We start from the raw sequence: 275,800 nt of genomic DNA, 5'->3' as shown, positions 1-275,800 counted from the left end.
TGGTGCTCCTTTCATGGTGGAGCAAAATATCTTCATCCCCCATGATGGTGGTGGTGTTTTAAAAACAAAAGTCAGCAATTTCAAGATTGTTGCTATGATACCATGCTAAAATATGAAACTTATGAGATAATATTGTTTGTAGGAATTTTCTGTGTATTCTTCTCCTTGTGGAATGTTGTATTTATAATACAATAAACCCTTATATGTCAAGGAAAGTAATAACTCCTAATTATATTTACAGTAGGAAATTATGAATTAAAGTAAATCAATTACATTTAATATAGGAATCCTTAGCGTGTAAAGAAAGTAACTGCGGGTCCACAAGTCACGCCAACAAAATATTCAACCATTGAGTTGTACATGAGCTTTATTCTTGAAATTCAGCTCAATCTTCACCATCAAGTACAGGTCTAATACTCAAACTCGAAGACTATATTGCGCTACTTGGCTTGCTCTAGCTAGTTATTGACTTCATTTTGTTCTTCCATGAAATATCCATAATTCGTTTGATTTAAACAAGCGTAAGAATACAAGGGACTTGTAGCTCAAATGGTTAAGAGCAATTACCTTTGCATCCGAAGTCCTATGTTTAATTTTCCTCTCACCCACCTTGTAAGGAAAAAAAAAACCAAGCATAAGTATCAAACTCTGGTCGTGACTATAAAGGGTACCTATTATATTAAGTGATAAGCCTCCACAACCTAACCTATTTTGAATATGAAATCTCAAACTTCTTAATCTATGAAGAAAGAAATGCAAGAATCGAACTCTAACTTTGAGCGTGAGAATAACTAGTATTTTTAAGAATGAAGTATGTACCAATCTATTAAGCCTTCCCTCATCCAAGTTATTCATATTTCACAATAGATGGACATGTTGTTTTGAAAACCAACAAATGGAAAGACAGTAAAATACAGTAATATTATTGGGATAATGCATAAATGGAAAGCTTATCTTTATTTATGCTCATAATGGTATCTCCAAAAGCAGTAAGGGAAGACTAAAAAATGAAAAATCAAGGGAAGGGAACGAAACAAATAAAACAGAGTGGTCCACGCGTGCCTATGCCTGTATTTATGCACTTGTGTTGTGTTGTGTTGTGTGTGGGTGTGCAAGCGTGTGAATGTTTGCGTGTGCAAGCGTGCTAAGAGGTTCTCACGTGTGAGCGGCTTATAAATACGCATGTGGAGAACGGCACCACCAAAGAAGTTTTCTAGTGGGCAAGCTATAAAGCGTTTGTCTACTTGAATTTTTCTGTAACACAAAAGGTTAGAAGCAAAGAGACAGAGGACTTAGAAAAAAAAAGGGAATCTCTTTGTGTTGCAGAGGGATTTTAATTTGATTTTGTACCCAACAAAAACCGTTGAGTGATTTGAGAGAAATGGAGATTGAGAGTGAAATGAAGCAGTCAAGGTTTGGGAGGATTTGTGTGTTTTGTGGGAGCAGCCAAGGCAAGAAGAGTAGCTACCAAGATGCTGCCATTGAGCTTGGCAAGGAACTGGTATACAATGGCTTTTTCAAACTTCAAATACACAGTTTTCTTTGGGTTCTGTTATGTCACTTGAGGTTTTTCATACTTGGGTTCTTTTAAAAAAGATCAAAAGTTCAAGTTTTATCCCATTTGGTTTTGTTGGAGATTACTTTTGACCATCTTTTTGCTTTTGTTTCTTGTTTATGTCAGATGGGTTTTGGTAGGAATTAGTTGGAAGTTGCTCAAACTTGATCATCTTGTTTATGTTTGTAACATATCACGTTGTTCTTGTTCTAGTTTTTTGGGGCAAGCACATTATGATTATAACTTGTTTGTCACTTGGTTCCTGAGATTTTTTTTCTTCATTTTTTTTAATTAGGATTTGATTTCTTCAAACTGGAACTTTCTTCCTAATTAAGTTTGTCTCTAGCAGAAGGCATGCAAATGTTGCTCTCTCTCTCTCTCTGTCTTTTCTTTGGTAAATGCTCTTCTCTCTCTGTCATTATCAGAAAACTCATCAACACTAAATAAGCCCATTTAGAGATGGAAAATGATGCCACTTTTGCATTACATGTGTTTAAGTTTTCAACTTTCAGTCTGTCATAATTCCAAACTGACCAACTCTATCACTTCAACGCTTTGTTGTTTTGGCATTTGCACCTCTCCTCACGAATAAAAAGATATGAACTTAGTGTACTAAACGTACAAATTTGTTGTATGAGCATTGAAGAATCCTTCCATTCTCAATTTATTAGATGTACTCAAAAGTGCACTATTTTTTCCAAATGGGTTCTTGAAAAGTACAATTTGTTTTGCTAATGTCTTGAAGGTTTCGAGGAACATTGATCTGGTCTATGGAGGAGGCAGCATAGGCCTAATGGGTTTGGTTTCACAAGCTGTTCATGATGGTGGTCGGCATGTTATTGGGTATTCTTTTTACTCCTTATCAAATCTCAGATGGTAAACAAATGAAATCACAAAACAAACAAACAGATTAAGAAACAATAAGTGAGTTGGGACAATTGTTATGGTTGGTTTTGCTCTCAAAAACAACTGATTTTGTCATGGTATTGTCTCTCTGCAGAGTTATTCCCAAGACGCTCATGCCTCGAGAGGTATGTTTCCTATTGCCAGATAAAGTGCTTCAACTTTTCCAATTGTAAAGAATAGAAATTTATACATGGTTTATTATATATATATATATATATATATATATCAGAATTTATTGGTTATTAGATTCATGTTCAATTCTTTTCTACATCAATTTCTTTCTTTCTTTGTTCTTTTTCTCTTCTTTTTTGGGTGGGGGGATGATGCGAGCACTTTTAGCTGCTTTTCTTTCTTTATTTTGTTTTCTTGCTTTTATTTTTATTTTTATCTTCTGTTATTCTCTGTTTGGTTCCCTTCATTTCTATTTCTTCAATGGATGCCGGGGAGACTTATCCATAGCACACTTGAGTACTTGAACTACCCCACTAGTGTTGTACATTTTTTAGCCTCTGCTGGTTTTTCTGATTTCTTTTTCCTTGTATCAGATTTATATGGTCACTTGAGCTTTAAAGTAATTTTCTTCTTGTGCTTTTCTGCCTTGGCCTTTTCTGTTGATCGAACTTTGTTGATTTCGCCATCTGGTGACCTCTAAATTTACTGGCTAGGGAATAGCCGGATTTTGCATTAACTTCTTCCCAAAAAAAAATATTGTATTAAGCTCATCATTTCTGCAACACTCATCATTGCTTTGCTGCACAAAGCTCCAAATCTCTCTGTCTCTCTGTCTCTCTGTCTCTGTCTCTCTCAATATCAATTTCTTTAATCTTTTTTCTGTGCATTGATACCATTTTGCAGTTAACTGGTGAAACAGTGGGGGAAGTGAAGGCAGTTGCAGGCATGCACCAAAGGAAGGCAGAGATGGCTAAGCATTCGGATGCCTTTATTGCCTTACCCGGTTAGTATTAGCCCTGAACAACTCTCTCTGTCTCTCTCCCCCTCTCTGTCTCTCTTTGCCTGCCTGCATACTTTCACTTATACCAGAATTCTTAAACAAAGCAAAGAACTTATGGTCCTTCATGGCTTTAATTTTTTCTAATTTTAGCTTGCAAGTCCACTTTTTTGCTTCTTGTGACCCTTCCAGTATTAGACTATAATCTCTCCAAAACCCAATAAACTAATTTGGAAATATATGGAACAGCAGTCAATGACATAACAAAACTACAAACCACAAGAGAGGGCATTATGGCTAATTAACCACTAATTCTTTGATTAATTAGACTTAGAATTCTTGATTTGATGTCTTGATGGATGTTCTTGAACTGAGTAAATGACAAAATATTGAAGCTTGGAGGCAATGCAGAAAGGGAGTGAAGAAGGATTTGGCAACAATAAGTCAATATATCTTTATATTTTATATTTTACTCTTGTAGCTGTTGTCTTTTCATGCTTTAAATGCACTAGTATTTGATAATGCTGTGATTGCGATTGTGTGAATTCTAAATCATCACACACAACTTTCTCAAACTTGTGTCCCAAAACCCAAGACACATGATTAGAGAGCAACCCTTCAAACCCCAGAGTCCATGACCCATCAACATCTTACACTGAAAATTAGAGCTTCTGAGGAACCCTGCATCTGTGGTTAATATCTCCTTTTGCTAAAAATGGTCTGTAGCCTGTAATGTTGCTGCATCAATTGTTTCTTGCCTTATCTAGAAAAGATAACATAAAAACACTTTCACTAAATAGGTTTTGCCAACTAGCACCCCAAGCTGACAGGGAATGATGCTTACCACTTTCAAAAACTTCATTCATTAACATCCAGAGTTTTATTAAACAAGAGGTAAGAAGCTTGTAGTTTAAGTAGTTAAGAGTATTTATCTTTGCACCCGAAATCTTAAATTCGATTTATTATTGCATGCTTGGGTTGGCAAAGAAAAAAAAGGCTGGTGGAAATAAATGGTCATGTAAATCATCATAGCTGCATGTAAAACATGACCATTAGCATCAAACGGATCTGATAGTAAAAGTGTGAACTTTTCACAGTCCGCGGTCAAAGTGCGTTGCACCAAGGTTGAAATGGTCAAAGTATATTGCACCAAGGTTGAAATGGTCAAAGTATATTGCACCAAGGTTCAAATGAGCAGATGGAGTAGACAGTATTTTCAGTCTTTTTACCCTTCTTTTGAATGGATCAGAGAAATAATGATTAACAGCATAATCCTTGTCTTCAGTCTAGTACGAGAACTAGTTGTCTTGTTTGGCCTCTCTCTTCTCTAGGCATCTTAAATAGTGCAACATATTGTACATAAGCATAATTTGAATGATTCCAAATATTATCTTATATGAAGCTTGGACTATAAATCTAGATTGTAAGTACCAATTCAATTTTTCTTGCAGGTGGTTATGGAACTCTGGAAGAGTTACTTGAAGTGATAACATGGGCTCAACTTGGAATTCATGATAAACCGGTAATTCATTTTTATGCATTATGAATGCAATTTATCGTATTTCTCTTATATATATATAAAAAATAAAAAAAATAAAAACCATGTTGATGGTAAACACGGGAACTTTTTAGGCTTAAACCATTTTCTTTTTCTTTCTTGTCTGTAGGTGGGATTGCTGAATGTTGATGGATACTACAACTCCTTGCTATCATTTATCGATAAAGCTGTGGAAGAGGGATTTATTAGCCCCAGTGCACGCCACATAATTATATCAGCACCAACAGCAAGGGAGTTGGTGAAGAAATTGGAGGTAATTATCTAAAGCATTGTTTAATGATTTGATGTAATTTAGTCAAATACATAATTAGTGCATTCAACATCAACTTTTGTTCATTGATAACTAATTTGTTGGTTGAAAACTTCTTTTGATGTTTAGTTGATTTTGCTGATGTAGGATTATGTCCCATGCCATGAAAGAGTTGCTTCAAAGTTGAATTGGGAGATGGAGCAGCTTGGCTACACACAAGAATATGATATCTCTAGGTGATCATGGGCTTGCAGCATTCAGACATACTAAGCTTGTTGGAATTTTGGAGGTTGAAGAAGCTAATTTGTAGAACTCTAAATTTCTGATATGGGGAATTTTTTTTTTTCCTTTTCTTTTTTATTCCTTGTGTAAATTATTGCAATTGACGTCATTATGTGAAGTTTCAATATTCCCTTTTGTGGAAATTTCCTTCCCCTTCTTAATTTGTAAGTAAGTAACTAAGCAGTAGAGGCTTTTGAACCTTCCCCTATATTAACTAATTTATACTTTTATTTTTTTTCCTTTTGTAGCCAAACCAAATGTGTGCCTCTAGCCACATGCTTTGTTTTTACTTTCTTGTGTTTTATCACATTTATTGTGTCACTTGAAAAGGAAGCTTGAAAATGCCAAAGCTCAGTGACAAGAACATTTGTCGGCATAGTAGTGATCTCATGTTCCAACTCCAACGGCACTTCCCCTCCCCCTCTCAAACTAGGCAAGCTTGACAATGGAGTCCATTGACATGTGCTTGCAAACACAGAACCAAATGGTCCCATTAGAACAAGATAAGTGTCATTAACCAGGAAAGCGAGGGGGGGGGGGGCAAGTTTTGTTGCAGACACATATAAAGCCCATCTTTTCAAGCGATGCTTTTCTGTTAAGGTTAGGCGCTATCACCTATGGCAACAGTGGGGCTAAAGCCAACAAACCAAAGGTGTTTTGAGTCGAGTAATGTTGATGGGGAAGAGGAGAGGGGGCCAATCTTGAGAAAAGAGGGAGTGCCCTTTGCTGCCCGACAAATGGGACAATGACATGTGACGTATGGCCTATGGAGGGCCACATGTTATGAACATGGAAAAAGGCCAAAGCCTTTGGGGCATTTAGGACCCAGTTTTTCTTCTAAAGGGCCTGTGGTTGATTCCACTAACTGTGTACAATTTGGAAGTGCTTTAATGAGTCAATTTTTGAAGGGTTTTTTTTGAGGTTGAGATTTGTTTCAAACTAACACAATGTGAAAGCTATAAAGAAAAATTTAATCAAAATGATGTTGAAACATTGGAGATAAGAAGACGAAATCCTGGCTGTCCTATCTGTTGTTGATTAAAACCCTTATGATTTATTTTGTTAATACGTCCAAAAATTAATTGAAAAAGAGGGAAAGAAGTGTTCACTCTCTCAGAAAGTTTCTCTGAGCAAGTTAGGTCGACATGTACTGGAAATCTCAAGGAAATTCCATCTATGACACCAATTCTTGACTAAAGCATCATGAGATTCGATTTCTAAAGGTGTGGCAAAGTATATAGGTGCAAATCGTGTCATGCTGTGGGACATGCCATGTGTGCCGAGTTGTCTTGACACGGTATGTACGTGTGATTTATTATGTTCCTATATGCTGAACTCAACTTTCGCAGTAAAAATATCAACTAGCTATTGGTTTAGTAATTGTTAATATTAACCTAAAAGAATCAAGTCTGGAATCCACCGGACATGAGAAAACCTCTTATGTATTGAATTCAGAATGATAACATAATGCCCTAGTCACGAACTATAGTTTGTTTACATACTTCTAGAAACTCAGGAAACAAAAAGGGAATTAAAAGAGAAATTAACAAAAGTCAATAAAAATTTCAAAATATTAAAAGGCCCGTTTGGGCTGCTAAATGATCTTGAATGCCCCAAAAAGCTCATCATCATAGCAAAACGATGAGTTTTACTCGTGGTGCCATTCTCTTTGAAATGGTGGGTCATGGGCCCAAATCGGAGCTTGGGACCATCCTTGCAACTTGCCGGTTTTGCCTTTGTGCGCGTAACGTTCCAACTCTTCTTCTATCGCCTCAGCCATCTATTCTACATCAGTTATCTTCTCAACATTAAAAGACATCCCAATTCGAATGTCCCCTCCTAGATTATTACCCAAAACAAAAAACAAAAAAAACCTACCACAAAAAAATATATACTGCAAATGAAAAGGACAACTCAGTCCCACCCTTTCCAGTGTTCTGAGTTTACTTTTAATATTTAGGGACAGTTTCTGTTGATTCTTGGAGAACAAACACTTTGATCATCACTGGCATTTTGAGTTAAGGTGGGAATAAGAGCTCAAGGTGTAAATAAATTGAATTAAAGCCTATCTTCTAGACAATACATCACTTAATCCAGTTGACACACATGCAAAAGAATTAGAAACTGTGAATCCAAGAAATAATTTAACCTAAATACAAAGATTTTGAGGCTTCGAAGTTGAATGAGCCACTTCACTAGCTGTTCACACGATTTTGTTGCCCATTGCAACATGGTGCTGGTGCTGGTGCCATCGTATCAGAGGGCTTTGATTCTTTTGGACTACAAGGCTCCCATTTTTTTCTAAAACCTAGCCTTTTGGGAAGGATGCTCCAACTTCTCTTGGTCTTCACCAGCTTCTGCAGCTCCTTTTTCATGTTTGAACACTCCTTTTGAAGCTCTAAAACACGTTCCCTCATGTCATGATGATCAACACCTACGGCTCGGTCTTGTGCGGGTTCCACTTGACCAGAGACATCATTTTTGGTAGGGAGGCCAAGGTTTCCACTGGGGTTCTGTGAGTTCTCAAGATTGTCAACAAAAAACCATCCAGAAATCGATGTACGGAGTCGAAGCTGTTCGAAGAAGAGGACTTGAACAATTACTCGAAGAGGTAACCTCTCATTCTGAGCTGCATGGGTGCTAGCTTCCAGTGAGAGCTTCTGGCAGTTCATGAGCCGGCAGAGTTGCTCCCTTTCAGAATCTGTAAGCCAAGGATGTGCCTGAAGTTGTGAAATATGCAGTGTTATTAGCATGCATGTTTTAGTAACACATTATTAGTAGTGTCTTAGTTTAAAATTGGGCATATTAGGACCCAAAAAATTGTAATTAGAGTAATTGACAGAATGCTAGTCTAAGTATCTGTCAAACTTCAGCGACAAAGAATCCATTCACATTAAGAAAGGTTAAACTAAATATCATTATATCATGAATATAATAAGTTCATAAGCCATGCACTTAAGTTTGCTTTACCTTCAAGAAAACATCAATTGCATGATATATGCCATCATCCAGTGGCCTGGCATATTCAGGGATGACAGCAGCAAGTGCCTGAAATTTTGGTAACTTCAAATTGACATCTGGCGCTACCTCAGCAAGATATCCATCCACCAGATTGGCTACCATAGTAATAGGTGTCAGTGGATCAGTGCCACTCATCAATTGTCCCTCCTCAATTATGCACGGAGAAGTTGATGCAAGTGAAGCCTGGTTTATTGAGATGAAATGATCAAGAATCCTCTGAATGCAGTCTATGTCATAAAGAGTCTCCACTGAATAACCCATATTTGGTATGAGAAGATCTATGAGCACGGCTTGGTCCAACTGAGCACCTACCCTTTTCTCCAAATTTTCTCTACATGATGGACTTGCATGTAAGATCATAGCAGTTCGTAGCAGCCTAAGCAGAAACTTTGAGGATGTGACTCCTTTCTGATGAGGAAGTAACCCCACAATTTGTTCAAGTAGAGCCCTCTGGTCTGCCTCAGAAATGTTAGAAATGGTTGTGCCTGAGTTTACATAATTTGTGTCGTGAAAGCTCGATTGCCTATTCATTAAGGGGAGATACTTTCTAGCATAGAATATGAGAGAAGCAGCAATACTCTCAGGCCTCATTCCTTTTGATTCAACCGCTTGAATCAATCGTTTATAGAGAGATAAGCTAAGTAAGGACGCATCTTCATACCACCAATCATCAGAGGGAGGTTGTGGCTTAGCGTCATCAGAAACTATTCCATTCCATAAGACAGTGGCTGTTGGGTTCTTCATGTCGTCATTTCCTCCTACTATAGGCCAACTGAATAACTTTGGGTCTGCACAAGCTTTCATGGCCAAGGAATCAATGCATCTTGAAGCAATGTGAAGCTCTTCAGCATATCGCTGAACTTCTTCACATGTTTCGAGAGCTACTATGGAGTCTCTCCAATTGCTGAAGACTTCAGAAAGAAAAACCTCTGCTTGTGCAATGAGATTTCCTTGTTCATAATCTTCAGTCATTTGGAGGTATTCTGCTGCACATCTAAGGATGACTACATTCAAAGCAGTCAGTTCTATTTTAACACCATAGCAAAATTTGGTCACAAGCTCAAATGCTTTAGCGCCCCCGGGAACGCCATGAAGTTGCAAGGAACAAGCAGATCCTTCCTCACCAGAACACTCTTCAATAAGCCTCTCTAATAGTCCACTTTTAGAAAGCAAGGGAAACTACAGCAATAACGAAAAGGGGACAAAAAAATGAGAGCATAGCTTGAATGCCAATAAGAGTTTAATCAATAAGCAAATTAGGAAAAGTGTACATAGAGCATTCCGAAATCGAAAGCAAAGATGAAATTGAAAACAATATATTCTCAGCCCGCACACACTTACACATGCAAACAATATAATCTATTTCAAGATTCAAACAAAATGCACCATGTGGAGGTTAAATCGAAAACAAAGATGCCCCTATTCTCAGAAAACACGCACACATGCATACAATACAATGTATTTCAACTGTCAAGACATATCAAACAAAAATGCACCTTGTGGAGGTGGAAAGACATTTCCCCAACTTGAATTATAACATCGCTTGGAAGCCCAGTTGTGCAAAGCCTGAAAGAAAAACACAAATCGGATCCATATAAGTAAAAGCTAAAATCTTCTAATGTAGCATCAAAAGATTGCAGAAAACCTAACATTCTCTTTAGCACAAACCCCTAGCTAATTTATGTTGTCAACCTTGTAGCCTAGGCAGGACATCATGGTTATTTAAGCATTTTGTAGCAATGTGGCTAAGCTATCACTTATCAGACATATATAAACAAAGGGCCCTGCTTTCTTGCTTCTTCTACATTACTGAAATACTAAAACCAACAGAGTAAAAACTCGGACCACATTGCTTTTAATCGATTTCATTAAGTAAATTAACAAACACCATGTGGGCTATCTCTAGCTCATCAGTTGCATCCATTTTGTTTGTTGATCAAAGTATAAAGGCCTTACCAAGTTTGGCCTTCCCGATGAAAAGCTTCAGACTTAGCTCCCAGCTTCATGCAAGCCATCTGTTGAGGTCCGTCTTCTCAAATGGGCAAACTTAGAACCATGAAATTAAGTGAAGCAAGAGAGAGATGCAAATAGCATAAAGACTCGGGTGAAAATGTGAGTGAGAGTAAATGTGGTATACTTATCATTTTGGCTAATATTTTCAGAGTCCGGAGAGAGAGAGAGAGAGAGAGAGAGAGAGAGAGAGAGAGAGAGAGAAGTAGCGAGTCTAAAGCAAGAAGTGAAGGAGAGAAGGAAGCGGTTCAACCGTTACAGTGGCTCCAACTGGAGTTGCGCTTTTCTTTCATGTCTTGTTGCGTTGTCCTTCATTTTCACTTGGGTTTTCGACACGTCTACCAGGGCTCAGAAAGCCCATAACATCTAAAAACCTTGGACTCACATCGACATAATACAAGGGAAATGGCCTTGTAATATTTTTCTGGCCAGAATAACATTAGGAATTTTCATTTAATGGAACATTTTTGCTCACCACTTTAATTTAAGGTGTACCTTCATTATCTTCTTCAATACTTGACATGTGTCTAAGGATATAACCATGGTTTCATAAATACAAAGTAAAGAGTTAACTATGGTTATACTCATGGACACGTGTCAAGTGTTGAGAAAAATGGTGAGAATACAACTTAGGTTAAAATGGTGAGCAAAAATATTTGCTATATGTTAATGATATGAATGCAATTATGCAAGGGTGCAATTTGGATGGGTCAACTCGAACTTGCTTGACTTGACATGACTTTTGAGCATGTATACAGAAAAAGTATGAGTTGGGCTTGGATGGAAAAATTTCCAACTCGATTTATCCATATGATCGGAGTTCTTAGGACCCGTTTGGGAATACTTTTATAAGAAAATATGTCCAAATTTTTATTCAACATCCAAATGCTTTATGGAAAACAAATTGAAGAAGCATATGCATCTAGTTATAAACACTTTAAAATGTTACAATCAAACAATGTCATAAACGCTTTTAATTATTTGAAAGCATTTTTAACATTTCTAAAAGTATCACAAACATACTCTTATTACTAAGGGTAGCCAAAGCCTTCCCACACTCATAACAAGGATTCGACTCTCATCCGCATCTCCCACACCCATTAATGAAGACCGTATAAAATTAAATTACAAACAAGGATAGGTTAAAGAGATCCATAAAGTCAGCAGGATAAAGCTTGATATATCCCATATTAGCAAGAACAACTGCAAGAAAATTAGGTTACTCAATGTTTGGTTTACACAAATATGTTTTTGGGCAATGACCATTTTCGGGAACAAGGTTTTGTTGGACAGTGTTCACGTGGGGACTTGGTTTCTTCTCAGTTGTTTAGTTGATGAAACTGAAATGCACCTAAGCTAGGTCTAGTGTAGGTGGTAAATTGGTAATTGAAGAACAAGACCAAAGTTGCTAGAAAAGATACAAAGGAAGATGGATTTGATTTGAGCATGGGATGTGTTGATATATTGGGGTTGGGGACCCAGACCACCCCCCACTAATTCAAAGAATTATTATTTTTATTTTCATGGACCATTGTTTTCAAATTTAATCAACTTGAATATATATAGCTTTGATGATGAATCAAAATTAGAAATCAAATCAAGTAACATTAATCAAGTGGTGGCGCCGGCATCGGCAGCCCAGGCGGCTCGGCATCCGCCTCGGCCAACCTGTTCAACACGTGTGTGATTTTAATGTTGTCCCCAACCCGATCCTGCTATCCATAACTATATATTATTCTATTCTAATACATATATTTATATACATTTATCTAAATCTATCTACACTCCCTTAATTACTTGGAGCCTTTGAGGTGCACCACTTGCACTCTGCATGGGTCTAATTACTTCGAGCCTTTGTAGAACAATCAATAATATCATAAAAATTAATTAAAAATTAAAAAATTTCCCACTGTTTGTAATTGACTCATAATAATCAAATTATGTTACCTGACATTAAATTTCAGGAAAAAAAAAATTTACAAGTCATGCGTAGTGTGTGTGATTAAAAAAAACCTCTCACACACTCGGAATAAAAATACAATTGCAAAAAAAAAATGTAAGTCTAGCGTAGCTAGCGCGTGTAATCGAAAAAAGGATAGCGTACGACTATATTAATTTTCCCACTAATACAGTTTAGATAGTTGACCCATTATTACTATTTACAAATTTAACATTAATTAGTTGTTATACAATACAGTATAAACACTAACAAATATAATAGTAACCTTCAATATGAATCCCTATGTGATATATAATTTAATTAACTTGCGAATTGTTTAAGAACAATGATCTTTTAGTACAACTGACACATACTCCACTTCAAAGATCAATGAATGAATTAAAAAAAGTTTCAATGTATATAGCTAAAGAGGACCAATCAGAGGTCAACTTCTACCTAATTTATGTTGCATATATAAAATCGAACTTAATCACTTCATAAATTAACAGTATAATACAACCCTAATTCGCAATCAAGTTTAAACTAGTTTGTGAAACCGATTTTTGAACCAAAATTATACGTTATTATCGCGCACATTAACTGTTACATAATGTGATTCGTTAACACGATTAATTAGCACGGTCCCCAACATCACTTCTTTTAGTCGTTTCCAGGCTTAGGTTAATCTCGAAGTGGACCAACCTTCACGTAGGGTTTGTGCATGGATTATCTTTTTCACTTCTAACTTTCAGTTTTTACATAATTCCCTTCTCTGGTTTCTTGGCTTTGGCATTGGCATTGTGCTAGGGTTGGTCCATACCAAAGGACGGGTGGGGATCACAGCACAGTAAAAAATTTAAAAAACAACAAACGCGTGGGCCCAACCAACGTAGCCGCCCGATCTATCTTCCTCTTCCGAGATGGAACCAAAAACGACGTCACATTGACGATAACCATTTTGACACGTGTTAGATTCTTCTGGCAGACACCCATGAAACAAAGCGGGTCAACGTCCGGGCATTTGCCTGTTCTTGTTGTCTTGTAGCTGTCAAGTTAGCGTGTTCCAGTGGCAAATCTCACTTCCTCCTCGCCTCCCCTCTCTCCAGAATCCGGTGAATCCCGTCCTCGGTGTCAGTGACGGGCCAATCATCATTCGCCACGTACGTCGGCATTAGGGTTAAGAGTGGACCCCGTAACGACACACTAATTAAAATGCATGTCGATGATGGTGGCGTCACTAAAATGTATGTCTAAATCTCTCCATAATTTAAATTTACCCTCATAAATGTAATGTACTTGATATATACGTAACGTATAGTTATAATATATTGATATGCAAATAACTTTTAATTTTAATTTTTTGATGTTATATATAAAAATAATGTTACCACGTTGAAAAAAAGAAGAAGAAGAAGAGATAAGTCGTTTTCTGGCATTAAAATTTATAATTATAATTTCAAATTCTACTACAAATTATAATAAAATTGGGTGTGATATGAGTATTTTATTTTCATGATCCAGGTAAAACCTGTCAACCAATGCAAACATAAAATATAATTTTTTTTCAAAACAATTTATGATCTGTCCAAATCATAAAAACGACTAAATTAGATTAAATTAGTTGGTTTTAAACGGAGTTGATTGGATTTTCAGCACTTCTATCATACTTGAAAGCATTTTCTTCCATTTTAAGCATGTATTTACATACTTTCCCAGCAACAACATAAGTACATGTATTTGCCAGCGAACGTTGGTTGAGTTGATAAGGATCATTATATTCGCTATCCATGCCTAGATTCGAGTCCAGCAACAATCCCTCTTGGTGCAAGGGTAATCCATAAAAACCCAAAAAGGGACTAAGACCCTCTCTATAAGAGCATGTCCACCCATGAAGGCTAAGGCAAGGCTAAGGCAAGGCAAGGGCTGCCACTATTCACGTGAATAGTGCCAGCCTTGCCTTAGTTGGTTCCACCCTTGGAAGGCTAGGGCAAGGGCAAATACTATTTATATGAGATATGAATAGATGAATTTGTATAGAGTTTTTGGTGTGGGAAATAAAGAATATGCCTAGGTATTTATTTAAAAAAATAATGGAATTTTTGGTATTTTTTTTCCTTTTTTTCCAAATTTTTTTGGTTGCTGACGTCATTATGACATCAGCATTGCATCATCTTGCCCAGGCAGCAGCTCGGGCTGAATTTGCCTGTGGGCTTGCCTGGGCTCGTGGGACACAGCTCTTGCCCGGGCTGGATTTCCTGCGCTGGAGGGGGAAATGGGCTGGCGGGGGGCCTTTTGCCCAGGCAGGGCTCCTACGCTGGAGGTGCTCTAAGTCCTCAAAGAGACGTATGCCTGGACCCTGGGATTGGGTAGCCTCCCCTCCTCCTAAACTTTTTTTCGCCGAAAAAAGAATATATGTATTTATATACGTGTAAATCCAAAATAATAAAAATAGAAAGCAGAAATGAATTCGGGAGTTTCCCTAAAATATTTAACAAGTCCCTGTCAATTCTTAAATTTATGTATATTTTTGTGCAACGCCTACAATTCCTTGGAGACTTGGAGTTGTATTTCAGGTGGCATAAAAGGTTGCATTGCATGCAAAGAATTATGAGACAATTAAAGGCAACCACCAACAAAGAAGAAGAAAATAAAATGCTATGAGTAATAATAAAGAAAGAATCAATCTATTAGAACAAATAATGAACAAACCATTTGCATTTTGCGGTGCCTGTGTTATGCTGGTGGGTTAGATGGGTATGGGTTTAAATGTTTTTTGCTTGGTCGTGCGAGCATTGAGAAATTGAGGGACAAAAACCCACCTAAATTTGATGTCTGAGATAAAATAATATGGTTGCTAGCTAGGGTTACAAATTTGAATGAATGAATGTGGGGGAGAGTGGAGAGGTCCGATGAGCTGTGGTTTCGGTATTGGTTTTGTTTTGGTGCCCCCAACCACTTTCTTTTTTCAATTGTCTAATTGGTCAATTAAATTGGTAGGTCCCCAAAAGAAGCAGGAGCTCATGTGTTTTTGGTTAGGAGGTCTCTATCTATGGAGTTTGCAACATTTCTCACGGTGTGGCCCTAGTTTATAACATAATGATCACCTAGAGGAAAGTAGAAAATGCAAACATTATGTAATGGGAATTGTACGCGTTGTCATAGTCGGGTCGGCTTGGAGGTTGTGAATCAAAGGGACTGCTCCCACTGGATATATGACCACTCAATGGCAACGAGACCAGATAGCTAAGTTGATAGCTCATAGTTTCATATAAACCATATTCATTTGGATGCAACAATGATCGGTTATTCAATAGAATAGTATGTCTTCATATAATATACAGTTCTTTGTGCATCATCGTCGGGTTCTTGTTAAAAGACGGGTTTTGTAATCGATAATGATATCAACATAATATCCTACCATACCATGTCGACAATTCGTTACGTCTTGTTCATAAAACATACAATATATCTTAGATTCATAATATTGGATTTCCCAAAGTAGAAAAGAACTTTTATTTATGGAACTTTATATAGTTAGAAATTAAGTTACGTATGCCTGAATTACTTTGGATGTACTATTTATGGTATCTTCAAAAGAGTGAGAACTTGGGGAAGTGAAAAAGTCCAATTGGGCACCTCTGAGTTTTAACACTAAAGCTATATGAATTCATTGAATCCTCCATACAAATGACTAAAAATAGTGTTCATTGTACATAAAACATTATTATTGTAGTGAAAGATGGATTTGATTTGTATGAACTAAATTATTGACTTAGGTAAAAGTACTTTGGGTTGATGTTCATTGAACACCCAATCTCCATTCAATATGACCCCTAAAAAGTCATAACATAAATCAAACATTTAGAATCTTCATTAAGACAGATTTAAGTCCCCAATCTATAATGAAAAATTAATGCGCATTTAGTCATATAGACATGGTACTTTTATTAGATTAAAATTTCCAATTTAGCAATGTTTAGGCTCAATAGCACTTGGGTCCTTGATTTAACCAAAAACAAAAGGTCATTGTTCTAAAATATAAAATAAACAGGGGCAAGGTTCCTTTTTCCGTTTTGCTGTTAAGAGGGTAGGCTACTCAATAGTACAACGACTAAACCCTTATGTATAGAGATGTTCACCTAATTCTCTAGAACATAGCCTGATTTTTTTTTTTTTTTTAAATGTATTTGTTTTAATCCTTATCCTTAGAATAAAAAATTAATATTTTTTTTATAAAATAAAATAAAATAAAATAAAAACCACCATCGCCATGTATTTAAAAAAATAAAAACATAACCAAGGTGGTTGGTGTGAGTGGTTCGGCACTCTCATTCCTTAAGAGAGGTCAGGGGTTCGATCCCTGCTCTCGTACGGAGTCACCACTTTGGCCAACACTTTACCCCTTACGGGCCGACCCGGTGTAAGTGGGGATTAGTCTGGGTTGTGGTTAAGGCTTAAAGGTGCCACCCATAGTTGGGGCCCATCCAGGACCACCTCATGGTTCAGACCAAAAAAAAAAAAAAAAAAAAAAACATAAGAAAAACCTTAGGTCATTGACTAGTAGAGTTTAGTCGTTAACCGCGGTTAGGAGTTAACGACTACCTTGCCTTGATTTTAGAGCAAAACTGAAAAGCGAAGACTTAACCCCACTCGCGCGACTTTCAATTTCTCGCGGGACACGGAAATCAATAATAATAGTTTGAAACTTTGAAGCTTCATCTTCTAATCTAATATAAATTAGACCCTGTTTGATTGCTCAGAATAGAATTAAATAAATAATAATTTATTGGTGCGAATAGAATAAGAGGAAATTAAAAAAGTATAGCTTCCTTAAAGATCTTTGTTGTTTTGCTGGCTTCTCAAGATACACACACTTTCTTCAGATCCGAAGAAAAAGGTAAGAAATCAAAATTCATATTAAAAATTAAATAAATAATTACTAACTAATTGTTCACTTGCTAGTATAAGATGCTTTCTATTGCTAGATCATAACTAATTAACAATGTAAAAACGCTTAAAATCCCATTGTATTAATACGAAAAATTTGTGTCGATAAATATGTGATAAGTGGATACAATTCATTCGAATTATATACATATATTTTATTAATATCTAAATAAGTGGTAAACTCAAGACTGACTACATGCGGATAATTGTATAAACCAAGTAAATTTTTCGGTCTAATTCTAACACCGTAACCTACTCATGTTATAACACGTGAATATTCATTAAGATTCAACTTATTCTACTTGAGGCCGACTACATGCGAAGTATTGTCTCAAACAAGTAATTTTTCAGTCTAACTCTGACACCCCAACTTAATCGTGTTATTACACGTTAATACATTAACACGAAAACGTATTGTTGTGTCGTCTACACATATTATAACGCTGTAATAGAATATTTATCGCACAAAACACATCCACTAATATTTCAGTTAAATTTAATATGCAAAATATTTTTTATTGAAATACTAATCGTGGTAAATGCGTTTGACACGAACAGTGACACTGACTACCACTGCCTGCTTTGATATTTGCAGTAAAAATTGAATCTCTCTCTCTCTCTCTCTCTCTCTCTCTCTCTCTCTCTCTCTATATATATATATATATATATATATATATATATATATATATATGAATGTATTTATTTTAATTTTGGTGTTATTTGCTGAGTGTGCTTTTGGACTCTTGCATGATCCAAAAGGTGCTCTGCTCTCTGTGTCTATGGCTTTTTATCTTCTTCTGTGTTGGCCAAACAGTCGTTGATGATTGAAGTCCTTGAAGCGAAGAAGACGACGAAGATTCTGAGAGATATTCAACGCCGACGATTCTTCTTATTTTTTTCTTCCGTCGGAGATTTTTCTGCTGTGAATTTGCAGGAGACTTTGGAGGAGCTGCAAGCTCTAGTTTTTCAATTACGTGGATAGCAGAGATTGATTTTCTCGCCGTAGATCTTGAGTTTTGTTCAAAGTAAGACGCATAGATTGAGGCTTGAGGGCTCGGTGGATTGGAATTTCGAACACAGCAGAGTGTTTGTTCAGTTTTTGAGTCTCAGAGTTTTTTTTTCTTCCTTTTTTTTTGTGATAAAAAAGTTGGTGGCTTTGGAGTGGTTCAGTGAAAGGGTTTGGAGATTGTGAATTCAGTCTTCTGTTGAAGTTGGGAGGGAGACGAAGCAGCTTGGAATTCTGTGTATTTCTTAGGGTTTGTAGGTGGCTTAAATGGCGTGGCAGAGCAATTGACCCTCTGAATTGGGAAAACAAAACATGGATTTGAACTTTCAAGTTCAAGTTTGGTTGTTGGGAAAATTAGATACTGCTGGGGGGTTGTGAAGATTTTCTAGTGAAAACGTGGGGAGGAGCTTTCTTTTTCGGCTCTGCTTCTGATTCATGTATGCTTTTATAAGGTAAGAAATTTATGAAATGCACTTCATTAATTGGATTGGTTGTTTTTGTTTTTTCTAGGGTTTAATTGAATTCTGTGAGTAATTTGCCTAATTTGGGTTGTTTGATGTGGTTTGCAGCATTTACTGAGAGGCAAGAAGAAGAGGGATTTTTGCAATTTTTTTTTTCTTCTAAAGAGAATTGATATGATTACGTTTATGGATTCAAAAGAGAAATTGAAGGAGGGGGAAAAGTGCTTAGATCCTCAGCTATGGCATGCCTGTGCTGGAGGCATGGTTCAAATGCCTCCAGTGAATGCCAAGGTCTTCTACTTCCCTCAGGGCCATGCTGAGCATGCCTGTGGACCTGTTGATTTCAGGAACTGCCCGAGGGTTCCTCCATACATCTTCTGCAGGGTCTCTGCTATTAAGTTCATGGCTGATCCTGAGACTGATGAGGTTTATGCAAAAATTAGGTTGGTTCCTTTGAGTGCTAGTGAGGCTGGTTACGAGGATGATGGAATTGGAGGGCTTAATGGGTCTGAAACGCCGGATAAACCTGCCTCATTTGCAAAGACGCTGACGCAATCCGATGCAAACAATGGCGGCGGCTTCTCTGTCCCGAGATATTGTGCAGAAACCATCTTCCCGCGATTGGATTACTCCGCAGATCCCCCTGTTCAGACAATCCTGGCTAAGGATGTTCATGGTGAAACTTGGAAGTTTAGGCACATTTACAGGGGGACCCCTAGGAGGCATCTGTTGACCACAGGGTGGAGTACTTTTGTGAACCATAAGAAGCTTGTCGCAGGAGATTCAATTGTGTTTTTGAGGGCAGAGAACGGTGATCTTTGTGTCGGAATTCGTCGAGCAAAGAGGGGAATTGGAGGTGGACCTGAGTCATCTTCAGGGTGGAATCCAACGGGTGGAAATTGTACCATGCCATATGGTGGGTACTCTGCGTTTTTGAGGGAGGATGAGAACAAGCTAATGAGAAATGGGAATGGCTCGAATTCAAATGGAAGTTTAATGGGTAAGGGGAAAGTCGGGCCTGAATCGGTTTTTGAAGCCGCAACACTTGCTTCAAATGGACAGCCCTTTGAGGTTGTTTACTACCCTCGAGCAAGTACCCCAGAGTTCTGTGTGAAAGCCTCATTGGTAAAAGTAGCATTGCAGATCCGGTGGTGTCCCGGAATGAGATTCAAGATGGCTTTTGAAACTGAGGATTCTTCCCGGATAAGTTGGTTCATGGGAACTATATCGTCTGTTCAGGTTGCTGAGCCTTTGCGCTGGCCTGAGTCACCTTGGAGGCTTCTCCAGGTACTACTCTCTCGCTCTCCCTCTCTCTGTCTGAGAACAGAATGTGTTCTGTAATTACGGTTCTCTAAGTTCTTGTGGTCATTTTTAATTTATTTTTTTATAATCAATTTCTTCACTACTTGTCCTCATTTTCTTCCATCTAATGTAATGAGCACAAACTCTTTTCCATCGGAATGGAGAAAACTGATCCGCAGACTCTGCCGTGGAACATTGGCTCTTCAATCTTCATTTAACGTCCAATTTCGCTCTCTTTTCCTTACCCCTTTCAGTTCACTTTGCCTTACGGCTCCTCTGTTATAGTTTAATCTGTTTTTCGACGAGCTTATTAGCTTTTAGGTGCTTGTCCATACCAAATACCTAGTCTAAATCAAGTGTTTTTTGCCCCTCCTCACAGAGTGCATTTGACGTTGCGCATTATGTTGTTCAAGTTTGATGAACAATTGCATCTAGGAAGAGCCATGATTTTTAGCCATTGAATTCAATTCCTTCAGTTCTCTGAATTCATATGTTGCAGGTTACCTGGGATGAACCTGATTTACTTCAAAATGTGAAACGTGTTAGCCCATGGTTGGTAGAATTGGTATCGAATATGCCCGCCATCCATCTGACCCCCTTCTCACCACCAAGGAAGAAGATGAGACTGCCTCAACACCCTGATTTCCCATTTGAAGGCCAACTTCCTATGCCGACATTCTCCGGCAACCTCCTTGGACCCAGCAGCCCCTTTGGTTGTCTGCCCGATAAAACTCCTGCTGGCATGCAGGGAGCCAGGCATGGTCATTATGGTCTATCCTTATCAGATATGCACCTCAATAAACTGCAGACAGGTCTATTTCCGGCTGGTTTCACGCCTCTTGATCATGCTGCTACAGCAACTAAATTCTCCAATAACACAATGACTCAAAAACCTACCATGAGGGAGAATGTTTCTTGTTTATTGACGATGGCACATTCTACCCAGACTTCAAAGAAACCTGATGATGTAAAGCCACCGCAGCTCGTACTCTTTGGTCAACCAATACTTACTGAGCAGCAGATCTCTCTGAGCTGCTCTGGTGATACAGTCTCACCAGTTCTTACTGGAAATAGTTCATCGGATGGGAATGCAGAGAAAACCGCTAATCTTTCTGATAATTCTGGATCTGCACTTCACCAACAAAGCCTACAAGAGCGCTCATCTTGTGAAGGTTTCCAGTGGTATAAGGATACTCGGCAAGAAACTGAACCGAGTTTGGAAACTGGTCACTGTAAAGTCTTCATGGAATCAGAAGATGTAGGTCGCACTATTGACCTTTCAGTGTTTGGATCTTACGATGAACTGTATAGGAAACTGGCCGACATGTTTGGCATAGAAAATTCTGAGACGCTGAACCATGTGCTCTATCGAGATGCTACTGGTGCAGTCAAACACATCGGAGATGAACCATTCAGGTATGAATCAATTCCCACTGAATTGTGTAATGGTGGTTTTTATCCTTGTACTTATCAAATGAAAGGTATTCGAGGTAATATGTTGATCAATTTTTTGTTGAAGTTGCAGTGACTTCATGAAAACAGCAAGGAGATTGACGATTCTAATGGATTCAGGCAGCAACAATGTAGGAATGTAAAGAAAGAATAAAACCTTGATTCAATTGTACAGCTGGTTGATAAAATCCTTTGTTTCCATGCTGACCATTTACCCTACCTGAAGTTCTGGGAGAAGCCGCCCTGATTCAATTTTTGAACTTCCAATCTAAATCCTTCCGGCTTCCTAATTTTTTTTTTATCTTTGTCGAAGAAGGAATGTTTACATTTTTAGAACTTGATAACAGTATCATAATTTGATCAGGTTTTTTTTCTTCTTCTGTTCTTTGAGGTTTCTCCCTTTTTTGTATTTTTTTGGCAGCCAAATCCTACAAGTATTAAGTAGTTTTGTAGGAGTTGGCATTTGTACTTAGAACCCTTTTGATAAAGGCTGAAGCCTTCTAAGAAGGCAGTTTTTTTTCCAGTGGAACATGTACATTAGGCTCCCATGAGTGAGTTTGGCTAATTTGTTGTCTTCTATATGTAGTTAGAACACTATCTGTTTTTTCGGTGAAGAAACTGGGCTAACGCCTAACCATAAAACTAAACAATGGCTCGATGCCTACCTACTCCAAGTAAATCTTCACTAAAAAAAGACATAATACTCCAAGTAGTTAGAACACTACCAAGGAAGTATTTCTCGCTAACGATAACAGTTGTCAAAAAGACTACGCTAATTAAGTATTCTTAAAATCTGTTATCTTCCCTTATTGTGAATCAAAATTCAAGATGCTGCCTCTTTTTCTTTGTGTGTTTTTGTTTCTTTCTTGCATGAGTTTTTGAAACTTCATGCCATTCAACCAATGAGAAAAGGATCCCAAACTTTCTTCTCAAACAACAAAAGGCACAAAAAAAAAAAAAAAAGGATTAAATTAGTTCCGTGCATGACCAAGAAAAAAGAGTTGGTTAAAGGTCTAATCAATTTTCACCATCAAAGTTTTCAAGATAAGTTGACTTAATCCTTCCCCTAATCTCATGGTTTGTTAAATAGAATCAGATGTTTTACACGACAGCAGATTTTCAGGGATTTTAATCATGAACACCCAACAACTACTACAAGACTGCCACGTGGATTTGAAGACAACCAAAGTTTGTGTTTCTCTCAGCTGAAATGCATTCAAGTAAAATTAATTATTTAATTAATTGTCCCAATCTTAACGCCACAAAGTGTGGGGTACTTATAGTAATTAATTATTAAACTACAAACCAATATGTGAGTAAAATAAATAAATAAATATTGTTAATTTTTTTAATTATTTATGGGGATTGTAAAACAAAAAATTGTCAAAGACAAAGTCAATAACTAATACGTGGGGAAAAACAAAATAAGCAGCCAAGGAGCTGGAAAGCAGAAAGGAACAAACAAAAAACACATTCTGTCTGTTTAACTTAATCAGCCGCACGTGAGAACTCCGTGGGTCCCACGCGGAGTCCATTTAATTTAATTTTATTTAGTAATGGCGTTCACGTGTGGGCAACGTCAGTTCGGAAAAGGTGTTTGTGTTGCGCCGTTTCGTTGACTGCGCTGTTTTCCTTTGTTTTCATAATTTTTGTTTTCCTTTTTTTACATTTTTACTTCCCGAATTTAGTTAATAAGTGAGAGTGAGAGTGAGAGACGAGACGGTAAAATCACGTAGCATAACACGTTGATACAAGAACAACTTCACATAACATACTGACATGAAATGAAGTTTATTCAAATTGCAATTTAAATGAATTTGTATCATTGTATGGACATGACACGAAATGTAATCGTCGCATATAAGAAAGTTTGTGGTGGTTTTGAGCTTTCACGAACTAACTACCAACTGTAGTCACCTAAATCACCGACTTTTCGGGTCGGACCCTTTCAAATAATCCGGTAGGTGTTTGGTAAAGTTACTTCAATTTGGAAATGATGAGAGTCACATCATGTGACTGACTGGGATTATCTTGTATTCAATAATGTAGAAATTGAATTGATTTATTTTATATATTAATGAGACAATCATCAAACTCAGTCGTTTTCGATTTAATTAATAGGGAGGACCAAAACACAGGTAATTCCAGATAGACAAGTCTTTGGTAGGCCCAACCCAACATTACCTCTGTCTTCGATAAGGTTGAAGGAATCAAATTTGGGGATCTATCCATCATTTCACCTCATCCCATGTCATAACTTGAATTGAAATTCCCAAACTAAACACATCTCATTCACGGGTTGGGTAGCTAGAGGTTTTGGAAGCCAAGTTGGGCAACAAATATCAAATCAAAACTTATTACAAATGACATTTTAACATGTTGGCTCGGCTTGAACTGGATTTGAGTTGAATTTCACTTCTCTAAATGAGAATTGTAAAACACAATATTTTAAACTTTTGTCCAATTTAATAATTTCAATCTCAATACATATTCAATTTAATTAAAATAATTCAGTCTAATCCGAGACACCGAGACTAGCCAAAATTTAGAAAATCCACAAGGCAAGAGGTTACCTTACCTTTACCTCATTGAACTCTTGCAAGTTGGCATTTAATTTGACACCCCAATGGCCCAAATCAAATAGTCAAATAACCGGTGGTCAAAGCAGAAACAGAGAGAAAAAGGAGACAAATACCTTTCCCAAGGCCAAAGCATTGTTCACTTTGTTTTCAGAACCCACTTTCCACCACCATACAAGGCATGGTTTTCGACCTAGATAATTAAACAAAACACATTCATTTGTTTCATGAGATGAGATGAGATGAGATGAGATGAGAGACAATCTCGTCCTAGGGATTACTTGACTTTAGAATTACGTTAAGGAAGTGTCAGGTTTTGGTGCATAGAAATATGCAGAAGGGAAGGAGGAAGATAAGGGTTCACTTGGAAGTGGGTTTTCTTTTGAGAATTGAGAGATCCAAGGAACGGGAAATAGGGCACTGTTCAAGGGACAAATACGCCATCAACATTCAATGAGTATTGGCTAAAACCTGTCTCCATGTCCATGCTCTCTCTTTATAATATTCCACCTCCACCCCCCTCCCTCCCATTAGGGTTTGTTGCCCCTTGCCACTACTACACCATGTTCTTTTCTCATATGTCCCACTTCAATTCCACTGCGGAATGAAGGACAGTCACTCACACGCGTGCAATAGCTTTTAGTTATAAAGCAGTATTGACAACTGCATCAAGGGTTGAGAGTCACCGACACATGCATAAATGATTGTTACTCGCAAAATTTTAAAATGATTGATTTTTCCTATAAACTCCATCCATGTTCTTTTATGTATGAGTAAGGATCGTAACGAATTGTAAACTCAACCACTTCAAATTTGGAATCCCAAAAAATGCAATAGTATTTAGGTTTATTTGATGTATATAGTTAATAGTTCCTTTGTAAGTACTTAGTAATTTTCTTAAGAATTTATTTCCATAGTTTCAAATTAATTTTGGGAGATTCACTATTATACTTAATATAGGGGCCAATTTTTTTTTTTATTATAAATAAATCATACATAAAATGGACTTTCGAAACACACCCAAAATCCATTTACAACATAACAAAAAGGCCTCGAACTTTCTATAAATTACAAAACTTTCATCGATTTCTTAAAACAAGCCCAACCTCAAAACCTTATAAAAAAAATTAAATGGTGTATGGTTTTTCTATATCACTAGTACTAAGAATGAGTATATAACTAAATATCTCATCAATTTTTAAAAATAAATAAATAAATTAGGACGCTTGTCATGAGTGAATAATATAAATGAAATGAAGTGGAATTCACACCACGATAACAAAGCATCCCACATTTATACATGTATAAGTAGAAAGAAGTATTCAAGATTCCACCATTGACAAACAAAACTTGTTAGTGTTGTTTTCATTCAAGAGGTCAATCAATTTGGGTTTGAAATTCTTAGTATGTATTTTATGTCTATGAGTGGGGCCTAGTGCAAGTTTGGTGTTGCCTCATGAGAAAAACCCTACCCTTTGCAACACATTCTGAATTAAAAATGCACCATGCGGGAATTATTTTTTATTTGTTCCTTGCTTGCTTTGACAAATTGTTATCTTTCCAATTTTTTTCTCTATATATTTCTCAATTATTTCGACGCTTATCCAAAGTTATATTCTTTTATAATTATCCGAGTCTTAGGAAAGACCGAGTTCATTGTCGGCATTGCTGTGAAAAGAAACTGCTCTATCACTATAATTGAATCCTTATTATAAACGAATTATCTTTTCAAAACATGGACGTGAGTGAATATTGATAAGTCCATTATTTTTAGAAGAACCTAAGAAGAAGAAAAAAAAGATTTAGAGGATTTTCTAATTTTATCATAATCAAAATTGTCTTGTCGCAGTTGATTTTAGATTTACCACCTGAGTTAAAATATAATTTACAGAAGAAGAAGCCATGAGCAGGAGAGTCAGAAATGAATTGAAAATGGATGATGGAGGCTTGTGGTACAAGTCATGGGCCCGCCATCACCTGAATTTTTTGTTGTCCTCTCTCTCCTCCACTCCTTCTCCTTCTGGAGTTTCTGGGTGCGGTTTGTCTTGGTCATGTCCGTGTCGTACTCTTACAAGTTAACGCGAAAGTCTCTTCCAAAAGCGACAGAGATTCTGATGACGTGGCATACTAACCACGCCCCCGTGCTGCTGTGGTCCCCACAATAGCTGCCTACTATGCCCTGCGTTGTGACAGCGACGTGTCGTCTAAATTTGGCATGTTATGTTATGTTACCAATAGGGAATTGAGGCCTTTGAATGTTTTGCCTTCGGAGTGAGCCCAATTTCTAAAAATTCCTAGAACCCAAGCAATATTTCAAAATGTATCCACACTGAAAATAATTTTAAATTTTTATATATAATTCGAAAATATATACACGTATTAATAATTTTATTTTCCTCTTTTTGATAAATTCAGTCCATTTTAATAATTGTTGCAATAGGGCAGAAAAATAATTATAAATAAAAAAATATGTACATAAAAATCTAGTACGTACAAATACTAAACGCTTGATCGTTCAAACATTTTAAAGGCCCAAACTGTGAGGAGCTGCCAACTCTTTTAAAGACCATACAAGGAAAGCTCCACTATTTGAAACAAAGGCCTGCCAAATTTGGTCTAAAGACTTTGATATGATTTGGATTTGGACATGCAGCATGAAGGGCAAGCCAACAATATGAGGAGAAATTCTTAGGTGTACCCAATACGGATAAAGAAAACAAGTATAACCGCGCAGCGGTATTATTTTTTTTTAAAAAAATAAGCCTAGTGTAAAATACGGGAGAGTATAGTCGCGTGGTTATACTATTTATAGGGAAAAAAAAAAAGGGACACGCCTAGCAGTTAGGTGCCCACGTGTCAAAACCCATATATCCGCGCGGTTATACTATTTTTTTTTAAACAATTACCGTAGTACAACCGTTCGACTATACTGTTTTTCAAAATAAAAAAATACTAGTGTATATATGCGCGGCTATACTATTTAGTATTTAAAAAAAGGACCCACGTGTCAAAAACAATTGCGCGGCTAGACAATTTTTTAAAAAAAGAAGGCCAAAAGTCACTTTTAGTCCCTCTAGTTTGGCATTTCAACTACTTTTGACCTTATAGTTTCAATTTCATCAATTTTGCCATTGTAGTTTCGTATTTGTAGCAATTCAAGGACATGTTAGTATGCTTGTCAATTTCTTTAACGATGTAAGGGGCAATTTTGTCAACCCAAAAACCATTGAGCATAAAAGCTTGTTTGAAATTCTCCCCATTTCATATTATGGCTGGAAATTCAACCACTAATCCAAAATTTTGAAGAACCCTAAACCCAAATGACTTATTTCAAGCCCTAATACGAAATTAGGGGAGTTAGACGAGTTTTTACGCTCAATAAATTGATAGGAATACTAACTTGTCCTTGAATTGCTACAAATACGAAACTACAGGGTCAAAATTGACGGAATTGAAACTACAGGTTCAAAAGTTATTGAAGTGCCAAACTATAGGGACCAAAAGTGACTTTTAGGCAAAAAAGAAATACCATAGTATTGTACCGTTTATTAAAAAAAATAAAAATAAAAAGTATCCTCCTAGTTACATTAGTTTATACTTTGTTGATACTAGCTTCTCCGCACAAGCTTCCACGCCTACGAGAGGCTTTTTTTATAAAATTTATTTTAGAATTAAAAAAGATAATGGGAAGTTGAGTTACATAATAATAGGATCCATTATCTGAATTTTCTTTTATTTTTTATTTTTTTTATTTAAATATGAAAAGGTGTGAATTTACCATATTATCCTAATTTAATTAATAATTTCAATTCTTAATATTTGCATTAACCAAGGTCATTTTATAGGATTTTAAATGTTTTGCCATTCTCTGCTTTTTGCTTTATATATATATTGATATTAATTGGCTAGTTTCAACATATCCAAAGTAGATATTGAAGAGAGAGAAATTACACAGTAAATCAATCTTAGAGTTGATTTTTTTTTTTGGTGGCCTTTGATCTAACTCATTCTCTTGAGTGAAACTTGTTGGAGGAACAAAAATCAATATTATTCTAATAATTAAATTAAACAACAAATTAAATAATGAAATTAAATATGGCTATAAATTAAAAATTGATTGTTCTTGCAACCTTGAAACAAAATTTCACCCCTACTCAATGCTGGTAGTTCTGCAGATGTTTGCTCCACCAAGATACAACTATCTAAATCAAAGTCCTAGCACTAGGGCTTTGATTTCTGGCGAAATTTGTTTGTTTATCTCTGAAGCTATACATGAATGATGATATGAATGTTCTTTGCAAATTTGATGTATTATTTAAAAAATACATATGTACGTGTATAATATGAGTATTAAACATAAAAATGCTAAATTCTTTATATGGGTAAGGCTTATTATCACAAAACGTCCCTAAGGTTTCCGAAACTATCATATTGCATCCTTAATATATTTTTTGTGTCATTCGTGGTCCTCAAGGTTAGTATGTGTGATCACAAATAGTCTATGCCGTTAGGTTTTGTCAAAAACTATGTTAGTTTGCTGATGTGGCATATATATATATCACAAAACATCCCTGAGGTTAACGCACCTATCACAAATGGTCCTTGCGATTTTTTTTAAATTTTTTAATTTAAAATTCATAAAATTCATAAAATTTTGGTTTTCTTTTTAAATTTTTATGAATTTTAAATTATTTAAAAATATATATTATATTTTAAATACATGTGACACTGTATTATTGTAGATGTGGGCTTCATATATATGTCACATCAACAAACTAATGGAGTTTTTTTTTTATAAATAATTTAAAATTCATAAAATTTAAAAATGAAAAAACTAAGGGTTTAGTCCTCGAGATTAAAATCCTTCTATAAATGATTTTTTCATTTATAAATAATTTTAAAAAGAAAACCAAAATGTTATGAATTTTAAATTAAAAAATTTCGTAAGGACCATTTGTGATAGGTGTGTGAACCTCACCATTTGTGATCGCACAGACTAACCTTGAGGACCACGATTGACACAAAAAAACATTAAGGATGGAATCTGATAGTTTCGTAAACCTTATGGACGTTTTGTGATATTAAGCCTATGGGTAATAACTCTGAAAAAGTAAAAAAAATCAAAAAGGACAATAGAGACTCGGGTAATAGCCTAATAATAATGGATAATGCTCTAAACTACTCTTATCAATAAAAGAAAATCGGGGAGAATATTTTATTTTATATTTTAAAAAGGATTCTAGTATATATATAGTATTTAAAGAGTATATATATATATATATATCTCGATAAAAGAAAATAGGGAGAATTTTTTATTTTTTATTTTAAAAAAGATCCTAATATATATATAGTATTTAAAGAGTATATATATATATACGGCTATAATATTTATTTAAAAAGTTATAATAAAAAAAACCCAAGTAAAGCCACGGCGATACTATTTTGTTATAAAAAAATATTTATTTAAAAAAAAAAACCGAGTATAGCCGCCAGGCTATACTGTTTATGAATAATAAAAAAGCCTAGCACCTAGGTCTAGGTGGCTGTGTGTGACGGCTATACTATTTTTGTTAAAAATACTATTTTTGTAAACTACATGAGAGTATAGCCGGTCGGCTATACTATTTATGGGGGAAAAAAGGGAACTGCCTAGCGCTTGGGCGGCCACTTGTCAAAACCAGTATAGCCGTAGGTTTGAAAAATGCCCGAGAGTATAGCCGCTCGGCTATACTATATATATATATAGAGGGAAACCCACATGTAAAAACAGTATAGCCGGACGGCTATACTATTTTTTATATAAAAGAATTACTGTAATATAGCCAATCCCATTTGGTGGAAAAAAACTTCCATAAAACAGGAATAACAATATTTTGCTATTCCCGACCGATAACGCTATGACACGTGTGCACATGACAGGGCTTTAGTTATAACAAAATAGTGCTCTCCCCTACTAAGTTTTTCTCCATTTAGTGATACTCATGTCCCTTTAAACAGGGGGAAAAACTAAGATTAGAGGAGCACACGGCTATTAAGCTTGGGGGGCAACTGTCCTTTGGCAGGCCTCGACCAAAAGTTGCATAGCATTTAAATTCTCAAATTCAGTGGAAGCAGAAACATAATAAATCTCACAACCTGATTTAAATAAAGTATATAATGCCACAAACAAAGATATATTATATATGTATATATTGATTCTGCATATCACAGCAGCAGAAGATCATTTTTACGATTGCCACGGAAATTCAATTCATCCAACACAATCACACAAATGTTTTGCAATTAACACTCAGATATATATAAGTTGTCCAAACGCTTCAAAAGAGTTTTTGGATTACATAATCTGCACCATCCTAGGGCTTTGCAATACACGCAACCACTTCTTACAGAGACTAATCCCACCGCCAGTTCATTGTTATATGAACGTAACACCTGAAAACACAGAAATTTCTATGTTAATATTCCGAAACTTCAAAAACAAGGAGAAGAAAACTTGGGCAAAACAATTAGGCAGAAGCCACATTACATATCACGACAAATTATCTACCAATTAGCATACGTATTTACATAGAAACCATTGAGTGATGCATGTAAGCAACAACTAAAGTTCTGTTCATTTATTTACTGAAAAGAGAAAGCATGCTGCTACTGTAATATTTTTGGTGTTTTTCTTCAGTTAGTATGAGAAACCACTTGAGGCTTCTCTATTTTCCAATTAAAGGAGATGGCACAATTGTCGGCCAAAACCGGCTCAGTGCTGCTAGGCATAGAGATTGACAAGGTGGGTACTGTTTCAGATGGACACTTAAATTTAAATGAGATAATCATGTTGGGCAAAACAAGACTTGTATGGTATGTACATGTTCAGCATGCCGATATTCATATAGGGTTGGTTGATTTCCCAAATTCCGGAATAACCCTAGCAACCTGAATGAACAACATTTGAAAGAAACACTTGCACTCCTAACCAAGCTATCAATCAAGCCTCTTATAGTTTTCTCTTTAATTAACAACTGAGCACAGCAAAAACCCCAATAAACCACCACCAAGCCTCTCTGTTCGGTCTGTCTGTTTGTTTTTTTTATTATATGAGGAAGGACTGGATTTGCAGGCTACTAATGTCTACGGGGACCAAAAGTATACACATCAAAGTTCCAGCCTTTGCTCAATTAGCTTAGAGTTTATCAGGAGCATGCATTACTCAGAATTACTTCACCGTGCCGCAGACATAGAATCTAATAATTACTGAATTTTGACGAGGAAATCAACTAATACAGGAAACCCTAAAAATCTCATTAACCCAACAAATCAAGAAAATGCGATAAGGAGTTTAGCATGCAATACTTCACTACGTCACAGCCATAGAAACTAGTAATCATTGAAATTTGACAAGCAAATTAACTAATACAAGAAACCCCTAAAAATTCCATGAGTCCAACAAAATAAAAACCCTAAAAAGTCAATTGAGCTGCCCCAGATTGAGTAAAGATACAAGCTTTAGCACGAGAATAGATGTAATTGCAGAGAATTCATCCGAACCTTTAGTTGTAATAGAGCTCGAGGCCCATGCCGTCATGGATTTCATAGTCCTTGAGGGTGATGTGGTCCTTGTAGACGTTGTACCACTTCTGGATCCGAATCTTGTCGGATCGGGTACCCGTCTGAGCAGCCACGAGCTTCTTGAGGTCGCCTATGGTGTCATCCTCGTTGCACTTCACCTTCACCTTCTTCCCGAGACGATCGTTCAGCACCACCTCAATCATCTTAGATACAATCAACAATCAAGCAAACAGCCTAAAACCCTAATTCGCCAACTGAGAGATTGAGAGACCCAATTTTACACCACAGAACAAAGAAACGTGTTTGATATACAACTTTCCAGGGGCTTTATGGTCTTTTAGATTTCCCGCCGCCTACAAAAGTCTACAAGTCTAGTTTCCCACCTCTTCTTGGTCTCCTGTTCCTTCTCACAATTGCACTAATTCAACATAAAACAATGTTAAATACTTGTTCTAATTACGCGTGAAACTTTTTTATTATCTTGATTATAATGATTCTTTTACAAAATCTGAAATTGTTTACAAACTAATCCGATCGTATTAAGCAAGGATTTTGTATCTTGTTGGCACTAAATTGTTTCTAAGAGCTCTTGCTGTTGACAATATATTTGTATAAAAGTCAAGCTGAAAAGTCTTACCCCTGTATTGTAGTGAAGGAGTTTATTTATAGAGGGCATTTTGTATGCTCTTAGTACTTAATTTCGATGTGGGACTCATGGGAGGGCCCTATGAGGTTGACACGAGTCTCTGGATATTTCGGGCAGGTACTTCGAGATTGATTCTGCAGGATCGGTAAAGGGTACCGATTGTAGACTTTGTTGGGCCTGTAGTGACTGTTTGTTGCTTGAGCCAATATCATCGGTAGCCGATGCCGATTGGTCAGAGCCTTGAGTACTTGGGGAGTTTCTCTGATCCACGCGTCACTGGATGAGTGGAGGGTCAGATATGGTACAAACATATCTCAAGTACTTAACAATATTTATTCATGAGTATGAGGTCCCAGATTCAATTTCGTCAATACTCTAATATCGTTTGTATAAAAAAATTAAAAATAAAAACCCAACCATATTTAAAATTGAATGAATAGCTCATTCTACTAAAGGATTTATTAAGTTCAACTAAGCTCATGTCGCTTTGAATCAACATGTTGAATTATTTAAACAAATAGATGACATATTTTTTCAAGCATGGGTTAAGGAATTGGTATGAGATCAACCATATCTATTCTTGATTTCTCAAGCATTGAATAACGGATTGTAATGTGAGACCAACATACTTTTTAATTTCATGTGTGTTAGAAAAAGTATGAATATTCATAAATCGAAAAAATCTATATATAGATTCCAAGTAAGTAAACATACCAGAGTTTAGAACACGGATTTAGGTTGAGCTTGGGTTGGCAAATGATATTTACCCCTTTTAGTTTTACAAGTTATAACTTTTTCTCTCAATCAAATTTAGCCAAAGGAAAATACAACTTAGATTAAAATATAATTTATAAATTTTTAATTTTTAATTGAAAATCTTATTTTAAAAGCCAAAGAGCCAAAACAAAGAAAGGATATGATCACTATTTTTGTAAGTTTCTTTAACTGATTTTCTAATCTCATTCCTAGCAGAGTTTAACTCTCAAGTTTTGAGCTAGCTAAGAAAAAAGGTGTGGAGTTTTTGGGTCGCTCTCTCGTTCACACGAGGAGAGCCTTGACGGCTAGGGTTAGGGTTTTTCTAGTTTTCTTTACTCATTCTTTGTGCCATCTCTCTCAATCTTCTCTAATTGTTTCTTTGGGTTCTTCTTGGTGAATTGGGTATGATGTTTTTTTTGCTTTTTTGTTCTCCGTAGGGTGGCTGCATTGGCTTCCTTTATGGGTTCCCAAGGAGCCAGTCGCTGGTGAGGGGTCTCCATCTTAATGCTATAGAGATGGCCACCGCCTCTTCTGCTAAAGGGGATGACAAGTATGCGGCACCAAGCGGGAATCAGAAGCATGCAAAAACTGGTGTTGGGCATCTGATTGTTAGTGTCATGGATTTTTTTAGTAAGCATAGTTTTTGTACCGAGGATTTTGTTGACAAGGCGGAGGAGACCAGCCTCAAGTGGTCTCCAAGATCTCCCTAATAATTCTCCTAAGGAACGTTCGTGGGCTTGGCAACCGATGAACGTTCCTACTATGAAGATCTTTCTTTAGAATTTTCTTCAAGCTAAGAGGCCATTCTTGGTCTACCTTGCTTGTCAGCTGGGGTTCTGGATCAAGAAAATTGGAGGTGGCGATTGGTGTTTGGCTGGATCTGTTATGATGCTCACAATACGTTTTTGACTTTGTACAAAGAACTATGATGCTTTCTTTAGATCATAGGAGGCTTTCTTTGACAATATCTGCATAGTGATGGGATGTGTTTCAATGGTTTTGCGGTTGGGTGATTGGCTGGATCTATTATGATACCCATAATACGTTTTTGACTATGTACTATGATGTTTTTTCTAGATCATAGGAAGGCTTCTTTGACAATATCTATGTAGTGATGAGATATTGTTTTAAGGGTTTTGTGGTTGGGGTTTAGGTTTGTTTGTTTCGTGTAAGTTGTTTGACTCTTCTATTTAGTCAATAGCATGGGTGGTACTCTTTCCTACCTCGGAATTTTGTTTCTCTAGGAAGGTTTTAACGAGGTCGTCGTTAACATGCTAGTTCTTACCATGTAATGTTCCTTTCGATTTAATGAAATACCACCTTTTCTCAACAACAAAAAAAGAGAGGATATGATCTAAGTCCCAATGACCTATTTGGGAGTGCTTCTGGAAAGGCTAAAAGCGCTTTCTAACAACTAAAATGGCTTCTGACATCATTTGGCAGAAAAGTTTAGAAGCTTTTCTGAGTCATAAAAGCGCTCTTTGGAGAAGCACATGCTATGTGTTTCTTCTGGAAGCACTCCCAAGTGCTTTTTCAAGAAGTGTATGGATTTTTTTATATGAAAATTCAAGATTTTTATAATAAAAGTGCTTTTGTTAGAAGCGCTTATGAGCAAAAGTACATTCTAAAGAAGCCATTCCAAATGAGTCATTGGTTAGTCGAGGAATCATCCCAATAAGAGGTCTTGCAAAATTAATGGAGAATTAAATTAAGATGATTGAAAGAGTGAAAGGTCACAACTTTTGTCACTAAAAAAGTTTAAAAAAAGGTTTCAAATCTATCATAAATCCCATCAAGGCGAATTCCTAAAAAAGATGCGTATTGCCCGATCAAAAAAATTGAAAGAGAATGATAAAAAAGAAGCATATGCCAACTGCAAAGGGGGTACCAAGAACACATATTTGTAGACAAGTGTTGGGTCACACTAGGAGGCAGCAGCACGCCACTGGTGACTCATGAGTCATGTCTGAAGAGAGAAGCTGACAAATCCCATCAATTCCAATTCCACCCATTTCTGCTTCACATTCGTCTACCTCCGACACTCCGAGTCCGAACTGTAACTTCTTCTTACCCTTTTTCAATTCCTTCAATTCCTTCCTATTGAAACAATTAACAATCAAAAACCCAACACCCATCGAGCTGAAAAGGAGCAATCTTCAGCTGAAAACGGACCAATCTTTGTTGATTCTTGTTGTTGTTGAACATGGTTTCATCAAGATCTCTTGTCTTTCTGTAGAGCCTGTAGGGGGTCAGGGGAGAGATTGGAGCGATGAATGTGAGCCGCCCATCGGTTCACCCCGTGGAGGCCCCGCCCTTGACTGACATGGCAGCCCAGAACGCTCTCAGAGTGAGGATGAAGGACGTTCAAGGCATGCCTGGCACCACAGGTGGTCTCGTGTTGCGTCTTTGCCAGCTCGGCTTTGCAGCCATTTCTCTCTCAGTCATGGCCACCACCTCCGATTTTCCTTCTGTCACTGCTTTTTGGTAATGCTTGTTTTGTTGTGTTCATGATTTCACGATTTTTACTTGATTATAGACATGGGTTTTGGTTAAAGTCCAGTCTTTGATGATTATTGTGTTTGCTTTTTTCTGGGTCAGCTACCTTGTTGCTGCTGTTAGTGTGCAATGTGTGTGGAGCTTGTCACTGGCGATTGTTGATGTGTATGCTCTTTCAGTGAGGCGGAGCTTGCGCAACTGCAAGGTTGTGGGTTTCTTCACCATTGGAGATGGGGTAAGATAAGATTCAAACTCATTAAGTCTTGTTGCATAACTGCAGCAAAGCAATACTGGTATTCTTGTTGGATTAACTATTTAGGTTCCATGTGAAATTTAGCCCAAGCCTGCTAAACCAGCTAGAAGTATATGAGTTTTTCCTTCTCTATTGGCAGAATCTGAAGCTACCCCTTCTCTATTGCCTGTTTGCCACCCAACCCTTACCAAATGTGGCATTGATAGATTTCCCCAAACTTGATAACGGTGCTTTATGTCAGAAGCTTCATGTGGATATGTTTTGTAATTTTTTTATCTGATTTCTGGTGTAATGTTTTATCTAATTGCTATTTGGGAAATAGCATAGGGTTCTTTGCATCCATTTGTTAGCTGCCTTGTTCGTATCTGCTTTCCCAATTATATCCATATACCATTGCTTCGAAGTGGAATTTGCTACTCTGGGGGTCCATTGACATAGTTGCTGTTCTAGATTATGCTGCAGTTGATAGTGTTACCATCGATTGTCCCTTACTACACCAAGACACTACTACGTCTAAGACTGACTAAAATGTTTCTAATGTTTCTGTTAGTTGATTGGCCCATCTTCTGATCTCTGGAATAATCAGCAGCACAGTAGCCAACTAGCTTGCCCCCTTTACCCTTGTACAATGAAATAAGGTTGTATTTTTACAAACTATACAAGAGTAATAAAACCTTTATATTCAGGTCTCCACCTGTGGATGATTATTATTCTCATGTACATTTGAAAATACCAGTCGTGGATCTAATTCAGATATTTAACAACCAATATTATAACAAGGTAAAATCTCTGTCACATGACATGTTACAACTCGTTCTTCTGAAGTTGCAGTTTCGCCTTGTTTCTCTTCTTGAAAAGTGTTACATATTTGTCTCATGTTGCTTAGGTGTGTCTATGAGCCTCTAATGTGCTCAATTGTCTTTTGTTCTATCGTTGTCTTGATTGTGAACATTACCTTGCCTATCTTTCATTTTATTTCTTCAAGGTGGTAGCATACTCTTGACATTAGAGATATGACTCCATGCATGTCAACCACATGTTTTAATTCTGGTCGTGGAACCTCTTAATACCACCTACTATTTGTAGGCTGCTTATGATGACCCAACCTAGTTTCTCTTGGTGCCAAGCTTAATCGCAGACAAGTTTCACAGTCTCAGCTTGGACACGATAACTAGATCCCTAACTACCTCGCTCTGATACCAGAATCTTGAACAAAACATGTTGGGAGTCAACAGAATTTGAATAACTTGCATACTACGGCACAACTATAATACACACACAAACAAAGACACTTGTGCAGGCACACTCATTTAAATAGACGCTCTTACTTACACCTGACACCTCACTTTCACTCATGCTCTGCTACAGGGATAATGAGAGCTGAGCTCTCTATGTCATGATGAGCAGCTGCAACCAACTCAAATGGCTAGCATAAGTAACTGGATGTATCAGTCCATCCTCAGCTTACTGATATGATGTGTTGTTTTAGGAAAATGTTAAGCCAAGTCTTACTCAATAGCCATCTCATCCGTTTCCATACATGATACTAATAGATATCCCTTCTGGGGATTTTGTCAAATTTGATGTGTGGCCTTCTTTTTATGGAAGATAACTTAACATCAGTCCTTCATTCATTTGGTAACAATATGCTTTGTTAATATGTACTTGTGCAAATGTCCATTTGTTTGGAAGTTGGAAAGTGAAAATTTGTGCATGAGCAGTACATTGTCCAGACCTAGTCCATCCCTAGCTTACAGATATGTGGGTGTTCTTTTCATGCAGATCACATCCACGCTTACATTTGCTGCCGCATGTGCTTCTGCTGGAATTACTGTCCTCATTGCCAATGATCTTAACAAATGTGATGTGAACCATTGCAAAAGGTTTGAGACTGCCACAGCTATGGCTTTTATCAGTTGGTTTGCTGTGTCACCATCCTTTCTTTTAAACTTCTGGTCACTGGCTTCCCGGTGAAACACGGCAGGGGGGAAATTCATCAGTGAGCCGAGTCTTCTCATATTCTAAAAAAAAAAATTGGCCTCTTTTAATGGCTGTGCGTCTACAGGGTATTTGTTTGATTGCCCTTATTCTGTATATAGAAATATTCTGGCAGAGTTTGTTGAGAGAATAATAACCTCTAGCATGGAGATATGTATAATTTTGGATTTTGAATCTTTTTCCTCATTGTGGGTGTCATGTGATAGTTTTTGTTGTTGTTCCAAAAGCGTTTTCCTGTTGGTTTGCATTGAAACTTCTTAGGGTCTATGTGCACCGAAAGCAGCATTGGAAATTCTGCAGGCTAAAAGCTTATAGGTGCCAAGTGGAGATGCCTGAGTTTATTCTGCAGCTCTGCTTTAGTGAAAGGTTAATGAAGATGATCATGCGTTCCGTGAAAGCTTCTATGATTATTAGTCTTGGAAAATGACAAAAGGCAACAAGTCGGCAAAATTCAATAAGTTGCTTTTGTTTGAAATGATAATCATAATTCACGAATTGCATGTTCTTCTGCTTTGCTGCTCTCTATGTATGGCTTTGACCCGTACCCTATCATTCTGCTTTCTTGAAATGAAGAAGACTTAAACCCATGTAGATTTGATCAAATGAGACAACCCAATGTCATGGCCAAGAATCCCACGTCCAGAAGAATGAGGTCCCTCAAGAGTAGGTATGCAACATCACCTAACATGCTAGTCTTTTCGGTTGATCGGTGAGCGCCTAGCCAGTTAGGAGTAGTATTCGAGCACCCCCATTTTTGGTTAATTGGCAAGCACATAACCTGTACGGGACGTAGATGTATCAATGGTGAAATCAGTTACCAAATACTGCCTTTCCGAAAGGAGAAGGGAAAAAAAACATATGTAGATGTCACAACTTACATTAGGTTGTGCAGTGGATAATATAATTGTAACTGAAGAAGTTCAACTTTCTAAGAATACAACTTTTTCTTTTTCACTTTTTTTGTTAGTGGTTGGTTATATATGGGAAGTAGTTACAGTTTTATTAAGAAGTCTCTTATTTTGGTAAGTCTCTAACTCTTCTGTTAGCTTCTAATCTCCTTTTCTGAGTAAGTGATTAACTGAGGATTAGGCTAATCTTGACCCATCCCTCCTCAACACAAGATTAGTGTTTAATCGAAAGCGTAAGGGAAAAGAAATGGCAAGCAAGATAACGGTCTCTCGTCCCTTTTCAATTCTCTGCCTAGAAGAACAGTCAAGACAGTTGGTAACGGCCATAAAAGATTTAAGCAAAGATGGCTTTCCGTGCTATTAACCTGCTCGTTGAGCAACTTGACCATCTATATATACGTTTCAACCTTTACTGTTATCTTTGAACAATTTGTCCCAAAGAGAGAAGGGTTTAGAGGGCTTGAAGTTGAAGATTGGAGAAGTATGTCTAATAAGGAAGTTGAGGAGGAAAGAAGGCTATATCAGTGTGCAAGGAATTATGAAAAAATTGTAAAACAGGTAGAGTGTGCAACGTAGTATGTTTACTTTTACCAACTGGATTTACCTTTCCCTAATTTAAATTTAACCATGTTTGAAAATCAAAATTACTGAGATAAGTTAGCCAGGAAATCATAATGCATCCCAACCCCTTAGTTAGAGCATTGTTTCGTTCTTTCTTTCTTTTTGGAATGACATTTTGTTCCAACTTGTACGCATAAATTAATTAGGAAACTTGGGTTTGATTTCTGTTCTTCAGTTTGATGAGCTGATTGAGATGATGAACACCCGGAGCAGACTGCCGAAGCGACGAAAGGTATCTTCCGGTAACATCTCTTATATAATTCCATCTTCATCTTTAAATCTCACGTATGTGCATGCAATTTACAGAATTCTACAACTGCTGCTCCTGCCCCGGCAAGTCAACATGAGGACAATGAAGTGTTTGCGCAGACAATAACAAGATTTCTCCAGGACCTGAGAACCAACCCTGCAGATCCTGACTGCTCCACAGCCCCCGGAGATGGAAATTAGTTATCTTCCTGTAGGGAAAAGATTGCTTGTAAAGATGATTATGATCTCACTGCCATCTTAACTAGTAATTGTATTTAGTGGTGCTTAGTGGCTAATAATTAATATTTAAGTGAATGCTTGACTAGCTATCTTAGCATGGTTAAAAATGTAATGATATTCATCTCTTGAAAGTGCATGACAGGTGTTCCAGGCGAAACTCTCTACAGTAAATGTTTTTCCTTTTTGTCAATGCGATAATTTAAACTTCTCTAATCTACAAAATCCTTCTCTGATCTACAGCGAGGATTCGGAAGTTAGGAGTGTGTATATTGCCCTAATCAACTGGCCCAAGCACATTTTTATTTAAGAAAAAGAAAGAATTTGACTTAACAAAGAAAACCATGTACGACGCGCAGTCTTTTGAATAAAAGCGTACAAGACACACAATCGGACATCCAAAATTTCACATCTTTCAATTAAATGAATTACAGGGTCCGAAATTCCTGGAGAACTATTACAAGAAGGAATCATTCCAGGAAAAGAAAAACATAAATTGAAGATTGAACAACTTACATTGGTTACTAAGCAAGAAAATAAAGGTGGCAAAAAGTCATTGTATATTCATTGTAGAAAAGCAGAGTCATTTTATCGAACACCTCTCAGTTTCCTAGAAAGCAGCACAAGTTAAGAGTTGTAAGGGGCCACATGCATCTCGTGCATACCATTGGAAGTTGCAAATTTGCAAAATGGAGATTGAGCTCATGAAATTAGTTTCTTGGTGGAGAGCATATGGATTGGACAATAATGAGGTAAATTTGGTTATGCTGAAGCTTTTGACCCTTGATGATCAGAAAACCTATTGCAAGCTGCACTTCAGCTTCTCAGCCTCAAGCTCTTGTTTCATGGCTTCCATCCGTTCAACCAAGGCCATATTTTCCTGGGCATTTCGGGGCTTGTAAGAAGAGGAACAAGATTCAAACCTAAAGGAACTTTTAAACACACTAACATATCATTGTCTATCAGAGCCAGCAAGGGAGAAGAAAAGGAAAATAAACCAGATTTTCATTTAACATCAAAACATGCAGTTTATGCATAAGACTTGGGTGCATAACATAAGTTGAATTTTAAAAGTCTGATAATATGAGCAAGCCATTCTATCTCCTTAAACCAGGTTTGCCAAGGGCTGCATAAAAGTGGATGAATGAAAAAGAGAAAGATTGCATTGGATCTTACAGCTTTTAGTTCTTACCCTCTTTTGACTGCTTGGTTATAGGACTTGTTATGAGACATCATGATAATTTTTGTGTTAAATTTTGTACTGGAAAAAAGGGTCACCTTTTGTAGATTCACCAATTTCCGGTTGAGGCTAGCAGCATTTCCATCATCCTCCTCAAAAGACCCCTTTATCTGCGAGAACGACAAATAATCCATCGGTCCACAAAGAGATGATTATGATAGGCACAGAGACTCTAATCTTATCCTGGGGTGGAGGGAAAGACAAAGACTCCCAATTCTGTGCATATATACTATTGCTAATAAGAACAGACCCGCTTATCAAATGCCAAAACAGAAATATGGGCCTCAACTACTCTTAACAGCTAAAGACCCCTAGTAATTTAGTTGAGGGCATACGATGGTTATGAAGGGATTTGCTCTATCACCGTTCAATGCAAAATTCAAGAAGATATGTTTGAAGCAATAATTTGACAGGTGGCCAGTCCAGAAATGTGCTTTTAGAATTATTATTATCATTGGTAGGTGAGGAGCAGTGCAAGTGAATACTAAACGAAAGCCAATTACAACATCTGATCTGGACCAGCAGTTTTACCACATCAAAACAATAAAATAAAAATATAGGAAAAAGGTTTATTATTTACTGGACAAGATCATGTTGTCAGACTGAAGCATTGTTTAACAAGTCATTCAACTCCAGGATGCCCTTCCAAAGATTGGACCCAAACCCTCTTCTACAATTTTTGGCCAAAACCTCATGACTACTAAAAATAAAGTGATAAAAACCATACTATAGTTTCAAAAATGGTTTAAATTATCTTTTGGGTCAATGTAGAGATCATTTTCAAAGACTACATCTTCCTTTGGCATCCTTGCAATTCTCAGCATGCAAAGTCACCCTCCAAAGTGCATATGAAAATTAATTTGCCACACTAAGTATGCTCCAATGAGATTTGTGAAAAACAGCGACAACATACCGTCTTCTACACACAGATATGAAGCTCTAGTTGTACAACAAATCATGAAAAATAATTGGAAAGAATTAGCAAAATCAGGTGCGGACCTGTTTGAGTTCGTTCATACACTTGGTAGCCCTTTCTGCTTCTACATCGTATTTCAGCCTCCACTCAGCAGATTCATCCATTGCTTCCCTATTAGCAAGGTCGAACTGCCGCCTACCATATTTTGAGAGAAAAAATATATGTAGTTGACTTTAAAAAATCTTTAAATCATAACAGAAATAACAAAGAAACTCGACCCTATAAACCCAAATCAACACTGAAAATCCCATTTCATTTTATGGCAAACACTACTAATTTTTTGACATATGAAACTCTAGAAATGAAAGGTACATGTAAAATCATATACTACAAAATATAAACATAGGAGCGAACCCAGAAACTCAACTTAGGATTTATGATCAATTAGCTCAAGAATCAAAAGAAAGTTTCTGTCTTTTCTCACAACTGATATTCAACTATGGCATCAGAATCACTATAATGGGAAGTAATGCAAGAACTTGGGCTTAAATTTATCTTATATATAAAGGGCAATCATTTTTTCATTCATTCACAAAATCCACAAAAACATGAACCCTTAAAAACAAATTTGAGGTTAACAGAGAGATGAGATGGGAATTAAAGCAAAGCAAACCTCAAGAGCTCAGCTTCATCGGAAGAAACGGTATAGTCGATGGTCCAAAGCTTCAAGTACACGGCAACCCCAAAAAGCATCAGCACCACCAAACCTACCAATATTTTCTTGCTCCCACCACCACCCCCCATTTGTTTTTCTCTCACTCTCACTTCTCTGCTGCCACCAAACCGAAGCCAAACACGCGGGTAAGAACCTGGCTTCAACTACTCCTAAATTGGGCCAAAACTAGGCGATGGCCCATGACCCTATACTTTTGGCTTTTTGTTGAGTGATTCTAATTTGCACTCAAAAGGGTCTTTGGACACCCCTGAAGTTCTTCTATTCTAAAATGACAATTATACCCTTATGTACAGTCGCCACGAAGAAATTTTTGGGTTTTGAAATGAAAACCCTGTTCAATTTCTCAGGATACCCACACAACACAACACTATCGAACCTCACCCACCATGTCACCATCTTTCCCTTTCTAACCCTAATTTACCTCTTTCTCAACGGCTATGATGATCATGAGGAAGAAAGTGATGAAGAAGTGGATATGTTGATTGGTTCCTTAAAAACTAAGGAAGAGATTCTTCTCATAACAAATGGGATTTTGACACTTGTCAAATTCCAAAAGAAATAAAAGTTGAAGGAATTCAAAAGAAAACAAAGAAGTTAAGGGAATTTGACAAGTGTCAAAACCCCATTTGTTATGAGGAGGAGTTCTTCCGTTTTTTTGGAATTTGACAGAGTTTTTATATGATTACACAATTTGTATGGAAATGAGCCTCTTACCTGTGATCATACCCATTGCACAGATTTCTTATCAGTTTTTCTGGAGCTTTCAATTTGACCTCCTGTAGGTTTTACTTGGAATTTGGTGATCGCAGATCATGGTATGGATGTATTTTTGTGAATCAAATTCTTTTATGCTCTTGATTTAGCTTGTATTATAAAGCTGACTGGGTGAATGATAATTTACCATTCTTATTCTTGCTTTTCAGGGAAGTTCAGTTCTTGATAAATGCTTACATTCCCTTCATTTTCTAGTTTCTGGTAAATGATTCCCTTCATTCTCCATATTAATTACTAGCGTTTGATTAAATAAGTATTTAAAGAGTATAGCCCGTATAGCCGCGCGGCTATACTGTCTAAATATATTAAAATATTAAGATATTAAAAATTTATAAGGTATAGCCGCTCGGATACTCCTTAAATATATTAAAATATTAACAAGTATAGCCGATCAGCTATACTCTTTAAATATATCAAAGTATTAAAACGTATAGTCGGGCGGCTATACTCGTTAAATACATTCGAATTTATAATGTATAGCCGATCGGCTATACTCCGTAAATGTACTAAAATATTAAATAGTACCGCTGATCGGCTATACTCTTTAAATATATTAAAATATTAAAGGGTACAGCCGTCTGTTCGGTTCATTTTTACACATGATTTTTCATGTTATTCACCTATTATTTTGAGTTAGTTCTTGACATTTTATAGCTTTTTACTTCCTTTTTGTGTTTTCTTAGATTTTACCTTGGTTAGAATGAAAATGAGCTAAAAGTGCATTATTGGTTGTAAATTCTGATTTTGTTCATTTTCGTAGGTCAACTTCTTGGCCTTTGATCAACATGCTCTGGTACTCGGATGAGGTGAAGATCTTCATGAAACTTGTTCCAATGGATGTTAACTACAACATATCCAAATTTGAGCTTCATTGGACAAGTATTGCCTATCCAACCAATCCAGCATGTTACCACAGCTCTGGAAATCCGAAGTGCTCCAGCTTTTACCTCCATAATGTTATCTTGATTCTTCTTGTTACCATAACACTTGGTAACAAGAAATTACTTTGGTTGAGAGATATTATCTGAAACAAAGAGCATCTTGGTGAAGACAATAACAAAAGAACCCATCATGACAAGGGGACAAAGGCAAAGGCTTTAACAAAAGCAAGACTTTTATATTAAAAGTATGAGCTGGAAATGATGGGCAAGAGAGTGCAATCTGAAATGAAAGGGCTATTGAACGTGGGGGAATGAATTCATTCTATCATTCCACAATTTGCAGAGATTTTGGAGCTGGAGATGAAGCTTGGAGCTAGGGAGCTCAAGGAGGAAGACAAGGGCAACAAAGCAAGAAGTGGAAGAGATTTCCAGCATTGAAGACCTTGAGCTCCCATGTTCACAAAATCTGTAACTTCTTTCTAGTTTTGTTTTGAGTTTGTATTTGAAATAAGTATGAGGAACTAAACTCCATAGCTAGGGCTTAGGTTGAGGCCCTAAACATGATTACCTTATTGTTTTGATGCTTGAGTGTATGAATTTCTAGATATTGTTGATGAATTCCAATTCACCAAATTAATCTATCCTTGATGTATGTTCTTCTTTGATTGATCACCTTTGAAAGCATGCTTCTTGAGATTGTTGGGATTATGTGTATCTTCATGTTATCCTAAGCAATAAATGGATGAAGTAAGAATCATCCATGTGAATTGGTTTCTTGAATACCTAATGTAAACACCATGCTATTAGGGTTCTTGTGATGTTCATATTCTCTTTGAACTTAATGGGTTTTTCTTGTAATTGAATCAAAGTACTAAGCACACCTAGATTCGATTATAGGGAAGGCACAAGTATTGTAGCACTCGTACTGCACTTTACGTACATTAGAGAGAATCAATGCGTCTTGAGCCACTCGTACTGGTCTTGATTGCGAACATCTTCAACAACACGTTTAGAGTTCATCACTTGAGTATCCATGAACATTGGTAGAATTGTTTAGGGTGGATTCCAAAACCCTAGTGTTTGTTACATTTTAATTCCACTCTTTGATACTTCATCCCTGCTATTCTCATTTAAATTCAAAGTTCATTTACTTTCATGCAATAGAAATAGGTCACTTGAACCAAATCAAACCCCCCCCCCCCCCAATGTGTGTGTGAGTTGCGTGTTTGACACGTTATGTGTCTTTGTTACTAAATTTTATTTGTTTCTGTAATTGTTTTGGACTTTTGGTTCGCTTTGTGTTCTTGCATTTTCTGTGCTGAATCCAACCGTATAAAGAACGTGAATTTTGGACAAACGGTTGGAAAGTTATAGGCAAAACACTGGACAGAGGTCGAAACTGAAAAGCAGAGAATTTCGACTCTGTGCAAAACGACCGGTCGCTTTCACCTAACGACCGGTCGCTCATCACGTCCAAATTTGAGTTTCGACTCTGCCAAAAACGACCAGTCGTCACTGTTCATGCGACGGTCGTCATTGTTCATTTTTCACTGTTCACGATACTATTCACAGCACTATTCACAGGTGATAAATAGGTGATAGAAAGTGCTGTTTGTGTTTTTCTTTAGTTTTCTTGTGTTGTTTCATTTCTTTTACACTTCCTTACTTATTTTTAGTTTCCATTTTGCATTTGTGCATTTGTGGTGTGTCAATTAAGTGTTCTTTACGTACTCAAATTAGAACTTATAGGAAGCCGATAAGTTCTTCGTGGGATCGACCCCGTACTTACATAATCTATACTTCATTAGATTCGTGCACTTGCGGGTATTTTTAATTGGTTGTTTGCACATTAATTTGTGTCCTTTTAGGAATGCAACACCGTCCGGCTATACTATTTAAATATATTCGAATTTAAAGGCTATCTTTAAATATATTAAGGGTTAATTACTGTAGACGTCGTCAACTATGGCCCCAGTTGCAATTGGGTCCATGAACTAAATTTTGTGGCAATTTCGTACTTTAATTTGACAATAGGGTGCAATTAGGTCATGCCGTCCAATTCTATCAATTTGTCCGTCAAAATGAGGGGTAAAAACGTCCTTTTGAGTCTGAAGACTCTCCTTCGAATCTGAACACTCGCCTTAAACCCTTGGCTTCGACCCCCAAATGAAGACTGAAGAACTGAAGACCTGAGAAGGGGCTGCGAGGGAAGGAAAAATATCGGAGAGTTTGACAGATTCAAATTGCAGGCGTCGTTACTGCGAGTGTGGGTCGGAAATCAAATGACGGACTTCATGGACAGATCTGAATCCCGGAAGAAGATTTGAGGCATGTTGCAATAATCGGGTAAGTTTTTGTTTGAATTGCATAAGGGTTAATTGGTGTTTCGTTTTTTCGCATGGTTGGAGAAAGAAATTGGTGGTATTTTGGGTCTGAAATTGGTGTTTCGTTTTGTTTGAATTGCAGAACAGTAAGAGGGGGGTGCATTTTTTCGAATGGGTGGAGAAAGAAACATGCGCACGAGGAAAGGAAATCTTGCCTGGGTTACTTAGAAGAGTAAGAGGAATGGAGGACGAATTGAGAGCAATGGCGGAGAATTTCAGAAAGATGGAAGAAGAGAAGAATAAATTAGAGCAAAAACTGAGAGAAGAGGAAGAAGAAATCAAGATTTTGAAAAAACAGAATCTGGGAATGGGTCAACAAGTTGTTGTACTAGAAGGGGAAATGTTGAGTTATCGACAAAGACAAAGGGGTTGTTGTTCTGTTTTGTTTAATAATTGTGATATTGTTCATCAATATGGATGATTTGGTAGTGTAGAAATGGCAGAAAATGGGCATAATGTTGTATATACTCTTGAACAGCCTTTTATGGTAGTGCAGAAATAGGCAGAAACCTGGGCTAAGGTTATTTTGTGCCTATTTGGCAATGTATCAGATTTTTGCTATATAAGCTGATTTTGTGCCGAATTGGCAGTGTATACCAAATGAACAGAGGCACATTACATACAATCCAAAAGGCTTCAATTACCTATTAACATTCACCAACTGCACATTACATACAATCCAAAATACACTTGAACATTACATAGAATAGGCAAAAGAGCCTTCAAAATAACATTACCAAATAGCATACTTGAGTTTATAATTGTTCACCCAAAATACACATCCACATAGTAAGTACATAAGAGTCCAAAAATAGGTCTTAAAAGTCCACAAAATCAGTCTTGACAGTCTATACTTGTCCTCCTCTTTTGACAGTGTGTTTGAATCTTCCTCGCAAGGGCACTTGTGAGAATGTCATTGGCAGATTGGCCCTTCCTTGACTGATATCCCTTACCACCTAAGATAAAAACCACAAACAAAATATATTACTATATAGGCAAACATAAAAAATCTGAGTTGGGCAAGAATAATAGGCAACTAACTGGTTGTGAAGATGACATCCTTGCAGCTGGATTCCATAAGCCTCTTCCTCTTCCTCTTCCTCTTCCTCTGCGCCTAATAACTTCAATTTGGGCTGGGGCAGTGTCAGTTTGAGTTGGGGCAGCATTAGTTTCAGTTTGAGTTGGGGCAGCATTAGTTTGGACTGGGGCAGTCTCAGTTTGGGCTGGGGCAATATCATTTTGGCCTGCATTTCCATTGTCAGCAGCTTGAACTTCATTTTGGCCAACATTCCCATTTTGGGCTGCCTCAGCCTGCACAACATACAAGCACAACTATACAAAATCACAACCACAGCGGACCACAGTACAAATAATTAAAATGCATAACAAAACCCTTTTTTATTAAACAACCTGTCTTCCACATCCTCTTCGATTGTGGCCTTCTTTTCCACATGCTCCACATCTAATTTTAATGAAGAGTCTTCTAAGTTTTGCTGCTGGAGCAATGTAACCTGGAGGCAAAGGGTTTGGTGGGTTTGGGGCTGGTAATTGAACCTCAGCAGCCTCCTTTGTCCTCACTCTCTTGGGTCTTCCTGGTTGCCGCTTATGAAATGGAGGTCTAATTGGAGGCAAGCCACCCTTAACCCACTGATCCATAGAAGGGATGGGGTGAACTATTGGTTGATATGACCTCATGTATGTCTCTGGCTTATAACACTCATGTACATATTCAACAGGGTTTTCATCTCTGTGGAATATAGCTGAAATAGCATGTGCATAGGGTATGCCACATAAATCCCATCTCCTACAACTACAAGACATTGCTGCAAGATCTACAACAAACTCCCCACCATACATGTGACTGACTTGATACATTTTCTCCCCAGCCAATCTAGGAATGCATTGAGAAGCTCCCATCTTGTTCTTCTCAATTATTTTGAATATCCTTGGGCCAACAGGGTGTTTCCATTTACCACAAGCAGCCCTTCGATTAGCCATCCTAAGCATCACATACATTCGAATACTCTCCAAACATGTTAAAATGGAATTATCTCTGGCATCAATTATAGCTGCATTAAAGCTCTCACAAAGGTTGTTCAGTAGAAGATCACACTTATACCTTGTATGAAAATGAGATCTGGTCCAATTATTGGGTGGTCTCTGCACCAACCATTTCCAAGCTTCCAAGTCCTCTTCCTTCATCTTGTCCATTTCTGCTTCCCACCAACCTCCTGGGAAGTCCTCGTGTTGCATCCCTTCTTTTTTTGCCTTGTTGACGTTTCAATTGTCATGGGCGTTTGCTTTCCGTCATCTTATTCATCTAGATGTCTTTGTTTTTCCACGACCCCGTGGCGCAGCATGACAATCGGGGCACACTATGATTAGTGGCTCTGGCAGCTGCCCACAACATGTGTTTAAGAGGGAGACCAAGATGTGTTGCTCTGAAATTATTGTACAAGTGCCGGATGCACATCTTATGCTCTGCAGTTGGTAGTACATGTGCAATGGCAGGTATGAGCCCCTTTTGATTATCACTTATGAAAGCCCAGGATAAACCATTTCTAATACCTAAATCTTCAATCAACAAAGACAGAAACCAAATCCAAGAGTCCTTGTTTTCAATCTCAGCCACAACATATGCAATTGGGAAAAGACCATTATTACCATCAACTCCTACATCAGTCAATATTTGGCCAGGATAAGGACCTTTCAAATGGCAAGCATCAACCCCAATTACAGGCATGCACCCTTCTAAAAACCCTCTTTTACAAGCAGCCAAACACACATAAATCCTTTGAAATATTGCTTCACCCCCAACCATATCACACTTAATTTTCACTGTACTACCTTTGTTGGTTTTCTTCAACTGCTCTGCATAGTCCCACAACCGTGCATATTGCTGTATGTAGTTTCCTTCAATTTGTGCTTTAGCCAATTTCTTTGCCCTATACACTTGAGTTTTGGACACCCTCACATGATAGGACTCCAAAACTTCTCCTTGTAAAGCTTTGAGATTCCAATCTGTGTTTCTCTTAATCTTGCTAGAAAATCTGTCACAAATCCATTTGGGATTACCAAACTTCAGTTTCTCCACCCTCCCACATGTGTGTTCTAAGCTCAACTTCTTAATTACAAATGTTTGCACATTCTTTCCAATCTGTGAAGCATAAACCACAAATGGACATTTTAATCCTCCGTTGCAAATTGCCTTTACTCTCGTCTTGTCATTTTTTTCAAAGAACAGTTTCCTTCTATGAATAATGGAATATTCCCTGAGTGCCTCCTTAAGAACCTGTCTGTTTTCAAATTGCATCCCAAGCCGAAACTCAGGATTCTTTAAGTCCATCGCCCTTCTATATTGCTTAAACCGAGGCAGTTTTTTTTTCCTTCTCACCTTACTTGTCCCTTCATTATCCCCTTCCATATCATCCCCATCACCCTCACTTTCAGTATCAAAATCTGAGGTGTGCTCACCATCTGATGACACCTCTCCAGGAGCTTCAAAACCAGGCCTCCTATTGCTATCGCCTCCTTTGTCCTCTGCCCCTTCATGAATAGGCACTTCAACTGTCTTAAACCCAAATTCTTCTTCACTGAACTCGTAATCACTATCAACAAATTCTCCATCATCTTCTTCACTGTCTACAACCTCAGCTTCATCTTTATCTTCAACATCAACATTATCTTCCACCCCAGTTTCATCTTCCACCTGAACATTGTGTTGCTCTGCATAATTGTCTGCACCATCCAAACCTTGACTCCAAACTATATTAGAATTGCCCACTTCAGTATAGTACAACCCCACAATCCTATTACATGGCATTTGGCCCAGCATGTCAACCAGTTTAGCATCAGAGCTGATAAGTTCAAGCCCACCTACACCATGGGTTCCACCCTTCCTATACCATATTTCCAGAGTTGGTTTGGGGTTGGAAATGTCTACATTGTAACCAAGCCCTTTCCCTATCTTTCTTAAGTCCACCAATGACAGAAAATCATGTACAACATTATCCAAGTAACAAACTTTTCCATTTTTATACTCCCCACTTTGCAACACACCCCCATGGTGAAGTTCTAAACTACAGTTTTCATGGTTACCTGCACAGTAAACAAGGGTCAAAACAATGCTAAAATACACACACCTAAAATCAGACAAAACCATGTTTTAATTCAATGTTCTGCACCAAAACCAAAATATACAGTACACATTTCGTTTAGTTTTTAAATTGCTATGGAATAACTTCAGTCCATTTGGTGTGAGGCATAGATAGAAGACAAGAAGGGATAAAAAAAAAACCCTAAGAGTTGCAGTCAACGACAGTATAAAGCAACAAAGCGTGTAAGGAATCTTTAAAAGCTATTGACCACACAGATGAAAACAAAACCAACTCATACGTATTCAAACTGGCAGAATCACTTACTGTATTTAGGCGCAACACCACCCCAACGGAAGTCAAACTCTTCCATCACTATCAGCCAAAAGGACCAAAAACCCAACTACCCCCAAAATGAAACCCTAACCTTTAACTGTACCCCCGATGAACCCCAAATTTCGAAGCTTACACAGAAATTTTCTCACTCACTCAGTCACTGCTGCAGGAATTTTAACTCTAATGGCTGCATCAGAAGGGATCGCTCACCGTATGCAACTCCAATGGTTGCCTCAGAAGGGATAGTTCATGTCCTTTCCCCTTTCTTCAGCGCTATATTCGATATGTTTCATTCGAAACGACGAAAAGTCACTTATACCCCGACCAACAAGACCACGTGACACTCACATGGTCAATTTCGACAGATTCAGTTACGGCAAGACCTAATTGCACCCTATTGTCAAATTAAAGTATGAAATTGCCACAAAATTTAGTTCATGGACCCAATTGCAATTGGGGCCATAGTTGACGGACGTCTACAGTAATTAACCCAATATATTAAATACTAAATAGTATAGCCGCCCGGTAAATATATTAAAATATTAAACAGTATAGCCGCGCGGCCGTACTATTTAAATATATTCGAATTTTAAAGGTATAGTAGTACGGCTATATGCTTTAATTATATTAAAATATTAAAACGTATAGCCGCCCGGCTATACTCGTTAAGTATATTTGAATTTAAACAGTATAGCCGATCGGCTCTACTCCTTAAATGAATTAAAATATTAAACAGTATAACCGCGCGGCGATACTCTTTAATTATATTCGAATTTAAAAGGTATAGCCGGCCGGCTATACGCCTGAAATATATTAAAATATTAAACAGTATACCGCGCGGCTATACGCTTTAAATATATTATGTTTTAATTATTATTTAGTTATTGAAGAATTAGTATTTAAATACTTTAATTAATTTCATAAATTACTTAATAAATAGTAATTAATTATATTTAATTATCTTAAATAATTTTGTGAAATTTAAAATTATTTTAATATTCTAAAAATAGAGTTTAGCCTCCAAACCCTAAATCCCTAGTCTCTAACCAAAAAGCATAGCTTTCCAACTTATCCGATCTTGTTCCAAAACCGTTCGCAAGCCTTGAACCCTAACCGTAAACCTATCGTAGGGCACTTAGGACTTGATTAGGCTTGGATAACCACGTAACTCGACCTAGGGCTTTATGATTTAGGTTTCGTTCCCAATTGGTTTTCTTAACACCACTTATCTTCTGGAAATTAGAAAATTCGAAATCAAATTGATCTAAGACAAGTTTATATGAAGATAAGATATAAGTGTCTTCATCCGCAAGTTTATTTGAGCATTGCCTGATCCAAAAGCTGCTGGGACATCTTTGCAGATAACGGAAGAAGACGCTGTAAAATTGACAACCGTCATTCCCACTCTTCACTTAGATTATGATCTAGTTCAGTTATAGTTGAAGGAAAGAAAGACAGTGATATAATATATCAAGTAGTTTCCCCGTGAAAGATACAACTAATTTGTTTCCCTCTTCACGTGTTAGATCAGTTTGCTCTGAAGCACATGTGTAATGTGATAAATAATTCTCTAGCATCAGACACATGAATGATAAATAATTTGTTTTCCATGCATTTTTCAAAGACAACATGCAACAGATTTTCCCGAGGAAACATGTTAGACGTGTAATTGCAAGTTGAACTGATCAAGCATAAACACGAGAAAATGCAACTTGATGAAGACTTTCTGTCATCGACAGACTCCAAACCAAATGGTTCTGTAGATCTTTCAAATGGTCAAATGCAACTTGATGAAGAGTTCCTCTTTCCATCACATGTGCAGGAAAAGCACCGAGTCAATGTTTTTGCCTTTTTCATGTGAGGGCAATGATTCATTGCTAAAACTAGCATAGAAAAATAAAATACCCAGCAAACCCCTTAACACAAATAAAGGCAAGGTGAAAACTGCCATGGGAATTGAAAATGTTCAGAGATCAAAAGACATCATTTCTATCCAGAGAAATTTATTTATATTTTCGACATGAATTTTAGCCTTCAAACTCTAAATCCAAGTCCCGAACCAAAAATCATAATTTTCGAACTTATCTGAACTTATTCCAAAACCGTTTGCAAGCCTCAAACTCTAATCGTAAACCCCATATTTTAGAAGCCACTTTGTTTCCAAAACTTGTTCTATCTAAGTGGATAGCTATGCTAACGTTAAAAAAATAAAAAGAAATCGTATTAGGATTTGCATGTGCAAATATTAAGTTTTAGAGCCTTATGGTCGGGACACGTTTGAGATAAGGGGAATAACAACCTCACTGTTGTACTTGTAGCAACTTAAGCATCTAATTCCCTTTTTTAAGCATTATTCTGGGGGCCCAATAATTTGAAAACCCATTAAACACAGGCCCACATATCTGCGAAACTACCAGCACATCACTGAGTTTTGTGTCAAATCTCATCATCCCGCATCCCACAATTTCCTTTCATCTATTGCTTGTCGCATCTTTCAAGTTTAAAGATACATAAATTATTGAGGTTTCTTATCATCAGTTGACAACGCACACGGTGATAGTGAGCCGTTGATACACATAAGTCTTACAATGCATGGCATATATAACTTACATTCATCTACACTCACGTTCATGAGTAACTGTAAACCGTTAATATATACATGTCTCGTAATGCATCAACGGCTTACAACCATTTACTAAGCTCCCAGAAACAACCAATATACACAGGCCCACATATCTGCAAAAACAGCAGCACATCACTGAGTTTTGTGTCAAATCTCATCATCCCACAATTTCCCTTCTTCATCTATTGCTTGTCGCATCTTTCAAGTTTAAAGATACATAAATTTTGGAGGTTTCTTATCATCAGTTGTCCACGCACATGGTGATAGTGAGCTGTTGATACACACAAGTCTTACAATGCATATATAACTTACATTCATCTACACTCACGTTCATCAGTAACTGTAAACCGGTAATATATGCATATCTCGTAATGCATCAACGGCTTACAATCATCTACTAAGCTCAAAAGTTCATCCAATCTACCCAACCTAAAAGCTGCTTTATTTGTTCACTCACCCCAAATGTTTTTGGCAGTTCCAATAACCCATCATGAAAAGTGAAAGCTATATAAACGTCGTGAGGCATTTTGCTTGTTATTGTTTTCTATATCCTTTTCACTCAACCAAAATGATCGGTGGGGAAGAAACAAATGGAAATTGGAAACAGAGGGTGTGAAAACAAATCAAGCAGCGCCCCTGGTTTGGTTGATTTATTACTAAGCCTATATATAGTACTACTATTTATTAATTGCAGTTCGTTGGATTGGAATGGATATAACCATTTGATGATGTCAAAGTTTAATAAATTTTTATTATTGCATTTTTACATGCTGCTGCTTGTCGTTTTTCAATTTATATTTTCAGTTATTAACTGTGGCTATAATTAGTGTATTGTTTATAGGGCCTTCTAGAGAGGTTGACATAATAGTAAACCTATTGCTGCTGCTGACTGCTGAGGATTTTGGCTTTTGGTGATTCATGGAAATGAATAGGTTAAAGGAAATTTTAAAAAATTTCATTGCACATAACATATCCATTTTGGATTGTGGGATTTCAAATTCATTTTAGTTAATGTTAAGGTTCTTAATAAGGAAAAATTTCCCGAATATTCCGATCCTTTGATAAATATATATATATATATATATATAGTTGTGTGAGGGAGAATAATGTGAAGGAATATAATGATTCCAATTGATTCATTGAACTTAGTCTTTTCAAGTCATGATGAAATTAAATCCAACTCTCTAAAATACATTTTATTGCTTTTATGGTTAACTTCTTTCAACCAATATAAAGTCTTTGTTTTTTATTTTATAAAAAGCAATAGAATCTTATTAGATCAATAGAAAAAGATATGCATATTGTAAAGGGAGTCATCTCAATAGCAATATGGTAGACATGGGTAAAAACTTCCTCAGTAACCTAAGCGAACAGTAAAACTAAAATGATCTTAGAGAGAATCACTCTCAAAAACAATTTTTCTGTAACTCATTTCTACCATCATAATTTTCTGCAAATCTAGTCCAATGACATCAAGAACAAAACTGGCCACTAACCGACATGACTCTTCTAAAGAGACTAAAACAACCAGCAAACTCAATTAAGTTTATAGAATTATGAGAAACCCATAGAGTTTATGGACCAATAAATACCAAGACTACAAATCTAAAACATTGCCGACAAAAGGAAGAACAAATGCCTCTAATCTTCCTCTGGAACATGACATAGAGAGCGCCAAATAATCACTCCATGGCCCCCAACGCCCCAACGTACCAATTAACAAAATATCTATTAGAATCAAATCAACACCTCAAAGAGTAGCCCCACAATATGAGGCACATTCAAAACCAACCCATATTCAACACAGAGACGATAGATTTGTCAAAAGAAGACCATATCGACATAGATCCACCAAAATTCAAAGAGCACCGGATATGAAGCCTAAACCGTAAACCTGAAATTGGATTTGAATTGGAATTGGAATTTATAAAGTCATCGTTAAAATCCAAAATTGGTGCAAATCAACCTCAAAACGTCTTGAATATAGTTATCCAACCTTTTCCAAGCCCCAAAGAATAGTAAATCTATGTCATCATAAGTTAACTTTATAACACACTTCTCTTCTAACTTAATAAGCTTTTTTCTTTTTCTTTTTTTTCTTATAGAGCCATTTGGATATTCATGTTGACATTATGGTGACATCAAGCCCCAAAAACTCCCAAGAGTCTCTCTGCCTAGAAAAAGTTGATAAAGACACCTTTTACGACTGTTTTTAGCATGCAAATACCAAGTACAAACGACGACCGACTATGAAAACCAACGTTTCTTCTTCTTCTTCTTCGTCTTTCTTTTTATTTTTATTTTTTATACAGAAAATGAATGCCAAAGTAGCTATGGGTCATTTGTCATCCCAAGGGAGCATAAATTTCACTTCAAGGCTTCTTCTAGCTGCTCTGTATCTTTTATACCTACCACCCTTACCAACCAAACCTTCAATTTTTTTAATTTCCTCTGCAATTACTCTGTTTCAATCCATTAACCCCATAATAAAAATAACACCAAATAATAAATAACAAAAATATTTATAAATATAAATAAAAATTATCATTAATATTTCCATTCATTGTCATCATCACTATGACAACCTGGAGAAGAAGAAGAAACAGAAAATGCCATCATCATCTGATCTCAAAACCAAAATATCATTAAGAGACTTTGGGCTCTGCAAAACTCAGGTCCTCTCATAAAACTCAGGCACCCAAAGCAAAACAAACCCAGAAAGATCAAACCAGTACCAGAAAAAAAAAACACATAAATGTTGTTAATAATCAAAATAAGATCAAGATCCGTTGCCAAGTCCCTTCTAAAATATCAAACCAGTTTAACGGGGATCATAGATATAAATTAAATTAGAAACCAGTCATCGTTGACTTCAAATTTTTCTTGGCTTGCCCTACCAAAATTTCCAGTAAGTCTCTGTTTTTATTTTTTTTTGGCCTTAAGTTTTAAAATTTGCTACCTTTCAATCTTCGAACCCAACTTTTTTCCAAATCGCATTTCTCACTCGCCTCAAGTCTCTGCCTTTCAAGGTCCTCCCAATCCCTTCATGAACAGAAAACGAAGCCCCTCTCGTCCTCGCCAAGTACTCGTGAGGAGGGACCCTCCCATCTCCGCCATCATCATCATCATCGCCACCGTCAAAATCTTCTTCTCCGCCGTCTTCATCGCTGTCCCTCTGCCTCTGGTCTTTGTACGCCTCTTTCAGAATATTGGACCAGTCCGGAATGTTCACCGGCAACGACGCTGACGTCACCTTGGCACTACTTTTCTGATCAGCCATGCTCATCAGCATCGTCGACTTCCTCCCCATTTTCTTCAGCTCTCTGTAACTGGGTATGGCGCTCTTCTTCTGCTCTGCAACTGGGTTTGACGAGCTCCATATATCCGCCTCGTCGAACTCGAAGAGCCCGTCTGAGCCAATTGGGTTGTCGCCGATCGATGAGGTGGGGAAGATGGAGTTGGGTTTTGAATGGAAGATGGTCTTCCTCGACGCCATCGATGAATGAAGAACCGAGTTTTAAAGCTCTGGCTCTGTTTCTGCCCTGTTTTCAGTTTGGACTATTTTTCTTTGCTTCTTTTTTGGTAAGAAAATTTTATGACCAAAAACGTTGATTGCTCTGCGTTTTATAATGGCGAGTGTAATGGATAAGCTCCGTATTTCGCTCTTCGTACAAAGTTACATTTGTCATGCTAAACGACAACAATGGTAAATGCTACACTGTGGGCCTCCTCATATGTTTGGTATGGAGACGAGATGCTACATCATGTTCATGCCCTAATTGCTTCTTTTACTTTCTTTCTCTACCTTTTTTATGCCACAAGATGATTAGTGATGCACATCAAAATAGATGATAACGATTAAGTCATACGTAAGCAAGTTAATAATAAAAAAAGACCATCATAGTACACAAGTTGTTTATGTTCGTGTGAGTGATTATTAATCCTAGATATGTCGACATACAAATCAGTAATCTTTTCAAACTATTGAACTCAAAGTCTGAATATTTGTATGTAACGTATATTTTCTCAAATTCAATTCCAATCGATATAGTAAATGATACAACAAAATCTTAGTTGTGAAACTAACAATAACCAAATAAAACAATGTAACAATAATTGGTATCCAAATGTTAGGATTTTATTCATAATATAGGACCTTATCCACAATTTAAAAGCTCAATCTAGTTGGAGTGCTCAACCTTATTTTAAGTTTTCATTTTAATAATATATTTATTATGTTCTTATCCTACATGGAGCCATATTTTTTTTTAACAGTTTAGAACATGTTAGGTTATTTATCAAACAAAATGCTAAACAACACCTTCTAATAGTATTATGATGTTTTCCCCTTATTAAAAAATTCCTTAATTACAACTGAATGACACGTAGGACAATATGTGTCAACTTAATTATAGGTTAATTACAGATTAGGCAGCCAACAAAGTGACATGTCATTCTAGACATTAATTATCTGTGTACATAATTTCCACACAAAAAAAATCGATAGAGCAAGATGAGATATGGACGAATTTATCCACACGCAAGTAAACGACACGTGGACCAACCAGCGTTTCGTTTTCAACGACTCGAAATTCATTGGGACTTATGATTGAACCAGTGAGCCCATGACACGCTCGGGTTTCCGTATAGTCTTTAACCACGCTGTAGGTCAAGGGCGCGGGCCCCACAGCCCATTCGACGTCTATAAAGAGATCGGAATGTCCAAATCGTGCCACGTCACTTACGCAATTTCTTTCATTTTTGGGGTAAAAAAAAAATATGTCTTTTGTCGCGACGCGGGAAGCTGCCACCTGTTGAAGGAGAGGGCCAATCTGCTGTGACTGTGAGCTCTGTAATCAAAATGATCAGCCTGGCATTTCCGTGATTGACAGCTATGAGAGCCGTTGAGATTTTTGGGATGCATGTTATATCTGGATAAGAACTTTATTTTTTGGGTAATTTAATATGCACTATAAACATTTTTTAATTATTATATTAAATTTCAAAGAAGAAGTTTGTAGTAATAGAGAAAATTTAAGCGAAGTATTATTTCAGGGATGTCGTAAGTTCAAATCTTATGAGCGATAATTATTTTGTGATTTTTCGTTGATTAAGCATTTTTTAAAGTCGGATCAATCAATCATTGATCTGTGCAGATTGGAATGATACAAGAAAATCAACATTTCTGACAGTGTTTTCTTAATCTTTAGTGTTACTTGGTGGTGACAACAATCAATGAATTGCCATCATTCTCCGTAGTTGGTAGTTCTTGCGTGTTTGTTTATATTTCTTGCACACACAGATTTAATAGTTAGTACATAAAAAACTGAGTTGGATATCTTTGTAATAACTAACATAGATTGATGATCTTTCTAGTTGTCATATAGCGGTAGGGAGCATATAAACCACTTCAGATAAAAACACGAAATTTGGAAGCATGAGCATTTTTTCCACAATGTGATGATGGGGGGGAGTAAGATAATAAGACACAAGTGCCTCTGGCCATGAGTTTGAAACTTGTTGGAAACTGATGCCTCTCAAGAAAATTGATCGATCATGACATGGATGATGTTTTGTATATATGAAAATGCGAAAAGCACTGGTCTCTTCCCAACAACTTCACCCCTCGTTTAATGCAATCTAGTAAAGTCACCATCTTCTAGTAAATATCTTATCGTCAAATACTAATTAGTTTGATTTTCTTTTTCAAAGATGCGGCGTATGTTGCACGGACACGGAAACGCAACATGGCAACACAGTAACACAATGACTTGAAGGTTGAAGTTGATGAATTGCATAGGCTCCTCAAACAATCAAACCGACCTATAAACGTACTAAAGAAGAAAAATAGAGACTTTGTTGAACCGGTAGAAGTTTTACAGACATGAGTTTGAGATGAAGAGAAAATGTCTCCCTTTTGAAAGTCTGTACTTAATGAATTTTAGTTCTATGTTTTCCCTTTTAATTTTAAACGACACAAATTAATATGAAGGAACAAAGAAAAAAAAACATATTTTTTTTTAAAAAATTGTTTACATGTTTTGCCCACTTTTTAAAAATATTTCAAATATGTCAACATAGGTTTCAATAATTATGTTTTGACCCCAATTTTGTTTTATAATTTTCAAAATGTTCATTGTCGTGTCTTGACTTCTGTTTACATGCGACATATTATATTCTTGCGCGACGAGAAATTTTTTAACGATCGTTATGAGGATAAGGTCTTAAGGTAAACTAGGGATAACAGTTTGTTAATTTGGTTTGTTTAGGGAAGTCATGTTGGGATCCCAAGGAATATGGTGATAGAAATATTGGATTAAGTCCAATAATCGTAGCGTTTGAGAGCTTTTTAAATTACCATATCTTTTGAGAAGAGATTTGGTCTATGGACTGATTGTTGTGCTGGTGATCAATAATATAAATACACCGTGGCGGGATCAAAAGTTTTGTTTGTATTGAATATGTTTGCTTTGGCCAAATAATGAAGCTCACAACAATAATAAAATATTATGATTTGTTTTGAGAATAACGAGCCATTTATTTGAATGAAAAGTAAGTTTTAGAAAAGCAAATCACACTAGTTTACGTCATTGCATGTAGAGTTGGAAATGTGCGGTGGAAAGCGCATGTTGCATGCGTGAAGTCTTTCTCACGTGAATCACGACTTCTGTAACTGTCGTTGTTGGTGAAGTGTAGCATCTATCTAGCATGTAAAGAAGGGTTCACTAAACTCCTTACTTTACCCAAAACAACTTTATCCTTGATTACTTTTTTTAAAAAATTGCATCATCGTTATATATTGAATTCTTTTGAGATTCAAATCATTCTATAGTGCCTCGAGACTCCGCGGACGGGACTCAAAATTTTATATGTGATGTCCCAATAATAATAAAATTGTATAACATTTAATATATTTGAGACAACAAAGTTTCTTATCCAAGATTGGACGCAATTCTAAATGTCCAGTCCCACCCACAAACGATTGTGGGCTAGACCACCAAATCCATCGCATGTCCAATAATTAACCACTTGAGATAACACACTTTTATCAACTAGGTTGGGAATCGGGAGGAGGATATTTGAGGAGGTCAATCTCACCACTAGCGGTTTCTTATAATCATGCCTTCAAATTTCAAAGTTTGCATAAAACATCCAACTTAGAGAGCTTTTGTCGAATTGAATCACAAAGTTTTGGTTTATTTGAATATTAAAGGTTCAAAAGACGTTTTGGTTCATTTGAATATTAAAAGTTCAAAAGACGGATTCTGGAGAGAGAGAACCAGAACAAGGAAGAACAAACCCAGAGAAAAAAAAAATCTGAAACACGTTAAAAACAAATAGGCAAAAAAAAAAAAGTGTTGGGTTAGGAAATTGAAAACAGGGGGCCGTTTTCTTTAGTCAAAAGGCCTCCTTTTTTAATCCTTTATTTGGTCTGATTGTCAAAAGGCGTAAAGGGTTTATTTTAAAAAATTGAAGTGTAGATAAGTAAAGGGCTTTTTGGGAGAGCTCATTGGTGTGACGAGAGATTCTATAATGAGAGGCTATGTTGAGAGGTTCAATCAACACTTGATTGGACAATTATTAATAATTCCGCACATCCGACGACTATTAAGAACCCTCTCATTATGACTCATCAAATAGATGGAGACTTGGACCAAGAGGAATTAGGCTTTGGACACAATCACCATATTAGGATGGTGGAATGGACCGACCCACTAGCAAGTTTGGACTGAATGGGGCCAAAGTCCAATAGATCGGTGGTCCGTGGAGCAATGGCCGTCAATGAATCAAATATACGGGTCAACTTGGGCTAAAAGTGTGATGACTAAATTTTTGGGTGAGGTGGGCAAAATATTTTTGGGTTCCAATGCGATTACTGGGAACAAAATTTTGTGAAAGCCCAACAAAAGCCGAGGAGATCATTGTCATTTCCATTTGGCAATCTCTTAATCCACAAAACCCTAGCGTTATATGAAGCTCCCCTACAAAGACCACACATTCACTCGCAAGCTGCCTCCTCCATCCAAAACCCTAACCCCTCCAAACCCAGAGCGCCGCCGAAGAAGCCATGCCTCCAAAGTTCGACCCATCTCAGGTGGTCGATGTCTACGTCCGCGTTACAGGAGGCGAGGTCGGCGCCGCCAGTTCCCTCGCTCCCAAGATCGGTCCTCTGGGTCTCTCCCCAAAGAAGATCGGAGAAGACATTGCTAAAGAGACAGCCAAGGACTGGAAGGGTCTGAGAGTCACCGTCAAGCTCACCGTTCAGAATCGTCAGGCGAAGGTCTCTGTGGTGCCTTCAGCTGCGGCTCTGGTCATCAAGGCCCTGAAGGAGCCAGAGAGAGATCGCAAGAAGACGAAGAACATCAAGCACAGTGGTAACATTTCATTGGATGATGTGATTGAGATTGCTAAGATCATGAAGCACAGGTCCATGGCCAAGGAGTTGGCTGGGACGGTGAAGGAGATTTTGGGCACTTGCGTTTCTGTTGGGTGTACTGTGGATGGTAAAGACCCCAAGGATCTGCAGCAGGAGATTGCTGACGGAGATGTTGAGATTCCCTTGGACTGAGCCCTCTCTGTTTTGGGGTTCTTCACATATTTAGTCAGTTTTTTTTTCAAATAGAATGATTTTCATATTTTTGGGTTTTGTTTTATAATTTCTCCCAGTTATGGATTGATAATGCAGTGAATGGTTTTGATCAAAATGCGGAGATGTAATGCTTTTAGTGTTAAATGTCTTTTTTTCCTCTGATAATTTCTGGACGTAAAAGTTTAGTGCTTTAATGTTGCAATGCATTGCTTTTATGCATATGACTGGCTGTGTGGTGGTGGTTGATGTTCATTTGGTATGTTGTGAGTTTCTGTTTTGGAATTGTCGTATAATTGTGCTTAGAAATGATGTTTTGAAGTGAAAATTGAATGAATGGTGCAGGTTTTAAGTTTTGTATGACTATAAAGTATCACTCACTGGTTGAAAGTTGTTCTATCTGTGCTTCTTGAGTAGATTAAGGAATTTCGTGTTGAATTCTATGGTTTTGATGTAAGCCATTTGTGAAAACATACTTGTGGTTTTGATTGGACAATTATTGGAACAATTGTTTAGGCCATGGTGTTATTAGGTGGTTCCACAAATCAATAGTACCGTTTAGGTTTGGAGCTTTTAGGTTTCTTGAAAGACCTGAACGCCATTGTGAGCAAACGTGTTTTAGTTTCATGTTGAGGAAAGGGCTGAAGGGTATATGAAGATCAGATGTGAGGTAATAAGGAGGATCCTATAAAGCAGGACACACTAGGTAGTTTCTGTTATCGTAGCATGATTTGAAATTGGCATTTCTATGCTAATACTATTTCAAGTCTCACAGATTTTAGTTTTTAGATCATGTCTTTGAATCGGGGCTTGAAGCTCTGAATTTATTTATCTATAGTGTCAGTCTTAGTACAGTTTGTGAAATGAATCCTATGATTGTTGAATTAGCCTTTCAAACGTTTCTGGAAGGATAGCACTTCCATTTGCTGATTTGCATTAGCCCTGTTGTTTAGGTCTATATCCACAGGGATGTTAAGGAAATTGTAACTCGGTAACATGCTTCATGAAAATACTGTTTGATTCTAGCCCAAAGAATTGAGATGTTTATATCAGCCACCCATTTGATAATTTGGTTCGAAGAAAATGTCAACTGCCATAGGGCCAGATATCCAGCAGGCTCCTTGTTCTTCCATTTACGGTTAGATTAGATAAGTAGTTTTGGGACCGAATAACCACTTGAGCTACAAGTCTCTTCGGCGGTAGTTTTAGTTATCAAGGAAAAGGCAGATGTAAGTTACGTTAATGAGAAGTTTCCTGTGTAACGCATGGAGATCATGGTTTGTTGCCACAGAAATGGGAAGGGATAGAAAATGTGGTGAATTCAATTTTACAATTATGGTGGAGGGTGTTTTGCTAGGTTCTACTTCTCATTACATTACTTGTACGTTTGTTTAATTCGCTGGTCTAAATCGCTTGCCAAGAAACCCGGTAAATGTTGGGTTTGGTCAATGCCATAAGTAGGCTTAACCTCATGTTTTTTAGGTTCTCGCTAAGAATGCGGATTACCATCAATCAAAATGGGACCCTTCACTGATAATCACGGCAGATTTCCTGCTATATAAGGGCCTGCTCATTCATACCCTTCCCAAGTTCTTTTGCTCTTCTTGTATAGACAAAATCCCTTCTTTGATAGATCTCAAGGAAATTAATTCTCTCTTCTTTCTTGACATAAGGGGGAAGAGAGGCCATCTTTTTGCTAGTCATTTGTAATTAGAATCCATTGAACAGAAGCCCCCCATTTCTTCTCCAAGTCCAAGCATAAATGGCTAAGGAGATGAAGAATTTGAGTGGATGGATGGAGGTTCGTCCGGCCCCCATCATTTACCCACAAAAGCCTTCAAATTCACCCGGTTTGGAGACAATTTTCGAAGAGAGTATGGAAGAATCTGACAACGATTCATAACTTTTTAAGCTCATCTTGATGCAGACCTATGATCACATATTTGAAAATGCTTTGCTTTGGATGTGTCTCGCTACGCCTCGGCGTTGGTTCAATGGAATGCTTTGATCAGAGCTATGATCTAGCCATCTGAAAGATCAGAAATGGATCAGGGAAGCAACTGCAATGGTTTAGATAATGAATGGCTTCAATTCTGTCCTTCTGAGCAATGCAGTGGGAGTTCTTCCTCTCTGAACATTGTCTAATGAATCCTGTATTGTAAATATGCAATTAGTTTCGATCTTGTTGTATGTAAATATAGTTTCCTAATAAAAAGTACCAAAATAATTATACGTTTCAGACTATTGGGAAGTATGTGTATTGCTCACGAAACTGTAGCTTGCAGTTGTAGTTGCAGCTCTTAGGAGGATTAGTGATGATTTGCAAGCTAACAACAAGACAATTGAGTGCTAATTAAATTAGATTAGGTAAATATAAGGAATATCAGAAATATTGTGCTAATCTATTTATTTCATCAAAATTATATAATTAAATAACTTTTGATTTAACTGATTTTTTAAAAAGGAAGAACTCCCACTGCATTGCTCAGAAGGACAGAATTGAAGCCATTCATTATCTAAACCATTGCAGTTCCTGATGTCAACGCGTAGCCTAGTTCTAATTTTTTCACTAATATTGACATGGATGTCACTAATAGATTGTCTCAAACATTCCTTTTTCACTATCCTAACGAGTTCAAGTGTATATTCTAATAGTGTATGATCCTTTATACGGATACACTTAATATCCTGATAGTGTATTAAAGAATATACACTTGAATAGTGTACATACATTATGATCATCTGCGTGTCTCAAACATTACCTGGATGATCATACACTATTCCATATAATAGAGATCCTTTTCTTGGTGTTCATCTTTAAAAGTTCAGTCATTATATAAAATTTTAACTTATTTATTCAATTTTTGTTTATTATAGTTTTACTTTTCAACAATATATGAAAATCACATATAAAATATGCGAATAGTATGTGTATTATTGCAAAATATCAGCAAAAATTACATATGTGCGTGAATAATACCTCTGCGTTAAAAAACACTTATTATTATATAAAAATATGTACGTACGTGTATAATAAACGAATTACTGTAACCTAGAAATTGTTTTGGACTCTTCTCAGAAGGGTAGGTGTGGATTAATTGGCTTTAAAGGTGTCGGTGAGGAGGATGTTGAAAATTTACGTTTTTGTGAAAACTAGAAGAGGCCAAAAATGATGGGATTTTAGGTACCTTTCTTGTAGTGTATGGGCGAATTTAAGCAATTTGGTGGGCCGTCACCATAGATTGGATTGGAGCCTTGGACATTAATAAGATTCAACGTAGATCGAACACTTGGCGTGGCTAGAAAAATTTGCCATCATAGCTATCAAACGTGTTACAATTATTTATCGTCATTTTCCATGTTCCTCACATGCCTTATAACTTTTTTGTGCAGCTGCTGGTGTAGTTTCCTTCACTCATTTTTCTCACCAATATCATATGATTATTTAACTCCCTATAAAAGGCCACCTTCTTCTACTTTCCCTTCAACCCAAATCATTCTCACAGACTCAAACTGTTTCTAGGAACAAAACCCAAATCAAGAATCTGCAACAGAAGCCCTTTTTGTTTGTTTGAGAGCAACTTCTCTTGTTCATCTTCAAGCTTGGAAGCAGCTGATCAGAGCAGGAAAGAAGAAAGAAGGGTTTTTGTTTTGTTTGATTTCAATGGCAAAGGAGATGGGATTGTTGGGTTGTTGGGTTGAGGTTGCTCCTGCCCTTCTGATATCTCCCAACAAGACTTCAACTTGTCCTGAATTGGAGACAATAGCTGAAGAGTGGGAGCTGGAGGCAGAGGAGTATGATCAAGAGGCCAAACAGATTGAAATTTTACTGAATTCTTCTGTGCTGATTATGTAGTTTTATTTATCCATTCTTGGGGTTTTTGTGTGAATTTGTATCGAAACAAATGAACAGAATTTTGTAGTTCAATGACTTCACTCTGATGGAAATATATGCTACCTCTGGAAATTGGAAGGAATTAAACTAAATAATTTATTTCTCTTGTTGATGCAATTTTATGACTTCAATCTCAAGATGTTGCTTTCTGCAATTCTGCTAAAATAAGAGACGTGTAAAAGATGGTAGAAAGTACACGTCAAAAGTTTAATATTCCCTTTGACCTCAATAAAATCATTTGCAGTTTGGTGAATAATATTAGAGATATAATTAACTAAGTGGCATATCAGTTTTGAAGTCACAATTTATAGAAAATACTCCAATACATTTGTCACCTTTCAATCTGAAAAACCAAAATAAAAAATAAAAAACTTGCTTTGAATCGAAACCCAATCAATTCAACAAATTCCAGTTCATATTTTTTATTTATTGATATCACACATATACTTAATGACGTCACTTCTTGCATCTATCTCCTATAAATTAATCGAGTGGGCCGAGCGGACTTGCTAACAAAGACGTCCTTCTTTAGTGAGCGTGCGTGGCCTTCTTTAGTGAGCGTGTTTGATTGGTGCTGGACCTTTGTTTCATCGATTTGAAAAAAGCGGACAACTTATTTTTCTGATCAAGCTAGTTTCTCTAAAGATACAAAGAACTAAAGTAAGCAGCTTCTTTCTTTTTTGTTTGCTCCTGACGGTGAGGCAAACTTTCTCTTTGTTTCGAAGAGCTTGGCTCCTTTCGCCTTCGTTATTTAGGCCATGTGTGCAGGCTTGGTGAAAGTCTTTCTAAGGCCCAAAACATTCTTCTTTCTCCAACCGCCGCCATCTTTGAAATTCCCCTCTATTTAGGCCCACAAGCAAAAAATTCTAGCTCTAAATAGACGTATTATAACATGAGAACAAAAACCAACATCCTTAATGGTGAAGCCTAAACTCAACACACTAATTTAAATTTTATGTACCCCAAAATTTAGAAACCCTGGAAGGTTCAATCCCTTATGCCTAAAGTTTGTTCGCTTTTCTTTTCCCTTAAACTATAGTCTTCGCGAAGCTTCTTGCTACCGTCCACCAGGTACAGGACAGACGTCACCACCATAGCAACAAGACAAAGGTTATGGACGATGCCCCCATACTGTTGTTGACACGTGGCCTAATAAGAGCCATAGAATTTTGCTTATAGTTTTGGGTAGGCATTTTAATCTCTAATTTGTCTTTTAGTTATTTATTTGTATTGGTATAATGTTGATTAGAACAAAATTAAAATTCCACTAAACCGGTTCATCCGAAACAATGACTGCTGATGGGCCGGTGCAGGGAAACGTGGCAGGACGTGAGTGGTTGAGGGTGAGGTGGGTCTTTTGAGTTGGGAAGTTGGGAACTTTGGATGGGGCGGTGGTGAATGGTCGGTTCGCTCACTCACGAGTCCTGCTAAGTCCATTTTCTCACCATATTCACAATAATCATGTGATCTTGACCTCTCCTCCTCCTCCATTGCGGCGGCTGCAAAGATCATGGGACACGTGTCACTCCATCAACGGTTCAAAGTCTGAGGTGATTGCTGATTAATCAGCTAATTATCCACATATCATCATCTAGCTCAATTAGTATTTAGTATAGTCAGTATATGTGTGCCATAGTTTTGTTTGAGTAGCAAGTTTACTGTAAATCTCGAATATGTGTAATTACATGTAATCCATATGTATTTGAAAAAAAAAATTGTATTTTTCTGTATTTGCAAAAGTTTAAATTTAGCACTTTATTAACAAATATATATACTTTCAAAAGACTTACTCTTTTATCGAGTATAAGGTGTTAAGATAACTTGCATATTAATGTTAAAGGTTAAAATTAGAACATTAAAGTATATATATTATCTCATATTCACTCTTTACCACTAACGACGAGAGATTTGTCATAATTTTACAAAAACTTATATTGTGCTTACATGAATACGTAGGTATAAAAATGTGGAATTAACAATTTGGTCGGTCATTGCTAGGACTCTAATCTCCTAAACAGTAGTTTAGCTTATCCTTTAGAAGTTTATCGATCATAATGGAGCACTATAGAGCTTACTGGAATTGTTTTTAAAGAACTCGAATCAGACAGAAGAAAATGTAGGGTCACCTAAAAGAAGAGAAAAGAAAACTGTGAGCTTGAAGCTTTGGACGGCCAACCTAAAGTTTAATAATACCACTTCCACTCTCATTCAACCCTCCATATAAACCCCCAAACCCCTCCACCCTCCCCCATCACAAACACCAACAATCTCTTCCAAACACACTTCATTTTCATATCTCTCTCTCTCTCTTTCTACCTAAGCTAAGAGCTAGCTAGCTACCCAATTAGCCATGGCCAAAGACATTGAAGTTGGTGGAGGGCAAAATGGATTCTCAGGAAAAGACTACCAGGACCCTCCTCCAGCACCATTGATTGATGCAGAGGAGCTCGGTCAGTGGTCTTTCTACAGAGCCATCATAGCTGAGTTCATAGCCACCCTCTTGTTCTTGTACATCACTGTGCTCACAGTGATTGGATACAAGAGCCAATCGGATGGAGACCAATGTGGTGGTGTTGGCATTCTTGGCATTGCTTGGGCCTTTGGTGGCATGATCTTTGTCCTTGTTTACTGCACCGCCGGCATCTCCGGTGAGTTTCCGTATCTAAGATATTGATGCGGGTTACTAATTCACTCAAATTATAACACGTGTATATTTCTTAACACTATAAACCATGTGTTATAATTTGAGTAGATTAGTAACACTAAATCGGTCAAACGCACAAATTTCTCCAATTTACAATTTAGCATAGGGTTTACTAATGGGAGCAATTATGTACGCAGGAGGGCACATAAACCCTGCTGTTACATTTGGGCTGTTTTTGGCCAGGAAGGTGTCACTGGTCAGAGCCATATTGTACATGGTGGCTCAGTCCTTGGGAGCCATTTGTGGTGTTGGGCTTGTGAAAGCTTTCCAAAATGCTTACTTTACCAAGTATGGTGGTGGGGCCAATGGGCTTGCTGATGGGTACAGCCAAGGCACTGGTTTGGCTGCTGAGATTATTGGCACCTTTGTTCTTGTCTACACTGTCTTCTCTGCCACTGACCCCAAGAGAAATGCTAGGGATTCACATGTCCCAGTAAGTACCATAAATACTTTTAAGAAAATCTAAATCCAATTTTAGTTGAAGAAAATTGCGTTTTAATTGCTTAATCTCTGTTTATGTTTGATTAATTTAAAAGGTCTTGGCACCACTGCCAATTGGGTTTGCTGTGTTTATTGTGCACCTTGCCACAATCCCAATCACTGGCACTGGAATAAACCCAGCAAGAAGCCTAGGAGCTGCAGTGATCTACAACAATGACAAGGCCTGGGAAGACCAAGTATGCACCTTTGACCTTTTTACCCACTTAATTTCATTCATAAAGAAACTTGCTTGATCATGAAACTAACTTACAATTTTGCTTTTGTTTTTGTGATTTTTTGTTTAATCTAGTGGATCTTTTGGGTTGGGCCATTCATTGGTGCTGCCATTGCTGCCTTCTATCACCAATACATATTGAGGGCAGGAGCTGTTAAAGCTCTTGGCTCTTTCAGGAGCTCCTCCAACATATAATTTCTCAGAGGATTGGTTGTGTTTTCTGAATGGAAGCTTGGAATTTGTAAATCTGTGTGTACAAGGCACTCATTTTAAATGTGCCTCAATGTTGCTTTCTGCTCTGTTTTTACAAAATTTCAGTTTGGTTATTGTGTCATCAAGAAGTTTTAATTATGAGCAATTGCATTGCATTAGTCTGTATCAATTGGGAAACTTTAGTCATTTGTAATTACTTTGTTGTCAATTGTGATGGAAAACTTTAGCACTTGTTCCATAAGTAAGACACGAAATAATCAAACCCTCACTCGAGCGCTAAATCTTAAACCCTAAACTATAAACCTTTTATTAACCGTAAAGCGTATTTCGGTCTCATAGTACCTTGCATCTGATTTGCCAGATGGAAAATTAGAGGTAATGCAACAGCAAGCAGAATCAACATATGTGGCAAACAGTTGTTTGTTGAGGTTCTAAGAGATGGTTAAAAATGATGAAGGGGATTTATGCTTCTTATACTATTTCCTTGTATTGTACTGCTTTCATTTTTTGTCACGATTAAAAGGCTCATATCAATTCGTACGCATCATTTCAACTTCTCTTTCCTGGAAATTTCTCTTGATGGGTTAAGGCCATGACTGATACTTATGGTTAATGCCGTGCCTTTATTAGCCTTCACATTGCATTAAATATCCAAATTAAGCATTAAAAACTGGATAAGGATTTTTTTTTTTCTTTCAAGGCAAGCCTTTCACAGATTAAAATGAAAATTGAACCCATGATTTGCCACCAATTAATGCAAATTTATGCAATTAACTTGTCATAATTGCAACCTCAATGTCTTCTTCGATCACCTCTATATATAAACAAAGATTCAGCAGCAGAATTTCACATTCTGAATCTTACAAAACAAAAAATTCTTAACCATGGCATCAGCTGAGCTCTCCAAGCTATGCATCTGCATTGTCACATTGCTCTCTTTGGCAATGCATGCTATGTCTTCACAAACGCAATCCCAACCCACAATCACAAACGACGCCATGCCTATAGATGAGCAGCTAATTTCCCTAGCTGCTTCATCTCCATTTCCATCTCCTTACCCCGAAAATCCGGCTCCCGAAAGCGGAGGCTATTTGGTCTCTTCACCAGAACCAGATTCATACAATCCTCCACCAACACCACCACAGGAACCTTACATTGAAGCCTTGTCCCCTGAAACTCAAGATGACCAGCTTCTCTCTCCAGACTACTCTCCCTCCCCTGCACCTACCCTCCAAGAATACTTGGGTGCTTCTGATCAAATCACAGACTACCCTTCTCCTCCTCCTCCTCCTCCATACATTGAAGTTGAAGCTCCTGAAGGTTACTATGAGACTTACAGTCCAGTTCAATCTCCAGCACCTGCACAGTCTTCAAAGCCGGGCTCTAATGTGCTGCCCTTCAACTACAAAGCTGACGACGAGAGTGAGTTTGATGCACAAGATTTTGATGATTCAGATGAGAGTAAGAACAGAGGAACAATGGTGTGTTTTGTTCTTGGGGCTGTTTGCTTGGTTGGGTTGGCAGGTCTTGTGTACAAGAAGAAGGAGAAGAAGTACAGTAAGGCAAAAGCAGAGCATGAGTATGAATTGACTAAGAGAGAGGAAGCTTGAGCTTCTGGCTAGCTTGGTCTCCTATGCACTTAGCTACATGCAACTTCCATAGAGGCTTAAATTATATAGTCTATAGTTAATCATCAAGTTTTGTAATTGAACACCTCCTCAACTACTTGTATTTGCATGTATTATTATCAATTGTTACATAATTTAATTTTTAATCTAAATCAAAGGTTTTTTTATATATATATATATTAAGAATAGTCCATATACTATTCCAAACACTTCATACTGATTATCATTTTTCAAATTCCACCACTATCATTCTTATTTTCTTTCCTGCACATCAATGTCATTCCAGAAGTCAAATTGTGCCTAATTTTTTCGTCAAAGTTAAGAGTAATACCGTCAAATTAGACAATTTTATAATTTTTTGTTAGCAAGAACAGATCTTACTTACCACAAATTAATTTTTAGTCACAAAAGGTTTGGTTCTGTTCATTAGATAAAAAAAAATTAAATTTGTGCGGGACACCAAAAAATTGGAACTTTTTAATTCGCATGAGCTTGGACATGGAGATTAGATGATGAACACGTGTATAATGTATATAAGTCCAGAAGCTCAATGTCATTCCAGAATTCAAACTGTGCCTAATTTTTTCGTCAAAGTTAAGAGTAATACCGTCAAATTAGACAATTTTATAATTTTTTGTTAGCAAGAACAGATCTTACTTACCACAAATTAATTTTTAGTCACAAAAGGTTTGGTTCTGTTCATTAGATAAAAAAAATTTAAATTTGTGCGTGACACCAAAAAATTGGAATTTTTTAATTCGCATGAGCTTAGACATGGAGATTAGATGATGAACACGTGTATAATGTATATAAGTCCAGAAGCTCAATTATATTGGGAATTTGGGGTGAAAAGACCTAAAAACCGAAAAGGGAATGTCCAAACGACACCGTTTACCGACCCGAGTCTTGGCCTCGTCTGGTACGGTCATCTCCGTTTATACATACACAAAAAATCTCTCGCATCTGTGTCCCCGCTTTTTTCTGAATCTTTCACTTAAACTTCTCAAACCGGCTCAAACTCTCTCTCTCTCTCTCTCTCTCTCTCTCTCTCTACTTTCCAAAGGTACTGACTTTATGTTGCTCTGTCTGTGCTTTCGTTTTATGTGAATTATTTTGACCCAATTGTCTTCAATTTGTTTGTAATTATTATGATTATGCACGAAAATCTCTTGAATTATTATGAGGAATCTGAGAAACTCCGATCTGTTTGTGGTTATTTGAAACGAATCACCCAACTCACGTTACTGGTCTGAGTGTTTAAATCGGTTGCAAGATTCTTTGTGTTCATTGATTTTTCAGTTTAGGTTGGATCTCTGTATCCAAATAGGAGATCTATTTAGTTTTATGCATGAATTGGGTAAATCAGATGCTAAAAAAGATAAGATTTTTCTGAGTACAATTGTCTCAATGCAAGCACCTGTTTTGGTGTGCCATTCATGGCTGGAATTTATGTTGTTGTTTTAGTAAGATTTTTGCTTATTGCGTTTGGTTTAGTGTTATAATCAACTGTTGTATGTTCCAGAAAGTATGGCATCCAACAGGGGTCAAGGTGGAATTCAGCAACTGTTGGCTGCAGAACAAGAAGCTCAACACATTGTCAATGCTGCCAGAAGTGGTATGTTTTTCCTCTTAGATTTACTTTTTCTATTATCAGTTTGTTTCTGCATTTTATTCGCAAACTTGATACATGAATTTCTGGGTTTGCATCTTGCAAACAGAAGGGACTTTCTATTTGTTGCATTGTTTATGAGTTGGCCTCTTGTGAAGTTGTGTGGAAGGATGAATTCTTGATTTTAATCGGAGAAGTTTTATGCTTCCAACTTCCCTGTTGGAAGATATTTCTTGTTGTCCATGATGTTGTGTATCACGCATGGTGTTGTCAAAATATGAATCAAAAGCTTTATTTGGGCGAAATCATGTATGAATTTGCAGTCCTAATACGTTTTTTTTCTAGGGTTATTAGATTGTACGCCAAAATTTAGCAGTTTGAGTTGCTTCCTAATTTCTTTGGTGGTTGGTTTTCTGTTTTCTGTTGCTAGCAAAAATGGCTAGATTGAAACAAGCTAAAGATGAGGCTGCAAAGGAGATTGCTGAATACCGTGCCCAAATGGAGCTTGAGTTCCAGAAGAAAGTTGCAGCGGTATGTATATTTTGGTGAAAGCTATGCATCGAATGTTCATTAGGTCTGGCATTCTAAGTTTTCCAATGGCTTGGCCATGTCATTTTCATATGTGCCTTGCAATTTCTAGAAATTGAACATACCAATTATAAATATCTCCCCCATAGTCTTTTTAATACCTTAAGCTGTCCCTAGACTTTTGTTGTGGATACATCTGTGCTAATTCTGCCCTTTTGCTCCTGTGTTTTCACACGGCCACCAAGCAGAGCAGTGGAGATTCAGGGGCTAATGTGAAGCGTCTGGAACTTGAAACCGAGCAGAAGATCAAGCACCTCTCGACAGAGGCCGCAAGGATTTCAAGTGATGTTGTGCAAATGCTTCTGAAGCAGGTGACGACGGTGAAGAATTAATCCCACTGATCGCATCGCACAAGTGTAATTCCAGACTCTTGCAAGTATTGTATTCTTTTTGCCTGATTCATCCTGGTCCTTAGACTTGTGGCGTTGTGGTTGTTGCTATCCGGGGATTGGTTATTTTAGTATGTTGTGGATCACTTTGTTCAGCAAATAAGCTTATAATATGTATCATGTTCAGAAAACAATAATGTTGCAGAAATTGTTGGGCCTCTAGGAGTGAAATGCAATGTTTACAATTGTTTATGGAATTCTATGTTATTATTTCGATTAGTGACTTCTAGATGCATGTTCCCTGGTTTGAACTTGTTCTGGATTTATTATTTTTTTTTTTTAGGACCTTCACTAAACTCACATACACTATACGGATGCGAGGACTCGAATCTAGGACTCCAAAACACTAAACTAGTGGGTCATTTGCTGTTCTGAAATTTTATTTCCCATAGTAACTCACGTAGCTTTTCTTTTCTTGAATAATTTCACAAAGTAGGTACTTTTCATCAACAAATTCATAACTTGTTTGAGCCCCAGTTTTTGAATTGAAGGGTTTGCTATATTAACCTTCAAGCTGGCCTATGTTTTGGTATCATTACGACAGGTTCAAAACAGATCCATCCAATCAAGAGGTTATGGCTAACGCCATTGAAGAATGATATGTCGAATCCAACCCGCTATCCCAACTCGAAATCTAACTAACTAGACTGAATTATTGCACCAGAAAAGGAATACCAATAAAGTAATGCTTCATAATTCTTTGTGGATAAAGAATATTTGATTACCCAATCACTAAGGCTAAAACTATTGAGCTAGTGAAGTATATTTTCTGTGACTTTGACAGCAAAACAAACTTTTCTCCCCACCCCAATCTTCTCTTCCATTTGCAAAAGAGAATGACGCTTCGTGAGGGCTAGATTAATGAATGTGAGTTCCGTTGTAGAATCCATAATGATTAATGGCTGAAAATCATCACACGCAAAAATGCGACTAATGGTAACACTCCTCTTTGGGTTTTCTTAAGAGATGCAGTAGTTAGGTGCTGGGAATATAGTCACCTTTTTCTTTCTTGTACGGCATTAGAAGCACATAGTTGATTATTAATTTAATACTCTAAATGAAATCTTGGCATTGTGCTAAAGTACACTTAAATCTTAATAAAGAACAACCCATGTAGATCATACAGAGATACAATCTTAACATACTGCAAAATGCAAACAAAGAAAATCTAAGATAAGGTTCAGGTGCATATCTTCCACGGCAGATCACATGGAATGGATGGGTGCCAAAGAAGCAACTAGGTCCCATTCATGTTCACCAAGTAAGCTGCCCCCATTCTCCATGCCCTCTGATTATTTCTTGTATTTTATTATGGATCTTGCTGCTTGAAGACTGTCACAAAATGGGTCATGGCCTAAAATGGGGATAGAGACAATTGCACAGTTAACATGGTGGCATCATTAGCAGGGCCCACCATTTCAACCCTACGAAGAAAGATGTTATTTTCAGTATCTAATCGTAACAGCACCGCGAGTTGTTTGTAGTTCACATGTTATGATATAAGTGGATAATAAATTTAAATTTGAATATTATGAATAGTCGCTTACGTACAACATGGTAAAACTCTAGTTTCAATTGTGTTAAAAGACATCCATAAAACTTTTTATTTGAATTCATATGTGAACCTAATAACAGTCGTATATGTGCACACATCAGTAACTATCAATTGTGAATACAATTAAAATCTACAATGTATAAACGATCTATAGTTGTTTATGTGCACGTGAGTGACTATCGCAACTATTGAATTGGATTTTTGTATAGAGCAGCAGATCGTTTCAAAGTCACCACCTTACTGCTTATTGTACCAACAACAATAAGTGATTTTGTAACAATAGGATTTGGAGACAAGCCCATTGGGATTGTTTTAACTGAGGCAAGAGGACGCAAATAATGCAGGGATTTGAAGCAAGTGGTTTTGACCAGAGACATTAGAGCTGGGGAATTCCAAATAGAGGCCAGACATAGCTGACCTAGCAACCACGTGATATAAGATCACAGTTGAGAATTTCTAGGACATCTTATTTGGCAACAAATGTACCAGCACAAATTACGCTTACAAAAAGCTCCAAATTTTCTGTCCAAAATTTGAACTCTCACTAGGATAAGTTCATTAACACCCTTTTAATTTGTTTTTATTTTTTAAATATACGCGATATTGGGAGAAACACACACAACACTGTCAAAGTATTATAGTTATTCAAACTCGAGACTATTGATCCGCAAATCAAGACTCTTTTCCACTGTACCAGAACAGTTGGCTTAACACCCTTTTTATTTATTTATCTTGTTCAGGTGATTGGGTTCAATGGAAAAGCACATAGCAATTGGATTAATATAATATCCTTGTCAAGTCGGCCACTTTCTCCATTAGAAATTTGGTATTTTACCATTTAAATTTCTTTCAACCAAACCCACTTTCTTACTCATTGGTACTAGTTATGATTTTTAATAGCAAGCTTTTCAATATGGTCTCATTCAATACATCAAATGCAGATCAAACACGATTTGCACATGTCTATTAGACCATCCATCTTCTTCATTTTTGCATATTATCTTATTTCATGATGTCTTAAAAATTTGTTTCTAAGTGTAATCTTATGTGTATAAGGGGCTTGAACAAGATATTCTTAAACAAGGTTATCTTAGAAGAGTGGAGTCCTCTTACAAAGCAGAAACACAGCAAATGGAACAGGATTGTGCGGTTTTGTGCAATGTGCTTTGCTATCTGACTGATAGTGAAGTGAAGTATCAAGTTATCCATCTAAATAATTTAGTCATGCTTCATATTAAATGCCACCCTTTGAAGAATTAGATCTGGGTTGAATGTTGGTGGCCTAATTATTTTATAAGAGTGATGGTGTGTTTTTATAGAATACTAGAAGCATTGGATGTAGGCCATAGTGGGAAGAGAGAAAATGAAGCACCGAAAAAGAATAGAGTGAAAATGAATAAATGAAAATCATGAAATTTGACCTCAACTATGTCAATATGAAGTATCAAAAAAGTTTTATGGAAAGCGTTGGGCAATGTCGATATCATAGCCGGTATTCGACACTAATATGAAAGTTTCGATTTTAAATCATTGTTGACGATACATATTCGATACGAACATGACAACTCTAAAGAGGTGTTAATAACACGCATTCGAAACTACCATGGCGGATGACAGATTTGTAGCAATTGCTTCATAGATCACCAATTAAACAGCTAGCCCAATTTATATAAAGAAGTCAAGTGATTTCGATAGTCAAAACGCACCTCCCCCCACTTGTTTATGCATGTACCCGACAAAGTGGCAGACTAATCCTAGTTTAACGCTAACACAGTAAGAACACAGACTGATAGAAAACCCAATCTTCAAGCTTTTGAAGTAAACTAAAAGAAAGATGGAGGCAAATAGCATTAAAATATAGTCCGCGCAGTAACTACTTACAGTACTTGACGTTCTAACGGTCCACAAAAACACTGTAAAAATGGCCGCGACACCCACGTTCTTTCATCGTCACCATCCTCACACTCCCAGCTCTGACTTAACTTCAGCAAAACCAACAACACCATCACAAACACCAACCGCACCATGCAAGCTCACCATCAAACCAGTCCATGCTCGCGCTGATCCAAACCCAGGAAAACCATGCAAACCCACCAAGCCCTTTCTGGGTTCTCTCGCTCTGCACCTCCTCTGCTTCTTCTCCTGCTCTTATGCTCCACAACCGCATCTGGGTTCGGATCAATGGGCCCCATCTCTGCTTCTTTTGGCAAAGATGGCTTTTTTTGTGCCATAGACGCTAGTGGCAAGCAGGACGTGGTTTGCTGGGGAAAGAATAGCTCTTCATCGACTCCATCTTCGGCTTCTTCCTCGGCTTCGGCCTTTCTCAGCAACATTCCAGCGATGGCTGCCCTCTCGGGCGGTGAAGGCTTTCTTTGTGGCATTTTAGCGAACATGTCGCTGGCATATTGTTGGAGCTCCATTGCCCCAGGTATAGATCTCGTACCTCCCATATTCAAGACCACTGCTTATTCTCATATTGCTGCTGGGAAGAACCATGTATGTGCCATTAGAGGGACATATTACTCTGATCATGAGTTTGGTACAGTGGATTGTTGGGAAATTTTTGAAACTTGGAACAAAAGTTTGAGTTCCAAACAGAGTACTCTGTTTTCTGACCAGTCTATTAGCAATCTTGTGTTCAAAAAGGTTGTTTCTGGTGAAGGATTTAGTTGTGGTGGGGTTAGAGATGGAGGACTTATTTGCTGGGGACCCAATTCTTCTAATCTAGGGGTTTCAGGTCCAGTAGATAATTTCACAGCTTTAGCTTCAGGGAGGGCCTCACTTTGTGGGATTTCAGATTTTGGTGAGTTGAAATGTTGGGGTGATACTGATTTGTTAGCTGGTCATCCAAATGAAACCCAGTATGTGTCTCTGGCAGCTGGTGAGCACCATTTTTGTGGGATTCGAGAAGACAATCATGGAATTGAGTGTTGGGGGATCTTTAACTCTTCTTTGATTCCGAAGGCTTCCGGATTCGTGGAGATTACTTCATCGGATTTTACTACATGTGGGATCAGGGAAGATGATTTGGTGATTGATTGCTGGGCTGCTAATGCCTCTTCCTCACCACCTGAGTATGATCCTCCTTTGGAATTGTGCAGTCCAGGTCTTTGCACTCCTGGTTCTTGTGGGGAAGGGAAGTTTGCTTTCAATGCCAGCATTCTTAATGAGGCTGATTTGACAAGCCTGTGTGTTAGGAAAGATCTAACCATTTGTTCACCTTGTGGGTCAAATTGTTCCGAAGGATTCTTCTTGTCTAGTTCATGTACTGAACATACTGACAGAGTGTGCACAGCTTGCTCTCTTTGCCAAAACAGCTCTTGTTGGGATATTTGTGGGCTTCAAAGACCTCCAGAAATGAGGAAGAAGCTTTGGTATCATGTGCGTAAGTTGGTGATCATATTTGGGTCTTCTGCTTTGGGTTTTTTGTTGATATTAGTTAGTTGGTGTCTTCTGCCCCGATTAACAACTTCTCGAGAAGAAGGGAACAAAAAGCAGTTTAAATCTTGCATTGGGAAAGCAGAGTTGGAAGCTGACAATAATGAGGATCCACACCCTCTTCCATCTGTAGTTTCCTGTCCTGGAATGGCTCAAGTTTTCCGACTCTCAGAACTAAAAGATGCCACCAACGGATTCAAAGAGTTCAATGAGCTTGGCAGGGGAAGCTATGGCTTTGTTTACAAAGCTGTGCTTACAGATGGACAGCAAGTTGCAGTCAAGAGAGCAAATGCTGCCACTATAATTCACACGAACAGTCGGGACTTTGAAATGGAATTAGAGGTCCTTTGCAAAATCCGCCACTGTAATATTGTAAACTTATTGGGTTACTGCTCAGAGATGGGGGAGAGGCTGCTTGTATATGAGTATATGCCCCATGGGACACTTCATGACCATCTCCATGGTGGCCTTTCTGCCCTGAACTGGGTCCTTAGGTTGAAAATTTCAATGCAGGCTGCTAAGGGGCTTGAGTACCTTCACAAGGAATTTGTGCCTCCCATCGTTCATCGGGATGTCAAGACTTCAAACATTCTTTTGGACTCTGAATGGAATGCACGAATCGCAGATTTTGGGCTCCTTACATCTAATGACAAGGATCATAAAGGAGATTTAGAAAGTGATGTCTACAACTTTGGAATAGTATTGCTTGAGATTCTCAGCGGAAGGAAAGCATTCGACAGAGATTACACTCCTCCTAGCATAGTCGAGTGGGCAGTACCTTTAATTAAACAGAACAAGGCAGCTGCCATAATTGATCGTTATGTAGCTCTTCCAAGAAATGTTGAGCCATTGCTTAAGCTTGCTGATATAGCAGGACTGGCTGTAAAGGAAAATCCTACCGAGCGTCCTGCAATGTCGGATATTGCATCTTGGTTGGAGCACATTGTGAAAGATGGTTTGACCTTCTAATTTCTGAACCAGGTCGCCGGATATTCATCAAAGATGAATTGAACAATTTGTGTTACAACTGTTCCCGTAAGTACTGCTCTTCTGCAACTGTACATCTTACGAGCTTCTTGTAAATGAAGTTGGTTTACTCCCTCTTTACTCTTTTTTCTTTGTTTCTGATTTTCACTTAATCCTCACAAAGTGAAGGGAACACTATTTTTGTACCATTCTACATTAGTTTCCACATGAAGCTTTATTTAATAACCTTCCTTCTCATGTAAAGCATTGGAGAGAAATTTTTTTAATGCTTGACCAAGCCTGAGATTCTATCATTTTGTTACAATGATTTCAAGCATCTGAGACCTCATTGCCTTTTGAGTGCTTTGCTATGAAGGTAACAATGTTCTGATTTAGATTTGTCAACAATCACCATCATACTTCTTAGATGTTTTTACTGCAAAAATGCATTTATTGCACAAGAGGGAAATGCTTAATTAATCAATAGTTGAATTACTTGTCAAATATATGCTGTGAGTTTGACATAATTTCTGGTAACTGACATGGAAGTGGTGCAACATTTCGGTGCTCTCATTCGTTCGACGCATGTTTCTTGTAGGCACATGAACACAGAGACTACACACATTACTAATTAAACCAGAGTAGAAGCTAATGCTCCATGCTACCCCCAAAAGGTTCTACTTTAAACATCATCTTTCCTATCGTTGAATATTTTGCTAGCAATTTTAAACAAAACACCTTGTAGAATTAAGAAATGTGAAAACTACAGTGTATTCTGAATTGAATAGATTGAGAGACCAATCTCTGTCTAGCAGTCCCCATTTGAGAAATGGGAATCCAACTCATCCAAGCACTCTAAGACAAATGGGTTTCAGAAGAGAAAGATAACCTTAACTTTATGATGCACAAAAGAACGAAAGACCCCAGAAACTTTATGGTAGCCTCTGAAAGATTTTCAACCTCATCCGTCCCTTTTCCATTTCAGCTTCTGTCTCACTCTCTCCTAGCCCCACATTACTCGTGCAACCTTAACCAAGTTGAAGACAAATAGAAAAGGAAGTACCGGCCGTTCAGATGGAGTGGTTTGTTGAGCCCTGCTTGCTTTATGCAAGATGCCAACTCAAAAGCTAGTTGATTGGTATATGAGCCCTGAGGAAATAGTGGGGAAAAAGTTAAAAGGGAGGTATATGAGGCGTATTTAGTCCCTTATATAAGCTTACTTTATTATGCCTGATTTCAGCTATAGAAAATGACATCTACTACTTTTTTTTTTCGGTTACAGTGGGAGGAAAGGGGAAGAAACCCCCTTGGGGTTTCGAACCTGGGTGTCAAGCACGGGGAAGGGGGAGGCCACCACTTGCACTTGTGGTACTTGCTCTCGACACCTCCACTACTATTTAAGTACTACTTCACATGTATCATACAGTTTTGTGTTCTGTATTACATGTTTATGTTTTGAATACAAGTGATAGTCTAAATTAAAAGAGGGAGATGATTTCTCACAGACACACTAATAAGGTGCCATGGGGTTTGAACCCGAGATCATTGGTCTGCAAGTTAAGGCTTTTTTTCCATTAGGTTGGACCCTATTGAAAGGCTTTGAATATTCTTGATGATTTTCATTTAACAATCGTGTGATAATTATATACAATGCCTTGCTTGGTGTCTACACAAAGGATTTCCTATTCTAGGCAAGAATCAAGTCCTTAAGAGACAAGGAATATATACAGCAAATCTACGAAATAAATACAAATAAAACAGAAAACTAAATCACGTCTCATTTCCCGTTGGCTTGCATCACATATCTATGTGCATGCATATAATGGCATGCCTGGTTCTAGGGATGGCAATTTTCCCCACGAGTAAGGGTCTTCGCGGGGATTCGACCCTAATGGGTCGAGTATGGGGATGGGTACGGGGAATTTTTTGGGTATGGTGTTCAGGGAGGGGGGATGGTATTTTAATCCCCAATCCGAACCCTCCCCGTTTAGAATATATATTAATTTTTTGATGAGGTATATATATATATATATATGCTATTAAAGTGATTGTACTGACTAAGTTTTATATTTTATATTATTATATTATATACTTATATAATTTATACAAATCTTAAGCCATACTACTTATTTATTTAGTTAACTTTCAATACATATATAAATAGTCTTATATTGTTTTATAAGTATATATTATATATATTCATTATCTTGAATTATTACTTCTTTTTTTCAACAAAATAGTTATATATTGGTTTTTTCTTCCGTAATGGGGCGGGTCAGGGAACCCATTCCCCAATGAGGGTGGGGATGGGGAATCCCCGATATGAATATTGCGGGAATGAAGGCGAGGATGGGGGAAAAAAGCTTAACGGGGATGGGGATGGGAATGCCATACCCACCCCTGATTCGACCCATTGCCATTCCTACCTGGTTCCCTGTATGCCATCTGCTAAGCCCACCAGAAAACTTGCGGCCAAAGTGAATGGCATCCATGGAGCCATCGCCATGCATATCATGTGTCATTTACTTGGGTAGATAATGGAGCACTATATTATAATATCATTTTGTTAAAGTTTACCCTTCAGTATATTTCATTAAATTTTGCTTTTTTCTTTCTTTGTTATATTTACTGTTATGATTCATTTTGGTTCACATTTAAACATACTTCCTCAGCCACTAATGTCTCTGCTGCAGTTTATGAACTTTAGGCTGAGTAAATAACAGAAACAGCTCGAGAAAGTTAAACACCTGAGCTGGTGGCGGCATTAATTTATTAAAGGTAATTTTGTACACATCTGTTCAGCAAAATACTATCATTAACAGCAAGAAACAAAGTAAAACTACCTCCACATCCCACAAATAATTAACCAATTTAAAGCCCAAAAAATAAGACAAAAAACAAAAAACAAAATTGGTTGTCTTGAGTTATATATCTACATGACTTGTCCAAATGGAGTTGGCGTGCAGATTATATATATACACAAGGACATCCAACAAAAAACATTGTATCTTCTGTAGGCTCACATGATCTTCCTGGGACAAGTTGAGAAAAATAAGCCTTACAGGATGGTTAGAAGGACATCACAAAGTCCTCAGATCTACTCTGGTTTTGCGTGCTACTGGCTGTGGAAGCTTTGGAGAAAGTGCTCTGATCATATGACTGCTGTTGCCCCATTTTGATTTCCATGATATCAGAAACAAGTCCCGGTTCTGAAATCTGAGAATCTTTTATGTCTACCTCACCAGACAAAATCTTAACAGCCCTCGACATTTGCGGCCGGAGCTTGGCCATCTCTTGCACACAAAGAAGGCCTAACTTTAAGAACCGGATGGCTTCATCTTCAGGAAAGTTCATTTGAAGTGTAGGATCAACTAATTGTACAAGATTACCAGCCTTGAATGCTTCCCATGCCTGCAAATTCACAAACAACATGGCTTCAGTTATACCATATGACAGAATAAAAACGCATGGCCAAAGCGGGTAGTGATAAATTGCTCTAATTTGCTTACCTTCTGAACCAGGTGATGCTCCCCATGTTCCAAGTCGAAATCCACAACTGCACGGCCGCTGACAATTTCTAACAGCAGTACTCCGAAGCTATAAACATCTGATTTTCGCGTCAAACGCCCGCTAATCGCATATTCTGGAGCAAGATAACCTCTTTTGGATTATTGTGAGACACCCCATTAGCATGCAATAGCATTTCAGATATTAATCCAAAGGCAGAGAAGCATGAAGCAAGAAGAATTAGTGATTCAACAACTTACATTGTCCCGGCTACACGAGTACTAATGTGAGAATGGTTGTCTCTTAACAGCTTTGATAAGCCGAAATCACCAACTTTTGGTGTGAAATTCTCATCAAGAAGTATGTTACTGGCTTTAATGTCTCTGTGCAGAATGTGAGGTTCAACCTCCTCGTGCAGATAGGCAAGTCCTCGAGCTATCCCTAATGAAATATGCCTCCTTGCATCCCAACTAAATCTCATCCTGTTTTGCTCTCCACCTGTTAATCAACATACATTATTACACAATTTGCCTAAAAAAAATCATAGTCTTTCATTTGCATTCATTGTAGCTGTCAATAATTTTCTTCAGATACATCACAAAATCTCCTAAAATAAACAAATTAATGTACCAATATGAGAAACTAAAGTCTCCTAAAATCATATTCTTTCATTTGCATTCATTGTAGCTGTCAATAATTTGCTACAGATAAATAACAAAATCTCCTAAAATCAACCAATTATAATACCAATAGTTAAAATGAGGATCATTAAGGTAATCAAATTTAGAAATTAGAAGCATTGGTTTACCAAGTAAAGTGTGTGTGAGGCTATTGTTTTCCATGTAATCGTAGACCAAATATCTGCCAGCTCCATCAACACAACACCCTTGAAGCCTAACAAGGTTTTCATGTCTGATTACAGACAGAGCAGCCAATTCTGCTATGAACTCCCTCTCTCCTCTCATAGATTCAATTTCAGTGGAAAGCACTTTTATAGCCACAAGGCTGCCATCTCTAAGCCGACCCTTTAAAACTCAACCAAAATTTATCCCATATCAGCAAAACACAGCTAAATTACACACACACACACACACACACACACACAAGCTAAACTCAACCAAATTTGTAGAATTTATGTTGCAGGCCAAGAAAAAAACCTTATAGACAGAGCCAAAGCCACCTTCTCCAAGCTTCTTTGAGGAATGGAAGCCATTAGTGGCAGACTTCAATTCCTTGGAAGAGAAAATTCTGAAGCTTTCTTGATTTTCTCCATCTGGGTATTTACCAAGTACAAAAAAGCAATCAAGAACACAGTAAAATCACAACAAACCCCAAGAAAAACACACAAAACACAGAGGCAGACATCTCATTAATACCTTGCATCCCTTTTTCCATGACCTTTTGAGGTGAGGAGAAGAAGCAACCTGTGCAGGGAATTGGGAACTTCATGTTGCAGCTTTTTATTTCGCCCAAGGTATGTACTTGAAAGCTAAAATCTTGAAACTTCGGACTAACTAAAATGGATTATAGAGAGTAACCCAAGAAACAATAAGCTTTGGGAAAAACAGAAATGGAGACGCAGAATTATAATTATTATATTGCCCGCGGCTTTTGACTTCGGACTTTCTCATAGTTTGAACTCAGTTTTCCATCAGAATTTTTATATTTCTTGTTGGGGAGGGGTCTCTGTCTGTCTGTCTGTTACTGTACGTAATTTGGCCTCACCCTCATATTTAGTTGAAGTAAAATTATTTGCATTTATCATGGTTTAGTTAGTAACCAACTTCTATTATTAGTTTCATTAAATGGAATTTGGCCTTTTAATTATGTTTTAAATAATTTCTTAGAGATGCCGTATCATCGAGAAATATTGACTTCAATTTTTATTAGGTTTAGATAAAAATACATTTCATGTTGGCATGGGCTTGGCCAAATTGGCTAGAGTGAATGTGATCCCCACTCTGCATCCGAGTTCAAATCCTTCTTATTCTAGTTTGGATTAGTTTAAAGTATAATATCACTTGTATTAAAAAAAAAAACCCACATTTCATTGGTTTAGAAAGTTAAGTGTCTAACTGGCTGGCTAACATCAACACGCCTAAAAACGAAAAGCAAGTCATATTACCAAAATTCGTATCCAACAAAAAGAAGAAGTCATATTACCAAAACGTGCAAAGCCTGTTTGGAGACCAATTGTTAATACTGATTCTTAGGAAGGTCTTTGGAAACTAATACGGAAGGATTGAATCAGCCATACCCTTTTACCCTGTTTTTCTCTCCTAATTAACAACTCCTTCCCCCGGATTATGAAATTTCATTGACAACATTATAATATGTTGAAGAGATTGGAATTTTCTCACACGTTCTAGACTATTACATAACGCGCCAATTGGTATATGTTTTTTTTAATTTCAATAAATATCGTTCGTGAAATTTGAAATCATGATTTCATTTAATAAAATGAAAAGTATGCATCAATAGAAATCATTAACTTTACATCATGTGATTAATTAATGAAATTAGATGTTACCAAAAAATGAGGTTTCTCTAGCATTACTCACACGGCGGTCATCACCGTGCCGAGTCAAGTGCCGAGTCAAGGCACAGTCATGGTGTCATGTGGCAAGTCTCTCAATTTCATATGACGAAAACACCCTTGTCTATCCAAAGAACAAAGTACACAATCATTACCATACCTGGCTTGTGTGTTTATAAGATATTTTTGTTCACACACATTTGAATGAATCAAAGTTTGAAAGGAGGAATGGAGTGTGGTCAACAGTTTCTCATAGATGGTTCACATATCCAAAATATTTATGTTTGGAAGTTGGGACCGGTCTAGTAAACTAGGAGGTCTAGTCTATGGTCTATGGTCTCTACGACACTATATCTAATATCTAGAATACGCGTGGTGGTCTCTTGTTGGACAGTACAAGTCCTACATTACACGGTGGAATTGATTTTATAAATAATCGCATCGAAATGTTTCATTATTTAGTTTGAAGTCAAAGAAGTCAATATCCACCAAAGTAATGCCAATTTGGTATATGAATGTGCAAGAATAAGACCTTTCTAGAATAAGAAACTATGACAAAATTTTGATTTGATCAATTCTATCTCTTGTGACAAATGACAAAATTGGTTAGACCAAATTTCCATGCCATTCAAATCCATTATGAATCACCTTTCTTTACCCATAATCCTCTTGGGTTTGAGTCAGATATTGAACTAAATTGTTGAATTTGTAAGCTCATTAACTTGGTTGAGTTAACTGACCCAGTAATAGTGTGCTTGTTAAGAAAACGGAGTGCTATGTATGTATTCGTTGAAAATACAGAAAACATGTTTAGAGCATTCTTACTTTTACACTGTATTTTTATCTCGTTTCCTTAAAATAGTATCCCATGTTTTTTTTAGAACAAAAATTAACCCGCCGAACAAACCCGTATCTAATGAATTTTGAATTTAGAAAATAGAAAACAGGCTTGCAAAACATAACCAAACGCCTCTAAGTACCCTCTCGTCAAAATCCCCCTCATCATAAAAGCTCCCATGAATTCATTATATTATGGTCACTCTTATCAAGGGAGACAATGATCTTCTATATGTGAATTCATGATCCACAGGGCATTGAACACACTTTAAGATTCTATTCTCACACACCAGCTTAGCATTTTGGATTATTAGCTTGGATGGCTTTAATTACAAGAAGCAGTTGAAATTCCCGTTTTTCTTTGTCACGTTTTCCTTATCCTTGAACCTTAATTGGATTTCCTTGCCTCCTTTGTTGAAACAGATAGCCATCAAAACCGACATCAACTTGGCACTCAAAATCAAGCATATCATATATAAAGCCCCTTCAATTAAATTGGTTTTCTTGACTTTTGTCCAACTATATTTATATTTAGGAGACAAAAAAAAAATATATATATATATATATATAATTTGTTGTTCATGGCTAGTTTGGTAATTTTGTGAGATAGATGAGGGATTGGATATGCCATCGTCTTCAAATTGCACGAGTAGGTTTAGTGTCAAGTCTCAATGTTAGGTTGCTTGTTTTGCAAGGAAACGAGTAAGCCATAGCCATGTAATGGGATTAGGTATCCTGAGTAAAAATCGATAATGCATGTTGCTAGATATTACAGTGGACTACACGTGTAAGGCATATAACATATCCTTTAATATTCATACCACAAGTGCAAAATTAGGCACAAACAGCCTTTAGGTAAGTTTTTTTTGCTGGGCTTGTAAAGATGGTGATGGAGACTGGTTTTGACTTTGAACAAGGTAGAGTTCAACTAGAGATGGTGAAATAAGTGCTGCAAATTACCTATCTCAGTATTTTATACTTTAATGGTTGCTATCAGGAAAAAGAAGATGGTAAAGGTAATAAAGATTATAAAGTAATAGTAAAAAATAGATTTTATTATTACGATCTAAAACTTTTAACTTGGTTGACGACAACGATATTTATGGGAGTGATTTTTTTTTATGATTTTGTATGTATTGAAATATGTTATAAAATTGAAGGGATGAACAGAGAGAATATCACACAAAGATTATGTATGGTTACTCAATAATTCATGACATGGTGATAAGGGGCATGCATCATCGCTCAAAATATCTCTTGTGGACCGCCCAGTTGCTTGTAAAGTGGGAACCACATTCCCTTTTGTCTAAAAAAGATAAAAATTTGTATGTCGCTGAATAACATTGTTTTGCTCTCCTTAACTAATCACGTTCTGTCATGCGTGATAATAATGAAATATGATGAAACATGATTAGATTGAGATAGCAAAACAGTGTTATTCTCGTGACACAATTTCAACATGAAAACTTGGATATCAACTGCTGGCTAATGGAAGCAATAAATTATCAGAAGTTTTCCTTATGATACCTTATCTACCTGCCCTGACCTCTTTTGTTGAAACAGAACTTATATTATGCGCATCTCCAATGCAAACAAAATGACATCATCATTCACTGCCTCGATATGAAAAGCAACTTGGCAACCAAAATCAGGCATATCATGATTCATGAGTCACATGCCCAAGCAAGCCAACTTGTATTCTTCTTCCTCAAGCCAATAACATACATGCATGCATGCATGCATGGTATGAATATGATGCTAGCTTCAACATGCGCATATATAACATATTCCAAAGAACTCCGGGCAACGGGGGAGACTATGCAAAATCCACCGTTGCCCGGAGCATTAAGGTTGGAGTCACTTGACTCCCTCTCCAGATACAAATTCGACTTTCACAATATCTTTGATGTACTTAATCTTATCTTCTTTCTTCCTGGTCCGATGAATTCATGTGTAATCTAATAATGTTGATATATACAGATTAGAAAAAGGAAAAAGCTGTTAGCTTTAGCTGTGGAGCATAAACTCTTTCTAGTCTCAATTCCCATCATCTCATATGGATGGTGTTTTGGGTGGAGCTTTACGCAACCCATTCCACCCAATCTCCACCCACCCATTATTATTACAAAACAATACAAGATTCCTCTCTCTCTCTCTCTCTCTTCTTTCTTTTATTTATTTATTTTTATTTTAAGTCCCTTTCCTATATATTATTATTAGTTTTAGTGTTTTTTTTTTCATTTTTATACTTCTCTGTTACTATCCAAATTTATCTTTCACTTCGAACAGCACACGAAGAGAAAAACAAAAACAAAGTTCCAATCTTTCACATCTTCTCTGTGCAAAAAACAAAGTTCCAATCTTTCACATCTTCTAAATCTGTCTGATAACACAACCTAAGGTTTTCAGGCTGAATTTGTTTGCTTCCCGAGAAATATTTCAACACCACCAAACCCAACATGGGAAACAGCGGCAGTAGAAGCAACGGCGGAAGGCGGCGACATGGTACCCGCCAAAACCATCCGTCTCCGCCGCCTCCCGCGCCACCTCAGCCCGAAATCTCTCCAAACCGATACGTATTCGCCGCGGCGACCCCGTACCCGTCTCAGTACCAGAACCAGAACCCGAATCCGAACCCGAACCCGAACCCGCCACAGTACTACCAGTACCCGGGCTACTACCCGCCGCCGCCTATGCCGATGCCTTTGCCTGCTCCTTACGATCATCACCACCGTGTGCCCCACCCGCATATGGACCCGGCCCATCCAAATTGGGCCGGCGGCCGGTACCGGTGCGGTCCTGTAATGCAGGCTCCGACGCCGTATGTCGAGCATCAGAAGGCGGTTACTATAAGGAACGATGTGAATCTGAAGAAGGAATCTCTCAAGGTCGAGCCCGATGAGGAAAACCCTGGAAGCTTCCTTGTCTCTTTTACTTTTGATGCCACGGTTGCTGGGAGGTATCATATGAAGCTTAAAGCTTTTGTCTTGAACTTGAAGTTTGCTTTTTCACTAACTTCTGTTTTGTTTCTGCATTAAATGCCTAATTGGGGGCTGATATTTGGTTTTATGTGGGATTAGCTTAATTGGGCTTTATTTTTATTGGTTTGGTTGTTTTTATTTTGTTGTGTTAGCTTGGACTGGTGGAATGTGGAGATTGAATTTGTAGGATTGAGACAGTTTGGAAAAGTAGCAGTTTTGAGGGAAATTGGTAATCAATTGGATAGTAGATTACTAGTTATGGAAGTTTGGAAGACAATTTTGATGAGAATCCAAGTGTTATTGAAAAGGACGACTTTCATCACCATTTTGAAGTGATGATTGCCATTCTAGCTTGATCCATTTGTATTGCTTTTGAAGAAGGCAAGATGGATAGGTTAACAGGATGGATAGGTGACTTGATGGTGTGTACCAATGATTGATTTTGTTGGTTTTTCAGTTCTAATTGTTTCCAAAAGCTTAAGCTGTTAGGATGCGAGCCAATTTTTTTTTTTATATTCTAACACTCTCCCTAACATGTGGACCTTTTCCCACCCCTAAAGATCCAAATGGATGAATTTTAACATAAATTCTTATCTTTCAGTTTTCAGGATTTGAAACATATTCTATGATACTAAGATAAATCTTGTTGGTTTACCAAGGTTTTGGAACTGTGGCAAACCAACATTATGTATCAAGTGACCTTCAGTCATCTATGATCGCAGTGGTGATTATAGTATATAAAATAGGTACAATTGCTTTGGGGAACCTTACTGGAGTGAAAGGGCATAAGTGTCTAGACAATTCATATGGGATAAGAGCGTGATTGGTGACAATGAGTTGTTTGCTTTTCTCAGTATTATCTTTTAGCAATAAGGATTTGCGGAACTCGTTTATAACTGGTGAATACGGATTAATGAGGGTGTTTACCTCAGAAATGTCGATTAGGAAAAATAAGATGATGATGTGAGGACTTTAGGTTTCTATATGGTTTTGGTGGTGTTGAGATATAAGAAATTGTTCTCATATATGTGGCCATCTAATCTTTCAGCTTGGTATATTCTTTTGGTACTTAAATTCCACAGCCTAGTATATTTCCCTTGTTTGAGGTACACAAGGAATGATACTTTATGCATCACAGATCATACTCAAATACCATGCTGTGATGACATTTCAATGTGGAATTATAGTAGTGGTATCTTTTTTGGGCCAAGGTGTTGATAACTCATTTGATTTACATGCATAACTGTTGGAGGATAAGGCTTTATTAAGATTGTAGTGCAGTAAGATCCTTACATTTTTATGTTCTTTAACATTATCTGATCATCTGGTTATTTTTAATCTTAATATATGGCTTTGTGAAACAGCATCACCATTATCTTCTTTGCGAAAGAAAGTGAGGACTGTAACCTGACACCAACAAAGTCTAACCTTCCACCTGTGACGGTACATTTTCAACAAGGTCTCGGCCAGAAGTTCAGACAGCCCTCTGGAACTGGAATTAATTTCTCAATGTTTGAGGAGACAGAATTACTGAAAGTAACGGACTTGGATATCTATCCTATAGCTGTAAAGGCAGAGGCATCCCCACCTAACCAGGATGGATCAGAGGGAAACCCTGTATCCGTAACAACAAACTCCCAGATAACTCAGGCCATATTTGAGAGGGAGAAAGGTGAATTCCAGGTGAGGGTTGTCAAGCAGATTCTTTGGGTGAATGGATTGAGGTATGAACTACAGGAGATATATGGCATTGGTAATTCAGTTGAGGGTGACTTGGACGGGAATGACCCAGGAAAAGAATGTGTCATTTGCCTGTCTGAACCACGGGACACAACTGTTCTTCCATGCAGACACATGGTAATCATACTTCCCTGTTTTTCTTTTCAAAGTTTGTCACAATTGCAAATGGAATGAGCTGAGGATCTTTTGTAGGTTTTAAAGGGTTACATTAACTTGCTTCCATCGAGTTATCATCTTGACAAACTAATGAAATTCACTCAACATGAATAAGAAATTCTTCTTGGCTGATTATTGGTTGGGTTTTCTTTCTTGCTGCAGTGTATGTGCAGTGGGTGTGCCAAGGTTTTGAGATTCCAGACAAACCGTTGCCCAATTTGCCGACAACCAGTTGAGAGGCTTTTGGAGATAAAGGTCAACAATGGTCCGGAGGAATGAGAGGATGTGTTCTGCCACTAGCATTCTGTATGGTTAATGGCACCCTCCTTCCCCACCCCCTCCTTTCTTCCTCCTCATTTGTTTTTCAAGAATTAAAAAGGCAAGTTATATGCTGTATGAAGTGTCAAGTGGCAATGCTTCATAAATATACATCTTCTACATTTGGTTTGCTTCTACTGTTGTAATTATTTCTTTCAAGAAAGGTTAATGTAGATAATCATCTGCAGTATTTGGCACAAATTTTCCAGTTCCAACTGGGCAAAGAGAAGTATAAGACCTAGCTTTTTTCTTGTCCATTTTACTTTTTTGGGGGGTCTGAAGAGAGTTTGTCTTATCACACTTTTCTAGTTTCCACAGGTGAGCAGGTAACTTGAGGCTTCTATGCTTTAAGGTAAGGTAAAATTACTAAATCAGGCACATGCTACTGACGGCAAAACAGCTTAATCACAATTTAGCAAAAGTCCAAGAGAGGTTTCATTATCAACTTTTTGTGGCCATATATGAATCAGTGAACTCAACGGCGCTAAATAATTGCTACTAATAGCAACAATTTAGTGCGGTAGATCGTCTATCACTTTCATTATTTTATATCAGCAAACGTGGATGCGTCAAGTCTCTTGAAGTTGCCATGGTCCTCTTTTTTTCAAAGGTCGTCTCCAAGTGTGCATTTTGAAGTAGACTGTGATTGGCTTTCAAGAGCTATGATTTTGGTCTCCTAGTTTTCGCTAAGTTTCATTTTGATCCTTGTGGTTTCAATTAATTTTCAATTAAATGACTTAATTTTATCCATTTCTTCAACATAATTAGCATGCTTGTGAAATAGGAGAGGGTAAATTGGCCTTTTTGGAAGTATAAAAACGCCACCCACACACATGCTAATTCCGTTGAAATAGTGGCTGAGTTAAGCCATTTTCCTCACATTGCAACAATCAGTAAATTACAGAGGTTAAATACAATTGAAACTATATGGACCAAAGCGAAACTTCACTTGAAACTATAATCAAGCTTATGTACAATTTAATGTTAGTCTACTATCTAACGATAAAATGGGTGTATCACTTTCTAGTGTTGATTGTAGCCAGTGAAGTCGCTGATTGCTTCAATCCTCGAGCAGTTGGTAAGCCCTGAAATAATGCCAATAAAGTGGTCATGCTAAAGCCAGGGTCAGCACAAAGGCGAGGGCGAAAAAATAAAGCAAAGAAACTTTGCATTCATTTGTGGGAAGCTCATAACAAAGTCCATCACCACGCTGTGCTTACGGCGTAAACAAATAATTATAAGAAGCTAGACAGAAGATTGAATTAGATTAAGGGTTAAGTTTCCTTCCACCACTTTAAGCATATCAAGTTCTTCAGCGGCGGGGCCTAGAAAGCATTTCTAAACGAGTTTCCAAGAACAAGAAAGAATCAAAGTCAAACCATATAAAACACACATAGAACATACGATTAATAAGTTACCAAGTTGGAAAGCTCAAATGGCCAACCAATCATGAAGCAACAACTTGGATGTTTTTCATCCTACACAAAGTACTTAAACAGTACACACCACACAAGATAACAATGGTTGTTTATTTTAACCTAAGTGCCCAACCATTAAAGCAACTTTTGATGTAGGGACTATAGATGTCCCCCACATCCTACATGGTAACTTACCGAGTTCAACAACATAACACACTACGGTCGAAACATGATCAAACCGAACGGATCAAAGAACATCAACAGGGTTGCCGTCTCCCCACCACTGATGGACAAAGACACCACTGCTACGGAGGCTTCCGAAGATGTCCATGCAGTCCACCGGCATTGCACCTCCTGCATCAACACCGCCGGAGCAATGAAGAAACAGCTCGTCTACAAAGCATATGGCTCCACTTTCAAACAGCTCTGTGAGGAACTTCAGTTCTACATTCCCTGCATTCATCTTCAGGACCACGAAATCTGCAAACTGCACTGTTTCCTTAAACCAGGCATGGAAATCAAACCCTTCATCTCCTACATATGGCTCTGTTTCTCCATCAGTTGTAACATTGACTTGAGCCTTAATTCCAGCCAGCCCTGGATGATAAACAAAGGTGATTCCTGGCTTTTTGACATAGGACAATAGAACAGAAGTGTTGTGGTCAACAAAATAAGTATGGAAAGCTTTGCGTTCGATGGGATAAGAGGGCAGGAACCAATTTGTAGCATTTGAGTTCAGGTGCTCCGCTGCCCCAATATCAACATAGACCAAGCGCTTCTTCGAGGAAAGATCAACAAAATTAGGCAAATAATTGAACTTCTTTCCATAATCGACTGGCTTTTCCTTCACAAGAGGCTCCATTTTCCCAATGAAAGGTCGATTGTTTGTGAGAGATTGGCAGTCAGCCGGAAGGCGATACTTCTCAAAAAGCCCAGCATTTTCATAACTTTTCCTGAACACAACCAAAGTGAAGTTACCGATGTGGTTAACATGCACAACGCTGGAACTTTTCAGCAACGAAGAAATTGGGGTGGCAGACCTAATCAAGCTATTCGGGGCGGAAATGCTGCTACCCACAAGTATTGCCCCAATCCCACCAGGGCTAAGTACACGCTCGATCTCGAGCACAAGAAGCGCAGGGACAGAAACCTTATCTAGATCCCTGGAGAGCACAAAATCAAAAGATTTGTCCTCATAGTCAATTTCGTACACGAACTGTTTGCGCTTCAGTGAGAAGAAGCGGCGTTCATAAACACCACGAGCATTGGGGAAACCCAAATCTTGCAACGCCAACACGGTTGAGGCGGAGCCTTCTCCAACACAGAGAGCTTTTGTACCATAATTCAATATCTGCTTGCTCATAAGCTCTCTGACCACACTGACAGTCAAGTTCACATCTTGCTTGCACCGGTCCGAATTGAAAGAGCCCCAAAAGGGATTCAGGTAACGACTCTGAAAGTTGAACTTTCCCGGGGCCAAGTCGACATGGGTATGGCCCAATTGGGAGGCGCAGTCACCCGGATTCACAAAAGTGAACATTGTTATATAGGGTCCTGACAAAATGTGAAGCAAGGGTATAATGGACATGGCCGAGGCGATAAAGAAAGCGCGGAAAAACACACGCCTGGCCAGAGACCCATGAAGGATCTGCGATTTCAGAGCCTTCAAATCCATGATTCTCTTCGTTTTGAAAATTCGGCTCTGAAACATAAGGCCCAAATCGTAACGCAAGCAAATGGGGTTTCTCGATCAAATATCAGGTCTTTTATCAAAAAGAGTAAAGTTGGGAATTTTGGTAAAGAATTCTATAAGAAAACTTTGCGAGGGGAAAAAGCCAAACACAGAATGAGAGAGTAGATTAGCGAGTGCAAAACCTGGAGGAGGTGTGATTCCCACCCACGAGGAGCCCCATCGTTTTTTGAATTACTAACCACACCCTCTTTGAAACTTTTGCTGGCTTCGTGTCGTACCAGACCCAATCCATATTTGCCAAAATTGAAACCCTACATTACATGGCGGAGGAGAGTGGCATCAATTATGGTGGATTTTGGGAGCCGACTCAGAAACCCTAGAATCGAATTGAAAAATCTGGAAATCAAAATTCGGGATTTTAGGGCGACTGAGAGCTTTTTTTTGAGTGAAGTGAAGCAGCAGAGAAACAGATCTGGTTTAATATAACAAAAGAAAACACTCTACTAGACTAGTAGCCCCCCATGGACAGCGATAAGGTCACCGACGCTAAAAAGAGACACGTGTCGACACCAGGAAGCTTCTCAACTCCAGCTAATCTTTTATCGCTCGTCCAACTGTGAAAAGCGCCAATAATTTTAATGATGAACCAAGTTATCGTTACAGCAAGTCACCCAGGAGAGAGAGTGAAAAATCGAGGCCGTTGGTCGGTGTGGGACCCACGGATAGATCAACGGCTCGATGCTTTTAATTGGGGAATCTAAATAAGTATGAGAAGATAATAATTTTAAAAAAATGGAGCGACGAGGCTGATTTGGCGTTACTATATAGATCTGAGTCTGGCAGAAGCGTGTGGTCTCCACTGGGAACTGTTTCATTGCAAATGAAGATCTGAGATTGATAGGCAGTGCTTTTAATGATGTTTTTATGACCGTCAGTTGAAATCGGACGGTTGAAATCGCGCTGCTGGAGAAATTGGTAAATGCGGGTGAAGAATAGGGAACCATGTCCGGATTGCCACGTGGGCAGCATGATAGCGAAATGTCGTACGATTATGACGTGGACGCCGTTCAGTCTAGAAAAGTTAAGGAACGTTAGCATCAAGTGGAGGTTCACGTCTATCAATGGGCGCTGGATAATTCAATTACTTGGAACAAAATTTAGTGGGTTGATTAGCTATAATCTTTTTCGGTTTTGGGAAATAATTAGGTACAAACTTCCTTCCTTCCTTTTCATTGGTCCCTATTATACACTTACCTTGTATTAAAAAATGACGATTTTTTGTTAAATGGTTCGCGCGGCATTGATTTGTCTCTTTGTCATTCTGTGGTCCACTTGAATATAAATCAATCCAAATTCAACCTTGTTTAATTAATTTTACTACATATAAATTAAATTTTTTAGTATAGTGTGGTATTGGAGTATGGTCAAGTACTCGTCTATATGTTATAATATAAGTATATATTTATTGATATTCTACTTAAACGTAAGAAATCTTAATTATATTGTTCACCCGTATTATAACACGTAACAAATTATACGACGTAACATAACCATATTTCCAATACAATACAACAATTTGCATTCCTAAAATTATAGTATTAGATTTTACGGTCTCATATTTTGTCACACGTTGGCTTTCTTAATTTTTATGGTGAGCTTGATTAGCAAGAGGAAAAAAATTCAAGCCATACTTAAGAGAAAACCCTAAAGAAAGAAACCCATGTCACCCACCGCTCCCTTGGGCTTGGTGAGGGTAGGGAAAGGCCATGGTGGTCGAGGGTGTGGGGTTGTAGGGATGTGAGAGAGTGAGAGATTGGATTTTGATGGTTTGGGGTGGTGGGTTCATGAATTTTCTTTCATAGGATAAGAAAACACTACTACTAATAATGAAGATCAGTCGACTCTTAAATGTAAAAGAACACATCATATAAACAAATCAATTCACAAATTATATAACACAAACTCTACATCTTCTACCTAATTCATCTATTGCACGACACAATAAGAAGAATGAGAAGAGTGAGTCCATAGAACAAGAAGAATAACATAAGTAGAGGAGTAGAGGTTGCCCCATTGCCCTTCCTTAGTCTTCTTTGAGGCATTTTATCAAACACATTGCCCCCACCCAACACTACTACTAATAATGATTGCCTTCACTGGACCTTAATGGACCCGCCAGTAGTGTTGGAATAGGGAGGAGAGGCAATCGGATTAGGTGGTGGTGTGTTGGTTATTTATTTTTGAACTTATTTTATATTATAAAACTGAAGTGTTTTCTTTTTGTTTTTACCTTTGATTTTATTTAGTTTGTTTTTTCTTATTTTTGGATTCGAAAAGTCCCATTACCAACAAACAACGGGTCATTTTAGACTGAAAAATAAATAGACTTAAAAGAAATACCCAATAGAGCACATTCAATTTTGAAGACTACATAATCTAATACTAGCCTCTCTGTACGCGCTTTCGCATTTATGAGAAGTTTTTTTAAAAAAAAAAATTTAAAATTTATTTTAGAATTAAAAAAGATAATGGGTAATAAAAATAGTATATATTATCTTATTTTTCTTAATTTTTTTTAATATAAAAAAGTGTGAATTTACCATATTATCCTCTGCATTTTGAATGTTTCACCATTCTCTGCATTTTGCTTTATATATATAGATTAGGATTCATGAGCAATGCAACTTGGTGTGAATTTTGGGATCACTGCTATGGTCAAGCATATAATTTTAGAAGAAACATAAATACATAATAAGAAACAAAAAGGTGACCAGAGCGGTGAGGCCAATTCCTTGCACCCAAATTTATCTTATTCTCCATAAATTAATTAGATTATTTATTGTATAGGAAAAAAGGGAAAGAAAAATAATTATTTTCTTCATATAATACAAGTTAAACAAGTTTTTCATGTTATAAACAGATTATGTGCATTTGAAACTAATTTGATATTTTTATTAATTGTATTATATAATGTAATTGAAGGAAGTTGAAGTTGGGAGTAGTCCAACTCCTTAAAAGTTTGTCATAAATGTGATTGGTTCCTTATAACAAATAATTTCACTTGAGATTCTTTGATGCCAAACGTGGTTGATCCTAAATGGAGGACCAAAGGCTCACAGAGGGGAACCACCAAAGGCATCTCCTTCACATTATTGGAGACAAAATAATACGAGACAGGCTGGAGAAATCGAAATAAAAAAAAACTCCATCACCTTTCTTGTTGTATCAATGATTAAGACCTCTATACTTCCAGATTTCCAACTAACTCAAAATGAAAGAAACCATTAATTTAATTTGGGCTCCACATAATGGGGTCATGATCATAGATCACGTCGACCTAATATAATATAATCTAATGATCCATATAAGTTATAATGGACATTGCTTGTCTCTTTCTCGATAAGGAAACATTATTTTTTACTGTAAATCACAATTTAAAGAAAAATTTATACACGTATATTTTCTTGGGAGATTCACTATTATACTCAATATAGGAGCCCAAATTATAAATAAAAAAAACTTATATGAAATATACTTTAAAAACACACCCAAAGTCTATTTACAACATAATAAAAAAGCTTTTAATTTCTTTTAAATTACAAAACTGTCATTGATTTCTTAAAACAAACCCAACCTCAGAACCTCATTAAAAAACCTAAAACACTCAATAGAGCATCAAAGTAATTTAATAATCAAAATTAAATTCAATAGGCCCAGCTGTCATTTTTTGGGTTTCTTTATAGATATTAAATGGTGTATGGTTTATCTATATTATTAGTGCTAAGAATGTGTATATGACTAAATATATCTATTTTCTTTAGGCTTGGAAGAAATTGAACTCTATCATTTCTTGTTGTATCAATGATTAAGACCTCTATACTTCGAAATTTCCAACTAACTCAGAATGAAAGAAACCATTAATTTGGCTCCATATTGTCGGCTTAAGGGCTCCACATAATGGGGTCATGATGATAGAACACTTCAACCTAATATAATACAATTTAATGATCCATATAAGTTATAACGGACATTGTTTGTCTCTTTCTCGATAAGGAAACATTCTTTTTTTACTGTAAATCACAATTTAAAGAAAAATTTATCCACACATATTTTCTTGGGAGATTCATTATTATACTTAATATAGGAGTCCAAATTATATATATTAAAAAAAACCATAAATGAAATAGACTTTAAAAACACACTCAACGCCCATTTACAACATAACAAAATGACTTTTAACTTCTTTTAAATTACAAAACTGTAATTGATTTCTTAAAACAAACCCAACCTCAGAACCTCGTAAAAAAACCCAAAACACTCAATAGGGCATCAAAGTAATTTAATAATCAAAATTAAATTCAATAGGGGCAGCTGTCATTTTTTGGGTTTCTTTATAGATATTAAATAGTGTAGGGTTTATTTATAATAATATATTATTAGTGCTGAGAATGAGTATATGACTAAATATCTCTATTTTCTTCAGGCTTGGAAGAAACTGAACTATGAAAGAGCCCAAAAAGGCTTTCATTGTTGAACCTTGAGGCCCATACTTGTTCTTTAGGCTTGGAATTCATGCTACAGAATGGGCCTCCGAATGTGCTTGATCCGCATTTGGTTCGGGTTGGGTTTGGTAATCATAGTCCGGAAATGCTAGGGCGAAACTTCAAAAAGAACGACACCGTTACTGCCCAGTACTGACACTGAGCTCAAGAAAGGAAGTAGGAAGAAAGAGACTCAAAGTTGAAAGCTTCAATGGCGTGCCTTGTTGTGTCATGACCCTCTCTGTACCTCTCTCAACTTCACATTGCTTCGCAAACGTAAGTTCGTCAACGAAAAATCCCTAGCTTTTATCCTTGAGCTGCTGAAACAATCTTAGAAAACTTGGGATTTGAAAGCAGGAGTGGGAAAATGCTTCAGGAACAGGTTTTCTTCTTCAATCTCTTTTCTCAATTGCCTGTTATGCTTACTGTTAGACTTGGATATGATTAGTTTTCATAAGATATTAAAAATCGCCCGCCTAGGCGGCCTAGGCGGGTCGGGTCCTCTTTTTTTTTCTTTTTTTTTTCCAAGTAGCAAAAATATGAGCATTAGAGATCAATTGCATAATAGCATTAAGGCTGAGGATGTATTTGAATTACTATCGTATGTCAGGTTGGGTGGGGTGTTCCAACATGAGTACAGTGTGAAGGGTAAATTCAGCCCAAGTTTGCTGATTTTTCAGCAAGTTAGAATCTCTTCAAGGTTTAAGTTCCCTTTCCTTTGGATAATATATCTCATGAGTATAACAGATCATGAAAGAAAAGAAAAGAAACTTAAAAAGGCATTCCATTTTTCATGGTAAACAGAATAAGCCTATCAAGATGCTATTCTTTAGTCATATTTTCATGGAACTCTCAACCATATTGTTCCTGCTTGCTCTGTTATTTTAATTGTATATGGCTGAACAGTGTGTTCAGTTTCTCTTCTGTTACATGGCGTCTATTCGACTGAACCTTTAAGAGTCTTTCTTTGTTGAGTTGCTGCAATCATTTTAAATAACCAATAGCCAGTCACAAGCAATGTATTCCAAGGAATTTTTTGAGATTGGTAGTCAGTTCACTTTTTTCAAAGGAAGAACTCCGAAAGTCCCACTCCCCTGCACATGAGCCAAATATCACTAATCAGTTCCTTGGGGTGCAATATAATGGTTGCAAATTAAGAATTTCCCATTTAGTGGAATGTAGTTCTTTTGATGAGGGTAATCTGGCTTTTGCTTAACCAGCTAAATATTTTTTTGATGGAATGTTTTGTAGAATTTGCTTCATGCTGCAAAGATGGAAGTGGATAAAATCATGCTCACGGACAGATGCACCACTTCTATTCCCTCCTGGGCAGGTACGATTTGCCATTCAAGCTTCTAGCCCTTCAAGCTCAGAATTTGGTCATTAATTTTAAATATCAAAGACAACTTAATTGGAAAGTTTCGCTAAAGAATCGAAATACTTTACCCATTTTAGGTTTGAGTATTAGGATTTGGTTGGAGAGTGCTAGGGTTATAGGAGCAGCAAGCATTTAATGAAATTTTTGAGTTGGAAGAGAAGTTGGTCATTTCGTATATAGTGAGATAGAGCCCAACCGAAAGATAAGAAAAATAGTCCGCGGCGAAAGGGATTAGTCACTGCTGTCGGCGGTGGATACCCTTGGGTCTCACCTAAAAAAAAGATAAGAAAAATAGTATGGCCTTTACTGAAGTTCACCATGCTAGGTAGAGTTTGGATTTTGGGTCGTGGTTCAACTTTTTGATATCTCTCTCTCTCTCTCTCTCTCTCTCTCTCTCTCTCTCTCTCTCTCTCTCTCTCATGGATAATAAACGCATCATCTTTAACCTGTCCATCTTAGGCATTGGCTGCTTTGCGTAGTGCAAATCAGGTGCACAAAGTTGTTGACTTTGAGAGGTTCTGATTCGAACTTTAGGTTTCCTATCGTTTTTGTTAGTAGTTTTTTTTTTCTTTTTCATGTATAGTTCTACTTCTGCCTTTCCCCCCAACTTCCCTATTGGCTGCTCGAGTAGAATTGTTTACACATTGACATTAAATTGTCGGGATGGGGAGGGGGGGTGTTTGTTGTTGGACGATACTAATAAACCTTCCTTCATGTATGCCCATTTTCAGATACCTGAGGAGCAATTCTCTCTCGTCAGAGTTCTAAACATACCGTTTCAGAGCTAGTTGAATTCCTTTATGCAATAGATTCTTGGGTATAAATTCCTTGCAATCTACATACAATTGTGATGCAAACTTTATTGACTCTGCGATAGCAGTACAAACATTTGTGAAAATCATACATAATAAAGCTAGATGATTAAGTTCAGGATTTCGAAAAATTTAATCTGATAACCTTTTGGTTTCATTTTCCAATCTGCTTTTCTTCCTGGTAATGTATATGCAGGCAAGAAGAACAAGTTTCCTTCAGACAAGGATCTTGTTGGGGTTTTAATTCACATGACGAGTATGCTATTCCTTATCTAGAAATAGTCATGTTTAATCTGGTGCCCTTTTGTTTTGTATTAATGCCAAACTTTGACTGGTTTTCAGAAGTAAGAAGCGGGATACAAAATCGAAGCTTTCTTTATATCATAAGCCTTCAATAAGCTCTCTATCTTTCTAATTTTATTTTAGAAAATCAATTAACCCCCCAAGAGAATAAATGCAAAATCAATTAGTTCAAGAGGATAAATTAAAGCCAAGGACAAGTAGTTAAGATGGTCTCCAAAAACTAATCACAAAAAGGTTCAAAAGACTCGTAATTAAGAAGGTTTAATGAGTCTAGTCTCATTATTGTTAAGTTCATCAAACATGAGTTTGAACACTTGTCCATTTTAATTGAATACGACATGTCCTAACTCGTCGGTCACGGAACAAGATAATAACTGAATCATAGGACATAAACACCACCCCCCCTCCCCCCCCTCCACCATAGTTGGGGAATTTTTACACCAAATCATCAATCCTATCATCAATCCTTTAGTGCATGAAAGGTGAAGCTAAATCTTGGCTTTGCCTTTTTCATGCGTGGGCTCTATACATAACTAAAGCTTAGCTAAGCCCTAGCTAGCAATACTCATTTGGCACTCACGAAGTGGGCGGGACCCAAATCAACCCAAGCCATCGATTTTCATTGTTCTTGCACTCACAATTTACAAATATAATTTGAGATTGACAAAGGTTCTCCAGTTCACTTCTGAAAGTGATATTTCTGAGTTGTAGTGGTCACTAAGTAGCATAGCTGTTGACATGCATTAAGATTTGGGTGTTTTTCATTTGAGATTGATATATACTGCCACAATGTCATGGGGTTCGAATCTAAGACCATTGACATACAAATCAAGGTTATTTTCTACTAAACTAGACCTAGTTAGCTATGAAAATATTTATTAGGAAACCAAATTTGCTATAAGATTTTGACATCCTTGTCAAGGCCTGGCCAGCACTGGCAACAAAATTCTGATCTTTTGGACAAAAGGAGAAAGGTGGAAAACAAGATTTCAATACATTCTTACATATATATAAATTGAACGACTTTGGTGCTGTGGCCATAGTGCCACATTAAAACATTCTAAGATAAACCACAGCCATTATTTCAAAGAATCTTTTTTTTTTTTTGTACGTTGACTTCCACACGACATAAAATAACAAGAGTATATCTAATCCTATAGCAACTGAGCTTTCAACTTTATTTTCTATATAATATATATATTGTTGATGATACTTGGAGTAATCTAATCCCAATAATTACATTGATTATGATTAATAAGGTTGAAATATTGGCATAAAGAGATAGAGGCTCCGCTTCTTGCTTTTTTCATCACTACCACCATATATATAATTAAGTGGAAGAATATGTGGCCGCATTTTCGTGAAAAAATTATGTCTTTGAAATGCTACTCTACGATACTGACCTTTTGGTCTAATGATTAATTAGTCATTTTATTTTGTTTGATTAGGTTTCGAGCTCAAATCTTATGAATGATATTTTGGTATTTATTTTTCTTAGATAAATGATGTGATAATCTAAATTACTCTTGAGTGTAAGGAAACAGACTCACTATCTTGTCCAACAAGCGGCTATACTTATTTTGACACGTGGTGCCTAATAGCTAGTGAGCCCTATTTTCTATATATATATATATATATAAAAAGAATATAGTATCGCCGCTCGACTATACTAGGTTTTTTTATAATAAAAAAAATAGTATAGCCATCCGGCTATACGTATTTTGATACGTGGCGCCCAAATGCCAGGGAGCCCTCTTTTTAAAAAAAAATCAGTATAGCTGCGCGGCTATACGAGGTTGTATTAATATTTCTTATTAAATAGTATAGCCGGGCGGTTATACGTTTTTTACACGCAGTCAACTAGGCGCTACGGCGAACTTCTTTTTTTTTTTTTTTTCATAAATAGTATAGCCGAGCGGCTATACTCTTTATATATATAATCTTTTTTTTCTTTTAATTTTTTTCCCCAATATTCGTTTATCGATAAGAGTAGTTTAGAGCGTTATCCATTACTAGTAGACTATTATTCGAGTTTCTATTGTCCCCTTTTAATTTTTTTACTTTTCCAGAGTTATTACCCGATAAAGAACTTTCATGTTTAATACTCTATTATACACGTATGTACGTATTTTTCAATAATACATCATTGTTATATACACGTCTTAAAGACTTGGTAAAATTCACATTAAAAAAAAAAAATCAAATGTACAATACTCTTATTGTACATGTACGTACGTATTTCTCATGTTTAATACACATTTTTTTTTACAAAATTTTCAATAAAACACACAAAATTAACATATTATACCTATAATTCTCACATATTATTGAATAAAAATGATATATATTAAAATATTATATAGTGGCCGATTAATATCTGCTTTGGATATGCTGAAACTAGCAAATTAATATATGTAATGCAACTAGGAGGCTCCTTTATTCTTAATTTGTTTTAATTAAATAGTATAGCCACTCGTCTATACTCATTTTAATTAATATTTCTTAAAAAATTGTATAGCCGCGCGACGATACGGTTTTTCATGGGGACAACTAGCCGCTAACTCTGTTTTTTTATAAATCGTATCACCGGCCGGCTATACTCAATTTTTCCTAATTTTTTTAAAAAATAGTATAGCCGGTCGGCTGTACCCATTTTTAATATTTTTATTAAAAAATTGTATAGCCGGCTAGCTATACTTATTTTGGCACGTGGCGCCTAATCTCTAGGAAGCCTTTTTTTAAAAATAAAAAAAATAGTTATTTTGACACGTGGGCACCTAATAGCTAGATGGTCCTTTATTTATTTATTATTTATAAATAAAGAGTATCGCCGCCCGGCTATATGCGGTTTTATTAATATTTCTTATAAAATAGTATAGCAGGCCGTCTATACCTTTTTTGACACATGGTCAACTAGGCGCTATGCGGCTAACTCTGGTTTTTTTCCATAAATAGTATAGCCCCGCGGCTAAACTCGATTTTTCCTAATTTTTTTTGTTTTCATTTTTTTGTTAATAAATAGTATAGCCAAGCGGCGATACTCTTTATATATATATATATATATATATATATATATATATATATATATAAAGATCCTTTTGTACTTTTAAATTTTTTCCCCGATTTTCATTTATCGATAAGAGTAGTTTAAAGCGAGATCCATTACTATTAGGCCATTATCTAAGTTTCTATTGTCCCCTTTTAATTTTTTACTTTTCCAGAGTTATTACCCCTATAAAGAATTTAGCACTTTTACGTTTAATACTCTATTATACACGTACGTACGTATTTTTCAATCATACATTCGTGTTCTGTACACGTCTAAAAGACTCAGTAAAATTCATGAAGAATTAGTGACCCAACTCATATATTTGGTCACTGGTTTAACACTAGTTGTGACCACTCATTATTTGGTCACTATTGACCTTTTTTCTTGTAGTGATTTACATCCCCAACAAAAGACAACTAATCCACCAACTGGTAAGAAAATCAATGTGAAGTGAGATATTGCTGGTATCCCTGCAACCGAGGTCATGTGTACGAAAACCCCTCCACCAATATCGTTTGTATTATAAAAAAAAAAATTAAAAAAAAAAAAATCAAAGGCCTTCATTGTTGAACCTTCAGGCCCATGCGTTTAGGCTTAGAATTCATGCTACGGGCTGAGAGTCGTTTATTACTGCCAGTACTGAGACTGAGCTCAGGAAAGGAAGTAGGAATAAAGAGACTCAGAGTTGAAGCTTGAATAGCGTGCCTTGTTGTGTCCATGACCCTCTCTGTACCTCTCCCAGCTTCACATTGCTTCACAAAGGTAAGTTCACATTTACCAAACTTGTCGTCAACCAAACAAACCCTAGCTTGAGCTGCTGAAACAATCTTAGAAAAACTTGGGATTTGAAAGCAGGAGTGGGAAAATGCTTCAGGAACAGGTTTTCTTCTTCAATCTCTTTTCTCAATTGCCAGTTATGCTTACTGTTATACTTGGATATGATTAGTTTTCATAAGATATTAAAAATATGAGCATTAGAGATCAATTACATAATAGCATAAGGCTAATGTATCCAAGTATAACAGTAAGCATAACTGATAACCTCGGAGCTAGGCGCATTAGAGATCAATTGCATATTAAAATTCGCCCGCCTAGGCGCTAGGCGGCCTGGGCGCAAACATTTGTGAAAAATTATATATCATAAGGCTAGATGATTAAGTTCAGGATTTCAAAAAATTTAATCTGATAACCTTTTAGTTTCATTTTCCAATCTTCTTTTCTTCCTGGCTAATGTTTCTGCAGGCAAGAAAATACAAGTTTCCTTCACATCAACCGAAAACTGAAATCTTGTTGGGGTTTTAATTCACATATGACGAGTATGCTATTCCTTATCTATAGAAATAGTCACGTTTAATCTGGTGCCCTTTTGTTTTGTATTAATGCCAAACTTTGACTGGTTTTCAGAAGTAAGAAGCGGGATACGAAATCGGAGCTTTCTTTATATCATAAGGCTTCAATAAGGTTTCTTTATTATATCTTTCTAATTTTATTTTAGAAAATCAATTAACCCCCCAAGAGAAGAATAAATGCAAAATCAATTAGTTCAAGAGGATAAATTAAAGCTAATGACAAGTGGTTAAGACGGTCTCCAAAAACTAATCACAAAAAGGTTCAAAAGACTCGTGATTAAGAAGGTTTAACTAGTCTAGTCCCATTAATGTTAAGTTCATCAAACATGAATTAGAACACTTGTTCATTTTAATTGAATACAATATGTCCTAACCTGTCAGTCACGGAACAAGATAATCATAGGACATAAACAAAACCCCCCTTCTACTTTCCCCCTTTCTGCATAGTTGGGGAATCCTTGGAAGTAAAGTCACCAAATCTTCAATCCTTGAGTGCATGAAAGGTGAAGCTAAATCTTGGCTTTGCCTTTTTCATGCGTGGGGCTCTATACATAACTAAAGCTTAGCTAAGCCATAGCTAGCAGCAATACTCATTCGGCACTCACGAAGTGGGCGGGACCCAAATCAACCCAAGCCAAGACTACGTGTACGATCGATTTTCATTGTTCTTGCACTCACAATTTACAAATATACTTTGAGATTGACAAAGGTTCTCCAGTTCACTTCTGAAAGTGCTATTTCTGAGTTGTGGTGGTCACTAAGTAGCTTAGCTGTTGTTGTTGACATGCATTAAGATTTGGTGTTTTTCATTTGAGATCGATATATATTGCCAAAGTGTCATGAAGTTCGAATATGAGATCATTGATATGAAAATCAAGGCCCTTTTCTACTGAACTAGACCTCGTTGACTTTGAAAATATGCACTAGTCTAAACCAAATTTGCTATAAGATTATGACTTCCTTGTCAAGGCATGGCCAACACTAGCAACAAAATTATGATCTTTTGGACGAAAGGAGAGGTGGAAAACTAAGCTTTCAATACATTCTTATATATAAATTGAACGACTCTGATGCTGTGGCCAAAGTGCCACATTAAAACATTCTAAGATAAACCACAGCCATTATTTCAAAGAATATTTTTTTTATTTTTGTACGTTGACTTCCACACGACATAAAATAACAAGGGTATCTAATCCTATAGCAACTGAGCTTTCAACTTTATTTTCAATATAATATATATTGTTGATGATACTTGGAGTAATATAATCCCAATAATTACAATGATTATGATTAATAAGGTTGAAATATTGGCATAAAGAGATAGAGGCTCAGCTTCTTGCTTTTTTCATCACTACCACCATATATATAATTAAGTAGAAGAATATGTGGCCGCATTTTCGTGAAAAAAAAAAGTGTCTTTAAAAGGCTCCCCCTACGATACTGACCTTTTGGTCTAATGATTAATTAGTCATTTCTTTTGTTTGATATTTTGGTACTTATTTTTCTTATATACATAATGTGATAATTTAAATTACTCTAAAGTATTCTAATATATAGGTGAATGATTTGAACTTAGGTGCAAGGGTGCAAGAGAACAAACTCACTATCTTGTCCAACTCGCCTAACCCAGACTACGAAAAATGAATATTTTGAATTAAAAGGCTTGTCTGCTACTTCATTCTTTCTAATGTACATTATCCCAATGCCTACCTATAAGTGAATTTTCTGAGACTAGATTATTATTCCCTAAACCCTTATTCAAATGCTGGATTTGTTTGCTAATAGCCATTACTAAACAAAAACTATTTTTCCAAGTTATATTTAGAGATGAATATATATATGGGATGATAATGACATTTTATTTTTACAGTTTCTGATCTCAAAGACGTTGACCGGCAGTTTCCTGAAAAATCATTTTGTTTTGGTTTTTGTTTTTGTTTTTCTTGGGACAGGTTATGAAAGAATGAAGGCAATCTCAATAAGAATAATATACATTTGAGAAAGAGGAAACGTGTACGGTGTATGCCCAGCAAAAAGAAAAAAAAAACCTTATGAATGTGACATATTAACTCATTCAACATTAATTTTTTATGACCTGATCACAATACCGCCCTTTGCTAATTTTAGTAAGATTAATGCTGCCCACCTTCAAGATATTTTTGGAACATTTGAGTGAAAACACTTGAGACTTCAAACCTCGGCGGCTGCACATTGTTTTTCAATTACCACCCTTTTTTCTTCCTCCGAAGAACAATATCTTGAAATTCTATTAAATTGTTTATTAAAAAAATATATATATAAGATAAGAACTTTCGTCATATTGTGAGATGTGACAATTAAGAAAATATGATAGCATATGTGAAATGTGATAGAAGTTCCTTTACTAAATAATCCAGCATTTTATGTTATCAAACAATTAGACTAAATAAGTAATGATATAGATATCATCAGTGTCATTCAATTTTGACTTTGTTACAGAAGGTTCTGAATAAATCTGATAGACGATAATTGTTGAGTTTGTAAAATGAAATTCCCTAACCATACTAAACTAAACTAAAAGAGTTCCAAATCTATATTTAAATGCTTAGTGGTTAAGTATAAGTTTATCTAACTGATTTGAAAGGATTTCGATTCTAAACTACATTGGAATCCTTTCAGGCTAAACAAGGAGATTTCAGTTATTCGAACCAAGTTAAAAGGGAATTTTTAGTTCTCAGATTTTGTAATGTTTGTATTAAAAACTGCTTCACAATTGACCGTTTGATAACATAACACGGTGACATTATTTTCTTTATTATGCTAAAAATAGGTTATATTTGTTTGTCACCGCAAACTGCAAAGCCCCAACACGTGCTAAAAAGCTAAAACCCTTTTAAGCTTTTATACTCTGTCGCCGATGCAGCCGAACCATCTTTCCCATCCCCTGTTGCAAAATCTGTGGGGCCCTTTGAATTGAAAGAAACACAAATCCGTTTTGGCATTTGCTTTGCTTGAGCCTTGAGAGAGCTCCATGAGTCTGAGACTATGAGCTGCCCCCTTCTCCTTCACTCTTCTCTTTCTCAGCTGCCACTTGTCCATATATCTCTCTGCCTTTTCAGCTCCTCTGCACTATCTCCCTGGTGGGTTTTGGCGGTTTTTGCAGGACCAAGAACAGAGCTTTCTCAGAATTCATTTACGTGAAGAAAATTAAGCGGCCTTTGCTGGGACCGAGCTATGGCAACTGGAGAAGAAACCGTTGCTAAAGAAAATGATGGTGGCATTTCCACCAACAAAGCTGGCCCTTCAATCCAAAAGGTTCCTCATTTTCGCTTCCTTGTAGAAAAATCTATGATGGGTTGTTCTGATATGTTTATTTCCTGTTCATAAATTTCATTACTTGTGGATTCAATTCATCTTGCCGGATAATGTTTGTGATTATATCTATGTTTGTGTTTAAAAACTCAAACTTGAAGTTTTTTTATACTTAACTGGGTGAACCATAGTTGATATGTCATACTCATATTCAGCTATGCAATTATTGGTTTTAGTGCACAGCCAAGACAGAGTGCTGAAAGATATCAATTGATTTAGGGCTCCATAATCTGTCAACAACCATAATATCAATCTTCAGTTGATATTTGTGTTAATATGAAATTCAAGTTAGAAGCTTCCAATTCCTTTTAGAACTAGTCAGGATTTACACTGCTATTGTTTTCATTCTGTATTTCTTCTTTATTTTTTTATTATAATTTTTTTGGACAAAAAAGCTTACTGCTGATTTTGGCTTAAAATTATGTATTTTCATGTTGCTCTGAACAAGGGACAAATCACATGATTATGTTCTTCTATAAATCTGCTTCAATATGTATCCCCTTTGGTCTTCCCTTTATGCTGGCTTTGTCCTCAATCTGCCATACCTATGCAAGTGAAGTGAAATTGACTCGAGCTAGTTCTTCAATATTCATTTCTTATTTTTCCGTTCATCATAGATGTGCTTGTCTGAGATTGTTGTATAACTGGCATGATCAGGAAAAGATAATGTGAATGTAAAATGCGTATTTTCGCTGATCCTGGATGATTTCCTTTTGCTCTTCTTTTGCAGGGTGGGGACGCCGCTGAGATAATTGAAGAAGCTCCTCCTGGTCAACCATGGAGACGACAGAACCTCATCTTACAGATACCTTCAAGAAGTCTTGAGGATGCCAAAGAAGATTTTGTGAGGATAAACATGCCCCCAACGCCGAGTCTCACTCCCAAAAGAGTAAACTTCTCCCCATTACCCAGCCCTAGTGTAGCCAAAATCAGTGGGTCCCCAGGTCCCTCATCATCAAAAGCTAAATCAACCATAAAAAGCCTCCTTCCAAAACTAAGTTTCAAACATCGGAATGCTACTTCAGAGATTCAGAAGGCTGCCACTCTAGCCCTGGGAGGCTTACCTGCGGGGACACATGAGAAGCCTTTAATTTCAAGGACATGGTCCTTTACAAAGCTTTTGACTCCTAGAATGAAAAATGCATCATCCTTGCCTGTAACTCCAATTGCTCACTCAAATCCAGAGTCTATGCATGGAAACACAATTGATATGCTCAGTTCTGTTGTGAGTATCTATCACTTGTTAGCTTGAGAATAATTAATGCATCGAGAAGAATTTAAGTTGACCATATTGCATGTTTATATAATAAATAAAATCTCAGATACGATCTGGAGGTCCTTTAAACTTACTGTGTAGTGTTCAATTTTATTTAAGGATCATTTAACTGATTATATTATCTACAATGGGGAGGAAATTGCTTTAGATTTATCGTATATCTGTGTAAAGTTTTGCTTATTTTGGCAGTTCTACTTGCTAGTAGCACTCTACAGAGCATTAGCAAAATTCCAAGATAAGTTTAAATCTAGTTGATTTCCTCAATGTCACATGTACTGGTGGCAGTGCACCCACCCTCCTTGTGAAGGGTTCCTGGACTTTCCCCCTTAATTTCCTGTGCTGATTCTACCGAACATATTACTTCTTGGACCAAAAAGATAACCTTTTCTCTCTGGTTCTTTACAACTTCTTGGAGAATAAATGAGAGGGGAGTTCATCACAATGGAGGATAGATTAGTTTTATACAGTTTGATTAGCAGCCCAGTTTTCCGTTGGTGCACCACATATTTTTTCTTTTAAGCAAAAGCTAAAATATGGTTCCTATTCTTTCCTGTATCAATTTGAGTCCCACAGTGAGTTGTCCTGCTCTTTCATTTTACGATCCAAAAGTTTGTTACTTTTTAAATTATCTACATGAGGTGCTTCTCTTTGATCTTTCATCTGAGTCTAAAAATATGTCTATTTTTTGCTTGCAGTTCAATTTTATTAGTATTGAGTATTTGTACCATTATTTTTTGTTTCAATTCCTGACTTTGCAGAAAGGAGAGGCCCAACTACCCATTCATCGTTCACAATCAGTCCCTGTGATTAATAAAGATGGAAGTATATATTTAGGTGGTGTCATTCGTGTAATTCCCACCACACCACGAATGCCTGAGAGGGCTGTCACAACAACTTCAAGCACATCCCCAGTAACTGACACTGGTAAATTTTGCGTTTTAATTGTCTTTTTCCACATCCACAAAAAAACCTCTCCTATCCCTGTGGGTACCAGTTGTCTGTATTTTCAGATTCTAGCTACCTTTGACCCTGGTTTTGTAACTTGTGATAACCAACCTATGCCTTATCTTAGTCTTGCGGTTCAGATGGAAGTGATGATGGCGGTGAAGATATTGCTGTAGAAGAAGCTGTTTGTCGAATTTGCTTAGTTGAACTAGGTGAAGGTGCTGAAACCCTCAAGATGGAGTGCAGTTGTAAAGGTGACCTTGCTCTTGCCCACCAAGAATGTGCTGTCAAATGGTTCAGCATTAAAGGTAATAAAACATGTGATGTATGCAAGCAAGAGGTTCAGAACCTACCCGTCACACTTTTACGAATTCAAAATGTTCAGACCCTTAATTCTCGAGGAAGTAGAGCACAGCAGACTGAGGTTACTCAATATAGGCAAGTGATATTTTAACTGTTATAATGCACAGGAAAGGGAAATTTCTGCGCTTACTATGTCTGTTGTGTATGGTCTTATTTTTTAATATGTTCAACACCACCTTCTAGGATGGGATAATTAATAATTAATGCAAAAATTTCCAGGGTTTGGCAGGATGTTCCCATCCTTGTCATAGTCAGCATGCTTGCTTACTTCTGTTTTCTTGAGCAGCTTCTAGTAAGTCATGCAAATTCTATGTACTTTTTCTTTCTTAGCCTTTCAGTTCCTAAGTAAATCAATTGGACAGGTGGGCAAAATGGGATCGGGTGCAATTGCTCTCTCTCTTCCTTTTTCCTGCATATTGGGTCTTTTGGCAGCCATGACATCAACCACAATGGGTAGGGCTACGCTTGAAATTACTTATCTAGAAATATTTTCAATTTCATGAATTCATTGATTTTCTTGCGACTAAGAAGAAAAAAAAAAGAATTCAATGTCTTTCTACTATACTGACTTAGAAATTCGTGTACAGTGAGAAGAAAATTCGTCTGGGTTTATGCAACTACTCAGTTTACACTGGTGGTTCTCTCAGCACATGTACTCTATTCATTGGTAAGAGTTGCTCAGCTACTCAAGTAGTGATAGGATTTGTGAAGTTACTGCTCTGCTACTCCATTCATGAAAATGTGATGATTCTACTTAGTGAAAAAGTTTCTCTGTTTTGGGTTAAAAAATGCTTAGAACGAGCAACTGCTGAACAATAATCTTATTGTCAAGTGAAAATCCACTAAATCTGTGATGAGGCGTTAAGTGTTGAATATTGGTGTTCACCTTCGTATCCATAGTGTCTTATATGTTCTTGTTGGGTCTACAGCTTCACATGCATGCAGTTCTGTCTGTTCTCCTGGCCACTTTTATGGGGTTTGGAGTTACAATGTGTGGAAATTCTATTATTGTTGAGGTTTTTAGATGGAGAGAAAGATGGCTTTTTCAGTCAAATCGACAGCGTGGTTCTCAGGAGGTGACGCAGCCGAATCAATCACCAGAGAATGCACAACAAGCGCAAACAAATCCTCAACAGCTTGAAAATGAAACTCAAGTTGCAGAAGCTATTCATGGCAGCTGACTTCTGTACTTTAACATGCACTAAAACCATAGTTGCATACTAGGAGGGGCTGTAAATAAATATAGAACATGTTAAGAGTAGTTGTATATAAACTATTTCGCATGTATAGCTTGGCCTTAGAAAAGTTCAAATGACAACCCGTGGTGAAACTTTTGGCGTCCTTGTATGCATGCATATATTTAGTGTTCTAGTGAGGACTCAACTTAGAGCCAGATTGTTCGACTCATCCTTCATCCTTCAATATGGTCTAACGATCAAAATTGTTCGGATTTTAGGTCTTCCTTCCGGATAATCTTTTTTTGGGTCAAGTTTATCATTCTTTTTCAGCCACATTCGATACGACACTTTGTTTCTGCTTGAATCTAAAAGTGAGCTCTCTTTTTTTTAATTAAAACTAATCCAATAAATGGTTCATAGAAAGGGTAAGAATGCATTAAGGGCTGTAAAATAAATTACCAGTCAACGGCACTGCTGGGATGAAACAGATCTCAAGGGAGCAACATCATATCATTCCTGTAGGTCAGTAAATATACTCTAGCAAAAGCCGTTTTGTACTTACAAATGGGGGTTTTTCTCCCTCCCAGCCTCTTACTGCCTTCAATGACATTTTTGTCTATACAATATAATCAGTTGGTTGCATGGCAATGCCGGTCAGATTACGCTTACAAAGTGCTATTTCTGGAAAAACCAACTGGATGACAAAAGAAAATTGGCTACACAGGCAAATGGAACTGTAACCCAATGGGGAAAAAATTTCGGAAAAAAAAATGTCGAAGCTTGTTTTGCATTTGTGTCTTCAATTGATGACAGTCTGGTCATTGCTTGTAACTGGAACTACCAACCTTGCCTGAGGATAAAGGCTTCTCCTTCAAGCTGGTGCTTAACACAGTTTCAGAGTTGTTTGATTGGCTTTCTGAAACCCCGGGTCTCATCCAAACTTTTATATGCCCTTCTCGGCAGACAGTGAGAACAGATTCTTGAGTAAACATCAAGCCAGAGAGGGGTTCAGTGTGTACACGGTGAGCAACCAGTGGTGAGATTTTTGGAACATCTCGCATGCTTGGAGCAGGCTGCAGAGTACCCACTGGAAGTGCATTGTCCCAATGAGATGACTGGCTTCCAGCACTATAAGTGGGGGAGCCACCAGGAGGGCATCGCCGCAATGGCACCACAATCTCATCCATTTCCAGGTCCCACAGAAGCAACTGGGTGTCCTGCACTCAAATGGATGAGCATAATGAAACAAAGAAATATCATATGGTTTTGAACTAGGAAACTATTTTCCAATTAAATAACTAATATTTTCAAAACTTTCGCTGTCTCATTTCCTTTCCCTATCTCCAATCTATAAATACATTTTTAACTACTATGTTTTTATCCACCTGCAAAAAATATCCGCAATTGTAAAAGTAAAAGGGAGCAAAAGACAACCTACAAGTCAACTTTACTCTCTCTGTCCTTACCCATGTGTGGTGGACCATGGGTAAGAACTAACAATGAATTATCAAATACTACATTTTCAACTCAAACCATTTTCCTTTCTAAACAAAACTTGAGCCATATATCTCTGCTATGGCAATTGGTCTGCATTACGAGACTGACCATCTCAGTTGTTGGCTAATTACTCAAACATTTTCTTTTCATAATCCCTTTAAGTAAACTACAGAAAGGGTAAAGGAAGAATACCGAGATAAGTTCATAACTTCTCTCAAATGCACTCATTTCAAATCACTATAATTTTTTACGTTGATTGTAAATCTTAGCATACCTTTGTAGGTTCACCAGTTATAGCTCATATTAAACTTTCTATTGAAAACTTTAAATGTCAAATATATGTAATGAATAAACAAAAGCAGAGTTTTGGTAAGACAAGAGAGCCAAGAAACAATAAAAATTTAGCGAAGGAAATTACAATGGAATTATGGCATTTTTATACATGAGTATCTGATTATAAAAACCAAAAATCGAAGACAAGACCAATATTTTTCTGATACCTGACCGACGGAACCAAACCGGTACATGATAGTCTCCCCCATACCATCTGAATTTGGTGATGACCAATATGAATCAAAAGCCACTCCACTGACCTGCCAACATCATCCAGTAAGAACTTAGTAAAACAGCCACAATCAAGTAATTAAAGCAACCACGATGCTATTTAAGAAAACTACCCAAGAGTTGTGCCCCTCTCCCCATGCTACAACTTTCCGATCTTCCATGCTCCAAACTTGAACTAAATCATCTTCACCTCCTGTCAGTATGTATTTTCCATCCATGCTGTTCAGCAGCATTTTGTAATCAATCATACTATCATCTAAGAAGTATAATAATATCTTAATGCAAAAAGGGCCAAATACTACAGGAGTTTAAATTTAAAGGTAATCTACAAGATCGGAAGAATATTACAAACACCAGCAGCAAGCTTCAATGAAAAACCAATAAAGATGCACACCTCCAAGCGCAACACAAGAGAGCACCGTAGTAACTTTTGCCGCCACATATAAGTTGCTCTTTTGAGTAGTCAAAAACGCGTAGATAACCTGCATTCAGTAATTAAATTTACATCATATAATTTGCAAACGATAAACTACACAATCCAAACAATACTATATTGACATTATACCATCTCTTCCAACAGTTGCTAAAAAGGCCCCATCAGTTGAGAAAGCAATACTATTAATTGAACCATGGCAGATATGCCATCTGGCAATTGGGTTACTCTGCACAAGAAAAATAGGAAGTCAACATAAAATTGTAGGTGGATAAGGAAGCAGAAATAGAAATTCAGGTTGTCAGATGCACATATCTCCCTTCTAATTATCTGACATTTATCGTAGTCATTTGGTTGATGCAAATTCAGTATTCGGCTAATTAACCACAGTGACATTCCAGTATAGCGCACATAAACCTGTAAGACCTCAACCAGATTACCTCAACAAATATATAAGGATTTACTAGAGGCTAGATCCGTAAAGATGCCTTGAATAACTGATGCTTCGCTCCTCGACATTGCACAAGGGGGAACGGGCTTCTTCAAAGACATAATGATAACTTAAATAAACTAATAGACGGCTAAGACAACTTAACAAATGAGAAGATTGTTGGTTAAAACAGACTAGCAGATTGAAGATTGAGTCTCACAAGTCAGAAATAATCCCTGTATTAAACTAGGGATCTATACTTTAGAAAATTACCCAAACACAGCACCTAAAAAGACTTATATCTAAAATAGGACACAAACTGAGCATCAGAATAACAGCAAAGTGTCTTATTCACTGTCAAAAGTGCCAACTAAATTCACCATAGTGACATAGCTGCAGCATGTATCCCTTATCTAATTTATAGACAAACTTGATGAGCCACTTTCAGAAAAAAATAGCTACATGGGAAACAAAGTTAGAAAAGGAAATAAACATAACTCAATACCTTACTGTAACGTGCATGTGCAACAGAAAATTGAGCTTGATCTTTGATAACAGGGAATGAAGAATCGCCTGCCCCATCTTTGCTCTAGAAAAAAACAAAGATACATAAAAAACACTCAATTACTTAATATGCAATCATGGAATACAAAATTTACGGCAGCGAAAAGTGTTTTTTTAGATAAAAGGGGCTTGCCTTTTCATATACATATAGATTCCCATCAGCGTGAGCAACAACAAAAGCACCATCACCACCAGGAACCCATGCAATACTAGTACAACGGCTGTGGAAAACAGGTATTAATCAAAGTACCCCACACAAGTGTACAAAAAAAGTCAAACAGACAGAAGGCTCTCGAATGATGCCCATTGAGGAAATGACAAACACAAGCTAAAAATCAATTATTGACAATTGCAAAATAGTCAAGTTACAGGGACTAAGTTTTCTGTTTGCTCACAGGTGCGGGTGTAGCAACAGTTCAGTTAGCTCCCACCTAGCAGTTTATAAACCAAAGGTCCAAAGTGTACAATAAGGCATCAAAAGGGCACTGGTCAAACATCTAGAGAAACATAAGGTTCTCGAAACCAGAAGATCCAGAATACACAATAAACTTCTGATCATGGCTGAAGTGAAGGAAAAACGAATTAGCCCTTGCAAGAGTGATGAAACAAGACATATACCCATCAACTTGCAGCCATATAGTAGAGAGGAAACTATACTGGCCAATTTGAAGCCTACTAATCCAGAACTAGACTAATATTCACAGCCACTTCTAGTGTTCTTTATTACTTTTTCGGTAGTTAAGAAACCTTCTAGCCTCCACAGAAGCGAACTAAAAAAGTTAAATATATCAACACATACTGCATCAGGGAGATAAATTGCAGAGTAGCAATCTTCAACTTATACTAAACTTTTGACATTACGGACAGAACCATGACTGGGTGAACCTTTTATACAGAATGACTTCTAATCTACCTCTAATGTCACACAGAGAATCATCTTTGAAATAAAGAACCCTTTTGAAGTAGATAAACTAAAAACAAGAGGAAAAAAAGAAAAAGGCGAGAGAGAGTTAATCTTGCCTGCTACTAATAGAGCCATCTTTGTTATAATGCTGAGCACCAACAAGCTTCTTTCCAACATCCTGCAATTGCTGTCTGAGTGACACTGAGTAGACTACAAAAGTACACATACAACAATTCAAAACATTGAACTTCAAAAACAAGATTGCGATTTCAAATTCAAACAAACATTTGTACCGTCGCCAGAATTCAACCCAATAATCAAATCATGACCATCCTTTGCGTCTTGATCAAATGCGTGGCACGCAGGGTTTGAATTACTGAAATGTATAGACTTTACTGGATCCTACATGCAACAAGAAACGTATCATAAACCGATCTCAGCGCCTAAACCAACAAATGGAACTTCAAAAATACCTTGTCTTGAGAATTCAAATCACTAATGAAGATTGCATCCCCCACATTGAAGATCAAGTAAGTCCCTTTCCCATCAAAATTTGAAGTAGAAGTCGAACTACTTGAACTGGAAGCCACCAAAGACCCAACTCTACTACTCACACTGACACTCTTACTCCCTCCATTCCCTCCAACAAAGCTAAGTGCCCGGCTCCCATTACCACCACCCAACAACCTTGCTGCAGCCGAACGTACACCACTGCCAGTGCTGAAGCTTGAAGATGATGCAGTCGGGGTTGATGGAGCAGGCTTGTCTTTAAGATGTGCTAATGTCACCTGATAACCAACGAACCACAAGGCTCTTAATTCTGATATCATATTTTAAAAAAGGCTTGCAGAGTAAATTAACCATACAAAAAAGTACTATCATACAGGTACCCCAGTAGATGGACCTGAATATTCCATAAGTTCACTTATAATCATCCAAAACTGCACTAAGAAATTACATTTCAAGAAAAAGTAGAAAAAGGGATAAATGGTTTCAAATACTGGGTCTTGAAACACCTCATATTTCCAGCATTAACATTTCTTTTAACACTTCAGTTAGAAAATCAAACACTCAAAACAAAACCCAGACAATAAAAATCTAATTTTCAATTCTTCTATCATACGGGTTATAACCATTGAGAAAAACCCTAACAAAAACAGAAAGCTATAAATAACAAAAAAATATCTTCACAAAAATACCCAAAAATGGCTAGGACACAGTGAAGTCCCGAAATGGGTAATGAAGGAAATTAATGGCAGAAATTGAGTACCTGAGTGACGGTTTTGCCATGAGCGTAGTGAAGGAGACCCGAAGAGTGGGTTTTCTCGTAGTGAAGCTTGTACCTTCCCTCTGGGGTCTTGAAATAGGTCTTGAGACCCGGTGACTGAGCGTTGCTCGACGAAGTCGTTGACATCATACCGTTGGAAGTATTGATCATGGTGGCGATTACAATAGACCTTGGAGCATACGATCATGACCCCTAGGGTTTAAAATGCTTCTCCTTTCTTCTTGTTTTGAGTTCGAAATTGATATAGAAAGGTGGGTTTTTGCTCTGTTCGTGTTAATGGGATCAAATGGACTGTCTGGTTTGCGGCTTATGGGAACGTTGTGAGAAAAGTGTTTGATGGTAAATTTTTAATGGTTGGAGATTTGACTTTGTACTGCCAGTCAACGCAGTGAACGGTTGGGATCAAAGTTTTTTTTTTTTTTTTCTTCTTTTCTTTCCTCTGAAACTTCAGGTAGTGAAGAGAAGCAAAGCTATGAACCAGCAAATGACAATAACAGGAGCAGATTTGATTTCAACTGGAAAAGGGGTTGGTTTGTTCACTTTAAGACTTTCCTAATTAAATAAATATATAAAAAAATTGGGTCTGCAGACTGCAATCAAAATTGTGTCTTTGAGATATTCTGTGATATATTCTTATGTGGTACCCAATGTGTAGGCTTCATATTATTAATCTATATAAGAATGACTAATGCTAGAGATACCAAAATAAGTGTTTGGATTTCAGTTGATGTATACGTGTTATCAACCTTATTCATTTTTAATAAATCAGTTATTATATGTACTGGTCACGTTTTTTGAATCGTGATAGTGTTTTATTTGTTCATTTTAAGTCGAACTTCAATAAGTTCTAACAAGAAAAATAACCATGTCACTTGCTACAACATTTGGTAACTCATAGGAAAATTATGTTGAATCTAGCATTATTGTATTTGGTAATTAAATTTTCAGAAAAGGTTTGGCAAATACTGGAATTATTTTTAGAAGAGAAGGGAGAGAATTGCTGCATTGCAATATGCATCCATTGTGAATGCAAGGATGGCCCCTTGGGTTTTGCAAGTACATAAAGAGCTCAGATTAGAATTAGCCTGCTTTCGAAAAAAGTACTTACTTCAACATGAATCTGTCTGGGCCAAGTTTGAAAAGAATCAACAAGCTTAACAAAAGAGATTTTACAACTAGGGTCCACTTGGAATATAGACCAGCCCAATTTGTTCCAAAACTTGAACAAATTTGGATCTCAAGCCCGCTTTGATATCATAATATAATACTAGTACAATACACAATAAACATAGTTGAAAAAGTTCTTGACCATAGAATTAATGGAGGACCCATTGGTGGTTATTGGATCTAATCTTGATATTGGAAGGATGTAACACATCAGAGGAAATGGTTGAAAATGATTGCCTGCTGAACTGTTTTTCTTCAGTTTGCTTAAAGAGGATACTTAAATTTCCAACGGCCATGCTAAAAATGATTATGATATCAGTAATTAGTAATTAAGATGAATATAGATGCTTATTGTCTGTTAATGAGAGTTTAATCTCATCTAATCCTTCATTTACATGCATGTATCTCAAAAAGGTCATTTCATAGTTGGAGTTTCAAATTCTAGACTTAACCCTTGTTTAGTTGTTAATTAATTTGTCTCACATGTTATTTGAGCCAAGACAAATGCTTAGATCAGATTATACTGGTAGTCAGAAAATTTATCAGAAAATTTACTGTTATCATGGAATTGTTCATGGCAGTGACACTTCCCCTTCCCTTTGAATCTTATATCAATTTCAAGGGTCACCAAGAATCAAAGAATTGCAAAAATTGGTCCCACCCTAACTGCTTATTATGAAAACTTGAACTTCAAGCTTTCTCTTTTGAAGTTGCACCAAACAGGAAGCAAAAAACCTTCATCATTCTCACTTATTGTACCCCACTCCCTTCAATCACATATCCAGCTATGTTTTCCTGCCCCACTAAGCAAAACTCAATCTCTCCTTCACTGTTCCTCTTTCTTACCAAGAAAAAGATGGATATTGGCTTCAGATGACATTGTCTTGCTACCTTAAAATGACTCCCTTTCACCTAACTTCCCACTCTCTTTTAGTCACACCCACACAATATATACCCTCACTCCTCTCCAACCTTAGCCCATCTCCTCCACCTTCTCTTTCTGATCAAAACCCACCAAGCCAAAAACATAAAAATAAGGGATGGCAGCCTTATCTTTCTTTACATTGTTCACTTTGATCATCTTCCTCCACTCAGCCACAGTTTCTGCTCAGTCTCCAGCAGCAGCCCCTGCACCATCAGCAACCAATGTGACTGCTATTCTTGAGAAGGCTGGTCAATTCACCACCTTGATTAAGCTACTGAAAAGCACCAGGATGTCTGACCAAATCAACACACAGCTCAGCACCTCAAACCAGGGCATCACCCTCTTTGCACCAACTGATAATGCCTTTTCCAGCCTCAAATCTGGCACGCTAAACTCCATTTCAGAACAGCAAAAGTTGCAGCTTATGCAATTTCACGTCCTACCGAATTTCTTTTCGGTCTCACAGTTCCAAACTGTCTCCAACCCTTTGCATACACAAGCTGGAAATAGCAATGATGGCCAGTTCCCATTAAATGTGACCACAGCAGGGAACCAAGTGAACATAACAACAGGGGTTGTCAATGCAACTGTGGCTAATACCATATTTACTGACAATCAGCTAGCTGTGTATCAGGTGGACCAGGTGCTCCTTCCTTTGAACATTTTTGGCCCAGCAGCACCGGCTCCGGCGCCATCTGCACCCAAAAAAAGTGTTAAAGGGGCTGATGCCCCTTCAGGGTCATCGGACACCGGCAGTACCCCGGATGCATCTGCTGCAATGGGGCTGAAACACCATGGAATGATAGCAGTATCCACGGGGTTAGCAGCAATTCTTGCAGCAGTTTTCTTGTGATGTTGAGATGTTGAGTTGAATTGCTGTGGTCATCTGAACTTTTGTTTTGTTTTGTTTTGTTTTGTTTTGTTTTCTGTATTTCTGCTAAGAATTTTGTACAACTGTTATGATTTGAAATTAAATTGGACATTGTTCTTTTGAATAAACTCCTCCTCTCAACCCTATGTGTTCATAGATGTCTCCCTGGAGTTGCAGTAAGGAAAGCCATGCATCTTCATCCTAATGATTGTTATGCAGTAGAACTGTTGTAACTAGAAATAACATTTTCTGCTTCATCATACGATATATAAAAAACTGAGGAATTTGATGCCACTAAACAAACATAGGGAAAGAGCAGCATAGCTTATAAGAGTCAAACATCATTAGATTTTACGGCAATAGGGAATCAATCTATATTATTGATTGACTGCCTCCATTTTGTTGCTGCTAGCAAATTCCACTATTTTTGCTTTTGGATCTTCTAAATCATTCACACAGAGATTGTCCAGAGATAAATAAAAACTATATAGTTTTGAGTTGCACTAACAAATTAGGTGACAATAAGTGATATCATAAAACGATTCGCAAACATTTGCTGTGGTATAAACTAATCATCCAATAAAATACACTTTTCTGAGTATATACTGAATCTTTTGTTATTGAAAAAATTCACTAAATAAACTCAACTGCTATCCAGAACCATGCATGTTCAAGTCTGATGAGAACCCATTATCGAAAAGGGTACATGCAACATATACAGAAATGGTCTCACCAATTTCATTTAATCAACTAATACAAGTTGTTCTAGACTCGTGATGTTCCGCGTAGCAACTCTCAATGGAAAAAAAATCCATGTAACAACTATGAAGCCCTTTTGGGGTGGCTGAAGTATATCTCACCAAAAACCTGTCATCAATTAGTAAAACTGCTTTGGTGCTCCCCTAGAATGACACAGTTTATGGCTCTCTTTTGTGCAAGCATGGGGAGAGGAGCTCCATTCTTTACTGGAAATCAAAACTGGAAGTCGAATCCACCAGGAAAGCCTCCTCCAAATCCACCACCACCACCGCCACCGCCAGGGAAGCCCCCTTCGAAAGTAAATGTAAATTGTTGTGAGCCGCCACCAAAAGGGTTAAAACCGCCACCGCCACCGCCGCCGCCGCCCATTCCCATATCTTCAATATCTTCACCTCTATCATATTTTGTACGTTTGTCTTCATCTCCCAGAACCTGTAAAGGATTATATAAGGGTAAGACGGAACCAAGAAGTCCACATGTAAGATTCCTTTATTGCAGCAAATAAGTGTGGAAAATCTAGTTAAGGTTAAAGCTCAATAGGAAGGGAAGATTAAAAAGAGCTTCAGGGAAAATATTCAGACCTCATATGCAGCAGCAATTTCTCTGAACTTTTCCTCTGCTTCTTGTCTATTCTCAACATTTTTATCTGGATGCCACTGCAAAGCAAGCTTCTTGTAGGCTTTTTTAATCTCTGAAATTGATGCAGTCTTTGAAACTCCCAAAATCTTGTACCAGTCTTTACGTTTGCTCATCTTTAAGGCTTTCTCGGCCTTCATCAATGCTTCTCGAATATTCATATCCTGCACAATAAGAAAAAAATTAATCCAAGAAATTTATCAACATTACATTAATGGACGCAAGTGCACAGAAACTCATGCACACACCCGAAGTTATGGTCGTATAGCACACTTAACACACAGTTACATTGATATAATATTGTTAATGGTATACCTATCCACAGAACAAGACATAAATATTTGGCTTCTAATCTAGCTAAGTTTATCTATTGTTATGTGCATCATATTACTTATTAAAGCACTAATCCAGCAGCTGCAACAGAGTAAACATAATGGCTAACCTGAGGTGATCGCTGAGCTGCTGATTTGAGATCTTCCACAGCTCCCTCCCAATCCTCTGTCAGAAGTTTAGCTTCACCCCTCTGTAAACACAAAATTTAGTAAATAAACTTGAGGACAGCCATATTTTACACTAAATGATACACTAATATTAAATTCTATGAATGCTGAGGAAAACAGGGCATAACAGAAGCACCAGCGAACCTGAACTAAAGCTTCAAGAAGCTCCTCATCAATTTTAAGTGCTTCATTGCAACTACTTAAAGCATCCTTTCCCCTGCCAAGCTTGACTAAGGCTTTACACAAGCCAAGATGAAGATGCACATTATGTGCAAGATGATTAGGGTCCAATGCTAGGGCTGCCTTAAATTCCTCTACTGCAAGGCGCAGCTTGCCCTTATTTACATTATCCTCTGCCTGCATAAAGAAAAATTGTCTGAAAGAGATCTCCACATGATGCATAACATGGTAATGGTTCACGCAGGCTCTAAAGAAGGCCAACTTATGAAATAGTTTCACTACCATTGCCAAACTTCTTGGCATTCCCTAGCCGTTGGGGAAGAAGAGGAAAAGTCAACAAAAAGAAAAATCAAAAAACAATTGTTAGGACTTACACTTTTAGTCTTCTTGAGTAAGTTTTTCAGTCCGAAATACGCTTTCTTCAGTTCACCATGCTCTGGATCTAGGCGGAGACCCTTTTGGTAATGCCTAAAGAAATTGTATATATTCATTTTACTCTAACCAAATTATAAAGAAATTACTCAAAATTTAACAGGGTGCTAATCAAACCTCTGAGCAACATCATGATCAGCTAAATAGTAGTAGGCACGGCCACGGAGTAATAATGCCTCCAGATTATCCTCATCTTCTTTGAGAATGTACCCAGCCTCAGCAATGACACCAGAATAGTCTTTAGTTGCTAACAACAATCTCACCTTCAGCAGTTTGGCCTACAAGAAACAATGTGCTCATGATTATGAGGTCAATAGAGTACTGAATTTATAAGATCCTTAATACCAACTCTCTACAATCAGCAAACGAGCTGTTTGGGTATGATGTATAACTACATGGAACTGAAATCAAACAAATGATAATGACAAAAAAGGAAAAGAAATAGATTTGATTACCTTTGAGCATGCTGGAGAGAAAACCAGTACAACTTTTTCAACGTACTCCAAAGATTTCGCATAGTCGCCTGATTCAGAGAGACTCAAAGCTGTCTCCAGAGCATTCTGAGACTGAATTAATTGCGAAAGCTCCTTTTCTGCAACTGATTCCCGTGGTTTTAGCTCCAAATACTTTTTGTAGCTCTTCTCTGATTCCTCATATCTACATCAGCCAAAAAGCGCCTGAATCATATAATTTTCCAATCAGAAATTGGAAAGGAAAGGGAGAAGAGAGGATTTTGAAAAGGTTCTGAAATCAATAAAAGCTATGTAAGTTATTGATATTTTTTATTTTCTGCCACTGTCTGTCTCAACTTACACCTAATGAAAACATACAAAGGATAAAAGTTGAATCGACCATTGAGTTAAGCTGAAGATCAACAATTTTGGTCTAATCATCAGTATTTTGGCAGCTGAATAGCTGTAGCCCAGTTGTAAAATGCATGAACGACTATAGACAAAAGCCCATGGTTCAGTTGCTTTTGAGCACACACAGACATGATTTGGATGCTGCACTTGGAAGCTTTGAGACAATGGGCCTCGGGACCATACTAATTATATCAAAGTAGATCGCAATGATAAAAGCAATGGAGTACAACCACAGCAATTGGAAAAGAAAAGGGGTTTTTTTAATAATAAGGAACAATATAAGTTGGGGAAAAAGTGGAGCTATAGATGTTAAAGGAACGGATGGATCAATCTTAGAAATAAAAACTTTGTTATAGATGAACTAGTACCGAAGACAGTAATTGATAATTTAAGAAGGGAGGTCTGAAAGGAACGCGTAGTTGAGGCAACCCAAATATCTTCACACATCATGTATTCAGTATTCCTAAATCTCATAGAGTCAAAAGATATCTGCTCTCATTAACATTCTTATTTTCACTGAAGATTTAAATAGAAAATGATAAATGCTGAAACATTCTTTAAAACAAACCAAATATACTCCGTTTCCTGAGAATGGTAATTATTTAAAAAAATAACAATTATGGTAAAGAAGTAACGTAATCGTAGAAGTACCTGCATATATGCCGAAGAACGGATGCACGATGGTAATATGCTTCTGAAAGTGTTGGATCTGCCTCTATAGCAGCATTAAGATCATTAAGTGCCTCACTATATCGCTTCACCTTTATACTCTGTGAAACCCTCTCAAACAACTCAGCTGCATTGCCTGGTTTGCCATCTGCACATGCGAGATTCACGTTATGTAAGCCATTATCAACACACATACGTACCAAGCCATTTATAGAAACTTAACAAACAAAAAACATAGCAGGCTTGGCATCTGTGTAGTCACAGAATATTCAAACTAACATGCCAACTCCATACGAATCAATATTGTGTACTTATTAAGACACCATTCCTCTAGACTTCCAATTTCCCGATTTTCTACTAAAACTGTAGAATCGGGGAGTTAATTCCTTTTTTCTCCACCAATATAATTACCATTTCCATTATGCGAAAAAAAAATAATTCTTAAAAGTGAATATTCCTACTGTTAAACATGTCGCTCTAACCCTTATTCAACCATAGTATACTTAATTTAGGGTACTGCACTCATTTACATACAAAACTTCTTATCAACCTAAGACGGGCCAAAAGAGGATCATAAACAAACAGAGCTATACCCTTCTAAAAGGGCTACACATAGACATAGTACAAGGTTCGTTCCCATCCCATGTATAAACATTGATTCTCTGATGGATATGGCTATGCTGCAATCTAGTTAAAGCCCAGAATGCAAAATTGACAAATACAAAACCACCATGTACTCTCTCTAGTACAATGGCTACCTACAGAACCATTGAAGAATACAAGCGCAATGAATGCAACATATAGTTTAATTTTCACTAAAGCCCAGAACACTGTTAACCCTAAACAACCACAAAGCAAGGATCTTTCAAATTTGGCGCAACAAATAAGACCACCCAACTAAAAAAAAGTGCGGAATTTAACATGAAGCGTTAGATCAATGAATAAATTCAAACAAAAGGCATGAAGATATAGATCAAAGAGTGAGTGAAACAGACCTAGAGCTGAAACCAGAGGTTGAAGAAGGAGGAGCTGGCAGACAAAGACGAAATGCAGTATGAACCCTGTGTACATCAAGCCTCTCCAGGCCACCATATCCATGGCGAATGAACAACTCCAAACCGTCACCCTTCCCCTCTCCCTCTCTCTCTCTCTCTCTCTCTCTCTCTCTCTCTCTATCCCTCAATTCTGAAACAAAGTTTGAGCATAAATTTTATTTATGTGTATTTTATGAACAAAATGATTTAATGTTAATACCAACATAAATTTGCATAACTTGCGTTTAATAGTAAGCTAGAGGAAGAGAGGTGTATTCGTTCCACGTTACTAGGGCCTATCGCTTAACTCCACGTGGATTTTCCTCCTTCGACTAACCGAGAGTTCTGTTGGCACCAGTCATGACCTGCCACGTCATGAAGAGGTGCAAGTCCATTCTTCTTCGAAATTGCAAAGCCCAAAATTTGGTGGAGTTTAAACACAACCCTCATTGGCAAAAGCCCATATAGAAACAAATATTGGGTGACTACAATAAACAAAAAGTTATTGGGCCTTTGCAGCCCATATAGAAACCTTATTGGGCCTATGTAAGGCCTCAATCGTTTGTTAAATCTGATTAAGCCAAAGTTTCCAACAAGTGACCTGAGATGGACACGAGTCTAACGAGTGTATGGAGTGTAGTGTACTTCACTCCACCCTAACATAAGTTGCTAAACCCGTCTCTGACTTGAAACGGTTACTATGATTCTTGTTAGACTGTTCATCGAGATTATGTTTCGGCATTCTAATAATGTAACGTGTCAAATTATCTATAAGAGAATACTATTGGTATTAGAAGTATAAGGGATGGGAAGGACGGTGTTGTTAGCTTCACCGCCAAGGGCAAAGTAAGTAATTTGATCATTTTGGTCTTAAAAGAGGAAAAAGAATCTCTATGTTCTTAGAATAACATGTTACATGTTCATCAAGTATAAAGGAAATACTGCCATTATTTAATATTTATACATGTTCAAGAATCTAGAAGTTGTTTTATAAGTTTGTGCTCAAAACTTGTTTCATAGCTCAAAACATGTTATAAAAGTAATAGAATGTTTACTTGAAATCAACACCTCAAACTTGAAAAGGGAAAAGCTCTCGACCCGGGTCTCAAAAAGCTAGTCATGACAAGTACCAATAAAAAGGTCAAACTCATTACACGATAAAGTTGTGAAATTGTTTTTAAAAATCGTTTTCTTTTCGTGTTGGTGCAAATTTGCAGGACCATTGGGTTTGGGGGGTTAAAAGTTGCAGCAATTCTAACACAAACTGCCCTTTCCATCTCCCTAGTCCCTACTACAAGTAGGGCTCTACCCCAAATTATTAAACAAAAGAAACAAAGATAGGGGGAAGTCAAAGGTCTTGTTTTGGTACACAGTGCCCTGCAACGGTTTCATAGATAGGGCAACACTAGTACCCTATGAAAGGACCTTTTACCTGAAAATAAGGGTCACCATTCACTCACTCACTCACTCACCCAGTCTTTTCATTTCACCCGAAACAAAATTGTCTGAGGAAACATTTCTGTTTTGGTGATTTGAGTTTTTAAATTTTCCATGGCAGATGAGATGATGAGTGGGGAATATCAAACAGGTTTGGTTTTTGGGACATCAACGACGTTTTCATGGTGCTTTTTCCGAGGATCCCACGTTGGAACCGAAAATATTCTCATTTATTATCTAATTTCCAAGGTTGTTGTTAACTATACATATTTTCTTATATACGCACGTCTGGACATTATTACTATGCGGAGGCTCTCCTTCCTATTTACAATAACATGTGCACAGTAATAACATTTGGATATCGACATAGAAGAAATTGGTTAACTATATATCTAAATTTCTCATATACACATATTAGAAAGTTTTAATAAAAACATTAGAAATAAATTAAATAAATGAACGCCAACAAGATAGGAAACTAGTTTTGTAATGGCTGAAAAGTGAGAGCTAAAGTCAAGCTCTCTTGTCATGGGCTTATCTTAATTCCTAAGCAAGTAGATTAAGAGACTATTAAAGAGTTCATTTTCTACTTTGAATTTCAGCAATGCAACTGTGTCAACTCATCATAATGCTAAATGGTCGACAATCACGTGTCGTTTTCCTTATGATTAACAATTACAAATCAAACTACAATCATCTTTCACATTAGATAACTAGTTAGGTAAAACCTCAAACCCTAAAACACAACGTCATTAAGTTCGGAACAATATCAATGTTATATTTCTCACACTATAATCGAAAATGTAGTCAACAATTTGATGCAAGTAGGTTAATATTTTGCAAACTTGCAAGTAAGCTAGTCTCCAATCTCAACAAAAAATAAAAATAAAAAAATAAAAATTCAATAATGCAAAAATGAATGGATTGCTAAGAATTTTGAATCAAATTGTCCACACACACATCAAGTGAATAATTGCCCAGCATTGACAATATATATTTTTCTCACTTGAATTCCACCAAAAATAGTAAAATTGAAGAAAATATCGGCACAATTCAATAGGAGACTTTGAAAGACTACCATCCATGCCTCAAATTGTCTTCAACTGTAAATCACGTGAGAGTAAATGTTTTGAACACGAGGTAATTCTTTATAAGAATTCATTCCGTGATTCTACCCAAGCCATCAAGTGGGCAATTGACAATGAAATCACACAGCTGTCCTGGCCCCAATTTGTTCTTTTCTTTTTCTTCTTTTAATTTGACATCATGAGCAATCCGGCGGCATGCTGCTAAGCTAGATTCTGCCTACACCGTCACAAACGACTTCTCTCTCTTTCTCTTTCTCTCTCTAGTTTTTTTTTTTCTGCATATTTAGCTACGTCTCAATTGTTAGGTGCACTTGCAAATGTGAGTATAGGGTGGTTGGTTAAGACGTTGTGTTTGGCCTCTGATATTCGAGTTTGATTCCCTCTCTTTACGTTAAGGTAATTTAGTATATCGTCTTTGTCAACAACAAAAAAGAAAGAAATTATTACGTGCCCTTTATGATTATCAAATGAATCAAACACAAAACCACCGGTGCATGCACGTTGCCTTAAACAAATTGCAACAAAAGCCATCATCTTTAATAATTATTATTAACTAGTCTCTCTTTTTAACTTTTTTAAGTAAAACCCACCAACGTTGACAAACGGTCAAACCATATATATGATCTCTCACGTAGTTTTCTGTGCACTCTGTTCATTTTTAAAAAGAAGAGATTGCAGAGCCACAAAGCCACAAAGCCACTGAACCAGCAGCAAGCAGCAGCAGAAGAAGAAGAAAAAAAAGGAGAAAATATCTCTCTCATCTCTCAAAAGGCAAACCTAAAAAAGGCAAAAATAACAAACATACACAAAAACATAATGACTTGGAGTTTGCTTTTCGTTTCGTCACTTTCAGACATGCAAAAATATGAACATTAATTGGGTCCCACCCCATAACCCAGAAACTCAATATGATCTCTCTAGCTGTAGCTTTGTGACCACAATTTGCCTGTTGCGTCCAGAGACAGAGGCAGCCCCAACTCTCTCTCTTATTATTGATCCATCCACCCCCTTGCGGTCCCCAGCTGAGTTTCAAACTTTTCCACTCGGTCCCGACTCAGTCTGAGTTTGCTTGAACGTGTCAAAAACATTAAACCTCCCCTAGTGGTTGCCAGTGAATTGGCTCATTGAAGATGCAAACTTGGCAAGCTCTTGTGGTGAGAACATTGGCCTGTTGTTATGAGATAATTGATCTGCTGCTCCTCCTCCTCCTCCCATGCCCAAGAAGTCTCTGGTTAGACTGTTTTGATGATCAAGATTTCCAATTGTGCTCGAACCCCGATGAGTGATGTTGTTCATGAGCTGCTCAAGAGTAGAACTTGTGTTTGAGTTTGCACCGCCACCGCCTGATTGGTTTGCATTTTGAACAATTTGGTGCAGCTCGTTTGATCGATTTTGGTTCATATTGGAGCTGAAGCTCCTGATCAAAGTGTTTGAAGAAGATGGTGATGAGCTCATTACGTTTACACCCAAGCTGCTGCTGCTGCTGCTGCCTTGGTTGTTGTTGTTGCTGCTTCTGGTTGAACCCAATTGTGCTGCTTTTTGAAGAAGTGCTGTGGCAGACATTGGGGCTGCAGGCGGCTTTGATAAGCCGCCGCTGCCCACCAGATTACTGTTTCCCTTATGAATCCCACCTTCTTGAATTGGTGATGATAAGGAGAGATTATTTGCGGCACTTGTGGAAGTAGAACTTGAAGCACTGCCTGAGCCAAAAAGATTGGTGTTTGAGCTTCCAAAAGTAGACATAGCGTTTGGTGAGCCAAAGAGCTGATTGAGATTGTTGGCTGATGGCATTTGAGCCATATCTGGAAAAGCAGTGGAGCTTGATGATGTTACATAAAGCTGATTGGGATTTGCTGCCATATTGTCCATGAGATTCAGCTGATGAGAATTACTATTTGCCTGCTGCTGATTCAGCCAAAGTGACAAGCTTGGCTTCTCATGCTGATGATGATGATGATCCAATCCATTGAAATCTTGCCTGATCAAACCTTGGCCATACTGAGAAATTTGAGACACATCGTCTTGAACTGCATGACTATTATGCATCATGGTGTTGTTTAACATTGTTTCGTTTCCGAAATTGAGATTGGTTGCAGCTCCAGCAACTGAAGAAGTGAGCCTAGCACTCTCTTCAGTTAGGGCATCACAAAAAGCTCTGTGGGTGATGAAGCTATCTTTCCTGTTTAATTTCCAACAAAAAAAAAAAAAACCAAACCCCATTTATTACCCAATCATATATATATGTTGCATTAAATTCAAACCCAAAAACGCATTAAATCCATATACAAATGATGAGCATTCAATTCTCCTACATTAACATAACAAAACCCAAAAATAAAAATTTGGAAAAATATATATTTACCTGGAAAAGAGGGTTCCACAGTCACACTTATACTCCCTCGTCCCACAGGTCTTGGAGTGAGCTTTCCAATCCGATTGGACTGCGTATTTCTTCGAACACTTGTCGCACTTCCACTTCTTCTCACCGTGTTTTCTGCTGAAATGCTTCTTTATTCCGGTGAGGTCGCCTAGAGCTCTCGACGGATCGTGGTGGACGCAGCTCTTCTCAGGGCAAATATACACCTTCTTCTTCACCTCTTTGTTCAATCTTTGCTTCAGCTTCCATGGAAGGTTGTGGCCCCTCCGATGAAGCTGTAAATTCTGGTCTCTCTGGAAGCCCTTGTTGCATATCTCGCAGACGAATCGGTTTGTGGCCATTAGGGTCGTCGGAGACAAAGCAACAACCTCAGCATCTGGATCTGTTCACACAAAGAAATCAAATAAAATACTTAAAACCCATTTAAAAAAAAATCAGTACTAGTAATTTGGAACTTGAAGAAGAAGATTATTAAATATTTATTATAAATAAATAAAAAGGGTAAATGAGCAAGCTTGAATATTGCTTGCCTGGTGTTCCTGGTAGATTTCTCTTCTTCTTGGCCACAGGGTTATTGGGATTGGGTTTCCGGCTGCTAGGGTTTGCATTCAGCTGATGTTCTTGAGTAAACCCATCAATGGCAGAAGGGATAATCGAAAACCCATCACCGGACATCATTTGCATATCCCTCTCTCTCTCTCTGGGATTCAGCTCAAAACTGTTCCCTCTTGTTGTCTAGTCACCACAAAGGACTAGCTTTGGAAAAGCAACAAAAAGAAAACAAAGGTTTTTCTGAAGACACACTCCGATTCTGCCAAAACCCAAGTCAAGTGTGTTGTTGAGAGGTACTGTAAATTACAAAAACCCTCACAAAAATATAAGACAGTAGAGGAGAGAGAGATGGCGATGATGGTCTGGTTTTTGTTGCCTTTGTCTGTTTGATTTCTAAGAGAAAAAACCAAAACCCATGATGGCTCAAAGAGAATATTTCTAATATATGTGTTTTATCTCTTTTCCCTATAGCTCACCTCTCTCTTTCTTCTCTGCAGTCTTCGTCTTACGCGTATAAGTCTCTCCTTTATCTAGCTCATATCCTCAAAGTCGGTCAGCCATATATTTGATGGGCCACCACCCTCTCTCTCCTCTCTCTCTCTCTCCCCTCTTTCACAGTCACACGTACACAAGAGTGGAAGTGTGTAAGAGGCAGAGTCATGAGCTAGCCTAGCTGCAAGGGAAAGCAGAATGTGTAGGGTAGTGTGCGTTTTGTTGTTTTGTGAGCTCAAACTCCAATTATGTTTAGAAATAATATTATAATGAAATATGAATTTTTAAAAGGGTGTGTAAATTGAAAAAGGCATTGTGGAAGCTAACAAAGGCATAGGCAGATCAAAAAGGTTAATCTCTCAGAAAGTCACTTGCCTTTTGAATTTGATCAGCTTTAAAATGATTATTGTCATAATTAAAGCTGGAACAAAATAAGTTAATATTAATATTAAGGGAGACATATTGTGGGTGAGTTTTTGCGTTTCCCGAGATATACACTTTGAGAGGAGAAAGGACAGTCCGTGACACCTCCTCTCCTCTCCTCTGTCGCTCTCTCGCTGGGTTTCCCTGTGGGAGGAAATGAGGGACCCAACAAGGACGACTGTGGATGTGGATCATCTGTGATGCATGCTATACCTGCACCATCCACCATCCATTCCATCATGATCATCATCATGGCGATGATTTATATACGTGTACATCATCATCACATGTTGCTGTCATTGATAGTACTTACTCATCATGATCATCATGCAGTGTTTTCAGATATAGTACCAGGTCACTGCTGGTGCGTGGAGCTAGAAGACATGTGTATTTAAGATGAACGCAAGATCTTTGACTTAATATCTTGTGATTATAACTTGAATTTGAACTGTTTCATTTGTATAATTTGGTTCCTGTTTGGTTTTGAGATGTTTCATAGTTGGGACGTTGCCTTAAATGACATGATTTCTAAATGTAGTGTTATATTTTGCTTATTTTAAAAGGTTAGCTATGATCTAATCTTTTAGTTTTATGATCTAGATACTGCTATGTGTGGTGCTATATGATTCGCACGTGATTACCTAGTGTTTCATTAGGAGTACATTTACGATCTCATGATTCAGAATGATCGATTCGTTAACAATATAATCATTAGATAAGACTTAAAAAATGAATGGTTCAAATTACGATATCAAAAGCACGCAACGGATAAGGCACCAAAAAAGAATTGTAAGTGCTGAACTTCATTAGGCTTCTTATTAACTTTGGATATGGTCAAGCTAAATTTAACTTGATTTTTTGAATTTTATCTTGAATTCGAACAGTCAAGTTATAACCGAGTTCTATTCTCAAGTTCGATTAATGAGTTTAAGTTGTATGCTCAAAACTCCAAATTCGAGTTCATTATTCCTTTTTTTTTTTGAGTTGGGGACTTAATTAGTAGGCAAGTTTGCACTAAGCCGCCCTAATTAGTAGGCAAAGTTGACTTGTGTCTGCAATGAGCTTATAGAGTGGGCGACCATTTCACCACTCTATAAATATACGCATTCCAGCAGCTACAAAGCTGTTATTGGCCTTTTTCTTTTCTTGCCTATCAATCATATACGACATTAGTTTAGGTACAGCTATGGAGTTCACAAATTCCTTTTACTATACAGTTTGAAACTTGACTGTGCCAAAGAGAGAGATAAGTGGCCTGGTCTTGCGTGGCAAATGGGTCATTCTGTTATGTTGACGTCCTTATCTGAGCTGACTTTGTGCAGACCCACGCTTTCGTCTTAATTTTTTTTAATTAAGCAATAATACAATGAAGCTAATGGAGAATAAAATTATAGAAAATCATAAAATATAAAAAAGGAAATAAAATAGACAATGCTTTTGGCTGCATGCATTCGGAGCTTCCTTCCAGACATTTGATGCTATCTCGTCCCCATTCGGTATCCAATGTTTAATTATCTCCAATATCTCTTTCAAATACTGCATGCACACGTATATATATACATATATAAATACCCAAAACCCAATGTGTTGTTCTACAGATCAGAACCCTAATTTCCGGAGAAAGAAATTATAATTTATTTTATAAAATTTAAAAAAAAAAAATTGGATCTAAGGTAGGTAGAAGAAGAGAATGAGGTTATTATATCCATGCAGATGTGTGAGTAAGGACGCGCTTTACATAAATTATGACTCATATTTAACATGTTATGTTGTTAGTCTTCATATTTAACGCATAATACTATTAGAAATTATCTGATAAAATATTGGTTAATGCGTTATAAGGTTAGAATTTCAAACATGCTATGAATCAAGATAACCCCTTAACGCATAATTTTTTGTTTCAATAACAAAAAAAGACTTTATGATCATGATCACACCAAAAAGAACATGTCTAATGTCTTGGAGCAAGGACATTAAATATTGATGCCTCGATGGTCTTCAATCTATGTACTAAGTACATGTAATTAAGTATATGTAACTAAACTTTGCCAAATCAGTTTGCATTAATAATCCAATTTGAAGATTTGTGATATCCATTGAGAATTTCCCATTAATTCTTCAGAACCAACAAAGAGATATAGACAATTAAAATGTTTACTTATGGTCGTCTGTTTTGAACCAAAGATCAAGAAAGACAATGCTTACTCATAGTCATGGCAAAACATCTCATCCAAGACAACCTCCTTCTTTGGGAGTAGCCACCACCACATGGGGTTGTCTCTGATAAAAATGAATATATATATATATATATATTCTATTAATATTCCTATTTGAATCGTGGCGGAGCCAAAATTTCATGTGTGAAAAAGACTTAGTTTTTTAGAATTTGTGTTTAAAAAAAAAATATAATAATAATAGGTATGGTAAATTTAAGAAAATAAGTGAGGTTCTTGAAATATTAAAGATATCATAAAATAAACCAGGGTGGTTGGTGTGAGTAGTTCGGCACTCTCATTCCTTAAGAGAGGTCAGGGGTTCGATCCCTGCTCTCGTATGGAGTCACCACTTTGGCCAGCACTTTACCCCTTACGGGCTGACCCGGTGTGAGCGGGGATTAGTCTGGGTTGTGGTTAAGGCTTAAAGGTGCCACCCATAATTGGAGCCTATCCATGACCACCTCATAGTTCAGACCAAAAAAAAAAGATATCATAAAAGATATTAATATACATTTTTAAAAAAAAAAAATAAGGAGCGGGGGCCTGGGACCACTGGTCCCTTAGATTTTGAATTATTTTCCAGGCTACTAGGATCAATTTGGAAATCTTTTGTAAGTGATAATACGCTTCATTCAGGTGTGTAAACACAACATATAAAACCTATAATCTTAATTAAAATTATATATATAAAAAAGTTTAAAAAATTGTATTATTAATTAATTGTTACAATCTAGAGCTTAGTTTATACTAATAAACAAATAATTAATAATAATAGTTATAAATTCAGGTTGTAGAGAGAAAATTAATGATTTTTAAGATCAAGATTCAGGGTAATGAAATTTTATTCCCCACTTGAACTCAAAAAGAGAAGAAAAAAAAAATAATTCCCCACCTGACCCACTTGTGTCCCTCCAAATTTGAATTAAACATGGAAGAGGGCCAGAGGGCCAGAGATTATTATCTATTCGTATAAAATCAGATATTTGGTTTGTCGGAATTGTTGTCCAGACTCTAGAGATTTGTGGTGTTGAATTGTTTTTGTTTTTGTTAATTCTTCTTGATGCCAATTTTAAATGAAGCTTTGGAGTTGGCTGCAAGCTGTCGGTGTATAGAGAATCCGAATAATGCGAGGTGCGAGGGGAATTTTTCTGCATACTCTATTCTCACTCATCTGTTTCACAAACATTTCAATACCATCAAAAACTATTGATTCCTCTGAAAAAATAATTATTCATTAGTTCGGAGATGCGGGTTAGGCATACCAGTTGGTCATGACAGTATGTCTGGTCCTTTATTCTCGAGTTCGAGTCTCCCTCTTCGGAGAAAAAAAACTACGGGGCTGCCTCTCCTATATATTGAACAAACACATATGTGGAGAAGAGCCATACATATTTATATATGGGGTGATTAAGTTGTATTGTTTAATTTCGTGATCTGTTCACATTGGAAACTACTACTCCTACTTATAGAGCACTGCAAGTTGTAAAAGAAAAGGAAAAATAATGGTACGGGGGAATCCACAAGATCTTAGCTAATTAACCAGTGTTATTGGGAAAACAATTAACCAAAAAAAAAAAAATCTATGTAACAAACACTATCATACCACGTCATCATGCTAATTTGCTCGGCTTAAATAACCACGTCATCATACAATTCATAAACATTATAAGATTTTCTACTTTCTCCCTTTTTCTTTTTTGACATTGTTAAAGAGTTTTTCGTCGCTGCATGAATTGGTGTCAATAATGGACCTAGTAGAAATTTTAGTCATCTTTGAGTACTTGAAACCTTGTACGGGATGTGGGATCCACCATCTATAGATAAAGAAGCAATACAAATCATTATCAAGCTCCCCTTGGTCACTTCGTTTCAAATGCATATACCTTTACCTTATGCTTTCATCTATGATTAAGAATTAATAGGTAATTAATTCATTAATTAACTTCATAAACTTCTAGCACACATGGATTGAATGGACTGAGGATTGAACAAGGTTGGTCAAAGTGTGCCACGTTTGGTATCTTTGTCCCTGCCATACATAAACGTAACTCCTCTGAAAGTGATGTTGGTCATCTTCTTTTTTCTTTTTTTTCTCCATCTGTTTTTGGAAATATTTGGCCGCCATGAAAGTGTTGAAGCTTGCCAACAAATGAAGCGCCTCAAAGTTAACGTTCTGAGCCATGAAAAAAACAAACCAAAAACCTCGGTCGATCCGATCCATGTGGAAAGAATGTTAATTTCTTGTCTTCAATTGCAACCACTTTAAATTTGTTATGTATTCATAAATTCTAATCAAAGTTTGAGACTTGGGTTTGTGTCTGTAGTTTTCGAAAGTTCCATTTTCCACATTTATCAAAACATATATATATATACAAGTCATTGTACATAGTACAGTACGGCCATGGGTGGTAATGTGATTGGGTATTTATATATATATATATATATATATTATTATTATTATTATTATGGAATTCCATGAAAATTCAAAGATGAAATAATTGCGCATGCATTTTCTGAAACTTCAAAGGGAAAAACAGGGGATGTGTTGTTGAAAGAGACTCCAAAATGGGGACGAAGAAAAATGGTGACAGTGAGTTTCCAAGAAGGAAAAGACATGCAATCGAATCTTGGGGATCAAGTTGGCCTTTTTCTGTCTCTCCTCCTTTCTATAATGTTCTATTTCTTGGAGTTTTGTTATGATCAAGATAAGTGGCATGGAATGCAAGGGCTAAAGCCAAAGACAAAACAACATCCCATCAAAACATTTTCCATGGAACTTTAATCTCTTGTGTTAATGAGTGAATTCCTTTGACTCTACACTAATTAAGTCACCCCGATGGAGCGCCATGAATCCAGACTATTTATCATATTGATTCTTGTCTGAATGTGTGATTCAAATTCACAGTCCAACAATATAAGTATTTATCTGAGAATATAAACATGTTAAAAGAGAACATGACCCTTAAGAGAAGAGGCTAGAAGTGCAAGCCATGTATAAACCTGTCAATGCTAGGAATGCAAGTTAAGAGGGAAAGGACACCTGGAATGCAGTCGAGTGCAAGCATGAAGAACAGCGTGGCAAGTGCTAAATGATTTGGGGGACAAGACAATCTCTCTCAGTTATATTGGCCACCCCTCCTTCCCCAAAAAGGAAATATTGTTGATAATGTTTTGCGGAATGATTGAACCATACATGCTAATTGTGCTCCACATTGCCAATATCACCACCTCAATCATATGCTCTTTGGTGTGCCAAAATAATTCAAACAAATTGAAACACATGAAACATATAATGGTAATTGAAGCAATCAAAACTAAAACTTATCTAATCAAAGATAGGAGATGAACCTTTTTATTTTTTTATTATTATTTTTGTGTGTGGTTATATTGGGAGGAAAGAAACCTAGGAGTTTCGATCCTGGGTGACAAAGCAGGGGGGAAAGGGGGAGGGCCACAACCACTGTGGTAACCCCGCTCCACAAGATGAAGCTTAATTTGAAGTCTCTGGCTCCTATGCATCTCTGATCAGAAAAAGGATATGTGATATCCAACGGTTGTGATCAGTCAGGACAATCAGGTTGCTTTCCCTGACCAAATGTATCATATACATAAACTTTATATAATATATGTTAACAAAATTGTCCTTATCTGCATGAGAGAAACTCCCTATAAAACAACTGCACAGTGCAATCAAACTTACAAACCATTTGGTCGATAATTTCAGGGCCTGATTGACTCCCTAGTTTCCTCCATCACCAAGGAACAAGCAATCCTCCCTCCATCCCGAAAATGGAGAGGGAACAACAAACTTCTGATAACATTCAGCTTCCTGCTGGGTTCAGATTTCACCCATCTGATGAAGAACTCATCGTCCACTATTTGAAAAACAAAGTCACTTCAAGGCCACTACCTGCAACCATCATCGCTGAATTGGATCTCTACAAGTATAATCCGTGGGAACTGCCAGTCAAAGCCTCCTTTGGAGAAGAAGAGTGGTATTTTTTCACCCCGAGAGATCGGAAGTACCCGAATGGGAGCAGGCCTAACAGAGCAGCTGGTTTGGGTTACTGGAAGGCTACAGGAACTGATAAACATATTTTCAGTTCTTGTGGAACAAAAAGCATTGGGGTGAAGAAAGCACTTGTGTTCTACACAGGACACCCTCCAAAGGGTGTTAAGACAGAGTGGATCATGAATGAGTATAGATTGCTTGACACAACCATGTGGTCTTCAAAGCAAAAAGGGTCTATGAGGGTAAGTTGCTTAATCAATTACTTCATATCCTCACAGAATACGGTATACGTACGGTAGGTACAGGTAAGTTTCTTTTGCCGATTTGACACGTGACGTTAGACTGTGAATCAGGACCATTGGTTATGTTGAAATTATAAGTGGTGATTCAGTCATGCTGAATCAGAATATGCTGTGCTGATTCATAGTCTAGCAACATAATAAGCTAGTAATTGATATTCCTCATTCTCTCTCCACCTTTGTAATTAAGCTTAATTATATGGATGACAGATATAGGGTTTCTAGTTCTGAATCCTCTACTGTTGTTTTCTATGTTGATATTGTATTAGGTTTCATTTAATTATTTTTTTTTCCAGTATAAGCAGAGAATTGTACTTTCTTTCGATATTGTTAATAATTCTCTCATTTTCTTCATGACAGTTGGATGATTGGGTGCTATGTCGGGTTCGACAAAAATGCAACAGCAGCAGGAGCATTTGGGAAGATCAAAACAGTCCTCCTAGCTATAAACTAGGTGCCTACACCAAGCAAGTGGATGAGACATGTTCAAAGGACACAAACCCTAGCATCGAAATGGTCAGAAACTATCTGTACAAAGATTGTCCAATGTTGCCCTACATTTTTGCCTCCTCTGAACTTCCATACACTAAAACCACTTCAAGCATAAGCTTTCAGGGCAGTGGAGACACAAAATCTTGCACTACTTCAATTCACGAGAACGATTCATCGAATAAGAACAACGGGCAGCTTTTAGCTTCTTCCCTTGAAAGTTTGATCAATCCTTTCAAGAGAAAGCCTGCAGCAGAAGGAAATGGACACCACCTGAGTCTTGTTACACCAAGCAAGAGGATATGTAGCAGAGAATATCAGGAGGAAGTTAGCACATCAATCGGCCGGGATGTTTGCGCAATGAATTTCTGGGGAGTAGACCAGTCTGGATCAGCTGAAAATAATTTCAATGCAGATCAATGGAGCTCCATGATCCAATATCAAGAACTCAGTCAATTAATTGGCTTTCAATGCAAGTGAGTAGCTGGCTAGAGCAGTGAAGAAAAGTGTGGATTAATTCCATTATTATGTAGATAAGGGGATTCAAGTTCACGAACAGAGGTCTCCATGATTGTATTTTTATGTAAATTAGTGTGCAGTTCCGAATTTTCTTCTTTTGGTATACATTGAGTGTAATTTTTATAATATGTAGAATAAGCATGTAAATTAGTTTGGTGTTTGCTGGATGTAATTAGCTGCAGCATTTCAAGATTGTATGTATATTCGCATACATTCGTTGTAATAAATCACTTGTAGATATTGGGATGAGAATATAGAAAATTGCTTTACATTTCAACTTCTCCGTCACGTAAAGTGTTAATGTGGGTTATGGGTTTTGTGGTTGTTAGTTTGATATACATTGTTGACTTATTCTACATAAGAGTTTAGGTTTTTTTATATTCAGTGATTTTCTAAAACATGCATTGGCAAAAGTGGCGTGGGAAAGCCTACAGAAACTAAATCAAAACACAGTAATTTAGATACATCTGACAGAGGAAAATTGAATCAGGCCCAAAAAGAATGCATTAGTTCCATAAGAAGTTTCATATAAAATCGAAAGGAAGCTGCCAATCCAATCTATTAACTATGGGTCAACAAAGGTTTAATAAATTGAAGTAGGGATTCAGATACAGCCTCACAGAGTACCAACAAAAGCAAATTAGAGGACACAACCAACTACCAATTCAATCTATTAACTATGGGTCAACAAAGGTTTAATAAATTGAAGTATGGATTCAGATACAGCCTCACAGAGTACCAACAAAAGCAAATTAGAGGACACAACCAACTACGACGTAAAACTGACTCATGTACTTGAAAAATACATTCATGGTAGTATGAACAGACACTCTTCAACATGAAATAAACAATCAAATAACACATATCAAGCACCAAACTGAGTCCTCAAAATGCAAAACAATACCGGACAAGCCAACAAATCTTGGAACTGGTCAAACCGCTCTTTATGCCACCTCACTTCTTCAGTACACTGCAAATAAAGATACCGCGATCAGAATACAAAAATGACACATCTTCAATAAAAAACGCAGACATTCAAATTATCAAAGTTCAATTCTAGGGCATTGAAAAAATAATTCAGTGTATTTAAATCTGCATTTTAGGGTTGAAGTAGCTATAAAGTCTTATCACATAGAACCATAATCTGAGCAATGCAATGACATCTAGTTATAGACGTTTGTCTATCTCATCATATATGTTCATTGTATAGGATATGAGCTTACTTGTACAAATACGCAGCAATGCCCAAAATTATACACAGCAATATAATATCAATACAGAAATTTCGGCTGGACCTCAGCTGTAACAAAAACAAAACATGCATTAGATCCAGCAACAAAGAGTTTTTATTTTTTATTTTTAAAAGGATTCTAATGTGCATTTGTAAACTTAAAAAAGCTGCAAATACACTCACCTGGTTAACTGTGTCTTTCAGTCTGACATTGGTATTCTTAAGGTCAGCAGATGCCTTGTCCACCTATTAAGAAGGGAAGCAGCATTTAGTAATGTAATTTTGAGAATTCAAACTGAACATCTTGGAAGCAATACTAGGAGAGGACAATGTTTCTCACCTTAGAGTCAATCTCATCCATCAAAGGAACTTGCCTATCGAATTCCTACACATGGCATATGATAAATTAAGTTAACATATGTTTATAGCAAATGAGGAAGTAGCATCACACAGAAACAACTAACCTCATTCATATCCTGAGCCATATTTTTCAATGTATCCAAACCGTCTGATATCATATCCAAACCTTGATCCTGTGAGCATGTCAAAATAAATAAAAATGCAAACCAATATCCGTAACTCCTGCATCTAACTAGCAAGTATGCAATTTGCATCCTTTTAAAAGAAATCTCCATTGTAAACAAACACAACACAATATCTATAACTTGCCTGCTTAATTTTCCGCATTTCAAACTCTTGCCTGAATTGACTCGACTCCTCAGATTGTTGGAAGAATTCATTATCCAACCGCCCCTCTACCAAAATACATGAAACGCACAAGTAAACTAAACTGAAAATAATCAAATGGAACTGAGCTGTCCATACATTATAATCACCAAAAAGCACCAAACAGCCTTCATAATGCAAAAAATTACCCGAATCAAATTTGATTTCAGTACGAGAAGCTGAAGCTGCCCAGCCACCTCCAGTTTGTTTGGGTGCAGCAGGAGTCCCATCTGGTATATCCTGGATCCTATCTGGCAACGCAAGGACCAAGTCATTACGAGCAGCAAACTCTTGGGTTGAAAGCCCTTTCACCTGTAAACCAATTAGCATCAATTATGAATCACGCTGCCTAAACCCCAAAGCAATCATGCCGCCTTGTGTTGTGTACTAAACAAGCAAAATTGGCAACTTACACGCACAGGCATCTCATATACTCTTAAACAATACTAAAATCCCATACACAAGTGCAACCATCTTTCAATTTTTCAATTTTGACCAGAATGTGCTAGGCTACTATCAATTTCTCAAACAATTTGACGAAATGCACAATTACACATGCGAACATTACCAAAAATCATTAAAACAGTAAATGCTGACCTTCTTTACAGCCAACCTCTGCAACTTGGGAACCTCCTCAAGCAATCGAGCCTTGGTCCTCCGAATCTCAGCATTCAGCGCAACAGCAGATGCCCTATTTTTCTCTTTCGAAGCAATTTCCGCTTTCTGCAAATAAAAAGAACTCCGGTTTCAGTTCAGCACACCATAGAGGTGAAAAACCCTAACTTCACTCCAAAATTCTAGTGATTTTCGTCCGACTACGTCGGGATCAGCTATTAGCCTCTTGAATTTTCCCCAGTTTTCCCAGGGACCAAACAGGGATCGCATGGAGTGAAAATTGACAAAGAGAGAGAGAGAGAGAGAGGGACCTGAAGAAGGGCTTCAATGTCGGCGTCTACGGAGGCGTAGAGGCGAGCAAAGGCATCGTCGCCGGAGACGTTGAGATCCTTCTGCTTTTCGACGTCGTACCTGTCGTACTTCTGGCAGATCGCCTCTACTCTTGTCAAGATTTCGATGACGCTCATCTTCTTCTCTGCTTCGTCTCCCTCCTCCTACCTTCCTTTTTCGATTGCAGAGTTGAAAATAAGTCCAAAATCCAGGACCAGAAGATTAAGTTCGATATTTATTTTTTTTGAATGTTTCTGTGTGGAGGTGGAGAACCAGTAAAGAAAGCGGTTTCAAAGAAGCAACAGCCAACAGCCAACAGCCTGTGTGAACTTCAAAAATAAATAAATAAATAAAACCAAAATCAATAATTTTTTTTCCGATAAAACATATAATATTTTTCAGGAAACGATATATTTTTAGTAAGGAAAAAAAAAAGAAAAAAGAAAAGGAAATATAGTTTTTTTTTTTTTTTAATAGGACCTTTTCAATTGAGAGAGGAGCGATAGTATACTGAACTCACACACACTACATAGATGATAGGACTTGAACTCAAGACCTTATATAGGCGGTAGTTTATTTTTAATAGAATCAAATAATCCTTCTTAAGAAATCATAATTTTAAATGTTTAATTACTAAATCATGTAATTAACCAAAAACAATGCACGCCAAAGTTGTTTCATTCATGCATAAGGTTTTGGAGAGTTTACTAAAGAATGAAATTTGACTTAAATCATTGTATTGTATCACATTTCAATGTGAAAATAGGTGAGGAGGAGAAAGCAAAAGCAAAGTCTTGTAAGACTATCTTTCTTGCCAATACTTTTTGTCAAAGTTAGGTAATTCGGGGCCAACTTTCTTGCTGATGCTTTTCATATTATAAAATTTTACCAAAAATTTAATTTTACTTGGTGGAACCAAAGAGAGTAATTTTTTTTTTTTTTTTTTGTCTGAATCATGAGGTGGTCCTGGATGGGCCCCAACTATGGGTGGCACCTTTAAGCCTTAACCACAACCCAGACTAATCCCCACTCACACCAGGTCGGCCCGTAAGGGGTAAAATGTTGGCCAAAGTGGTGATTCCGTACGAGAGCAAGGATCGAACCCCTGACCTCTCTTAAGGAATGAGAGTAAAGAGAGTAATTTTAACTATACTGGCAACCTCACATAAAATATGCATGTGAGCGAGTTATAATATTTGAAATTAATACAGAGAGGAGAAATACATTGAAGACTTTATTTTATATTTTCTTTTTCAAAGAATTTTTTTATTTCTCGAATTTTTCAAATAATTGATAAGTACTAACTTATCCTTGTTCTAGTATAATTTTTATTTTATTTTATAGTACGAGTGATTGGGAGGATTTACATAAATATTTATTGGGTGACAGGGGGTTTCGAACCTCTACCCACAAGAATAGAGGCGGAAGAGCTAAACCAATTCAACTATATCCCACTGATAATCCTACTAGATTTTAGGATTTTCAACTATTTTACCCCTTGAACTATGACCCTTTTAGAAATTAAATCCATAAACTAAAAAATAACTAATTTAGCTCTCAAATTAATTAAATGGTATACTAGTGATTTACCCCCTAAACTTGTACCTAACTTTCAATTTGCCCCTTAATCTTTTTTTTTAGAAAATTAAAGATATAAACTTATTTTTTTCGCCAATTTCCCCCCTATTGTCTAAACTCTCAACATTTCATCCAATTTTCAGTTAAATCATTTTTAAAAAAATTATTTTTTTGAAAAATATTGAAGAAAAAGAGTATCATCCTCTACCCCAATAGACCTTTCCCCCCCCATCTCCCCCTTTTGTATTTTTCATCCCCCGAACCCAGCCCACCCCCCTTCCTCTGGGTTTTTCTTCTCCTCCCATTCCCCCATGACCACCACCCTCCACTCCCAGACCAGTCCCCCACCCCACAGACCCTCCCCTCACCTCCCATTTTATGTTTTTTTAACCCCCGAGCCCAGCCCCCCTTGGGTTTTCTTCTCCTCTCATTCCCCATGTGACCATCACCCTCCACCCTCAGACCAATCCTCCATTCCCAGATCAATCCCCCACCCCACACATCCCTCCCCCCTCCTCCCCATTCTTTTTGTTGTCTCCCTAGCCAAGACCCATCCCCCAACCCCAGACCCATTCCATCCCCAACCCTTGCCTCTAGACCTAGACCCATCCCTCAAGAACAGAGTATACACCAAACCCATGAGAGTGATACTGTGGAGAGGTTTTGTAGAGTGCTTATGATGACAAAAAGTAAAACTTTACCACTCCAATCTTTGTATCCTTTGAAATGGGATATGGGTTTGCTTGATGGTTTTGAGAAAGTGTTGGTTCCAAAATACCCAGATTGTTTTAGAATCATTAAGGCCTTAAATGGGATTGGTTGCTTGAAGGTCATATAATGGCCTAAGGAGTATGCGGTGTCGGAATTGCAAAGGAGTAAAGAGGGTGGTGATTTAACCAAGGTGGTTGGTGTGAGTGGTTCGGCACTCTCATTCCTTAAGAGAGGTCAGGGGTTCGATCTCCGCTCTCGTATGGAGTCACCACTTTGGCCAACACTTTACCCCTTACGAGCCGACCCAGTGTGAGCGGGGATTAGTCTGGGTTGTGGTTAAGACTTAAAGGTGCCACCCATAGTTGGGGCCCATCTAGGACCACCTCATGGTTCAGACCCAAAAAAAAAAAAAAAAGAGGGCGGTGATTTAGGGGATAAGTATAGACAATTCAAGAGGGGCAGACTATGTTGACAATTCAATAATATGTTTTTTATTTTGTATTTATTTTTAACGTACAAAATGACCACTTTGCCCTCATATTTAACGGCAAATTGGATGAAATGTTGCGGATTTAGACGGTAGGAGGGAAATTGGTGAAAAAAAAAGTTCATATCCTTAATTTTCTAAAAAAAAAGGATATAGGGCAAATCGAAAGTTAGGTGCAAATTCAGGGGGTAAATCACCAATATACCATTAATTAAAATTGCTAATTTAGTCCTTGCCATTAATTTTTTTGAATTTCATCCATTTTTTCATCCAAAAAGTCACGCGATTGACACATGACTTAATATTTGATTATTATTATTATTATTATAAACTAAAATAGTTAAAAATTAGAAAATGAAAGAAGAAAAAAAAAAGTGACTTTTTCTCTCCTCGTTTCTTCCCCTCTCCATTCTAACACTCAGCCCAAGTTCTTGAACAAAGTAGCTTGCTAGAGCTAGCCAGCTGAAAGATCAACAAGTAAATGCTCATAGACTCATTCAATTCTTCCCAAGAAGATCATCCGCAACATAATTACTAGGGATGGCAATGGGTCGAATCAGGGGTGGGTATGGCATTCCCATCCTCATCCCCGTTAAGCTTTTCTCCCCCATCCCCGCCTTTATACCCGCAATATTCATATCGGGGATTCCCCATCCCCACCTTCGTTGGGGAATGGGTTCCCCGACCCTCCCCATTACGGAAGAAAAAATCAGTATATAACTACTTTGTTGAAGAAAAAAAATACTAATTCAAGATAATAAATATATATAATATATACTTATAAGACAATATAAGAATGTTTATATATGTATTGGAAGTTAACTAAATAAATAAGTAGTGTGGCTTAAGATTTGTATAAATTATATAAGTATATAATATAATAATATAAAATATAAAACTTAGTTGGTACAATCACTTTAATAGCATATTTATATATGGCAATATATATATATACCTCATCAAAAAATTAATATATATTCTAAACGGGGAGGGTTCGGGTTGGGGATTAAAATACCATCCCCGCCCCTCCCTGAACACCATACCCAAAAAATTCCCCATAATCGATTTTTGTCCTTCATACCCAACCCATTAGGGTCGAATCCCTGCAAAGACCCTTACCTGCAGAGAAAATTGCCATCCCTAATAATTACCAATTATCCAACAACAACATTATCCCATATCTACAACTATAACCACCACCATCTCTGATTACCCAACCTCCTCCCTCCAAACCCAAATTACCCAACCCTCTAAAACTCAGAATTTTAGGCCGCGCACAAATTTGCCCGCAACACTCTCTCCTACTCCAAAATTTCCAAATTTACAAACAAAGCTTCAATCTAGCTCCCTCTTGGAGACACATCTCCATTGCCACGGATTGTTTGAGCTTCTTCAAGCAAAAATCGACTCATTAATTGAGAGAAAGAGAGATATATATATATATATATATATATATATATATATATATATATATATATATATTATAGGACTGGATGGGGCTGGTTTTTTTAATTTTAAAAATGTTATTCTATTTTCTTATTATTTATTATTTTGTTTGATTGATTGATTATTTATTTTACTAGAAATTACTAGTTTACCTTTATAATTAACAAAAAATTGAATGAAATTTATAAAACTTAATGGAAAGGGCTAAATTCCATTTTAATTAATTCGGATGTTAAATTGGTTGACTTTTTAGTTCGGAGGGTTTAGTTCAAAAAGTTAAGTTGAATTGGGGTCTTAATTCTGGGGAGTGTACAACAATTTACTCTTTATTATTTTGTAGTAAATGCAAAAAGGTGCCGTTCTGATTATTTTTTTAAAAAAGAGTAAATGTAAAAAGGGGCATCTCGGAACTTTATGAAAAGTAGATGACGACAAATAGCATTTTTCTTGAATAATAGTATAGGTGTATATCGGTCTTCCAAAAAATAATATATAGGTGTATCGAATATGTGAGATTGTTATATATACTAAACCAGTAAGTTATTCGCTCAAATAGACTTCCAAGCAAATGCATGATTCATATTGTTACTGTACATTATATGGAAATGTTTTGTACTTGGGATCACTAGATGCAACGAATTAATATATAAAAGCTGATTTATTTTCCATTTTTATTATGAAACAACAAATATAAGGGCTGATTTAGCTCGAATAGTAGAATTTGGAAATTTCGATTAGTTAAAAAAAACTATAATAATACTATATTCTACTTGATTAGAGAGGTCAAATTCAACTCACATAGATGTTAATGACAATGAGTAAAATTTATCTTCCGTTTGGATAAGAGAAAATAATTCGAAATTTAACTAAAAGTCTGGAATTTAAGAGGAGAAATTGACAATTCTATTGTTGGTAACATAAGCACGGAAAAAATCTTAGAAATTTGGGCATCAAAATTCCGATTATAATTTCCACCAAAATATTTGTCATTTCACAATTTCCATAATGTCACTTACAAAATTCGACATACATAAATCTAAATATTGACATTTTCAATTGCCAAAAATTGAAATGATGGAAATCTAAATTCCGTCATTTTAGAATTCTATTTAATTTTCAATGAACGAAGAAAATGTAATTATAAAGTTGAAGTGGTTCACAATGTTGTCATCCATAATAGCCACGCAATTTTCAAGCACATATATCTATTTCACAACTAACGCATTAAAAGATAAAACTGCCATTATGATGACATTTTGATCTGTATCATTCTCTCACCATAAAAGACTGGAGGTCAAAAATATAAAAAATTAAATAAAAATAAAGGCTGGAGGCCAGAATTAGATCATCTGCTTTTCTCCAACCCTCAATCACTTTTTTTCATACTTGTTTTGATCAGAATATCCATCTTTGATTTCTTCACATACACTGAACACTGGTGCACCAAATTGGTTATTTAGACAAATTAAAAAAGTAAGCGTTTGATATTCATGCAAGCAAGGTATACAAATACATCCTATGTTTATATACACATGCAAGCAAGGTATACAAATACATCCCTTACATGTAGAGTCCATTTGAGATTACACACAACTAGTAGTCGTTAAAATTTTACACTCTTACATGCATGCAATGTCAGTTGTTCACGCGTGCGAATTACTTTTAACTATTAATACACATAAAAATTCATAATGCATCAACGGTTAATATCATCCCAAGCGTGTGACCGGACGACTACCTATCGCATCATTACTTTTTAGATAGGTCATTAGTAATAGAAATTTAAGATTACAAAAAAGAAAAAAAGAAGAAAAAAAAAAGAAACGTATGTACAATGGCATGCTCATGGTACACGCATTTGGTGACCTCAAACTCAAAGAAAGACAGCACCCACGACTCGCACTTGCTTGGGAGTGGAAGATTAAAACTAGTTGGATAAAAGAACCCTACTCTAATTTTTATTTTTTAAAAACTATTATTTTATTATTAGTTAATTAACAATGACAAATGATTCTTATCTCCCGCGAAACGCACCTCACAATTCACCGTCGCTTGTCTCATTACGACGTCGTGTTACGTACGCCCTCTAATTTTTATTTATTTTATTTAACCTTATTTTAATAATAAAGTAAAACAAAAAGAAAAAAAAGAAATAGGTTATGTCGGTATCCGGTAACATTGAGCAGTCCAGACAATTTCTCGTCCTCTTATTTCTGCGAACAACGCACCCAACCGCTTTATTCATCTCTCTTCGTGCTTCCTCAAGAGCACAATTATCTCTCTCTCTCTCCCTCAAAGTTTGTTCCTTTTCGCAGAACCAGCCCTTCATCGACTTCAAGGTATGCGTTCTCTTCCATTTTTTGTTACCATACTTTCAGTTTTCCAAGCTTGATCGCGGTTTTTATTGTTTCTGCACAATTTTTTATTATTATTTTCGTCACATGTTTTTTGACTTTTTTTGATTTTGAGGTCCGATCGTCATTTTCTCGATCAATTCATGTTCCTTGTTTCTGATCATCATTTTCGGTAGTCTTTTGTTGTTTCTGATCATCTGGCCTCTGATCGTTGAGGTTTGTTTGTTTGATGCTGGTGCATAAAATTTGGATGATTTTCTTATTTATTTTTCTGCCTTCCCTGTGTTAACGTTGTCTGATTTTTCCGTAATTTTTCCTTTGTGGTAATGTGGATTGGTGGGTTGTGTAAATATGTTTGTTCGATCAATACTATTGTACTTGGCGGTAACATGTGTATAATGAGCTGGGGCTTGTAATTTGATCATGGTCATGATGATTGATTGTTGTCATAAAATAATTTGTTCTCCTGCTAATTAGAGATTGAGTGGAAATAGTTTTGCTTAATAACTATTACCATCAAGGCCTCTAATACTGTTTCACAGCAAATGACTTTCATGCTTTGGGGTTTATATTTTGACCAAGGTTTGCTTGGTGGACGAGGGTCTTTTAGATAATGCAGTGTTCAGTCTGGATTACCTTAGCATCGAGTAGGTTTAGATGGTTCTTATTATGCAGGTTTTGGTCTGCTGACGGTGTATCAGTATTGCGTACTTGTATTGAGTTCGAACTCGAGATGAACAATATTTAGTACCCGAGTTCTGGAATGATGATATGACTGCACCTACAGGTGAGAATTTCTTGGAGCCATAACTTTCTGAAGTAAACTTAGAAAATTATACAGTTGGACTTTAGCTGTAGCTCAGTGTAGTGGTCGTGTTTCCTTCATATTTCTGAGGTCATGTCTTATTATTCCTAAATATTTTTGAAATATTAGCTTTTATGGCTTACGTTAGTTTTGTTTGCAAAGTTGCAGGTTATTTTGTTAAATACTTTTTGCCCCTAGTACTTGTTAGGGTATAAAGGTTGGGGGGTAGTTCATTTCATGCTCTGAATTATGAATGGTGTTGCAGGGACTTTTTGGTCAATTGGACTTCTGAAAAAATGGATATCAATTGAAGCCATGTCTTATCTTCAAGATTTATTGGCACGATCTTCCGCCATTTTCTGAGAGTCCTACTCAGCTGTAGTATTCTGAGAGCTACTTTCTATGGTACTAACCACTAAAGACTCCATTTTTAACTTGCTCAGGTAGTATTGAATTGGAATTTACATTAAGAACTGGGTCCATCCACCTGAGGTAGTGGAGGCCATATTTGAGATGGAAAAAAAGGTTGCCTTGATGGTGATAGTGTCATGATGTTTAGATTGATCAGTCTCGACCCTTTGTTTAGTGATGGAAAACGTCAGAGTTCAATGCAGTCTAGTGAGGTTGTTGATTTGAACTGAGCACAAGTATGTTCGCTTTTGTGTTTACATTGTACATACTAAGGTGACGGAGAGGCTGGCTAAGTTATAATGCCATGGGCAATTCCATTGACTTCGTAAATGTTTTGGTGGTCAATTCATTCTTCTCATTGCCCTAGTATTTGGAGTTCTGTGATGTTTCTGTATGTTGGTGTTATATAGAGCGGTGAGCTGATGGATATACTGATGATTGTGTGCTTAGGTGTTGTCAATGAAAAGTGATCATGGTGACCAGCTTTTGATACATTGACACATGCCATCTCTGGAGAATCTTGTGCTTAGGTGATGGGACTGAACCATGTAGTTTGGTTTGCAATATTTGACGGGCGATGCTTAATTAACAAGTGGAGATTTGGATCTAGTGCCTCTTATCATTAGCCTTGTGGTGGTTGATTGCCCGTAAGTAGAGGGCAATCAGGTGCTGATGTTTGAATCACTGAAACACAGAGCTTGGTTCCCTAAGATTGGTGTAGGCTACCAGGGTGGAGGGAAAAGTTTGGTGTTTCCATTGCCTGGATATTAGGCAGTGGGCTGCTTACTCATTGTTTGGTTTCTTCAGATTGGCATAGCTGTGTAGGTTATCAGGTTTGATGGCACCCTCTACTTGTTGTACGGTCTTTTCTGTGCTTTCACACGAAGAAAAGTTTCCAGATTTCAGATTTTTGAGAATATCCTGGTTTCTTTTTTTAGGACATCTTCTTGCTGACAAGTCTCACTGGAGAGAATCTTAACAATACTAATATCGTGCTTCTTTCTTCTGAGCCCTCCAATCTCATCTTATAGGGTGCAAGTATACCCCTTCTTATAGGGTGCAAGTATACCCCTTTATTTGTACTCTATAGCTTCAATTGCAAACTTTCTCAAGATGTGTAAGAAGACAACACCATTTAAGTCTTCAGAGGAAGATTCTCTTCATATTGAGCGAGGGATTTGTAAGTGTAGAAACTTGTTGTAGATTTAGAAGGCTCCAGGTTTAAGCAACATGTATATTTTTTTGGCTATATTAACCTGATCTTGTGGGTTTACAGTTTTCAGAATCTGTATCTAAGTCTTACTTTTTGTAATCAGTGACTTAACCTCAACTTGGTTTTACATGATAGAAAGGTATTGTAGGGCAGCAATAAAATGTAAGCAATGTTTTTATTATTATTATGGATCTATGTGCAATTACCAGATTATCTTTTCTATTTGACTATTTATATATTCTCTTAATAATATCACAGATTTATTTTGTTGGGTTTTTTAAACATAACTGCGCCTTCTCTCTCTTTTTGTTCTAGGGTTGATTACTTCTATTTGTTTCTTCTTTTAACAGAAGCAACACATTTTTTGTACGATAGTTAATTTTTTTTTTTTTACGTTGTCTTCATTTCAATATTATCATACTGTCGGAATAAAATACCATGTTACTCCATTGTATCCATAATCGTTTTGACTTTTGCAGCTTCATGCATGACAAGTATTGAGTTATATACTTGTTCTTCTCATGAATTTTCGTATTTTTCTTTGAGTCATGTTTATGCCTATCCTAGAATTGCCCGTGACATCCAAGTTTTATATGTGCTGCATGGTGTACAGTTCATCTATGCAGTGATTATCAAAGGATTTTTTGTTCTATGTTCCACTCGTTGCTCCCCATGAACATTTTTCAGCCAAATGGCACACATTTCATTATATTAGTGCTCTTTTTCCTTGGTAATACGTTTTAATTTATTTCAGATCTATTTCTTAATAGTCTCACCACAACACTTGAGGAGTGTCTGGTACTTTTCTGTCTCATTTCAGCCATTGAATACACTGCCTCTGATCTTCAACTTGCCCCTCCTTAGGTTTGGAGAGAGCAATCTTTTCTTGTATGTGAACGGCAAGTCATCCATTGTTCATCTGATAATTTTGGGTAAAGAGGGGTTGAAACTCATAATTTGCGTATACTGTCTCTGAAGGTTCTCATCCATTTATTTATTTATCTATTTATCTTGCATTTTTCACATCTATGGACTAATTTTATCTTTCATTCATAAATATCTTCAGCTTTCATTTGGAACATTTCCAACCACCTTGAACTTTTGACCTTGATGTAGAATATGAGCCTTCATAAATATTTTAGAGCTGAAAGTATTTAGAACTGTGAGTTTTCAGAACTTGGAAGCTAGGGGGGATCTGGTAGTGGGTTTTCTGGTCTTAGTTTATCTATTTATGATTCTATAGCTGATATTTGAATTCAAGAAAATGCTAGTGCAAATTGATATGGTGTGTTATTGAGATTGTTACATCTTTTACACCTGCTAGGTGATCTCTAATCCTGTGATTCAAAGTCCAAACCCAGGTAATGTCTTCAAGGAAGGTCCTGTTTCCATCTTTTTCACTCCTCACTTTCAGCTAATTGTTATGTCTTTACACTTTCCATTCTGTTTTATCCCTCAGAATAAAATGGCTCCCTCTATTTTCATTGGAAATGCCATCTTATTGGAGATGAAAGCGAGTGACAAGGGAGTTGGTTGACAATGACATAGGGTGCTAGTGGGTGTGCAATTAGGCTTTGAATGGTCCTCTGGAGCACTATATTTTTTTAAACAGAACAACATGACTTTTACTTCAATTTTTGGCCTTGATTAGAATGGAGATTGGTGGATCAAAGTGTGAAAGCACATTTATAGGCACGGCTCTCTTGGTCAACTATCTATTTGGTGATGTTGTGGCATGTACTTCATACTTAGTCAAACTATTTTGAAAATTTAAATTGGTATGTGAAGCAGGAACTTGGTGGGTTAATCTTCCTTAAAATGCATTTTGCCTTGCCATCTCTGGAAGTTAATTGTCATCTTGCATTTATATTTGTGTTGGTTGCATTTTTCCATTGTTGGAACTTGATGACTAGTTTTAATTTCTTTGAAACTTGTCTGGTTTTGGTTTGAGGGGTCTTCTCTTATCTTCTGAAGTCTGTAGAAGAATTTTTTCAATTAGAATTGTAACAAGGTTGCTACTTTCTTTCTCCCATCCACACTCTGAATTGCACAAGAATTCTCCTTTGTTTGTTTAAAAAACAAAAATTAATTATTACCTTGCAGTATTTATATAAATTTTTCTGTAATGGGCTACTTATCGAGATTTTATGGTTAATGGCAAAAACACATGGAGGCCCTAGGCTTCTGTAGAAGTAAAATACAATATTAATCAATGTTTTGAGATCCCTTCCCTGTTTTGTGCAGGTTGTGGGTTTGTTTGGTAGATTCTGTTCCAGCTCATAACTTGTTCGTAGCTGTAAGGTGACGAAAGTTATGGGGCATAGACATCAGTTCAGCACATCTCATGTTTTTGAGGGTGAAAATGATCAGAATTGGAATCATATGAATACGGAGCAACCTTTTGGGCATTTGGGTACTGTGTCTTGATATTCCTTGAGTATATTCTTTTCATTTCCTTTCTTCTGGTCTATAATTTGCAAAATTTCATCATTTACTTATGAATTTCAATCTTGAATATCTGATCTGCTGAATATCTTTTGTTTTCATGACTAATTAATTCTAATTGTGGACAGCAGCCAGGGCTGGCTCTGGAGAGAATGGTTCTTTCTTATATCCTGTAGAAAATATGTTTATAGATGGGATGCCTTTTGCATCAAATTGGAATCCGGCTCTGAGGTCATATGGGTATTCTAACTTGAACCACAATGTTGATGTGCCACATTATCAACCTGATGCTTCTGGTCCATCTCATGATCCTTTTCAGCATCCATTGGGTGCTGGCACCTTTGGTACGGTCGGTGGAAATTATGCTCACCATGCACCCTCTTCCAGCTATGACCGGAGGGCATTCCATGGTGTTGAGGGTGGTTTTGTCGATCTCACAATGAGCAATGGAAGAGGGCCTCACAAGCGAAAAAGCCCAGGGATCCCTTCAGTATCTGAGAGAGGCAGCACAAGCAGATACTATAGTGCTGGAAGTAGTTCCTCTGAGCTCCCTAGATCTTCAGAATTACAGCAGGAGAAAGTAAACATGGATACCCCATACATGCCTTGGGATCACATGTCTATGATGCCCAGTTATAGAGGGAATGGACTCTCAATTAGGGGTGAGGGATCCATGAGAAATGTGAGAAGCCGGTCTGAACATGATTTGGAGTCCAACTTAGCTAGGACACATTTGTCGAGCAATCCTTTACATAGTTCCTATTCTACAAATCTCCCCCCTATTGACCATTCTAGTACGATGGATCTTTCTGGCCAGGGTTCTATTGGTTTGACCCATGAGTGGAATCATATTAACGTGTCTCCTTCTCATGGAAGGATTATAACTCCAGGTAAATTTTGATTAATTCCATGTCTTCTGTCCAGGTTCCTGTTATTTGTTACTGATTAAATTGCTTTTAAATTGCAGATGCAAGTGGTTTCAGTCATGATCCCAACCACTTCCTTGTAGGAAGCAGTGTGGGTAATGCTTCTGTGGAAACGGGGTTATACCATCATGATTTCATGTCAAGCAGAGCCACTGCTGTTCCTCAAAGTTATCCTGGTGTCTTACCACAATCTGTAAGGGGAGTTCGTACCAGCTATTCTCAAAGATCTGCCCCAACCTTCAGGGCTTCTTCAAGCAACGTGCGAGTGGGACATGCACCACATTCAGAAGAAGGATTGCAGTTGGCGTCTGAAAGTTATCCTAGACATCCTAGGCCAGTGGCCACAGTTGGGTGGCGTAACAGTGATAGGAGTGGTAGGTCGAGGATGTCTAATGATAGATTTCGGGTCTCTGAAGAGACTGGTCTCCAGGATCGGTTTTCGTCTGAGGTATGTACTCCTTTCTGATGCTTGTTTGCTTATCTTGTCTATCCCAGAAGGGTGCAGCTCCCTTGTGATAATTTCGAAAACACTTCATCATGCTTAAGTATAGCACAAACCTTGTTCAGTCCTGAATATCGGAAATAAATTGTTTTTCATTTTGTATTGCAGGGTTTTATGATTGTGGATCGCCCAGCCTTGTATGGGTCCAGAAATATGTTTGATCATCATAGAGACATGAGGCTGGACATAGACAACATGAGTTACGAGGTAACATTGATATTCCTGCCTAAATTATTATTTTTCTTCCTATGACTTTTAAGGTACCTGAATTTCTTGAAATGTTTGGAACAAACAGGAACTCCTAGCGCTAGGTGAAAGGATTGGGAATGTCAGCACAGGCGTGTCTGAAGATTTGATACCAAAGTGTTTGACAGAAACGATATATTGTTCGTCAGATCAAATCCAGGAGGAAGGCACATGTGTGATCTGCCTGGTAAGTATCTTCCAGTTGAAACAGAAAATCATGAAATTGAAATTCCAGTTTCAGCTAGTGTGGCATTTTAGACCAATTGGAATGTAAATTGCTTAACTGTTGAATATCTAACTAGCACTGTTCCTAATTGACAGGAAGAGTACAAGGACAGGGATGATGTCGGGGCATTGAAAACTTGCGGCCATGATTACCATGTGAGCTGCATCAAGAAATGGCTGTCAATGAAAAACTCTTGTCCAATCTGCAAAGGTTGTGCTCTCCCTGATAATATGAAGGAGAAATAATTTAATCGCATCGCTTGCGCTTCATTACATTGGCATTCTTGTATATATATTTAGAGATAATCCTCAAAATAGAGGAAGCAGACTTGTTTTGTGTATTGTAAAGGGAATGCTAGCCAATTTCAATCCATTTGTTTCATTTCAGGCTTCCATTTAAATATTGTGAAGCCTTTTTTAAACCCTTGATATTTTCATGGGGCTTTAGTGCAAAGAAAATTTTATTTATTCATGATTCCAAGCTTCCGCACCTTCTTTCTTTGGAAACTGAGAAGCTAGTTCATGATGTAAAGGAGAAAACATAATTTTCTTTGGATTTCTCGTAGGTTTTCCAGCTGTACAAGTAAATGAAAGAAGGGGAAAGAGAAACTTCTGATTTTTGTTATTGGCTTTTAAAATCTTTTCTCATCTCTACCTGGTTGGAATAACAATAAATTTGATCAAATTGGCATTATAGTGAAAACGGCACGACTCTTAACAACAATTCAATAGTCAACTGTTCTAGTTTATGAAATGACAAATCGTAAAGTGTCGTTTTATCCCGCAAACCGATCCAACTAAATGGTCAGCCAATTTAGCCAAAAAAAAAGAGGAAGAATCATTGAATCTCTCTGTTCTAGTTTATGAAATGACAAATCGTAAAGTGTCGTTTTATCCCACAAACCCATCCAACTAAATGGTCAGCCGATTTAGCCAAAAAAAAAATGGAAGAATCATTGAATCTCTCTCTCAACAAGAGAAACTTTCCTATATGACTTTTTGTTATTTTCAGTCAATAACGCAGTGACTTGTCATTGTGTTATTAACTATCACCAAAATAATGTTATTCCCGTTACAAATAAGTTTTTTTACCATCAAACCCCCAATAGAACCCGCCCGACCCAACCCCCACAGAACCAAAAGCAACCACCATCTTCCCCACCCGCGACCCACCCCATCGGCCCGCACCCAAAATTACCCAGAATTATTTATTTATTTTTTATTACTTTAAAAAAATCATTTTTTAATTTTAATTAATTAACATCCACGTACACCGAACAATTATTCCTTCTATCCTAAGGAATCCATAATAAAAGTAAGTCACTTTCCATCTTCCAAGAAAATTTCTAGGCTTTTCTTTTCTACCGACTCGAGTCTGGTTGGAATCCCTTTCGGAGTCGGAGACAAAATTTAGGATTTTATAGTCGGCTGATCTTCCGTATATAAACCACCTCCCCTCTTCATCTTCTCCACACAATTCTCTCAAAGCCTTTTTAAATCGCTCCTGAAATTCTCTCTTCCAATTTCCTTTTCCATTTTTTTTTTCTCTGAGATTGACAATATGCAGGTCTTCGTCAAAACCCTAACCGGCAAGACAATCACTCTCGAGGTCGAGAGCTCCGATACCATCGACAATGTCAAGGCCAAGATCCAAGACAAGGAGGGAATTCCCCCCGATCAGCAGAGGCTCATCTTCGCCGGCAAGCAATTGGAGGACGGCAGAACCCTAGCCGACTACAACATCCAGAAGGAATCGACTCTTCACTTGGTTCTGCGATTGAGGGGTGGTATGCAGATCTTCGTCAAAACCCTAACCGGGAAGACCATAACCTTAGAAGTCGAGAGCTCTGATACGATCGACAACGTAAAGGCCAAAATCCAAGACAAGGAGGGCATCCCCCCAGACCAGCAGAGGTTGATCTTCGCCGGCAAGCAATTGGAGGACGGCCGCACCCTTGCCGACTACAATATCCAAAAGGAATCGACTTTGCACTTGGTTCTCCGATTGAGAGGCGGTATGCAAATCTTCGTCAAAACCCTAACCGGGAAGACAATAACCCTAGAAGTCGAGAGCTCTGATACCATCGACAACGTGAAGGCCAAGATCCAAGATAAGGAGGGCATCCCCCCAGACCAGCAGAGGTTGATTTTCGCAGGAAAGCAATTGGAGGACGGCCGAACCCTCGCCGACTACAACATCCAAAAGGAATCAACTTTGCACTTAGTTCTTCGATTGAGAGGTGGTATGCAGATCTTCGTCAAAACCCTAACCGGGAAAACAATTACTCTGGAGGTCGAGAGCTCCGATACCATTGATAACGTGAAGGCCAAGATCCAAGACAAGGAGGGTATCCCCCCAGATCAGCAGAGGCTTATCTTCGCCGGTAAGCAATTAGAGGACGGTAGGACCCTTGCGGATTACAACATCCAAAAGGAGTCAACTTTGCACTTGGTTCTGCGTCTGAGAGGTGGTATGCAGATTTTCGTGAAGACCCTTACAGGGAAGACGATAACTTTGGAGGTCGAGAGCTCTGATACGATTGACAATGTGAAGGCGAAGATTCAGGACAAGGAAGGGATTCCTCCAGATCAGCAGAGGCTGATCTTTGCTGGGAAGCAATTGGAGGATGGAAGGACTCTGGCGGATTACAACATCCAGAAAGAGTCGACTCTTCATCTGGTGCTCAGGCTTCGTGGTGGCATGCAGATTTTTGTGAAGACCCTGACTGGGAAGACCATTACTCTGGAGGTTGAGAGCTCTGACACTATTGACAATGTCAAAGCTAAGATTCAAGACAAGGAGGGGATCCCACCGGACCAGCAGAGGTTGATCTTTGCCGGGAAACAGCTTGAGGATGGTCGTACCCTTGCAGATTATAATATCCAGAAAGAGTCCACTCTCCATCTTGTCCTTCGTCTGCGTGGTGGTGATTTCTGAGTTAGTTCGTTGGTTTGAGTTAGTTTGTTGGTTTTCTCTAGTGATGGTGGTGATGATTCTGGTGGTGTGTTGTGTTGACTGGCCGGAGGGCCAATTTAGTATGTAATGTTTTTGGGTTTGTGGATGGGTTCCTATATTTTCCGATTGTTTAAACTCAGTTTGGTATTAGTAAAGTAATTTTAGTTCCGTACACTCCGTATTCAATTCCTTTTGTGGATGCAAATTTGCTTCTTTTTCTTTAATATCTGCCTTCTTTCAATGTTTTTGGATGTGTTCTGCTTGAACTGGTGAAGCATTCACCATATTTATGTTCCTATTATGGTTGTGTGTGATTTGCTCATGAGCATTGCTGATTTTCTTATCTTGAAGAAAACCAGATCATATAAAACAACTGACATTGCCTCTCATGGTGAGATAGTTTTATGAGTCATTGGTCCATCAGCTAAAGATCCCTTTTCTCTTTTGTCCGCATCCCATGAATGCAAATTGTGACCAGTGCTCTTCATGATAGAAGGATGCCCATTGCCCATGAAGGTTGTCCTGGAAGTGTTGAGATTGTGAAGCAAATATATCACTCAGAGTACTAGGTGCCCATTGGGTAGAGTTAACTTCTTTCTGGCAATCTTCTGAGCTGTTGGTCCTCTTTAACAAACAACATCAAGCTTTCTGTGTAACCAATATCCTGCTGATTCACCTACACGGAAAATTGACTGTTCTCATGGTGTCACATCAATCAATGAAACATAAATGAAAAACGACATTAGTTTTCTTAGCCTTGCAGGAAATTTGGCATTAAGTTATCGAGGACCAACGAGATGTATGTGTAGATAAAAAACACAAGAAAAGAAGACTTACATGCTCAACTTGTTTCAAATTACTAGATAGTGTCAACCCAGTTGAGTCACTCTCATTGAGGTAAGATGTCCAAGGTCTGTACAGCGTGGATCTGCTTCAAATGATCTAGATTTTCTACCATCGTGAGTACCTATTATTGACAAACACAAAGTTCCAAATTCTGACTCTGAAAATAGATAGGACATATCTAGATTTCAGATTGTGTATCATGGAAAACACAAAATTGAAAGTAAACATAAATCTAGGTCATAAACCATTTGTCATTTACATAACTCAGTGTGCTGGAAGTTTGAACTTTTGATGACTTCAGATTACAAAATTGCCATAAAACGTAACTTATCTTTTACTTCTTACCAGAAAGCACTCTGCTCTCTTGCATCAATAGTGCCAGAGCACACAGTCGTTACTTGAAATCTTCTGATATTTGATGAACCACTAAGTGAGCATGGAATAGCTTTAGACGATTCAGCTACCTTCATGCTAGGGGATTTCATGTTTGTAGCAATTTTAGGATATGAGCTAGAAGCTGACCTCCCAGCTTCTCCTTGCGCCCTCTTATCACTTCTTTGTCTTGTCTCTGAGAATTCTAATTCAAAGTTCTCAGGATAGGTTTTCAAAATCATGAAATACCTTCTTAGTTAGCTCATGTAGGGCACATGCCTGTAAAAACGAAGAGGTTTCATTCAGTTGATGGGCTTTATTTAGATTTTCTAGTTGGAGAATTCAGGTTAAACTGTCCTTAAGTTTTCATGAGATTGAATTAGCATACCTGTCTAAAATAGCTATAGAATTAAAATGCATTGCGTTTTCTGTTATTAGTAATGCATCATGCTGCAAACAGTTCATTAATTATCCGTTAGATGACAAATTTGGTGTGGCGTCTGTGTGTACGGGCAGGATTTGTTGGACTGTAGGCCACGTTGTGCCCGGCAGGCCCCCTGTTTGTATGCACCTCAATATTTGACAGGATAGTCTATTTTCTAAATACTAAAGCTTTCAAATGTTATTTCTTTTTCTAGCTGTGTGCTTGTATTCCATTATTGGCCTTGAATGTCTTCTGTAATTGTATAGTTGAATTTCAGTAATGTTGGACATGGTGGGTGGTTTGTATTCTTAGTTTTGACTAACTTTCCGCACTCAAGAAGCCAAATTGCTTGTGGCTTCTGCTGTCACTTAGATTTCAGTTGATTCTTTCAGATTTTCAAACTCTGCTCCAATTAGAAGCCTAGCAAAGCATGTCAATTTAATATGTCCATGATATTTATACTGTGAAATTTTAGGGTCTCTGTTCACAGCCTCGAACATTTTCAATTGCATTGTGGTTGCGGATGAAAATTTCTTCCTCTTCAACTGCTGTTTGGATGGGTTTTGGCTTGGAGAACCTTGATCTGGGGAAGCAATCAACTTGTTTTCTTATCCGATAAGAGAGACTTTTCTGGTATAATCTTGAAGTTATTGGTTATGTGTGAATTAGGATATGTGCAACAGGTACCCCTAGTTTTGCTAAAGCATGCTGGATTAGTGAGTTTCGTTAATAACTGTTGTTGCTGGAAGTCTTTCAGTTACGTAAAATTTCTCTCTGAGCCTTCCTGGTTTCTGTTCAATTGTGTTTTATGCACTGGTTTCTGTTCAGTGATGCAAAGTTTCCTCTCTCTCTTTATTTTTGCCTTCTTTCAGTTTGGTCTTAAAAGTGTTCTACTTGGAGAACCTTGAACTGGTGAGGCATGCACTTTCATGAATTTATTGGTTGTGTTGAATTGCTCATGAACATTGTTGATCTTCTTGTCTTGAAGAAAGCCAGCTAATATAAAACAGATAGACTTTGCTTCGAATGGTATAATATATATTAAGATTTGGCGACTCAGAAGTCCATCTGTTGTCGTGGTTTGCCCTCCAAGCTTAGTTTTTTGTTTGTTTTTGTTTTTGTAATGATCTATGATTGATATTTCAGCACGTCTGTTGTGGCTTAAATATGTGCCCTCTCAAGAATCCGAATTGGCTGTTGTCACTTGGATTTCTTTCAATTCTCTTAGCTTGATTTCTGTTCTTGTTAGAAGAATTTATGCCAAACATGAAAAATGAGTGTGGTTGAGCAAACTTTACTCTCTGACATTATTTTTCTAGCTTAAGCACAAATGCTGATATCTGTTGACTGGGTTGAACCAGTGAATTCAATACTTAACTTCAATGTTTTTGACATTGTGAGAAAGGGGCTCTGTTCCCAACCTTGATGATCAAAATTACGTGTTCTTGATGATGCATAAAACAGTAGATTAACTTGGTTACAGTAGATGATTACTCTTTTTAGGCCTAATGTTGAATTTAAGATTCCGTCATTCCATCTTTGTGGTGATTTGCTGCGTTCCTGTTGATGCGTTCTTGCTTTGTTGTAGTTTTTTTGGTGCATTCGCGCCGTGTTCTTCAATGGTGCTTGCATATTGGCATATGAAGTTCTTATGGGAAATTGATTATGCAGATGGTTTATTTTCAAAAATATCAACTTTGAGTTACAATTGTACAACTAATGCTTATCTAGCAGAGTGTCTTCATTTACAGTGACCTCATTGGAAAGCTCATCGAGCTTTAGTGTTCATTGTAGTGTTGCATGCCGCCTATCATTTACTTTTTAATCCCTCAACTCCTTTCTGATTTCTCAAATGTGAATTCTGCTGAATTAATTTGAATTTCATGTTGACTCTGAGAACCATAACCAGCTATCGGATTGTTCACTGCGTTAGATTTATGAGCACTAATCTCTTCCTCCTGGCCATGGCTTCTACCTTGGTTAGACCAAGATAGATCATCTTGGTGATGAGATGGAGAGGAGTTTGGACCATCGGCATCACAATAAGACATTCTCGGCAATGTGTGCACACTGTCAACGTCGTGTTCGGATTGATAGTGTCGCAGCAGATGGACAGGGGACATGGAATGCAAGGGAGTGCCTGGTACACTGGTTGGACTATTCTTGTTGTGTTTTAAGTGCTTCTTCGCCGAGAGGTGCCATTTTTTGATAGCATTTGCCACTCTGTCGTTAAAGATGGTAGGCTTCATAGTTGAACCCATCTGTTTGTGCACAGCATGTATAGTTAGAACTCAATTCATATTTCTTAGTTTTTAGCATCTAATTTTGCATAATTGGCACCATTTTTACCTGTGTTACCAAGGCATAAAGAGGAAGAGTTACATAGCTGCATAGTATTTGTATAATGACCCTACACCAATAACATGAATCAATGGACTTTGGTAAGTTAAATTCACATAATAAATTGGTTTCTCTGCAAGTTACAAGTAATGAGAAACTCACCCCATTGATACTCTCAAAATGACATCTTCCAATTTATCATGGAAGCAAGACTTCAAGCCAAATTCATACTGTAAAAAGAACAAAGATGAAATCAATTGTAAGCTTTTCTCTGGATGAAGCAAACCATGATGAAACTAATATGGGTTTAAGTTTACTTGCCCAAGTCCATGCAAAGAAAGCAAGTTGAAATGCATTCTGTGAGGTAAAAAAGAAAGAAAACAGAAGAGAGTTAGCAAAATTATGAGGTAAAAAAACATGCAGTAGATATATAAAGTGAACCCAAGTGGGAAGAATTGAACCTGAAAGAGAACAAAGTGGATGAGATGGAGAATGAGGCGTGGGTTGTTGAACCAGAAGAGATGGTCACCAGGCTCAACCAATGGGGTGCCCTTAACAACTTCTCCCCTTTCTTTCAACTTGAGGCCCATCTTGGTTATGATAACTTGAAGCTTTGTCCCTACTAATAAGATCATCTGCACAAGCCATATTTTTATGAATGATTAGATATTTTAATCATAAAAATATCCATCTTGTCTTGGTGGGACCTTGGAATTTGAAGAAATGGTGATAATTGGTGCTTACAATCAGTGGAAGAAAGGGCAGCCACAGATAAGAACGTGAGCCTGGAAACAACAAAAACACATTATCAAGAAACCAAATTGTCATATATTTTTATAATGTGAAGCAGAATGTTTTTCCATTATAATAATTGTAAATTTCCCATTAAAGGGTTGGAGGTAAATCAATAAATTTTTTTTAATCATGAAAAAACAGAAGGTTAGCAACTTCAATTTGAGGGCATAGTAAAGTAAAACTAGCCTCTCTCCACGTGCTTCCCGTGCACGAGAGACATAGTCAAGTAAAACGAGGGCTACTTACCATGGGTATTAGACATCAGGAACACTACAGCAAAGAACCAGATAGTTGGGCTGCAAGTGTGGAAAGAAATTGTCAAGTCTCAGAACCATTATTTTGAAAGTTAATTAAATGTCATTAGTCTTCCATACATGCACCACAATACCAATTATTATTTGTAACAGTGCTTAATTAACGTATTGGCTTGAAATTCTAAGTGCAGTCAGCACTGATATAACCCACCTGATCCCCACCACAACCTTGAAATCTTCTTCAAGTGATCTGTTAATGTACTTTTGGAAATCAAACTTGTGTTGGCTCTGAGGTGCCAAATGTGCCTGCAGATAGAACAGAAGCAATATTATATAAGTTTTTATGCAGAAACCACAGCACATAAATATATTTGATTTTGATTTGTATAGAGAGAACTTACAATGATAAATCCATGGCGCAGAGTCAGGTAATCAACCTTAGGCACTGATCTCACAAACTGTCTGAAGAAGCAAACCTGCAATTTTGTTGATTAAGGGAGGAACATGAATTAAAATCAAATAAAAGTCAAACAGTTGACAAACACATTGTGGTACTTTTTTGGGTACAGAAAGAGTCATAGGATTTTTCAGTACTTACAATCCATAAGCTGATGGGTGACCGGCTCCAAAAGCTCAAGTGTCTTCTTCCAAATGATGTGTCTCTAGCAAATCTGAATCTTTCTGGGTCTACAAACACAAATTCAAGCACAGCCCCCATTAATTAATAAATTAATTACCTTTCAGTAGGTGATTCACTCTAGCGTTATTATTATTATTATTTTAAAAAGGTGGTAAGGATAATTATTAGAGGACTGCTGGCTGCTGGTCAAATAATCAAACTAATACGTGTGGAACGTACCATGTGAGAACTGATAATCAGCTGTCCTTGTTTCCGACTCCCATATTTTCCACCTCCTCATCTGCAGACAAAGTTTGAAAATAATTATAATTTGAGAGAGACATAGAGAGAAAATGGAAGAGAGAGAGAGTCAGAGTTGATACCTTTGCTCTGCCCAAAACCAGAGTGATTATGCAATATAGCACGTGGAAGACGGCTAGCACGAAAATGAGTATGTGAAGTTGGTGGATCCCATAAAATGACACAAATGGAACTTTGTTCTGCAGAATCAAAAGGGTAAATTACCACATATATACTTCTTGAGCTAAAAGACTAAATCCCTGCTAAATTTTGCATGAACAAAAAGATATGCATTCAAACTTAGTCCTATATTAACATCTCCATGCCAACTAGGTTCATGTTAGATTCGAGTAACATTTTCTTGTAGGACAATTTTGTAAGAATAATTCGAATAGTAATTATCTAGATTCACGGTCTAACAAATAACATAACAAATTATATATATCCGTTTTCTTTATACACACATGCATACCAACTTGGCAAATTTTATAAAAAGCAGGGAGAAATATTCAATGTACCTTGGCCGCACATTTGTCCTTTCCAGCAGCGGCTAAAACCCTCCGGGCTCCCCCACTGGCGACTGAGAGAAGCCGTCTACGGTCGCCTCCATCTGAAGAAGAACTTTTGTCTTTATCATCGTCTATCTCTTCCTTCTTACTACATGGATGCCAAGTGGCACCAACAGCCTTTGATATACAAATATCCGAAATAGGTCCTTGCCCTACTGTTAGGAGCAACGACAGGAACCCCAACAGCATGAGCTCTGACTTGATCTTCTCAAGTGCTTCATAGAGAGCTCGCTTGTGTTTCCTTGTCAACCACTGCAGCGATCAGTCAGATTCATTCATAAACCAAAACCCAATTATATTATCTAGTTTTAGTTAACATTTACGCACCTTTCCAATCAAATGAATGACATATTCGATGAGGATTGAAATCAAAACCAAAACAAAGCAAACAAGAGCAACTGCCCAAGTTGGTGTTTCCTCCAAAGATCGTCCTTCTTTTCCACCTGCCATTCTAATTAAATTGGTATAAATGAACTTTTGATAAGCATGTAAGATTAACGTAAATGTATATATATAGGCAGTAGCTAGAAAGAGAGCCAAAAGGAGAAGACTTGATGTTTCAAATCTTCAATGGGATGGGATGGGATGGGATATAATCATATAACAAAGTGGAGGACTTGAGACTTTGACTGAGTTTGGATTAACAATTGCGGCATAGAAGAAAAGTGCAAAGAGACTACTGTATATTGGAAAGTTGGAAAATGAAGAGAGAGAGAGAGAGAGAGAGAGAGAGAGAGAAGGATCATGGAGCTTGAGATTGTCTTAATCTCTATATATCGATAAAATTGCCAAGAATATTTGACTCCAAGCATATATTATTTGACCGTGTACCATAGGGCTTTTGCTTGCACACGGTCATAATAACATCATAATTGACCTCAAAAATTTAAAAATGTCAAAAAAAAAAAAAAAAGAAGATAAAAAAAAGAAGGAAGAAGATTAATTTGTTGGTTCAGACAACTTTGTTTTTCTTCTTCATGTGAATATAAATACATCATAATCGTATTCTGGTGGTGAGGATCTTAAAATATGCATGCTTACCCACACGCAACTTGCAAATTTTTTTATTTATAATATGCCGGTTTCTAGCCGTGGCCTTTGATCGACATGCAAAGTCCATTGGGAGCGGGGGCCAGTTCTAGATGAAAACCATATCAAAATTATTATATTAATAATTACGTATTTTATATGTATATCTTTTAACTCCTATCTATTTCCACGTGATAATTAAAAGACACAGAATGCTGACTAGATAATAAGTGTACTCCAGCATGTAATTTAACGTTAGTATGGAAAAGTTGTGTAGGTATATAATTAGCCTCTATTATTTCATATTTGGAATCACTCCCCAAGTGGGGAATTCAAAATAATACCTCTGCTTTATGGAATATGATGTAAGTACTACATTTTTAGGGTTCCACCACGTTAGTCGGTCAGAATTATTAGCTCTTAGTTTAGCGATATTTTTCTGTTTTTAATATTATAATTTGTTATAGATCGTTCGGACTTGGAATATAAGCACACAATCAACACAGAAAAAATAAAAATAAAAGAGAATTAGAGGAATTGGAAAATGAAGCAAAACGTTTGCTTGGGAAAGCAAAGCGTGATGAGTGGGAACAAGACCTTGAAAAGAAAATGGAGTTGCGGTTTGACTACGGTGGGTGACTGACCCTCTCTGCGTGCTCTGGTAATAAATTGTGATCGTCGTGAAGGTGACGCTTAACTGTCTCATCTCATACTTAAAAATCCCGCAAGAAATGCCACAAATTCAATGACAGCAATCATATATAATTTGAGCTCTGCATTTTTAAAAAAATTAATTAACTTAATTTAGTCATCCTATGACTCATAATTTTTTATTTTTTATATTACTAATTATAGTTATCTTATTCACAATTTTCAACCTGGCCAGAGGAAGCATCTGGGAGTAGTTTTTTTCAGTTAACGTGTACTACCAAGTACCAGCTTGTGCTTTTTTTCTTCTTCTTTTGTCGTTGGTGTAATATTTTGAGAATATTGAAGGAACTGTTGTTTTCAAGACTCCCAAATTAAAATAGTGTGCGTATATTATATGATGTTTTTCATGCATAATGTAGCAAAACATGTTGATTTGCCCTGGTGATTAATAATATAAGGCCCTGTTTGGTGGGCTGGACTGGACTGGATTTTTCCAATTAAAATGGATTATAGTCCTAACCGTTGTTTGGTGAATCTAAATAGCACATTGGACTGGTTGTGACTTATTTTTTTGCTCTGGATAAGAATCCATCGTATGAGGGTTTTGTAAACCCAAGCTGAACCATGGGTTTCGAAGCCTCCGCCTCCTCCTTCACATCTCATCGCCTCTGCTCTGCGTCTTTGCTCTTCGTCGCCTCTGCCTCCTCTTCACGTCTCATCTCTTCGTCTCTCTATACGTCGTTTCTCTTCGTCACCTCCGCCTCCTCCTAGTGATTTCATCTCTCTACGTCATTCTTCTTTGCATCTGTTCTATTCGTCTGATGGTTGGTGGCTGACAAAAACGAGTTTTTGTCATTCAATCTTCAGAAAACCGAGATTGTGCAGAAGTTTCGCCTTCAAAATTCAAACCCAAGTGAGTATTTTTTTGTTCATTATGCTAATATTCTGCATTATCTTTTTAGGTTTTGATTTGGGATTTTCTAGGGTCATTGATTTGGGGCTTTCTAGGGTCTTTGATTTGGGTTTGTTCAGATAGTCTCATATCTGTTTGGTTGCTGAAGAAACAAGTGGAAATGAGAATCAAATTGAATCCATTGAATATCACTTTTTATTTGCCTTTCAGAAATCGAAAACCCACCTTTCATTTTGTTTGGTAAATTATTGAGATAACCAACTGCTGAATTTTGAAGGATTGGAAACACAGTAATATATTTGCACTACAAGAAAAAAAGGCTAATGTGACCAAATAAAAAGTGAGGCTTGTAAATTCGTCACATATAACAGGTATTGGTGACGAATTTATCAAGTCGTCACTCATAAGACAACAAAGACATCTACAATTTTGGAGGAAGGCCAAATCCCTCACAAATAGTTTGGCGGTTTTGGGCGGGAGAGACCAACAATTATTTGTGAGGCTTGTGGAGTCACATATAATATTTTAAGTCATCATAAATTTTTAGTGCGGGAATATCTATCCAAAAAATATAAAAATGAAAAGGAATGAGCGGAAAAGTTTCCCGTCCCAAAATAAAAATTATATTTTAGGGTTAGTTGTCATCACATATTCGCACATGTGAGGACCTGGCCTCACTTATTCATTTAAAAGGGTTATTTTTTATGTTTTAATTTTGTTCTATGGTCTGGGCAGGTTTTCAACTTTTTAATTTCTGTTTGACCATTAATTTGCAGACAAGGTGAGGATTTCATCTTAGAATACTCTTCGCCCCAATTTTCCATATCGCATTATTTTCTTCTTCCCCAGATTTCACTCTCTCTCTCTCTCTCTCTAACCCCAAACCCTCTCCGGCTCTATCTGACCCCAATCCCTCCGATTCTCTCTAACTCGAAACCCTTTATGATTCTTTCTCATATAGAAATCCTCTTGGTTCCCAAACCCTCTCACGACTGCAATCTCAAGGTAACCCTAACTCTCTATCGCTCTTTTATTTTCCAGATTTTATCAAAACATTCTTTCAGTTTAGCTTTGCGGAACCTCACGGCTGCACTCTCAAGTTGGTTTTACTAAATTTAATGGAACCTCATTGGGTATGAAGCTCCAAATTCTTTCAATTATTTCAATTAATGTGCTAGCAGATATTACAAAGTTTCAAATTCTTTCAAAAGTTTAGATTTAGATTTGTTATTATTTAAATTTTGCAGAATCTAATGGTGCTTTGGTTTGTTTTTAGAAGAGAAGCCATGTGATTCGTTGAAGTTGTAGAAAAAGCTGGGTGGAGGATGGTGGGAGAGAGGTGAAAGTCAGCTCCTGATGCACTTTATTTTTTCCCTACTTGAATTTTAATTTTGTTTTATTTATTTTTCTGCTTAGAGATTTGTCTTTAATCTCAGCCACCCACTTCACCCATTTTCTCCAATTAAAGTTCCTTTGGTACATGTAAGTATACTTAATTTCCACTTGCATTTAGTTATGTTTCTTTGGTTAGGAAATGGTGGTGATTGTGATTAATTTTCTCCTTTTGGTATAGCCATTGAATTGACTAATTTGCGTTTGAAATTGAAGGGAAGCTATCCAATTGGGATGGTATTGGAGTGGAAGAGCCTCTGAAGTTTCTCTTCACAAGACTAGCTAGAGGTTTGATTTACTTTCTTCCTAATACAACATAAGTTATAAGCATCTATTACAAAAAGGGATTGACAAATTGATAGACCCAATACAAGATTTATGTTAATTATTCATGCAAGATTATATACTTGTTTTTAAGATTGTTCAGAAGTGTTTTGGGGCAGAAGTTGTTAAGTTTCTGTTTTTTCAGAAAATGTGATTGTGTTACCCATGTTGACTGTTAATTTTGCACAGGTTGTGGGTTAGTTTTGAGGTATAATTACTTGATTTTAAACCATACATATCCAGGATTGTAATTTGGTTGAAGTTTGATACCTTGGTAAGTATGACTACAAAATCTGTCAAAAACAGGGGCTGCAGTTTCAGTTTTGAAACACTTACTTTGGACTGCCTTATCTTAAAAATTAGAGCACCGTTTTTATCAAATTTTATATGGTTTCAAAGTTTATTTAATCAACTTCAGGATGCATGTAAATTGGCAGATTTTTATTGAGTTTAGGATGTTTAATTCTGAGTCCAAAGTTTAATACACAATAGCTGAAATTGTGTTAGTTTCTCTGATGGTGCAGGAGCAACAACAGTTTCCTAAAAGCTCATGTCAAGACATAAATTGGTGGTTCAATTGATGAATGTCAAGGATCTTAGCATAGCTCACGTCAAGAGTAATCTTCAAGTAATTAATTTGATCTAGATTTCATGGTCTACACACATATTTTTCCTACTTGTACTATATAAAATCAATACCATGACCGAAAATATATAAATCCATCAGATTCATATATCTGATTTATGTTCTTTTTTTTCTAGCTTTGATTAAATGTATAGGAGCCAGAAGATGGAAGACTCCGATCAAGGTAAACTTCATTTTTACACACATCTACCTACTTTATCATAATACCAGAAACATTAACATATCATAGTAAAATATGCAATTGTGCTCTTGTATCCTTTTCACATATACTTTCATGTGACTGTTATTATATGAGACTTGTATTTCATTATTTAGTTGCACTGGTTTCTCTGTTTTTGGTTATTAATTTAATAACAGCACTTACAGTGTCAATTTTGCAGTTAGAATATGATGACTTGTCTATTTTGATAGGATAATTGCTTGCTGTTTCTTTTATTGTTTCTGAGATTTATTGAGTAAAGGGTTTTGTTTTTGTTTGTTTATGTAGCTGTTGTAGCATGGGAATCAGGGACGCCAATGGTGATTGAAGGTTTATAAAGAGCCATCCATGTATGATAAATTTTTAATGACACTAGGGTCTAGTAAATATGTAATAATTTTAAATGTATTCATACATTTAAGTATATGTTTGTATTTTAAATTATTGTATATAGTTGTATCGTTCTAGTGGATGTACAATTTCTAATTTGTTTTTCTATTATTTTTTTAATTTAATAAACCTAGGATGAGATTTACATGTTTACATTATGTTATTTTGGATATTAAGTGTGTTTAGAACCTTGGATATACGATTAACTTGGATACGCTATTTTGGATATTTTTCATCTATGATATGAAGCTTCTATATTCTTGATGCAGAGTATTACATTTATTAGGATCATTGTCATGAAATCATTCACACGTATTATCAATTGTGATGAGTTTTTTTGGCATAACAAATTATACAATATGATAATTTGTTATGTCATATTTTAAACAAAGTGACAATTTATAAAGCATCATAAATTGAACATTGTGACAACTTGTCTGTCGTCATAATAGATACCATGTGACCACCTACCAGTCATCAAAAAATGAATTAGGTGACATATTGTTAAATGTCACAAAAGAAACAATGTGACAAAATACGAGAAGTCACATATTGTAAGCAGTGACAAATTCATACATCGTCACAGTGTACTATATGTGACACTGAGTTAAAGTCGTTACATTTGACATCGGGTGAGGGGCCTAATGTGACGACCCTTGTGATGCCAGAATATGGTCACTTTAACGTAACCGTGAGGAAATTTTGCCTAATGTGAGGAATTTTTTTTGTCACATTAACCTATTTTTCTTGTAGTGTTGGTTTCATTGGATAGAGTAGTAAAGTAAATGGGTTCTTCTTATCTGTTATTGGTCACCTGGGAGAGGTGGAAATAGATGATTACTGCCTTTTTGCAGATGATGAATGGTTCAAATCTGGTGGTTGAATTGCAGGGTGTTGAGCACTATTAGAATTGCATCTGTTAGAATTAGAGAAACAACGTTTATTTTTTAGTCTGTTAGTTTATGTTTGAGTATAAAAAAAGAAAGTGACAGATTATGATTTTGTTATTGCTATTGCCAATATTGTTAACATGCATGGTTGTTACTTTATGTAGATGTCTAAGGGTAAGGCTAATAGATATGTATGGCAAGCCAATGAAGAGGAAGCATTGTTAAATATCCTTGATGAATTAGTTGTGAGTGGTCAACGTTGTGATGCCGGCACATTCAAAGCGGGAACGATGAAATTGGTAGAAACTAAACTTAGATTATTGATCCCACATACACCTATTAGACTTAAACCCCATTTGGATTCTAAATTGAAGAGATTGAAGAAAGATTATAGTATTGTTGTTGACATGTTAAACCAAAGTGGTTTTGCTTGGAATAATGAGAAGAAATGTGTAGAGGTTGATAGCGATGAGGTGTGGAATGCTTATGCAGAGGTTGGTAATTCATCATTCTATTTTTTTGTTTTTTCTAATTTAGTTCATGTTTTGGTTGGATTAACAAATCTTAGTTTTATTTTATTGCAGCACCATAATGATGCTGTTGGGTGGAGAGATAAATCTTTTGCAAAGTTTGATAGGCTTCGAAAAGTATTTGGCAAGGACCGTGCAACCGGAAATTCTGCTTTAGCTCCAGCTGAGATGGTTCTAGATGATGATGATGAAGCATCTGAGAGTAACATTCCTGATGTACAGTTGGATGGGAGCCATCATACTGATCAAACTCAAGCTCAATCCAAATCATCATCATCAAGAAACAAAAGGGTAAGACAAGGAAATAAAATGGTTGATGGTTTGGGAAGAATTGCCAATGCATTTGAGAGTATGATGGAGAACTCTGATGCCAAAGTGCAAAGGTTGGTTGAGAGCTTAAAGGAGCAGAATGCAGATGATGATCTTAAATTTGTTGGAGATGAGTTAAAAAAGATGGAATTTTCTATTTCAGATAGAATCTCTTTGCTGACTTTATTTACTGATTCGGCAAAAGTGCGTGTGTTCAAGACATTAGATGAGGGTGATGATAGGTACGAGTATGTGACGACACTTCTTAGAGATTATAGATCTCGTTGTTGAAATGTAGTTTTGAGTTTTTACTTTGTTATATTTTGAACTTTTTGTATTTTGATGGGCAAAAGCCAAATAGGTATTTTAATTTCTTTGTTAAATTTGGATATGTTTTTAGCTATTTTAGAATTAGCATGTGATGGGGCTTTCTGAATTTTAATTATGTACATTTTTAAAATTTTTTTTTTTGTGGACGAAATTAATTTTTTTATATTAGATAATTTAATATGCACTAAAAAAATTAATTTTTGTTGGAGGTCCAGTCCATTCCAGTCTTGTCTTGTACCAAACAGTGCACTGGACTTAAGTCCAGTCCAGTCCAAAGTTAAGTAAAGCACCAAACAATAGACTCAAAGTCTGGTCCAGTCCTAACCAGCCCAGTCCAATACTCCAAGCCCAATCTAATCTTGTCCAATCCGGCCCACCAAACAGGGCCTAAATATATAACGTGTTGCAAGGCTGAAAATGTTGTTTCTAATTATTATTTGGCGGCCAAAGTATAATTATCAAGCACCTTTGACCACCTCTAGAAATGATCACTTATCAAATTGATAACAATTATTAATTGTGACAAAATATACTTCATTGTACTATATATAAATCTTCATATTAACTTAACATAAAGGGAAGGAGCATAGGGGGACAATGTGAGGTATGTCAACTGTTATAACTTGGTCATATTAACATCGCGATGACTTTCAACCATTAATGTAGATGATTCACACTGCATCAACGACTGAAATAATTCATATACATACATGACCGATTGTTCTTAACGTATTTTATATTAACATTTGTCATTGTAACACTGTTAGGGTTATAGTCATCTCACATAATCGATTTCACACGCTAAGCTACTTCTACAGAATGTTCGAGGAAATTCTTTCATTTGGATGACACTTATTTACTCAGAGGTCATATTAAAATACTCCTTTTTCTAATATGTACGCCAGTGGTTAAATCACAGTAGCTAAGCTCCCCGTTGGGCTAATCATACTCAATATTATAATAGGGAACAAAATCATAATTACTATTTTCATAAAAGATTCTTTATTAATACATTTGGAACTATATATATAATATTGGGTGTTACTAGTCTATGTCGTTAAAATTTGGGTGGAATATGACTTAAATTTTATTTATTTATTTATAGTATTAATAAATAAACATGTATTAATCCTAAAGTACTAAGCCACTTCCCATGCATTCTAAACATGGGTAGTGGAGGCAATCAAGCCTATATGATCACCACTACCATTCGTGGATCATGGAGAAAATCATGGAACATAAAACTTAGAGTCCAAGATTTGAATGCCTATAAAAGGTCAATTAACTCTTCAGTCGAAGAGGAAAAATAGGTACAATATTATTTCTAAACTCTCCTGCAAATTTTTGAACTCCTAGTGATTAGAGTGTCGAAGTGTTTTTTTGCAGGTACCCCACTTCACCCACATTAATTGGTGGCAATTGAAATAGTGTCCGACTTCTAACATAGAATACAATATTACTTGTTGAAGGATTCAAAATTTTATGCTCCAATAATAATGTGAACTGTTAACACCAGTTATAATACCACCGCATACGTTGTTACGGTCCTACAAATAATTCATGGTAATACTAAAATCTGATGTTACGTACGGTTCTACCAAATAATTTGTCATAATGCTAAACTTGCAAATTAATAATGATTGTGGATCCAAGTTGAAAGTTTCATTTCTCTGGTACCCTGGCTGCTATTGGAATTAGGGAATATCCTATTCAATTCAACAACAACGATGGTTTGTTTTTGGCTGGAAAATCATTGTACGACCTACTAATTGGTGGGTTCTAATAGCTAGACAAAATATTTGGTTCAAATTTTCATTTTTGGTGAGATATACTCAAAATCTTCTAACTCTTCTGTTTGGAAGGGAACATTATCGGTCAGACCTATTATTTTCTCAAACTTGAGATGGAATTTCTTATGCAAGAATATAATAATAAAAAATAAAAAAGAATTTCTTAGAAGCAACAGAAAAGAGAAGGGGAAAAGAAAAGAAAACCAATTCTAGGTGCCTCTTTTTTTTTTTTATCTTTTTGGGTCAAAGGGGAAATTTCATTAGAAGACAAACAAGAGAAGCAAGAGCCTCACAAGAGTACAACCAAAGGCGGGGAAACTAAACATTGCACCACTATGTTGTTAAGCTCAGGGACCGCAAGCGACCCAGGTCATAACAATGCAAAGATAAACTAAAACAACTACTCAGGGGCATGAGGACTGGGTTAGGGGTCATCATTTGGCCCACGGGCCCATGGGCTTGGGCGTAGGTGTCTAAAGTCCAGCCTGGCTCATAAGCCCGGCTCGTTTGAGCTCATTAAGGCTCGGCCCGTAGGCCCATATATTTTATATAAATATAAATTTAGTTTAAAAGTGAAAGGAAATGGAGACACACACAAGGGGTTTTGAACCCCTACCACTTTCATCCCAATCAACAACTTATCCACCATGCAATAGACAACTTAATGATTATATGCTACACCATTTGATATTTATATATGCTTCATCAAACAACTTGCCACAACTGAATTTAAGCCATATCAATAATGTTGGAGTTATATCAAACTATGTTAACTTAGAAGGCAGTTCTTCCATGTCCTCTTTTAGAGCTTTACAGTGAAGAGAATATCAAAAGAGTTCATATGAATTTTTGTTGTAGTTTTCTAAATTTTAATTTATGTATTGTGAATTTATTAAATGAACAAAGAAAAAAATGAAGACATAAATATATAGATAAACACACCAAAACATAAAAAATAAAGAATTGACAAAACAAATCAATATTTAAAAAAAATACAAAATAAAGTAGGCTCATTTTGGCCCGGCCCGACTCGATAGGCTTTTTCAAGCCTAATCCATAGGCCGTGTTTGGACTTTGAATATTTTTTAAAACCCAACCCGATCATTATTTTCTTTATCTTTTTAGAGTTCGGACCGATCCAATCTAAACCCATTAAATTTGGGTCGGGCCTATTGACAAGGCCTAGATTGGGTAACCCATCCTTGGATAGCGCACACCCCAAACAGAGAGGGGGATGTGAGTCCCAACGCAAATGCCTCACCCTCAAATTTGCTACAGCTGCTGCCACATGGGCAGCTCTATTGGCCTGGCGTGGAACCCAGTTCCACAGAACAGTGGTAAGCTCAGACGATCTCCTTGAATCTCATGAAGAATAGGATAGATCCTCCATCTACTTTTCCAGTTATTCTTCGCTATACAATCCACCACCACTTTTGAGTCACTTTCAATTATAAGAGCAAAAATTAACCTAGAATTGTAAGAACAAAATTAATCAGACAAGAGAGCAAGTATTATTAACTAAATTTAGAAATCTTTGTCATTGATTATAAAAATTAGCAACCCGAGAAGGAAATGGTCAGACAAAAAAAATTCCATTTTATCTGGACAGTGAAAAAATAGCTCGTAAAATATTTAAAAGAACACAAAAAACCCACAAAAAATGGATGGCCCAATAGTTTTCAGCCCAAGGTGTCAATAAAGGGCGAAAAGTTAAAAAATAGCTGAATTTGGGGGGCATTCCGAGAATTGAACTCGGGACCTCTCGCACCCTAAGCGAGAATCATACCACTAGACCAAATGCCCAACTTGACCGTTAATGCTATAACATCTTATTAATAATCTGGAAACTGCAAAAATGACCTAGAAGTATATACTTTACTTCTTACCCGCAAAAAATGTGTACACTTTACTTGTAGCCCACAATATTCCTTTAGTAAAGATGTTGGATACTAAAAATTAACATAAATCAAGGGTAGTTTAGTTTGGAGTGGATTATGTGTTATGGATTGTTGGGTGTAAAATGTGTGTAGATAAAATGATTAATTTGAACTTTAGCCTTAGATGTGGGCGTAAATGCTTTTTATTATGGAACTACAAGCTCTACAAGTGGTTCTTTAATTTGTTTACATTTAATGTGGAAGTTGATGTGGACTTATTACGTTAATTATTTCACATTTAATGTGTTAACTATCGCATAAACTAATTTAATAGCCTCCATTGAAATAGAAGAAAATTCAAAGTACTAAAAGAAGTTTCTTGTTCAAAATATTATGGATAGAGTTGCTTCAAAGTTTGAAAACTTGACCTCAAATATATTTGTTCCCATTTTGAGCACATCGAGTTAGAACAATCTCCCTTCTACATCTTCATTGGTAGCTATCTTTCTTGTGTTTATCAAGAAAACCCATGGATGCCTAAGCCTTTTCCTTTTCTTTTTTTTAATAACATTTTTCGTGACAAGATTTATTCTTACTTATAAAGTATGGATTAAATGACAGATACGAGCTGGTTAGAAAAGCATTAGAAAAATTCATTTTGATGCTATCTTCTTACATTTTCCTTCATTGTATATAGTGCCCCTGCATATATAACATGTAACACTGTGTAGTTAGTCCTGCTGTGAATGGTAGAAGAAAGGATTTGCAGTTATCAAAACTTCAATTCCTTGTCACATTCATCTCCCAACCATAATTTAGCGAAAAATATTAGTACAGAAAAAAACAATCACATACAAAAACACAGAAAAAGAACAAAATATTGTCATGGCAGTAGCCACTGAAGCCACCTCTATAGAGTACACGCCGACATGGGCACTTGCCACCATTTACTTCTTCTTCATTTTCACCGCCGTCTTCCTCCGGCACTCCATCCATCTCCTTGCCAACGTAAGTAAGCTAGCTCTTCTGATTTTTCAATGATTTTTCAAATTCACGATCTAGCAACATTAACATTTTGTCACGTTAATATATTTTTCACAGTCTGTTAAGAGTATATTCATTTCTTTTATATGTACATATATGATTAATTTCATGCTAGAACACCATAACTTTGGTGCAGTGGCTCAGGAGGCATCGAAAAGCTGCCTTGACTGATGCAGTTGAGAAGCTCAAATCAGGCACAATATTAATTAAACTAAACTGATCTTTCATTTCTTATGTGATATTTGGCATTGGGTTATCTGAAATTTTTTGTTTTGTGAATTTGTTGCAGAGTTGATGCTTCTGGGATTTGCATCACTTTTATTGGCGGTAACCCAAGATTCTTGTTGACACCATAACTGACCAAGCAACTAGAAGACTAGAAGGAACTCTAAGCAAAGCAAGAGGAGTCCCACATCGGAAAACAACAAGAAGTGAAGGCTCCCTCTCACCTATAAAAGCATACCACTCTCCACTTAAGAGAGGATCCGAAAACTGAGCTGGGTTCCCTCTTCAGGACTCTCCTATTAGTCTGGCCTCCGAGTCCTGGGTCTCCAGACCCGGGGACTTGACACCTGGGCTCCAGACTCCTAACTTTGTACCTTAGGCCCTAGGCCTTCTTCCAGTTATCTTTGGGTCTAATCCCCTTGTACAAATGTAAACAATATCATAATGAGAACATCTTCTCTGTGGACGTAGCCCATTCATTAAAGGTGAACCACATATATCTTGTCTTTTGTATACTCATAAATTGGCCAAGTCCTCACATACATGCTGAAGGTCCAAACCTTCACCCATCATTCATCACACCTCATCACTAAGTTGGACTCAATCTTGGCCAAACCATTTTGAGCATCAACAGTTTGGCGCCGTCTGTGGGAATTGACACAAAAGGCTTCTGTCGTTCTTCCCTTCTCCAGTGCTCTTCGGCACCCATACAATCAACATCACCTAGGCTGCCGTTAGGCAAGGCCTTACTGGAGCCACCTTGAATGCCAGGGCAACAAATTGCAGAAGACAATATTTTAAGAAAAAGCCAATCAGTGTGGCTATACTTTGCATGGCTTGCAGGGCCAACCCAACATCTCAGTTCAAAGTACCGACCGACACTTCTTTGAAGAGTAAAAATATGGGGACTTGAGCTTATCCCACATGCCCAGCTACTTCCTCTTGCGACATGCAAGCTTGGCACCTTCGGCACCCCATGCCCTCTGGCATTATTGCGACATGCAAGTCTTATGCCTTCGGCATCCTCATGCCCAGCCACTTCCTCTTGCGACATGCAAGCTTGGCACCTTCGGCACCCCATGCCCTCTGGCATTATTGCGACATGCAAGTCTTATGCCTTCGGCATCCTCATGCCCAGCTACTTCCTCTTGCGACATGCAAGCTTGGCACCTTCGGCACCCCATGCCCTCTGGCATTATTGCGACATGCAAGTCTTATGCCTTCGGCATCCTCATGCCCAGCCACTTCCTCTTGCGACATGCAAGCTTGGCACCTTCGGCACCCCATGCCCTCTGGCATTATTGCGACATGCAAGTCTTATGCCTTCGGCATCCTCATGCCCAGCTACTTCCTCTTGCGACATGCAAGCTTGGCACCTTCGGCACCCCATGCCCTCTGGCATTATTGCGACATGCAAGTCTTATGCCTTCGGCATCCTCATGCCCAGCCACTTCCTCTTGCGACATGCAAGCTTGGCACCTTCGGCACCCCATGCCCTCTGGCATTATTGCGACATGCAAGTCTTATGCCTTCGGCATCCTCATGCCCAGCTACTTCCTCTTGCGACATGCAAGCTTAGCACCTTCGGCACCCCATGCCCTCCGGCATTATTGCGACAAGCAAGTCTTATGCCTTCGGCACCCTCGTGCCTAGCCACTTCCTCTTGCGACATGCAAGCTTGGCACCTTCGGCACCCCATGCCCTCCGGCATTTTATATTGCGACAAGCAAGTCTCATGCCTTCGGCACCCTCGTGCCTAGCCACTTCCTCTTGCGACATGCAAGCTTGGCACCTTCGGCACCCCATGCCCTTCGGCATTTTATATTGCGACATGCAAGTCTTGTGCCTTCGGCATCCTCGTGCCTAGCTCTTCCCCTTGCCACATGCAAGCTTGTTTCGCCTTCGGTACCCCCGTGCCTAGGCCCACCTTTGGCACCTCCATGCTTTGCAACATCCAAGCTTTGGCATCCCTTTGCCTAAGCTCACCTTCGGCACCCCTTTGCCTAAGCCCACCTTTGGCACCCCTGTGCCTAAGCTCACCCTCGGCGCCCCCATGCCTAAGCTCACCTTCGGCACCCCTTTGCCTAAGCCCACCTTTGGCACCCCTGTGCCTAAGCTCACCCTCGGCGCCCCCATGCCTAAGCTCACCTTCGGCACCCCCGTGCCTAGGCACATTACCTTGCAACATGCAAAGCTTTGTATCGCCTTCGCCATCCCAACTCCAAAATTATGTCAGTATCCAAGGGACCTAGCCCCCTTCCGAAGGCTCAGCTCCAAAACAAACTCCTAAGGCCAAGCTGAGTACTTAGGCCTAGCCCTTGCCTAGCCCTATCTTGAGCAAAACAGGCTCAATAAAAGCCATAGATGGCCCTTACTGATCGGCACCTTGGTCCCCCGCCTAGCCCAACACTCAGGCCTAGCCAAATCTGCAGCTTAGCTCCTTGCGAAGCCTAGCCTCCTTCCAAATTCCAAAACTCCCAGCCTCTGGACACTCATGCCAGCCCAAACTATAACTAGACTCCTTGCCAAAACCCTTGCGGCCCAGCCCTTGCTAAATGCCCAGGCTAAACCCACATGACCCGGCTCTTCCTAAAATGCCCGGCTCTCCTGTTGAAACATTAAGAGGCCAGCTCTTGATGTTGGCCCCAATTCCATGCCGAAGCCTCAAAAGCCAAGCCCGTGTGGGACTCTATTTTTCTCTCCACGCTCCCTACCGTTCGGCAAGGAAGCTAAACCCTCAAGCTTTGCTCCCTTACCGAAGCAAATGGCTGACCCAGCCACCAACAAAAAAAAAAAAAAAAAAAAAAAAAAAAAAAAAAAAAAAAAAAAATTGCACCTGCCGAACGGTAGGCAGCATGCAGAAGGAAATTGGGGGGAGGTGCCTACTTGGCTGACTTAGCCACAAAAAAAAAAAAAAAAAAAAAAAAAAAAAAATTTTGCACCTGCCGAACGGTAGGCAGCATGCAGAAGGAAATTGGGGGGAGGTGCCTACTTGGCTGACTTAGCCAAAAAAAAAAAAAAAAAAAAAAAGAGAAATTTTTTTTTATTTTTTGAGACTTGCAAACCACTTCAGTTTTTGTTGCAACTTCTCTCCCTCCAAAGTCCTTCTTACCCGGGGACTTGGGGGACTGGGGATAGTGCACTATACAACTTGGAAGACAAACTACGGTGTTGCTCGGCCAGTGCACTTAAAATTACAAATCCCCAAGCAAGAAGTATCTTCTTACTCGCGAACTTGGGGGACTACTGTTGACACCATAACTGACCAAGCAACTAGAAGACTAGAAGGAACTCTAAGCAAAGCAAGAGGAGTCCCACATCGGAAAACAACAAGAAGTGAAGGCTCCCTCTCACCTATAAAAGCATACCACTCTCCACTTAAGAGAGGATCCGAAAACTGAGCTGGGTTCCCTCTTCAGGACTCTCCTATTAGTCTGGCCTCCGAGTCCTGGGTCTCCAGACCCGGGGACTTGACACCTGGGCTCCAGACTCCTAACTTTGTACCTTAGGCCCTAGGCCTTCTTCCAGTTATCTTTGGGTCTAATCCCCTTGTACAAATGTAAACAATATCATAATGAGAACATCTTCTCTGTGGACGTAGCCCATTCATTAAAGGTGAACCACATATATCTTGTCTTTTGTATACTCATAAATTGGCCAAGTCCTCACATACATGCTGAAGGTCCAAACCTTCACCCATCATTCATCACACCTCATCACTAAGTTGGACTCAATCTTGGCCAAACCATTTTGAGCATCAACAATTCTATTTCCAAATTCTGCATACCAGCCAAGCTAATAGACACCATGCTTCCATGTCGCAAAAGGGTTGCACCCGAATCAACCCAAAAAGAAGAAGATGATGAGCACTTTGTGGCAAGAAACTTCTCGACAGGAGCAGGTGGTTTGTATGGTGAAATTCATAGGTTAATTGCGGAGGAAGCTGTTTCTGATTCTTGCAGTGACGTAAGTGCATAGTTTGATATATAAAAGGGGGGCAGAGGGAATAATTAAAAGGGAAAATTTGGATGCTTAATTATTAATTCAGATGAAATTTCGCAGGGAAAAGTACCTTTCATGAAAAAACATTCTCTGCGTCAGCTTCACATACTGATTTTCGTGCTGGCGGTTATGCACATTGTGTATAGTGTTCTCACCATGGCTTTGGGATGGGCCAAGGTGTGCCTTAGCTTTAGCCATTACAAAGCTGTTCTAAAATTTAAGTGCAATTGATTAAACAAATGAACTTTGGTGTTTTCATTTTTGAATCTATATGCAGATGAGGCGCTTTCAAGCTTGGGAGAAAGATGCTCAAGCTCAAACAATGGGCCGGCACCAAGTCGCCAACGGTATGTGCCAATGCATGAGCTGTATATTTTCATGTAGCTACACATTTTCTCTGCTAATTGCTGACACTAGTTAGCTTGCAGATCCAAATCTATTCAGATTTACAAGGCAAACAACAGGTGGAAGACAGGACACGAATTCCTGTACAGAGAAATCAGTTCATCTATGGATTGTGACTCCCTTCGATGATCTTGAAGAAGGAGTTTTACTTTGTTTTAATCTTAAATAACGACAGCTTCTAATAATTTAGTTTTGGATGATTGTCAAATGGAGCAGAAATGTTTTTTCAGGCAGTTCTACAACTCAATAGAAAAAGCTCACTATCTCACCTTGAGACATGGCTTCATATCGGTAATGAACTCAAGTCCAACCAGACAGATTGTTAACTGTTTGATGGGAAAAGTCTTTTTAAACTAAATCCAGTTAAGCCTAATAGTGATGCTGAATCATTCTGCAGACTCACCTGTCAAGCAGGCACAACAACTTCAATTTCCAACAGTACATACAGCTATCCTTGGAGGAAGATTTCAGGATTATGGTTGGCATCAGGTTGCTGATTCTTATGATGCATTGTTTCTAATGTTGCAGCATGTTTGATCATCACGGTTATTATTAGTCACAAACTTAATGTGGTCTGTTTTGTCTCCACAGCCCTTTAATGTGGTTTCTAGCAGCTGCTTTTATGCTGTTGGATGTATATGGTAAGAATTCTTATTTCAGTTTGTATTGGGATTGAGATATGTTATTCACTGCATTGTTTGAACTCTTAATTACCAGGCTGGTATGTGTATCTCTGGATATCCTATGTTCCAATCTTGGTAAGTAAATTGCTTTATGCACAAAAAATTAATGTGTTTGAAGTTTCAAATACAATCATTAATTTTTTTTTGGTAGGTCGTTCTGGTTTTAGGAACCAAACTTGGACACATTGTTGCAACAATGGCTCTTCAAATTAAAGAACAGAACAGTGCAGTTTCCGAAACACGTCTTGTTCAACACGATGTCGATGACCTCTTCTGGTTTAGGAAACCAAAATTTGTCTTGGTGCTGCTACATTATACTCTCTTCGTGGTACGCCCTCCCTCATATCTCATATGGAGGAAAATTTAACTATAATTGATAACTTAACCCACCCTGCTTACCTAATGTTATTTTCTTTGGACACTTCAGAATGCTTTTGAGTTTGCCTTCTTCATTTGGGTTACAGTAAGTGTACTTTTCCCATACATCCTCCATTTTCTGCAGCAGTTCTACATCAGAAATTTTGCATACCTTATGACAGAATATCCTTCTTCTGGTTTTAATTCTCCTGACTCTTAGATCCAGTTCGGGTTGACATCTTGCTACCACGAGCACACCGCGATCATTGTTACTAGGGTTTTCTTAGCGTAAGTCCACCTGAAATTCTGCATTCAGATGATCACTTCAAAAAATATTTATCATACTAAAAAAAACATTATTGTTATGAATTAATTTTATTAGCAAGCCTTGTTGGCATTAGTGTTTGTAAATTCTTTTTGTGAAGAAAAACTGAATGAAATTCAATTATCTTGTGAGTTTTGATTTACAATGAGTAACCAATATATACAAGAGAAGAGGCACAACTAACCATGCCATTTCCTCAATTAGCTCCTTGACTTAAGGAAGAGTAAATTACAAGTAACTACAACAACAAGAAATACAACTACATGACAGCCTAGGATAAACAACTAATCTGTGGGAGAGGTGAAATAACCAACCGATAAAGGAAGTGAATTGTCCAGCTTATAGGCAGCTTAGAGTTGACTTTCAATACTCCCCCTCAAGCTGGATCAAGGGGATTGATTGATCCAAGCTTGGAGAGTAGCTGTTGGAATTGAGCTGCAGGCAGTGCTTTGGTAAATATATCTGCTAGCTGGTCATGACTTCGAGTGTACTGTGTTTGAATCACCTTGGATTGAACATGAGCACGGATGTAATGACAGTCAACTTCTATATGCTTGGTCCTCTCATGGAAGACTGGATTAGAAGCGATGTGAAGTGCGGCTTGATTATCACAAAAAAGAAGCATGGCTTGGTTATGGCAGACCCCTAAGTCAGAAAGTAAACCTTTTAACCATATAAGTTCACAAGCAGTGGAAGCCATTGCTCTATATTCTGCCTCTGCACTTGAACGAGCAATGACTGGTTGCTTCTTGCTCTTCCAAGTGACCAAGTTTCCTCCTACAAAAGTACAATATCCAGTGGTTGATTTTCGATCCAAGAAGTTCCTAGCCCAATCGGCGTCAGTGTATCCAAGGATCTGAGCATTATCATTCTTTCTCATGAGTATACCACAACCAACCGATCCTTTTAGATACCGCAAAATTCTTTTAACCACATTTAAGTGTAGCATGGTGGGAGAATGCATGAATTGGCTCACAATGCTAACTGCATATGTGATGTTGGGTCTGGTGATGGTTAAGTAGATAAGTTTACCAACCAACCTCTGATAATAGCGGATGTCACGGAGTGGTTCACCTTCCATGTCAAGCTTGAGTTTACTGTCTAATGGAGTGTGGGCAGGTTTAGACTCAAGCATACCAGATTCTTGGAGAAGGTCAAGCACATATTTGCGTTGATTCAAGAATAACCCTTTACGTGAAGCAGCCATTTCAATGCCAAGGAAGTACTTCAAGACTCCTAGATCTTTGATTGCAAGCTTCTGTTGCAAATGCCATTTAAGCTTGTTGATTTCATCAACATTGTCGCCCGTAACAATAAGATCGTCAACATAAATGAGAACCACCAATATTCCAGCAGATCTTCTTCGAACAAATAAGGAAGAATCCGCATTGCTACTCTGTAAGCCAACCGCCTTTAGAACTGAACTCAACTTGCCATACCATGCACGTGAGGATTGTTTTAATCCATAAATGGATTTGTGTAGCTTACAAACTAGATTGGGATTATTTCTTTGAGGATGACCAAGGGGAAGCTTCATAAAGACTTCTTCTTCAAGATCTCCTTGCAAGAATGCATTTTTCACGTCCATTTGGTATAGAGGCCACTCTTTGTTGACTACAATGGATAACAGCACACGAACTGTGTTCATTTTTGCAACTAGAGCGAATGTCTCTTTATAGTCCACACCATATGTTTGAGTGAAACCCCGGGCTACCAATCTTGCCTTGTGTCTTTCAATAGATCCATCGACTGCCCACAACCTTCTTTTCTTTGGGAAGCTCAACAATACTTCATGTATTGTTATAGTCAAGAGCTTGAAGCTCTTCTTTCATAGCCTTTCTCCATACCTCTTGGAGGTTTGCCTCCTGGAAGCTTTGTGGATCATGAGCACTAGAAATAGCACTAAGAAAGGCAGCATGTCGTGGTGAGAGTTTGTGGTAAGATACAAAGTTGGTGATGGGATGCTTGGCATTATATGTGACATAGTCTTGCAGCCTTATAGGAGGATGTCGATCACGTGCTGGATTGCGTCTCATAGGTGTGTTGGAGGCTTCAATATTTATTTGATCTTCATGAAGATTAAGAGGATTGTCCAAGCCTTCACCAGATTCATTTTGAAGTTCAACTTCAGACTCATGTGATGGAGTTTGAACAATAGGAGGCCGATGATGAGTAAAGTCAGCATCAGTACTTGTGGAAGAAGTAGGCAGTGTAATCATATTAAAAAATGTATCCTCCCCCTGACCGACAACTTCATGAGTCTTGGAGTAATATGGAGTATTCTCATCAAATCTCACATCCCGTGACACGAAGCTTTTCTTAGAGATAGGATCATAACACTTGTACCCTTTTTGTGTGGAAGAGTATCCCACAAACATGCATTTAACAGCTCTTGGATCAAGCTTATCCCTATGAGAAGCTTGAATATGAACATAACAAGTGCAGCCAAAGACCTTTAAATGAGATGGGTCAATCTTCCTTCCCTTCACAGCTTCAAGAGGTGATCTGAAATTTAACACTCTACTAGGCAAACGATTAATGAGATAAGTTGCAGTGAGAATTCCTTGAGACCAAAATCTTTTTCGTACATTCATTTGGAACATTAGAGCTCTAGTTTTCTCAAGCAAGTCACGATTTTTCCTTTCGGCCACTCCATTTTGTTGGGGTGTACCCATGCAACTTGTTTGGTGAATGATTCCGTGTGTGCTCAAGTATTGTGTCATGAGATGAGACATATATTCGGTGCCATTATCTGATCGTAGTGTTTGAATTTGTGTTGAAAATTGATTTTTAACAAGGTTGTGGAAGTCCTTGAAGACATTCATTAAATCACTTTTGAATTTTAAGAGATATAACCAATTGGTTCTTGAGAAGTCATCAACAAAAGTCACAAAATATTTATAACCATCAAAGGATTCAATGGTTGGACCCCAAATGTCAGAGTGTACAATCTCAAAAGGTTTGTTAGCTCGAGACTTAGAGGAATTGAAAGGCAACCTAGTAGATTTAGACAATTGACAAGAGTCACATATGGTCTGCTGTTGTACTAGATTGGGAAACAAAATAGATAGAACATGTTCTGATGGGCGATCTAAATGTTGATGCCACAAACTCTGATCTAAAATGGAGTTGGAACTAACTTGAAGTCCCTTGCTAGTTTGAAAATCTTTGAACAGGTAGTAAAGGCCATCTAGATAGAACCCTTCACCAATCCTCTTCTTGGTGGCTATATCCTGAAAAATGACGTTGTGAGAAGAGAATATAGCAAGGCAATTTAGGGAGTTTGTGATTTTTCCAATCGAAAGCAATTGAAAAGGAAAGGAGGGAATGTAAAGGGCCATTGACTTAATATTATCAGAGAGTAGATTGATCTTTCCTTTTCCTATGACAGTAACACCCTTACCATTTGCAATTGACACTAGAGAGGGCTTACTCAATTTTTCAAAGTCATATAAGTGAGTAAGTTTATTTGTCATGTGATCAGTGGCACTGATCGATGCATATTTATATATCATTTTGTACCCTTCTAACTTATGATTTGATTATGTTTTTGAGTTAAACTTGTGCTTTTAATAAATTTTGTGTTTGTTTCAGTGTAATAAGCTTGAGACTCATTAAATGCATTTTGGAGACAAGTTAGCTCAAAACGGTGTTTGCAGATCAGTCAACTTCACGAATTGGACTGTACTTGCTCAAGAAGAACCAGATGATGAGTCATAAATCATTGGAAAGATACAGAAGTCTAGTTTCTGGAGAATTTTACGGTTCATAATTCCGAGTCTCCTAGAGGAAGTTATGCAAGTTTTGGCAGCTTAAGGTCGAATTCGGCAGCATCTGCGTTACTGGGCCAAAAATGACATTTGAAGGTCTTTCCGATTTTTTTTTTAGTTGGGCTGCATATTCTTGGAAAGATAATTCAAAGGGTTTGAAGATCCAGATTTTTCCAGATTTTGTAGGAGGGAAGATCAAGCCCACAAGCTGACTGTAATGCATTGTCAATTCCAGTCTATTTTCGGCAGTCAACTTGCAAGGCCCAAAACGTACACTTGTACTACTCAGATGGGAATACATTCTTGATAAAAGTTGTTCCAATGGGTGTTTATTATGACATATCCAAATTTGAGCCCCATTGGATACATATTGAAACCTCAGGCCTTCCTACACCAAGCCTGGTTCAGAAGAATCATATCTTTTCAGCAACCAAAAGAAAACCACATGGGTTGGCAGCAAAAGGCAGCCACAATTGAACACCTTTGAAAACCCATGTGAAGAAAGCTTCAAGAGCAGCAAAAGAAGTATGGGATGGAATTGATTCCAACCACACTAACATAGACAAGATGAAGTGAGACTTATGGGTTGTATTAAAAGAGGAATGGTGGTGTTGGAATTCATCATGATGTTCCTCCCTCTTAGCCCTATAAATAGAGAAGTCTTCAAGCTTCAAAACACACCCCCAAGGGGGGGAGCTCTCAAACACTTCTCTAGAGCTCCCCTCCCTTCTCTCCCTCAAATTCTCTTAGTTTCTCTTTCTAGTTTTCAATTGTTGTAATGAAATCTTTGTGCTGAAATTCGCCTTAAGTTTTTCTTAGTTCCACTTTACTTTTCATTGTTATGTAAATTCTTTTCTTTAGTTTCAAGTTTGATTAGTTTCCAAGTTTCAATTATGGTTTTTGTTCTTATTCATTACGCTTATAAGTTAATATGCTAGTTTGAATGATTGATCACCATTTAGGCTTGCATGTTAGCTATCTTGGTTTGAATTAAGAGTAGACACCATGCTTTAATTCGAATTGAACTATGAATAGGAAGAGTATGTATGGACATTCGACAACAGGGATTAGATACATACTTGGTTGTTTAAAATGTTCTTCTATGCTTAATGGATTCCTAATGCTTAGTTTAGGTTAGACAACAGATGATCAAATTAGGGAATTAGGAATACAAGGTTAGGACCAAACACCATGGCTTAATCATACTTTAGCTAGAATCAATCCGTTAATCTAATTGAACTTGGGAACTTATCTGCTTAAGTTATTTTCTTTTCTTTCTTTCTTGTTTTATTTATTTTCTTTCTTGTTTTTCTGTTTTGTGTAGGAAAACTGAATTGGATTATTCAAGCACCAATCCCTGTGGAATCGACCTCGCACTTACATATGCTATACTACCAAACGGCTCGTGTACTTGCGAGTATCACAAGTTGAGGATGCAGCTGAATCCATTTTGGTGCAGCTGAATCGACGCAACAGGCACCTGAATCTATGACCCAAAAATCATGCACTTTACTAATATTTAGAGCTGTAGCGAGAGCACTTAGAGTACCTGAGGTTTCTCGTGCCGAAAGATTTTGAGTCTCAGCAAGGAATTCAGCAAATTTGCTAAGCAAGGCTGTTGAGTTCTCTTTCCCCACATTACTTACTCCTTCACTGTCATTACTCACTTTTGTTTTTGGACCATAAGCAGCAAATTCATTGATAATATCAGATGGATTGGACGTGAAGTTTCGAAGTCCATTGCTGGAAGATGTCGCCTGATTAGCCTTAGGAGCTGCAGTCTGCAGTTTCTTTTGAGTCACCTTATTGTCTTTAGTGAACTTGAGAGGCTTCAATTCAGGGTGCAGGATCCAACATCTCTCGATTACATGACCAATATTGTTGCAATAACTGCACTTCAAATCTGGCCTCTTGCCTTTGTAGACTTTTCCTTCAGTGTTCTTGTGATTAGACAAATATGCTCTAGTTTTCGATATACTTGTCTCGGCTTCAATGTTCATAACTTTTCTTCGCACCTCTTCACGTTGAATTGTAGCAGACACACTTGCAAGAGATGGCAGCTCTGAGTTCATAAGGATATGACTGCGAAGATCTTCATATGTTGAGTCTAGGCTTGACAACAACTGAAAAATTTTGTCTTCTTCAGCTCTTTTCAGAAGCACAGCAGCATTAGTGGTATGAGGACGGTACAACTCAAGCTCATTCCACTTCTTTTTTAAGCCACCGAGAAGTTGAACAAAAGGTTTACCTTCTTGTTGAAGGTTCGTGATTTCCTGTTTGAGCTGGAAACACGAGCTGCGTTGTTTTAGTTACCATACATCTCCTTGACAGCCTCCCATAGTTTACGAGATGACTCGGAATAGCTGAATATTTCAGCAATTTTTCGCTCCATGGAGTTGAGAAGCCATGACATGACCAATTGGTCTTTACACAGCCAAGATTCATAGTTGGGAGAAGAGATGTCTGGGGATTCAATGCTTCCATTGATGAACCCGAGCTTTGACCTTCCACCAAGAGCAAGAGTAACTGCTCTTGACCAAGGGAGATAGTTGAACTCATTCAATAATATTGAGCTCAACCATTGATTTGGGTTGATCTCAATCTTAGGGAGATTTGAGGAAGAAATGAAGAGGAGCTTTCTGCCTCTGATGCAAAAGGATTGCATATGCGGTGATGCCATGAACTCACTCCCTTCTAATCCCACTAATTCATATCCTAGGGCAACAAGCTTGCATGTCCCATACCATGCGCTTTACCACTGTGGCTCCGAATACCCTAAAATATGAACTAGCGCCCATCCATCCCTTATCCCATTTTTTCTTTTGTTTACGAATTTCTCAACTTTCACTTATCATTAGAGGCACTGCTCCCATCACCTTAATATATTCAAGATCTGCTCCCGTCACCTGAATATATTCCACATTTTATTCAGATATATCTAAAGCCTTCTCCCACCCCTTAGATATACCTCAAACGACACACACACACCCCAAACACCACTGTCTTTATGATGCATATGTAATGCAGCGCAAACATAATTTATTTCTGCAGAATAATAATATAGATAATAACAATAATATTCCATGCTTAATCACATGCATAATAACATTCACTCAACGTCAAATAATATCCACGGAGAAACATCAACAATAATATTCACATAACATCAAATAGTATTCACCGAGCAACACAACAACAATATTTATAGTACTATATATATAATCACCAAGATTAAAAGTGACATAGCCCAATCATCGGGAAATCAGGAAACCCTACCTCAAGTCCAGCTAGCTTAACCTTGTGCAGTTTCGTCCTCGAAAGTACGCAGAGTAGAACACCTAGTTAAGATAATTTACTGATTAAAATTTATTGGAAATAAGGAAACAAATTTTGAGTGTCCTAGTAGCTCACGCAGACCTAAAACCCCACAAAACACTTGACAAGTTGTTTGACCTGATTGTTACTCCCTTAACCTCACATCCAAGCAAGCATAAAACCAAGCGTTAAGGAAAAACTAATCTATTCCCCTCCTATAATAGTTCTACTCTTTGGGATGTTTAAAATCAGGTGATTCGGCTCTAGACTCAAAAAGAAAATTTAAAACATCAATTTAAGACTAAAATTTCAGTTTTGCTAAACATTTGGGTTGGAACACGTTAACTTTGAAAATTCACTAAATATTGAGTTTAAATCAAAATAATGTAAAACTTTCCAGATCACAACTAGACATAGAAACGTTAAAGATGTCAAGATTTGATAAAAATTAGGGTTAAGGAAGCATGTCAAAATAGAAACCAAAACAGACTAGGCTGCATAACGTTCTTTTTTTTAGGTTTGTACACTTTATTTTGGAAAATCACCAAAATTACAATTTACAACCAAACTGGATAAAACTTTCCAGATCTGAAGAAAATACGAGAAAGTAAAACATACTAAAATTTCATGAAAATCCAAGTTTAGGAAGTCTTCAAACACTTACTTCAAAACAGGGTATGCAGCAGAATCAAAACAATTCCAGCAGGATAGTCTCTACTTTGAAATTTCACAAAAAAATCAATTTAAATTCAAATGGCACAAAACCAACTTTGAAATAACCCTTGAGATATTCATTTTGATGTAACAAAACTCCAAAATGAAATTGGAACAAAAATCACATCGAAATAATCTAGAACTTCACAAAAACACACTTCGAAAGATATATATATACTTGAGGCATTCTAACCAACACTTGGTTTAAAACTAGTAATCAAAGAGACAATAAAAAGATGAGCTTCAAGCCTTCAAAGAATCATTTACTTGAGAGGATAGTGGCTAATTTGAGCAATTGAATGATAAGCCATTTGAGAGAAAGTACATATCTATAACAAGAAATTCAACATAATCAATTGAACAAGTTTTGTTCATACCAATTTTAAGAGAGTTATAATGGTTACTTTGGATGATCTTTGTATATGTTATAAAGAGGACAATTTGGAGTAACTATCATGAAGAAACCATAGTGTTTTGAGCTTTTGAAATGAGTGTTTTGGACTGAAAACGAGGGAAGGACCTAAGGTTGAAGACTATAAACAAGTTCCACTCTAAACATTCCCAAGGTGGCTATAGAAGTCCGATCAATCTGAAATTTTGATATGTTATAATATATAGCATTTCAAACAATTTTGATGAAGGAACCAAAGTCATTTGAGTACAGGAAATCACAGAAACAAACTGAAACCGAGCATACTGCTGTGAAATCAGGAAATGGTAAACTCATTGTGATCATACCAACGTTTCAGAGCCTATACTAGTCGGATTGAGCTGAAATTTGAGTATGTTCTAGGAATCACGTAAATGAACAACGTTTATGAAGAAAGTTTTCTCATTTGAGCTTCCAAAATTTGAGTTCTCGGCTGCTCCAAGGAAGTGACGAATTTTAGATTTTGAAGAGGAACAAAAGAAAAATGAGGATGAAGATAAGTGAATGAGGAAGAAAGGATGATACAATGAATGATGAGGATAAGAGTGAATTTATGATTAAAAAGCCTTAGGCTAGGTGAGTCATCAAGTTAGAGAGTGTTGATACAATGGATGGGGAGGAAGAGAATAATTTCAAGATTTAAGAATCTTAATTAGGCTAGGTGACTCACCATTTTAGACTAGGTGACTCAACTCTTCATAAATGGTGGATAGGAAAACTTGAGGCAAGGGGGGAAGAATGAAGGAGGGAAGAAATGCTTGGCTTACACGTTGACTCCTTCTCTTTTTTTCTTTGCCTACAAGGGTATTTTGGTAATCTATCACGCATAGGGGTGTTTTGGTTATTTTTGTCCAACTTCAAATTAAACACACTTAATTTAATAATCTCAATCCAAAATCACTTGATAAAATACCCATAATCAATCTCCACAATTATATTATTTTTCACTAAAATATGAAAATCCACCTTGAATTTTTCGGGGCATTACAGCTGTCATGTAGTTGTATTTCTTGTTGTTGTAGTTACTTGTAATTTACTCTTCCTTAAGTCAAGGAGCTAATTGAGGAAATGGCATGGTTAGTTGTGCCTCTTCTCTTGTATATGTTGGTTACTCATTGTAAATCAAAACTCACAAGATAATTGAATTTCATTCAGTTTTTCTTCATGGTATCAGAGCCAGGGGCGGGCCCATTCTGCCACGTGATTGGGTGGGTCCCGACATGGCCCCGTGCGATGGGTGTTCAGTTCATTTTTACACATGATTTTTCATGTTATTCACCCACTATTTTGAGTTAGTTCTTGACATTTTATAGCTTTTTACTTCCTTTTTGTGTTTTCTTAGATTTTACCTTGGTTGGAATGAAAATGAGCTAAAAGTGCATTATTGGTTGTAAATTCTGTTTTTGTTCATTTTCGTAGGTCAACTTCTTGGCCTGGGATCAACATGCTCTGGTGCTCGGATGAGGTCATGATCTTCATGAGACTTGTTCCAATGGATGTTAACTACAACATATCCAAATTTGAGCTCCATTGGACAAGTATTGCCTATCCATCCAATCCAACATGTTACCACAGCTCTGGAAATCCGGAATTGTCCAGCTTTTACCTCCTTTGTGTTATCTTGATTTTCTTGTTACCATAACTCTTGGTAACAAGAAGTTACCTTAGCTTTGAGATATTTTCTGAAGCAATTGGCATCTTATTGAGGACAAAACTTCATCATGGCAAGGGGACAATGGGCTAAGGCTTTATCAAAGGTGGTAGTTTAATATTAAAAGGTAAAAGCTGGAAAGGAGGAGAGAGGGAAGAGAAGTCAAAGGTGCAATCTGATTTGGGGGAAGCTTGAAACGGGAGAGAGGAGGATTCTATCATTCCAGACAACTAGAGAGCAGATTTTGGAGATTTGGAGCTAGGAGAAAGCCAAGGTGCAGCCAAGAAAAGTGGAGAAGAAGACTTCCACCATTGATGATCTTGAAGCTTTCATCATTTTCTGAAAATCTGTAAACTCTTTCTAATTTCATTTTGAGTTTGTATTTGAAATAAGTATGAGCAACTAAACTCCATAGCTAGGGCTTAGGTTGAAGCCCTAAACATGATTACCTTAATGTTTTGATACTTGAGTGTATGAATTTCTAGATATTGTTGATGAATTCCAATTCACCAAATTAATCTATCCTTGATGTGTGTTTTTCCTTAGTTGGCCATCTTTGAAAGCATGCTTCTTGAGATTGTTGGGATTATGTGTATCTTCATGTTATCCTAAGCAATAAATGGATGAAGTAAGAATCATCCATGTGAATTGGTTTCTTGAATACCTAATGTAAACACCATGCTATTAGGATTCTTGTGATGTTCATATTCTCTTTGAACTTAATGGGTTCTCCTTGTAATTGAATCGAAGTACGAACCATACCTAGGTTCGGTTATGGGGAGGGCACAAGTATTGTAGCACGAACCATGCACTTTACATACATTAGAGAGAATCAATGCGTCTTGAGCCACGAACCATGGTCTTGATTGCGAACATCTTCATCAACACGTTTAGAGTTCATCACTTGAGTATTTATGAACATAGGTAGAATTGTTTAGGGTGGATTCCGAAACCCTAGTGTTTGTTACATTTTAATTTCACAATTCGATAATTCATCTCTGCCTTTCTCATTTAAATTCAAAGTCCATTTACTTTCATGCAATAGAAATAGATCACTTGAAACAAATCAAAACCCCCCCCAATGTGTGTGTGAGTTGTGAGTTCGACACGTGGTGTGTCTTTGATACTGAATTTTATTTGTTTCCGTAATTGTTTTGGACTTTTGGTCCGCGTTGTGTTCTTGCATTTTCTGTTCTGAATCCAACCGTATAAAGAACGTGAATTTTCGACGTACGGTTGGAAAGTTATAGGCAAAACACTGGACAGAGGTCGAAACTGAAAAACAGAGAAACGAATCTGCCCAAAAACGACCGGTCGTTACTGTTCACGACCGGTCGCTCATCACACGTTTATTGAAATTTCGACTCTGCCGAAAAACGACCGGTCGTCACTGTTCACGCGACCGGTCGTCACTGTTCACTGTTCACGCACTGTTCATGTCACTGTTCACGGCACTGTTCACAGGTGATAAACAGGTGATAAAATGGCGATAGAAAATGCTGTTTGTGTTTTTCTTTAGTTTTCTTGTGTTGTTTCATTTCTTTTGCACTTCTTTACTTATTTTTAGTTTCCATTTTGCATTTGCGTATTTGTGGTGTGTCAATTAAGTGTTCTTTATGTACTCAAATTAGAACTTATAGGGAGCCGACAAGTTCTTCGTGGGATCGACCCCGTACTTGTATAATCTATACTTCAATAGACTCGTGCACTTGCGGGTATTTTTAATTGGTTGTTTGCACATTAATTTGTGACCTCTTAGGAATGCAACAATTTTTGGCGCCGTTGCCGGGGAAAACGGCACGGTTGCTTATATGTTTTGTTTGAGTATGTTTAGGGCACTTAGTTTTATTTTTGTTTATTTATTGTTGTTTCATTTTATCTTGATTTGTTTTTGTTTTTTTTTCTTATAGGAACATCCGACGAGTCACCTCCACCATCACCAATGGCAGCCGCAACTGAAATTGTGGAACTTACTATGCAAGATTACTCCAATAAATTTGTGATGGAGGAAGCAAATGCTTTTGGCTCATTTCAGAATGAGTTGACTATGAATGAATATTTCCAACAAACATACAATCCGGAGTGGAGAAATCATTCAAACTCCTGGTGGACCGACAATCCAAATTTTCAACAAGGGTCATATCAACCATATCAAGGCCAACATAATACTTTTCCACCTTATGGTCAACCCCAATATTATAATCCACCACCACTTAGTCAATCTCACCAACCACCTCAAGGACCAACTTTGGAAGAAATTGTTGCTTCAATGGTTAGAAACACAGATAATTTCATCATGCAGAGGAATGACACCCACATGCAGAGGAATGATACCCACATGCAGAAAATGAATAAGGCCATTGCCAATCTAGAAAATCAAGTGGGGCAAATTGCTATAGCTTTGAGTCAAAGGGAAGTTGGGATGATGCCTAACCAAACAGTGATACCAACCGGGCATGAGCATGTTCAAGCAGTTACTTTGAGAACTGGTAAGGTAATTGGTGAAATTGATGGTTCTAAAAATTTGATTCACAATGTTGATGACATGCAGGTTGAACAAGTGACTGAGCCTAAAGAAAAGGATGAAAGCAACAAAGAGAAAGATAAACAAGCAGCTTCTTCATCCGAATGGATCCCAAAGCATGAACTTGCAAGAAGGGCAAGAAAGGAGAAGGTAAGTCGAGAACCTACTGATGAAGAAATCTTACGTGCTCCTTTTCCTCACAGGCTTATGAGTTCCAAAAAAATTCAACATGCCAAGGACATATTGGAAACTTGTAGGAAGGTGCAAGTCAACATTCCTCTCTTGGAGGATCTTTGTACCAACAAGAGGAACTTCAAAGATGACGAAACTGTTGCATTAACGGAAGAGGTTTCTGCTGTTTTGCAAAGGAAGCTTCCTCCCAATTTACAAGATCCAGGAAGTTTCACAATTCCTTGTATAATTGATGATAAATTGTTTGAGAAACCTTTAATTGATTTAGGTGCTTCAATTAATCTAATGTCTTATTCTATTTTTGAAGTACTAGAGGAAGACAAGCTGAGCATCCATGTTCCAAGTACCAATCATATGTTCAATGTCATTCCTTCTACTCAAATGAGAAGGCCACCCGATCCTAAATATGTGCCTCCTCCATCTAATCCACGTATTGAAAAGCGCTTAAAATTGCTTTTGAAATCTACTCATGCGCATAAAAAGAAAAGAATACGAAATGGGTTGATTAGATGGCAAAGAGATTTGAAGAAACTTCATGTTCGGCACAAGGAGGCGATTGAGCCAAAACCCCCTAAGTGACCATGGTATGTTGGAAGTCCGGCAAAAGACTTTAAACTTAGCGCTTCTTGGGAGGCAACCCAAGGTGAATAGAAGAAGTTTGTTGTCGTCCTAATCGCTTCAAAGTGGAGTTTCTCTAGACTCAAACTTTCTTTTATTTAATTTTATTTATTTTATTTTTGTGTTAGGGTTACAATTTTCCAACCAAGGTAATTTCGAATTTCTTGTTTTTTCTCTTTGTTTTTCTTACTCTTTCTTTCTTTTATTTGTTTGTGTTTCTATTTTGTTAGTAAGTTTGGGAAGTAGATTGCTTCATGATTGCACACTCTGAACTTTGGCTCAAATGCTTATTCCATTTCATAACATGTGATTACATTTATAAACTTGAAAATGCATACATAAAATTCCTAATCACACGTTCATTGTTGCATTCTGCGCCACCTGAGGCTTCTGCTAATTGCCTCTGTCTGTTCTTGCTTGTAGAATCTGCAGCAGCTCTACATGATCTTCGTTCCTTTTCTGCAGCATCTCTACATGCTGGTTGGCGCTGTAGAGCCGCTTCTGCAGGTCCGCCACCAGAGCTTTCAGGGCTGCCACCTCCTCAGCCAGTGCTCTGCACTCTTGTGTTCTCGCCGTTAGGCGCATACCCAAATTAGTGGCCGAGACCGCGTTGAGCACGGTCAAGTTGTGGGACTCGTCCACTGCCATCCTGTCTGACCGCTGTGCCACATGCAGATGATCTGCAGCTGTAAGTCTGCTGACAGACATGCCTTCCGGCAATACTGCCCTGCATGGCACCACCTCAGAGAAATTTGAGGCCGAACCATGATGGTATGAGGAGTTTGGGAAGATAGGGGTTGGAGGAGCCCTTATATGGGAATTTGGTGGTGCTAGTGACAGCTCAAGGTTGAGATCATCAAGGTGAGTGCATGAGGATGCCATTGTTTTGTTTTTGGATGTTTTTTATGGTTTTCCTTGAGTTTGCAGAAAGAAATGCAGGGTACTCTTCCGCTTGCAGAGGCATGGTTTAAATAGACGTCTGCTGATGAGAGATTTGTGGTCCAGCTGTTTGCCATTTTCTCTCGATACCTACGCTTCACGAGGATTTTGCGGTCGCATGCATTTAGAAGGGAGCATTTCTACTTTCACTTTAATTTTCTTTTACCTCCGTGTTTTCTGGTGTTTTATGTTTTTTTTTGGTGCTTTGTGTTTTGTTTTGTTTTATTTTAATTTTGGGAAGTGTGTTTTCCCTTTCGGCTGTCGTCTTTGTTTTGTTTGGGAAGTGTGCTTCTTTTTCTTTTGCAACTTCATTTCTTTTATTTCTGAAAAAAAAAAAAAAAAAAAACATTTACACGGAAAGGGCAACACAAACAGGTACACCAATAATACATTAGAAATTATTCTTTCACAGTGCTCGGTGTCTCGGCCATTGGACCTTTGAGCTTAGCCCTATGGCTATCCTCTTCCGGGGCTTCACGCACAGCCTCTTGGGGCTCATCACTCGAGCTCCCAAAGATCGCACTCTTAGCTTGAGCGTACCTACTCTCGCGATCTGTTTTCTTGCGTTTTCCCGGTCGGTCTATGTCCTCCAGCTGCTTTCTCATGTCATGGGCGTAAACACTTACCATCTTTGAGAGATTTTTGTTCTCTTCCCGCAACGCCTCCAGCTGGTGTCGATTCACCTCTAGTATCCTTGCCCTTTCTGTTTTTAAACTTTTAATAATACTCTGGCACTCTTCCACCATACTTCGCTCCGCCGCCAACTGACCTCTTAGCACCTCCACCTCATGGGACTTCGCAAGTAGGCGATGACCCACACTTGCGACTGTTGCGGTGCTTTGCACGCTTAGTGCCAGAGCATCGCTCACGACCCTGTTGTCATCCCTTGCTCCCAGCACCCGTATATCCTTGGGAGTCACTAGATTTCTAGCAACTCCAAGGGCAACATCGTTGTCCAACAGTATCGAGTCGTTCACTGTCACGTGCCCCCGTGCGGAGGCAAAGTAGGGCATCCACACTGGTGCCACTGCTTGGCCCCGAGTCTGAGTCGGTGGAGCTAGGTTGAGATCCAACGAGAATGGGTAGGAAGACGCCATTTCAACTCTTACTTTCTTTTGTCTTTCTTTTCTCTTTTGTGTGTTTATGAGTTTGTGTGTTCTTCCCCAACTCTTTCTCTTCTTCTTTTATAGAGTTAGTTTTTACGTAACCCTAGCCACTGCGCTTCTGCGTTTTGCGCGGCCCTTACGGCCTATCCCCTTAGGTCACCTCACCTGGTCCCCAACCCCTTTAATTACAGTTCCGCCTTTCAGCGCTTTTGAGAAACGAAAGTCGTCACACCTTCCTATGAAGCCAATAATTCTGGCTTGGGACCGTGAGAGAGACCTCTGCTTGTCGACACGTCTCTCACTTTGTATCCCGTGACTCACAGGTGCCGAGACTTTAGGGCCCACTTTTTCTATTTTACTGAGTCCTCGCTCTTTGTGCTTCTGACTTGGTTTCTTTGTTTTATTTACTTTCTTCGCTTTTGGGCTTTCGTTTGGGTTGGGCTTTCATTTGGTTTGTGCGTTTCTTTGGGTTGGATTTCTGCATGTGTAAGACTGTTGTTAGGGCTTACTGTTTTATTTGTTTCTGTTTGGATTCGTTTTTGTTTTTGTTTTTGCGACCGTGTTGTAGTTGTTTTTCGTGTTTGTTCTTGTATTTACTTGCTTTATTCCCTTTAATTCTTGTTATAACGTTGTTGATGCCTGAATTCTTTAACATTGAGGACAATGTTTGTTTCTAAGTTTGGGAAGGGATAGCAAGTCTTTTTCGTTTCACTTAAATTCTTACTTTCTTTTATTTTGTTTTCTTTTCTGTTTTGAGTTTTTTTTTTTTTTTTTTTTTGTTCTTAAGTCACTTTCCGGACATATATGATGAGATTGTGATGAATGTTTAAATGACTTGATTGAAAATGCTTTAAAAATAAAATAAAAAATTGTTATTCACTAAATGGCATCGCTCTAGCATGATATGTTTGAAACCCTCCACGCACTTGCCATTTGTTTCATAATTCTCTAGTTGAGGGACTTGCATGATCCAAAGAATTGTATCAAGCATGAATTAGACTTGTATAACCATATAATGTGAGCTTTGAGCCTTGTGCTTCAATTCATGAGTGTTGTACACATATTCTTATTTTCTTGTCATCCGAGTTGTTGTTTGATCTCATTATTCATTGACTTGGTTGAACACTTAAAAGACATCCATTCTTGTGCAATTTGATTACATGACATTTGAGAAATGATATTAAGGCCCTCTTTGGACCGTTTGTGCCTTTCAAGCTAACCCTATGCATGCTTAAGCATGATTTTCCATTGTTAACCACCTTGAGCCTATATGTATGCATTTTCTTTCAAGTAACCAGTTATTACTTCTAGCCTTAGCCTGAAAAACAAGAATTTACCTTTCTAAGGAACTCGTGAGCTTTAATTTAGATGTGTTTTTCATGCTAAGTTTGGGAAGGGTTATTACTTTCAAATTAATCTTAAAAAAATAAAATAAATAAATAAATAAATAAAAAAGAGTACTTCACTAAAAGGGTGAAAGAAAAGAGAAAAGTCGTGGTTAAGTGGCAATGGTTTCAAATTCAATTCCATGTTTCTTGGTTGTTCAAATGGAAGGAAGGAGTGTGAATCGTAATTAGTGGAGGTATAAGGCTTTGTGGTCTATTTGATCACCCAAAAAAAAATGAAATGAGTGAAAATCTCAAGCGTGATGTTTCAAAGTCTTTTAGTCAACGATTATATGCTCTTACATTGTGAGTTCCTTGGACTTTGTTGTATCCATTCCCTTCATTTCTCACTTACCTTACACCCTTAGCCCCATTACAACCTATAATAAAGACCTAAATTGATCCTAAATGTCATGTGGTTGATTTGCACACATTTTTCGGCTTTTAAGTGTTTGGCATCCTTCTTGAGATCATAGTTATGCATGTTCTTCATCCTTCTATTTTGAGTTAAGTCCCGTGTGGTTTAACTCTATTCTCATACTTACTATTGAGTGTTGCATTGTACCCCTCTTCCGAGTGATTCATTTGTGAGAGGACAACTTTGGTGAGATTTGAAGTTACATTTGTGCTTGGAATGATTTTTGAAGTTGTGTAAAAACTGAAATTGGAGAATGAGTTCCATTTGGCCATCACACTACTACACTTGAGCATGTTGTGTTATGAATTTTGCCGCCTTGTGAATAATGTGTAAACTGAGTTTTTCTTGTGAAAACTTTTGAGTCGTTTGCATGAGTCGCTCTCTCTTTGGAAAGTGTTCGGAAAGTTTGTTTCGAGTCTTGTTTTAGTTTCTGTTTTGCTCGAGGACTAGCAAAAGATAAGTTTGGGAAGTTTGTTCAGTTCATTTTTACACATGATTTTTCATGTTATTCACCCACTATTTTGAGTTAGTTCTTGACATTTTATAGCTTTTTACTTCCTTTTTGTGTTTTCTTAGATTTTACCTTGGTTGGAATGAAAATGAGCTAAAAGTGCATTATTGGTTGTAAATTCTGTTTTTGTTCATTTTCGTAGGTCAACTTCTTGGCCTGGGATCAACATGCTCTGGTGCTCGGATGAGGTCATGATCTTCATGAGACTTGTTCCAATGGATGTTAACTACAACATATCCAAATTTGAGCTCCATTGGACAAGTATTGCCTATCCATCCAATCCAACATGTTACCACAGCTCTGGAAATCCGGAATTGTCCAGCTTTTACCTCCTTTGTGTTATCTTGATTTTCTTGTTACCATAACTCTTGGTAACAAGAAGTTACCTTAGCTTTGAGATATTTTCTGAAGCAATTGGCATCTTATTGAGGACAAAACTTCATCATGGCAAGGGGACAATGGGCTAAGGCTTTATCAAAGGTGGTAGTTTAATATTAAAAGGTAAAAGCTGGAAAGGAGGAGAGAGGGAAGAGAAGTCAAAGGTGCAATCTGATTTGGGGGAAGCTTGAAACGGGAGAGAGGAGGATTCTATCATTCCAGACAACTAGAGAGCAGATTTTGGAGATTTGGAGCTAGGAGAAAGCCAAGGTGCAGCCAAGAAAAGTGGAGAAGAAGACTTCCACCATTGATGATCTTGAAGCTTTCATCATTTTCTGAAAATCTGTAAACTCTTTCTAATTTCATTTTGAGTTTGTATTTGAAATAAGTATGAGCAACTAAACTCCATAGCTAGGGCTTAGGTTGAAGCCCTAAACATGATTACCTTAATGTTTTGATACTTGAGTGTATGAATTTCTAGATATTGTTGATGAATTCCAATTCACCAAATTAATCTATCCTTGATGTGTGTTTTTCCTTAGTTGGCCATCTTTGAAAGCATGCTTCTTGAGATTGTTGGGATTATGTGTATCTTCATGTTATCCTAAGCAATAAATGGATGAAGTAAGAATCATCCATGTGAATTGGTTTCTTGAATACCTAATGTAAACACCATGCTATTAGGATTCTTGTGATGTTCATATTCTCTTTGAACTTAATGGGTTCTCCTTGTAATTGAATCGAAGTACGAACCATACCTAGGTTCGGTTATGGGGAGGGCACAAGTATTGTAGCACGAACCATGCACTTTACATACATTAGAGAGAATCAATGCGTCTTGAGCCACGAACCATGGTCTTGATTGCGAACATCTTCATCAACACGTTTAGAGTTCATCACTTGAGTATTTATGAACATAGGTAGAATTGTTTAGGGTGGATTCCGAAACCCTAGTGTTTGTTACATTTTAATTTCACAATTCGATAATTCATCTCTGCCTTTCTCATTTAAATTCAAAGTCCATTTACTTTCATGCAATAGAAATAGATCACTTGAAACAAATCAAAACCCCCCCCAATGTGTGTGTGAGTTGTGAGTTCGACACGTGGTGTGTCTTTGATACTGAATTTTATTTGTTTCCGTAATTGTTTTGGACTTTTGGTCCGCGTTGTGTTCTTGCATTTTCTGTTCTGAATCCAACCGTATAAAGAACGTGAATTTTCGACGTACGGTTGGAAAGTTATAGGCAAAACACTGGACAGAGGTCGAAACTGAAAAACAGAGAAACGAATCTGCCCAAAAACGACCGGTCGTTACTGTTCACGACCGGTCGCTCATCACACGTTTATTGAAATTTCGACTCTGCCGAAAAACGACCGGTCGTCACTGTTCACGCGACCGGTCGTCACTGTTCACTGTTCACGCACTGTTCATGTCACTGTTCACGGCACTGTTCACAGGTGATAAACAGGTGATAAAATGGCGATAGAAAATGCTGTTTGTGTTTTTCTTTAGTTTTCTTGTGTTGTTTCATTTCTTTTGCACTTCTTTACTTATTTTTAGTTTCCATTTTGCATTTGCGTATTTGTGGTGTGTCAATTAAGTGTTCTTTATGTACTCAAATTAGAACTTATAGGGAGCCGACAAGTTCTTCGTGGGATCGACCCCGTACTTGTATAATCTATACTTCAATAGACTCGTGCACTTGCGGGTATTTTTAATTGGTTGTTTGCACATTAATTTGTGACCTCTTAGGAATGCAACAATGGGTGAGTCCTGACATGGCTCCACGTAGGCCCAAAGGTGCCACGTGATTGGGTGGGTCCCGACATGGCCCCGCGTGATGGGTGAGTCCCGACATGGCTCCACATGGTTGCCAATGTGTGGATCTCCACGTGTGACCCACAACATGGGGTCTCATGTGCGGGGGAGTGTTGAAACCAATTGTGTCCCACATCGGAAAGAGGGAAGGAGAAAGAGTACTTTAAATAGAATTACCCCACTCTAACTATCACCGAGGCCTTTTGTGATAAAACCCCACACCTGAGGATTGTGCAGGTGGTAAAGTGGGGACAGTATCGGTGTTGTTGGAGTGGGCCCTCGGCCCGTCGACCTGAAAATTTCCACATTTTGATTTCTCAAGGTGACAGCCCAAGTCCTCTGCAGCTACATCACTCTTCCTCTCTATGCACTTGTGGCACAGGTGAAGCATATCTGAATTGTTTGATCATAGCAACATCTACAAGAAAAACTTTAGAAATGAGTTTTAAGGATCAAACTATTAATTAATTAGTTGATATATATCTGAATTAGTACTGTTGTTAACTATATACAAACAGATGGGCTCACAATTCAAGAGCAATATACTAGAAGATCGAACGGCAGACATTTTAAGGAAATGGAGAGCTGAGGTGAGGCATACAAGGAAGATGGAACAACAACTTTCACAATCTGAAGTCACATCTTTCTTCACAGAGTGGAGCTCCATGAGAAAGAGTCTAACTAGTACAGAAGTCCCTTCTAATACAAGGCAGGCTTCTAAACCAGCTCAAGGTATCCATTTGTTGTCTAGCAGATGGGAGATCAAACATGAAATAGTAGAACAAGAGGGAATGGAAATTATGGGAATTGAGTAAAATTTTAAATTTTATTGGTTTTGGTCTGAGAGTACTTTTTTGCATCTGCAATTTGGATTGTGGCTCCAAAAGTACCATTGAAGAAGCACCTCATGCTGTAAATCTCATCATATTACTGATTTGTTGTATATAATGATTCAAGATATCTTGAAGCTACGAGTCATTTTTTTATATTTACATATCACAATTTGACACTGGCGCATAAACTTTCCTTATTCATCAAAATGTGATTCACTTTTCTTGTAATGAGCCAATAAGTTTTTTCTAAAACAAGACAAGTGGCTAAGTATCACTGTCCCCATCTTAAAATACAATTAGTAAAAGAGATCATAGGTCAGACACAAATTGTTATGTTGATGACTATTCTTAACAAATAAAGTCGTGTCACGTGTGGAACAACAAAGACCTTGGAAAGTCTTCGGTTGGAGAATATACCCTCCTCCACCCCTAACTTATTATTAATCCCTTATTTTTGTTACATAATTCTTGTTACCAAAACCCACCAAAAACAAAAACAAATAAACAAAAAGGGGGTCGTGCACGTGTCATTTATTTCTGCCTAATTTTCTGGTTCTAGACAAGTGGGTTTGAGGGTTGAGCCGCCACCAAGGATTAGGTCAAAATGTTACGTATATGTATATGTATTTGTCTTCTGGATCCCCTTGCCAAGTCAAAATAAGGTAAAATACAAACCCATTGCTTGATTCTTAAATAGACACTTGGGAAATATATAGTCAAACAGTGTTCAAGGCTAACGCGTGGAAAGAAACAGGAAAAAAAAAAAAGTATTTTGATTCTTTCTTTTTTTCTTTTTTGTCTTCTGGATCCCTTTGTATGTAAAAAAGGATTGAATTTTTGGATCAGCTTTTATGGATTGTTATGTAAATTTACTGTGTTTTTATTATTAAAAAGAAAAAGAAAAATCATAGTTTATACAGTGAATATAAAATATCATACAATATCTATCAGAAAAGAAAAACAATGAACATGTTAAAAGATTTTTCTTGTCTCATTATTTATACAAATATCTTTTTTTTTCTTTTGCCAAAAATATCTAGTAGATAATGGATATATATAATCAGAAAAAGTATAAATTTTTTTATTTTGTTGTCCCACAGTTATTCAGAAAATAATTTTATATTATGATAATCAGAATTGACGGATGTCTAGAAAGTCACAAGTTCCAATTGCCACGCGGTTGTCGTATCAAAAGAAAAAGAGAAACGGTGGCACATCAAAAACTTAATGCATAGGATTAAGACAACATCTGAAAAGTTCAATTTCTTTGAAATTCTTATTTTCATTACATATTTGACGGTTGACTTACACCATGATATAACAGAGACTTATATTTCTATATAGTAACTTTGCATGACAAGTATTTGGGTATTTAATCTCAAGTGGGAATGGGAGAGAGACAACGACTTTGAATTATTAAAGTTTCATTTCAAGAAGTCCGAAAATTCTCGGCCATAAATTGTTGAAGAAATTAGGAATATCACATAAGACCAAGAAGAATTAAACAAGAACAATCTCATCCAGTTGAGAAGAGATTAAGGACGTCATGGCAGTGGCCTCCGGCGGCGCCACTCTAGAATACACCCCGACATGGGCACTCGCTACCGTTTGCTTCTTCTTCATCTTCATCTCCATCTTCCTCGAGCACTCCATCAACCTCCTTGTCAACGTAAGCTCTCCTTTTTTCTTTCTTTCGTAATAACAGTATGATAACATAACGTGTCATGAAAAAAGTATGACGATGAATTTGATATGCTAGAACTCTTTGAATTTGTTGCAGTTTCTCAAGAGGCATCGGAAAAATGCCTTGACGGAGGCAGTTGTGAAGCTTAAATCAGGTGCAATATCCACCAAACTATTTGATACTTGTATTGGGTTAATTAACTGAAGTTTATTGTTCTGTTTGTTTTGCAGAGCTGATGCTTATGGGGTTTGTGTCACTTTTACTGGCGGTAACCCAAGAAAAAATATCTAAAATCTGCATACCAGCCAGGATGGGAGACATCATGCTTCCATGTAAAAAAAAGAATGCAACCGAAGAAAAAGAAACAGAGGATGTTGAGCACTTTGTAATTGTGAATAAAATTGTGACGAATTTTTCTGCCGCCGCAAATGGTCTGTATGATGAAATACAAAGGCAAACAGTGCATAGGCGGCTTGCAGAGGAGGACGATGCAGCTGCTTCTGATTCTTGCGGTGACGTAAGTGCCTTGATGATCATGGAGTTAATTGGGTAATTTGGGTGCTTAATGATTTATTTAATTCACATGAGATTTTTGTTTTCCGCAGGGAAAAGTAGCTTTCATGACGAAGAATGCTCTGCATCAACTTCACATACTTATTTTTGTGCTGGCGGTTATGCATATTCTGTACAGTGTTCTCACCATGGCTTTGGGGAGGGCCAAGGTATGCTCATTGCAAGATTATTTCAAGCTTTATTTAATTTACTAAGGCAATTAATTATGTGAAAATGATGTTAAATTTTTATATAAAAAAAAAATCTTGAATTTTATATGCAGATGAGGCGCTGGGAAAGTTGGGAGCAAGAGACTAGAACAATGGAGTACCAAGTTGAGAACGGTATGTCCCATAGAAGTACAAGTGGAAGTACCAATAAAATTTGAGCTGAATTTTCAAAGGAATTGAACCAGATTCTAGACATGTTTTTAGTGAATTTAAAATACGTTCTTTTTTTCTGGTAGGTGAGATGACCGACTCTTACAAAATTCTTTTCTTAGAAAGGCTGCTGGGTTCATATTAAAATCCTCTAAAATATCTCAAAATGGTTGCAAAGTCTTTGTCTTTTGAACTTTTTTTCATTTGCTTTTTGGCCTGAGCCACCTGTAATTGGAAGATCTTGCACATAAGCTGTGGCTGCATTATGATTATGCCGTTGTGTTTTACATTTCTATACGGCTCTAGATATGTTTGACCGCGACTCGTTCAGAAAGACTTTAAGAATGGGCCTATTTGTGAAAATCCCTTAATCTAATCTTGTCAAAGACGTTGGAAGGGAAAAATTGTCAATCTTTGTTTATGTCACCTGAATAAGCACTTTCACTGTGTGTAGCACAAGGAAAAGAAGCTCAAGTATGAAATTTTCTTTGCTAGCTTATTGACACAGGTTTGCATGCAGATCCAAATCGGTTCAGATTTGCAAGGCAAACAACATTTGGAAGAAGGCACTTGACTTCTTGTACAGAGACATCGTTTCATCTCTGGTTGGTAAGGCCCTTTTGATCACCTTCAAACATGAGCTTTTACTTGTTTAAATTAATCTTAAGCACACTTCTAATAATGGCTTGGTTTTGGATGGTTGTGAAACGGAGCAGAAATGTTTTTTCAGGCAGTTTTATAACTCAGTGGCCAAAATTGACTATACCACCATGAGACACGGCTTCATAGCGGTATTAAACTCAAGTCCAGAAAACCAATTTCATAACTTTCTGATGGAATCAGTTAAGTTTATTGGTAATGCTAATGTATCTTTCTGCAGGCTCATCTGCCGAGCAGGCACAACTTCGATTTCCAGAAGTACATACAGCGGTCGTTGGAGGAAGATTTCAAGGTCATGGTTTCAATCAGGTTGCTAATGACACTAATTTCTTACATATTTGATCATCCCCTTTTTTTAAAATTATTGTTAATTGATAAACTTAATGTGGTCTCTTTTCTTTGCACAGCCCTCTGATGTGGTTTGTGCTAGCAGCTTTTATGCTGGTGGATGTGTATGGTAAGAATTCTTGTTGCTCATAATGTGTGTATTAATTTCTTTTTGAGTTTGTGTAGAGATTGAGAAATGTGTTATTGATAGGCATTTGTTTGAACTCTTAATAACCAGGCTGGTTTGTATATCTCTGGCTATCCTATGTCCCACTCTTTGTAAGTAAATTGCTGAACGTATGTATAGAAAATAAAAGTTCATGTGTTTTCAAATACAATCATTAACTTTGTTTTTGTTTGTAGGTGGTGCTGGTTCTAGGAACCAAGCTTGAGCATATTGTTGCGAAAATGGCCCTTCAAATTAAAGAACAGAGCAGTGTGATTGTCGGAACACCTCTTGTTCGACTAAACGATGATCTGTTCTGGTTTGGGAAACCAAGATTTGTCTTGGTTCTGCTACGTTATACTCTATTCGTGGTATGCCCTCGCTCTTATCACAACGAAGGAACATTTATCTAGAAGTTCATAACTTAGTAAACCCTACTTAACTAATTTTACTTTCTTAATTTGGACCTTGCAGAATGCATTTGAGCTTGCCGTCTTCGTTTGGGTTACAGTGAGTTTTCTTTCCCATATATAGTCTGCAGAAGTTCAATTTATAGATTTTGCTTACCTTATGACAGAATATACTTCTCGTGGCTCTTAGTGGCAATTCTCGTTCAAATCTTGCTACCATGAGAACACCGTGATCATTGTTACAAGGATTTTCTTAGCGTAAGACTACCTGAAAACTTGCATTCTGATCAATTCTGATGATACTGATACCTAAATCAGCATATGCCTTGTTTGCATTAATGATTGCAAATTCCTTTGATTTTTCAGGGTGACAACTCAAATCCTCTGCAGCTATATTACTCTTCCTCTCTATGCACTTGTCACACAGGTGAAGTATATTGATCTCAAGTGTTGTTCATAGCTATGTTGACAAGACCTTCAACTTTGGTTGTCACCAAAATAATTTGAAAAAATATCGATCAAACTTAGTTGATCTCTGAAGTGTTGTTTGTTACATTCACACAGATGGGTTCACAATTCAAAGGCAAGATAGTAGAAGATCAAATGGCAGACATTTTAAGGCAATGGCATCGTGAGGTGAGAAATAGGAGGAAGAAGGAACAACAACTTTCGCAATCGGGACGCTCATCTTTCTCCATAGAATGGAGCGCCATGAGGAACAGTATAAGAAGGGCTTTCAGACCAGCTGAACCAGCCGAAAGTGTCCATTCTTCTAACAGATGGGATACCAGAGATGAGATAGTAGAACAAGAGGGAAGCTCGTCAAGGGGTTTCAGAAGAAATTCAGATGCTGGATCTTGAGTAGAATCAGAATGTTAAGTATATATAGGAGGGTTATTGGCTGGAGGCCTGCAAACTCAGTGATTGCCACTTGGTAGCCAATTGCAGGGAAATACGTACACATCATGGGATGTTGCAGCTTATGCTTCTTCCATTATTTTTGTTTGTAAATTGACAAACCACTATTACATTTATCTATACAAAAAATTGTTTAGAACTTCAAATCTTTAGAATGCTTAATGGTCAATTAATTAGGACTGCACTAATCAGTCCAAGATATACGACCCCGAAGTTGAACTTACACGCATTTCCTCTCTATCTTTTAATGAAAAATAGGAACCGAAAGTCAAAAACGAAAGTGATACCAAACGGGTTGAAGATTTACACTCATGTATATCTAATCTAGTCAGGGATAAGGTTTAGAGTCCTGGGATCCAACTTCTGTGGCTCTGTGTGGTCCTTGGACAAATTTTGAAATAAAATGGACATGGCCTGAATTTTTGTTATATTCCTAAGTATATACTGACCCTCACAACATTATTGTCTCATGGAAGGCTTTATCACTCTTGTCAATTTGTCTTTAAAGATGTGTGGAGTTGAGAGAATCCAAGATTTCTGACCACATCTTCTAGGACTGTTGGAGGTTCCACCGCTTCTCTACACTCATTTGCTTTCACTTGTTTTTGTTCTGTCCCTGCAATCACAACCACAACCACAGCCACCCACTATATATATCTTTATATTTCTTTTGCTAACACCTCCTTCTCTCTTTCTCTCTCTCTCTTCCTCTGTGATCACCAAGTAGCTCTAGCTAGTCCCCATGGCCAACAATTACAGTTTCTTGTGTCTTTTAGGAGCTATAGATCGTCTATGGTTTCACCAAACCATTCTTTTCTCTGAGCCCATGTCATTATTTGGCCCCAAAAGTACCTTTGAAGATCAAACACCTCAGGACTCAATCATCACAGATTCTTTTACATACCCATCATCCAGCGTCTCCTTCACACCTCTTGCAGATGAAGAAATAGATTTCTCACCTCTTTTGTATGAAGAAAACTCATCAGATTCACCACAAACCGCTACTCCACAGGTACTTTTAAAAACAAAAAAGAAGTCAAAATTCATTTTTGGAACTGGGATTTCAATTTGACCAAATTAAAAACACAGTTGCTGAAATTTAAATCTGAGCAAAACCCAAGTACTAAAATTTAAGTCTAATAACTTTAATTCGAACAAAGTACTGTAAAATATTTTGATCTCTGAATTTTAGGCACACACTTGTCCTAGCTGATGTTTCTTCTATTTCTAAACTTCTCCCATGTCTCATGCATATGCTGCAACAATGATTAGGATGACTCCAACAATGAAGAGGAGGATGAGACCAACTCGACCGATTCAATCAACCCGAAAAAGAAGAAGAAAATCAGACCAACAAGATTAAACCTACTGGCCAACAGAATGTTAAAACGCTCTCATTCTTCTGATCAGCAAAAACGTCCCCAGAAAAACAGAACACGCTCATCAGCATCAGCAACATCATCACCAGGCTATGCTGCAGCAGAAGCAGCAGCGAGAAAGCTACAAAAATCCATGAGCTGCAGGAGCTTGGGGGAGCTGGAGCTCGAAGAAGTTAAAGGGTTCATGGATTTAGGCTTCACGTTCAAGAGAGAACACTTGAGCCCAAGAATGATGAGCTTAGTGCCTGGCCTACAGAGGCTTGGAATGTCCAATAATAAGAAGTTACAGAACGGTGAAGATGATGATGATTCTGTGGAAGTGGCAGCTGAAAAAGATGAAGATGGTGAGGGAGAAGTTGAAGTGACGAGGCCATATTTATCAGAGGCATGGCTGATAAAGCGACCAGATTCACCGCTGCTAAATCTGAGGTTGCCAAGAGTCTCTGCAGCTGCGGATATGAAGAAACATCTGAAGTTTTGGGCTAGAACTGTTGCTTCAGAAATTCACCAGGAATCTTAACACAGGTTTTGGTTTTATTTGCCGACAGCTTTTGCAACTGTAAAAATGTTCTGTTTTTTGGCCGTCGTTAAAGAGAGATTGTGATTGTGTAAAATGTTCACGTAAATATACATAAAGGAGTGCAAAGGCAAAAGGCCAGAGCACCTTTTTTTTAAAAAAATTTTCTTTTTTTTGCTTTTCGCTTTTTCATTGTCGTTATTGTTTCGAATTTGACCTTGGGAAGGCTTGGATATGAAAAGCTTTTGGCATTATAATCGTAAAGTAATATTTAGATTTTAGTGGCTAATGCCATTTTTACGTGGAATGGCGGCTGCCGGCTGGCCAATTGGCAGAGAATAGTGAACAAATTTATCTTATTCTCGTATAAATCTTTGATTAATTCAGCCTAATCATTATCAGATTGTGGTTGTTCACAATAAAGGAAGCTTGTTTATTTATTATACAAACGATATTGAACGGGAAGGCACTCGAACATGAATCTCATATATGTATAATTTTTTTAATTCGAGAGAAAGGTGCATGAAGTTTAATTTGAAGATTACAAAGTAAAACAAAATTTGAAGTTTTTCAAGGCTTGTTATGATTGTTTCCAACCCTGAACACAATCATTCACTTAGGATAATTATAAACCCTTAGTGTGGGACCTGGCTCCATTGATAATTATGGTGCATGTTTGACCGATGCTATAGAATTCTCAAGAGGATAAGTACTAATAGATAAAGGGATCTACCACTAGCATGATGTGAGAGTTTGAGGCAGAATAAAAAGGAGCTGGCTTTCAACATCCATTTTCAGCCAAGATCCTTGTGACATATTCCACTTGGCTTGTCTTTTTTTCATGTGCTTTGGCCTTTGAGGGCATCAAAACTTACCTACGCACAGGGTTACATATTCTGTTTTTTCATGTTACCTTTTTCTATTCACGTAATTAATCACTTGAAGAGAAGTATAGAAAAAGAAGACATGTAACCGCATAATTAGGCCTAAACCCTAATAGCAAAGCCTAATAACAACTTTGTTTTGATCTCATAAACAATATAATTCAGTCTAAAAAATTGATATTTTACGTTGAGTTGTATTCGTCTCGTGGTTCCTTTCAAAACTATGTGTCATGTGCCCAAGTCCGAGCCCAAACCGGGAACAATTGAATTTTGTTATTTCTAGACTAATTTTGCATGAGAGAGAGAGAGCTTTTGAACCCTAATATTTTTTCAGTCTTAGGATACTTGCCTTTGGGCCTGTGAGTGTATCCAAATGTGTGCATCAAGGTATGGTCAAGTTAATTTGGGCCTTAATGATTTAATTAAAGCATGCGCCGAGCAGCAAGCAACACAAACCATCAAATCATGTTTTGAAGTTGTTTGTACGGAAAAAATAAATAATTTTGAGGGTTAATGACCTAAATGGTCCCCAAACTATGGCCTCAGTATCATTTTGGTCCACCAACTAAAAATTTCAATTTAAACGTCCTTCAACTCTTCATAATATACCCAAATGGTCCATCCGTCAAAGTCTGTTTATTATTCCGTGAAATCGAGGGACAAAACCGTCTTTTTAGGTGAGTATCGTCCTGTAAAACGACCAAGCATTCCGTAGGAATGCATTCCCTCCATTTCCATCATAAGCTCCACCTGAAAAACCCCCAAATTAGAACCCTAGGTTCGCAATGTCGGAGATTTCAACGACCTCAAGTGGGAATACTCAGTACTGCACCTGTGGGACGAAGATTATCCGTCGGACTTCGTGGACAGATTTGAACCCAGGAAGAAGGTTCGATGCTTGTGATAAAAATTGGGTAAGTTATTATTTGGGTTGCAAAAGTTCTTCTTTTCCATTTGTAAATGCTTGATGAGGTCTGAAATTGATCACTGATTTGATTTGCCAGAATAGCAAAAGAGGTACGCATTTTTTCGAGTGGGTGGATAATGAAACTTGTCCAAGAGGAAAACAAGTGGTCCCTGGTTTGCTTAGAAGACTTAGAGCAATGGAGGAGGAAGGTAGAGCAAAGGAAGAACAATTCAGATCTGTGGAAGCAAAAAATAAAGAACTACAGCAAAAATTGAAAGAAATGGTTCAGGAAAAAAAGGTTTTGAAATGGGGTCATGGGCAAAGACAATTGATAATGTGGGTTTCCTTGATTTTGTCTTGGGGTTTGTTTATAACATTTGTGATGGGTGGAAAGTTTTAATTGTTATGAGGTTTGTTCCTTTGAATGTAATGGTGAAACTTTTGTTTCAAGTGTAGAATGAATATGCATTAGTGTTCTCAAATTTTCTGGAATTGGGATTTGAATATCTGGGATAATGTGGTTTGAATGTAAATGGTGAAGAGCACCAAAGCTTACAAGAGCAACCAAAATGCTCGTGGCAATTTACAAGAGCAACCAAAATGAAAGATGGTAACATTGTTGACCACACATGCAATTTACAAAATGAACATCCATATAAACATTCCAATTCCAATTACAGAGCTTGAGGCCTTAAAACTCAAGACCAGTTAGATCAAGGACACAAAATGCACCTGCCTAGAAAAGTACATAAACCAAAATAGACAACCAATTACACGATTTGAGCTGTTCTAGCTCAAAACCAATTACACAAAGCACACAAAAGTCTCCTGCCCAAAAAAGTACCTAACCCATAATAGGCAAGCAGTTACAGAGTTCTAGCCTTTCAAAACCAAAACCAATTACATATCCCAAGTCAATTACAGAGTTCTAAAGTCAGAATCGGTCCTTTTGTCACAAAATCCCTCTGGCCAGACAATTACATATCCCAAAATATACAACCAACAGCACACTTGGCAATAATTTCCCCTATTTGGAGGCCATGTTATTATCATGGGAAATGTTGTCCAAATATGGTCCTCCTTGTCTGCTTCTTGTTGCCACCTAAACAATATAGTAATGTCAGGTGTATAATAGGTGAAAAATTGGCAATTAGTGAAATGAGTAACAATTGAACCAAAAGACAAAATCCTACAGTTGGCCGTGAAGATGGTAAGCCTCTTCCTCCAGTTATGCCTATTCCTAAGCCTCTTCCTCTAATTGCATTTAGCTTTGACGATGGTAAACCTCCTTCTCCATTACCTCTTGTATAATTGCATGCTCCTTGATAGCCTCTATCAGTAGTTTTTTGTTTGCAAACTTCATTCCCAATCTAAACTCAGGATTTTTCAAATCCACACCTCTTCTATACTGCTTAAACTTTGGCAGTTTTCTCTTTTTTCTACCGTTACCATCATCTTCAGTCTCACTTCCAGTGTCAAATTCTGATGTGTTAGCACCATCTGATGACACCTCTCCTGGAGCCCCATGACTAGTCCCCTCATCCACTACATTCTCTCCAACTGTTGGCCTGCCCTCTGCCTCATTTTCACTGAACTCATAATCACTGTCTTTAATTTCTGAATCTTCTTCTTCATCTTCATTTGGCGCCTCTGCCCCTTCATTATCAATTGTCACATGTGCTCCTACATCTTCTGCCCCTGCATCTTCAGTTGGTAATTCTGCCCCTGCATCTTCATTTGGTACATCTTTGATGGCATCTTCATTTGCCACTTTTGTCCCAACTTTCTCAAAAGTCTCCTCATCTCCAACTTCAATATAAGCCACCTCATTCACTTGGTAATTCTGAGTCTCTTCTCCATCACAATTCTCTGCATCTGCATCATACTCATACTCTTGAATCTCACTATAGTATAACACAATAACCTTATTGGATGGTATGTGACCAACCATTTCAACAACTGTTGCATCTGATGTAACAAGCTCCAGTCCACCCACAGCATTTTCACACCTAATTTCCAAACGTTGCTCAACTTGAGAAATGTCAACATCATACCCAAGACCTTTCCCAATTTTCAGTAAATCTAACAAGGACAGAAAATCCTCTATAATATTGTCCAAATAACAGACCTTACCCTTTTTATAAACCCCATTTTGAAACCAGCCCCCATGATGTAATTTTAGAGTGCACATTCCATTAGTAGCTGCAAAATTGAAACAATAGTATGTTATTCTAAAGTCATAGTTTTGTTGTTAAGCAGACATAGTTCAGTTTAGTTTTGTTGTTATTCTAAAGTCATCGTTTAGTTGGGTGTGAAGCAGACAACCAAGGGACCACAGACGTTTAAAAACACCCCATATTCAACATACGGCAACCACAACCAAAGGACCACAGACATAAAGCTTACACTCTGCAGTCAATGTAGCAAAAGCCAAATCCACATACAAGAAAACGATTCATTTACCCTTACTTTAAACATAAACCAATCAAACAACAGAACACATACACAGAAAAAGATTACATTTACGCATAAAGACAACATACAACTCATCCATTTCATCCATTTCCAAACAAAATCAACATAAAATGCATTATAGAAGCCCTTACTGTATTTGGGAGTCTTTCCACCCGAACGGAATTCGAACTCCATTATCAGCAACTAGTGAATTTCCAAAAATCTCCAAAATCCCCAAATTTAAACCCTAACCCAAACTCCCAATTTCGAACTCCCAAACTAACACTGAAATTACACACTAACTTCACCAATTCAACGACTCGCACACTACTACAGCATCGACCAATTCTGGAACAAGCCTTAGAATCCCTTTCAGTCGATGGTTTTCGTGGGAAAATGAGAGAAACGAAGAGAAAAATGGAGATATTTTCGTTCTCAACGATAGGGCTTCTCAAAAAGTCAAATATGCCCTTCAAAACTCAGTCACGAGGCCATCACGTGCCCATCGCGTTATGAGAAGTCACGGAATCCGTAACGGATGGACCATTTGGGTATATTATGAAGAGTTGAAGGATGTTTAAATTGAAATTTTTAGTTGGTGGACCAAAATGATACTGAGGCCATAGTTTGGGGACTATTTAGGTCATTAACCCTAATTTTGAAGTTTTCAAATAGATAGTCCATTTCTTATTATATCACAAGATTAGCAGCAAAGGACGACCTCCCAACCACAACTTGTGCTATTATTACATATTTATTTGCAATAAAATAAAAAAAGATTTACCCACTAATCTTATTATGAAGCGTGTTGGCCCTTAATCTTTTAGTGGCTTTTAAGTGGATCTAATCCACAAGCATCTGATGCCAATTACCACTCAAATCAACTGACAATCCAAAATTAGAGGCTAATATTCTTCAACTTGATTATCGTGGGGGCCTTTCACATTCAGTGGCAAACTCCCAAATTCGCCGTATGAGTTCGATCTTGTCATATAATATTAATTGAAATTCTCATCATTCGAGGGACTAATTATATAATGGGAAAAATTTAGCAATGCTCTTTGAAATTTCGATCTTATTCCACTTTACCCTCTAAATTCCCAATTTGATCTCGAGCACTCTTAAACTTGTAGCTCTTGCAAACATCCGCCCAACCGTCAATTACGTCACATTTTTAAGTTGCTTCCCTTAAGGAAAGGGGCTAACTTAAAGTCCTAACTTAAATAGACAAAAATGTGACGAATAAGCACGAATTGAAAGTTTAGAGGGAAAGTGGAACACGGCCTATAATGCAAAGAGACATTGCTAAGTTTCTCTTTTATATAATTTATATTTGCCACTCCTAAACACACTCACATGAGCAATGAAGACTCTTTCTATCTTTTTTTTGGTCATATAGCAATGAAAACTCTATGAGAAATATAAGATATAGTAATCCAAGAAAATATTATCTATACGTATGCCTTCAAGTGCTTGACATATTCTCCATGGATCTTCCAAGCCACAAGATTAGATTTGCCAACACCAAATACGTTTCTCAACCATCCACTTTAGTGCATTATCTTTTTAATTAATCTGAACATCAGTGTTTGACGACGGCATATATTAACTCATTTGTTGGATCTCCGCTACCATATATTCCCTTTAATTAGAAATTATTGAAGCCCCATTTAATTATTTTTTTAATTGCGTTTTTTTATAATTTCTATGGAAAACTAAGTTTCATACATCATCTTCTTGGTTCCCGACTTCTTTGAATGCCACGTATATATATATTTTTTCCAAGAATCAAATACTTTTATTAAAGGCGAACACGAACATTAGCATCTCTAGCTAAGGTATTAACCAACCAATCTGGAGGTACAAAATTCCAATAGTAACTACCACCTACCCTACACGCAAAAGTTGCAACCTCATGAGCAGCTTTGTTGCAGCTGCAAAGTGCAAAAATAAAAATTACTTCCTGGAATTCTCGAATCGTAGTCTAAATGCCACGTATATTAAATTCATCCAATAATTCTTAAGACTAGACAAGTTTGCAGGTCTTGACAAATCTAGAACCAACAGGTGCACGTCTTAATTTAGAGCTCCCAATCTCTAGAATTCTTACTCCTCCAATGAAAATGAACTTGCTCTCTCTTCCACATAAAGTCCAAGGGATCAACCAACAAGGACATCACTTTCATATACTTTCTTCTTACACCTCAGTCCATTTTAATTTCCCTTTTATTTTCTTCTTTACTTCTTTGAGAGATTGAGTGTTTTAGGTCTTGTGAGTGAATATTCAAGCACATTGTTATCCTTTTTTATTGCTTACGCCGTGAACGTAAGAGTCCAATCACGTAAATTCTCTTGTGTTCTATGGTTGCATGATCTTTTATTTTTTTTTCTCATAAGGTTGATCTAATTATGGCATCATGAATGATATAATAAGGTGGTATTATTGATGGACCACAAAATTTAATGAATTTGTGTTATATTGTGAATTTGAGAATTATATATTTGGTTTGAGTGGGCCTTCACGCGTGGGACAAAAAGGTCAAAGAAAGTGGCTTGGTGGAGAGGAGGCTTACAAGGTTTCTATTTCCATCCAATCCTCCCAAGGCACACCCCACCATATCCCAATATAAAGGCCACCACAATAGCTCACATAGATCACACAAGCAAGCAAGCAGCCGACCAAGAACTAGAAAGATGGCTGCCTATAAGCACCATGCTTTCTCAAGCTTCATCATCCTTATGTTATTTCCATTGCTCTTGCAATTTCAATTTGGTACATATTCACCACACTTTTCCATCTTGTTTGTGCATTTTTATTGTATACCTCGCCAATCAATCTATCAATTTGAATTATTGATCATATAAACTCTTGTATGTCCAAGTTATTATGCCGTAACCTAATTATTTACGTCGAAAATGTTATATGTTTTAATTTGATTGGCATAGGTAAAAGTGAGCTCCAACTAAACTATTACTCCGAGAGTTGCCCAAAAGCTGAAGAAATCATCAAGCAAGAGGTTGCCAAGCTATACTATGAACATGGAAATACAGCCGTCTCTTGGCTTAGAAATCTCTTCCATGATTGCTTTGTTCAGGTATGAGTTGTGCCTCTGACTTTGAGACCTAATTAGTCAATTTATTATTAGGTAAAAAAGAGATCAAATAAAAAGATTATACTTTAATTAATTTGTGGCTATATATATACGTAGGGATGTGATGCATCTTTATTGTTAGAGAGTGTGAATGGGATAGAGTCAGAGAAGGCATCTGGAAGGAGCTTTGGGATGAGAAATTTTAAGTACGTGAACACAATCAAAAAGGCTCTTGAGAATGAATGCCCCTCCGCAGTTTCTTGTGCTGATGTTGTTGCTCTTTCTGCGAGAGATGGTATTGTCATGGTATGTATAGTAATATATATGCATGCGTTTCATTCTCCCTAACTTTCGTTCTCTCTCTTTTTATTTACGATACTTCGTTATAAAACTTGTTTTTATTGACTGTTTCTATAAATAAATAAAAAAGTAATTCTACTCATAATCGTTTTTATTAGAAGCACACGTTGAAAGTACTTCTTCTAGAAAACGCTTTATGAGTACTTTAAAGTTTTTGCGTTAAACGTTGTCAAGAAGCGCTTTCAACTCTTTGTACCCGGCTAGCTAGGTGTATTTTTTTTTAATAATTAAAATCCAATAGATCTCCACTTGAGGTTTTTTAAATTAAGGAGAGAGGTTAAGAAAATTTAGTGGTGTGAACATGATAATTAATTGCAGTTAGGAGGGCCACACATTGAGATGAAAACGGGAAGAAGAGACAGCAACGAGAGTTATGCGAAAATCGTGGAAGAGTTCATTCCTAATCACAATGATTCAATGTCTTCAGTGCTCTCTCGCTTCCAATCCGTTGGCATCGATGTGGAAGGAACAGTTGCCCTTTTAGGTATGTAAATGCATATTGCATTATCTTTGACTTTCTTAATTGTAATTTGTATGCAACTTATTAAATAAATAAAATATACACGGGGTGGCACCGCAGTGGAAAAGTTGTCTAAACTCTCCCCTTCACCTCAAGTGCACTTAGGTTCAATTCACGTAAGATGCAATCTTGAGGCAAAGCAACCGAACATAATACTCCCCCTTCCCCTCCCCAATGAATGAAAACAAAAAACAAAAAAAAACAAAAAACAAATATGGAAAACTTTAATTTACTGTTTACATATACAATCCTTCAAGAATAGCTTAATGGGTCGGCAAATATCTTATTATATATGAGGAGAGTAGGGGCCTCCACATGTGCCTAAAATATAATTCACCAATATTTTAGGTCCAAAAGATAAAATGTTGTACAAAATCACACTTAATAGTTAATCACTCTATTGGATTAGAATCATAAAATAACTCATTAATCAAATGGTGATCACTAACCAAATGTGCAAAACACAATTGGGCATTTTCTAATCCGATTTCATTATAATGACTATGCTAATCCACAATTAAAAAAATTCCAAATAATTAATGTAGCATACATTACGATTTCAGTTCTTATAGTTTCTATTTTTCCGATTTTAGACTTGTAGTTTACTAGTTGTTGCAATTCAGGAGCTCACTCCGTGGGACGAGTCCACTGTGTGAACCTCGTACACAGACTCTACCCAACTGTCGATCCAACCCTAGACCCCGACTATGCTGAGTACCTCAAAGGCCGGTGCCCAACTCCAATCCCCGACCCAGAAGCAGTCCAATACTCGAGGAACGACCGTGAAACGCCCATGATTCTGGACAACAATTACTACAAGAACTTGTTGAAGAACAAGGGTCTGCTCATGGTGGATCAAGAACTGGCTTCTGACCCAGCTACATTGCCCTTTGTGCAAAAGATGGCTTCTGATAATGACTACTTCAACGAGCAGTTTTCTAGGGCTGCCCTGCTTTTGTCCGAGTACAATCCACTTACTGGGGACCAAGGAGAAGTCAGAAAGGATTGTCGCTATGTAAATACAAATTAGTCATGTAATGTTTGAGACTAATAGCCAACTTCTTGGAGGGTTGCAAATATATGATCCATTAATAAAGAAGGGCTTGTGGAAAGTATGGGCTTGGATGCGTGTTTGATTCAGGTTTGGTCCATTGAAATTAATTAACCCAGGTTTAGTCCACTTAATCAAACTTCAAAATCCAAGCACATCACCATTGTTTCAAGGGTATAATGGTAAATTAAACCCTAAATGTTGATTGAAGGAGAGAGAGAGAGAGATCAAAATGTTGTTTTATTCTAACATGAAGGGTCTAAATTATCATTACACGCTACAATTATGGTAATGTACTCGATTCATTATCATCTTAACAGAAAATCATAATGTCCATAATGTCAAAATGTGTAAAATTTACACAAAAAAATCATTTTAACAGAAAATTGAAGACACTTTCAGAAGTGTGTAAAGTGATCATGAATTGAGTACATGACCATAATGTCAAAATGTAATTGTTCATGAACGTCCCATTGATTGAGTGATTTTGAAGTTTTAACACTTTTTAGTTGAGTTTGTTATAATTATTGTTCATGCGCATGTAGCCATAGTTGATTTATAAAAATAAATCCGTTTTAATAAGTGTAGTTCAGTTGGTTAAGAGAATTCACTCATCATCTAAAGTTTCGTGTTCAAGTACTCTCAAATAGTGATGCTAGAACTAGCTCCATTATTATGCCTCCCAGCTGTGTTATTAATCTAGCTTGATTATCAATGTTGCATATTTAATTTCAGCTGTTCAATATTATATATAATTTTATGTATAATATTTGTACCAATCAAATACTTCCACTACCTTATCTTTAATCATCATATTATACATAAAAATGTATTATCTTTATATTTTGGACAGTGGCTTAGACTTTATATTATTAGTGGACCGTTTAGATTTTCTGGATCTATATGATCATATACTATTCATATTGGTAGCCGTCTGATGTCAAGATTTCATCATTCATGACTTCATTATAGTTAATTGATTAATATTCAATCGAGATGTCAAATTGATACGTGAACATGAAATGATAAGATTGAAAGGGGTGTGTGAATAATAATATATCAAAAAGCTTGAGATGAAGATGTCTAAAGCATTCTTGCATTGCAACCTAAAAAAACAATGCTTCTAGAAATTTATCCGAGCACGTGAGCACGTGCCTGAACTTGGTAACCAGCACGATTGAAGTCATAAAACAATGGGGAAAAAGCAACAAAAAAACTAGAGTGAAAATGTGAAACGCACTCAAACTCAAAGTCTAAAACTGAAGCTGCCAAACACATGAATGGTCTTCTTCTTCCCGGAGTCCCCACTGCCCACTCATATAGATATATTATCTCATTGTCACCTAGACCACCTTCCTTTTCCGATGGAACCACCGAGACAAGATTAAAGTGATTAGATGTCTCTCTTGCACGTCCACCTAACTATATGGGTCCCCATAGGCCACAGCACGCCAACACCATCCAATTTTCAAACTATTCCGTTGAGAGAGATGATAGTTCCACATTCTTGTACGCACTAGTATATTACCATTATACCAATTTGTGTATTATTTGGCACAAATTCTTGCATAAGAGGACATATTTTCGATTACACGACATGATCTCTTATCATTTAAGTTTAAATAGCTGTAAAAATTGACGTTGTGATATTACATTCACACGCAACCAAGGTTAGCCTTTACAGATTTTAAAAGTTATGTTTGAACACATGTCAACAACGCTCTCTGTTTTTGAAATATAAAGCAACAATGCCATTTGCGGTGGGAGTTAATTTTGCAACATATCTTTTGCATGTAGTATAAGCATCATTCAAACACATACGGACCTTGTGCGATGACACCATCTACACACCCTTCGGGCTGGCCTTGCGACTAACGGTAGCATAATTTTAAGGGTAAATTGTTAAGCAACAATTTTATTGTGTCCGTGATCATGGTGCATTGCATACAATGTCTAACACAAGGCAACTCAACAATTAATGGCCCAGAAACATAGGAATGGAAGTATGGAACAACCCTGAAGACGTGTGGTTATGTGGAGTGGAAGCATGACGAAGGTGACGTGGCCAGTGTGGTGTATATGCCCCGGCGGGGCGCGTATGTCATGCGTGCTCAACAGTCAACTTAACACGACGTGCTGATTTCCAGTGGAAAAACGGAGGTGAGAAGGCAAAAAATAAATACATAAATAAAGAGAAATTAGAAAAATTGTGGTACAAATGTAAGGGTGTGAATGTGAAGCTTATATTCAACATGTGAAAACTAAGATTTTTACGTTTTTCGAAAAGATTGCGTGGTTGTCAAATCCTAAAACAATAGCATTATAAGAAAAAAGATTCCAATTATAGTACACTAATTTTATTTTACTTTTATTCAAAGGAATAAACATATCATTACCAAACAGAGATTACAAAAAGCCCAATACAAAATCAGAAAAAGAAAAACAAGAGCTCAACAAAAAAGAAGAAAAGAAAAACCCGACTCCAAATATAGACCCAAAACAACAAACAATCCAAGAAATACAGAAACCTTATAATAATATATCCTACAAACAATAAGTCGCCACTGCCACCTCATTATAAGAAAAAAAAAATAGGTCGAGAGGAACCAACAAATGAGATCTATAGAACATTTCATTACACTAGTAATGTAGTTGCCTTTGTAGTCATCCTTAACGCCATCACCTCGCCACTACAACTCTGCCAAGCTTACCACCACCATCACCATTGCTACACACTGTCATCAATATATATCGTTGTCGTCGACACACACATGCATTAGCACCCGTATTACCACTACATAAGTAGCATTATTAGTCGTTGTCATTCGAGGCTGAGTAAGGATTGTGCCGAGAAAATGGCAATCCAAAATTTCAAATTTTCATAGACTTTAATGTTTTGGACTAATAGCAACTAGATATTATGTCACTATTTAACATTGTCTTAATCATCACTAATTAACAAATTTGCCATGACAAATAATGGAATTAGCAGACAGAACATCTCTATCTTAATTAAAAATTCTTTTTTAGCTAAGCATATTAATTAACATTACTGATTGACAATTAGCTCACGTTATTGACCATCATCAAGCAACTAATTGGTTTTAAAAGCGTGACAAATAGTCGTTACGTGCGAGCAGAAATTTCCCGTAAAAGCTAGTGGCGCGAGCTCAAAGCCAAAAAGTAAAAGAAAGACTAGCTTTATCTACGATCACCGAAAAAATAACCGTTACGTAGGGACACGTGGCGCAATGCCCATCCACCTGTCTCCTTTGGATTCTGTATCCCCCGCACCCCTCTCCCTCTCCCCATCAGTATTCCTTGTTTGCTTCCCCAGCTTTGTTCTGTTTTAAGGCAAAGAATACAACCTCTCCATCACTCACTCTCTCTCCTCACGCAAAACCCCGTGATTTCATTTCACTTCATAAATTTCTTCATCTTCTTCTTCATCTCATCTTCTTCAACCCTCCACAAGCACCACAGAAAATTCTGATGGCTGCTCATCACTGATAATGTTGGATTTTTATTGCTCCACTTTTTCACTCGTTGTCTTTTTGCCCTTCTTCTTCCTTGTTATTACCAATGCGGCCACTGAGTTCGACTTCGGGTCCCTGACTCTGAGCAGCCTCAAGCTCATCGGCGACGCCCACCTCAACAATGGCAGCGTCCGCCTCACCCGCGACCTCGCTGTCCCCAACTCCGGCGCCGGCCGCGTCCTCTACTCCAAGCCAGTCCCCTTCCGGCAACCCTCCTCCCCATTTCCGGCGAGCTTCTCCACATTCTTCTCCTTCTCCATCACCAACCTCAACCCCTCCTCCATCGGCGGCGGCCTCGCCTTCCTCATCGCCCCCGACGACGCCGTCCTAGGCGACGCCGGCGGCTTCCTCGGCCTCGAGTCGGGCTCGGATCCCGGGTCGGGTTTCGTCGCCATCGAGTTCGACACCCTCATGGACGTCGAGTTCAAGGACATCAACAGCAACCACGTCGGCTTGGATCTGAACTCCATGGTGTCGACACGTGTCGGTGATCTGAGCTCCATCGATGTCGATCTCAAGAGCGGCGACCTGGTGAACTCGTGGATCGAGTACGACGGGTCGAGTCGGGTCATCAACGTCTCGGTCTCGTACTCGAATCTGAAACCCAGAGACCCGGTCTTGTCCTACTCGCTCGATCTGGGCCAGTACGTCAGCGATTTCATGTACGTGGGTTTTTCCGGGTCGACCCAAGGCAGCACGGAGATTCACAGCGTCGAATGGTGGACCTTCAGCTCGTCGTTCGATTCGATGCTTTCGCCATCTGGGTCTACTTCACCACCTCCGCCGCCTCCGACGACCACTCTGATGAACCCAACTGCCAATTCGGTTAAATCTCCGCCGCCTTCAATGCCTCCAAGTGGGTCCTCGGTGTCTAGTAACGCTAGCAGTACGAATCAGAAGAACAGTAAGTCTTCTTCTTGCCATAACCACCTCTGCAGAGAAGGTCCAGGAGCTGTAGCTGGCGTGGTGACGGCTTCGGCTTTCGTTTTGGCTCTGTTTGCTGGTGTGTTTATCTGGGTTTACTCTAAGAAATTCAAACATGTCAGGAAATCTGATAATTCTTTTGCTTCGGATGTCATCAAAATGCCGAAGGAGTTCACTTATAGGGAGCTCAAGGCAGCCACCAAGTGCTTCAATGCCAATAGAATTATTGGGCATGGCGCTTTTGGAATTGTCTATAAAGGTATATTACCGGAAACAGGTGACATTGTTGCAGTGAAGAGATGCAGCCACAGCAGCCAGGGGAAAAACGAGTTTTTGTCGGAATTATCTATAATTGGAACTCTCAGGCATCGAAATTTGGTGAGGCTTCAAGGCTGGTGCCACGAGAAAGGTGAAATTTTGTTAGTGTATGATTTGATGCCCAATGGGAGTCTCGACAAGGCCTTGTTTGAGGCAAGAACGCCTCTGCCTTGGCCTCACAGGAGAAAGATTTTATTTGGGGTTGCCTCTGCTCTGGCCTATTTGCATCAAGAGTGTGAAAACCAGGTGATCCACAGAGACATTAAGACCAGCAACATAATGCTGGATGAAGGGTTCAATGCCAAGCTGGGAGATTTTGGATTGGCGAGGCAAATCGAGCACGATAAGTCGCCAGACGCCACGGTGGCGGCCGGAACAATGGGGTACCTGGCGCCGGATTACTTGCTAACGGGCAGGGCGACTGAGAAAACCGATGTGTTCAGCTTTGGGGCGGTGGTGCTTGAGGTGGGCAGTGGAAGAAGGCCAATTGAGAGAGAAGTAAGTGGGGTGGGGAAAGTGGGTGTGTGTAGTAATTTGGTGGAGTGGGTGTGGAGTTTGCACAGAGAAGGAAGGCTGTTAATGGCGGCTGATCCAAGGCTTGAGGGCCAATTTGATGAGGGAGAGATGAGGAAGGTGCTTCTGGTTGGGCTGGCTTGCTCTCACCCTGACCCTTGTGCAAGACCCACCATGAGAGGTGTGGTTCAAATGCTGGTGGGGGAAGCTGAAGTCCCAATTGTCCCAAGAACAAAACCCTCCACCACTTTCAGCACTTCACATCTCCTGTTGAGCTTGCAGGACAGTGTTTCTGACTGCAATGGCATGCTCACCCTCTCCACCTCCTCCTCAGAACTGAGCTTTCACGGCGGCGGTGATCACATCGTCTGATTAAATCATAATTAACGGTGCATATATTTAATTTGTTCTTGTATGTAATTAGTGACACAAACTTAAGCAGCAAAAATTTTGTGTTAACTAAATTATTTGTATACATAAATAATTACACTTGAGAAGTGTAAATTTTTAATTTTTCAGTGTAACGGTCACACCGGGAGAGGCGGTGGGTGGGAATAGGATTTGCTTTGTTGGAGAAGCAATGCGAATTCTTCTTTTACAGTCAAAAGTAGACAACCATAGAGTTTGAGTAGGGGATTGGTAAAGTATAGCATAGGAAAAGGAATGCATATTTATTATTGGCTTTTTGGAAACTCTTCTTTTCGTAATGACTGGTGGTGGTGGGTGTACTAGACTACTAGTGTGTAAAAGGAAATGCATAATTTTATCATGCAATGCAATGAATGGACAATCTTCCCTTTCATTTCAAGTTCTAATTGCATCAAATTAAAGGCACGCTTTTCTTTTCTATCTTTTGTTTTCTTCCCCAACTTTTAGCTTCCTTTTTCTTTTTTATTATGTTTCTATAATTGGGTCTCTTTTGTTCTTCACACCCAAACTAGTTTTTATCCATTCCATTTACTGCCTCCTACTACAATGCAGCTCACCTTTACCTTTTTTACTTTCCATCAAGCTTTGCTTTGCAGCTTTAATTTAATGAAAATAAATGTAAAAACCTCAATCGGATCATGGTAAAAGCTGTAAAAACCTCAATCCACCAACCATGACGTGCAAAATTGCATGGCATTTTGTTTGCCTAAAACTCCTCCATGTGGCCCCCATCCAGCTCACCATGTCGCCGATGTCGGCCGGGATCATATTTATTTATAATACTAATAATAATTAAAAAAAACTGCCCGTTTTGATTTTTTTAATTAAAAATATTTTGGTCTCAACTCTGAACTGAACCAATGTGAAAGGCTTAAATTAAATATACTCCTCTACGTACTTTTTCATGAATATACTTTTGCCAAAATTCCACCTCCCACGTCACATTTGTACCTCTCTGTAATAAAAAATTACCCAACTCTACTTTTAACTTTTTGTTTTTTTTTGGTGAGTTTACAGAAAACGAAGAGCGAAGCCAAAATCTATTTGCTGAAGTGGCATTCAGCAATTGGATACATGAATAAAAAGTACCCTTTAAAATTCGTACCTGTTCAGTTCATGCATTCAGAGAGCCCAGAATCTTAGATACTGTGCCTTCTACCGACCATATAATATAAACATGTATGAACTAAGAATCTTTATTTATATAATTTTTTTTGGACAAGTGTAACTAAGAATCTTGTCCGCACTGAGACTAATGAGCTAAAATACATGAAAAATTGATGGATTAGGAACATTAGCAAAATAAAATGCCAAGTGTTATGTGGGCCGCAATGGCAGCTCATAGAAGAATGGGCCTCTCACCCGAAGGACAGAGACTTACCAGAAAAAAGAGAGCCATTATTAATTAAGGCTTGAGGGCGAAGCATCCTTAACCACCTTTGATACTTGATTTGAAATTTCCGTGGGGTAGCCCTTGTTTCATTGTTTCCGCCATATCAACCCATGTGCTCATACTACCCTACTCTGTTTGTCATCCTCAAGATTAAAGAATATTTTGAGTTTGATAAGTATGTTTGTATTTGATGGGAAGGATTTGGAGACAACCTATGATGAATCACGTGCCATCAACCCAATGGTTTTGGGTGCCTTAGTTACAAGAAATAATTTTTTGAGACTGGGTTTGAATAAGTCCAAGATGTCTGAATTCGGTTGATTTGCTAATCAGTGCTCTAATGTTCGAATTCCCATGACATATTAGTAGTGTGTGTAAAAACTCATCTCCCTATTGTAGTTTAGACTATTGTTTGTATTGAAGAAAAAAAAACATAATTTTGGTCGATTCGGATTCGGTCATGCAACCTCTATCATCCAGGCACCATGTCAAAATAGAAGGATTTTATGGATGAAGTTCACGGAATTGGTTAACGTGGAACACATACTTACAGCTTCATGCAAACTGAGATTCAAATTAAAATTTCGGAGGCATAACAATGCATAAAAATTTATGGGCCTTTTAACAGATCCCTAGAGAAGCCCAAATAGCTCTGACTTGCAAATTCCAATCCTCTGTCATCCTTTTCAAAGCTCCAAGCTTTGGTTGTTAATGGACTTAGCGCAATGAGCAATTCCAAGCCCATTAAACCCCAAATGTGAACATGAGAAAAAACCCATTAATGGCAAATTGGCAATCACTGAAGCAAGTCGAACCAATCGGCCATATCTGATAGGGCCAACCACCTCACTTTCCAATTATAACAGACCCAATTCTATTCCCATACGTTGCCAGATCTCACCCTTCGTATTTAGTCTTTCTGGAATCTTCTCTCTGGTCCAAAGTTGACACAGTGAGCCGGATCTCTCGAGTCTCAGGCTTAGAGCGACAGGACAGCCATGGCTGACGAGTTCGAGTTCGCGGACAAGGTTCCTCCTTCGTTCGATGGCGTGGTATGATTTCACAGGAACCCCAATTATCTCCTGCCGATTTGTGCTGTAATTTTAGATGTTGTATTTGTGAAATCGGAATTTAGATTGCTCACTTTGAGCTGTTATGAGGTTCTGTTGTTCGAATATTATGCATGCATGGCTAGATTGTTTGGAATATTAGCTCTCTGGCTTTGTGTTTTGGTTGATTAGATAGAAATGCATTTCCTGGGAAAAGATTTGCGTGATCTGAGAATTGGTCTTCCAAAACTCGGATAAAAATCCAAATTTTAAGCTTTTTTCATGATTGAATTTGGAAACTCGTTTGCACAGCCTTAATTCTGCAGGGACTTTTGTTAACAATTGCTTTATTTCCTTGTTGATGCATTTTGTTCCCTTCTTGTAATTATCTGTGAGCTCATTAAATGAGATCAGAGATTCAGATGCTAAGGAATCTGTCTCCATAATTAGGTGGAATGATTGTAATCGTTTTATCTTGAAATGCATGTAATTAGGTGGAACCTATGTGCATGTAATTGGGTTTTTTGTTATCAATATAATAGATTTACCATTTAGATATATCATATGTATATTTTTCGCTAACCACCCAGTGGGTGGCTTTGGTGGTATTGAACTCGAAGCATTGGTTCGAGTCTCACCAACTCATGTGATGGGTCAAGCTAAGACTGAGTTTGGCTTGCCTTCAGGGAGTGTCTGCAGCTCTTACATCTCTAGGCTCCTCCTCTCAGCTGATAGCTGGTATTTGTGGATATTGGATATCTACCATATATCCCTAAATTTTCTTGGCATTTATGAGTCACTTTCTATGTTGCTACGAAGTTTGTAGGTGGGCGGGTGGGTTGCATTGCATGTATGTGCTTGTCAATCTGAGACATTCTTCCAAGTGTTATCCACATATATTTGATGACTCATATTTTAAGACTTTATTGGGATTGAATATCATTATTTCCTTCTTTATGCAAGCTTTGATTTAATCCAGCTTTTGTTTATTAATGAGGAAACTGTGAAAAAATTCAGTCCACTTGCAATGTTTCCTAACAAATCAGTTTTTGTGCATTTGTTTGTTCTCATAATACAATTATGCATTTAATGCGGACTTGTGAGGAAGAGAAAGTTCCTTCCAAATACAGGGTCCTAGCAGGCAAAGTTTATGGTCATTAGTCTCCGTTCTGAAACTGTTATATTTAACTAGGTTCTTTTTTTAAAACCCCTTTTTGTTTTTAATTGTTGAAGCAATAGCAGGACTAAGCCAATGGAATCTTCACTAGTTTTTATGTACATATATCATGGGCCGGGAGTGGATGTACCCAGTTTGAAAGTAAGGGGAAAAAAATTCAGCTCAAGTGAAAATAGTTCTGGATCTTGGATGCCGACGCATCTTCGCTGGGTTTTACCATGTAGGGTATGCATTTAATATCCAGTAAAATGAAGCAAATCAATAACACAACAATAGGTAGGGATAACAGCATACTTGAGGCAAATGTTGATCGGTGTATTGCACTAGTCCTGGACTTTTTTCCTTGTTTTTGTTTTACTTTTTCCATTTGTATGTCTGTCTGTCAGGAAATGTAATTTGCTTGGGTGATTTTGCAGGCTGCTGCAAAAGGGTTTAACCCTGGATTGATAGTGTTGCTTGTTGTTGTTGGACTACTGGTGATTTTCCTGGTTGGAAACTACGCACTTTACGTGTATGCGCAGAGAACTGTTCCCCCTAAAAAGAAGAAGCCGGTGTCGAAGAAGAAGCTGAAAAGGGAGAGACTGAAGCAAGGCGTTTCTGCTCCTGGAGAGTAAAAATGTTGGAACTGTGGTGTTTAGAAGTTTTTCGAAACACCTTATGTGTTTGGGATTGAGAAGTTTTTCTTTATTTACCTTAATACTGTCGAACTTTAGTTGGAGCTTTGGAAGTTACAAGTCCTGTATCAGCGTAGAGACCAGGGAGTGAGTGAGAATGCTGTTCTTAAAATACAGTTTTATCTCTTTAATTTTAGAACTTAGAAAGAAATCTCTTGCCAAAGCTATTTTAATTATTTTTGTTTGTTGGGTTTGTTTGTTTCTTCAATGCACCTCTGCCACTCACAGATGGCAATATATGCTCATTTCTTTCTAGTCACCCAAAAATAATTATAAAAAAAAAAAACAAAGAAACAAACTTAAAAAGCACATTAAAAATAATACTTCGACCTAAGGAACAATACGAATGTGGTTCATTTGTTTAATATTGTTTATAATACTTCAAGCTAAAAATCTTCCTTGAAAAAATAAAAGCACTATAAAGTGTAGTGACCAACACCAAATAAACAATAATCCATAAATTAAATTACATAAATTACTCACCAATTCCAGAAAACAAGAAATTCAACAGAACACTATCAGTTCTCTATGAATTGGGTTCTGGTATGTTGTCACAATGATAATTATAGAAGATACAAATAAACAAATATAAATAAAGAACAACAAATTCCCATAGCTTGCAGCATGGCAAAACCCTGGGACTAATTTTACCCCACACCACCAACTTTTGAGGAATAATAAATCAAAGAAATTAACAATTCATTTCACAGATGGAATAGACCTTTATTTCTTTCTCTTCTAGGCTTTCATGAACTCTCCAAGTTCATGAAACAGCTTTTCTTCCACTCTTCTTCTGCTGCTGAATATAGTTAGCTTTGCACTCCAATGTTGGCCACTTTGTTTTCTGTAATTATACTGCTGTCCACCTTTGGTGGACCAGAATGCCGCCTTGGTCTAGCCGGGGAGGCTGGGAAGGACAGCCGCTTCTTTGCAGACTCGGGCAAGTCCCTCTCAGTGATCCCATTCTTCTCTGCTGGGCTTTGCAACCTGGACTTGGCTCTTGCAGATTTAGTTGGTACCATGTAACTTGGAATTGATGGAGAACTATCAAGGCTCTCATCATCCCTCACAGATGAGCCAGCAATGCTGTGCCTCCTAAACTGAGCTGATTGCACACTCACCATGCTTTTTGTGTCATCATCCGGCACCCTACTACCCCTTGGGCTTGCAGCTGGCTTTAACTTTCGAGCTACTTTGGAAGCTGACCTGGAAGGAGTTGAAGGGGACCGGAATCCAGGATGGCTTGGCTTTTCACTGGCTGTTGGCGACTGCTTATCAGAATTGAGGAGGTAGCGAGCATAAGACTTGTTAATTTCTCCAGCAGAAATACTGCGACTTGCACTCTTTACTGATGCATGGTCGTCCTGCATTTCTTTATCCATTATGACACGACTCTCCCAAGGCCGGGCAGCCATCCACCTTTCTAACCAGCTCCAACCCCAGGTGGGATTGCTTGGATCCATGAACATTGGGTTTACAGATTTCGTTGAATTCTTCCCGTTTTTCTGCGGAGTGATCCAGGGGTTAGACCCAAAAGGATAAATAAAAAAAATAAAAAACTCATGAATAATCAAAAAGCACAGTAACATAACTAGTTGAATTTTGTCCCAATGACTTTCATCATTACGCCATAATTTGGCACAGAATAAAATGCATAAGCTACTCCTCCTTTCAATTCATTTATCTTATAGATTACAATACCTGATGCGAGAATGCATAAGCAAGTGCTCTTTCCCTTCTCATTGCTGCCTCATGCTTGCTTAATAGGTTTGCTTCAACTTGCTCCTTTGACTGTATGCTATCATCCCATTCATCCCCAAGCTGTACCAATTTTCAAAATGAGTTAAACGACTAAATGAGGTTCTTCTGGATGAAAAGTAATCTCAATAAAGATCCAAATAAGAAACTGTTTGGGAATCTAAACTTTGATTTCAACCTTTGCAATTGTCCCATTAACTACGGCCGAGTCAACAATGCAAAATCTAACTTGCATTTGCCACCAGCAAAAGGAATAATTTGAAACCAACTTTTAAGTTTAATTCATAAAAGAAACTTTTGGAACTTGCGGATCAAGTTAAAACCTAGCCAGGTCTCCGAAACAGCTCAGAGGATTTCAAATGCTAGGGAAATAAATTGCATAAATCCAAATGACAACAAATTAGACTTGGTAACACCCAACAAATAAAGTATAACAATCTAAGAGTAAAAAAACAGACCCGCAAAGTCTCAAGCTCTTTTGCATGTTTTAGTAGGAGTTGCCTTTGGAGAGCCTGATTCTCCTCCAACATCCTAATCCTTCTGGAACGTATCTGAGATTGCACACGGGATAGAGTCTGCATGCATCGAAGGGTATTTGTGGCTTGCCGTTTAACAACAGATCCCTCAATCAATGACTTCAACCTGACCAGCCCTCTTAAAGCCCTCAATGCTCTTCTCGCCTGAAAATTTCAGAAATCAACTCATATTGTGTCAAAATATTTCCTGCAGGTTATGTTTTAGCATCCATTCATCAACTTATATACACTGACATCAAAAATGTCAAAGACCAAGATATGAATTCATAAACTCATACCAGGTATCCTCGAAATGCCGTTTGAATCTTGATTGCTGCCACTTCCTCCCTTGATTTTCCAGCATACTGAGTAATCGTAGGGAGTCTGACGACCTGCGCAACCGCTTGAGTTGCAGGAGCCACATAAACTGCAGGCTCGGCCACTGCAGTAGTGGTGGTAACTGCAACAGAGTAAGCATCATTATTCTGCTCATTCTCCACATTGGTCAATTTCACCTCTTCCGGTTGAGGAAGAGGTGGCAATGTGGCAGGTTGAAAAGAGGTAGACTCGGATTCCGGGTATTTTTGCTTTCCAGACCATTTCTCTTTTGATTTATCTGATTTCTGAAGAAAAATAATGAACTAAAAACATCAGAGACTCATAACAGAAAATATAACAAAACACACTTACTGCTAGCCAAATGGGAGTTATTCAAACCTGTTCTTTCTTCTCCTTGGACTTGGGGCTCAGAGCCTTCTTTACTGAAGAAAACCAATTTCCTTTCCTCCCCATCTCCTTATCATTCCTCTAATTGAACCCCCTGTGGAGTTTAAATTCCAAAAATCAATTGCATAGAAAAATGTTAATGCCCTTTCTAATTGTACAGATTAGTGGAAGAAAAAGAGAATATGAGAAATCGTACACGGCACGTCCCTAGAAAACCAGCATTTACAATGCTCAAATCAATTTAGTGAAGAAAATCTTGGGGAACAAGAAAAGGAAAGAAATCTCCTGTGTTTGAAACATTTATAAAGCTATGGAAAATAGAATGTATAGAAATTCCTACCCTTACAAGCAGAGGAAACAAAAAGAAAATCCACTTAATTAAGCTACATAATTGCCATAGCTGAGTAGAAGATTTCTGCTCAATGCAAGTAAAATTTAAGCAATCAGAAAGGAAAATTTCTCACAATTATCAAGTCCAACTGACAACTGGGGTTAACTTCCAAATCAAATTGGCAGAAAACCCAGATGTTAAATTTTTTTTTATTTCATCCAAAATTAGTAACCCAATGCCAACAGTAGAACAATTACAACGAAAAATAATGTTCAACAGCAACCCACAATGAAGTGAAATTGAAAAAACTGTAATTGTCAAGTTCAACTGGCAACTGGGTAGCTTCGAAATCAAAATGGCAGAACACCCAGATGCCAAAGTTGCTTACTTTTATCCAAAAATAGAAACCCAATGCCAAAACTAGAAGAACTACAAAGAAAAAACACAGCATTCAACAACAGCCCAGAATGCATTCAAAAAGAAAAACCAGTAATTGGGGAACCAAGGAATAAGCAAATCAAGGCATTACCCTGTAGACAAAGTGGCAGATCTCAAATGGCTTGTTGCCTTGAGAGAGAGAGAGAGAGAGATGGCCCTCCTCCTCCTCTTACTTTTTCCCACCAAACAAAAAACAAAAAGATTTTAAGAGACTTGAAGACTCCCAAGGGTATCAGCAACAGGCAATAGGCCACCTGCCCTCCTATGTCTTTCCCTTTGTAAAGGGAAAAGAAAAATTAGATCTTGACAGGAACATTTCAAGGATTGGTGGCAAAGAATATGATATGGAGAAGACCAGCTGGGTTTTGCTAGTATGGGCCCCACATCTTGGGTTTGGCAAATTGGGTCCCACGGATTTAACAAAGACTTTTATCTTGCTGTATGGTCCTGATGCTCTGCCTCCGACACTTCTGATCTGTTGATCACTTCCCCAGTGTAACGGGAAACGACCTTACCGCAGGTAATTCTGTCTCTCTCTTTCTCACTGTTGCTTCGTTCTCACTTCTTCTTTCTTCTCACAGACCATTTACCGCGCAATTCTATCAAATTTCTAAATCTGAAGAAAAATGAAATTCATGCGAGAGGAGGGTGGAAATCGAACATTCACCATGTCACTAAGAGATAAATACTCGTTTAGACCACTTGTTATGGTAAAAATTGACTCGAGATTATTATTATTGTATAGTACCAAAAAATAAATTGGTAAAATTATTAATTTGAGCTAATTAAACATGTTACATGCAAACGAGAAAAAATGAACGTACATAAATAAGGGCGGAGTCGCATTTTGACCTGAAGTGGCCGTGATCCCCTCAACTCTAACATTGCATGGAAAATTTATATTAAACTTCTGTAACTGTTGGGAAAATATTGAAATATCCATGTTGTTGGCCTTCCAAGAAATAAATACGTATTGTTGGCCTCCTTAGGAAATGGAAGCTTCCTTCCTCCATTGTGTTATTACTATTAGGAAGGCTAAATAAGAGCGTCCGATTGTGTGGCTTGCATTTTAAAACTCACAACTAAACAATTAAATTAGTATTCAAGCAGGTTGAGGATTGGACCCACCCATTTGCTTTAAAATAATTAATCCGACTTAGAAAGTGACCTGTTTGTTAGCAACCCAACATGTTCATCATGCTGCATAACGCGTTAAGGATCATTTCAAATGCCTTGCATGTTGATTGAATTTGAAACGCATAATGTAGTTAAGCATGAAAATTAAAATTGTATTTTCGGTCGCTCTTCTAAAGGAAGCGTAAATTTGAAAAAAATTAAAGAAGTAAGACGAACTCTTGTCACGAAGGTAAGGATAAATGTTGGCGTTTTTACTTTCTCTAATAACTTTATTTTTTTGGTGATTTTCTGAATCTGATTCCTGCATTGTTTTGTTAATTAAAAGTTGAGTTGGTTTGGTGGCTTAATGATGTGAATTATTGATCTATGAGTGTTCCGATTACACTATAATTATTTTTGAGATCCAACAATATACTACACAATGCAAAAAGCAATGGCTTAAGGGTCTTTCTCTATCCCCAAGCCAATTGGAGGAGTGTTGGCCGCTGCCTCCTCCTCCTCATTTTTTTCTTCATTGTTTCTTATTTGTTCACTTTTTCTACTAAATTTGTAAATGCTTTTGCCGTAATTAATTTATTTTTCATATTGGGTGTCCAGAGACAACTTTGGGGTGTGTATGAATGTCTATTCCACTGGGTTGGGCCAAGCATTTACTTCTTTACAACAGTCATGAGCACAAAAAAGAAATATCTTTTTTTTTAAAAAAAACACAAAAAGAGAAGAGAGGATTTTGTTTTTGAGACTAGGGCGATATTTTAAACATTAGAATATACAAAAAGTGAGTTCAAACTCGGATGCAAGGGGAAGACACACTGCCTTGGCCAACTGGTGTAACCCACGTTTGCAAAGAGATGATATTTTATATACCCGAAAGAATAAAATAAAAGATTGCTATAAATTGGAACAAAGGTAACTCGTATAATATGGATTCAATGGTTTTAAGCTATATTTTTTGTTAACAAGAAGTACTGGAGGTGTAAAAATCTATTACAAAATTAAAGAAGAGAATGAATAAAATTATAAAAATTACACGACAAAGAAAAACAAAATGGTCGAGTATTTTCTTCTTGTTTTTTTTTTTTGGTGGTAATTTTCCCACCGACTAAAACTTACCTTTTTCATTGATTGATTTGGTGTTTGGTGGTTGTGGCTCCTCCAGCAGCATGAAAACGAAGAGACCAAAGCATGATCTTGGAACAGTCTTCTGGTGGGATTCCCTTCAGTTTTGTCTCATCTTCAAGAACCACTTCTTTCACAAATTTGATTGAATTCTGTTGGGAAACAGCAATCAAAGGAACATGAGCTCACAATGTTTTTTTTCTAAAAAAACAAATAATAATAATAATAAATGAATTGATTTGGTCAATAACATATGCTTATAGATACGACTGGTTTAGATATCTTGTTCGTTCTTATAATCTTTTGTACTTTGTTTTAAGCATAATTAATTAATTGAAGAGTGTAAGCTTTCGTAACATTTTCATCCAAGTCTTTGTAAAATAATGATTAATAAATGCTTGGAGGTTTGCCAAACCTCTACTAAACCATTTGATTTATTCGAAGGGAAGAAATATTCTAATAGGTTGGTGTGACAGGACAGGACCCAGCTGCACCATATTAATGACATATTTCCTTTATGATAATGACTTTGTTTTTTTTAATAAGTATATGATATATGTTTGCATGGGTAGGTACAAAATGTCAAAAAGTTCCACTTTTTACAAGATAAGATAAGAAAACTCATCTATTGATAGATATTCAACATGTTATATTATCAGATTGTGAATTAAGATGCTATTTATATACATGCAAGATTTCATATAAGTAACGATTCTAATTTGAAATAGGAGAAAACTACTCTACGACTCTACGAGATAATGTGACATTCAACCTCATGCATGGATGCTTGTTAATCTTAAATAAAAACTAGATGGAATGAATACCTGAGAGGAACTTTGAAGCGATGAAGTGCGACCCCATCTCTCGGGGTCCCAAAGAATTGAACTATTGAAAGCAAAACTTGAAATGTGAATGGGAGGTCTAGGATCTGTTTGGTTGTTCATTTTTTTCAGATGCCATCCTATGACTTGTGAAGAATCACACACGGGTCCTTCAATGATCACTTTCTCTCTGTTTGCTGCAAGTAGTGCCATGGGCCATGTCCCAAAAACCCTACAAATGTACAAACGAAGCATTGTTTAATAACCCAAAGATTCTTTCTTTCAATAAGTGTATATTACCTCACCATTGCATCAAAGGACTTTTTAAATACCTATCATGTAGTTAATCTTTCCATTTTGCTTAACTAATAAACTAGAGAATTATATAGTTGAGTCAGAATCAAATGATTAGACAAATTGTCCTTCCTTAGCAATATATGTTAGTATAGTTGGTTGAGAAGTTACAACAACAGTCGTTAGTACGTACATGAATAATTGTCAACCGTTAATGTATATAGATCCCATTATGAGAAAACTAGACATGCGTGATAGTATATTGGTAAAGTCAAAAAAACTTCACAAATCACAACTTGTTAGTCCATAGGGATACTTTTTTTTTCCCTTTTCCGCCAATCATACCCAAACAATTTTTTTTCCCTTAAAAGCTACTCAAAACTTTGAAACCTCTATGACTCCAGCCATAGAACCATAGGTTCTTACGTCCAAGGGAAAAAAAAAAAAGTGAGATCATAAAGGTAAGCAAAATTCATAGCTAAAGAATTTTAATTGAACGAAAGAAAAAAAAGAAGGAATTAAGAATTTACATACTCAATTTCTCTGAGCTGGTCGAAGAAGCCAAGATCATAGACATTAGAAAGGCCAGCAAAGTGAACAATCCCACTAAGTTTGTGCTGCTCAATGTGCTTAAGTGCAATGTTCCTCTGATGATCCATTTCCGCCTCTGTGTCTGTGAAATTCTCCTTGAAAACCAAATGCCTATACATAATCCCTGTTTTCCTGAGAGCTTCAGACACTCCATTTGATTCTGTTTTTGCTTCCACCACAATCCACAACAATGGCTGAGGAACCAATCTTATAGTGTTAGCCAATCTTCTCAAAAGCACACTTTTAAATTTGTTTTTTGTGCTTGTTGGAGTCACAATGATTATGAACCTTCTTGGTGTCAACTTGGGTTCTTTCTCTTCTTCTTGTTGTTCTTCTTTCTGTGATATGAATCTCGAGTTTTCGGTGTGCTCTTTAGGCCTTGCAGGGGCAGCTGCCATTGCCACAATTGGTGTCTCTGCTATCAAACTTCTGTTAACATCTGCTGCTACTTGTTGCGGCGATTCTACTGGCCGGGGCGAAAGGTGGTCTGATATATTTGAGGAGATCATAGCAGGTCTAGCGAAAATCGAAGCCTTACCCGTTGGAGCAAATCCTGTGAAGAACCCCATGACAAAACACAAAGCAAAATGGACCACAGCTCTCTTCCACAGCTGGACCCTCTTCTTTGATCTTTCTGTGATCCCCATTTCTTCAAAGCTAAAACCAGACCAGCTGGTTTTCAAGGCTTAAAGCTATTAAATTTGGTACAATGGTTACTGAATTTTGGTGGGTTTTGGTTATAGGCTATATAGAAATTAGTATATCAGTAAAATATATATAAGGTGGGAATTTATATTTGAACATTTAGATCAGGTTGGTTTCTACAGAAAAGGGGTTTATTTATTAGAAAGAAAAAAAAAAAGAGCTAACTTCCTTATGATTGGTACTGGCAAACACAAAGTGCATTGTTTTTGTTTTCAAGGAATTTGCTTCACATGTTGTTGTCGCTTCAAGTAAAAGAAAGTTGGAGAGAAATAGAAGTGAGGGCTTGAGTTGCTGTCTCTGCACCAAATAGTTGTTGGGATGTTACCTATCAACTAATTGGTATCAAAATTCAACCGATTGCTCTTGTTTTTGGGTTTGTTTTGTAATTTGGAACCTACCAATACCATAAAAAAAGAAATAAATAAAAAGAAATAAAAAGGGATCAAAGTGACTATGAAAGTCTGCAAGATTAAATTATCTGATCCATGTTGTGGTAATTCAGAATTTGAGCTGTATGCTTTTGGATTATGGGAAATGTTAATTAAGTTGATGAAATTCAGACATGTGGTTCCAAGCCACAGGGAACTAGTAAACAAAACTAATTAGATTATGGATACCATTTTAAACAATGGGAACAAATTTGATTTTTCTTTATTATACTGGTTTTCTGTTTGGTGTGACAGAAAAATGTTCAAGGAAAATAATAATAATATTAATCCGATGATGATTATTTTTTTTTTGGTCTGAAAATCCGATGATGATCATGAGTCACAAGGTTGATGAGGACAAGGGACGGATGTCAAAGACTCACATATGACATAACATCCAAAGTAAAACGTGGTGTTATGAGTCGTAAGAATTTTGCAAGACGGAAGAATATTTCACTTCATAACATCAAGAATTTTAGGAGGATTAGGACCTTTGTTAATGATGGATTAATTGAAAGCCCAAGCTCGATTGGTCACTCATTTGAGAGACAAGATGTTAATGATGTTTTTTTGATTATGGACCTATGTCATTGTTATGGGTTTGCTGATAAAAGTTCTACCACGCATTCCTGACATTTGAAGAAACCATTAATTAGCGCTTACTGAGTGGGTCTGCTGAGTTGAACAACTTGAACTTATATGGTTCATTTTTTTATGTGTTTCAGTTTCTGATTAAATTTGGATGCACGGAGAGTGAACCTGTTATTTTTATCAGAGGTAAAAACAGACAGAAAATCTTTGTCCTCCTTTGACCATGATGAAAAGATTCAAAGCCCCACTGCCGTTGACATTCCATTATAGTCAGCCAAGTCCACCTTCGACTCTTTTACCAAAGTTCAAGAACCGACAGTGTAGCAATGACTACATAAGCTCCCTGTGCAGGCAAAAGCTTTACAAAGAAGCTCTTCAAGCATTTGAATTTTTGGAAGGGAACACCAATTTCCAAATATTTCCCAGCACTTATGCCGATTTGGTTTCTGCTTGCTCATTTCTAAGGTCTCTTGACCATGGTAGGAAAATCCATGATCATATTTTGGCATCCAAATGTGGGCCAGACATTGTTCTTCATAATCACATTCTTAACATGTATGGAAAATGCGGGTCAGTCAAGGATGCAGGAAAGGTTTTCGATGCAATGCCCGAGAGAAATGTGGTTTCCTGGACTTCACTGATTTCTGGGCACTCACAGAATAAGCAAGAGGATAAAGCCATTGAATTGTATTTTGAAATGCTGAGATCAGGTTGCAGGCCTGACCACTTCACATTTGGAAGCATAATAAAAGCTTGCTCTGGTCTGGGCAATGCATGGTTGGGGAGACAAGTGCATGCCCATGTTCTTAAATCAGAAACTGGTTCTCACCCTATTGCACAGAATGCCCTTACTTCAATGTACACAAAGTTTGGTCTAATTGCAGATGCCTTTGATGTATTTTCTCATGTTCAAACAAAGGACTTAATTTCTTGGGGCTCAATGATTGCAGGGTTTTCTCAACTTGGTTATGACAAAGAATCTTTGTGTCATTTCAAAGAGATGCTCTGTGAGGGTGCCTACCAGCCAAATGAGTTTGTATTTGGAAGTGCTTTCAGTGCCTGTAGCAGCCTTCTTCAACCAGAATATGGAAAGCAGATACATGGGATGTGCATAAAATTTGGTTTGGGGAGAGACATTTTTGCTGGATGCTCCCTTTGTGACATGTATGCAAAATGTGGGTATTTAGAATCCGCAAGAACAGTATTTTATCAGATAGAGAGGCCTGATTTAGTGTCCTGGAATGCAATTATTTCTGGGTTTTCCAATGGTGGAGATGCTAATGAAGCAATATTGTTCTTTTCTCAGATGCGGCATAAGGGACTGGTCCCTGACGAAATTAGTGTTCTCTCCATACTTTCTGCTTGCACAAACCCTTCAACACTCTATCAGGGTAGGCAGGTTCACTCCTACATTATCAAAAGGGCATTTGATTGTATTGTTATTGTGTGCAACGCTTTGTTAACCATGTATGCAAAGTGCTCAAATCTCTATGATGCATTTATTGTGTTTGAAGATATAAGAAACCACACTGATTCAGTTTCGTGGAATGCTATTATTACGGCATGTATGCAACACAACCAGGCTGGAGAAGTTTTCAGATTGTTGAAGTTAATGCGTAGTTCTGAAATTAAGCCTGATTATATTACTTTGAAGAATGTCATTGGAGCATGCGCAAATATAGCATCTCTAGAGGTTGGGAATCAGATTCATTGCTTTACTGTAAAAAGTGGCCTTGTGCTTGATGTTACTATCACCAATGGATTGATTGACATGTATACAAAATGTGGATCACTTGGAAGTGCCCAAAATCTCTTCGGTTTGATGGAGAATCCAGATGTTGTCTCGTGGAGTAGTTTGATTGTGGGTTATGCTCAGTTTGGATATGGAGAGGAAGCTCTTGAACTTTTTAAAATAATGAAAGGATTGGGTATAAAACCCAATGAAGTTACACTGGTGGGTGTCCTTACTGCTTGCAGTCATATTGGGTTGGTAGAAGAAGGGTGGCAATTGTATAAGACAATGGAATCCGAACATGGAATTGTACTGACAAGAGAGCACTGTTCTTGTATGGTTGACTTACTTGCTCGTGCTGGATGCTTACATGAAGCAGAGGCATTCATCAAGCAAATGGAATTCGAACCGGATATTTTGGTATGGAAGACTCTACTAGCTGCCTGCAAAACCCGTGGGAATGTTGAGATTGGAAAACGAGCTGCAGAGAACATACTAAAAGTAGATCCCTCCAATTCTGCTGCTCTTGTGTTACTTTGCAACATCCATGCTTCTTCTGGAAGTTGGGTTGAAGTTGCCAGATTGAGGAACTTGATGAGAGAAAGGGATGTTAGGAAAGTTCCTGGTCAGAGCTGGATTGAGGTTAAGGATAGGACCCATGTATTTTTGGTTGAAGATAGTCTGCATCCTGAGAGGGGTAAAATATATGCAATGCTAGAAGAGTTGTGGTTGCAGATGCTGGATGATGGTTATGACCCACTTCAGGCGTAGGCTTCAAGTAATAAACTTGAAGTTAACTTAAATCTAGTGTTTCCGAAAACGAAGGAAAATGATACCAGGATCATCTGAAAGTTCTAGTCTAAACAAGATTGCATCAGTGAAGAAATGCTGCATATCAAGAAGATTGCTTTCTGGTTCCCAAAGTTCAAAGCTCAAAACTATGAACTTCAGAAAGATGCTTGGTGGGGGGACGACATGTGCAGGTGAGGACATTACCGTCAGTGACCACAAAGACATGCACTGTTTTACCCGGTTGAATTGACTATCTTACTTGTGTTGGTTCTTCTACAACTGTTTAATGGATGTACTAGCATCTACCAGGCAAGCTACATTCAGTGCAGGTAGAGCTGCAGCGAGTGGGTAAACTGTCGTCAAAGATGTTCATTGCCCAATGCTAAATGGTAAGGGCCATAGGGCCAGTTGAGTCTTTTAACATTTTCCCGTAGAGTCGGCCTAAGCTATTGCATAAATTTGACTGCAAAAGATCAAATAAAAATAAAAAGGAGCTTTGAGTTGTTTCATTAATTGAATGATAGATGGATCAATTTTGTTTCCAACTTCAATTTGTAGATAATAATCGTTATACATTATCATCCGTACAGTATCCCCAACTCTCCAATATCCAATAACAAATATCATCATCCGTTTTGCCAATGAAATTCATCTATAACAAAAGGTTGCCTCGAAGTCAAAAAATGCAAAATCTGGTTTACAAGAAATCTATGTTTTGGAACTGTCGACTAAAGAGACCTCCCTATCTCCGACAATTGCTCGATTCTTGCTCATCTTTCTTCTCTTTTTTTTGTTGGTAGATTCTTGCTCATCTCTCTTCTTTTTTTTGTTGGTAGATTCTTGCTCATCTTTCGGTTGAGTCGATATTGATTCTCTTCCAGGACGGTGCTTTTTCCACTTCTGTTTACGCAAGGCCATGGCCCAAGATGGAACCTCACAACCTGATGCGGACATCACATTAGCAATATTCCGTAAATATGGAATATCTGCCTCTGTGTAGTAAGTAATAGCTTCTCCACTCCTCCCTGCTCTTCCACATCGACCTTCATGGAAAATTACAAACTCAGATTCAATGACCCTATAAATTCTTTCCCCCAAAACCAAATCAACTAGTTTATTCAATAACATGAAGTAGCCTTGCACTACTTCTGTGGGGGGAAAAAGTGTAATATGGCCAAGAAACTACGTAAAGCATTTACAATAAAAGAGTAGTTGCAAAACATAGGCAACAGATATTCATGCAATAAATTTCAGAGTTAAAGATCAGGTCAGTAAATAAGAGAAATGCTTCAATTTGATTAATAAACTCTGCAAATGATGTACTGATGGTTGAATCAACAAAAAAAAAAATTGAATCGAACAAACCCCAAAACCTATATCATATTTGTTATACGGGTTTTTAAACTAATTATCAACTAAATTTTCTCCCAATACGTTCCAGAAAGTATTCATCATATTAATTTTCTATAAATTTCCTGTCTGAAATAAATTATTTATCATTATAAGCTTAACATTTCCCTAATTTATGTACATATATTACATTCGATGGAATAAAGGGGAGACATACCAATCCTGTGAATGTAAGCAGCAGCAGAATCTGGAAAGTCATAATTAATCACACAGTTGACACCTTTGAAATCCATACCACGAGCAATAACATCAGTGGCAATTAAAACCCATGTTTTTCCAGCTCTGAAGTCATCAACAGCATTTTCTCGCTGTATTCCATTCAAGAATTAGCATAAAGGAGATGGAAATTACTGTTCAAGTATATAGAAATACTAAAGTATATTAACGCGGGCAAATGATATACAGTTATAAATGACTAAACATTACATGGGCCCAAGTACTAGTAATGGAATTGGAATTCAAACGCAACATGAACATGTAAGAAACACAACGTCAAAATTCAAGTTCTTTCTTAATTCCACACAAACCTCACCAGGGCACACAGATATCTAGGTCCAGCCTACATGAGGCCAGAAAAACAAGTGCTTAATCAGGTTTGACCATCAGTTAAGAGTTTTCTTTCATTTATTATACACTTATGTTGAGTGGAATGGTACGCAAATTATAACGGGGGCCGACATAAGTAAACCATATTAGGGTTAAGGCTGGTCATCTGAAAACAGATGGTATAGAATCACCTGTGTTTGCGACAAATCAGAATGTATGGCACTAACTCTTATGTTCTCAAACAACAGTTCTCCATAGAGTTCCTTAGCTCGCTCCTTGCTTTGTACAAATATCAACACTGGTGGATTCAGACTCTACTAACAAGATAAAACAATAACAAGAAATTGGTCAACAGATCGAATTGATACAACTGAAAGTCAGGAAGTGTTAGACTAACAAAAGATATATGCCTACTACATATATATAGCATGCTAAGGAAACTTAGATATTGGTGCACGCATAGTAACTAATATTTGGTTAAATCTTGCAAAAAATTCCTAGTTTGGACGTTCCTCTAGAGCCCATAGCATTTTTAAAAATTGCCTCTCTTGTACTCCATTATCAATTGTGTATTCCAGGGCAGGACCTACACTATATAATGGCCTTATTTAAATAACACGAGGTACAAAATTGTACGAAGTACCCTTTAAAATACTATTTGATACACAATGAGGACTTGTAAAAAACTGTATTTCATATCATCGATAGGATCCTCTATTTGCCACTTAGAAAAGGTTGTGAATTTAACCAAGCTTTCTCAATAGCACAAACAATAAAAGCATACCTCTGCAAAGCTTTGACGAAGTGCTAAAAGTTTCCCTTCTTCACTTCCAGCAAAAACCAGTTTTTGCTTGATAGTCTTAGAAGCAGTATTTCTGTATGAAACGTACAAAGAAATATGTAAGTCAATGGAACCACTCAAAGATTTTCAACAACATAAAGTCGAACTTACTTCCTGCCAATGATAACTCGAACAGCATCATGCATTATAGTGCGTGCAAGCTCTTCAACGAAATCAGGTAAGGTAGCACTAAACAAGGATCGTATTATTGAAGGGTTTGAACATGCTTTGACCACATAATCAATCTGCTTTAACAAGCCAAGCTCAAATAACTTATCAGACTCATCCAACACCAGATACTCAACCCTGCACAACATAAAAAAACTCATGAGGAAAAAAAACAACGTATCCATGGTTTTTGCAATTAACTAGTCTTGTCATTCATTTCAAATTCATTTGCTCATTTTGGCACCAAAATCATTAATTGTACACATTGATTTCTTGTTTCTACCAGCCTCTTTGAGTTTGCATGAACAAAATAAGAATAAATTCATCAAACGCACCTGCTTAAATCAACCTTTTTTTTCCGGATAGCCAACCGTAAACGAAGTGGAGTAGAAATGAGTATATCACAAGGTCTTTTTGAAAAATCAGAATTTCTTGCAAGCTCTTTAGTCATTAACTTGATGTAGAATTTATTTCCTTTTGCCATCTTTTTGCACTCTCTGGTTGTCTGATCAGCTAATTCACGTGTAGGACAAAGAATAACAGCTCGAATGCCATCCTTAGATGCATGCTGGTTATATGGAAAACTTTCATCAGAGAAACTCAGGCATCAACATTTTGCAGAAACAGTTGAATGCACGAGCAATACCTTAAGTTTCATAAGCATGGGGCAAACAAAAGCAAGGGTTTTTCCAGATCCCGTTGGAGCACAAGCAAAGCATTCCCGGCCCTAATAGAAAATGATGACAAAACCGCTATCAGTGCAGACAATAATTATTATCAAAACATCTTTTAAATCCAGATGTCAACTCATGCTGAAGTTCTGCTGAAACTAAAGCCTTCATAATCAACTGGTGATTTCTTTTTAAAAAACAACAAAGTAAAATCCACAAGAGTAGCGGATAGCATAAAATAAGAGACCATACAGATAAGAGGACTGGAATAGCCTGCCTTTGGATTGGTGTTGGTTCTTTAAATCCAAGTTCAGCCAAATTGCGAAGTAAATACGACTCACATCCATATCTGTAAATAATCAAGACTAATTCTCATTTCCAGTCATACTGGTTAGTAGATCAACAACTAAAAACAAGACAGGGTATTCAGCATTCACAACAACAAATCATCTACACAAGAATTCTCTGATGTTGAGCTCAAAAAATGGTACAATATATGCATGGCATACCTAAAAACTGCTAAAAGAAAAAGAAAAAAGACGAGAATACCTTGAGCTTAATTCCGAAAAATTCTCAAGCGGCGAAGGGATGTTATTCCCGGACACATGAATGTTATTATCCTTTCTCAATAATGAATCACGCTGAATCATGAAGAAAAAAACCCATGAACTTTAATTTAAGAACACAAAGAAATTAGCAATCCGGAAGAAGATTGAGGGAGAGAACAATAACCTCAAGTTGCTTATTTAACTTCTTTTTCTGCTCGGAGCGTTCAATGAGAGGTTTCTCTATCTCTTTCTTCGCTGCCTTAGCTGATTTTGAGGTCTTAAACACACTGATTCCCTCCACAGGCTCTATTTTCATCACAAAACCATACAAATCCTAAGCACAAATCCTAGGGCTTCAATTGTATAAAAATTCAACACCAAAAGCGAAAATTACCGGAAACTTCTGCCTTCCGCTTCCTCTTCTTAACAGGCACCACTGGCTCCTCCTCTTCCTCCTCCTCCTGCTCTGCTTCAGGTTTTGCAATTTCAAGGAAGCTCAAATCTTCTATCGCTTTCTCACTCTCTTTCTTCTTCTGAATCAAAATTGAAAATTCAAATCAACAAATGAGTAGAAAATAATAATACAAATACTTTTGTTTTCTAGAAGAGAAGAATCGGACCTGGAATCTGGAGAAATCGACGGCGAACTTCTTCCGGTTGAAGTTGACGCCGGCGAACAAAAACGAAGTGCCTTCTTCCATGAGCTTTAGCCTCTTTGATTCGTTGTAGGTAGCGGGCGGCGAGTTGGCGACAGTGAAGCAAAGGCTCTGTTGGAATTTGCGGGTTTATGTGGAGTCGTTAAACCCTTGCTCTTCTCCGCCAGTGTTATTACTAAATCTTTGGTTTTCGTAAATTACATGGACATCCTTTAACTTTGAAAAATTACAATGCTGCCCAAATATTTACTTGAAATTGCATTAGCCTATTTTAAAATTTTCTCTCTTCTTTGATCAGGGGAGAAAATAAATTCCAACTTTGAATATCTTAGAACACTAGAAAGAGAATTATCACTGGATTAAGAACTATTCGAAGCTTGGTCCTAAGTTATTCGTTGACATTCTTTGATGGGGATTTTTTTTTAAGGAATGTGAAAATTCATAAACAGTTTCTAGAAGCTCCACTGACCATGGCTATGAGCCTATGGTCACTCCAATCAAATACAAATTCAAGATCACAAGGGCGATTAACAATAGAAAATGATAATGATACATTTATAATTCCAACTTATACACATTGAATCCTGGTTTAGAAACTTGAGAGCAGAAAATGTTGAAATTATCAATGGATAACGGGGAGAAAAATTGTGGAGAAAATTGAAATCCCTCATCAAAAGATAAAAGACAGAAATTTTAAACAAGAAGCTTTGTTTTCCTTTTTCTCGCATTTAACGAGAAACCACTTCATCATCAAAATTTTACATCTCTTACAACATTACATCATCACTTTTTCTGCCTATTCATCAAGCCCATAGTCCTCCCCAAAGTACCCATCCACCAGACTATTTGCCATATTTCTCAAGTCTTCGTTTTCGTGGAACTGAAACCTTTCCATTGCTTCAATACCATTCTCTTTCTCAACAAGCTTTGGGCCCTCACCATTTGGCATCCCTCTCAAAACCTGCATGAACAAGTAATTTAACAACTGTTATTCACTTCTTTTTTTAAGATGAAGTACATTTACCATGGCAAGTTGTCAAGGACTTCTTTGGGAGCGGTAGACACTAATTTACGGTACAACACTATGACATACAACATCGAACAGAAAAGTACCCAATAAATCACCATTCGGTATTAATACAACCAATTTTCCAATGTACCATATTATATAAACTTGCCAACAAGTAAAAAGTATAATTCACCTCGAAATTTAAAAAGATGTCTCCTTACCAGTTCGGTGAATTGCAGTCCTAGTCTGGCAGCTTCAGTATCAGCGGAGTTAACCAAATCAATGAAACCAGGAAGGCATCCTCTACCAACAAGTGAAACCAGGTGCTCCAGAATCAGGTTTGGTTTTCCATCACCTTCTGTAGGTGAAATAGGAGAAACACAGAGGTTTCCTAGTACATATGCCACCTCCTTTCTTATATCAAATGGTGCTGTGGAAAGAAGGCGTAATAGCAATGGCACCGCCTCACTTGAATATATCAACCGCTTGTGTTCTATAGAACCAGCCGCAATATTAGATAGCACCCAAGCTGCTTCCTACATTAATGGTTGAACTTTGAATAAGTACGAATCATAATAAGATCCATCTCATAACATTAAAGACAAGCTGATATACCTTCTTCAGGACCCGGTGCTCACTGTTCAAACATTTCACCAGGACTTCTATGATGTTTCCTGAAAATGTCATCATTATGCATAAGTGAAGAGTCTTATTTTTTTCTATAAAAAAAGGTCTTAAATAAATATGTGATCAGAATTAAATTCCCCATCAAAGAAGCAGTGGTAGTTCACTGGCCTGTGACTTCATGCCCAGGAACAATAACAGCTTGGGTTGTCTGTGAATCACCAGCTATAAGATTGCCCAAACTTCTTAGCACCTAGATGGAAACCGTCTGTCAGTACGATCCATATACTAGAAAATATTAAAACATCTTAAAACCTTGTACCCAAAAAAGTTATACAATGCCACGTTCTCATGAATGGATGAACCCAAGATAGTAGATCATACGTTATTGATGCCATACCTTACAGTAAGATGAACTCTTAAGGTATGAAACATGGTAACTAAAAGCACACAGTTGTAGAGAGTTCAACAATGGAACCATGCCATACTTCTCTATATTCCCTTGGCAATTCCGCATTAAGAGAGATATAAGTACACAAAAAACAATGTACAATTAGAGACATTGACCTTGATTCTTGAGCGCCCATTTTTTATAATCTATTACCAGGATAAAATAAGGCAGCATCTTAGAGGTCAAGAAACAGATAGAATGTGATTTTCTTCTCTGTTAGGGCAGGGTAGGGGACAATGGGTACTTCATAGACAATTCGCATATGGTACACAATTTCCAAAGAAAGGGGGGACGTGGGGAAATTTCTGCATATCGGAACAAGTACAGCCATACAGATAAGAAATAAGAAGCAGCGAATGAATAACTTGGACTCTTACAGCAATTACTCAAACATAACAGTAAAAATGCAAATCATTTAACCTGCAATATGATACAAATAGTTGCTCCACAGCCATTATCTAAAGAAAGAGAAGGTCAATACAGAGCTTATTTATTCAATTATATTCCACCTTACCGGAATAAGCAACTGCAAACTATTGGATGTTGCCAATCTTTCCACAAGCAGTTGAAGGACATCACTCTTTACTAGCATACTGGTAGCAAGATTTGAAAGGGCTGATAGATACACAACCACCCATGCTACTTCAGTTGCTAACTCATCATCTCTGAATATAAGAGGAGCTTATCAGTACACACACTAGTCATAAGCAGGGAAGGTGATCCAAAAGTTAAAAAGCAACAAATCATGATGACCAGAATTAACTAATATATATAAAGTGATGAAATTACGCTTTTCTCAAATGCCGAATAATTGCATCCAATACCCCATCAACTCTAATGAGCTCCACTGCAGCCTTTGGATTGGGTCCCTGCATTTTTAGCAAACAGATGTTATATTGTAAGTTGTACTTGAAATTTGAAAGAATTTGCACCTAGAACTACACCTGGACATCCATCCGCCCGCTCACACATAATATGTAAGTCCACATTGATGTTGATACATTATTAAGAACTAACAAAAAATACAGTGAAAAATAAAATGAAAAACACACACTAACGGTGGGAATACAAGGGACCCTGAATGTCACACTAATTTGAAGATAAGAATCAGGCAAGTGGGAAAACAGGCCATTGGAAATTGAAAGAGTGTGACTTGTGAAGAACATGTGCATGTGTGTTATAAAATTGTTCATGAGGTGAATGGTTTTGAACCTTGATTAGGTTTGAGAGTGCCCAAGCAGCTGTTCTCACAGTTGAACCCTTGTCTGGAAGCATCATTCGGGCAAGAGGTGGTAAGGCACCTTGAGATAGCAAAATATTTCTCAGCTCTTCTCCTTCACCAGCAACGTTTCCCAACGCCCATGCACACTGCTCAGCAACCGGCGATGAACTCTTTTCTGCAAAAGATGCGCAACTATAGATGCAATATCAAAAGCAGCCATCTGATCAAAAACAGCTTAAATGTGTGAGCTAAGTATCACATGTCATGATCTCAACTTTGAAGTGCTACTTCAAAGATTAAGTGGTACCTTACAATCACCTAAGCAAATATCAGACTATGGATGGCAAGCATAGCCAAAAATTTTGGTATAACCTATCAACAACGATAAGAAAATTAAGCAGGAGAGATTAATTGTTTATTGGTATCTCAAAAGAGCACATAGGCCATTACGAACCTCCAAGATGAGCAACAAGCAACGGCAAAGCAGGCAACAAAGCTTTCGTTTCCTCAGGTTTCCCTGCCGCTATGTTTGTAAGGCACCAAGCTGCCTCAAGCAACTGCATCAAATCAAGCAAAGTTAAAACAGTCATAATATATCCTCAATTCTTCCTTAAGATTTTACTAATTCCAAATGATTGCTGCAAGCATGCTCCGGAAAATGTGAAAATCTTTAGTGCACAAACTCCATAGTGTATCTTATAGGTTTTAAGAAACCAATGGAGTATATTGCAAGATTAACCAGAACTTCTGAAGCCTTCTATATAACTAGAACCTAACGGAAAATAAAATCGAAGTTCTTTCTTTCTCTTTCATTCTTGGCAAAGTTCCAAACAAGCACTACTTATCAGCACTTTATGCTGAGAATAATATTCCCATGCTAGTTAGAAATAATAAAATCAACTGAGTGGCTGGACCTGTTCATCTGGAGAGCCAAATGAAAGACATTGCACTAGCAAAGGTATTGCTCCAGCTTTAAGAGCAGCTTCAACAGGAGGGAATTCTGATCTTGACAGTAAGCGTCTGAGCTCACGAAGGGCACTCACCTTCTTTTGCAATGCACCTTTCCCCCTACAAATTAAACAAAAAGGTGTTAAATGGGCTTGAAGAAACCGTCAAGGAAGATCCATGCTCACAGAATCCAACATCCATAGAGTTTTAATGAGTGGATCCAAATTTCCATATCACAAAATAGAGCCTCATAATCCTCTAAAATTCTCAGGAGGGTTGTCACCCTTTTCAATTTATATCCCACAATATTCATGTACAGAAATTAGATTCACATACTGATATGCAACTGCAGACTTCAACTCTTCCACTGCTGAATAAGTTTGAGCCTCCAAGATCGATTGATCTTCATCAATCATCATTTCACTGTCGGATGGAACATCAGGATCGCCACTAGTCCCCACTCTGCACAAGCGCTTCGCACGCACCAGCGATTCTCTTCTTTCCTTTCCTATTGTAATTGCTTGCTGCCGCCTTCGCTGTCCCGCAACATTCGCAACTATATACCATATAATCAGCACTTTGCAGCATAACTCAACACAGCTCCAACAGAATTTATAAAGCATCAAAGTTTGTCTGTTAGGTCTCCTATTATCTAATTCTTAAGTGGTTTAGGACGCCTAACGAACAGAACCCAATAAAACTAATGCCTTTGTCTTCTTATTTAACATTGAATTGCTTCATAGTCTGTTTGGACGACGAGAAAATTCTTTATTTGGTTTCAGAGAAACCATAACCAACACTCAACTCAACTGCCCCAATTCCAAATATGACTTATATAAACCGAACCCATAAATCGCAGAGACCTAATACAAGCATATAACATAAAGTCCAAGAATTTTTCTTTTCCTAGTTGTTTCCCTAATTTTCTCAGCAACCCATGAGAGGGTTTACAGCAATTAAAGTAATGCGATGAAGAACGCACCTGAAGACTTGACAGGTTCTCTTCTGTGAGGAGGAGCCATATTATCATCAGCCATTATAGAGATAGAGAGAGAGCGTCGAATTTAGCTGAAGACTTCGAGCTAATGTAGGAGGAGGGTTTTGAATGTGAAGAAACAAAGATTTAGGAGGTAATGAGGTGTGCCGCGCGGTGGGGCTGATGTGGATGTTCTACCTATTCAAAAGTGTTCATATTTTATAGTAAAATAATAATTTAATATATTTTTTCACCAAAAACAAAACCAACAAAATATTTCTCCCAAAAATAAATGAAATGACTAATGTTTCATTTCAAATTTGACCAAAAATAAGACAACCTTTACTTCTGGTTAGGGTGTTATTTTGTTGCAATTGAAGAGAATGTTGTTAAGACGATGCTCTATATAAAGGGCACTTCTCATTTAGAGATGGATTTGCAAATACAATTGATGCATACAAGTATACAATTTTCGATATGATCATTCAAATGTATCTGGCCATTTGAATTGATTTAAAACTCACTAATTTCCATAGTGAATAATATGCTAGATGAAACAATATGTATTTTTGTAATTGATTTGGTATATAGAATTTAAAATATGACTTCATGAGGAGCGGATGATGTTGTTGGCTATACGGTGTGGTTGATGAGCCTACAATAGAGAAAAGAGAGCAATTGCTAGTTATATTTCTCTTATAATATCACTTAATAACACGTGAAGAGAGTGATAGATACATAATTGTGGGAAATAGAACAATAGTTACTCTGGTGGTTGAGTCGTCGTGAAATAATGAGGGTCTAAAGTTTTGAGGTAATTTTGATGGGTTGGGCCTAAGGCTTAACCACGAAGCCCTAATCCATTATAGGCCTCTCCAGTTTCCACTCTCTTTCTCGGGTCCACGTGTGGTGGTTCTTTTTAGGCTAAAAGTCACTTTTGGTCCCTGTAGTTTGGCACTTTAACCACTTTTGACCATGTAGTTTCAATTCCGTCAATTTTGATATTGTAGTTTCATATTTATAGCAATTCAAGAATAAGTTAGTATTCTTGTTAATTTTTTTGACGGTGCAAAGGGCAATTTCGTCAACTCAAAATCCTTGAGCATAAAAGCTCGTATGAAACTCCCCTAATTTTATTTTAGGGCTTGAAATTGGTCATTTGGGTTTAGGGTTCTTCAAAAATTGGGATTAGTGGTTGAATTTCGAGCCCTAATATGAAATGAGGAAAATTTCAAAGAAGTTTTTGCATTCAAGGGTTTTGAATTGACGAAATTGCCCCTTATATCGTTAAAGAAATTGACAAGAATTCTAACATGTCTTTGAATTGCTACAAATACGAAACTACAATGGCAAAATTGACGAAATTGAAAATGCATAGTAAAAAATGATTGAAGTACCAAACTATAAGGACCGAAAATTACTTTTTGCCTTCTTTTCCCGACCGTTTACAAAAGCAAAAGATAAAAAAGTGCGAGCGTCAACGGTTTATCGAGAAACAAACAATCCACAATAGACTCCATCGTCTTTACCAATTCTCCACCACCACCACCACCATACCTACTCAATTCCCATCCAATTTCTCAACTCTCTCACATCCCCTGAGCTCAGATTTTACTCAATACCCATCTCAAATCCCTTTCCTTTTTCTTAAAATTCGCACTCATTCACAACCCAGATCCGATCAAACACCTTTTCTCAATCACTCTTACCAGAAACTTGGATTCGATTTCTACCCAAAACCCAGAATTCTGCGCCTCTTTTGGGTTCTCCGACATGGCTTTGCCATCACACAAAGCTGTGACATTGACCCACGTGATGTACCAGAGGGGTGACAAACTGGGTTACTTCCTGGCATGGATTTCTCTGGTCCCAGTCTTCATAAGCCTCGGTGGGTTCGTCTCTCACTTCGTCTTCCGCCGCGAGCTCCAAGGCATGTTCTTCGCTCTGGGCCTCATAATTTCTCAGTTCGTCAACGAGTTCATCAAGACATCGGTCCAGCAAGCTCGGCCCGAGACCTGCGCTCTGCTTGATATGTGTGATTCACATGGATGGCCTTCGAGCCACTCTCAGTACATGTTCTTCTTTGCTATCTACTTCACCCTCATGACGTATAAAGGGATTGGGCTCTGGCACACGAAGAACAAGTTTGCTGTGATTTTTTTGCCTTGGGCTTTGGCTTTGCTCACTATGTATTCGCGGGTGTATTTGGGTTACCACACTGTGGCTCAGGTGCTTGCTGGTTCTGCTTTGGGAGTTTTTCTTGGGGCTCTGTGGTTTTGGGTTGTGAATTCTGTGCTTTACTCTTACTTTCCGGTTATGGAAGAGAGCTGGTTTGGGAGAGCGTTTTACATCAAGGACACTTCTCATATACCCAATGTGTTGAAGTTCGAGTATGACAATGCCAGGGATGCTAGGAACAAACTGGCTGCCAAGAGTAACTGATTGATGAAAACTCATCTAGGTATGTGGAATATGAACATGTCTTTACGTTTTAAATTCCTGAATTGTGCTACTGAAAATTGTGTTGTGATTTTCGCCAACAAACAAATTGTGTTATGATTGGTTCTACCTTGGGTTTAACTTCAATTCAAGATGTAATTATATGTAATATCTTTTTATAGAAATTGTTATAGCAATCCCAGTGTATGCAGAACCTCAAAGGTTATAAAGATAAGCTTCACAGATTACCTCTTTTGATATTAGATTTATCTTACTGCATTACATTGTATATTTTTGTGTGATTCATAACCCTTTAGCTTCAGAGGGGGTCTAGCAGCAAAGATGACCTGTAGTGTATTATATATATATACCACACTGATTTTTGTGACAATCTTGGTAAGTGATAGAGCATTTCGTATGCTTTTTGATTGTTGAGGGAAAATGATGTAGCACCAACTAGACAGTTATCAGGACAAGAATCAAAGAGAACAAGAGGCTTGAAAGAAAAGGTAGAAAAACTGAAAAAGATGAATTAAGGAGAAATGTAAGTTAAATTTTTAATTTTCTACAAGAAAAATGTAAATTTAATTCATTAACAATTTTGCATAACGTGAATAGAATAACCTAGCTATAGAGGCCACTACAATTTGGATAAACATTTGTAAATTAATCTGAGATAATCACTAAGGAAATACCTACAATAAAAACAGAAAACTTCATCAAATGATCCAACTTATTGTATCTTCTATATTGAGAAGTACCATAACTGAAATGACCTATGTTTACAGTAAGGGGGTCACTAAACATAGATTGTAGAATTAGTTGGGGACTAAGAAATCAGGTGAAGGCAAGATGGACCTACACCTCCTGTACGATGCTGCTAGGCTTTTCTCAGCATCCAAAGCCTTTTTATATTCCCATCTATGACCCTTTTTGCAGGCTTATTTAGAGATTGAAATTGTTACCAGTAGTTGATTAATAAGTTAGTATGCATTATTTTCATGGTATTAGTTTTATTATTTTCTTTCTTGTTGTCCTCTGTATTTTGGGGTTTTTTCTTTGTTTTTGTGGAATATGGTTCACTTGATCATGACTCGTGATCATAGTTATAATTGTGACTCAAGAAGGATGTTCAATGTAGTTTGTATGCTGAAATGGGTCTTCACCCTTTCTCATGCTCTCTTATCAAATACAATGGTGATTCTTTAGTTGAAGTGTTGAAAATGTAAGTGTTTAAAGATTGGTTCCCAACAATTTATCAGAATAGATAAATAATTTTTTATTAGGGTTTAGGATAAGAGTGCTGAAAGTTATGTTCCATAATCCATTAAGTAATTGCATTTTGTTTGAAATGGTGAAATGTGGTAGTGTGCCCATTTGTTCATATTATGATTTAGGTGTTTAATAAGTCTGCCGAGCTGAATGTGGCAAGTCAAGAAAGATTTTTATTAGAAACGGATGATTTTGTGACAAGTTAGTGTAGTATCAAGGACCTAATTGAGGAATTTTAGTAATTTGCTTTGTTCATCTACTATGGGGTGAAACCATGGGAACAGAAATCCAAGTTGAATATACTGTAGGCTTTTTAGATAACGATAATGGCGTATGAGTTGAAGATACTGAGGCTATTTGTTCATCTACTATATTATGAGTTGAGTTCTAAGAAATATATAATGGCATATCTTATATAATTACATAAATGAAATATGATTATTGGGTCTGTTATCCAGTCGATTTGAAAGTTTAAACTTGCTTGTGTCATGGATGACTAAGCAATTATTTATATCTCCTTGAGATCCTTTGACAATGTTATTCATGTTTCAGAACATTTTACATATGTTGTTTGCTCTGTGTGGGTGTGTCTATGTTTGGTTAAATCTTTTGGTATTCACATGTAACATTAAACGCTTTTCTTTTCCTTTTCTCTCCAGGTAAGTGGCTCAAGATCTCCGTCCAAGTGTTCGGCTACTGCTTGTGTCAACGAGATGATTAAATATGTATCATTTGGTTTGCATCACTTGATTCAGAAAATAATTGTACTAGAAGTCAGTTGGATGGATCGCTTGGAGTTCAGATTGCTCCTGTATTAGAAAAAAAAGAGCATGTTGTGATATCTGAAGCTCTACCGTGTTGGAACCGACTGTTATAGATTGAAAAACTTTAGATACTGTTTGTGGACCATTTTTAACATGTTTGTTCATCACATACATGAAATAGAAGTTGCATAAATTGTTTTTCCAATTGCATGGTTCATGAATTTGTGAATACATTATGGTTCTCTAAGCATCAGAATCTAGTTGCTTTACAGTTCTCTTGTGCTCGACTCCAATGCAGCAACAATTTTAGCATTAGCATCCATTGATTCAGGATTTTTATTTTGTTTTTCACATGTATATGTCTCTCCTATGAGAGACATTGATGGAAATGCTTTTTGAACTAGGGTGCATGTGATACATTGGACGAAATTTTTTACATAAACCAAAAGTGGCTCACTAATTGAGGGATACGGAGGCCATCATGTCAAAAGAATCATGTGATCGTTTGGTACTTTTACTGGTATTCTAGGGCGGCTTCCTTTGTTTTAGTACAAAAGTAAATTACAACGAGAGACTTTCGACCAAAAAAAAATTACAACGAGAGTTTGTGACGGACTTCTAGATTTCGAGTATCATATAAAACTTTACAAATTACAGAAAAATGTGAAGTCCAAATAGTTGGTTGAGGTTGAGAATGACCCAAATCTGCTGTAAAATTAGTCTCTCGATAAATATGGTGGAAATTTCGAACATGAACTTGTTCGTCAAGATAACTAATGTCCTACAAAATTGACAAAATTAGTTGTAGAGGAGAAATTCCTTTATTAACAAAACTAATTGAGAGTTGAGAATCTCCTTCAATAATTAGATTTGTGAGTAATGCTATTTAGACACACAACATTGACCACTTTAGTTAACCACCTTATGTGGCAATTGATGTGTCATGCCAAGTCAATTAATGAATGTCGTCATGTCAATTAAAAAACAAATTAAAAAACTCTAGCGTTTTTAGTAAGTGGACTCATGGCAACATTCATTAATCGACATGGCATGACACATCAGTTGCCACATAATGTGGTAAGCTAAGGTGGTCAATGTTGTGTGTCTAAATAGCATTACTCATACCCGAAACATAATGTCGGAAGAAATTCCAAATTAAGATTTGTATATTAGTCCCTACTCTTCGAGAGGGAACTTTGTTTTCTCTCATATGTGACACAATTGTGTAATTTAGCTAATAGTCTAAATTACACAGAGAAAACTTGTCAAATATTAAAAATAGAAAGAAAAATATATATACCGTCAAAATAAATTTACTAAATTAAGACCACTGAGGACTATATTGAAATTTGAATAGACCGGAAAAAGATTCAAAAATAATTTCCAAAAACAGGGATCCAATTAAATATTCCCAATCGGACAGCCCGTGAAAGCGGGAAGTACGTGGAGTGCCAAAACTACCCCCGCCACGTCTCCACGTGGTGGTAGGTGATCAGTGTGCGACTGGTAAACTGGTAAATAACTCTTGGACTTGCAGAGAAAGAGAGAGCTTCACTTCTTCAGTTCCAGTGAGCAACACACTGAAGAGCAAAGAGCCTCCTCTTTCAAAAAGTTTATAGCTTGGTTTTGCTTTGCCTTCTTTTTCTTCTTCTTCAATGTGGCAAGCGGTTTTAGCGGCAGCAGTAGCAGCCTCCACCGGGCTGCTTGCCAAAAATCACATCTTCAACTTCAAACCCGCCACTGATTCTTCCGATCCCACCACCGATCACAATGCGGAGCCCCACCCAAACCCTAACCCTAACCTCTCCATCGCTTCAGCATTTCAGTCTGAGCTGCCTCCCTGGGAGATCAGCGACTGCGAGGAGCAACCAGAAGGAACGATCTTTAGGTTTTCGAGCGAGGGTCGGGGCGAGAGTGGGACCCGGTTTCGCTTGAGAAAGGGGGCCCGGTCGAAGAAGAAGAAAGGGGTTGGTGTTGAGGCTGAGAGATCTAATGGTGCGGAACAGAGGAGGACTACTAGGAAAGTTGGCGTTTGCTTGAAGAAGAGGAAGACTGGGAAGAGTGTAGCTGCTGCCAAATGTGGATCGTCTTCTTCCGCAGGTTAGTTTTTTCAATTGTCCCTCTCTCGTTTCGTTTCTGTTTGGCTGCAGAGAAAATCATATGAGGGAAAGGGAAAAAGGGTTTTACTGTTGAACATAAAAATGATCAATCTTTATTATCACGATTGCTGAATCATGTAAATTTGGTGTCAACTGTCCGAATCTAATTAGGCTTTCAAGAGCCAAATTATTGGTCGCATTATATTCCCAATTAAAATTAACATTTCAACATCATTGTCCACCACGATGTAGGGCCGAGGTTCTTGGTATTTTTAATTTCAACTTTTTAAATATTGAAAAGCTTTACTTTACAACATATATCATGAGCCATGACCCAGCATTTGGAAAAGTAGAATATTCTGGACGAGTATATAAACTCTTGCAAGTATAGAATATCTTTGCGAAGCCTTGAATCTTTCATTTGACATCTTATTGCTTTTGAAAAGGATTTGGTGGACCCTGATAGGTTTTTTGCTTTGGCACAGACCCTATTTAATTAAACATATCCAATTCTCTCTTGTGGTGATATTCTAGTTAAGTATAGGGCTATGGTCTTGCAGGCTATATTTTGTAACATGTTAGTCTTTCCTACAAAAAGACGGTGATGCTGGTTGTATGTTATGTGCAATACCGTTTGTTATGTTCAGAAAAGCATATTGCACAAGTTCCAGTAGGTTGAGTTCTGCAGGCAGGCAGTCTTGTATGAATTGGTACTGATGGTGCTAAGGTGGTTCCGAAAGGATAAAGAAGAATGTTGTATTAACAGATGATTCTTTAAGAAGAAGTGAATTCCAAATTCAAATGATTAAGTGCTAAGCATAATTGTCAAGAGATCTTTAAAGTTGCTCTTGAAATTCTAACAGAAATCAAAACGTGCATTTGATCTTAGTTACTGCAACTTTAACCCGTCAGCATTTTTGTATTAGTCTTCTAGAAGATTTTCCATGGGCTCGAACCTGTGTGGATTTTGTTAGCTTGTTTTAATTTTTGTGTCATAATTCACAAACATACTATTTCTGATGCTAGGAGTTTAACATTTCAGTTTAATCTTGTATATACTCTTCAGATACCTCCTTATTTAGTTGGGGACTTAATGTTGGGATCATGTACATGATGTCTGCTGGAAAAGCTGAGATCAATAAGCTGAACACAGCCATGGATGAGACTGCAAGAATTGTACATGAATTAAAATCGGAGCTTCATAAAAGAAAATCACCACAAAAGCTGCAAGCTTCAGGTTCTGCTAGTGAAGACAGTATGAACGATCAGACAACTAGTTACAAGCTTACTCATCCAGGACTAAACAAGTCAAGTTCAGAAAACAGAGGCCCCAATGACATGAGAATTTCCAGTTTTCCTGTGTCTGATGGCGAATGTGCAAGTAGTGTTCTTACGGAGGAGCAGGAGCCAGAGCCAGAAGTTATGGACATGGATCAATTGGAAGCAGAACTTGAGTCTGAACTTCAAAAACTTCCATGGTGCATCACGGAAGCTCCTCGCCAAGAGGGATTGAGTAATCTGGTTGAGGTCAGTCTTTTAACATCTTGTACTCTCTTTGAATAGGTTGATTTACCGTGAAGAGGTGTGCCATTATGCTGTTTCTATAATCTACAGCTAACACTTTCCAATCATATGTCGCATGCTATTTAGAAGTGTTTTTAAAATGCCCTTACTTAATATAAAGGATGCTGAACCAACAACTTTATCCTAGTTATTTACCAAGTAGAAACAACTTTATCCTAGTTGGATTGCAAAATCTTCACACCACTAAGATTTTAAGTACCACCCTTGATGTACCAAAACTGTGTTATATACCTTACTCTCTTTATCGTAACCTGATCACTATGAGATGTATGGATTGTGATTTTGTTCGTTTCTTTGGCGCAAAATGAAATGACAAATGCTACTGTAAATACCGAAATGGTGAAATTCATGTTATGCCTGCCTAACTGACTTTTCCCTTCTAATAAAAATGCATTTCCATTTTAGGATATTGTCCCTGAGCTAGAGGGACAGGTTGTTGATACTCAGCAGTTCCATGGAGTATTGCCAGCTCAACTAGATCAGAAACTATGCCATGTGCTCATCGAACAGCAGGAAAGCCAAATTGTGGAGCTGGAATCTGAACTTCACTCAGCCCAATCAAAACTCCAAGAGAAAGAAACTGAACTTCAATCATTGAAGGACTGCGTTAGACGCCTGACCGAGTTATCTATTTCAAATGTCTCAGGCAAGGCTTCATTATTTCCTTTTAAGACCCTTTTTCTTTAAACAATTTTTTTAACTCTATTTGGTTCTTTGGCAATGAAAATTTTCTCCAAGACTCTAACAGAAGCATTGTTTCCCAGATGATGAAACCGAGACACGCAATGGACAAGAGCAAGCCACTGATTGGAATTACAACATGCAGAGATCTGAGTCAACAAAACCAACGGTTGGGATGAAGAGACCCTATTGAGTCTGAATCCAATGCATGATGAAACTGCTTCATATACAAGTAAGAAGGTAACTTAGTAATTTACTGGTAGACCATTGTGGGGTGGGGGATGCAGGCAGGCAGCAGACAAAAATGTCATGGGTGGGCCCCACCGATCCAGATCAAAGCAACCCTACATTTCCTGTGTGTACAAACATGCAAGTTATTACATCTTGTGGGCACCCTACATTTCCTCTGTTAGCAGTGTCAAAATTTGCAGCTGTTTTTCTTGCATTATGCAGTGCAGCCACATGTAATATTAAATTCTGATATGGTTTATTTAAAAAAGCCTAATTGTCTAGAGCACAATACTCTTATTTTAGTCTTTACCAAGTGATCCTTAAAATCCCATTTGACTTGCTTGCCCTGCCTGTTTCTTTTTTGAGTGCCAGAAAAAGGAGTTCTGAAACCCAAGTTGACTTTTTGTTTTCTTGTTGGGGAAAGGATATCATTCAAATTCAGTAGCCCCCAGAAGCATTTCAAATTACCATATTGCACTGAGCACACTGCAGCTTGCTGTGAAATGAGTAAGGGCAAATATGGGAAAGTAATGTGAGACTTTTAGGGCGGTGGTAGTTGGGTGGTCTGGATGTTCAGAGAAACAATTGAATTGATAGGAAAGTGGAGCCACTAAAGTGGCGTGTTGGAGAATTGGCTTTCCCTATCCTAGGAACGATGAATTTTTGTGCACGTTTTGAGTCTCTCTCACAAAAAAAGTAGAGTTGGGTGACGCTTTACCTCACAATAATTAAGACCCTATGATTGTCAAGATGCATATAGGTATAATTTTGACTTAATGACATCTCTTTCTGTTGTTTTAATTTAGAAAAATTATTACCTAGATTAGACCAATTGGTTAGGGCAGTGAATCTATCTCCTACTATCCAAGTTCGAGTTCCCCTCCCTTTCATGTACATTAGGTTAATTAAGAGTAAAAATACATTGCGTAAACACTTAAATTTGTCCAAAGCAGAAGCCAGTTGTTTTTGAATTGACCATTTCCATATTTTTCATAAGGTGGAGCTGATGATGTATGTGTTTGTTTTTGTTTGTTAATTGGAAAGTCTTCTTAGATGGAAATGTTTTGTGACCACCACAATCAAACCACATGTTCATACATGAATCCAATTGGATCTGAATGGTAAGAAAACATTTGGTTAGGCCTTTTATTGGTAGCTGATTAAGCAAGAGACTTTTTTGGTAGGTTATGATTTTTTTCCTTGAAAAGAAGCGGGCTTCCATCACCATTCAATCATAGCTTTGTTGAGTGAGAGACTTCGAGTGGACAACCTCTGAAAATATAATTCCATATATTAAGACCAAGAAAGAAAAAACCCAATTTTCATGAAGATCCAACGGCTCAGATTGCATGAAGATATACAGCACACATATCATCCACATGGGCGTTGTGTCACCTACGCTACAACAAAGTCCCAAAAACAACAGTTAAATATTGGAAAAACTGACCTCGAGAGCCAAAGACAACCCTACATAGCTACAGCCTTGAAAGATTAAAAAATCTTTACAGTCGATTCATCCATCCGTGCAAGGATAAAATACAAAATTCACACAGAAAAAACCCAGCAAAAAAAGAAAAAAGAAAAAAAGGAAGAAACAAAATTGAAGCTAAAACAGAGCTCCAGAGTCACCCATTTCCAGAGCCTTCTTCCTCAATCTCAAAAGGGTTGGGTCAAAAAAATGAAGCTATCTGCAAAACCCATATCGAGTCCGGGTCGAACCGATAAGTTCCCGCCGCCATTGATGAGGTTTCTGAGGACCAATGTTGGGAGCAGAAGCAGAGGGCGGTTACGTTCGAGCCCAATGTTTGTGAGGAAAAAAAACACCGCCATTGAAACCCAAGAGCCCTCTTCTCCTAAAGTCACGTGCATGGGGCAGGTCCGAGTCCGACGGTCCTCCAAGCAAGGCGGGTCAAAACCCCTAAGAGCCCGGCGGACCGGAGCTCCGACCCTACGACGGTGTAAATGGATCCAAAACGCCCTGCCTTGCCGCCATTTTCCAGGGAAAATCAAGCCCAAGTCTTTTGGACTCGTTTGGCGCAAGTGGGTACCGTTTTTTCAAGTGGGTTTTTGTAGGAAAGGCAAAATTAAAGAGGACCCGCCAAAGATTGAGTCGAAGTTTGGAGATGGAATTGAAGTTTCAGATGGGGAAGATGAAGAAGAAGACCAAGAATATGAAAGAAAGGCCAAAGCTTTCGTTTCTTCTTCTTCTTCTTCACCACCAAAGAACGCTTTGCTATTAACTCGATGCAGATCTGCGCCGTACAGGTCTTCATCTTTGGCCAGTAGATTTTGGGGCTCACCTATAAGAACTGAAGAAACAGAGGAAGAACAGAGCACAGAGACCCAAAACGGAGGAAATTGCACCGAGAACGAGAGACCCATATCAGAAAGAGAGTCCATTTCGGATCAAGAAACGAAATTAGACTCAGAAAGTGAAGAAAAGTTGAAAATTTTCAGGGAATTGGAGAGTTCAATCAGAGAAAGAATGGTCAAATCTGCAATTATCGAAGATAAAGACGAGGACTTTGGAGGCTCTGCTCGACCTCTAATACTCACAAGGTGTAAATCAGAACCAGCAAGAACAGCAGAGAAGCTCGACCCGGAGCTGAGCTTCTGGAGAAAGAGAAGGTTGGGTATTGTTGATTCATGCTCACCACCAAGTGTTTTGTGATTAATTAATTAAATTGTTAATTACTCTCATTAGTTTTTTCTCAGTTCTCTAATTCTTTTTTAAACACTGCACATAGTTTCTGAACACAAATTTTTTTAGTGATTAAAACTTAAAAAGTTTGTATTTTCACATTTGGGGCTGTACGAGGGAATCTCTCCATGGCTTTTTTCTATCTGTATTTCTTTGGTAATATAAAAAGGTGAAGCTGGTCGTACAGTTGAAGCTGAAACAGTGAAAATCTGCTTTTGCTGTGTGTTTATTTTTGTTCATCTACAGAGACTCATAATCAACAACAACAGCAACAGCTCATGGGCATGGGCAGCTTTATTTATTGCCGTCTTTGATGCCATTGAATATTGAACTCAGCTTGTGTCTCGGATTTCTCAAAAACGCTTTTCGTGGAACTGTTTTCGGTGTTTTCTGCTTTCTGTGGCAATGGGGGGGCCTTTGATTACCATTGGATACTCCTGACCTACTTTTTTCTATTTGATTAGCAGAAGCTATTGACTAAAATAGTAATTAACATAACCAGACGGTGGCCTACGTGTGCATTTAATACATGCTGCTGGATGTTGTTGTGGTAATGGATTTGGGTTTGTTTGTTGTGGCTTTTGAGATTAATTTGTTGAGTTTTATAATAAGATTAGCATAAAATTGGACTTCACAGTTGAATTGAAGAGCATTGTAAATTGGGTTAATTGTAAAGATTATCTCGGATTCTTGGAATGTAGTTGATATCTCGTGGTGGTGCTTATTTTGCAAGCATGTGGGTGAAAGGATTTTAAGACTTATCAAGTTTATGATACTGTTTAATTCTTTTGTGAAAGATACGTGGCCTAGTTCCAGTTGTAGGCTGTGAGGGGCCTCTTCATTTATTTCGAACGGATAAGGAAGAAAATTGATCACTTATTATCGGATAAGACTCTAATAACTCAATATTATCGGTGCATTGCGTTGGACTCTAATAAAAAAGAATGTGTGCGAAACACGTTATTTATAGTGAACTTCACAATTTATGTGTGACACTCTCAATTCGGTTAAAGTATCAATCATATTCGTATTTCTCGTAATAGAGAGTGCTAGTGTCAATCATGAAGGTAACCATAACTTTAAAGTTTGGATGTTAATTAACCCAAGTATAATAAGATGTCACATGAAGCAAGCAAAGATTAGAGCATTAGGTCTTGGAAGCAAAGTGTGAGTGGAAGATCCAATCATGAGATTGTGGCCTTACAAAAGCTTTTTTGGTACTAAAAAGAATTGGTTCTGCCCCTTTTGTACCATAAAAACGAAGAGGAAGATGTATGGTTATGGCAGATCATATGATACCAGTATTTACTGGCCTTATTCACCAAGACCACCAGATATGAGAGCAAGCCTCCTAAGAGAAATCTACAATGGCCCATTATCTATCATTATAATTTATATGCGCAGTCTGCAACTTCCAAATGTAATGTATTTTCAGATCATATATTGTAGTTGACTTGAGAGAACCTATATATATGTTTGGTTCTTTCATCTTGCAGATAGAGGTTTGGTGTTTCAAGTAACGTCTTCTTCAAACATTTGATCAGTACACCCATGATTCCATGAATATTCCACCCAACTCTAACAAAACAAAATCCAATTTTCAATTTTTCTGGCCCATGGCATTGGCTGATGCAAAAATTTGAAAACCCCCCCCTCTCCTCAAATAGATACTTAAAAAGCACGAAGCAAACTTGACGTGCATTTAGAAACCCCCTCAAATAGGAGAAACACTCTCATGCAACAGGAATAGCACTTAAAAAGCACAAACCAAACTTCTAGAAGCATCCTACGTTCTTACATGTAACTCAACTAGTTCATGGGTGGCCAAGAAGCATCCTAAAGTACAAGAAATCCAACATCAAACGAGTCATTTCTACTCCTTAATCCGTAGTTTACAAAAAGGGGTAGGTTAAGATGTGACAAATCAAATCCAATATAATCGTAAATTTGGAAAGGTCTCAGTTAAGATGTAGCGTATACGCATATATCTTATGGTTACAGTATCTCCAAAGAAAATATCAAATGAAAAGTATAAAATTTGAATTTGATGGTTTATACGGCAATTTCATGTTCACATGATAAATTGACATATCGGTAGGAAATATCAAATGATAAACCCTAGGTAACTTAGGGCTCGTTTGGGAGTGCTTCTTCCTGAAGCGTTTATGCCAGTAGTGCTTATGCTAGTAGCGCTTATGACATAAGCGCTTCTACAAAAAAGCAGTTTGTCGTTTGGATGTCACATTTAAAAACGTTTTTACACTACATAAAAACGCTTTTGATATTTTGTTGAGTGTTTGGTTGACACAATAAAAGCGTTTTTTAAAATACTTTTAAAAAATTTAAAGAATCCCAAAATATTATAATAAACATAGGAAATAAAAACCAGATATCTCTATATGGTAGTGTCTACAGTATTGTTCCTAAGATCCAGCACTATGGGTGTATGGTTGATCTCCTAGGTCGAGCCGGACACTTAGACCAGGCAGTGAGGTTTATTGAAAGCATGCCTATCAAACCAGATATCTCTATATGGAGTTCCTTGTTGAGAGAATGTGGAAGCCATCAGAATCTAGAATTAGCAGAAAAAGTATTTCAACAGCTCATAAAGATAGACCCTCTAAATGATGCTGCTTATGCTCTTATTTCAAATATATATGCAAAAGTGGGTAGGTGGGATGATGTGAGCTGGGCAAGAAAGAAGTTGCATGAACTAGGAGTGAGGAAGCAACCAAGATGTAGTATAATAGAATAAAATGGAGCTGTGCATGAATTTACAGCTTGGAATTTCTCAAACCCTCAATCTGCTGAAATTTATGCTATGTTGGATGAGATAAAGGGTAGATTGCAAAAACAGGACCTAGTAGAAACATCATCTCATCATAGTGAAAGATTGGCTGTCGCTTTTGGTCTTTTAAACAACCCCCCAAGAACTCCTATCCGTGTAGTTAATAATCTGCAGATTTGTAGAGATTGTCATTCAGCCATGAAACTAATATCTCAGGCCTACAACAGAGAAATTGTTGTCAGGGATAATTACAAATTTCATCGGTTTGTAGATGGAAATTGCTATTGTAAAGATTATTGGTGAATTCAGATCATAATTTGCAACCTATGTTCAATAGTTTTTCATCTTCATCCAAACTCTAAAAATTTACAAAATCAATCAAAATGTTAAAGATGAAGGAAAAGACAAGAAGTTGTATATGTAATAGTACTTTATATTCAGTCAAAAACTGGTTCCAGATTGCACAGCAACTCTGGTCACAACAGAGACTTGAAGTAGGGAGCCAAACGAGTGAATTTACAAAACGATCATCCATGGCTGCCAAGCGATGCACATAAACAGCTCTTTGTAGAAAAAAAAAGAAAAAAAGAAAGGGTATTTGGGCATTTAAAAAAATTAAATATGGGTATTTTTGGCATTTTAAAAGTTTCATTAAAAGGAGCCAAGTGCTTCCCGTGTTTTTGTCCTGCAGCGCTTTTAAGAAGAAGCACCTCTCAAGTGCTTCTTCCAAAACCACTCCAAGTGCTTTTGGATCTCACCCAAAGCGCTTTTGCAATTTTTGCCAAACGCTATTTTTAAAAGACAGAAGCGCTTTCACCCATTTAGAAGCGCTTTTTGTTGCTCCAAAAGCACTCCCAAACGAGCCCTTACTCGTTTGTGCAACCTCTTTCCTTGGTCTCATCTATCTTTTGCTGATTTGAGCTATGCATCTAAATGCAAAACTCCCCTATGTTCTACCAACCTCTATTAACTCTCATCAAATCCGAAAAACAATCAATTGATTTGGTGTAGTTAAGTGATAGACTTGGACCCAATTATGCAAAGTAAGATAGACGCCACAAATTAAAGTGCAAATCCCATGACTAAAAAAAGGGACACGCACTGTGGTCTGAGAGAGAAGAAATACAAGAAATATGAGACATGCTGACAGGATCCGACCCAAATTCCACTTTGGAATCCGAGCCGAACCCTGTGCGTGTCCGACACCTGGCAAGTGCCGAGCACAAATGACCAAGTTGCCCTTCTAGTCAAAATTCAAAAACAACTGGGGTTTGACTTTTGACGAAAAACTCAGCAGAGTCTCCCCTGAAACGGACCAAACCCAAGATTACACCTGTCAACATGCATATAAAAAAATATACACCAACTGCCAGCATACAAAAATTTACATACTAACAGTTAGACAAGTGTTCTAGGGCAATATCAGAGCTCTACACAGATTAGATTACAGGTATAAAATAAATAAACAAGACCCTACTTTGTCAAGGAAGGTGGCGGAACATGGACTCGGCCTGGTGGTGGCGCACTGACGCACAACTACTGCCTGGGGGTGCAAAACATTAAAAAGATGAGTGGACCAAAAACAAAGTTTAGAAAAATAGCATAAGAACATACTAACCCCACTGTAAAAACTGTTATAAAACTAACTCATTTCGTATATAAATACGCGTACTGGAATCACTGTATTTATATATATATATAATCAATCACATACTTGATCAAACATTAAATCATTGAAAGCATTGAAATCAACTTTTAAATCTACCACCTAGGTGTACCCATTTAGCAATCCGTCAATTCCTTATAATCCGTCAATTCCTTTAATTTCTGTCAATTCCTTTAGTTTCCGTCAATTCCATCGTCGTGCCACCGGAGTGACACGTCCTAGCAGACCTCGGGAAACATAAGGTCACCCGAGCCGCAATCTCGCGGGATTCAGGGGACACTTGGTCCATCTGAGCCGCGTTCCTCACACCCACGGTTTGGGTGTCCCCGAAACTCGTGGGGCGGTGTCTAGCATGCTGACTTACCCGAAGGCAACTAGATGTCCGTCGACATCAATATAACCAAAGGCAACATAAATTTTATTCCGAAGGCAACTTTATTTCCGAGGCAACATTTATTATACTGAAGGCAACCTTGGGTACCTATGGTGGTTTAAAATAAATGTATATATATATAAAATTCTGAAAAAGATTTAAGTTTATAAAACTACTTATAAAACTATTCCTTAAATCCTGCTGCCATTTAATCTGATAATGCCTCAGTTCTGACTTTCCAAATCCTTTTTTAAAAGTTCCACTAGGCAGCACATAAATAAATAGAAATATTTAAATCTATCAAGTCATGCTAGGAAAGCCGTATTCAGTAAAACTTATTCAAGATCAAATAATGAAATTAAAATGCATAAAACGTTTATAAAACCAACAATCCACTCACAGATACTCTGAGCTAGCTGGACCTTTTGAAGGTCCCTCCTGCGGGTCACCTGGTGCCCGGGTGCCTTACTCGTCATGATCGGTGGCCGGAGGAGAGAGATAACGCCGGCTGAAGTTCTGTTGAAAACCGACGACTCCGAGCTGGATCCGGCGAGATTCTGGTGGCTGCTAGCGGCGGGATGGGCTGGGGTTCCGTGGCGGGCTTTGGCCGGTTAGGTCTGGGGTTGGCCAGCGTCGATGGTGGTGGTTGGGTGGCTTGGGGCTGGTTCGAGTGAACAGTAATGGGTAGGGGGTTTGCGCGAGGAAGAAGAGAATGAGGAGAGAGAAAGGGGTAATCTGATTTTTCAAAAATTACTCTTTTGTCCTTTTTCAGTATTTTGCTTGTAATTTCTTCGTTACAAGTCTGATTCGAGTCCATTACGTGTCTACGGACTTGTTTTGTCGTGCTCTATGCAACGGTACAAGCGGATTTTCCAAATTCTTTCCTGGTCAAAAAGTCAACTTAAAACCTAATAAATTACTCCGAGGATAGTTTAGTCTTTTCCTTCATTAAATTAATAGTTAAATAATAATTAAGGTTTGGGTTGTTACACATACATTTGGTATCATTATTTTTGAGAAACCTCGACAATACGAAGAATTGGTTAAGAGTGTTCCGATTTCTACTTAACTAACTTCATTTGCCTATTCCTTTTTTAAAAATTAGTTGCGAAAATGTTCATATATATATATGCCGTGAATTTGATTAAAATGAAGAAAATAAAATAGTTGCATTTGATAGCCAAGAATTTGAAGTTGTGATCTGTGTCATACGATTTGAAGATTGAAGAAGACCCATCCCTCTCCAGCCATGAAATGGCTGTTGACATTGGACCCAACAAAACGCCCAGATGTACAAAACCTAACTTTATTTATGAGCATGTGCTCTTCATAAATTAAACACTAATGTTCTATTTTATTCATATCTATTTATATATAACACAAGCATTCAATATATTATTCTCTCGTATGCAAGTTAAGGGCAGTTATTTTTTTTAATCAAGAGAAAATTTCATTATTCTTTAAAATAAAGGCACAAATAGCCAGTAGAATGTTACGTAACAGGAGGGTAAAAAGAGCAGGTACAAGTTAAGGGTTTTCCTTTTTTTGCTATAAACTTTAGAAATTATCCATTCATTTACATATTTTTTTGAACCCATTTGGGCAACTAATTATTGATCATGAAAATGACTTGAGCTTCCTTTGACCAAATTATTTTTCTTTTCTTACTCATTGTGTCAATATGAAAAGCCAAACTATTGTCTGCTAGCTGTGATGAGGTTGATTGGTTTGATCGACAAATGCTGCACCAAACCATTTCTCTAAGCTTCTTGCCATGAAAAAGAAACACAAATTATTTGAGAAATTATGTGCAAAAGGGTTTTTTTAATTTACTTCCCATTTCCCAAATGATTTTTTTATGTAAGAAATTATGAGAAATATGAAGTCCAGCCAATGGGGGGCTAAATGGGATGTCCCCTATAAGGACATTTCAATTATACACACATGGACTTGTCCCAAGAAAGAAAAAAAATCAAATTAAAATAAAAAAAAATACAAAAAAGCACCAAATTAATATAAAATAAACTGAGAAAAGAAATTAAAATCTATGCATATGTGGTATGCTAGTAACACTAGCATTAATGTTTCCAACCCTACACATCCATATCGGTACCGCACAACTTATTGCTGTGTTGGATGGTGATGATGGTTTCAATTGTGAAAAGAAAAGCCGATAATTAAATACAAATTAATTTATAAATAAAATAAAATAAACGACCTCTCATGCCTTGCTTCTTTCTTGAACCCTTTTTATATATAAATGTGAAATGCTCATTTGGGTTATTGCAGAGTCTGCGTTGAGCCTCATTGCCATGAAAATGGAGCTCAAGAACCCTACAATCCTCACTTTCCTTCTTCTCTTCTTGCTTGCCACACCTTGTTTTTCTAGAGGTTTGAAGTTCTGCCTTCATCATTTATATTCAAAGTTGATTAATATGGCCATATTTAATTAAGTTGATTAATTTTTTTGTTAATTTTGTTTTGCTGGGTTTTAGTAGGTGGATCAGATGTAGTGGGTACCGAGGTTTATGAGATTGATTATAGAGGTCCAGAGACCCACTCATCAATCCCACCACCTGATCACTCTCATGGGAACCCTTTGATCCACAAAGAAAGTGCCATGGCAAGTCCTAAACCTAAGAGCTCTAGGGCTTCTAGCATGGGAAGAAAGGTAAGAAAATTACTGGGGTTCAGCTGTTATAGTGGAAAATTCCATTCAAAAGTTCTTGAACCCTAATTTTAAAACTGAATGATTAATTAGGTGCTTAGTTACTTTTGCATTGATGTTTATGCTTGTAATTTTCTTTTGCAGGCCAAGCAAATGCATGGATGAAGATCTCTGGCAGTGAGAGTGATAATTTTGGTCAAAGTTTTTAGTACAGATATATCAATTAAGAACATGTTGAGATTGATCAATTAATATATAAATGATTAATTAGCAATCCTTAATTCATTGTATGTTTTAATTGCCTTGTGTAAATGAGGGCTGTGAGATCTTTTATGTTTGGATCAATATCTATTGTAATTACCATTAGTGCTACTTTAATCAGGTTTAAGAATTAAAGAATGTAAATTGCATTAGGAAAAGTGTAATTTCTTCGAAATTTATGTTATAAGAATAATGTTTAGCAGCTGCTATAATGATCTTAAACCTTTCTTCTTTTCCTCTATAATTTGTGTTTTTTTTAAAAAGAAAAAGTGATAATAGTTTATTAGATCAATTAAAAAAGGACAAAGAGAGCCATCCAAGTAGCAGTACGACGAACATGAGTAAAACTTCTCAACTGACTCGAACCAGCTCTATAATTTATTTATTTTTAAATAGAAATTCTATTTAACCCTAAATGCCAAGGCAGTGGGATCTCAAATTCTCTTATTTGCATAAACATGCATGTGAGAGACACATGTAATGTGGCAGTGTGGCTTGGCAATGTTTCTGCATGATAGTAACACATAATTACTTGATTAAACACTTGGATGCTATTGGGGAAACCAAATTTAATGCCTTATTAATTTGCTCAACCTATATAAAATTGGGCCACATTTTCTTTTTATTGCAGAAAATGATTAATTTGATTGGTTTTTAAATTTTTTTTTTTTAAAAAAACCATGGACTAATCACGTTTATATTTAAGTTGACAAATCTGATGCATTCCGTCTAATCAAATTATAAAGTTCTTTGGTAAATTGTGGGATTGGACTAAAATGGTCAAATTCTACATAACCATGAGCTTATAGAAAGTTTGTAAAATTTGGATTATCTATAAACAAAATGTGGGATTGGACTAAAATGGGCCACATTTTCTTTTTAGAGTTTTTCTATTTAAACCTCACACTTTTCTTTGTTCACCCCAATATTTAAATTATTAAGCTCTTAAGTTTTATTATTGTGTAAAAAGACAAAAAAAATCATCCAACGTAATACTTCACCCTAGTACACATCCCCCACTCTTCATATTAAGTTTCTTCTCCCTTCTTTTACTCAACTTTCTTCTCCCATCACTGCTGTCAGTGTCACTATCGCTATCAACGTCAGCATCAGCTTTTGCCTTGGTAGCATGATCTAGTTTCTGCTCCCATTTGGAAGGGACTTTTTTCTTCTCCAAAGCTCTTTTCTTCTTCTCCTCAAACTTTATTTCCCATGATTCCTTCTCCAAAGCTCTTTTATTTCAGACATTTGACAACAAAGTTGTTATCTCTTTAAGTAATGTGAGGTTGAGGTGAACTTAGAGTTGTTTGTGCAAATAATCTCGCGGGAGAATATTCGCTTCTAGATCCTTCAACCTTCGATCTTCCTTCTCTCTCTTCCTCGATTCCTGTAAAAAAGACTAGAGTAAATAGACCACACCCGGGGGGTGTTGGCCAAAGGCCCTCCGATGCCTAAGTTAGTTCGAGTGTTTGTAGGAAAACAATAGCTAAGCAAAGGGTATGGAGTTGTATGGTGTAAACCGGGCGGCCGGAGCCGTGTGTGGTGGCCGGAGCCGTGTGGAGAAAATATGGAGAGTGGAGAGTGGAGAGGGAGAGAGAGCTTCGGGTATTTTCTCGGGTTTTAGATGTACCTTGAATGATGAATAAACCCATCTATTTATAGGAGCCTCGGGGCTAGGGTTTCGTAGAGATCGAGTCGGACTTGATAATATTTGAATTATCTCGTTAATTATAAGATAATATCTAA

At 37.5% G+C, this 275,800-nt stretch overlaps 38 protein-coding genes, 4 long non-coding RNA genes, 1 other non-coding gene and 1 pseudogene across 79 annotated transcripts; 28 read left to right on the top strand and 16 right to left on the bottom strand.

Annotated features, from left to right (window-relative positions):
• Positions 1–1,199: 1,199 nt before the first annotated feature.
• Positions 1,200–5,737, top strand: LOG3 (lysine decarboxylase family protein). 2 transcript variants are annotated; one of them, XM_088255462.1, is made up of 8 exons: positions 1,200–1,501; positions 1,905–1,949; positions 2,301–2,398; positions 2,556–2,586; positions 3,317–3,416; positions 4,862–4,932; positions 5,078–5,221; positions 5,366–5,737. In XM_088255462.1, exons 1-8 carry the CDS (start codon positions 1,382–1,384, stop codon positions 5,456–5,458), a joined length of 702 nt encoding a protein of 233 aa, XP_088111588.1. In that variant the 5' UTR covers positions 1,200–1,381; the 3' UTR covers positions 5,459–5,737. The 2 variants fall into 2 exon arrangements, with proteins under 2 accessions (XP_088111588.1, XP_021817869.1); XM_021962177.2 differs by lacking the exon at positions 1,905–1,949 and having other exon boundaries at positions 1,202–1,501.
• A 1,743-nt stretch (positions 5,738–7,480) lies between these two features.
• On the bottom strand, positions 7,481–10,868 carry LOC110760019 (Phototropic-responsive NPH3 family protein). The gene is made up of 4 exons (XM_021962192.2): positions 10,478–10,868; positions 10,018–10,087; positions 8,471–9,700; positions 7,481–8,220 (listed from the first exon to the last, which is right to left on the bottom strand). The coding sequence occupies exons 1-4, from the start codon at positions 10,534–10,536 to the stop codon at positions 7,696–7,698; spliced, it is 1,884 nt and encodes a 627-aa protein (XP_021817884.2). The 5' UTR covers positions 10,537–10,868; the 3' UTR covers positions 7,481–7,695.
• A 7,255-nt stretch (positions 10,869–18,123) lies between these two features.
• On the top strand, positions 18,124–22,161 carry LOC110760014 (auxin response factor 18). 2 transcript variants are annotated; one of them, XM_088255174.1, is made up of 4 exons: positions 18,124–18,875; positions 18,993–20,171; positions 20,686–21,602; positions 21,706–22,161. In XM_088255174.1, the coding sequence occupies exons 2-4, from the start codon at positions 19,059–19,061 to the stop codon at positions 21,779–21,781; spliced, it is 2,106 nt and encodes a 701-aa protein (XP_088111300.1). In that variant the 5' UTR covers positions 18,124–18,875; positions 18,993–19,058; the 3' UTR covers positions 21,782–22,161. The 2 variants fall into 2 exon arrangements, with proteins under 2 accessions (XP_088111300.1, XP_088111301.1); XM_088255175.1 differs by having other exon boundaries at positions 18,125–18,875; positions 21,712–22,161.
• Positions 22,162–30,371: 8,210 nt separating this feature from the next.
• LOC110760018 (ubiquitin-like protein 5) lies at positions 30,372–32,073 on the bottom strand. The gene is made up of 2 exons (XM_021962191.2): positions 31,757–32,073; positions 30,372–30,649 (listed from the first exon to the last, which is right to left on the bottom strand). The coding sequence occupies exon 1, from the start codon at positions 31,978–31,980 to the stop codon at positions 31,759–31,761; it is 222 nt and encodes a 73-aa protein (XP_021817883.1). The 5' UTR covers positions 31,981–32,073; the 3' UTR covers positions 30,372–30,649; positions 31,757–31,758.
• A 2,931-nt stretch (positions 32,074–35,004) lies between these two features.
• Positions 35,005–38,112, top strand: LOC110746437 (CASP-like protein 5A1). Its single transcript, XM_088255045.1, has 4 exons — positions 35,005–35,235; positions 35,416–35,663; positions 35,778–35,910; positions 37,711–38,112. The coding sequence occupies exons 2-4, from the start codon at positions 35,449–35,451 to the stop codon at positions 37,900–37,902; spliced, it is 540 nt and encodes a 179-aa protein (XP_088111171.1). The 5' UTR covers positions 35,005–35,235; positions 35,416–35,448; the 3' UTR covers positions 37,903–38,112.
• A 1,638-nt stretch (positions 38,113–39,750) lies between these two features.
• Positions 39,751–43,002, bottom strand: LOC110746436 (acyl-CoA-binding domain protein). Of its 3 annotated transcripts, none has more exons than XM_088255046.1 (4): positions 42,771–43,002; positions 42,181–42,292; positions 41,220–41,291; positions 39,751–39,913 (listed from the first exon to the last, which is right to left on the bottom strand). In XM_088255046.1, the coding sequence occupies exons 1-4, from the start codon at positions 42,899–42,901 to the stop codon at positions 39,902–39,904; spliced, it is 327 nt and encodes a 108-aa protein (XP_088111172.1). In that variant the 5' UTR covers positions 42,902–43,002; the 3' UTR covers positions 39,751–39,901. The 3 variants fall into 3 exon arrangements, with proteins under 3 accessions (XP_088111172.1, XP_021802351.1, XP_088111173.1); XM_021946659.2 differs by lacking the exon at positions 39,751–39,913 and adding an exon at positions 40,335–40,821 and having other exon boundaries at positions 42,771–42,994; XM_088255047.1 differs by lacking the exon at positions 39,751–39,913 and adding an exon at positions 40,850–40,873.
• A 528-nt stretch (positions 43,003–43,530) lies between these two features.
• LOC148293590 (uncharacterized) lies at positions 43,531–45,129 on the top strand. The gene is made up of 3 exons (XR_015836818.1): positions 43,531–43,648; positions 43,757–43,808; positions 44,368–45,129. It is a non-coding gene; the product is annotated as an uncharacterized LOC148293590 (long non-coding RNA).
• An 11,302-nt stretch (positions 45,130–56,431) lies between these two features.
• On the bottom strand, positions 56,432–57,526 carry LOC110753490 (senescence regulator (Protein of unknown function, DUF584)). Its single transcript, XM_021954393.2, has one exon. The coding sequence runs from the start codon at positions 57,419–57,421 to the stop codon at positions 56,888–56,890; it is 534 nt and encodes a 177-aa protein (XP_021810085.1). The 5' UTR covers positions 57,422–57,526; the 3' UTR covers positions 56,432–56,887.
• Positions 57,527–61,900: 4,374 nt separating this feature from the next.
• LOC110746560 (large ribosomal subunit protein uL11) lies at positions 61,901–62,734 on the top strand. Its single transcript, XM_021946784.2, has one exon. The coding sequence runs from the start codon at positions 61,994–61,996 to the stop codon at positions 62,492–62,494; it is 501 nt and encodes a 166-aa protein (XP_021802476.1). The 5' UTR covers positions 61,901–61,993; the 3' UTR covers positions 62,495–62,734.
• A 5,764-nt stretch (positions 62,735–68,498) lies between these two features.
• LOC110753488 (putative aquaporin PIP2-5) lies at positions 68,499–70,208 on the top strand. Its single transcript, XM_021954392.2, has 4 exons — positions 68,499–69,055; positions 69,249–69,544; positions 69,648–69,788; positions 69,902–70,208. Exons 1-4 carry the CDS (start codon positions 68,758–68,760, stop codon positions 70,019–70,021), a joined length of 855 nt encoding a protein of 284 aa, XP_021810084.1. The 5' UTR covers positions 68,499–68,757; the 3' UTR covers positions 70,022–70,208.
• Positions 70,209–72,571: 2,363 nt separating this feature from the next.
• On the top strand, positions 72,572–74,450 carry LOC110753495 (V-type proton ATPase subunit G-like). The gene is made up of 4 exons (XM_021954399.2): positions 72,572–72,730; positions 73,190–73,282; positions 73,707–73,807; positions 74,053–74,450. The coding sequence occupies exons 2-4, from the start codon at positions 73,195–73,197 to the stop codon at positions 74,194–74,196; spliced, it is 333 nt and encodes a 110-aa protein (XP_021810091.1). The 5' UTR covers positions 72,572–72,730; positions 73,190–73,194; the 3' UTR covers positions 74,197–74,450.
• A 3,136-nt stretch (positions 74,451–77,586) lies between these two features.
• CCR1 (CRINKLY4 related 1) lies at positions 77,587–81,943 on the top strand. Of its 3 annotated transcripts, none has more exons than XR_015836783.1 (3): positions 77,587–80,281; positions 80,811–80,886; positions 81,198–81,943. XR_015836783.1 is itself a non-coding variant. In XM_088255650.1 (1 exon), the coding sequence occupies exon 1, from the start codon at positions 77,891–77,893 to the stop codon at positions 80,213–80,215; it is 2,325 nt and encodes a 774-aa protein (XP_088111776.1). In that variant the 5' UTR covers positions 77,587–77,890; the 3' UTR covers positions 80,216–80,476. The 3 variants fall into 3 exon arrangements, 1 of the variants encoding a protein (XP_088111776.1); XR_015836784.1 differs by having other exon boundaries at positions 81,495–81,936; XM_088255650.1 differs by lacking the exons at positions 80,811–80,886; positions 81,198–81,943 and having other exon boundaries at positions 77,587–80,476.
• Positions 81,944–82,947: 1,004 nt separating this feature from the next.
• LOC110753494 (putative serine/threonine-protein kinase) lies at positions 82,948–85,364 on the bottom strand. The gene is made up of 6 exons (XM_021954397.2): positions 85,096–85,364; positions 84,877–84,992; positions 84,528–84,744; positions 83,980–84,217; positions 83,722–83,872; positions 82,948–83,623 (listed from the first exon to the last, which is right to left on the bottom strand). Exons 1-6 carry the CDS (start codon positions 85,166–85,168, stop codon positions 83,282–83,284), a joined length of 1,137 nt encoding a protein of 378 aa, XP_021810089.1. The 5' UTR covers positions 85,169–85,364; the 3' UTR covers positions 82,948–83,281.
• Positions 85,365–89,332: 3,968 nt separating this feature from the next.
• On the top strand, positions 89,333–92,544 carry LOC110753492 (putative E3 ubiquitin-protein ligase LUL2). Its single transcript, XM_021954394.2, has 3 exons — positions 89,333–90,051; positions 91,438–91,930; positions 92,132–92,544. The coding sequence occupies exons 1-3, from the start codon at positions 89,552–89,554 to the stop codon at positions 92,246–92,248; spliced, it is 1,110 nt and encodes a 369-aa protein (XP_021810086.2). The 5' UTR covers positions 89,333–89,551; the 3' UTR covers positions 92,249–92,544.
• Positions 92,545–93,127: 583 nt separating this feature from the next.
• Positions 93,128–95,889, bottom strand: LOC110753487 (uncharacterized). 2 transcript variants are annotated; one of them, XR_015836482.1, is made up of 2 exons: positions 93,901–95,569; positions 93,128–93,372 (listed from the first exon to the last, which is right to left on the bottom strand). XR_015836482.1 is itself a non-coding variant. In XM_021954391.2 (2 exons), exon 2 carries the CDS (start codon positions 95,378–95,380, stop codon positions 93,953–93,955), a length of 1,428 nt encoding a protein of 475 aa, XP_021810083.2. In that variant the 5' UTR covers positions 95,381–95,407; positions 95,581–95,889; the 3' UTR covers positions 93,671–93,952. The 2 variants fall into 2 exon arrangements, 1 of the variants encoding a protein (XP_021810083.2); XM_021954391.2 differs by lacking the exon at positions 93,128–93,372 and adding an exon at positions 95,581–95,889 and having other exon boundaries at positions 93,671–95,407.
• A 4,193-nt stretch (positions 95,890–100,082) lies between these two features.
• Positions 100,083–102,292, top strand: LOC110753491 (uncharacterized). The gene is made up of 3 exons (XR_015836758.1): positions 100,083–100,321; positions 101,191–101,272; positions 102,049–102,292. It is a non-coding gene; the product is annotated as an uncharacterized LOC110753491 (long non-coding RNA).
• A 7,438-nt stretch (positions 102,293–109,730) lies between these two features.
• Positions 109,731–114,095, top strand: LOC110750713 (uncharacterized). Its single transcript, XM_088254803.1, has 8 exons — positions 109,731–110,124; positions 110,912–111,406; positions 112,216–112,381; positions 112,543–112,840; positions 112,985–113,057; positions 113,128–113,218; positions 113,353–113,432; positions 113,695–114,095. The coding sequence occupies exons 1-8, from the start codon at positions 110,044–110,046 to the stop codon at positions 113,944–113,946; spliced, it is 1,536 nt and encodes a 511-aa protein (XP_088110929.1). The 5' UTR covers positions 109,731–110,043; the 3' UTR covers positions 113,947–114,095.
• A 328-nt stretch (positions 114,096–114,423) lies between these two features.
• On the bottom strand, positions 114,424–120,107 carry LOC110750712 (Transducin/WD40 repeat-like superfamily protein). The gene is made up of 11 exons (XM_088254801.1): positions 119,606–120,107; positions 118,809–119,123; positions 118,629–118,737; positions 118,452–118,545; positions 117,565–117,652; positions 117,373–117,456; positions 116,570–116,666; positions 116,399–116,486; positions 116,118–116,223; positions 115,941–116,033; positions 114,424–115,160 (listed from the first exon to the last, which is right to left on the bottom strand). Exons 1-11 carry the CDS (start codon positions 119,771–119,773, stop codon positions 114,762–114,764), a joined length of 1,641 nt encoding a protein of 546 aa, XP_088110927.1. The 5' UTR covers positions 119,774–120,107; the 3' UTR covers positions 114,424–114,761.
• A 1,620-nt stretch (positions 120,108–121,727) lies between these two features.
• Positions 121,728–122,714, top strand: FLA11 (FASCICLIN-like arabinogalactan-protein 11). The gene has a single exon (XM_021951087.2). It carries the CDS (start codon positions 121,831–121,833, stop codon positions 122,566–122,568), a length of 738 nt encoding a protein of 245 aa, XP_021806779.2. The 5' UTR covers positions 121,728–121,830; the 3' UTR covers positions 122,569–122,714.
• A 403-nt stretch (positions 122,715–123,117) lies between these two features.
• P58IPK (DnaJ P58IPK-like protein) lies at positions 123,118–127,864 on the bottom strand. Its single transcript, XM_021951095.2, has 9 exons — positions 127,621–127,864; positions 126,608–126,773; positions 125,549–125,750; positions 125,211–125,371; positions 125,036–125,129; positions 124,626–124,838; positions 124,424–124,504; positions 123,927–124,145; positions 123,118–123,777 (listed from the first exon to the last, which is right to left on the bottom strand). Exons 1-9 carry the CDS (start codon positions 127,721–127,723, stop codon positions 123,559–123,561), a joined length of 1,458 nt encoding a protein of 485 aa, XP_021806787.2. The 5' UTR covers positions 127,724–127,864; the 3' UTR covers positions 123,118–123,558.
• A 3,054-nt stretch (positions 127,865–130,918) lies between these two features.
• On the bottom strand, positions 130,919–133,619 carry LOC110750704 (zinc finger protein JACKDAW-like). Its single transcript, XM_021951072.2, has 3 exons — positions 133,092–133,619; positions 132,547–132,943; positions 130,919–132,363 (listed from the first exon to the last, which is right to left on the bottom strand). The coding sequence occupies exons 1-3, from the start codon at positions 133,243–133,245 to the stop codon at positions 131,283–131,285; spliced, it is 1,632 nt and encodes a 543-aa protein (XP_021806764.2). The 5' UTR covers positions 133,246–133,619; the 3' UTR covers positions 130,919–131,282.
• Positions 133,620–139,899: 6,280 nt separating this feature from the next.
• On the top strand, positions 139,900–141,840 carry LOC110750705 (NAC domain-containing protein 2). Its single transcript, XM_021951073.2, has 2 exons — positions 139,900–140,498; positions 140,916–141,840. The coding sequence occupies exons 1-2, from the start codon at positions 140,034–140,036 to the stop codon at positions 141,522–141,524; spliced, it is 1,074 nt and encodes a 357-aa protein (XP_021806765.1). The 5' UTR covers positions 139,900–140,033; the 3' UTR covers positions 141,525–141,840.
• Positions 141,841–141,872: 32 nt separating this feature from the next.
• LOC148293589 (uncharacterized) lies at positions 141,873–142,474 on the top strand. The gene is made up of 2 exons (XR_015836336.1): positions 141,873–142,144; positions 142,257–142,474. It is a non-coding gene; the product is annotated as an uncharacterized LOC148293589 (long non-coding RNA).
• On the bottom strand, positions 142,237–144,788 carry LOC110750706 (syntaxin-71). 2 transcript variants are annotated; one of them, XM_021951074.2, is made up of 9 exons: positions 144,447–144,787; positions 144,118–144,243; positions 143,670–143,832; positions 143,464–143,549; positions 143,259–143,327; positions 143,135–143,179; positions 142,978–143,040; positions 142,787–142,863; positions 142,237–142,533 (listed from the first exon to the last, which is right to left on the bottom strand). In XM_021951074.2, exons 1-9 carry the CDS (start codon positions 144,600–144,602, stop codon positions 142,518–142,520), a joined length of 801 nt encoding a protein of 266 aa, XP_021806766.2. In that variant the 5' UTR covers positions 144,603–144,787; the 3' UTR covers positions 142,237–142,517. The 2 variants fall into 2 exon arrangements, with proteins under 2 accessions (XP_021806766.2, XP_088110327.1); XM_088254201.1 differs by lacking the exon at positions 142,237–142,533 and having other exon boundaries at positions 142,783–142,863; positions 144,447–144,788.
• Positions 144,789–150,869: 6,081 nt separating this feature from the next.
• Positions 150,870–158,286, top strand: LOC110750701 (RING/U-box superfamily protein). Of its 12 annotated transcripts, XM_021951058.2 has the most exons (10): positions 150,870–151,026; positions 151,717–151,828; positions 152,112–154,448; positions 154,795–154,831; positions 154,930–155,883; positions 156,044–156,805; positions 156,883–157,289; positions 157,452–157,550; positions 157,639–157,776; positions 157,911–158,286. In XM_021951058.2, exons 5-10 carry the CDS (start codon positions 155,784–155,786, stop codon positions 158,058–158,060), a joined length of 1,656 nt encoding a protein of 551 aa, XP_021806750.2. In that variant the 5' UTR covers positions 150,870–151,026; positions 151,717–151,828; positions 152,112–154,448; positions 154,795–154,831; positions 154,930–155,783; the 3' UTR covers positions 158,061–158,286. The 12 variants fall into 12 exon arrangements, with proteins under 12 accessions (XP_021806750.2, XP_021806753.2, XP_088110600.1 ...); XM_021951061.2 differs by lacking the exon at positions 154,795–154,831 and having other exon boundaries at positions 152,112–152,251; positions 155,715–155,883; XM_088254474.1 differs by having other exon boundaries at positions 152,112–152,251; positions 152,708–155,883.
• Positions 158,287–159,137: 851 nt separating this feature from the next.
• Positions 159,138–160,942, top strand: LOC110750709 (polyubiquitin). The gene has a single exon (XM_021951078.2). The coding sequence runs from the start codon at positions 159,376–159,378 to the stop codon at positions 160,750–160,752; it is 1,377 nt and encodes a 458-aa protein (XP_021806770.2). The 5' UTR covers positions 159,138–159,375; the 3' UTR covers positions 160,753–160,942.
• A 3,023-nt stretch (positions 160,943–163,965) lies between these two features.
• LOC110750700 (MLO-like protein 6) lies at positions 163,966–168,008 on the bottom strand. The gene is made up of 14 exons (XM_021951057.2): positions 167,617–168,008; positions 167,239–167,541; positions 166,804–166,920; positions 166,661–166,721; positions 166,400–166,488; positions 166,203–166,277; positions 166,013–166,107; positions 165,794–165,843; positions 165,497–165,537; positions 165,214–165,387; positions 165,074–165,109; positions 164,915–164,982; positions 164,762–164,822; positions 163,966–164,673 (listed from the first exon to the last, which is right to left on the bottom strand). The coding sequence occupies exons 1-14, from the start codon at positions 167,737–167,739 to the stop codon at positions 164,242–164,244; spliced, it is 1,725 nt and encodes a 574-aa protein (XP_021806749.1). The 5' UTR covers positions 167,740–168,008; the 3' UTR covers positions 163,966–164,241.
• Positions 168,009–170,518: 2,510 nt separating this feature from the next.
• LOC110768781 (uncharacterized) lies at positions 170,519–172,922 on the top strand. 14 transcript variants are annotated; one of them, XR_015836346.1, is made up of 8 exons: positions 170,519–170,663; positions 170,924–171,015; positions 171,159–171,221; positions 171,299–171,364; positions 171,491–171,562; positions 172,123–172,226; positions 172,361–172,407; positions 172,732–172,922. It is a non-coding gene; the product is annotated as an uncharacterized LOC110768781 (long non-coding RNA). The 14 variants fall into 14 exon arrangements; XR_015836348.1 differs by having other exon boundaries at positions 170,528–171,015; positions 172,106–172,226; XR_015836349.1 differs by having other exon boundaries at positions 170,530–171,015; positions 171,319–171,364; positions 172,106–172,226.
• Positions 172,923–178,413: 5,491 nt separating this feature from the next.
• Positions 178,414–178,485, bottom strand: TRNAP-AGG (transfer RNA proline (anticodon AGG)). The gene has a single exon. It is a non-coding gene; the product is annotated as a tRNA-Pro (tRNA).
• A 526-nt stretch (positions 178,486–179,011) lies between these two features.
• LOC110750722 (MLO-like protein 3) lies at positions 179,012–206,187 on the top strand (annotated as a pseudogene). The gene is made up of 16 exons (XR_015836470.1): positions 179,012–179,567; positions 179,740–179,797; positions 179,893–179,940; positions 183,592–183,794; positions 183,891–184,007; positions 184,108–184,177; positions 184,259–184,347; positions 184,452–184,526; positions 184,633–184,724; positions 184,827–184,876; positions 184,953–184,993; positions 185,070–185,246; positions 185,346–185,381; positions 185,496–185,567; positions 205,695–205,754; positions 205,891–206,187. The product of XR_015836470.1 is annotated as an MLO-like protein 3 (transcript).
• A 1,380-nt stretch (positions 206,188–207,567) lies between these two features.
• Positions 207,568–211,448, top strand: LOC110750707 (MLO-like protein 3). The gene is made up of 15 exons (XM_021951075.2): positions 207,568–207,874; positions 207,986–208,043; positions 208,120–208,406; positions 208,495–208,611; positions 208,725–208,785; positions 209,342–209,430; positions 209,538–209,612; positions 209,702–209,790; positions 209,889–209,938; positions 210,047–210,087; positions 210,172–210,345; positions 210,449–210,484; positions 210,575–210,642; positions 210,751–210,811; positions 210,949–211,448. Exons 1-15 carry the CDS (start codon positions 207,752–207,754, stop codon positions 211,243–211,245), a joined length of 1,626 nt encoding a protein of 541 aa, XP_021806767.2. The 5' UTR covers positions 207,568–207,751; the 3' UTR covers positions 211,246–211,448.
• A 289-nt stretch (positions 211,449–211,737) lies between these two features.
• On the top strand, positions 211,738–213,462 carry LOC110750708 (uncharacterized). Its single transcript, XM_021951076.2, has 2 exons — positions 211,738–212,314; positions 212,575–213,462. Exons 1-2 carry the CDS (start codon positions 212,045–212,047, stop codon positions 213,199–213,201), a joined length of 897 nt encoding a protein of 298 aa, XP_021806768.1. The 5' UTR covers positions 211,738–212,044; the 3' UTR covers positions 213,202–213,462.
• A 6,615-nt stretch (positions 213,463–220,077) lies between these two features.
• LOC110750716 (Peroxidase superfamily protein) lies at positions 220,078–222,527 on the top strand. Its single transcript, XM_021951086.2, has 5 exons — positions 220,078–220,216; positions 220,390–220,538; positions 220,653–220,841; positions 221,214–221,379; positions 222,039–222,527. The coding sequence occupies exons 1-5, from the start codon at positions 220,138–220,140 to the stop codon at positions 222,443–222,445; spliced, it is 990 nt and encodes a 329-aa protein (XP_021806778.2). The 5' UTR covers positions 220,078–220,137; the 3' UTR covers positions 222,446–222,527.
• Positions 222,528–225,776: 3,249 nt separating this feature from the next.
• Positions 225,777–228,334, top strand: LOC110750715 (Concanavalin A-like lectin protein kinase family protein). The gene has a single exon (XM_088255298.1). The coding sequence runs from the start codon at positions 225,979–225,981 to the stop codon at positions 228,127–228,129; it is 2,151 nt and encodes a 716-aa protein (XP_088111424.1). The 5' UTR covers positions 225,777–225,978; the 3' UTR covers positions 228,130–228,334.
• A 2,128-nt stretch (positions 228,335–230,462) lies between these two features.
• LOC110750720 (DNA-binding protein S1FA) lies at positions 230,463–232,630 on the top strand. 2 transcript variants are annotated; one of them, XM_088253934.1, is made up of 3 exons: positions 230,466–230,631; positions 231,862–232,030; positions 232,222–232,630. In XM_088253934.1, the coding sequence occupies exons 1-3, from the start codon at positions 230,624–230,626 to the stop codon at positions 232,417–232,419; spliced, it is 375 nt and encodes a 124-aa protein (XP_088110060.1). In that variant the 5' UTR covers positions 230,466–230,623; the 3' UTR covers positions 232,420–232,630. The 2 variants fall into 2 exon arrangements, with proteins under 2 accessions (XP_021806782.1, XP_088110060.1); XM_021951090.2 differs by lacking the exon at positions 231,862–232,030 and having other exon boundaries at positions 230,463–230,631.
• A 292-nt stretch (positions 232,631–232,922) lies between these two features.
• LOC110750714 (protein IQ-DOMAIN 2) lies at positions 232,923–236,546 on the bottom strand. Its single transcript, XM_021951083.2, has 6 exons — positions 236,339–236,546; positions 235,470–235,572; positions 235,052–235,375; positions 234,696–234,917; positions 234,181–234,300; positions 232,923–233,984 (listed from the first exon to the last, which is right to left on the bottom strand). The coding sequence occupies exons 2-6, from the start codon at positions 235,542–235,544 to the stop codon at positions 233,289–233,291; spliced, it is 1,437 nt and encodes a 478-aa protein (XP_021806775.2). The 5' UTR covers positions 235,545–235,572; positions 236,339–236,546; the 3' UTR covers positions 232,923–233,288.
• A 1,736-nt stretch (positions 236,547–238,282) lies between these two features.
• On the bottom strand, positions 238,283–241,118 carry IRX9 (Nucleotide-diphospho-sugar transferases superfamily protein). Its single transcript, XM_088254158.1, has 3 exons — positions 240,153–241,118; positions 239,328–239,556; positions 238,283–238,655 (listed from the first exon to the last, which is right to left on the bottom strand). The coding sequence occupies exons 1-3, from the start codon at positions 240,854–240,856 to the stop codon at positions 238,503–238,505; spliced, it is 1,086 nt and encodes a 361-aa protein (XP_088110284.1). The 5' UTR covers positions 240,857–241,118; the 3' UTR covers positions 238,283–238,502.
• Positions 241,119–241,793: 675 nt separating this feature from the next.
• Positions 241,794–244,962, top strand: LOC110750718 (Tetratricopeptide repeat (TPR)-like superfamily protein). Its single transcript, XM_088255160.1, has one exon. The coding sequence runs from the start codon at positions 242,157–242,159 to the stop codon at positions 244,434–244,436; it is 2,280 nt and encodes a 759-aa protein (XP_088111286.1). The 5' UTR covers positions 241,794–242,156; the 3' UTR covers positions 244,437–244,962.
• Positions 244,963–244,982: 20 nt separating this feature from the next.
• On the bottom strand, positions 244,983–249,465 carry LOC110750719 (P-loop containing nucleoside triphosphate hydrolases superfamily protein). 2 transcript variants are annotated; one of them, XM_021951089.2, is made up of 12 exons: positions 249,262–249,465; positions 249,036–249,174; positions 248,826–248,947; positions 248,643–248,734; positions 248,346–248,442; positions 248,069–248,149; positions 247,758–247,990; positions 247,366–247,560; positions 247,198–247,288; positions 246,605–246,727; positions 246,025–246,175; positions 244,983–245,500 (listed from the first exon to the last, which is right to left on the bottom strand). In XM_021951089.2, exons 1-12 carry the CDS (start codon positions 249,340–249,342, stop codon positions 245,166–245,168), a joined length of 1,740 nt encoding a protein of 579 aa, XP_021806781.2. In that variant the 5' UTR covers positions 249,343–249,465; the 3' UTR covers positions 244,983–245,165. The 2 variants fall into 2 exon arrangements, with proteins under 2 accessions (XP_021806781.2, XP_088111287.1); XM_088255161.1 differs by lacking the exon at positions 246,605–246,727.
• Positions 249,466–249,942: 477 nt separating this feature from the next.
• On the bottom strand, positions 249,943–254,710 carry LOC110750711 (importin subunit alpha-9). Its single transcript, XM_021951080.2, has 11 exons — positions 254,534–254,710; positions 253,888–254,107; positions 253,518–253,671; positions 253,058–253,160; positions 252,594–252,778; positions 252,171–252,250; positions 251,896–252,046; positions 251,102–251,183; positions 250,922–250,980; positions 250,528–250,842; positions 249,943–250,258 (listed from the first exon to the last, which is right to left on the bottom strand). Exons 1-11 carry the CDS (start codon positions 254,586–254,588, stop codon positions 250,094–250,096), a joined length of 1,569 nt encoding a protein of 522 aa, XP_021806772.2. The 5' UTR covers positions 254,589–254,710; the 3' UTR covers positions 249,943–250,093.
• A 1,282-nt stretch (positions 254,711–255,992) lies between these two features.
• On the top strand, positions 255,993–259,207 carry LPPGAMMA (Phosphatidic acid phosphatase (PAP2) family protein). The gene is made up of 2 exons (XM_021951079.2): positions 255,993–256,988; positions 258,898–259,207. Exon 1 carries the CDS (start codon positions 256,301–256,303, stop codon positions 256,967–256,969), a length of 669 nt encoding a protein of 222 aa, XP_021806771.1. The 5' UTR covers positions 255,993–256,300; the 3' UTR covers positions 256,970–256,988; positions 258,898–259,207.
• A 1,210-nt stretch (positions 259,208–260,417) lies between these two features.
• Positions 260,418–263,923, top strand: LOC110750721 (POLAR LOCALIZATION DURING ASYMMETRIC DIVISION AND protein). The gene is made up of 4 exons (XM_021951091.2): positions 260,418–261,102; positions 262,168–262,628; positions 263,091–263,331; positions 263,450–263,923. The coding sequence occupies exons 1-4, from the start codon at positions 260,658–260,660 to the stop codon at positions 263,557–263,559; spliced, it is 1,257 nt and encodes a 418-aa protein (XP_021806783.2). The 5' UTR covers positions 260,418–260,657; the 3' UTR covers positions 263,560–263,923.
• A 1,123-nt stretch (positions 263,924–265,046) lies between these two features.
• Positions 265,047–266,940, top strand: LOC110750724 (uncharacterized). Its single transcript, XM_021951094.2, has 2 exons — positions 265,047–266,225; positions 266,545–266,940. Exons 1-2 carry the CDS (start codon positions 265,276–265,278, stop codon positions 266,552–266,554), a joined length of 960 nt encoding a protein of 319 aa, XP_021806786.2. The 5' UTR covers positions 265,047–265,275; the 3' UTR covers positions 266,555–266,940.
• A 6,405-nt stretch (positions 266,941–273,345) lies between these two features.
• On the top strand, positions 273,346–274,171 carry LOC110744699 (uncharacterized). Of its 2 annotated transcripts, none has more exons than XM_088255667.1 (3): positions 273,346–273,516; positions 273,624–273,796; positions 273,938–274,171. In XM_088255667.1, the coding sequence occupies exons 1-3, from the start codon at positions 273,393–273,395 to the stop codon at positions 273,956–273,958; spliced, it is 318 nt and encodes a 105-aa protein (XP_088111793.1). In that variant the 5' UTR covers positions 273,346–273,392; the 3' UTR covers positions 273,959–274,171. The 2 variants fall into 2 exon arrangements, with proteins under 2 accessions (XP_088111793.1, XP_021800379.1); XM_021944687.2 differs by having other exon boundaries at positions 273,354–273,516; positions 273,621–273,796.
• Positions 274,172–275,800: the final 1,629 nt, after the last annotated feature.

The sequence above is a fragment of the Prunus avium genome, chromosome 6 (genome assembly GCF_965620075.1).
Source record: "Prunus avium chromosome 6, drPruAviu1.hap1.1, whole genome shotgun sequence".
NCBI lineage: Eukaryota > Viridiplantae > Streptophyta > Magnoliopsida > Rosales > Rosaceae > Prunus > Prunus avium.
The sequence above is the reverse complement of the archived record's forward strand: the minus strand, read 5'-3'. Positions and strand labels throughout refer to the sequence as shown.

Excerpts from the sequence above, each read along its gene's own strand:
- LOC110750714 (XM_021951083.2), bottom strand. The coding sequence starts at position 235,544 with ATGGGGAGGAAAGGAAATTGGTTTTCTTCAGTAAAGAAGGCTCTGAGC. Across the intron at positions 234,301-234,695 it reads AAGAGCTTGAGACTTTGCGG|CTTGGGGATGAATGGGATGA; the intron begins GTCTGTTTTTTT and ends AAATTGGTACAG. Across the intron at positions 233,985-234,180 it reads CTTATGCATTCTCGCATCAG|AAAAACGGGAAGAATTCAAC; the intron begins GTATTGTAATCT and ends ATCACTCCGCAG.
- LOC110753487 (XM_021954391.2), bottom strand. The coding sequence starts at position 95,380 with ATGGATTTGAAGGCTCTGAAATCGCAGATCCTTCATGGGTCTCTGGCC.
- LOC110753495 (XM_021954399.2), top strand. The coding sequence starts at position 73,195 with ATGGCATCCAACAGGGGTCAAGGTGGAATTCAGCAACTGTTGGCTGCA. Across the intron at positions 73,283-73,706 it reads TGTCAATGCTGCCAGAAGTG|CAAAAATGGCTAGATTGAAA; the intron begins GTATGTTTTTCC and ends TTCTGTTGCTAG. Across the intron at positions 73,808-74,052 it reads TCCAGAAGAAAGTTGCAGCG|AGCAGTGGAGATTCAGGGGC; the intron begins GTATGTATATTT and ends GCCACCAAGCAG.
- IRX9 (XM_088254158.1), bottom strand. The coding sequence starts at position 240,856 with ATGGGGATCACAGAAAGATCAAAGAAGAGGGTCCAGCTGTGGAAGAGA. Across the intron at positions 239,557-240,152 it reads GACCAGCTCAGAGAAATTGA|GGTTTTTGGGACATGGCCCA; the intron begins GTATGTAAATTC and ends GTACATTTGTAG. Across the intron at positions 238,656-239,327 it reads CGCTTCAAAGTTCCTCTCAG|AATTCAATCAAATTTGTGAA; the intron begins GTATTCATTCCA and ends GTTTCCCAACAG.
- LOC110753488 (XM_021954392.2), top strand. The coding sequence starts at position 68,758 with ATGGCCAAAGACATTGAAGTTGGTGGAGGGCAAAATGGATTCTCAGGA. Across the intron at positions 69,545-69,647 it reads CTAGGGATTCACATGTCCCA|GTCTTGGCACCACTGCCAAT; the intron begins GTAAGTACCATA and ends TTAATTTAAAAG. Across the intron at positions 69,789-69,901 it reads ACAAGGCCTGGGAAGACCAA|TGGATCTTTTGGGTTGGGCC; the intron begins GTATGCACCTTT and ends TGTTTAATCTAG.
- LOC110750707 (XM_021951075.2), top strand. The coding sequence starts at position 207,752 with ATGGCAGTGGCCTCCGGCGGCGCCACTCTAGAATACACCCCGACATGG. Across the intron at positions 207,875-207,985 it reads CCATCAACCTCCTTGTCAAC|TTTCTCAAGAGGCATCGGAA; the intron begins GTAAGCTCTCCT and ends AATTTGTTGCAG. Across the intron at positions 208,612-208,724 it reads TGGCTTTGGGGAGGGCCAAG|ATGAGGCGCTGGGAAAGTTG; the intron begins GTATGCTCATTG and ends TTTTATATGCAG.
- CCR1 (XM_088255650.1), top strand. The coding sequence starts at position 77,891 with ATGCAAACCCACCAAGCCCTTTCTGGGTTCTCTCGCTCTGCACCTCCT.
- LOC110746560 (XM_021946784.2), top strand. The coding sequence starts at position 61,994 with ATGCCTCCAAAGTTCGACCCATCTCAGGTGGTCGATGTCTACGTCCGC.
- LOC110746437 (XM_088255045.1), top strand. The coding sequence starts at position 35,449 with ATGAATGTGAGCCGCCCATCGGTTCACCCCGTGGAGGCCCCGCCCTTG. Across the intron at positions 35,664-35,777 it reads CCTTCTGTCACTGCTTTTTG|CTACCTTGTTGCTGCTGTTA; the intron begins GTAATGCTTGTT and ends TTTCTGGGTCAG. Across the intron at positions 35,911-37,710 it reads TCTTCACCATTGGAGATGGG|ATCACATCCACGCTTACATT; the intron begins GTAAGATAAGAT and ends CTTTTCATGCAG.
- LOC110750700 (XM_021951057.2), bottom strand. The coding sequence starts at position 167,739 with ATGGCAGGTGGAAAAGAAGGACGATCTTTGGAGGAAACACCAACTTGG. Across the intron at positions 166,108-166,202 it reads TGCGCCATGGATTTATCATT|GCACATTTGGCACCTCAGAG; the intron begins GTAAGTTCTCTC and ends TTCTATCTGCAG. Across the intron at positions 164,674-164,761 it reads TTTATGCCTTGGTAACACAG|ATGGGTTCAACTATGAAGCC; the intron begins GTAAAAATGGTG and ends GTGCACAAACAG.
- LOC110750712 (XM_088254801.1), bottom strand. The coding sequence starts at position 119,773 with ATGATCAATACTTCCAACGGTATGATGTCAACGACTTCGTCGAGCAAC. Across the intron at positions 117,457-117,564 it reads ATCTATATGTATATGAAAAG|AGCAAAGATGGGGCAGGCGA; the intron begins GCAAGCCCCTTT and ends GTTTTTTTCTAG. Across the intron at positions 116,224-116,398 it reads CTCTTGTGTTGCGCTTGGAG|CATGGATGGAAAATACATAC; the intron begins GTGTGCATCTTT and ends GCTGCTGAACAG.
- LOC110750724 (XM_021951094.2), top strand. The coding sequence starts at position 265,276 with ATGAAGCTATCTGCAAAACCCATATCGAGTCCGGGTCGAACCGATAAG.
- LOC110746436 (XM_021946659.2), bottom strand. The coding sequence starts at position 42,901 with ATGGGGGGTGGTGGTGGGAGCAAGAAAATATTGGTAGGTTTGGTGGTG. Across the intron at positions 41,292-42,180 it reads GTATGAACGAACTCAAACAG|ATAAAGGGGTCTTTTGAGGA; the intron begins GTCCGCACCTGA and ends TCGTTCTCGCAG. Across the intron at positions 40,822-41,219 it reads AATTGGTGAATCTACAAAAG|GAAAATATGGCCTTGGTTGA; the intron begins GTGACCCTTTTT and ends CGAAATGCCCAG.
- LOC110753494 (XM_021954397.2), bottom strand. The coding sequence starts at position 85,168 with ATGAAGTTCCCAATTCCCTGCACAGGTTGCTTCTTCTCCTCACCTCAA. Across the intron at positions 84,993-85,095 it reads CATGGAAAAAGGGATGCAAG|ATGGAGAAAATCAAGAAAGC; the intron begins GTATTAATGAGA and ends GTAAATACCCAG. Across the intron at positions 84,745-84,876 it reads GCTTTGGCTCTGTCTATAAG|GGTCGGCTTAGAGATGGCAG; the intron begins GTTTTTTTCTTG and ends TGAGTTTTAAAG.
- LOC110750721 (XM_021951091.2), top strand. The coding sequence starts at position 260,658 with ATGTGGCAAGCGGTTTTAGCGGCAGCAGTAGCAGCCTCCACCGGGCTG. Across the intron at positions 261,103-262,167 it reads TGGATCGTCTTCTTCCGCAG|ATACCTCCTTATTTAGTTGG; the intron begins GTTAGTTTTTTC and ends TATACTCTTCAG. Across the intron at positions 263,332-263,449 it reads ATCTATTTCAAATGTCTCAG|ATGATGAAACCGAGACACGC; the intron begins GCAAGGCTTCAT and ends ATTGTTTCCCAG.
- LOC110750705 (XM_021951073.2), top strand. The coding sequence starts at position 140,034 with ATGGAGAGGGAACAACAAACTTCTGATAACATTCAGCTTCCTGCTGGG. Across the intron at positions 140,499-140,915 it reads AGCAAAAAGGGTCTATGAGG|TTGGATGATTGGGTGCTATG; the intron begins GTAAGTTGCTTA and ends TCTTCATGACAG.
- LOC110750713 (XM_088254803.1), top strand. The coding sequence starts at position 110,044 with ATGGCAACTGGAGAAGAAACCGTTGCTAAAGAAAATGATGGTGGCATT. Across the intron at positions 110,125-110,911 it reads CTGGCCCTTCAATCCAAAAG|GGTGGGGACGCCGCTGAGAT; the intron begins GTTCCTCATTTT and ends CTTCTTTTGCAG. Across the intron at positions 113,219-113,352 it reads CATGACATCAACCACAATGG|TGAGAAGAAAATTCGTCTGG; the intron begins GTAGGGCTACGC and ends ATTCGTGTACAG.
- LPPGAMMA (XM_021951079.2), top strand. The coding sequence starts at position 256,301 with ATGGCTTTGCCATCACACAAAGCTGTGACATTGACCCACGTGATGTAC.
- LOC110760014 (XM_088255174.1), top strand. The coding sequence starts at position 19,059 with ATGATTACGTTTATGGATTCAAAAGAGAAATTGAAGGAGGGGGAAAAG. Across the intron at positions 20,172-20,685 it reads CACCTTGGAGGCTTCTCCAG|GTTACCTGGGATGAACCTGA; the intron begins GTACTACTCTCT and ends CATATGTTGCAG. Across the intron at positions 21,603-21,705 it reads ATCGGAGATGAACCATTCAG|TTGCAGTGACTTCATGAAAA; the intron begins GTATGAATCAAT and ends TTTTTGTTGAAG.
- LOC110753492 (XM_021954394.2), top strand. The coding sequence starts at position 89,552 with ATGGGAAACAGCGGCAGTAGAAGCAACGGCGGAAGGCGGCGACATGGT. Across the intron at positions 90,052-91,437 it reads GATGCCACGGTTGCTGGGAG|CATCACCATTATCTTCTTTG; the intron begins GTATCATATGAA and ends TTTGTGAAACAG. Across the intron at positions 91,931-92,131 it reads TTCTTCCATGCAGACACATG|TGTATGTGCAGTGGGTGTGC; the intron begins GTAATCATACTT and ends TTCTTGCTGCAG.
- FLA11 (XM_021951087.2), top strand. The coding sequence starts at position 121,831 with ATGGCAGCCTTATCTTTCTTTACATTGTTCACTTTGATCATCTTCCTC.
- LOC110750716 (XM_021951086.2), top strand. The coding sequence starts at position 220,138 with ATGGCTGCCTATAAGCACCATGCTTTCTCAAGCTTCATCATCCTTATG. Across the intron at positions 220,539-220,652 it reads TCCATGATTGCTTTGTTCAG|GGATGTGATGCATCTTTATT; the intron begins GTATGAGTTGTG and ends ATATATACGTAG. Across the intron at positions 221,380-222,038 it reads AGGAACAGTTGCCCTTTTAG|GAGCTCACTCCGTGGGACGA; the intron begins GTATGTAAATGC and ends GTTGCAATTCAG.
- P58IPK (XM_021951095.2), bottom strand. The coding sequence starts at position 127,723 with ATGGATATGGTGGCCTGGAGAGGCTTGATGTACACAGGGTTCATACTG. Across the intron at positions 125,372-125,548 it reads TCTCTCCAGCATGCTCAAAG|GCCAAACTGCTGAAGGTGAG; the intron begins GTAATCAAATCT and ends TGTTTCTTGTAG. Across the intron at positions 124,146-124,423 it reads CAGCTCAGCGATCACCTCAG|GATATGAATATTCGAGAAGC; the intron begins GTTAGCCATTAT and ends CTTATTGTGCAG.
- LOC110760019 (XM_021962192.2), bottom strand. The coding sequence starts at position 10,536 with ATGGCTTGCATGAAGCTGGGAGCTAAGTCTGAAGCTTTTCATCGGGAA. Across the intron at positions 9,701-10,017 it reads TGTCTTTCCACCTCCACAAG|TTTCCCTTGCTTTCTAAAAG; the intron begins GTGCATTTTTGT and ends TTATTGCTGTAG. Across the intron at positions 8,221-8,470 it reads CAATTGATGTTTTCTTGAAG|GCACATCCTTGGCTTACAGA; the intron begins GTAAAGCAAACT and ends TCACAACTTCAG.
- LOC110750718 (XM_088255160.1), top strand. The coding sequence starts at position 242,157 with ATGATGAAAAGATTCAAAGCCCCACTGCCGTTGACATTCCATTATAGT.
- LOC110750719 (XM_021951089.2), bottom strand. The coding sequence starts at position 249,342 with ATGGAAGAAGGCACTTCGTTTTTGTTCGCCGGCGTCAACTTCAACCGG. Across the intron at positions 249,175-249,261 it reads TCGATTTCTCCAGATTCCAG|AAGAAGAAAGAGAGTGAGAA; the intron begins GTCCGATTCTTC and ends ATTTTGATTCAG. Across the intron at positions 247,289-247,365 it reads CGAGTTATCATTGGCAGGAA|AAATACTGCTTCTAAGACTA; the intron begins GTAAGTTCGACT and ends CGTTTCATACAG.
- LOC110744699 (XM_021944687.2), top strand. The coding sequence starts at position 273,393 with ATGCTCATTTGGGTTATTGCAGAGTCTGCGTTGAGCCTCATTGCCATG. Across the intron at positions 273,517-273,620 it reads CACACCTTGTTTTTCTAGAG|TAGGTGGATCAGATGTAGTG; the intron begins GTTTGAAGTTCT and ends GCTGGGTTTTAG. Across the intron at positions 273,797-273,937 it reads CTTCTAGCATGGGAAGAAAG|GCCAAGCAAATGCATGGATG; the intron begins GTAAGAAAATTA and ends TTTCTTTTGCAG.
- LOC110760018 (XM_021962191.2), bottom strand. The coding sequence starts at position 31,980 with ATGATTGAGGTGGTGCTGAACGATCGTCTCGGGAAGAAGGTGAAGGTG.
- LOC110750715 (XM_088255298.1), top strand. The coding sequence starts at position 225,979 with ATGTTGGATTTTTATTGCTCCACTTTTTCACTCGTTGTCTTTTTGCCC.
- LOC110750701 (XM_021951062.2), top strand. The coding sequence starts at position 155,784 with ATGGGGCATAGACATCAGTTCAGCACATCTCATGTTTTTGAGGGTGAA. Across the intron at positions 156,806-156,882 it reads TGGAAGGATTATAACTCCAG|ATGCAAGTGGTTTCAGTCAT; the intron begins GTAAATTTTGAT and ends TTTAAATTGCAG. Across the intron at positions 157,290-157,451 it reads AGGATCGGTTTTCGTCTGAG|GGTTTTATGATTGTGGATCG; the intron begins GTATGTACTCCT and ends TTTGTATTGCAG.
- LOC110750708 (XM_021951076.2), top strand. The coding sequence starts at position 212,045 with ATGGCCAACAATTACAGTTTCTTGTGTCTTTTAGGAGCTATAGATCGT. Across the intron at positions 212,315-212,574 it reads CACAAACCGCTACTCCACAG|GATGACTCCAACAATGAAGA; the intron begins GTACTTTTAAAA and ends AACAATGATTAG.
- LOC110753490 (XM_021954393.2), bottom strand. The coding sequence starts at position 57,421 with ATGGCGTCGAGGAAGACCATCTTCCATTCAAAACCCAACTCCATCTTC.
- LOC110750706 (XM_021951074.2), bottom strand. The coding sequence starts at position 144,602 with ATGAGCGTCATCGAAATCTTGACAAGAGTAGAGGCGATCTGCCAGAAG. Across the intron at positions 143,833-144,117 it reads AGAGGTTGGCTGTAAAGAAG|GTGAAAGGGCTTTCAACCCA; the intron begins GTCAGCATTTAC and ends ATTGGTTTACAG. Across the intron at positions 142,864-142,977 it reads TGAAAGACACAGTTAACCAG|CTGAGGTCCAGCCGAAATTT; the intron begins GTGAGTGTATTT and ends TTTTTGTTACAG.
- LOG3 (XM_088255462.1), top strand. The coding sequence starts at position 1,382 with ATGGAGATTGAGAGTGAAATGAAGCAGTCAAGGTTTGGGAGGATTTGT. Across the intron at positions 1,950-2,300 it reads CTCTCTCTGTCTTTTCTTTG|GTTTCGAGGAACATTGATCT; the intron begins GTAAATGCTCTT and ends AATGTCTTGAAG. Across the intron at positions 4,933-5,077 it reads TTGGAATTCATGATAAACCG|GTGGGATTGCTGAATGTTGA; the intron begins GTAATTCATTTT and ends TCTTGTCTGTAG.
- LOC110750720 (XM_088253934.1), top strand. Across the intron at positions 232,031-232,221 it reads GCTGGGTTTTACCATGTAGG|GCTGCTGCAAAAGGGTTTAA; the intron begins GTATGCATTTAA and ends GTGATTTTGCAG.
- LOC110750704 (XM_021951072.2), bottom strand. The coding sequence starts at position 133,245 with ATGCAAATGATGTCCGGTGATGGGTTTTCGATTATCCCTTCTGCCATT. Across the intron at positions 132,944-133,091 it reads AAATCTACCAGGAACACCAG|ATCCAGATGCTGAGGTTGTT; the intron begins GCAAGCAATATT and ends TTGTGTGAACAG. Across the intron at positions 132,364-132,546 it reads TGTGGAACCCTCTTTTCCAG|GAAAGATAGCTTCATCACCC; the intron begins GTAAATATATAT and ends GAAATTAAACAG.
- LOC110750711 (XM_021951080.2), bottom strand. The coding sequence starts at position 254,588 with ATGGCTGATGATAATATGGCTCCTCCTCACAGAAGAGAACCTGTCAAG. Across the intron at positions 252,251-252,593 it reads CACTCTCAAACCTAATCAAG|GGACCCAATCCAAAGGCTGC; the intron begins GTTCAAAACCAT and ends CTAAAAATGCAG. Across the intron at positions 251,184-251,895 it reads GTTTGCAGTTGCTTATTCCG|GTGCTAAGAAGTTTGGGCAA; the intron begins GTAAGGTGGAAT and ends GTTTCCATCTAG.
- LOC110750709 (XM_021951078.2), top strand. The coding sequence starts at position 159,376 with ATGCAGGTCTTCGTCAAAACCCTAACCGGCAAGACAATCACTCTCGAG.